The sequence below is a fragment of the Ammospiza nelsoni genome, chromosome 2 (genome assembly GCF_027579445.1).
Source record: "Ammospiza nelsoni isolate bAmmNel1 chromosome 2, bAmmNel1.pri, whole genome shotgun sequence".
Taxonomy (NCBI): Eukaryota; Metazoa; Chordata; class Aves; order Passeriformes; family Passerellidae; genus Ammospiza; species Ammospiza nelsoni.
This window is the reverse complement of record NC_080634.1, coordinates 1,714,269-1,999,103: the sequence shown is the minus strand read 5'-3', so window position 1 is coordinate 1,999,103 and position 284,835 is coordinate 1,714,269. Positions and strand designations below refer to the sequence as shown.

Here is a 284,835-nt window from a genome sequence, read left to right as displayed (position 1 = left end):
CTCCTCACAGATGGCCTGCACATGCATGACAGCTCTGCTGTGTGCCAGCCGTCTGTCTGTCCTGCACTGCTGGGTGTCAGGCAGCCTGCTCTCAGCATGCCCCAGTGTCCTGGGGTGACTTTAGCATGCTGAGCTGTACCCCCATTTGTCTCTTTAGCCCAGAAATGAGCTTTGCACCTTTCAGGCTTGCTCTGAGAGCGAGGGCAGGGAGAGAAGAAATGCAGAGTTTGTTTTCAGAAACTGCACTCGCTCCTCCATGTTCCTGTGCTGTCTGCAGCATGAACAGACAGCAGGACAGAGCTCTCCTTTGCTTCTAGTTAGTTTTAGCTAGCTGAGGCAGAGAAGTGCCCTGGACTATGGTTTTTCTTTTTCTTTAGACCTGTTTAAACCTGCTCTGGACTGAGCGCCCAGATGAGAACTGGCAGCTCACCAGGGCCCAGGATGTGGCATTCTCCAGCACAGGAGGGACTGCTGAGAAACTGAGTAACAGCCCACCAAATGGACTTTCTGAGTTTTTCATCTCTTTTAAAGTGGCAAGAGGTTTTATTGTTTAATATTGTTGAATTTTTGTGCTGGTGAATGCTTTACCTGTTAAATAAACAGGTTTTTGTCACTTTTCTCCAAGGAAAACTTTTCCTGAACTACTTGGGGGAGCAGCAGCCTAAATCTACTTTCTAAAGGAGCCCCTTTAGACGTTTTCTCCCAAATTTGCTCTAAGCCAGGACACTCAGGCCATCTGGAACCCCCTGACACATGGCCAGACCCTTGTCCCTCTGTCCCCCATCCTTGTGCTCCAAGGAGGCTTTGCAGGAGTGAGCTCTGCATTTCCAGAGCACGAAGAGCCCGTGATCTTGGCACGCCACTCTTGCTCCATCCTCCAATACCTGCAAAGCACAAAGGCTGGGCAAAGCTTCCTTCTGCACCACTGCTTTAAAAGCTTGCTGGAGCAACTGTTTGTGCGTTTTTATTCCAGGGTGATGTGGCTGCACCACAAGCAGGTGGCTGTTTCCTGAAGAGCAGTGTGTTCCCAAGGATGGCAGCTTATCTCCAGTAGACTGGTACAGGTAAAAAATCCATTTTAAATTAATTTTTTCCTCACACTAAATGATCCTACTTACATAGTCTCATGAGCATATTTGATCTTTCCCTTTATGTCCCTTTACCCTCTGCAGTTCTTGACCTCACTTTATGATTATTTGATGTAAAATATTGATGACTGAAGAGAGGTTCATTATCAGCCCAAGGTCTGTGCTGTCTTCTGTCAGCATGTACCCTGGCAGAGATCCCAGAGTCAATGTGAATTTCTGTGCAATTACATCCAAAAGCAGCTAAATCTGAACACGTGGTGCCTTCTCAGCTTTTCTGTGAGAGGAAGAGACAGAGAGAGGAGTTAAGTTTTGAGTCCCAAAATTAGAGGGTAAACAAAGCAGGAGTCCTCATCAGTGTTGCATTTCTGGGGTCTTTCAGCAGCAGATGTAATTCAGTGTCCTCTGAACTCACCGATGGAAAATGGCCTGTCCTGCCATCCACACTCCTGCTTCTGTAATTCCATTTTTCTTTTGAGATCACTAACCACCACTAGGAATTTGGAACAAAACTATACCTAGCAGAAGAAGAAAGAAAAATGACTTACCAAGTCCTGCCTGTTCCTTGGAAACTTTTGCACATGTAACCGGAGAGAATATGAAATGATCGTGGGGAGTTTAACAGATCTCAAAAGTGAAGAAAGCACTTGAGTCACCACCAAGAAAAGGAAAACAACCCAAGAGGAAAAGACCACCTAGAACTGATGAGGGGCCAGACACCTGCCTTTAATTGAGTGCCTAAAGAAAACAGTATCTGCCCAGCCTTTAATGGGAGCGAGCTGTGACTTGCCTTGACACACGCTGTGTGAAGTGCCATGTGTGCTCTTGGTTGATGGTTAGAAGGAAATTCTTATGCTGGAGCATGGTGTGTACCTTGCAGACCTGAAGCATGAAAATGTGAAAATTAATGAAATCCTGCCTAGCTGAACAAAACAAAGTGAAAATGTGCAGTGCAGGATACATTAGACGTACAATAATCCTCTTGATTCAAGGGAAACAGCAAAAGTATCTTCGTCACAAAGCTGTTCATTCTGTCTTTGTCCCCCATTCTGAGGTTAATGAGGGAGAACATGGTGATTTTGTGATCTAATATGGACAAACAGATTCCTTGCTTATCCACTTGGAATTGAAGCAAATGTGGACAGTAGAAAAGACAAACCCTGAATTTCTTATTTTTTTAACTGCCCCCATTCACTATTTCCTATCCTTGTATTCCTGACAGTTGCTCCTGAGGAGTTTATCCTGGATATATCATGGCCAAGGTTCTATCCCACTTTGTGTTCCTACCTCTTTATCACTGTTAGAAATATTACTGCCCTTCCATCCTACTGAATTAGAAAAAAATCTGTGACTGCTTTCTCCATCACCCCATCCATCCAACTCTGCTTTCAAACTATTTCCAAGGCCTTGTTCCACTGGCTAAACAGCTTTTCTTTCTCTTCCCTCATCTCTCCCCATCACAGCTCTCCTTCCCCTTGAATGCATGAGTGCACGAGCACTTTTTGCCAAAATCACCTCTTGCTGCTCGCTCTGCCTGGCAAACCTGGCTGCTCAGACCCTCCCTTCACTGCCTTCCCCTTCACCCCCTGATCTGTTGAAGCTCCCACTGAATGCCAGGAAGCTCTTTCAGCTGTTCCTTCCTGTGCTGCTCCCATGGATTCTCCCCTTGACAGCCATGGAACCACCCTTCCAGCTGCCTCTCCTGCTGCCATTAAATTCCTGGGCTCCTACATAAGGAATAATGGATTTGTACTGCTCTACTAAAGCCATGTTCTTGTCCTCCTCTAAAGGGACTAAATAGCAGCTCCATGGTACTGGTAGTATCTGGAATTTTGATCAAATAACTTTCTACTCTTTAAAGAACACACCAATTTTTTAAGTCATTGCCATCACACACAGTTCAGACAAGATCCCACTAATTCACATCAACATCATTCCTTTGCTCATTTACCTTTTCCTGTCCTCTTTTCTGCTGTTTCTGCATGGCAAAATTGACATCTTGATGTTCAAAATATTTTCCTTTTACTCCAGTGTGGTATTGTTGTGCAGTTTCTGCTACAGGGAGTTCAGGATACAGGAGAAAGATGCAACACCTGAGGGAGAAAACCATGTCACTGGAGGGAAAATCACCCAGAAAATAAATTTTCTGTAGAATCAGAGAATCACAGAAAGATTAGGGTTGGAATTGCCCTTAAAGATCCATTTTACAGCCCCTCTGCCAAAGGACACCTTTCACTAGACAAGGATGCTCAGAGCCTGGAACACTTTAGGAATTACTTCCTTTCCAGGTTATTTTGTAAATCCAAAATTCCTGAAAGACTACAAGCTTTGATTTGATGTAAGGATTTTTAAATCAGCAGTGTTAGTTTATCATAATTTATGCTCACAGCCTTGTGTTAAATTGGTTTGGACTTACTTCAAGGAGCAAGGAATGTCAGCTGCTCATTGTGCATTTTGCCTTGCACCAGGAGGGCCTTGGCTCAGTGCCACCATGACATTTCTGGTCTAGAAGTGCTCTTCTCTCAGATCAGAATGCATCAGATCACAGCAGCATGGGGTCAGGATTAGAGGGAAAAGGAGCCTTGGTTGTGTGTAATTTTAGGGCTCTAACAGTGATGATTCACGAGCATGTTGATGTTGAGGTAACAAATAAAGCCCTGAACCTCCCAATTACATCTGTTTGGGAAGATCCCTAGTGCTGAACAAAGCAGCACTGGGGCTGGAGGAGTTATTCCTGGTGTATATTTAGGCGTAAATGAAAGCAGGGTTCGTTTAAGGCTAAGGTTTAAGTGCATTTTCATACAAATTGGGAAATATGGGCCCGGGCTTTTGGAGTGCTTTGTGTTTGCAAGCTGCTCTCATCAAGGTAATTAGTTTGCAAGAGATCCCCAAAGTGAGGCACAAACGGGCCTTTCATCCTGCTCATTATACAGCAGCAATCTTTATATCAAGTACCCTCTGATAAACGTTAATGGCTGTGATAAAGCTCAGGATAATGAGAAGAGTCTTCCAACAAACTACAGCAGGGCATGCAAAGCAATTCACCTAAAACCTGCTCCAAATCCTTTCCTTGCACTTCTACAGCACCACTGCAAGTTGGATTTTGTAGTGGATGTACAGGGTAGGAGGGCTTGAGGAGGAGGAAAATTGGGTTTTCAGAACCTCCCAGCCATGAGCAGAGGGATCATTTTACAGAGACTGCTGTAGGAGAACAAATGCAGAGGCTCTCACATAGACCTCTGTGTAGCAGACACTATTTTCTTCTCATCTTACAGCATTAAAAGATGATGTAAAACAAGATGTAAATGATCTTGAATTTTCTGAGCATGCTGGAAGGTAATTTTTTTTAAAGATGAAGCGCTAGTTTAGAAACAAAGTGTATCTTCTTAAGAAATACGTGCAAGTTTGCACGAACTAAAAGAGAGGGACAATATTTTTAGGTTATGTCTAATTTGATTCTTTGTTTGACTCTGTTTTTATAAAACATCATTTTCTTCTGCTGCTACTTTAGCCTCTGGAGAAGGGTCTCCAATAATTTCTTCTAAGAGCAAATAGAATTGAAAAGAGTTTGTAGGTTCTGGTGTAAGAATAGAATTATAAATGAGAGACCTTATAGGAAAAATCTAAAATTGCAATATTTTCCCATTTTTGTTTCCATGAGACAATCATGAAAAAGGAAAATACTCTTAAAAAATAGCAACATTTTCATACTCTAAAAAATTAGCAAAAGACACTTGAGGCAGATGGGTTTCAGTGATTCAATGTCCAGTGAACTCATCTGAGACACTGCTACTGTAATAGTATGTTCTCATTTGCTATGGATTAATTTAACTGCTAATATTCAATTTATTTTTTCAACTGTAAGATACATTTTGAATCTAAATTAACACACTAAATCCTCTTGCCTCATTTCCAGCTCCCTGGAAGTTTCCAGCAGGGCAGGAGCAGAGCATTCCAGGGGCTCTGTGAGGGGACTTGGGCACCCTTGTCAGGGCCAGAGCAGGTCAGCATTCCCACCCAAATCCAATCCCACAGGCCTCAACAGGCAGGAGGACGAAGAATCACAAACAATCAGAGTCATTAAGGGTGGAAAAGACCTCTAACATCAAGTTCAATCAAAAATGTCACACTGCCAGGTCCACCACTAAGGTCCTTTAATGACTAATTAAATGTGTTTCCCTCCAATGCACCTGCCAGAAAGTCACCAAATATTAAAAAATCCAACAAACACCAAAACCATGTATTCTCATAATGAACAATAATCGTTTGCAGGTGCTGGGGAATGAATTACACCATGCCACAGGATTTGGCTTCCTCAAAAGATGCCAGTGCTGTTCCTGAGCAAGAGGCTGGGTATTGTCCCATGAAAAGCTGGGAAGGAAGCAGGAGCTTTCCCAGGAAAGTGATGTCGTCACCCTGGAGCTGTGACTCAAATGTTCTCCCATCTGTAAGTCAGAAAAAAACTTAATCCTACACTCTCCTGCATAGGAGGGAGCTGGCTGGGTGACCAGAGCTGCCTCACTGGTCACCATGGGCTCTGTTGGGCACCTGAACCTGAATTTGGGATGAAAACAGCTGTAAAAAAATTTATATTTGCAGGGCAAAGAAGGAAATTGAGACAACTAAAACATGCTTCCAGGCTTTTCTGGGTTTTCCACTTTAAGCAAGCTGCCATCCTCCCAGATTCCTGCTTTGAACATATGCCTGAGTCAGAGCTAGAGACAGTTTTTGTTACGTGTGGGAAGCCTAAAGCTGCAGCTTTGGAGAAACAGATGAATTTGGTACCTGATTGAAACAAAATATCTGTGCTGAGCATGGCTAAAGGAAAATCAGGGAAATGCCAAACATCAGTGCTGAGGCTGCTCCCAGCCAGCAGAAAATCCCTGTTTTCACAATTATGTGGGAACAGAGTTGATCTTGTCTGCTAGAGCCAATTTGTGTAATATTTTTCTTCTCTTTATAACTGTTTCACATCAAGTGTGTGTCAAATAACTGAGGGAGGCAGTAGCAAGGTGGCAAAAATGTGAGCAAGAGAGCTTTGAAATAAGTTGTTTTAGTAATTTTTTTAGATGATAGAGCCATACTCCTAAGGCTCTGTCTATGCTGAAGGCAAGAGAAAAACATATGAAGAATAAGGCCATGCAGATCTGATTTAACTGTTTTGGTCAGAAATGTGATTCAGTGGTTGTAAGAGCTACTCTTTTCCCAGCCCACCATGTTCCCCAGCACAATCCAAATTTAAAGTAATTTTTGTAATAGAAAAGCTGATAATGCTGCCCTCAAAAGCAATGCCATCTTGATAACTTTATTTCTTCTTGGAGTTAGGCAGGCTGGCAATTTGAGAAATTCCTTTTAATGGAGGTTATTTTTTAAACAGTAAGCGTTGTCTCCAGTGCAGCTTCACGCAGCATTTTTTGCTCATTTTTAGTTTGGTTTATGATTAGTTTTAAATTTTTGGTACCTACTTCATTTTCTTGCTCAACGGGTTTTGGTTTTTTTTAATGATTCTCATCTTCTCTGCAACTAAAAACACTCTCAGAGATTAGATTACCATCAAATGCCCCTTCTTTGTCAGGGCCACCTGTCTGATAAAAAGATTTCTTGATACAAGCCCTGGCAGCAAGGCAGGAGTTAGAAAGTTAGGGGGTTTTCTGGGCCTCCTTGGCAGTCTCCATGCAACCTGTTTTTAATTTTGATTCATTGAAAAAAAAAATATTCTTTCAGCTTTTTAAAATACTCTTAAAAGTTTATGTTGTTCTGACTTTCCAGTTCCACAAGTATCCTCAATAATAATTGAAATAATCTGAAATAATCAGAATTACAAGTGATTATTTACTAGACCTACTTTCACTCCAACAGTCATTTATTTGCATTTGACTTATAGGCAATAAAACCTGGAATAAAGTTTTAACAAAACCTCCATAACAAATGCAAGCTTTCCTGAAAATCATGTTCTGACACATCCAGTTCTTCTAAGTGTTGAGCTGTACAAAGTCGGGTTTAATCAGTACAGCTCCAGGGTTGCAAAGATTTGTGGGCTTTTTTGAATGTTTCATATTGAAAGTTTTGCAATTTTTATTTTTTAAACCTCTATCTCCTAAAACCATGCATGTCCTGGAGCACCAACAGTAAACAAAGAAAAGTTTCCAAGCATTTAGAATTGTAGAAAAGCTGGAAAACACAGCAAGAATGCCTTAACACATTAGAAACAAACCCAAGAAATTAGAACAAGATTGTCAGTTGATTTTTATACAATATAATGATTTCAAAGAAGTGAGGTTGCTGCATATATTTAGAAATCTGGTGAATTTTTTTTCTCTTTTCAGAGTAGTTCTTTACAGCCTGAAGTTGAAAAACTGGTCCTTATCTGCTAAGCTGTATCAGGAGTGGCATCAGTGTCTGTTTAATCAGGAACAGCCATCTGGAATGGGAGTGCTGCCCTTCAGGTGCCAAAACACAGGTGTGTGGGGACACCTGAGCTGCCCTGGGGATCCCATCTGGCCCCTCTCTGCTGATCCAGGAGGACACAGATTCCCCAGAGGGCCTTTGCTGGTGCTGCCAACCCTGCAGAGGTATCCCAGCTACCCAAAGCATTTCCAATGGCACAGAGGTGCAGCTACTCCTAAAGGTTTGGTTTGGTTTTTTTTTCATTTTCAATGTCATTAATTGGTGTTTGAATTAATCCAGTGATGTGCATGTAGCTCCAGGTGTTTTATTGTCCAGGTTTATGTGGTTTTTTTGGGATCCACTTCTCTGGAAGAAGGAATATGACCTTGTTTCCCCAGGACAGTGATTGGTGTTGGCCACTCTCTGTCACAAGGAGGGCCACAGTGCCTTTATATTTTTAATTAATTGCTAACTGCAAAGAAATCCAGAGGAGGAAAAAAGGAATAACAAGGAGAGAACATTTGGAGCTGGAAGGGATGGTGAGAGGAAAGACTTGCAGAAGTAGAGAGGTAAAGGAAGAGAAATTATTCAAATCTCAGGCTCCTCTGGAAGGCACAGCAGAGCAAAGGCTCCCTCTCAGCCATGGGATGCCTGGTGCAACACAACTGCCTCGAGAAAATGTGGAGGTGAAAGGAAGCCAGTGGAAGGAAACAGATAATGCACAGGAAAATGTACCCTTGACAAGGATTTTAGTTAGATTTTAGAAAGTTTTAGAGTTTAGAAAGTGCTTTATTGGGTAATAAGTGCTCAGTAGCAAGCTTAAAATAAAAATAACAGGGCTTTAATAACAGTGATCACGGAATTGTTATTAAAGGGTTTAAATTGAAAGCTTAAACTCCCCAGCAGAGAAGAAATTCTTCGGCCAATTCTGCAAATGCATTTTAATGCTTTTTAAAAAATATTTTTAATGCTTTTTGGCTACTTAACATTAGCTTGGCTCTGTAAGGGAAGGGTTTCTCACTCTCTACATGTATATTGTGGGTGATAGAGGGGATTTATTTGAACTAAAACTAGGCTGGGTTTCTGGGAAAAAATAAAAAATAAAAAAAGGAAATAAAGGGAAGATGCTGGCAGCCATAAAGAAAACATAGACAGTTTAAATCTGTGGAAACCATACAAAAATGAGTTCTCAGCTGGAAGCATTTGGGGTTTTTGAGAACTTTTTTTGTTGTTATTTTTTTAGAAGGCAAGCACATGTTCTCAGGGTTTGGGTGTTTTCTGTGAAAACTCACAACTTTCTGAAGGGATGGAGGTGTGGGAAACCAAAAACAAAGAGATGCGCTGGTAAATCTTGAGAGATTTCTCAGTGACCTATGTAAATGTTATCTTATACAGCGTGGTGCCTACATTAGATGATTTGGTGACATTTTTTCTCCCAAAAAAAGCTCAGGGAGGTAATTTCCAAGTCAGATTAAGTGTCAGGACTTATTCTTTGGTCTTGAACAATCTCCGGCAAGGACAACAGATTTGTTTGCAAGCAACTGGAAATTTGAAAGGTAAAGCTGAGCATGATAAACACCATGTCTGCTTCCATTTAAATGTGAAGATTTCTTCTTTCTGTGCTTGTATTACCTCTAGTTTGTATTTCTGTGCTTGCTCCTGCCCAGAGCTGCAACACCAAGGGGTTCTCCTGTCTGCAGATGTCAGGAGTGCCTTGAACTATCGGGATATTTGTGATGTTCATCTGGAAAGGGCTGGATTCTAGCACTCTCCCAGCACCTCAAGCAGTGTCATGGCTGTGCAGGTTCTGGAAATCACGTGCTTGGCAGGGACCATGCGCAGAATCCCAGAAGGGGCCGAGCACTCTCCTTTATTGCCTTCCGGGAGTTTCGGGTCACCGAGGACCAGGCAGAGCTGAACCCTTTAGCAGATGTAACAATGATTTTTTTATTTTTTTTTTTTAATTATGGAGTCAAAAGAAGTAGCAACACATGTGCTGGCTCCAATATTTCCATTTCAATCCAGCTGAGCTTCTGAGGGTGTTGAGAGCGTGGCCTCTTTTGGACCTTGGAATTAAAAAGAGTATCCGAATAAAACTTCCTTTTATTAGAGAAGAGAAGCATTCTTTTGAAAGGGTCTCAAATATCATCCTTGGCTGCCAGCACATTTTGGGAAAGACAGGTGAGAAGTGAAACACATTCCTTCCATTATGCCTTTTGCTGCAGCGTCCAGCTTTATCATCTGGGCAATTACAAGTCTTTGAAAAAAGAGCTCAAATGCCATTACACTTCTGACTTAAACCAAGAGAGGAGGGGGAAAAAAAAAATAGAAAAGGTATTTTAAGCTGCACTTTGATAGGACCAGAATAGTATTAAAGGAAAGCAGCAGATATTTTATCACTATTTGTGGCCTGAGTTTCTTTTAGATGATCCTTAACACGCCACAATTTCAGTACAAGAGGGTGAGAGAGGGGAGGAATTCCTGGGGTCTGTTTCAAGTGCAAATAGTTACTTTCAACTGGGTTTTGCACATCAAAGATGTGCAATTATTTTCTCTAATTATTAAAAGCATGAGATGGGTACATGTGAAAAAAACATGGCATTGGAACATGCTTTGGGAGGAGTCTTAGGGACACAAAATTCCAGTGCTGGAGATAGAGGGAACCTTGAAGAGCATTAGGATCACTCCTGCTATTCTAATCCACATTTTTGAGTGGTTTTTTTTACTGTTTGCAAGGTTTCACTGTCCCACCGTCCCATGGGTATTTGCACAGCCCAGTGCATGTTTCAGTGGTGTTTTTTATGGTTCTCATGCTGTTCCTGGTGCTCAGTGCCCCAGCAGGGATTACCAGGCTCTTCAGGAGGGAGTTCCTGTAAGGGGAGAAGACCTAGGACTGTTCCATGCTGGATGAACAATGCTTACATTGCATACCAGCTGTTCCTCAGGCTTTGCAAGGAGCTTAGACCCATCTTAAACCCCACTTTAGCCCTACGATGATTTTTTTGCCTGAAAACTGACAGTGACATCTCTGTGCAGGAGCTGGTCACTTTATCTGAGAAATGCTAATATCTGTGTATTAGGGACCTGCTTTTTTAAAGGTTTGTGGTAGAAATGTAATAACCTCAGGACTCTGAAAATGCTCTCCTTTACTGTTACTTAAACCAGTCCTCCCTCCACTTAATTTTGCTGTTCTCCTGCTTATGTTACATAGATAACAAGTTCCTGTCTGCATTCTTCTTAATTACCACCTCATAGCACCACCAGTCTTGTCTCCTGTGGGGAAAGTTTCTTCTCAGATGAAAAATGAGTCTGTGGCATGGAGTATCTGCTACTTTTATAGCCTGCCCTTGAGAGCTGTCCCTGCATTGCTTGCAAAACCAAAGCCTTGAACTGGGGAACCACCTGGCAGTGAAGCCAACAGAAGAAAAGTAGGATGAGTGATTATAGTTTTCCTAGCAAAATCCAGCTACTGAGTGGCAGTAGCCTATACTTTTCATTTTCAAGACAAATATCAAGAGTTTTTAAAGCTGTGGCTGTGCCAAGCCCATGCTGTCTTTTCACAATCTCTCCTCTCTCATCCCCAGGAGATGGAGATGAAAGCAAAGGGGATGAGAGGCTTATGGCAGGTTGAGGCTGTTGGCCTTTTTTCATTTTAGTAGATTGGAGTTTTATAGTTTTATCTACATTTACACTTATTCAGAAAAGCAATTACATTTAGGACTGTTTCTCAATTTAGAACTTAAAAAATGTAATATCCTTTCAGTTCATAAATAGCTGTGTCTTCTTTAACCAAACTTTACCAAAGTTTCTGTGAAGTTTCTGTGGATCATTTTCGAGGCGCATACCTTTGGTCTGTAGGATTTCTCCTGATTGTTGACAGATATTCCTGGTACAGTGTAACAATATCTGCAAGAATTTTCAAACCTCCACCTCCTTATGTCTGTCAACAAACAGCTTGTGCACCAAAGCCCTTTGGCACATGCAGCCCAGGAACGAGGCAGGGAGCTTGGATGCCTGACTTTCAGTCATGCCTGCATGTGCAGCTGTGTTCATTCTGTCCATAAACAACACAGGGAAAACCTGGGGGAAAATTGCCATAAAAGGGGAAAAAGATTCCCTGACAGATTCAATTGAAGTTGAGAAGGAATAAGAACAGAAGTCTGTGTTAGCTGTGCAGGAGTTATTCTTGCCATTGGAATAAAGAGTGACAAAAAGATAGGGGAGAGATAAGAATGACTGCTGGGTCAAGTATGATGTTGATATTTCTCATTAATTCACTGTGTGAATTCCTGTCATGGAATCCCAGCATGGTTTGGGTTGGAAGGGACTTAAAGATTCTCCAGTTCCAGCCCTGTGCCATGGGCAGGAACACCTTCCACTATCCCAGGGTGCTCAGAGCTCTCTCCAAGCTGCCTTTAAACAATTCCAGAGATGGGGAATCCAAGAACTCCGGGCACCCTGTGCCAGGGCCTCCCCACCCTCACAGGGAGGAATTTCTTCCCAACATCCCATCTAAACCCACTCTCTTTCAGTTTGGAGCCATTCCCCCTCATCTTGTCACTCCTTTCCTTGTAAATTGTCTCTCTCCATTCTTCTTGTAGCTCCTGTAGGCACTGGAAGGCCACAATTAAGTCACTGCAAAGCTTCTCTTCTCCAGGCTGACCAGTCCCAAAGTGAAGCACACAGGTGTGTATACCTTGGATATAGAATAACTTGTGAGATGTGGCTATAAAAAGAAAACTAGCATGACATTTTCTGCAGGACATTCCCAGTTAACATTCCTTTAATTTTATTTTTTCTTGGTAGTCATATGGTTTAGTTTTAGGCAGTCCTGTGTTGGACTCTGCGATGGGTCCCTTCCAGCTTGAGATATTCTATGAATTTATGGTTCCGTGCCAGGCTGGATACAAAGAGAGAGAGGTTTTTTCTCCAAAGCACAGCCACAGAGCTGCAGCAGATAAGTAGTAGGCAGATAACAGAGCAGAGGGGAAGTGCAGGTTCCCAATTACTTCTAGTACAATTAACTGGAAGGAGAAAATTCTCCTGTGCATGCCTAAGGTTTTTTTACACAGAAGGAGAATTCTCTTGAAGAGGCTTTGCTGGGAGGAGTTGATGTGGGCTCCCAGTGGAGCTGAAAGCTGTTCCACCTGCTCCCTGGCAGAAAGGCAACGTGCATAATTAAAAGCAGACATTTCAAAGGCTAGGAATATCCAGCAGGGTTTGGAATACTGAGAGTAGTGAGGGGTTCTACCTCATCTACACACTGTTTCCACCATTTAAGGACTCTGGAGAAATTAACTAGCCATGTTTGGTTATTATTAATCCTTTTTACAATGGAAAGAGCATCTCAAGAAAGGTCTGGTGCCAAGAATCTGTTGTTTCAAGCAGCCTCAGACACTGCAAGCCCTCCCCAGTTAAAATTTTGAGGGTTTAATTTATTCCAGAGTCTGGATCAGCACGGGTGGGAAGGTGAAAATCCTGTGTTTCAGTATTCACTTGAGTGGAGTGAGACTCTGTTTTTCTTTCCAGGCTCAGAAGAGAAGCTGATTGCCACAGAATTAGCTCTTCCTTGGGAACAGGGTTTTATTGGTATCAGAGACAAATTTGTGCTTAAGGTTACTAATTCCAAATTACTTCTTCTTCAACAAAGCCATATTATTAGATTTATGGTTATTTCATCCCAAATGTAATCTGTGCTGGCTCATAAATTACCTGCTTAGAAGAGCTGATAACATTTCTGTGTGAGGGAGTCTAACTTTTTTAATAAAATAAGGGGAAGCAATCAAAAATAAATGAATATACAATTGCCCACCCACTCTAAGTTTTCTGTACTGGGATTACCAGTCGACAGGAATTATCCTTATTCAGAAATGGAAAGATATTTTAAAAGAAATATATTTAAAGAAATCATATGCTGATGACATCCTTTATCAAACACCTAGTGACAGACCTGTCCTTTTCTCCTAAAAATGTGAGAACTAATCACCAACTAGTAAAGTGTGGTTTATGTTAATTTAATTAATTAACACCAGACAAAGTTCTTCTCTCATTGTTTCTCCTCTCAAGCCAGTCCTCTACAGAGACATGGAACAGATGAGAACTCCACATCTCTCCAAGGCTCTGTTTTATGCATCTAAATTAAAGTGAGCATTTTTTGGACATTTTTCCTCTCCATGTAGAAAAATTATACAAAATATGCTTTCCCCATGTGAGAGAAATTAATATTGAACTTCCCATTAGGTCATTTGAGCATAAGGAACACTTTGCTTGTTTGTCTGCAAACAATACCATCTTTTCCTCAGAAGGTCTCATTCTGAAACGTGTATAACATGGAGTAAAAGATACTGATTTGAAACAGTTATTAATGTGAATATCTGTATTTCCCTGTGAATAGGGCTGTAGGATCAGGCCAGAACCATGCAAGTCACCACGGAAGGCTGGATTATAGGATTGGAGAGGGATAACTGCAGGAACTTGCAAACCCCATTGTATTCTTGATTGCATTTTGAATCACCTTTTGTATTAAAGGTTTACAAGTTATAGACACCCTATGAGAATTGCCAGACCGTGCTTTAATAAACAGATATCCTGCTTGAGCAGCCCTTCTACCCAGGCATAAACCCAACTCATTTCCTCTGGGGTCTGATTTCAGCTGAAGTTGGAACCTGTCAGGACAAGGAACAAGACAACCAGGACAGGAGCAATGAAGCAGAGCTGAGAGCTGAGATACTCATGAATAAATGAAGTATACAGGTAATGGATTAAGTGGGTGGCATTCCAGAATGGGGCTTCCCTACTTGCTCCTTTTTCTCTCCACCATCCTGAGTGACTGCTAAAGGCATGTTTGTCTCCATAGTGCCAAACTGAAAATCACACATGTCTGGATACTGCCCAAAGGGCAGCACAGCTTTAGAGCTTGCAGTGATTCACAGAGTGCTGGAGCTCACCCCGTCCAGCTCCCCTGCTAAAGCAGCTTCACCCAGAGCAGCTCACACAGATCCAGGCAGGTTTGGAAATTCTCCAGAGGAGCAGACTCCGGTTTCTCTGGGCAGCCTGTTCCAAGTGCTCTGTCACCCTCACAGTAAAGATTTTCCCCATAATCAGGTGAAACCTTCTGCGTTTCAGTTTGTGCCTTCTGGATAAATTCTCCTCTCTCCATCACTCTTATCTAGGTCCAAAGCAGAGAGGAGTTTTCTGTAGCTGCACAAGTGGGGAGAGCACTGATGTTTCTTTCATGGAGCGCTCTAAATGCTGGGACTTATTGCAAAAGTGTTCTTTGGATTTAAATACATCAATAGCAGGGTTCATTTTTTTGTAAATAGCAGGCAAAAATAGGTGGCTGGCTAAGGGGAGTCTTCCTGAGTTTTATGGGATCAATAAAAGTTGTTGTGCAGAGCACTTGGCTTTGTCCAGTGCTCTCTTACAACAGGTTTCATCAGGTTTCTCCCTGCACCAGGATGCACTATGAGTTTGCTTGGCAGCTGTTCCACAAAATCCACTCAATATCCAGGCTTCCCACTGGAGTGAACAGAGCTTATGGATGCACTTGAGTGCTTTGCTGAAGCAGGGCCAGCCTGGTTGAAAACATCTCACCCAGGAGCCAGTCTCACCTTCTCTGGAGATATTTTCAAGGTATGAGATTTGTATTTTCCTATCAAATGTTGTTTGGTTTGTTTATTTTTTGAGGTTGGGTTGGTTTGGGTTGGGTTTTGCTTGTTGCTTTTTTGGGGGATTTGGGGGTTTTTTTTGGTTTTTTTTTTCAATCAAGAATGATCGCCCCAGAATGAAAATATATTATATACTCTTGTATATGAAAAATTATATAAATAAGAACAGATGCTTCCAGTGCAGAGGCCTGAGAAAGGCATTTCTTTTGAAAAGAGCAGTCAGAGGCTCTTCATAACTCTCCCCTTTTTGGCTGGAGATACGGTTGAGCATGGAGACCTGGGCTGGGAAGCCCCACTAGGCAGTTCCTTCCTCTATAAAACAGACACAGAAGAGGAATTTGATCCAGATCCCTCCTGCACATTCCACCACACACCTTGGGTCTGAGCTCCAAACCACTGAGGGCAGCTGGATGACTCCACTGCAGTTCAGGTAATTTCCTACCTGGGGTAGGCTTGGAAAATGTCAGAGCAGCATTCCTGGCTTTGCTAAGGATGTGGGCTGCTCCCATTTGTCAAGGCCTTAGAAACAGACAATCAGGGCTGCATTTACACTAAAAATGTAGAGGAAAAATAGGAAAGAAGATGAGGATAAATAATGGGCCCATGTGTATTTAGGTCCCATTCTTCACATCACCAAAATAGAAAGCAGAGCCTAGAAGGAAACAAGATTTATTGCTGGCTTCCTTCTAACAAAGCTAGGACTAATGGCATCCTACCTTTTGATCCTATTTCTTTAAACCAAGACTGAAATGAGGGAAAAGGAGGAAAGAATCCTTCCAAAGAGAGGTCCCTTGTGCTGATGGGCTCTTAGGCAGCGAGCACACTGAATGCCTCCCTCACTCCTGTGCCTCCAGTTCCCTGCTGCTCCCGGTTCACGCAAAGACTGCTGCACCCTCTGGCATCTTTGGACTGAGGGGATTGCATTTTTCCACTCTTTGGGAACCTGGATACAACTCCACACCTCCTGCAAAACACAGAAAACCCTCATAAACCTGATCATACAACCCTGCTCATACAGCATTTGAATTGGTTGGAGTTGATGGGTAGCAACATTTACTGCATTATAAAATAAAGCCTAGCTCAAGGCTGATTGTAGCAAATTACCCTCCCTTCCACCAAAACTAAAACTTACATTTTGATGTATGTAGAATTCTTTTAAATTGTAATTGACCTTTTCAATTACCTCATTCAGCTGGGTAAAAACTGTTTGAGTGGAAACCCTGGTTTAGGTGAGTCAGTAAATATTTGTCCAACTAACAGCAGTAAAGGAAAAACTAGGCAAGTTTGCTTTTGTTTAGGCAAACAGAATGATAAAAATAAAATTGTGTCATGTAGGATTAATGGTTGGTGAAATCTTACTTCAAGGTGAGGCAGCAGATCTGTCAGCACTGTCCTAATATCAAATGCATGAAAGAGAACATTTCAGTATCAGAGCAATAATATTAATAGGTTCAAGATGCTTTCAGACTTTTCGTTTGATCTGCAAGAAAACTCTTCTTGAATGGCTCAGGCACGAAAGTGTTCTTTTGTTCCAAGATTTGGAACAAATTGAGGCAGAGATGCGGGAGAAGATAAAATGTGATAGCTGAGATCTTCCAGGACAACAAAACAGACTCTCCTTTTCACAGGTTTGCCATAGTTGTCTCTAATTTGTAATGATAAATCCCCATTGCTGGGATTTTCCAAAGCATGCCATTTCAAGGGATTACCAAACCTGTTCCTAAATTATTTAGGAGTTATACAAAACTCCACAGCCATTTGTCAGTGACTTCCAAGGGCATTTAGGATTTAGGAATGGCCTCAGGCACTTCTCTGGAATGCAAGTGTGGAACCTGTGGGGATGGTTTTGCTGCCATTTCACAATTCCTGGAGGTCATTTGTAGGTGCTCCAGCTCCCTGCAAGTTTGGATGCTAATGGCATTTGGATGAGGATCTGCCATATCCAGCTCATCCAGAATAAGCCCAAACCCCAAATTTTTCTGTACATACAAGAGACACTGGACATTTCATGACCACTTTGCTGTGTGACTTCAGCTTGGAGACTTGGCTGGTTTTCCAGAAAATCATCAAGAGTTTCACTCTTTTAAATTTATGTAAGCAGCAGTGAATCTTTTCAGGTACCAAATCTGTATTTATTTTTAACTGACAAACTTTTATTGCTGTCGTGCTAAAAAGCAAGAAAAAGAACCAGCCCTTAAAAAACCCGAACCAAACAACCAACCCACCAAACAAACAAAAAGCCTAGAAATCACAACGGTAGACATTAAGCTGAAGGCAATTTATTTATTTTTGTGAAATTATTGTTCAGTAATTGGTCTCCTGCTTTCCAACAATCAGCAATTCTTGCTCCTGGAGGTAGAAAAGCTGGAAAGGGCAGAGCACAACAAATTCACTCAGCCCATTAGCAAAAACTTTGCAAAACTATCTCCCAGCTTTTCAGGAGCTTTTCAGCCTTTAGTGAAGGGAGTCAGAGACAAAACAGAAAGCAAAGCAAATACAGGTTGAACATTCACAGTCACTAAATAGTGTTAACAATCATTAAGCATTGCTGTCTGAGTCAGTAAAATACCAGTTGTCTCAGATTAAAACTCTGCTTAACAGCCTTTTGGAGGACATCCTTTAACAGAATAGGGGCTTCATTCCTTATGGTTTCATTTTTGAATGGTTTCTTTTGACAGTATCAACATGATGAGAAAGACACGGTCAACCGTGGGCCTTAATTTTCAGAGAAAAAAAAAAACAAGCAGAGAGGTTGTCCTGCACAGGGCTTTAAATCCAACATTTTCATAACTATTCAGCAAACCTCCCATGGAAAGACTTCCCACCACCACCTTCCTCCTACTCCCATCAAAGTGTTGTGAAAAAAGCTGGTAAATGATGACTTTAAATCATATCCCAGCAAAGAAAGTAGGCTGCCAACAACAAGGAGTTTTACATAAAGTTATCTTTCTGAGCCTCAAACAAAACAAAGCCTATCTTATCTCCACATCCATTTACATGCTGTAATCTGGAGTGGTTTCACGTTGTATTTTGTTTGAAGAAGCAGGAAGAAAAAAAAACAAAACCAAAAACGTTTTGCAGGAATTTCCCTTATTTGAAAACGACCTGATTAGTCCCCAAGTTTGCATAGATTTCAGCCCAAAACTCAGGTGCAGCGAGGCAGGGCCGTCCTTTGCTTTGTTTGCCCATCTGTTTCTGTGCACGGGGGAATCGTGGCAGAACTGTTTAAATGCAAATGGTGCCGAGAATATGGAACAAGTTACCCGAGCCGGGAGCCAGCGCTCAGCGGACATGTGTTCAAATTACCGGAGATTTGTTCCTCTGCTAGGCAGGATTGAGGGATGAAAATGCAAAACCATGGGATTCAGCTAAGCTAAACAAAGGAATCCATGCTACGTTTTGGGCCAGATGCCTTTTTCCTGAAAAGATTTTTGCTTCCAAAGGGTTCAGGTGCAAACTTGTTGTCTGCTGGGATGGAGAGCCAAGAACCCTTGGTTTTGGTTTGGGTGTGACACGTCACTGCAGGCAGGGGGGTTCTGCCTGGGTTTCTTCTGATTCAAGTTATTTTATTTATTTTTTTTTAATCTGCAAAGCATGTGCACTAAGCAAGGAGTCCTATAGGCTGTGGCTGAGGCCTGAGTGGGTGCAAAGCAAGGCAGAGAGAGCTGGTGGAGGTTGTTAAAAACCTGCTTCGTGTTCAGCTGTAGCCTCTGTAGAAAAATGTGCTGGGCCTAATCAATGGGTATGGCATAGCAGAAAGCAGAAAAAAACCCTCTCCCCTGTGTGCTTTTATTCTGAGACAAAATTCCTCTGACATCCACCTAGGAACAAAACCTTGGATCACCTGAGGACTGAGCTTTACCTACCAGGCATCATCTCAAGGCAGATGATTGCAAGAGCTTTGATACTTTAGCTGAAGCACAGAACTGAGCTAACATGTCTGCAGGACTTCTAAATTAGAGCTGGCTGGTTTCCAGGCACTTGCAAGCAGGAGCAGAGGAGCCTCAGGTCTGTCTGAAATGTCCTCTAGATGGATTCTCAGATAGGATGCTCTGAAGTGTTGCCTCTTGTGGTTGCAGTTGTCTGTGTGGGTGGCTGAGCTCTCTGAATCACATCTTGTGCAAACAGCGCCTTGACAGTCCCATTAACAATACAGAGAGTTCTGGGTTCAGTATGAAAACCCCTCTTTTCACATCTGAGGGATGGTTTGGAGGGGGAAAAAATAATCTGATTCAGACCTTGAAAGGAATTCATGTCTTTGCCACAACATTTATTACTGGGAAACATTACTAACTTTTACTCTAAGAGGTATTGACCAATAACTCTCCCAGTGTTTTCCTGGTAGCACAGCAAGTAAAGGAGAAGGAGAGTGTTTTGCTTTCCAACATTAAAAAATGAAATAAAATCCCCCCCCTTACTTGCTCACAGAGTGCCCTCAAATCTGCAGAAAGAGCCTGAAACTCAAACTAAGGGCAGAGCTTGCTAGAATCCATAAAGCCATGTGAATTCAGGGCACTCACACCACAACATAATGAAAACCATCAGAAAACCAACTTCATGTGGCTTTCAGGGACCCACAGCATCTGCTGGCTTTGTTTTGGAATTCTGCCTGTGCCCCATTGGAGTCACTGTGTCAAGAGAAGAATGTGAGGGAGTCCTGTGGGCCTGCAGTGCAGGAACAGCAGGAACATCCCAGCTGAAGCATTCCAGGTGCTTGTTAAAGCAGGGTGAGGCAAACGAGGGAGGAGAGAGGGCCACAGGGGTTACACTGCAGGCAGCAGACAGTCTGATGGGCCTTGCATTTGCTGCAGCCATTCATTTCCATATGTGCATGAGTGCTGCATTCTTGCAGCATTCCTTGGCAGCTTGGAATGGGGACTACTCCTTATCTCTGTAAATGAGTACACAGATCAAAAAAACACCAAAAGCAATCAAATATTGCACCTCACTCAGCATTTGCTTCCAAGGACAAGTACAGCTTGTGCACAGTGATGAGCAGTGAGGTTTTTGTCAAGGACTTGCAGATTTTCCTCACCCACTAAATGTTTTCTCCTTGTGCTGGTTTCAGCTGGGGTAGAGGTAATTTTTCCCCAGTGGCTGAAGTGGGGCTGTGTTTTGGGTCCGATCATACAGAAATGGATTTGTTGTTGCTGAGCAGGGCTCACACAGAGCCAAGGCCTTTCCTGCTTTTCGTGCTCCTGGGAGGAGGTTGGGGGTGCAGGGGACACAGCCAGGACAGGTGACCCCAGCTGACCAAAGGGACATCCCAGTGACATCCTGCTAAGGATATAAAGGGTAGGGAAGAAGGAGGAAGAGGGGACATTTGGAGTGATGGGGTTTGTGTTCTCAAATCACTGTTAGGTGTGATGGGGATCCCTGCTCTCCTGGGGATGCTGAGCACCTGCCCATGGGAAAAAGGGAATTAATTCCTTGTTTTGCTCTGCTTGTGTGCAGCCTTTGCTTTCCCCATTGAAGTGACCCATGAGTTTTCCAGCTTTTATTCTTCCAATTCTCTCCTTGATCCTGCTGACTGGGGAGTGAGGATGTGAGACTGCTACAATGCTCTTGACTACAAAATTGCTCTGACCTCATCTACACAAAACTGCAGACAGGCTGCTCTAAGTAAGACAAAAAACCCTGCAATTAGAATTTACCAAAATGAGCTCTTCAGAAGATGCAAACAGGAAAGGACAGAAGGATAGGGGCTTTTTATGTCTCTGTGAAGTGCAGGAGGGAGCCCTATAAGTGGAAACGTGTCCAAGCAGCCAAAACAGGGCTGCAGTGAGGTCATGTCTTTGTCAGTGGCACTCAGGAAGGCTGACTTCACTCTGAGGGACCCCTAATCCACGTCCTACACAGCAGCCCTGGGCCCGGGAGGCAAAGGCTGCAGCTCACAGGGGATGGGGAGGAAGTGACTGTACAACCAAAAACTCTTATTCACCCTCATTACGCTGTGGTTGCTCAGGGTTGTCCATGTGGATTGCCTGAGGAGCAGAAAATATGCAGCAAATGTTGAGTGGATTGGAAACTGGGAGACCTCAATGTGTGATTGTGAAGAGACAGCATCAAGCAGGGCTTTCCTTCTCTATAGCAAAATACACAATTCTCAGCACAACACAGTTTAATCATTTTATCAGTAGCCTGCAAATAGACAGAGAATCATGGAGTCATAAAAAGACCTTGGTTGGAAGGGACCTTAGAAATCATCTAGATCGAGCCTCACTGTGGTGGATAGGGACATCTTGCACTATCCCAGGTTTCTCAGAGTTTCATCCAAGCTGGCCTTGGACACTTCTTCCATGTGCCAGGGCCTCCCCACCTTCTCAGGGCAGAATTCCTTCCTTTTATCTATTCTGTCCCAATACAGGGCCCTGAGGGACACCACTGGTGACTGAAGAATAAAATCAGAGTCACATAAATTATAAAATCAGCTTTGGAGGCAATCTAAGCTTTACAATGGGCTGGACACTGGCATGAAGAATTTAGGATCCTGATGATGAAGTCTGGAGCAGAGCAGTGCCTCTGGAAACAAAGGCTGTAAACCACGACCTTAGAAGAGGAACATTCTCTCCAGAGAAGCAGGGGCTGTGCAAAAGCAAAGGGAGGAGCTGCTGCTGTTGCTCAGGTAATGAGTTCCTGGTGTGGTCTCTGCCCAACAGAGTTATGGAAGCCAAGCTGCAGCAATAAAAAAATAGCTTTGTCCAGCAGCAATATCCACAGCTTAGAGATATTTTTGATTAGCTGAAGCAGGCCAAAACATGGATTGAAATATTAAAAAACTGTTCTTTGCATAAGCACAGGGTCCTTACTTAAGGATTCCTTACCTTGTGCTTAAGCCTTGCAAAGAAAGGGTCAGAGTGTGAGCTCTTATCTATAATTTGACTAACTAGGAAAAAAGAAGTAGCAGACTCTTCAGCTTGGCAGGAAAATGTTTAATAAGGTGTGATGTCTGGGCCCTGCAGCTGAAAGGATTTCAGATGGATGCCATTTTTTACCAGTTAAGGTTAATAAGCATTGGAACACCTTTCCAAAAGCTCTCATTTCTTCCCTGAAAATACCAAGTTTTAATGAGTCAAGTGGCTCAGTCTGAGTGTTTTGGGTGTGAACACATGGCACAAACATAGTGGCAACACTCATCTTCCTCTCACCACAGCAGCTGGCACCTTGTGGGACACCAGGTGCCTTACTGGATGGAGTTCCAGCATGGGGAGGGGAGGTTTCTGTTGGGAAAGGTCATGGGTGGGACATTGCTTGGTTATGTTTTCTCTTAAAACATGTCACCATATGGTTTCCATGTTTGGAAGTGGTTGAACTCCTGCTCTGAGCAGAGGAGAATGGTTCTGCTGCACTGGGGATGGGTGAGTTTTTATGAACCATGGAAAGTCGTGCTGTTCACTGGCAAGGGCTTGAGTACACACATTTTTCAGTTCATATTGGAGCACATAAACCCCAGTAAACATCAGGAAGGAAATAAGGTTGCTGGTGTGGTTATGATCTAGACCATGACATGAACGTTGCAAAATGTTCCCCTGGGACAAAAAAAATCTGAAAATATTGCAGGCAAGAGAGCAGAGAAGAGAGAGAATAGGTGATTTGGGAAACAGCCTTGAGGCTATGATGAAATCCCTGCAGTTCAGACTATGAAGGAGAGCAAAAGTTTGGTTTGGGTGGAAAGTTTCTTGCCTTGTTTGAACGCCCTGAAAGGTGGGCTGGCTGTTTTTATATTCCTTTGTAAATCCATTTCAGGCCACAAGAGGTTTTGTAGCATGATGTAGAGTGGAAGAGTGTTTTAGTTCAATGGACCTCAATTTTTTCTCCTGCTGAAGGTCAGGATAGATGGATTTTGAAAGGACCAGCTGTTCACATCCACTCAAGATCAATCTGTTCTGTGCTCTGCCCACATACCATATCTGTTAAACACTGCATTTATTTATTTCTTTTTTCATTTCTTTGCATCATAGCTGCTGCAGATTTCCAGGACTCATACCTGATGATATTCTGGGTGTCCAGTAAGGAAGGAAATAATTTCCTGTAGCAGGAATGCTTCCACTGCAGTATCAGGTAAAAGAGCTCCCCCATCCCTTTCAAACACACACCCTCCCGGAACAATGGTGAAAAAGGAGTCGTGATATTTATCAATTTCCACCTTTTAACTTCCTGAAATGGAAACCCTAATGACAGCCCATGCAGGCTGTATGGTCAGGAAAACCAGACAAAGTCTCCCATTGTACCGCTCTGGTTGTTACGGGAGAGGATCTGCCTGCTTTGGTGTAACAGGATGTACTGCATATTTTGTATTTTTGCCCAGTGCTCCAATCCCTGTGGGCTAAACCTTTTCAACAGCAGCAATAAAAGAAGAAAAAGACTGAGGCCCTTCTCTTATACCACTTTTCTTTTCGGGGGATATTAAATACAAAGAGTTTCACTCTCGGTGGAAGTTGTCCAACTGACTCCAGGATACTGTGTAATCATTAGGAACTGGAAAAACTCAAACTGCCTGTCTGTAGTGGCTTGGATAAGACCTGCTGGGAGCCTTCCAGAAATGAATATTGCAGCTGTGATGGGACTTGTGTTTGGGCTTTTCTTTCGGGGTGAATCGCGCCCTTACGCCCAGGGCCAGCCTGAGCCTAATGCATCATTTGAGACCCATTAAAGCCCTTAAAATAAGACTAAAATAGCATTTAAATGTCACAAGGACCTCCCAGCCCTTCTGAGGGAAGTGAGTGTGCTGCAGGGTCCTGTGCTAATCATTAAATGGATGCTCTCCACTGCTAGAGACAGGAAAATATATCCCAAAACCTGCATCCCTCTCTTACAGATGGAACATGTCTAAAACCTTTGAAAAGGAACCTTGTGCAGGGCTCAGCTGACACTGTTCCTCTGAAGTAGCAGGACTGAGTGCTCCAGGAAGGAGATCTGGACATGGAAGAGCTGGCTCAGGACGTGGCACCCACTCAGTGCCCCTTTGGGAGGATTTATTTGGTCCAGCTCTCTCTGTTCCCTGTGTGCTCTGGGCCAGGCAGTGGTGCCACCTGAGAGCATTCCCCCCTTCCTCACAGGACCTGCAAAGCCCTTCCTTCCTTCCCCCAGCTTCAGGCAACCAGGACTGAGATGGAAAAATCTGTGCACAAAGCAACCAGAACTCGATCTCTGAAGTGGTGCAGCGTGTGTGTTAATGCCAGGTGAGATCAGGCAAGGGAATGTTTGTTTTAAATTTCCCTTTAATCACTCTTACAGTTTCAACTTTGAAGTCTAGGCAAGTACATTTTCTGGTTTATGCCTCAGATGACATGGAAAAAGATATTCCACCTCCACTCCTGGAATATCATTTATAGATGTGCAAATTCATAAAGCTATGCCTCTAACAATTTGCCCACATGGAACCATCCCAATTTGCAGCAACTGAGAACTTGACTGAAAAAGAAAATAATTTAAAAAAATAAAATATTTGAGGCATTTATTTTATTATAATTGCCCCAGAATTTCAGATCTGGCTAGTTCAGAATATAGGATCTATATCCAGGCTATGTGCGAAAGAAGGGCTGGGAGGACAGGGAGAAGCTGAACATACACATATTTGGAAAAATATTTAAAGAAATAATGACAACAAGTGCTAAGGTTTGGAGGGGTGCAGGAGAATGCAGGTTTTTTTAAGCTCTGTTTTTCTACTACAGATGTTCTGCTAACTAGAGCAGAGATGTTCAGAGACCACATATTGGCTGTAAAATTCTAAGACTGAGATTAATTAAATGTCTGCTGCTCCTCATATAAATGACACTCGAGAGTGTTTCAGGCCTTCTACTCCTCTGAAGGAACAGCTGTAGAATACATCACATGCATTTCTTGCACCCTTAAAATGTATTTTTATAACAAGTGTCATTTTTTTTACAAGCAAAGTTTAACATTTTACCCTTCCTCTGATTATCTTGCTGCTGTTCAGAAAATAAAAAAGGAGAAGGGTATGAAGCTTACTCTGCTAACATGTGATACTTCCTGCAGAGCACCGCCTCCACCCAGCACGTGTTTTTAAACAAAATTCATGGTAGGTTCAATGGTCACAATTATTCACTTGTGTTATGGCTTGTGTGAGTCCATTTCTTGCAGCAGTTCTTGGAAGGTGAGGACCTCATTCCAGCCTATTTTCCAGGTTAGTGCCTGAAAATGTAAGGAATACAATTTGTCATTTGCACCTCCTTCTCCTGCTGACTGGACAGTCCCACTGCTTCTTTTGAGCCATCAGCTCACCCCTCCCCTGGATACCTGTAAGATATGTACTTTTATTACATGGTATATTTTAATTCGTGTCTAATCTTGCAGAAATCTCTTTTTCTCCTTCATGATACCTCAACAATTTGATTTCTAGCCAGGCCTCAGACAATTTCCTATTTTAATTTGATACTGTACCCACAAATACAGCAGTTTAAAAGTGCCCAACCCATTTTAACTCTAAACTCCACTTGGAAATGGCAGCTGTGGAAATGGGAGAGGGCAAGGATGCAGAAGTTACCTCAGTCTCCAGGAAGCACCTGGATCCCAACCCATTTGGCAGCAAGGATGCACCAATAATGGTGGTGTTTTCCTATTTATCGACCACAAATCCATTTCAGTATCAACAAGCAAGCTGAAGTCCCTCAAAGCAGCTGCCAGGAGGTTTCCATCTGAGTGGGCTTTCACAGCATCCAAGCCACAGAAAGATACATGGTCCAAAAAAGGGGCAGTGTTGCATATGTTGCTATCCTAGGGTGAGGGTTAAAGGCTGTATAACTTATTCCAAATGCTGGAATATCTAGTTCTTTCCAGAAGACTAGCCTAAAATATTAATCTTTAGGAATTCTTTGCAAAATTACTTATAATGAGTATTTTATTTACTAGTGAGCCATTTAGAAATAGCTTTCTTCGGTGGTTGTGATGCATCACTGAAGGGAAGCTTTAAGATGAGCAGACTTGAGCACTGTAATTATTAAAACTTCTGACAAGATCAACAAACCATGGCCCTGGGCAATTCCAGGGATGAAGCAACCACAGTTTCTCTGGCAACCTGCTCAAGTGCCCTGCCACTCTCAGAATATTTTTTCCCCCCTAATATCTAATCTAAACATCCTCACTTCTGATTTGAAGTTGTTCACTGTTGTCCTGTAGTTACAGGCTCTTACAGATAATCTTACTCCATCTTTCCTCTAAGTTCCCTTCAGGGACTGGAAGGCTGCACTAGGGCACTCCAAAGTCTTTTCTCTCCAGGCTGCACAATCCCAGCTTTCTCAGCCTTTCCTTGTTAGCACAGCTGCTCCATCCCTCTGATCATCATCATCATCTTAAAATTTTCTATAAGTTAACAGAAGAGACAATATCAGGAAGGACAAAGCTGTCCTATGTTAAGAATTATGTTCCTACAGGTAGATTTTCGAATAGGGCCTTACCCAAACCTGGGTCCATTCCCAGCTATAGCCCTATGTTGATCACAAGTCTATCAAATGCTGATTTTTTGGTATTTAGAACGTGTTGGGCAGGCCAATTTCTTGGGTTTGATTCGGCCTTCTTGTAATTTTACAGAACAAATGTTACTTCCCACAGTAATTGCCATCTTCCCTGTGCAGTGACTTAGAAATGCCAGACAGTCCTAACACCAGAACAAGGAGAACTGAACAGAATTATTTTAATTTCCAAGAAGGAGTAGTTACAATTAATGGTGAAGGACAGGTGCTGCTGGGTGGGACATCCCTGCTAGGCCTTGACTGACTGCTTGTCAGGGGGCTGTAGGCAGATCTTGGATTCATGGTTTTCTAACCCCTTCTAATGTGCCTGAGCACTGGAAATGAGGTGATGTAAAACAGATCCTTTATATATATAAATAACTGCATGGACACCTGGATAAAATAATTAACAAATTTTCCAGTATCTCCACATCTCTCAAGTTGCTCCTTCATGTGAGTGTTTGTAATGCTTAGAACAAAGTTTCTTTATGTGACTAAAACACTCTAGGATCAGGAATCCCCTGCTACCCAGGCTGTTATCTGCAGGATCCTGAAGGGTTTCACAGACAAACCCAGGGGGTGGAACACAACTTTAATGACAGCAGCTTGTAGCTCCCAGAGACTCCAGAGGATTGCATCTTCTTTCATCAGGATTGAATTTGATCCAAAGTGTACAAGAGTTGTGTTGTGCCTCAAAGCTAATTGAGGATTTGTGGCTCTCTATCTCTCAGTTGGGAAAGGTCAGCCTTGAAATTTCCAGGTCAGAGCTGCTTGACAAGGATTTAGTGTCATCCACAACTTGGGACATGCTAACAGGATTTCTTGTTTAAAGGCAGTGCTCTAACTGTAAGAAGAGGCTAAGAGGGCAAATCTGCAAGGAAAGAGATGATTCATTCCAGTGATTTATCCTTGCACTTCCAGGCTCTCAGACTCAAAGATGTTCCCTCTCCTTGCACGAGGCATGACTGACCCATCTTTCCATTACTGCACTGCTGTGCTGACTTATTGCAGTTCAGGGATGTAAACAGGACAGATTTCCTAATCTGTGGGGTTATTTGCACAAAATAATTTGTACCTTCCTGGAAAGCCTGGATCCTTGCTTGGTGTAACAGGGCAGCCCAGCCAACTGCTTTGGTCACTTGGGAAATCAAAGACAACTGCAGAGATGAGCAGTGGGACACACCATTTAATTATCACCAGCCTTTCTAAGCATTCCTGTTTTTCCAAGGTTATATGGCCGGACAGTTGGAATTGGGCTGCAGCCTGGGAGAACATTACACTGGCCTCTTGTGCACCATATCCCTTTTCATTGACAAACTAACACTTCTTTAATGAGATGTGCTGAGGTTGTTATCCAAAATACATTCCTTATCCCAGATGTCATCTCTAGCACCTCTCCCAGGGGTATCTGGGTGTTTGGACCCAGACATGTTTGCAAATCCAGGGCTTGATCAGGTCCCAGTGAAGTCAATAAAAATATTGTTGGTGCTGAGCAGACATGCATTAGGCTCAAAGGAAAAGTAAAACCCATCCAAGAAAATTACAGGTTCTTTTTTCAATCAAAATATGTCTTCTCTCTCTCTCTTTAATTTTTTTCTGCTGTTTTAACTTCATAATGAGTTTGAGTAACTGAGAAAATGTTTAAATTTTAGAATGTTGAATAGTCCTGGCCCAGTGCCCAAAAAGTTAATGTGACCTTCCTAATACATATCTCTTATTAATTTTGAACCTTACTGACTCCAGTGAAGAATTTTTGGGGATGACAGAGCACTGAAATGTGGAAAAAGAAATACCAGGAGGCTGAGAAGTGAACTGTGGTTCACAGGCATCACCATTTCCGGGAAAATGGAAAAAGAAGAATGAACACTTGCAAAACTTTGGTGAGTTAAACATTTCATAAGCACAACCTCAGGGTCATGTTAATGCAGTCATTTACACGGGAATATTAATTCTTCAGGCTTTTGTGGCTTCAGTTAAGCTGTTCCTTAGAAAAATGGTGGAGTTGCAAAGCAGTCCCTGGAAGCCACAGGGGCGTCTGTCTGTGCATCCCACCACCCATCCTGACCCTGCCAAGCATTACAGGTGTGCACATCATTTTCTTCCGGAGGGGTCAGAGGTTTATTTGCTGCTTGCAGGTGAGCATGAGGCTGGAAATCTGCATCCCTGCAGAGTCCTGCAGGCAGAGAGCACCTGTTCGTGGCACTGTCCTGGGACGTGCAGAGGAAACACGGGGTAAATAGGCACTTTTGTTTGTCGCTGTGGGGTCTGGACCTCAGCAGGGGGAAATCAGTCAGAATCCTCAGGGGACTCCTTGCTGTCACCTTCCCAGAGCCGTTCCAGCCCAGGGAACGGGGCATTTGCCGTCTCCACCTATTCCATTGGCAGGGCTGAGGCGCAAAGGTGACTGCGGTCCCCTGTCCCTGCCGGAGCCCCGAGCAGGGGGCGAGGGTGGCACACGAGGGGACGGGGTCGGCGGCTCTGTGCGGCAGCGGGGGATGACCCAAGGGTCCGAAGTGATCCCGAAGGTCAGAGCCAGCATGGCCCCCTCCCCGCCCACTGTGCCGCCGGCTCGGGGGAGCCCAGCCCGCCCCGGAGGGTGACAGCTTGCGGCACTGATGACAGCCGGGGCGCACACAAAGACGGGAGGGAAGTTCGGCGCTGCCCGGGGCCGAGCGGGGACACGGCGGGACCCGGGGGCTCCACCAGCCCGGCAGAGCTCCCCCGCTGGCTCCGGAGCCAGGCACAGACCTCTCCTCCTCCTCCTCCTCTTCTTCCTCCTCCTGGTGCTCCCCGAGCCCTGCGAGCCGCAGCCCCGGCAGGACGCGAGGTAAGCGCGGCTCCGGCCGGGCACATGCCGAGCCCCTTGCTGCGGCTGCCGGCGGTGCGGGGCAGCTCGCGTTTCTCACACACACAACTCATACACACACAAACGTCTCTCTCCCGCCGGTCTGTCTCCGTGCCGCGGCCCCGCTCCCTCCGGCTCCTCTCCTCTCCCGCTTCCCTCTCTCCCGCTCACTCTCGCTGGTTTCTCCTCCCCCCGAATTCGCCCCCCCTCCCCCTTTCCGCCTCCCCTCAAGTTTCTCCTTCTGTCTGATTAAATGAGAAGGAAGTGTGGGAGTGGTGGTTTTGAAGCTCTCCCTTTAAGAGGCAGCCTGCAGTGACGAATTGTTGAAATTGCCATTGCAGGATGGCATTCCGCTATAAATTCATTGTTCCACCTCCTCTCATCTTCACATTTCTCTCCCTTCTCCTCTTGTTCACATCGACAGACTGGGGATAACAACAACAACAACAGGAAAGATACAGGGAGGGGGCTTTTACAGAAGTCCAGGACGTTTTACGCTTCTTGGGCTTTTTTTTTTCTCCCTTTTTTTTTTTTTTTTTTTTTCTTTTTAACCATCTCACCGGAGACCATCGAGGCGGTTTTGGGTGTCTGAATTTCTTCTCTCCCCTTCTCCTCCTCCTCTTCAAAACAAAAGAGGGCAAAAGAAGGAAAGGAGCCCACCGGAGCCCGAGAAAGTGCCGAGTCGCAGTAGACCTGCTGCTGCTACTGGTGATGATTCGGTGACTACAGCAGAGAAGTGGAAGGGGAGTGGGAAGTGCTCAAACTTCTCTACTTGCCGGCTCCGAGCCGTCTCTCCTCCTTTTCCTCTCTCCTCACTTTGCCTCCCCGGCAGCAGTGATTTGGGATTTTTTTTTTTTTTTTTTTTTGCCTCTCTCTCTCTCCCTCCCTCTCTCTCTCTCTCTCTCTCTCCCTCTCTCTCCCTTTCCATGTGCTCCCGGCTCTTCCCTGCAGAGAAACACAAAGTTCACACGCGAGCGGCTTTTGTTGACATTTTTTTCTCTCCCACTCACACTTCGGGAGGGAGAACTTGAGAACTTTTTTTATTTCCTTTTTTTTTTCTCGTCCTTCCTTTTTTTTTTTTTTTTTTTTTTTTTTTCCCTTTCCCGCACCTCTCCTTTTCTCCCCATCCCTTAACCCCGCTGCCGCGCTCCGCCGGCGGGCTCCCGTTATTCCCATCACCATCGCCACCACAATCACCACTCCCGCCGCCGCGCTGCCCCGCGCCGAGGCGAGGATGCTGCCGGCGCTGCTGTGGTTGCTGCTGGCCGCCCGTGCCGGCCGCGCCGCGCCGCCGCCGCCCGCACCTGCCGAGCCCGGCGCGCCGCCCGCCCGGCCCCCCGCCCCCGGGCCGCCCCGCGGGGCCGTGCGGCGCCTCGACCCGACCTACGCGGGGGGCGGCAGGGCGGGCTACGTGCTCTACGCCGGGGGACAGCGCTTCCTGCTCGACCTGGAGCGCGACGGGCCGCGCTGCCACTACCGCGGCACGGTGGACGGCAGCCCGCGCTCGCTCGCCGTCTTCAACCTCTGCGGCGGCCTCGACGGCTTCTTCGCCGTGGGCAGCTCCCGCTACACCGTGCGCCCGGCGCGCCGCGCTCCGCACGCAGAGGCCGCGGCGCGGATCTACGGCGAGGGCCCGGCCCGCGCCCCCCACGTCTTCCGCAGGGAGAGCTTCAGCTTCGAGACGGTGCCGGCCCGCACCAGCTGCGAGACCCGGGACCCCGCCAGCCCGGCGGGCGGGGACGGGCGGCGGCGGCGGCGGCGGCGCTCCGTGTCCCGGGCCCGGCAGGTGGAGCTGCTGCTGGTGGCCGACGCCTCCATGGTGCGCAAGTACGGCAAGGGGCTGCAGCACTACCTGCTCACGCTGGCCTCCATCGCCTCCCGGCTCTACGCGCACGCCAGCCTGGAGAACCACGTGCGGCTGGCCGTGGTGAAGGTGGTGGCGCTGGGCGACAAGGAGAAGGGGCTGGAGGTCACCAGGAACGCCGCCACCACGCTCAAGAACTTCTGCAAGTGGCAGCACCAGCACAACCGCCTCGACGACGACCACGAGGACCACTACGACGCCGCCATCCTCTTCACCCGCGAGGTAGGCACGGCCCCGGCCGTGGGCATGGCCATGGCAGCGAAAGGTGTCCCTCGGGCCTGGGGTGGCCGGGCTGCCGGGCCTCCGGCCACCCTGCTCGGCTTTGCCCAGTGGTTGCCTCCCCACTCGTGGATCCGGCTTGTCCATCGGGCAGTGCAGCATCTCAGGGACCGGCACCCACTACTGGGCATGGCAGGGGGATTGAGATCTGTGTGTGTCCCTTGCCCTGTGCTGTCACCCCGCCGTGGGTTCACCAGTGCAGTGCTGGGACCCCAGCCCGGTGGAGAGGTGGGAGCTTTGGTCGTGGGACTCAGCCTGACGTCCTTTTGCTTCAGACTTTGTCCTGTCTGTCCATGTGAGATATTTAACACTCTCTGCAGAGGTGGTCCAGTCGGGAAGGGCTGATAGCGCTTCCTAGCCTAAATTAGTCCCCAAACAAACCTGCTAGGGAAGGTGGTGGAGAGCACCTTAAGAACACAGACGTCGTGCTTGTGGAGCACATCGGGACGCTCTTTGCAGCAGGGATAGCTGCACCGCGCTGGAAGCCAGCAGCGCTTGTGGTTCAGGTGTAGGACGTAAGTGCAGCCCGCAGGTAAACAGGGCTGCACAGGCTGGCTGACTTGGGCTGCGTGGTGGCAGGGGCTGCGGTCCCTGTCCTGCCCCCCAAGCGGGTGCCCCCATCAGCTGTGGCTTGGATCTGCTCGTGTTGCCCATGCAGAGCCGTGCCTTGCTGCTCCACGCTGGGTTGTTGATTAATTACATTGCCAGAGGTCGTTAAGGGACATTGCTCTGGTAGACATGTGGCCGAGTTTATGCAATGAAGTTCTGTAAGAATATCCCTTCAGCGGTTTGGGTTTGGTGTTTTCTTTTTTTCCCTTTCCCCAAGTACGAAAAAAATAACTGCATGACTTTCCGTTCATTTGAGTTCTCCGGCTTTGCTACATGGTAGGAGCCTGCCAAAAAGGATGCTTTGGATGGTTTGTGGAAGGAGTTGCTCCAGAAGGGAGAAAAAAAGCGCCTGGCTTGCTTTTATAGCTGTAAATAGTTGAAACATTAGGTTCTGTGTCAGGCATCACTTGTACAACAGGAGCCCTTTTTAGCAGGTTAAAGCCCATCAGTGCAATTTGCAAGCTTTCAATTTTTTATCGCTATAACATGAATGAAAGCAGGCTACCTAGACTGGGTCAGAGTGTCTTTGGGTTTGCTGTAAACATCTTTTCCAATGGCTTATTAAGCCTGGGCCAGAATCCATCACTTCTCTCTGAAGAGTGTTTCTCTCTGCCACTATTCCCACTTATTTCCCTGGGCTATATGACAATTCTGAAACACTTAGGGTGGCGACTCTGAACCTTAAAGTCGATTATTAAGAGATAGGATGTGACTTTAAAGTGCAGTTGCTTTACAGCTGCTTAGCTGTAATTCTTTGCATGGACACCCTCCTGCCAGAATAAGAGGGTGCTGCTAATCAGTAATCCGCTTTCAAAGACTCGCGAGCAATGCATAGAATCACCTCTCTGGGCTGTAAGTAGTGCATAGAATAAACAAATCACCACGGTTCCTGTGCTCTCCTTGCACTCTTGAGATGCAAATGTTGCTTGCACTGCTGCTCAGGGCTGCTTCATGAGAAGAAAAGCACAGGCTTGTGTGTTCTTGGTTTACATTTTAACAGCTTTAACTCTGGGATTAGCTGCTCGATGCAGTTCAGGACAACTTAATCTGCTTTAATGCTTTGCTCTGTGCACACGGACATTGTTTGGCAGTGTTTGACTGAATTAAGAACCAGACTGGAGTTTCTTGCTACATGTGTTCATGATGTTCTTTGCAGAGAGTGTGTGTGAGCCCACACGATTTTTATATGCTTACCCTTGAAATGTCAACATGAATCTATTTGCTCCCCGCGGAATGTAAACACGAAAAGGGTTAAAGGATGAAAAAGCAGTAGAGATGTTTCCTGGAGAAAACAGCCCCGCTTTGAACTACAGGAGAGATTTTTTCCAGTTTAGCTTTTCAATGAGAGTGGCAGCAGTTGGCAGGAGAGCGCCACTTTTACAACTCTGTTTTGGATGGATGAAGTTGGTTGCTAAGCTACAAGACGCCGAGCCGTAGCTGCGTGTTTTGATGGGCTCTGAATATCGTCATGCTGATTTTTGAGCATCCAGATGTCTCTTTCTAAGTGCCTTGGCTTTCAGGCACTGGGCAAACGTGTGAGGTACATTTTCCATCCTTGTTTACTGACTGAGGCCACCTTGAGCTTCGTGTTGTCAACAGAATAATATTTGCAGATCGTTTGTCAGCTGAATGCGTGGCCTCAGCTGTATGGAATTGGCTTTGTGTAGATAGAATCTGCATTGTGCATGGCTGATGCCATACAACTCCCTCAATAATAATTATCTTTGTTCTGGAGTGACATTTGATTGGATGGTATTTTTTTACACCAAAACAGGGCTTTATTTGAGTTCCTATATGAAGGAAGAATCCCGACAGAATTCAACAGTGTTACTTCATTCTCTTTGCTTGTTTTTACTTCTTTAAAGATAAATTAGTAACCATTGGTAGCCTGAGAGTGCATTGGCAGCTCTCCTTTTTTATTAAATTAGCAGTGGTTCACATTATAGAAGTTAAAATTATGGTTGTTGTCATCATCATCATCATCATTCATACTAGGAAGTACTTCCTATGTAAAAAAATTTAGAAGGAAATTCACTGATTCTGAGTTAAAGCCGGCACTTCTTCTGGTCATAGTCTGTATTTAATTGGATAAGGGCCTTAAAGTAATTATTCTGCAGATCACAGTAAATCAATATAAGCATGAATTCAGTTTGGGGTGATATAGGCAACATCTTAAAGCTGGTTTTAGGCTTTGTGTTGCTTATCAGTGATGGCAAGGGTCCATTAGCTGCAGTGGGTCCTCTGTTTACTCTGTAAATGCAAGGATAACTAGAGTTACATGTCTGGCCATTGTGAAAAACTTAAGTGGATGCAGAAATCATCTGTCACTAAATATTGCAGAAATTTAGTTGGGTTCCACAGTGATTTTTTAAATCTGATAATGAGAAGTGTATTTTCCCAGTGGTTACAATCTGTAATTTTGACCCATGAGGAGCAGGATGAAGCATGGCAGAGGTCTGACTTGACAGTAAGCAAACGTGATAATTTTCTGATATTTCTAAATTTCCTCAAGGCAGCTTGACCATAAGAGCCTTAGAGAGCACATGAGTCCCCTGCTGTTGGATTACTTTGTGGTTAATCCTTGGCAGCAGCTGTAAATCTTTGGGCCTCATGAATCCTGGAGCATCCTCCATGGAATATGGTGGTGCAAGGATGCAATTCTGGTGGCCAGGTGAGTCTCCTCAACTCACCTGAGAAGTGGCTTTTTAGTGGGGAGGAGGAAGAGCTTGCTACGCCCTCTTTCTCTGGAGATTACATCACTTGTTGTCCATGGCAGTGAAGTCAACAGCAAATTTAGAATTTAGTGTTTCATCAGTTGTTCTCAGTGGCAGTGAAGTCAAGAGCAAATTTAGAGTTTATTCTGTTTCAGCCCTTTTTATAGTGAACAGTTTGCAGGAGCTGGAAGCAGATCATCTTCAGATTTTTATGGGTGCAACAAAACACTTGCCGGATTATTTGCCACAGTAGCAAAACAGATTAGATGGGACTGCAGTTGAACTCACAGTGTTCTTTTTCTGTGGTCCAGCCTGCTCAGCAATTATCCTCTAGGATCCATCCAGTCTATTTCATTAGTGGCTCTTAGTTAAATTTCAAGTGAACTATTGAATGCATTTGGACAAAATCCAGCTCTCTTCCTTCTCCCCCCGTTCTGAATCATCCTAAGATTAAAATAGATGTTTCTCACAGTAGATACAGACATTAGGAGCAAGGAAAAAATCTTTTCTTAAGTGCTTGTTAGCATCATCTGTGATACTACCATCATGCCTGGCTCGAGCAGAGGGTTCATGCTAGAGCCAAAGGCCACTGTCCTGCCTTTTTCTACACAGTAATTATATGGGGCTGGTGTGTTTGATTTAGTTTAACTGTCCATCTGGCAGTGCAGTGAAATTTAACAGCAAGCTTTGTATTATCTCAGCTCTGTAGATTATAATTTCACTGCATGGAGCACATGCTTTCTTTGGCTCTACTTCTTTCTTCTTCTTTTTTTTTCTCTTTTCTCTGTTATCATCTTCCAACAATTATTATCCCCTAGCAGTAAAACAAGTCACTGTACTAATGGTCAGTAGAATAGATTTCACTGTTAAATTAATACTCTGAAGAAATTGTAGTGTGATGTGTAGACCAGTTTCATAGTGTTTTCACCAACTTTGTTGCACATTTAAATAATGTCCCTAGGGAAAACAAAGTGGGACATAACTGATAGAGGAGAAGTTTGATTCACCCTGGTCTGGAGAGATGGTGTGGAGTTTCCCCTCAAAGGAACTGTGGCTTAGGCAGGTTAAATCACACATTTTTACTTGGTCATCACTCACCAGTTTCATAACTGAAACTTCTCCCCATGCAGATCCCAAATGCTTTATTTGCATTTTGTCAGTATTTTAAAATAACCCATAGTTTGTATCACTCTGCTGTTTGTTTGTCCTTTTTTTTTTTTCTTAATGCTCAAGCCCCAGGCTCATATTTATGATATGAACCCCAGAAACAAATTAACTCAATTTTTAAGCTGAACTGCTGGGGAAATACATTTGGGTTTGGCAGTTATCACCATTGTGGTTTTCCTCAGAAGGTAACCAGGCTCTGGCCACCCTCTCAAAATGTGGCCAAGGGAGGACAGAGCAGTAACCCAGCGAGCCTTTCCTCACCCAGGATCCTTTCTGCTCATGTGAACATTGCATTTGAAACCCCGTGTGCCGTTCCAGGCTGCTGTGACATCAGTGAAAGGTCACCCACTTTGCAGAGGGGCTGAAGGAGGGTGGATGTGTGTGTTCCCAACACCACCTGACCCCACCCTCCTGCCCAGCCTGCGGTGGGAAGGCTGCTGCTGCAGGAAATTGGAAAGTCGTGCCTAATTCCTTCCTCTGCTGCAGGGATTTTAGGTCCGTATCGCCCACCTCCCGGGAGAGGTCCTTAACCAGGAGGTCGTAAGCTGTTCCAGGTGTTAAGGAAACTTTCCACCCCTCTGACCAAAGGTCTGTCACTGTTTAGTGAGTAATTCATATGGTGAGAACGAGGGGAATCGTGACCTGAAGCCGCTGAGTGGAGCGCAGCGCCTGGAGCAAGGTGGTCTGGGTTCCTCAAGCATGGAGAGGAACTGTTTCTGTGATTTACCACAGGCTGTTCAGTGGGAAGGAGGAAGGATGAGCAATAGGGACCAAAAATTAGGTCCCTTCACTGACTGCATTTCAGGGAAACCTTGGGCTCAGGGGCTGCTCCAGGAGGAGCCACAGCTCCCTGTGTGCTTGGCAGGAGCCTGATGTAGACCATAAAGTGCTCTCCGGAAAAAGATGCTTCTAGTTGGCCTCGTCCCTGGAAGGAATTTGTAGCTGTATCGTGTTCTTAGTGGGAAAAGGCTTGAGCTGATGAGCTGCTGCAAAAGGACCAGTGAGCAGAACTGTAAAGGTTTTAGCTGTGCTTTACAAGAAGGTGATGTGAAGCTTGGCCTGCACAAAGCCTCATCCTGTGGGTTCTTCTCATCCTGATCTGAGAAGCTCTGTGGGCTCGGCCTCCCTCAGGGCCAAAGGTGGAGAAACATCTGAATGAAACATCTGAACCTCAGTAAGCAAAGTGCCCAGCTGTTCCAGCCTGTGGAACTGTGGCACTTTAGGGCCCACAGGATCCCAAACTGCAAGCCCTGTGAGGGGTAGATAACTCAGAAGACCTGAGGACATGTTCTTCTGCCCTTAAATCCCACCAAAGTGTCCATGTTAGTGCTCACATCATGTTTTGGATCTGGTCAGCGGGCTCTGACCTAATCCCAGGTTTCACTAAACAGTTTATTCTTGTCTTGAAACCTACTATAGAACACATTTCAGGTGAAATGAACTCCCTGCTCCAGTCAGGACATGGTGACAGTTACCTCCCTTCACAACAAGGCCATGTACACATGGCAGCCAGCCAGCTGCTCCTGATGGATTTGGGATGCCAAGAAAACTTGGCCTCTAATGAGCTGTCTAATTAACTACTAGACTTGTGACGTACAGCTTAGTTTTACTAAGCCATTCCTTTGCCAAAGCTTAGCATCACTTGCCTCCTGCATAGCAAATGCATTGCCTTGTCATTCTTCTGTTTTGAAACTACTGTAAAGCAGATCAAGTGCCATGCTCCTTTCCTTCTTTAGAAATAGCAAAAAACATTCTTTAACTCTTCTGCCACTGTTTCAAGGCAATTGAGCATCCAGATCTGAGTAGCTGATTAACTTTCTAGTAGAAGCAAAAAAAAAGCAGAGTGAAATAATCATTGGAAACCGGTTTTATGGATCACGAGTCCCCTCTTTCCTCGTGCTATAGCTGGAGTATGAAAAGTTGAGGCTACCTACACAGATTTTTTGAGATTGCATCATTACATTGAAGCCTGTTTTTAACACAAAGTTAAAATATTTTCCAGGGAATTTAAACCTTCTACTGTACTCCCAGAAAGTTTACTTTATGACTGCTTTCCAGGACTGCCCAGGAAAGCAAAAAACAAATCTAACTATTGATTCTGGTAATGAATAATCCATAGTCAGTGTTTGATGGCTAAGCAGGCATGATTTTCAGTAACATCACTTGCAGTCAAGCTGTTTGGAAGCTGGTATTGGTGAATTGACCCAAAAGCAAATTTTTCAGAATATTTGTCTCAGAGATGCCATTTGATAGGCTGCAGTTCTAGTGACAGAAATATATTCCAGTTCAAATTACGCAGAGGCAGGAGAAGTAAAGTGAATGAGATAATAACAACCTAGAGGAGCCCTCAGTAATTTGCCTAAATGATTATTGATAATGTCAGCCTTAGCTGCATATGAGCATCCTCAGGCAGCCACCAAGGGCTGGAATTGGCAGGGAAGCTGTTGTGGGGATGTCTGTGGGCTGCCCATCTGCTGCTAGAGCAGGGCATGCCATGGCTGTGCTTTGGGCAGGGCATGGATTGAGCATCCTGGTTTTCCCTGCCAATTCCAGCTGAGGTGAGATTTTGCTAACATCTCTGCCCTAATATTCCATGTTCCACACATCCTGTCAGAATTAGCTCTGTGGAAGTTTACAAGATTGTCTGCTTAGAAAAAAATATATTTTTTAGTTATATTTGAGGCATCAAACCTGGTGAATCATTGTGAAGTCTGGCTGTGGTTGCTGGTGTAAATTCCCAGTGTAGCTGCTTCTTGTGTGCAGATGGGAGTAAATCCTGAGGGGCATGAGGCATCTGGGTGCTGATACCATTGTGCCACACTGGGAGCAACACTGATGTCAGTGCCTGTGCAATAATGACACCCAAATACCAGAAAAGACTGAGTGACATAGAATCAGCATGCAGAGACAAAGCCTGAATTAATGCAGTTTATACTATTTTGGCACTCCCAACCTGTCTAGCCCTCCTCCAGTAAGCTGCTTTCTGTCTGATTTATGTGCTTTTTGGTGCTTCTGTAAGAATTTCAGTTCAGCTGCTTGTGTGGATTCAGGGGTCATTGCTCCATCACAGAATGATAGGATAAATATTGTTGGAAATGACCTCTGATATCATTGAGTCCAACCTTGTGCTAGACCATGGCGCTGAGTGCCACATCCAGCCTTTCCTTAAACACCTCCAGCCCCTCTGGGCAGCCCCTTCCAATATCTCATCACCCTCTCTGTGAGGAAATTCTTCCTAAATGTCCAACCTAAACATCGAGCTCTTGTCCCACTGATAGTTTCCTGGAAGCCAGAACTTAGCCTAAAATTTCTTCTCCATATATGTAATACTGCTTTGTATTTTTAGCTTGAAAATTTTCTTTGTTGGGAAAAAACCCACCTTTTTTTCTTTCTTGGTTATTTTTTGTGTGTGTGTGTTTGTAAAGAGATGCTCTGTCACAGTATCTGTGCACTAGGTGTGGTTTTCTTTGACTTCAATGGGGTTTGAATCCTTTGCTTTTCCAGGTTTGCCTAACCTGTCATAATCAGTGAGCACTGCTGCTCTGAAGCCTCCTATAAGGTGTCTGTTATTCAGGTGGATTAATTATGAAAGACTCCATAAAAGGATGTCCTTGTAGAAAGAGATCTGAAGGGAAGAACAGAATCTTGAAAATGAAGGGAAAAAAGTGCTCTTTGATCATTTTGATAATAACATTTGTCATGGCTTAAAAATGACAATTTCATTCAACCACAATGAAATGAAGTGTTCCAAATAGCATGGCTCCTACTTCTCCTTCTCATCTAAAAATATGTATATGTGCACATGCACCCTAATATTCTTCCCTCTGCTTCAACAGAAGCATGGAGAAATTGCTGCTGGTGATAAAAACACAATGTCTGACCAAAGTTGAAAGACAAAACCTGCATGGTTTTTGGAGACATCCCATATCTACATGTGGGAGGAGTGGTTAAGTGGTTGGGATTTTGCACTTTCTCTGACTCTCAGCAATCTCTGAGAATTGCTTAATACTTGGTATATTATTGGGTAAGACACTAGTAATTGTACTGCTTGACAGAGGCGGAATGAGGTTTCACATGTAGCCAATCTCATTTCTGTTAAATGAAAATATAGAATTGGTTTCAGAAGAGCAAGGTGATCTCTGGTTCAAGGACTGATCAGGAAGCTGAAGCTTTCTCTGTGCGTTGATTTACCTTCTGTAAATAAAGAGAAATTTCTGGCTTTATTGTCAATGAGGAAATGCTTCCACAGAATATTTTCAGCACCTACCTCAATGCAAGTGTGAGCATCGCAGAGATACAAATTTCGCTAATACAAATTCAAATTTACCTAACAACAATTAGCTGCAGCAACTAGCACCAATTAGCTGCAGAATGTATCCAAAACCTGTTAAAGTCCATGGAAATATTCCCACTAACCTTACCAGGGATTGCCTTGCTGTGCTTTTAACATCTTTAGCTGTAACTTACACTGATATTTTCATCCAGGACCTGCCATTGGCAAAGGCGCCTTTAAGTGGTTGTTACTGCTGGGTGTAAAAATTCATTGTAACGATATTTTTTTTCTTTTTTTTTTTTTTTTTTTTACTTTTCTTTTCCCCTTGCCGGGCAGGATTTATGTGGGCATCATTCCTGTGATACCCTGGGAATGGCAGACGTTGGGACCATCTGCTCCCCCGAGCGCAGCTGCGCGGTGATTGAAGACGACGGCCTCCACGCAGCCTTTACGGTGGCTCACGAAATTGGTATGCAGTGCCTTTTCTGTTCCCCTGCCAAGGCAAACACTCCCAACAGCTGCATTAGGAACCAAAATACCCCGCAATTAATTCCAGATTTCCCCCGGCCGAGCCCCGCCTGGGGATTAGGGCTGTGTACATATGCACTTCAGGGTTAACTAATAAGGGATCAGAAGGCAGGGGAAGGCGCACAGTAGGTGTTTCCTCCCTGACAGTGGCCTTGCTAAGCAGCAGTTGAAGTGAAAATTCAAAGGCTGCTGCTACTGCCCAGAGATGTCAGTGCATGGCCCTCCTGAGAAAGCTTTTGGCCCGTCTGTTGTAATTTGCATGCCCTTATTTATTGGAAAATAAGCCACATTTTTCAACTTGTTGCATGTGCTGTTGTTAGGAAGCTTTTTTCCTTGTATTACCAGCACAGAAAAGCTTTTGTGGCAAAACCCAACATAATTCCAGTATCTCTGTAAGTGTTCAGAAATTGGTTTTAAATCCTGTAATAAGTGAAATTTAATTATTTAGGTGGTAAAGGTTTGGTCACAAAACCTGCTTAGCTTTGTTTCAATTTCTACTTCAGAGGACAGCAATTAAATTAGAAGCCTTGCCTGTACCCTTCAGGAGGGTTTAAGATAGAACTAGTGACAGAAGAAAGTTTGTGTTCTGGGATATGAGTTATTATTATGTCATGATATAACCCTTCCAGAGAGATGCTGCCATCTTGATAATGTTTTATTTGCTGATATTTTGTGAACTGTGTTCACTGGAAATACATTTGCTATAAGACTGTTCACTTTATGGAGTGAACAGCAGTTTGAAAGTGGAGAAGGTTTTTTTTTTTTCTTCTTTTTTTTATAAAATATTCTTGGAAAGAAATAACAAGTAAAGGAGAACTTTCAGAGAGAGCCAGCTGCTGAATTGCCTTGTACCTCGTGCCAAACCAAAGTAAAGTTTGCTTTGGGAGTATCATTGCAGTGGTTCCATTTTCAAGGAGCTTGCAGGTAGAGCCTGAGATCTGGGTGCCTTATACATATGGCTGAGGAAACAGAGGTCACCAAGGATGGAAAATGGCCTGACTTTTCAGTGACAAGTGAGCCTATCCCTTCTCCTCTTATGGCTCTGCAAAGGAATTGCATCAGTGGTGGCTGGAGAAAGGATCAGGCATTGCATGAAAACATGAAATACTGTGGCAGGATGAGTCCCCAAAGCAGAAATTTTATTTTAGTAAGCAATAATCTCACAACAAAAGAAAAAGTCCTCTGGAATCAGTAATTCAGTGCATTTAGAGAGAGCTACAGCAGTGTAGAAAGAAAGATTCACATGGGATGTGGATGCTGTGAGTGAGCCATCACAAACCTGGGATGGGTTAAATGGCAAACTTAGCCTGTCATTCACAGCCAGAGTGCTGAGGACACTGCTTGTGTCCCTTGCACCTAGAAGGGATGTCTCTGCTGAGGGTCATGGATAGGGTTGGGTGAGGAGCCCTCTTGTTGGTGGATCTGATGTGTGAAGAGGAGAGCATTGTCTCTCCTGCCATTTTATCAGCAATAAATATACTTTTAGGTAGACTAAAAATGAAAGAACACAGATCAGTAAAGATAGGGGTGAGCAGCAAACGTTCACATTGTTACCTTGAATTCCACACAGAGAAAATATAAGCAAAAGTGAATTATTTTTAGTGATCTAGAAGCACATTTTGGAGAAAGGCCATTTACATACCTAGGCATTTACAGGAATCTCTAAAAACTATAATTTTCAATGTAAAAAAGGCATGAATTGAAATGAATAAATAAGAACTCTAATGGACATAAAACCTCTAGTTTGAGGCTGTTTAAAATAACATCCTCTTTTTTTTCCCCTCCTCACCAGAAGTTTTTAAGAAAGGAGGGGTGTCAAGTCACAGAATGATCTTTGTGTGTGTGGCCTGAAGTGGGAGAAGCTGAGAAGAAAACACAGCTAAAATTGCTTGAGTACTTAAATTAAATCAAAGGTCAAGAAAGGATGAAAAACAAAAGTGTGGCATGGATACCCTTTAGTTAAGCACTTTGGGGAAACCTTGCTGTATTTTATTTGGAGACCAGATTTCTTCCTGCAATCCAAAAATCTCCAAGTTCCCCCTGTCCTGTGGGCAGGGTGTAACTTTAATTTTACAGTGGCTCAGTTCCTCAGTCAGAGGGAATGCTCTGAGCCTGAGATGTTATTTTCTTTCCCTTGGAAGGTCAAGGTGAGCCCCTGGCTGAAGCAGAGTCACTCTCAGGGGTTTTTGTGCATGGGGAGCAGATGCAGCATCTGTAGCATGGACTTGGTCCTCAGAGTGTCCTCAGTGTGACTTCCAGGGGATCTGAATGCTCTTTCTTCCCCCCTGAAGGATACAAGAGCATTTTCCAGGCTCAGATTCTTTCTCTGGAAGGCAACCAAAGTAAATTGAACTGCAGCTCAACCCGACAGGAGGATGCACAGCCCGGGGCTCAGGTTGGATTGGTCACAGGAAGGCAAAAAGCAGCTTTGCTGCAGAACAAACCTGCTGCTTCTGCTCCCGGGGTTCTGCCACATCACGTGGGAGATGTTTGTTTTATTTCTTCCAGATAAAATAGGTGGATTTTGACCCGTGGTTTTTGAGGGGGAGTGAACGAATGAGCAGCAATAGGCAAAACCTCCACAGGCTTGTGAAGGAGAGCACAGGGAGGAATAGATGTAAATTCTTGGTATAAATGATTAGCTGGCAATAAGAGGTGGAGATCTTTATATAAAGTTTGATAAGGTAGGACCTAAATCTTGTCCTACTTGTATGTAGGAAAATCAGTAATAGCTTGTCTCCAATGTCAAATGGAAAAAAGGAGGATAATGCAAAAAAAAAAACTGGAAAGAAACCTTGTAACTTTGAATGCGGTAATCCAGTTTCTCCTCAGAATACAGGGGAGCAGCGCTAATACCTAAATGTTATTTTGCAATCTCAGCCTGCCAAGACATCCAGCCACCAACAGCAAATCCATATCTGGTTATTTTCTAGCAGGGGGCATGCTGCTGTCAGTGGGACAGCAGTAGCTTCATTTTCTCAGAAATAATCCCCTGGATTCTTGCCTGAAGTCATCACCCTGTTGTGGCATATGGATGTTTTTTTTTATTTCTAGCAACTCCTTCAACCAGACCTCCAGAGCTCTGCAGACCTGTCTGAGCTTGGGCACAGTACATAGGCATTCTCCAAACCTTTGTTATCAGCAGCCTATTGTCTGCATAAAATGATGTTTCCTTGCTTCATGAACTTCCCTGCCGCTTGGGGACATGTGGAGGAGAGCAGTAAAGAACCCAAGATTGCTCATAACCTCAGCAGTTATTTAATGTTTTTCATAGGGCAGCACTACATTGCTTCTCCATTGTCCCTTATTAAAATAACCATCAGGAAGCAAAACCAATGAGATTGGCACTGGACTTTTGGATCAGAGATTTGTTACTTTGACAGTGCTGAATTACAAACAAGTGAAGATCAGCATGATCCAGCACCAGCCACAGGCACAGTCAGTCAGCTGGAATTACATTTGACATATTTTGTGATGGGATGTTTCCATGTTTTGCAGCTGGTGCTGTGTTTGAGGTACAGTCATGGTCAGAGGTTTGTGCTGGAGTCCTACTGGGTTTGGCACAGCCTTACCACCATCCTAAACAGTTTGCCATCTACAAAAGCAAAATGAGAAGAGTTCAAGGGGATCTAAGTGGAGCTAGTGCTTTTTTTAGCTATAGGAAATTTCCCCAAATCACAAAGGGAATCCCAGGGAAAGCCAAGAATTAAACCTGGGTTTTGATCTAGTCTCCTGAGTTTTGATCTGGTCCTTAAGTACAAAAGCATCCGTCCTGCAGCCTTCAAGCAGGCAAAGCTCCAGTTCAGCTCAGTGGGAGTTACATGGGTCTAACATTTTAAATTATATTTATCTCTGTTCTTTCCATCAATCTTAAGAAACTTAATTTTTTAAAAAGAGGCAATACAGCCTTTTTTTTCTCAGTGATAATGTTCATTTGACCTTTTGCAACGTTCCTACTCCTCTGTTACACAAACACTCTGGCATGCAGTTACTCCTTCTGTCCTCCTGAGTAATATGGTTTACTGATGTTCTTTCCAAGTCTTTTATTTTTAGGCTATAGCTTTAGCATTGCTGCGTGGAACTAATTAAACCTTTGTTCATTAGTTGCCTTTTATCTTTCACATGTGACTTTTGGGGGAGGCAAGGCCAAAGGGTGGGATAAAAGCAGCCTTCAAATATGTTAAAAAAATTGCTGCAAAAATTTGCATAATAAATCATTCCCCATGTCCACCTGGGACAGCACAAGGGGTAATGGCCTGAAATGCTGCAGGGGAGATTTGCTCTAAGCATTAGCCAAAATCATGTGAGCAGGACAGCTGCGGGCAGGAGTGAAGGTCTTGGGGAGGCTCCGGTTCTGGAGGTTCTCAGGAGCCATCTGGCTGAGGCAGCTGTGGCTCAGGGGATGCTGATCCCACCCCAGGGCACAGGGATGCACAGGATGCCTTTCCAGGGTCTCTGCTCAGCATCGTTTTCTGTGGTTATGAGGAGTTATCACAACATCCTCCACAGCTGGGCTGTGTAATGCCTGAAACCAAGGGGCTGCACAGAAACTAAAACTCAAAAATCATGGAATGGTTTGGGTTGGAGGGGGCTTTAAATATTACCCAGTTTCACCCCCTGCCATGGCCAGGGACATCTTCCACTATTCCAGGTTGCTTCAAGCTGGCCATGGACACTTCCAGGGATGGGGCAACCACAGCTTTTCTGTGCCAGGGCCTCACTGCCTTCACAGCCAAGAATTTTCTTCATATATTAAATAATGGGTTTGATAGCAAATCATTTCTAGCATGACATCATTCTGTGGCCTCTGTCACCACTGGGGATACAAGTGTTGTGAGCACCGTCAGCAAAATGTGTTAGAGAGCATAATTTTCTGTTAAAAAAGGCATTTTAGAAGTGAGGTATTGCTCCTGGCATCTCTGCTCAGGTGGTTCACTAAAATCCATCAGAATACCATGAACTGTGAGTAGGTTGGAGCTGTTCATTCAGAGCCTGAGCTGTGTTTGAGCTGCAGGCCACTGAGGAAGGAATACCATGTTTAACTTTTACAGCAAACTCTGATTCTGATTCCTTCAATAACAAATGAACCTGAGAACAACGTGTGTGATACTTAAAGGAGTCTTTTGATGTCCGTAGAAGAGTCAAAAAATCCTCCCACTCCTTGTTTTGCCACATGTGCTCATTTTGTGTACACTCAAAAGTAACTAAAGACAGCAATCTTTCCTTTGCCATGTTGTGCTGAACATGCAGCCCTTTGATTTCCAGGCTGTCAAGATAAAGACAAGCTTCAGACCTGACAGCTACAAATCTCCTGGAGCCTTTCATTTCAAGGGGGATACATTGCCAAGGGCACAGAGTCTCACAGCCACATGAGAAAAACTGTGGAGGTTGAGTCTCATATTAGGTTTCCTTCATGACAGATGAAATTTAGGCAAATATCCAGGTAATCACAATTAGGCAGATTTGCTTTCTTAAAACAACAAAAGAAAAACAAAGAGTACACTCATTTAACTATTCTCTGCTGACATACATCAGGAAAATTGCTTGATTCCTCCTCTTTGAACCTTTTTTTTCAATGTTCTGTCTTAATTTCTGCTTGCAAAAGCTCTCAAATTAAGCCTTCATAAACATACTCCTTTTGATTAAGAGTAAAAGGTGGGCAGACAAAACTAAGCCTTCACAAGAGCTGAAGGTGGGGCAGAAAATTAAGCTGATATCTCAAAAAGCAAACATCAGCTGTCTAAAAGGTTGCTGGTTAAAATTTTGAATAAAAATTCTTGACTTGCCCAGCAATGTTTTATTGCCTTATAATGTTATATAAAATATATCATTGCTCCACCTGCAGCCGACATGGTGCTTAAAGCAAGCTGTAAAACTGTTTTGCCTAATATTTCACAGCTGTCATTATCAAAAAATGTGTTATGGACGTGGTTTAGTGGTGCATTTGGCAGTGTTAGGTTTATGGTTGTGCTCAATGTTTTTTCCAACCAGCCTAAGTGATCTCTGATGTTATGATCCTATAAGAAGTTCAGTGTTCAGCCTGGGCCTCCAGACTGCAGGATAGAGTAGGGATTGCTTTCCTCCTTGGCAGGTAGATAATACCAATCCAATAATGTAGGTTTTGTGGAGGGAGGCCTCTGGTGCAGCAGACAATGCAATTTTTACATTCTTGCTCTGTGTACTCCCACAGATCCATTCATTTACCATGAGCTGCTGTGAATTGTGTTCTTTCCAAGCTGCTCTGAGTTGAACAGGTGTGAAATAGGTGTCACCAGCTCCTGCTTCTTCACTAAAATGAATATTTCTCTTCTGCATGCCCCATTAATTAGTGCAGTGTGGCCCTCCAAGGCCACATCTTGTTAATGATTATTTAAGTCTGTGTGGACACAGTGGTCTCTGATTGCCTGGAAATTGCCTGTCTGACAGGGCTGATGGGTCTGTGATCTCCCTCAAGTCTGTTACAACAAGCCAGCTCAGCACAGGTTTGTTTTGTGTAAAGTCTGCAGCACTGGTGGGTAAATGTCTGATTGGGGCTTTTTTTTTTAATGTCTGCTCCTGAGAAGAAGCTGCACTCCAGACTATTGTTTCATTGAGTCTGAAGAACTCTTTTAAGCCAGAAATATTAAAAACTGCCTCTGGGCTGGAGATTTAAAAGAGAGAGTGATTTTTTAAATCCTTTTTCTTTCATAAGTGGCTGGTAGCAGTCAAAGAAAAGAAAACTGGAAGTAAAGTTCAAGAATAAAAAAAAGAGGAATGTCTAGTTTTATATTCTATGCTTTTTTTTGTAAGTTTGTGTAATTCAAATCACTTCTGTTTATTAAAAAAACCACCAGCTTTATTAATTGTTATTGCTTAGGCCCATCATGACTTCAAGAGGATTCCTGAGTGATAGCAGCATGAAGTTCTTAAGAAGGAGTCAGAAACTCACAGGAGTTAGGAAAACAGCCCATGCCAGAAGAAATGGTTTTGTTTTGGCAGAGTTCCCATGTGCAATCGTTGTTCAGCCAAGGGGAGAGCAGGAGGCTGATGTAGAGGTCTGGGCTGGTGATTGTTAGCCCAAGGAATGTTGAGCCAGGAGCTTCCTGAGCCCTGATCCCACGAGAGCCAGGGACTCACAGGGGAACCTGGGGCAAATCTCTTGACCTTCTTTTGCTCCCCAGTTGTCCCAGCTGGAAATGAGGTGAAAGGCACGACCTCACTGGCAAACACGTGCTTCATCCCAGCTGAGCTCCTCTGAGAAAACAAATTACAATGCCTGCAGCATTTCCAGCCTGCTGTGTCACCTTACATGTCTCCTGTGGTCAAAGGGAGTGCAAGGGCTGCTTTTTGCCATTCTGTCCAAGTTCTTGTCCATAAGCAGGTGGCTTTTTTCCAGGAGACCCAGCTTGGTTTGTGCTTTAGCAAAGCTTTGAGTTGGCTTGCTGTATGTTGTGGATATTTTCTGTTTTCTTGTTTCTAATGCTTGAAATGCCAGTGAGAAATGTATGAGAGTAATTTTGCATGGTGTTCACTCAGAGAACCTCTGCAGATAGTCTAGAACTGTATATTAAGAAATATCCAGGCTCCAAGAAGTGTTTGGACAATGCTCCCGGGCACAGGGTGGGATTCTTGGGGCTGTCCTGGGCAGGGCCAGGAGCTGGACTTGGATGATGCTTGTGGGTTCCTTGCAGCTCAGGATATTCTGTGGTTCTGGTTTGTTTCTCAGTGTTCCTGGGAATAAGAGATCTACTTCACCACACATGCAGCACAGCTCTGGCGCACTCCTGATTTCCCTGCTGGGCTCTTGTGTCCTGATCCTCAGAGAGGATGAAAGTTTTAACTGGCTCTGAAACATCCCCACCTTGTGTTAGGGATATACCCCCCATTCCTGCAAGGTGTAGGGATCATTTTGGAACCCTTTGCAGGTATTATTTCCTGCTGGGTGTAGCACGTGTTGGCCTTCAGCAGGGAAAGCTGTGAGGGGAGGATGTCAGTCACTCCATTTGGGTTGTTGGTCTTTTTGGAGTTGGAGATGAATTTACAAGCAGGCCATCTCCTCCTTGTTGGCTACAAGAGGGCAAACCCTGCCTCCCCTCCATCTGTTTCCTTCACCATTTTGTGCATTCCTACAGCATAACTTAACTAAACACCATCCTGCTGGTAAAATTGTATTATGTCATTTTCACTCAGTGGGAAATGTCAGCACCAGTAAGATGCTTCATTAAGTAGAAAACAGCAGATAATCTACAAACCCATTCCCAATCAGTCATCGTTTTACACAGCTGCTGGGAGCCTTTTCTTTTTCTTCAATAGCTCAGTTTGACATTTGTACTGGTACAGAATGGGATGGGGCTAAAATTGGCATTGTTTTCAAAAGTCTTCTGTGTAAGATTTGTTTTCACAGAGTCTTGACTTCTGACCAGAGCTTTCTCCAGAGCTCTGCTTCCATGCAGGGTCACTTGAAGGATCGGCCTTTCCAATTTGGAAGGGAAGCCACCCCACCAGAAAATGCCAGAAACCCCCCTAATGTCATGTAATAACATAGCAGGGTTATGCATGTGAGGGGTGGTGGGAAGAGACTTCTTGAAGTAGGAAGGAAAGTGTCCCTCCCTTAATTTTTGGATGCAGAAGGATGAAGGGTACAGGTGTTAAAGGACACTGCTGTTCTCACTTCTGTGCTAAAAGGAGCAAACCTTAGCTAGGCTGTATTTAGAGATTACACAGTTCTGTGACATTTTGAATTTTGATTCTTTTTAATGAAATGCAAAACCAGATTGCAGCATCATTGGGAGTATGTCATATGCTTTAATCACTTCTAAGTCTGGTCAGAGTGCCTTAAAAGGCAAAGTTAGAACAGGGAGAAATTTAGGTTGTGGTAAGAATTAGGAATTCTAGCTCCATAAAATCCTTTGAGAGTTGCATTCACAGTGTTTGTAAGTGAATGTAAGTGTTTGTCACCCCAGGACACATGCATACAAAATGAACTGGCAAATCAGTATGGAGAGCTAAAATCCATATATTTAATGGTATTATCCTCACTAACATCACAGGGGGCTAATTTAGAAGCCCAGACACTGACAATCAGAATTATGTTTTTTAGAAATTATTCACTACTTACTGCTTCTTTCCTTGTCATGATGGATTTTTAAAATTATTTTTGAAAATTTTAAACATAACGAGGGAGATTCACAAATACTTTTAGAAGCTTCTCCTCCAGGAGGCTGAAGACTGCCAAGTGACTTGGTTCTTGTCATGCACTGGGACAATGGCCTGATTTAATATGACAAAGTAAAGGCTGCTAATGAGGTGTGTCCTCAGCTCACCCCATTTATCACTGTAAAGCAGAGAAGTTATGCTGCTCTCTCATTAAAGGTGAATTCAGTAGCCTGACACTTTCCAGGAGATGACCCTGTTTCAGATTCCTCTGCTTTTGCCAAAGTATTTGGGATGAAATGTTCTGTGCTGAACAGTGGTCTGAGAAGCATTTCATTTTATTTATTTACTCTGAAATTCTCCATTGAGGCTGTCCAGGCTTTTTCTGAGGAGGGAGGCTAAACTGCGGCAGTGTTAGGAAGAAATCCTCAGTCTCTCTGCTCAAAGTGAAGAGCTTGACATTTACCTGCAAGCTTCCTCATATCCAAAGGCTATTTTTTATTTGTCTCTAGGAAGGAGAAAAAAAGAAAGAGAAAATCAAGAGCAGCCCAAGCTGCAGGAGCATTAACAGGCTGTGAATATGGACATTGTTTAGTTATTCCATGGGATGTCCTTAGCAGAAAATGAACAGTCCTGAAGAGTGAAGTACAGTTATGCAATAAAGGGTTTTGTCTGGAGAACAAAACTGCATCTTACTTGGGTGAAGTGCTGCAGAGTGCTGTGGGAAATGAATTTGTAGAGAATTTTGGAAGTCTGACAGAAGGTGGAAACTGTCTTCTGACAGAAGATGGAAATGGAACTAGAAACAAGTTTCAAAGGATGGCCTTACAAATAAGACCAGATACTTTAGAGAAACAGAATTATAAAAGATGCATTGTAATAAGATTCACAAGGGGTAATTGTAGATGACTGGTTTTAAGGCATTTACAGCATGGTGTGGCAAAAGCTGATAGGCCAAGAAACACTTACAGTGTATTGGAATTAGGAAATAGTTGGCTGCTGATTGTGATAGTGTGAATTTTAACATCTATTGTCCCACCCTTCACATGAGACTGAACATGGAATCAAAGTTTTTAAAACATCACTAGGTCAGAAAAATGCCGAATGGATAGAGTGGTACCAGAGGCTGTGACAAACTTCAGTTCTGGCCTGCAGGACTGAAAGCTCCATGTCACAGAGCTCTGGGTAGTTCTGAATGGTGCTATAAAATGCTGAGCACTCTGAAAAATTACATCCTGGAGTTGCTGGTGTGCACCCAACTATCATTCATATCCCACGCTGAACCAGTATTGAGTGCCATGGGATGTTACTGAGCCAAACTCTTTGGATCAATGCTCCAGCTTTTTTTATTCACCCAGGGCTGCTTAGTTTCAAGGCAAAGACTTAAAAATTAAACTCCTTTTCCACTGAGAGACCCTCATTGCCTTATTTCACAAACATTCTGCAGTGAGGTAATTTCTACAACTGTGAGCAATCTTGGATCAGTAAATACAGTGTAAATACAATGTATTAAATGCTCAACTCACTTCCAGAGAGTTTGTTCTTTAGATTAGAAGTGGTGCACTGATTATTTGGTTACTCTGTCAGAGGAATCTGTCAGTTTGAAATAATAATCTTAGCAGTGAATTATTTTGCTCAACAGCAGCATTTGTCTGGAATGAAACAAAGCTGTTGTCATCTCTTCAGAGCAAGTCTTTGTATGTAGTGCTGTATCAGATTGAAACTTGACGTGTACCTCCTGATATTCAGTGTCTCAGTGCAGCATAAAAACAGCTTTATCTGGCCTTATATAGGAAGTATTGCCAAACAAAAATGGTTTCACTTACCTGAAAAAAAGAAAAGGCCAAATCTTGCAGAAGGAGTCCCTTTCAGAGCATCAGACTTTTTTCTGCAGTGGCTTTGATGGGAGGTCTTGTCCTTATTGTTAAAGCACTCTTGGTTTAGCCCTGCATATCTTATTAATCAACTTCTGGCTTAAGCTGAACATTTTGAGCAATAAGTTCAGGCTTCAGCTCTTTGCAGCTTTATTCCCATTCATTCTTCTACCCTTTGTTTAGTTGCATCATAAATCATTTTATTTTTAGCTATTCAAAAAGATGTAGCTCCTTTCTAGACAGTTGCAGAACATTTTCACAAAGTTTTTCTTGCTGAAGGTGATTTGTAAAAATAGTAAGAAATCGATTGTTGATAAATATAAATGAGTACAGTTCCCTTCCCTCACATGACTGTTAGCTCCAGCTGGTAAACTCTGGATAGTCATGTAATTGTATTTATTTGTTTCATTTCCACAGGGCACTTGCTTGGGCTTTCCCATGATGACTCCAAGTTCTGTGAGGAGAACTTTGGCTCCATGGAGGACAAGCGCCTGATGTCCTCCATTCTGACCAGCATTGATGCCTCAAAACCCTGGTCCAAGTGCACTTCAGCAACTATCACAGAGTTCTTTGATGATGGCCATGGTATGTGTTATCACTCCCTGTGTCACCTACATGCTACTTCTTACTGTCAGTCTGTATTTTTTAATAGGAACACTTTATGGCAGCTTATTTGCTAAATATGACATTTACCCCTCTGGGAATAAGGACAAAAATTTCATTTTCCAAAAGTAGAAATGAAAAAACATAGTCTTCAACTTCACTCTTTAATGAATTTTAAAGTCTTTACTGTGCTCCCAAAGCAACTGCAGTTATTAAACAAACCACTCAAATTCCAAAATGCTGAGATAAAAATGACATAATTGAGTGAATGGATCAAGTTGTTATGGTAACCAAAATGCTTATGGATAAATGTATGGTGTGTCTGCTAAATGTAAAGATTCGCTCTTAAATATTTTGTTGGCTGATTTCAGTGCTCTCTGAAATATTTTTCTCTGCATGACTTAATTTTTTCTCTCAATTTTATGAGATCTATTAATCTGTACTATCCTGTTTTATGGTCCATATTGCTCTGGCATTGATTTAATATTACCAAATTAATTTCCACAAATGAAGAGAACTTTCCCTTTTGAGTTACTGAGGTAACTCTTCCACCATCCATGAATGACCTCTCAGAGTGTAAGGAACTGTTTTCTCCTCAGTTCATGAGTAGCTATCATTTAGGTTTGTGGTCTTCAAGAGTTATTGCTATGATGAAATTATTCATAGCAAATTTGAACCTCTCATCATGTAGGTCCATAAACCTCTGAGAATTAATTGTATTGCTGATGCTATTTTTGTGATTTCAAATGCATATTTAAGGAATCTCCTTTTCTTGATGGATCAGCCATTCAGAGACCTTTTCTAAGTAACAATCTTCTTTTCTGTAGAAATTTTTAATTTCCCAGTTATTTTTTTAAAATCAGAGATCTGTCCTAACAGAATACAAACTTCCACCAGGTTGAAGTGGAAGTCAATAATTTGACTGCAATTTATTTGAAAACTTGATCTGACAATCAGTGGCCTTAGCAGCACTGGGGACATGAGTGGTGCTGAATGACACCACAAACTGATTTTGCTAGGCAGTGAAACACCTGACAGCTGAGTGCACTGCGGACACCAGCAGTACATGAAGCCAGCTGAGTAAATCCCAATGGAAATGTCTGGTCCAAGGTCAGCCAGGGGGCTGGGGAGGATCAAGGTGCTGATTCCCTGTCTCCTGGGGCCTGCTCTGAGTACAATAAACAGCTCTGTCATGGTATCACCATTTTTTTTACACTCATGATATGACCCCAGACAACAGTTTGACATTTAGGAAGAAAAGGCTCGGTTCCTGTCCAGAGGAGAGTGACATTTATATCCATCTGCTTTTAGCAAAGCCTTTCCAAAGGTACTAATTGCCTTTATTGTCATGCCAACCAACAGGCTGTGGGATGGTTGCTTGGGATTTGGTGTGTTCAGTCCCAGCTCTGTGCAACCTGGAACAAGGACTGTTTGTATTTTAATTAATTTATATCCTGCTTATCTGCTTCCTGCACAGATCTTGTTCCGCCGCCTTTTTTTCTCCCAAGATATATTACATACAGCATTGAGAGAGATAATGAGATGGCTTAATTAGCACTGTCATCATCCAACAATGTTGCTCTATTCCAGGGCACAAAGATGTTCTTTGGTGCCCAGGACAAAAAAAAAAAAGGAATAGCAGTTATGTATATGCTCTGGATGTTGAAATGTAATGGAGAATTGAAGCCCCCTCTGCCCTCCCACCAGGGGCCATGACAAGCAGGAGGTTGGACCAGCTGGTGGCAAAAACACCTGCAGCTCACTGCACCCTGTCCAAACACAGACACTGCTGCAGTCTACCCGTATAAAGATGTTTTTTTTCCTGTGGGAAATCCTATGGGGCCTTCCCTATCTTCAGTTTTGAATTTATCGTGTGAGATCAGCTGGAGCACCTGGCTTTGTAGAGATTGCACAACTTCCCTCAGTTAAGGAGAAGTTTGGAACTCATTGCCCTGTGTTCTGGAGGGGAAAAAATGCTACATTTGCTGTGTGAGCCTGTGAGACTGAAATGACTGATAGATGGGTTTATGCAAGGGGAGACTTTCCTTTTTCTCTAAATTTGTATTTCCAATCAAAGTGTTATTGTGGTGTTTTAAAATACTGAAAAATAGCTCTGCTTGGGAGTTTGATAAACTTAGGCATAGGTACAAAAGCAGTGTATAATACTGAATATTGACATGCTACAGCCTTCCCATCACTGCCCTCACATTTCAGTGGATTCCTCCCTCCTCACAAGGTATATGAAGGAGGATTTCCACTGCTGTTAACTTTTGCAAAGTGTATTTTTGCCAAAACTTCAGGAAATTATGTCCAGATAGTCCAGGAAAAACCTTACTCCTCATCACATCACTAATATTTTACACTATAACAACCCAGGGTATTTTTAATTATCTTTATGTCATGACAGCTAGCATTGGCACACCTTGTCTGCATTAAAATTTCAACATAATCCAGATGAAATAGAAGGCTAGGATAAATCAGGGTCAGCAAATAGAACAGGTTTTACAAGACAGTTTTTGGTTATAAGTCATCACACAGAAAGAATTTCTAATTTGGCTAATTGGCATTAGTCTTTAGAAGGGCAGAACAGTTGCACTAAGTGTGTGTGTTTTGGAAGGAAAAGACAAGCTATTGAGAAATGGGATATTTAGTTTGCTTAAACTCCCTGCCATAGCTTGAAATTCTATTCCATTTTGTGTAAATAGTGAGGGTTTTATAGATAGGCTTTTTTCAGCCATGATGCAAGTGAAGAACACTGGTGTGGGTTCCAAAGTGAGGTAAATTGTGGTGAGTTATTTTGGCTGAGGATGAGTGAAGCCTGCCCAGACCACATATCCCTTTCATGAAGTGTAAAAGAGGTTACACTGAATAAATAGTTCTGCATGTCAACAACTGAGGTTTTCAACAGTAAAAAAACCCCAGCTATCAGAAGATACCTAGAACATAAATTTGAATTCTCATTTTTAGAATGTGGCAGACAAATCTTGACCACTGCAGACCTTAAAACACTAATACAAATCTCTACATTAATGCAATTTTTTTCTTCCTGCTATTTGTGGGTTTTTGTATAAAATGGATAACCCTTTTCAAACTAGTTCCATAAGCAGCCAAGTATCACTCCTTACAGGGAAAGTGCAGTCCAGCTTTAGTGGCAACAGTTTTGATACCCAGCTTATATTTTTCCTTTAGCCTGGTAGAAATTTTGATTTTTCGATCTGTTTTGTTTGGGTTTTTGGCCTCATTGGCTACAAGTCTGTGCTTTTTTATTTTTCTGCCATCCTGTTTTAAAACTCAAATTACAACTGTGCTTGCTTTGAGTCTTGCTTACATGAGTCCAGCTCACTCCTTAAATTGCAGACCGATAAATAGCACGGAATGTGTTCCGAGTCTTGTGTAAAGGATTGAAAGGCCAAAAGGACCTGAGGAAAACTCATTTACACCTCAGGCTGGGAACAGGCAGCTCAGCAGTGGGGTTGGAACACAGTGGCAGCAGTTTGACCTTGTGAAAACCTGATGCCACCTCAGAATTTTCACATCACCATCCCTTGAAGGAGGCTCGCTGTTGCAAGACAATATTGCAGCACTGCAGGGAGTAGAACAGTAAAAAAGCGAGTAAAGATCACCTTGCCTTGCTCCTGCAGGGAACTGCCTGCTGGACCAGCCCAGGAAGCACATCGTGGGCCCCGAGGAGCTGCCGGGACAGACGTACGACGCCATCCGGCAGTGCAAGCTGGCGTTCGGCGCCGAGTACACCGTGTGCCCCGGCATGGACGTGTGCTCGCGCCTCTGGTGCGCCGTGGTGCGCCAGGGACAGATGGTCTGCCTCACCAAGAAGCTGCCCGCCGTCGAGGGAACCCCCTGTGGCAAGGGGAGGATCTGCCTCCAAGGGAAATGCGTGGACAAAACCAAGAAGAAGTACTACTCGGTGAGGTACCCCGGGGGGAATTGGAAAAGGTGATCCCTCGGAGGGGCTGGTTTTTGTGAGAGTCAGACTGAAACCTGCCATGTTTTTTAGCATGTGATTGGGGTGTTGTTGGTGAGGGATGTAGGAAAATAGCTGCTGAGGTTCTGGAAGTGTATTTTCTTCCTTAAGGAAAGCCTTCGTTCCTGGAAAACTGGATATAGTGGTTTTCCCATTCAGTAAATCATGACTTTCTGACCTGGCACAGAAAACAAGATAAATCTCATCTTCACATTTAACTTACAGCCCTTATCTGAAAGGCCCCAGGTCCCTAATTCTAATGAAGAAAAGGGCAGATGAAATTAGTCCAGAATATAAATTCTGGATGAAGAAAAACTTGTGCTTCCAGTGACAGAGAACTCCTGTCTACTTTATGTATCTGAAGAATTCCCAGGCTCATGAGAGCTGTCAGCTACACAGTTCAGATACTTCTAAATTCTCTGTGTAGACAGTGGCCCCTTCTGTTACACCCACAGAAGAGATGAGGACTTGTAGATCTTTGAGAAAATATTTGCAAACTATGGGAGCCATTCAAATCAAGATACAGCATTCCTAACACTTTTTGAATTGATTTCTTTACCCTTTTTATGGATTTCTGTGCTTCTACATGATATTGCAATACTATAGCCAATGTAGCAAAGTTAACAACTCCATCTCTTGCCAGTAATTCCAAGCAATACCTGCACATCACAACAGTTGGATTAAAATAATCTCAGATTAGCAGTATGAGTATATTCTGGGAGTTGGACCCATTGGAGCCAGTTTAAGCGGCCTTTTTGGTAGGAATAGCAAAAATAAGAGAGCAGCCCATGAAATCGTGGGTGTGTTCTGTGAAGAGGCTGAAGGTGGCTGTGTGGAACAAGGCCCAGCATTGGCTTTGCACCCACAGTGCAAATGAGATATCATTGTGCAAAAGAAGATAGAAATTAACTTTGCTGGGAGAAGGAGGTTTCCTAAGACCTGCTTTCCCTGAATGGCCAGCTGAAGGAGTTGCCTTCAGTTGAGGAAAGCATTAGCAGTGACTTTGAGGTAACAGCTCCATTCATGCTTGGATGACGAACTCACCTCCTGCTGTTCCTTGTGTTTTCAGGCCTCAAGCCATGGCAACTGGGGATCCTGGGGCCCCTGGGGACAGTGCTCCCGTACCTGTGGGGGAGGAGTGCAGTTTGCCTATCGGCACTGCAACAACCCAGCCCCCAGGAACAACGGGAGGTACTGCACAGGCAAGCGGGCCATCTACCGCTCCTGCAACGTCACCCCCTGTCCTGCCAACGGTGAGTGCCCCCTGCTCCAGCCCTGCCTCCCTTCACAGACACTGAACACTGAGTATCTGCCCTGACACCACACAGCAGGGGCTCACTGTGGCCTCCCCAGGTTGTGTTTATCAAGGCAAGACGTTCAGCATCACTACAATATCCTAATTCTTCACCCACGCCTCGCCCTGGGTGCTGTAGAGAAAGCTAAAAAAGTCAGTCCTCTAAAATTAATCATGCAAACTTTAGGCCTTTACTGTTTGTTATGCCATTGGGAGATTTCCAAGCTAAAACAGTAGAGGGATTTGGAAGGCCAGTTCTAAGTAAAGAAGTGGTGTGACATAACTTAAAAATTATGTAGGAAAGAAATGGGAATAATAGATGGACATAATGATATTTGCAGCATGGTCTGAAATAGCCACTAATGATGTGAATAATTCCACAGCTAAATCCTTCCGACAAGAGCAGTGTGAAGCAAGGAATGGCTATCAGTCTGATGCAAAGGGGGTCAAGACTTTTGTGGAATGGGTCCCCAAGTATGCTGGAGTACTGCCTGGAGACGTCTGCAAGCTCACCTGCCGAGCCAAAGGAACCGGTTATTATGTGGTATTTTCTCAGAAGGTAATGGCAGCTCCAGTCAGGGTTTCATGCTCCAGCTTAGAAGTGTCCCATATATTTTAGAAATCTTTCTCTACAACCAGGGAAAAGGAGTTAATCATGTGATGCAAATATTTAACAGTGTGATCAGATTTAATGGGTTGATCCAGTGGTTGTACCTTAGGGCCAGAAAATGAGATAAGTTTTTCCATATCTCAGTATGTGAATGCATAAAAATTATGGGCCTCTGCACTAGTTTGTTTTCAGTAGTGGATAAAGGGCTTTCTGCTTGGAGTTTTCTGTCATTATGGGGTGGGGTTTTCTGGAGGAAAAAGTATTAGGAGAAAAGAGTAGGTCTAACCCTGAACTATGTTTAAGAAGTCCAGAGTAACTCCTAAAGAACCAATTAGCATAGGATAGTTAGTGGCACAGATGTGACTTGTGGTCAGTTTGTTCTATCAGATGCAATCCAGACTGAAAGTTAGTTGTCCTTGCTTTTGTCCTTGTGCTACATTGGATCTGCTTTTTTACCATCAATATTAGAGAAGCTCAGTGTGGTCTGTCAGGGGAGGCGACCTGCTCTGAGCTGGTGACTTCAGTAAGGAACTGGGTTTTGCCAGGTGGATCCAAACCCACAAATCTCTGTGGCAGTTTGAAGCAAGTTTTATTTGCTTGCCCAGGTCACCGATGGCACCGAGTGTCGGCCCTACAGCAACTCGGTCTGCGTGCGAGGGAAGTGCGTCCGAACGGGCTGCGATGGCATCATCGGATCCAAGCTCCAGTATGACAAGTGTGGGGTGTGTGGAGGAGACAACTCCAGCTGCACAAAAGTCATGGGAACCTTCACCAAAAAGAGGTACTGATCTCAACAGCAAGTGCATCTTGTTGTGCAAGTCGTTACTCTGCCATGTGCTGCTTGCTTTATGTCTCTAAAGGCAATTTGCTTTCAAATGGGGGAAAAACCACACTGCCTGTAGCTTATTGCAGTTTCCAGATGTGCACAGCTGGCTCCTAGCATTATCCTGAAATTGGCTAAGCATCAACTGGCAAAACACTGCACCCTGCTCATTTCTGACACAAAGTGCCAGTGAAGCAGGAATAGCAAGTCATGGCACTTGCAATCTTGCTGTGTCAGATGATTGTGGTTCCTAGAGGACAGAGGAAAAGGAAGAGAGAGGTGAATCAGAAAGTTGTTGGGATCAGAATTATCTGCATCTCTCTGAAATCTTGCATTTCTCACTTGTTGCTGCATTAGCAAGCTACACCCTGAGAGTGCTTTTTCATCTCGTCTATTTTGAGTGGCAGCGAGGACATCCCACCTGATTTTGTGACACACATTCCTTGTATTAGAAGTGCAGAGAAGCAGAGAGCTGTAAACACCTCCCTTAACAGCTGAGAGAGATTATACCCAAAAATTCTCTTTTCCCACTGCTGAGTATGTGTGGAGTTCAGGTAAACAGATGAGATATCAGAAATATCATAGGCTTACTCATGACTATATCCCTTCATGTCCATTGGCATATTATCAATCTCCAGATGGATTTTTTAAAGTCAAAATATTTATGGCATTTATCCACAAGCCATTTTTCTCTCACAGTTCACATTCTAACTGTAATAAAGCTTAATATAAATAAAATAAAAGGAACTCCTGCCATGGTTTTCCCTCACCACTCTGGGGCCAGTACTGATAGACCAATCTCAAGGAAGTCCTTTCTGTCAACTGATTTTTTTTCCTTCTTCCATTCTTAAAATTCATAGAAAAAATTGGATTTTTAATCATCATGTATACATATTCCAAAATCTCAAAGGACTGATCTACACACAGAAACTTTTAGTGGACAGTTTCTATTCAAAATCAGTGACTCTGTTAAGCATCTTTGATACATGAACTCGATTTTTTAACTTCCAAATTCTTACATAGCATGTTGAAAGCTACCAGAAGTTGAAATCTGACTCCTGAAATGATCTTTTATTTCTATACATTTCAACAGACTGATTAATAGCAGTCAAAAAATGGCTTGGAGAGTGAATTTATTCTAAAAATAAACATAACTAATCTTCTTCTTGGTAAACCAATGATTGCTCACCTAACGATGCCAAAACATCTCTGCCAAAAAAAATGGCTTTCCAACCAAATTAGTAATTATATAAACCAAATCTTTTCCAATTTGTAAATACTGTGATGTCTGGGAATGTCTAAGTGAAGTTGACAGTGGGAGATATAGTTCATGTGATTTGGCAATAATCAAGGCCAGGAAAAGTGTTAGAGGGGCTCCATGAATTTCAGGGAGGCCAGATTTGCACCACAGATACACTTGGAAATGGAGAGATTTATTATAATTATCCCTGTGAAGTTACCATCTTATTTCTCAAATCATGTTTTTAAGTGTCATGAGACTGGCCAGAGGGTAAATTTATGTTCTAATATGATTTTGATTGGATTTGAGACTGCAGATTTATTTTTACTGGAAAAGTTGTTTGGGGCAATTCTTCTCTACGAGTAATTGGCGTTAAAATAAACCCCTGATTAAAATAATGAAATCTTAATTGTCTGTAAACTGTTTTTGCAGTTTTGTTTGAAAGGGCAGTGCTGGTAGGAAAATCATCTTTCCTCCACTGAAAAGTGACAGCTCCCTTGTTGCTGTTCACTATAAACGTCAACAATCTGTACATGGAATGTATAGGGAAATTTAAATGTACAGGGCAAAACTAATGTTTGTCATTGTAGACAGTTGCCATGACAACATTTGTTTGTGCTTTTTGTTTTTCTTTTAAAGCAGGCAAAACAGAATCTTCTGGGAAATTTGCTTCCTAGGATTTTTGTTTAAAAAGCTGTAAAGCCAAATTATCAGAAGTTGGGAAAGAGGGGAATTAATCTGCACATGCTTCTCTGTGCACATGGAGCATTAGAGCTCTTTGTGCAGAAAACTTGAATTCTCCAGGACTGATTGTAGGTTTTGAATAAGTGATTTTGTAACTTTAATGACATGCTTGAACTTAGTTATTCTGGCAACTCTCATGTAAAAATATTTGTGCAGTGCTGTAGAGCAGAGTCCCCAGCCTGGAATTCACACCATACTGCTCCAGCTTTATGGAGGTGCTAAATCAATGGAGTCTTAAGTCATTGTCCCATAATTGCTGGAAATAGCAGGGGATCAGCACAAATGTTTCATTTGTAATATCTGCAGTCTCTACTTGTGCAGCCAAAAATTCTCAAAATTAGCAGTCTGTTCTTTAAACAATCCCAAAGGAGATGCCATCACTTTTATGTATTTTTCATGTATTTTCTCATGAAACCTTTTAGATATGAGGTACTTTCAGGATGGCTTTGTCACGGGTTTAGGAATGAAAACACATCTCTAGTGTCCAGCTGGTAGCTTACAGCTATGTAAATCCTTTAAATTGTTTTCTATATATCAGTAAAGTTAAAATAACATACTTGAGATACTGATAAATTCCAGTACACTTGCAAGTTTTGAATGCTTGTCGCTTTTGGTAAAAGAGTTTAATCTCTTTTTCTAAATCCCAGTTGAGATAGTTCATAACTAATAGAGAATTCCATGGTGGCACAAAAGAAGCCTTTGGGTGCCCCTCTTATTAGACATTTGACAATTAATCTTTGGCTTTATAAATTTCAAAGTAAACAAATTTTTCCTTGGTGATCAAGACTATTTTTAAATGTTCCCAAGGTACCTCTTCCCAGCTGTTCCTCTGTTTGTGCTTTCCTTAATCATCATTATAGCAAAGACAGCAAGAAACAGCTGTAACCAATGCATATCTCATTATCTTTTCCTTGGCAGGCAGCACGTGCATCGTATTTCATATCTCCCACCCTTTGCTGAAATCTATAAGCTATCTGTTATTTTTCATTCCTCTGTTATCTGACCCACGTCAAACTGTCCCTAAAGCTAAAGATTAGGCAATCTGCAAGAAGTGCAGTAGAAACTTCTTGGGGAACGTGAAGAACAACACAGCAGGCCAAGAGTGGAACCTGGTTAAATTAATCTTAGGGAAAATCCAGGTGGCCTGAACTGAAATGAAGCAAGATGTTCTTGTCTGTAAGGTGACTGAAAGATCTGTTCCAGCCTGCTTGGTGCTGTGATTCTGTGTCATGCCAGTGACTTTGTGAGGCGTTGCAGTGAGACTCTTCCTTGTTTCCCTTCCTCCAGCAAAGGCTACACAGACGTGGTGAAGATCCCTGAAGGAGCAACCCACATCAAGGTGCGGCAGTTCAAGAGCAAGGACCAGAGCAGGTTCACGGCCTACCTGGCGCTGAAGAAGAAGAACGGGGAGTACCTGGTCAACGGCAAGTACATGATCTCCACCTCGGAAACCATCATCGACATCAACGGCACCGTCATGAACTACAGCGGCTGGAGCCACAAGGACGACTTCCTGCATGCCATGGGCCACTCGGCCACCAAGGAGATCCTGATCGTGCAGATCCTGGCCACCGACCCCACGCAGCCCGTGGACGTGCGCTACAGCTTCTTCGTGCCAAAGAAACAGGCCCAGCTGCCAAACTCCGTCCCCGGCGGCGGCGGCAAAGCGCCGGTGCCGGCGGCGCAGCCCCGCTGGGTGACGGGGCCCTGGCTCTCCTGCTCTCGAACGTGCGACACGGGCTGGCACACCAGGACTGTGCAGTGCAAGGATGGGCACGGGAAACTGGCCAAGGGATGTCTGCTCTCCCAGAGACCCTCAGCCTTCAAACAGTGCTTGCTGAAAAAGTGCTAACCTGTGGTGCTGCTGAGCTGCTCTCCAGGAGGTTTGAGTAAGCCACTGTTGGCGTGCTGGTGTCAGGTCTGCCCACACAGACAGGAGCAAAGGCTTCAAAGTACTTGTGTTCAGTCTCTAGTTATGGGCAGAATCTGCCTGTTTGGACCAAATGAAGATGTGCACTGCTTTAAATAATGGTAGGGTGTTCTAAATACGTCAAAGAAAGTAAGGTTAAAGTTGTTATAAGCCCTCTGTGTCTGCAAAAACGTAAAATAAAATAATGCAAAAGAAGAAAAACTAGTGAATGGAGGATCCTGGGATATTTGAAGGTTACAGAATCATCTCCCCTTTTTTCACCTACCTCTACTACAGTATGTCCTTAGGAAACATCACATGTCCCCATGATCCCACAGTAGCTTATTTTATACTGTTTTGTAAATAATTTTCAGTTGGTATATCACTTTATATCACTTCCTTCTATTAAAGAAATCAAAAGACAAACTACATAAGCAAAATGATTGACCAAAGTATATCTGCAGCCCTTGTGGACTTGGTCCATCCTTCAGAAAGGGCCACAGATGTTTTACTGGAAAATGAAGAGCTTGCTGCTGGTTTTAAAAAGTGATACCTTTTGGTTTTGACAAAAGGAAATACGTTTTCACGGTAGGAATTTCCTGACAGTATATCATTCATGTCTGACAAACCCTGTGTTTCCACCCCAAAATTCTCAGGAGGAGCCTTGCAGCTGCTTGCAGAGCAGGGAGCCCCCATTGCTCCAGCAGCAGGAGCATCAGCAGCTCCTCCTCGAGTTGTGTCAGGCATGCAGCAGAGGAGGAGCTGGCTGCAGCAGGAGTTTGTGTATGTACTCTGTGCTTGTAAAACTCCCTGGTTCCAGCTGTGTCACAGCCTGGCTCCTTGTTGTCACTGAGCAAGAGCTGCTCGAGCTGCTCCTCTCCATCAAACAAAGGCATACTGTGCTTTGCAGAAAACTAGTTAGAGAACCCAAACTTAGAGGTGAGATAATCAAGTGTCTTCTAACTCAGATATTCTGAGGCTGTGTTCATATGCTTTCTCTGGTATTTTCTCTATGGCTTCTGCCATGAATTTAACAATGTGTAATGTACCTACATCTTTTCAAGAGGCTCTCAAGGTCAAAAAAAACACCACAGCAAGCAGTTAATATTTTATCACTGTTTTGTCCATTGTGTCTAACTCTGGTATTCATCTTACCAGCAAAAGTTTGTAACTGCTTGTCTTTTTTTTTTTTTTTTTTTTTTTTTTTTTTTATTGTTTTGTGTGTGTTTGGGGGTTTTTTAAAGCTATAGAAGGCATTCATGTTTTGTATATCTACATTTGGGAGGAAGAGGGGTCACTAGAAGTCAAACCACATCAGGATGTGGAGGACTCGTCCAATATCAATAAGACTGTTTCCACAGCACAGGCAGTAGCTGGTGACAGTTTTCCTTGGCAGCAATTCCTGAATCCTTTTATTGTCTTGTAGAAGTTCTGTCACTGAGGCTGGGCATTTCACCTTGTGCAGGTGGAGGCCTGAGAGCAACCTTGGTAAAATTACTCTCTAATATCAGCAGGCTTTGAGTTAGACCATAAGATAACAGGTACCAAAAGAAATGGTAAAAAAACCACTGATGAACGTAGAACCCCACCTTTTACTCCTTTGTTCATCCACACAGGAGAGCAGGAGACTGCAGGAGGATTTTCAGACAAGCCTCAGCTGTAAGTCAATGGTACTTGAGCACTGAAACACCTCAGGCTCTTCTGAAAATCCCAGGCATGAAATCAGCAGGGAAAACTCACTGCAGTGTGGAGCAAGAAGGGCAGGTCTGACTCCAGGCTGACACAAACATGTTTTTGCAACTGTGGCATGTTTGTGTGAACTCTAAAAAATCATGTGATGATTTCAAAACAGCATAGAGTTGCTACATCTACAACTGTGAAATCTGGAGAAGGATCTGGTTTTTTACCCTGTTTTAAATAAACAGTACCAAGGGCAGGGCCTCCTCCTCTGTTAAATGGATTGCCAACAAATGTTATTAATCAGCTTTCAGAAATGGTGTGGCCTTCTGTTGAGAAGTAGATCCTGTGCAAAACTATGCATCTTGATGAATACTCCCCATTTATTCCTGATCCCAATCTAAGAACTGAGATCAAGGCCCAGATGATTTGCAGAGTGTTAAAAAGTAAACATGTATGCCTCCTCTGCCTGTTAAAATAAGATCACTTTGAAATGCCTTTTTTTTCCTTCTAAGCAATCTAATTTTGATGCTTATATATGTATTACACATGTTGTAGAACCTCTCCAAAAAGTCCATAACAAATAGAAACCATCATGAGAGCAAAAAGATCAGGAGATTGAATGTGTCTCAGCATAGACAACATTTGTCTCAGCATACAGCTGCTGCATTAAGTGGTGTTTGTGTTCTGTCATAATAGAGACAGAATGTGCAAGTATTTGTGTTTGCATCATGGTAATAATTTATTATATATTCAGCAGGCTGAGTAAAGCTTTTGGATGCTCTCTAGGCATGCCATATGCGGGTGTGAATTCAGAGCATCCGTAGATCAGGAGTATCTTTTAAAAATGAAAGAGTTTATTTAGAAATAAATACGAGAACAAACCACTGCAGTGATTTTCACCAGTGTGGCAATGAAACAAATTCACACAAGCAAAGATGTGAGGAGGCAAAGGGGACAGACCAAGGCAGGACCTGAAAAATGTAAGATAAAGGGTAAGCCAACACTTGCTTTTTCAGGTGCTCCTAAATCAGAGTCCAGTTCCAAACCTTGCCTGTGGCAGTCATGGCTGTCCCATGTACCTGATGGATGAGGAATTGGTGCAAGGTCTGTTCTCAGCTGAATCCCATGTCACTCACACTGTGACATCATTGTTTACATTTCTGCCCAGTGTTGCACAGCTGGATTCAGAAAATGCACCGAGGGGATGGAAACCTGGAATTCTGCTCTTGGCACAGCCAGGAACCATCTCAGTGTTAAATTCGCTCTGACTTCGGGACACACTTCCAGTGTCCATAGGTGAATTTGGACCCCTGAGCATCAGTGGGGTTTTCAGCATCTGCTTTTCAGGTAGGATATTCTCATTAGGAAAAAGCCTGGCATCTTTGGTTTGACTGTGTACAAGAAATTAAGTTTAGCTGCCCTCCTGTGGAAACAGTTTTATCACAAGGGGAAGAGGGAATAATCTTGTGGATTAATAACAACTGTTTAAAAAAAAAAGCAACACAGCACTGAAAAAAATAAAATAATTTATTGTTTTTACAACTGGTATGTGAATGGATGTAATGAATTTATTTATTCTTATTTAACAGAGTACCAATTGTGCAAATTCTATATTTAAAATGTTTTGCTATCATCTCTGTCTCTCTTTCTGGCTCTCTTTTAATTTATGCTTCGGGTTTGTGTTGAAAGTACACCTTGTGAGTTTACATAATATATGGCACTGGTCATTTTTTTGTATGACTTTATTTAGAAGACTTTCTGCATGGAACAGGAGTATATGTGTATACACACATGTGTAGATGTATATTCTTTTTGCTGCCACCTTTTCCTTCAAGAAATTGTAACTTTTTAATTTCATGACACCTCGTGCTCCAAGCTCCTTGTTACACTTTAAAAAGCTCCCAACAAGCAAGTCCCAAAGGTCTGCAGACCAAAAAAGCCCTGAGTGGCTCCTGAAGAGTTCACAAAACAGATTGGTGTCTCAAAGGCACGAGCAGGTCATGCTGGAGGCCTCAGTGATTGACCCCCAAAGCTGATCCTACCCCTCGCTTTAATTGTAGCAGAATTTCAGTAACTGGGAGTTGTCTCCATGGGAGTGAAGTTCCTCTGAGTTGCCAGCACTTTTCACTCATGCAGCTTCTTAGGTTTAATTGACAACACTGAAGAGAAAACTCCTGGGTGTCTCTATAAAATAGCTTGACAAACATATGGTTTATGAGGACTGAACCATTAAAAAAGCTGTTTTTTCTATGTTATCACTGTTTATATACATATATAAATATGTGTATATGGCTATAAAAAGTCAAAAGCCCAAATTGGAAGGTTTGCAATGTTTTACTTAATTGTATTTCAGCTCTTTGCACCACATCAGGCAAAATTAGATTTTAAAAAACCAGCAAAGCATGTTTCCATGAGAATAATACCTGTTTTTCTTCCAGTTCAGCTAGTGCAGACCTCAAGGGAACTAGAATTGTGTGCAGTGTGAGGGGAAAAATGTGATGTGGACAAACCTCCAGCTTTTCTGCAGTAAGTTCATTGACCAACACAAATGACTCTGCAAGGGCAGTACCACAGCCTGCACATAAGCACTTCCACACTGCTGGAAGTCACCTTGCTCCGGTGTTCTCCTGAATTAAATTCCAGTTCAGCCTCTCTTCTGCCACCCAGGCACTCCCCAAGGCCAGTCAGCCACGAGGCTTTGGAGGAACTAGGGAAGGCCCAATCCAAAATACAAGCCTGGGCTTTGATTATTTTAAGGGCTGGCTTTGAACAGGGTTTATCATTAATTGTGGGCTTTCAGCAGTAAGTTCAGATGAATGTTTCTCCTCATGCCATGCTGTTGTCACTGAGGAAGTGGAGCCTATAGCAAGAGGCAAAATTGGATTCTCTGGGCATAGGCTGGAATTTTCAGGAAAAAAGAAAGTTACATGGTTTGGAGGATTTTTCCCCTATTTTTCATGAAGTCATTTGATTTTTATAGAGCTGCCAGAGTGCCTCACTGTATTCATACTTACCATGTTCAACATTTTCAAGGGCTTTTTTCCTATGGGTGCCCTTATATTAACTTATGTAGTTAATATATAGTTCAATTACATAGTTCAATTCTTGTTTCAAACAACATTGCAAATGCAGATACTTCTGGTTCATTACATGCACCAGAAATGTCTTTTAATGTAAGAGAGATAATTGGGTCCTCAGCTGGCACCCCAAAACGGGCTTTGGGGCTTAGAAGGTTTAACCACAAGCACAAGTTTTCAGTGATAAAGTTTGAAAAGCCCTAAACACAGGTGAGTGGTGTAAGTGCTCCTCTCCACACCACACCAAACACCCCAACACCATCCCGCTGCTCTGCACTCTGTGAGTCACAGGTCAAAACTCACAGCATCTTTTGCCATGGAAGTTGTGTGTGGAGCTTAGAGTCAGTGTAAGGACAGTAAAATTCTCTCCACAAACACCAGTCTGGCACAGATCGTGTTCAGGCACCCGTGGCTAAGTGCAGGTGCATATTTTGTGTGTGTGCTTGTCTGTGTGAGTGCTTGGGTTTCCATAGCTCCCACTCCCAGGGGGAAAAAAGTTACACTGGGTTTAGTAATACCTACATAAATTTAGAGTTACTTCATGGCATCATTTGGCTTTGCTAGAGGTGCTTCAGACTTACACCACTGTGACAGCATAGTTTTTTCTTTATTTATAGTAGCTGGTTTACACAATTTATCATGTGAACTGTGAAATCTGCAAATAGGTTATCTTATGAAATATAGTGACAGGCATACAGGCATTGTTAAAATCCCATCAGATACAGGAAATATGCTGAATTAAGTAAGTTGGAGACGGTATAATTCTGTAGAGCAATAAATTTAACTTCTATTGCCAGGTCATCTGCTTAGCATCAGATAAGAGAAAATGAACAAGGTATTGCAGGCAAGACTAAGGGGAAAGCACAAAGTTTGGGTTTGCTTAGGTTGCTTCATGTGCCTCTGTGCAGTGTCGATATCAGCATATTGTGGGAAGTCACTTTGTCACCTGGCTGAAATACCAGTACCCTTTCAGAAACCAACATGTGTCACAAAACTTATTTTACATCCTAGTCTGTGTCTAATCAGATGGAGTTAATATTTTTAGAGCACCACTGTGTCAGCCAGTTTACAACATAAAAATATGTTGCACAAACTATAAATTCCTTTGAACTGAACTGTGCAAGGTCTACACTGTACAATGACACACAGAAGGCAAATATTTTGTTTTGTAAACTATTACATATGTATAATTTACCAGTTGTAATCTTAAAACACTTGACTCTGTGATTTCAGTAAAAGTAATAAATACAAACTGTATCATAGGTCCAAAAGATTTGTTTATATGGTATATATTTGGGGGCCTCTATTTGCTCTTTGTGCCCCACTGCAGGCAGATGAGCATAAAGATCTTGAGCATAAATTTAAGACATATTCTTTCTATATGTGAACACTGCATTTTAGTTGTGGTGGGGTGGAGTTCTAAAGTGTTTTGGGGAGTTGTGAAACAGCAGGAAAGTATAGAAGGTGGAGTTTCTCATAATTATCCATCTAAAGCAACCTCAGAGCAATAAAGACCTGCCAGAAAGGGATGGTGTTGGTGCACTCTGCATGCTAAGGTGGTAGCACAGAAAGGTGAGAGGTTTTTTGGGGAGACAGAGCTGCAGATACTCCAGTTGAAGTGTGGCTCTTCAAAGGCACTGTTACAAAGATTTACTTTTCTAATAGAACCTTATAATTCATTTTCCATGCTGATTTCTCGCTTATCCTTTCCACATTCCACAGCACTATGCTGGGAGCTTTTCTTGTTCCCAAAAATGGTGCTTTCCAAAAAGATACTCTTCCCAAAAGTAAAACCAAACTCATCTTGTCTAAATCTTACCCCATGTGTGTGGCTAATCTATTGATTGCTGGTATTTTTAGGAATTTTGGATTTTGACTTTTATTAACTTACAGATTTTGCTTTCTTGTGTTTTACAAATTGTGAATGAAATTGGTTTTTATACACAGAAACAGTTTATATATGCCCATGAACATCTTTCCTTCCTAGGCTGTTAAATAATGGCAGTGCAGCTTTACAGAGCTGTCAGTACCTACAGAGGTGCCCAAGCTTTTTACAAAAAGTCCTGTCACCACAGGGATACATCCGTGCCTCCTCCCCAGCTTTGCATAACAAGCTGCAATGTCACTGTGATCATGGCAGGTCCTGTCTCCCCAAAATTCCATTTTCATTTCCCACTTCAGAGTTTGCAGTAGCTCAGAGAAAGCCATTACTGGCAAGGGAAATCCATTGGTGTACAAATCAAATGGAGCAAACGCAGCATTACAGACTTCCCCAACTGTCCAGCGCTGCCATAATCCAATTACTGTGCAGGGACTGTTCTATATCAGGCAGATGAACTCATTCTCTCTTAATGCATTTTCCATCTCATCATATGGTGACATTTCACCTCTTCAGAAACTATCTGTAATTACATGTGAGGAGGGAGATCTTTATTCCCAAGATGCTTAACTTGTAGATCCAAATCTCAGTTTTAGGTGGGGATGCAAGATGGATTTGATCCAATTTCAGTACTCAAACCAATCCTTTTTTTTTTTAAGAAAAAAAAATTTGGAAACCTCCAAGTACATCCAGTAATCAAACTAAAAAATGTACAAGTCTTTCCACATTGCTTATGCTGTTACCTCATTCTCCAGTACTCTGTGAGGTTTAAAGCAATAAATCCATCATACTTAGACCACTCACCATTCTAAGCTGACCCAAGGACAGGGTTGAAGAGTTAGAGCATGGGAAAAATAATTTAACAAAAGCCAAGGAAGACAGACTCTTTTCCACGCTCGGAGGGCCAGGGCGGCAATCTCTTTGCTTTCTCCTGATTATTCTGGGGAAAAAACCCACATCTAAGAGAAAAGTCACAGATGTTTTCTTAAGAAGCTGCTCAAGAGGGCTTTGTTGTAGCAGTCTGAGGCTGAGATTATTAAAACAGCCATTTTGGCCATTGCCACCGTAGTGACTGCTCCAAGTGTTGCTAAAGAAGTACAGTGAGACAAGGAAGTTGGAAGAAATTCTGGAACACGTAGGTGTGGGAGAAAGAGGGATGAAGAGCCCTTACTCCTTCTGAGCTTTAAGCTGCTGGGTAGCAGGTGCTGTGCCCTCTCCCATTGGGATGCCTCCCATGCCTGTGGAACATTTTGCTTATAATCAAAGGCCAAATGCCCTGGTGAGGTTTGCAGATGTGAATTCTGCCCTACTACCCACATAAGGGCCATACATATATGTTAGTGCACATAAACTACATTTGGGGGGAGAAAAAAGTGCAAATTGCACCTGACTGGCCATGCAGTTGGGAGGCCCATTGGAAAGCAGCCCTGTAAAGCCATGGAGGGACCAGAGAGGAACATCACAGTGAACACCAGTGATGCTTTGAGTTTCAGCTTTCATATTTTCCAGACTCTGTACCACATTGGTATATAATTCTGAACTTCATACAAAGTGCTAGTAAGCTCTCCTCCCAGTTCAGTCAGACAAAATAATCCTTTTCCAGGCCCAGAACCAAGGACACCATTACAGCTTCAGGCCCAAAAAGTGCAAACAACAGTGAACTGAGGAGAGCAAATCTGGGAGGATGGGACTGCATAACCTGGAGCTGTAATTGGACAGTTAACCCCAATATGGAAATGGACCAAAACTTATAAAAGTGTAAACACTTGTGACAAGCCGTCCATCTTAGGTCCATCTTGGGTAGAGCCACGACCAGGCTCTTGTACTGCCCAAAGTGCATCCTGTGAAGGCTTTTTTAATAAATATCTACTTTATTCCTTTAACACTGTCCAGCCTCAGTTCCAGGTAGCCTCTTGAGGCATCACCATGACGGTCCTGTCGTGCCCCAGAGCACCGATCGGGGGGCTTACATCTTGAAATAGTTGAGAAATAGTTGAGAGCTGGCAGCAGGCCACCCATGCAAGGGCTGAGATGGCAGCTGCCCAACAAACAGGCCTAGTTACCTACTAAAGGTGGTCTGTAACTACAGGGGAGCAGAAATTCCACTGGAAACTTTCCGAGAGCACTTTAAAGTGGTTGATCTGGGGCCGGCCCTGCCCACTGGAACTGGGCCTTCGGCGAAGGCCTCGCTGCGCTAGGCCGGGTTTAGTCCAGAACAAACAGCGCTGGGCGCATTCTGTGTGGGCTGGGAGGAATGTTTTCTCACTGATATTTATGTGGCATGCTAAGATCTGACAGCCATCCAGAGAGGGGTTTGGGGCCAATTTTTCATTTTAAATACAGGCTGCACACGGAGGAAGGAAAGCAACTTGCAATGGCATTGCTTGTGAGGGGTGATGGGAGCGGCAGAGCCGAGACGGGCTCCGTATGGCCGAGCAGAGATAGAGGTTGTTTCGACAGGAATTTGAGCTATGAAAGGATTTAAGGGGAAATTACCAACCAGTCTGGCATTCAGATGCCAAAATACACAGGCAGACTTGGCTGCACAGGCACGCTGTAATGCTCCTCAGCTTGGTTTCAAAGGGAGAAGGGAAGCGGCAGGACCTGGTGTGGAAACCTCAGCCTCTCCATGCACACAGGGAATAAAAAATCTCCATTACGACACCACCCCTTTGTTGGGATCAAATCAAACTCTAAAGAATTCTACATGAACAACTTTTCCTTCAGAGAACAGAAGAAAGAAGCAAAGAATACTTTGCTTCCCACTCCATCAGAGTATTTCATATTTTGGGATGAGTTTGTTGTGCATTTTTGGCTATTTTTTCCCCCAAAATAGGCCAGGTAGAGATGAAGCCAGAACCTAAGGCAAGTTGTGATGTTGCTGTGGAACAGCTTTGCCTCCAGAAGGTCTCTGCCTGCCTCAGCCTGCTCAAGGCTTTCCCAGCATGGCCCCAAACTCAAGCTCCTCTTCCCCAGAGCCCACATCTTCTACCCCTGGAGCCATTTCCTTTGGCTGCATTCATAATGTGTATTTAAATCATCACCTGGTTTGCTTTCAGAGCTGGTCAGGTTTCTAGAAATATGGAAAAGAGGATGTCTAATACCAAGTAGATTAGGGGGAAAAAAACCACATCAGAAAAAAAAAAAAAAGAATTTGGGAGGTGTAGTTACTTTCATTTACAACTACAAAAGAGAAAAAGAAGGGGAAAGCTCCAAGAAGAAACAGTATCTATGAACTGTATCTCTTCTCTCTTGAATCTGATGTAAGCCATAACAAGGCAGTATCCAAAACCTTTGGAAAACTCAAGGAGTTAATTTAGATCTCACAGAACTCAATATCTTGGGCTAAGCTTTAAAATATAAAGCAGAACAGCTAAAATAAGAGAATAGAGCAGCAACAGAGGAAAAAAAAACTTTAATTTTCAATTAGATACAGCAAGGAGGGAAAATTAACTATGAAGGGAGCCCAGATGGTTTGAGATCATTTCATACAAGGCTAAATGTAACAGATAAATATAAGGAAAAAAATTATTCCAAAAGGATAAATATGGATTTCCATTAGAAGCAGTAGCTGAAGAGTTCATAGCTCATTTTTTATGAGAACATGGATATTGTTACTAAAAACCTGCAGCCCAGACAGGTCTAATATTTTAAGCCTTTTTAAAGCCCAGTTCATTTATTTAATTAGATATCCCAGGAGGCTCCTGCTCCTGCATGGAAGCAATGGTAGCTGCTGTATACATTACAATCCTGAAGGGATGGGAGTGAGTCAGTCACTCCTGATGTACCTCTTTATGTAACAGTGGCTTTCAGAGCAAAGGGTTAGCAGGGAAAAATAGAATTTCATTGTACACCTGCTCAGGCCAGGAAGATGCACCTCAGAGACACAGGATTCAGGCATCAGCTTGATTAACAAGATTAACCCAAGGGTTAAAAGAAAAAGCCGGGGGTGAGGCTCCCTGCTGGAGGTTCATGGCCAAGGGTTGCAAAGGGCTCCTTGAGGGACAATTTCTGTGCTGACCCCAGAAATTTGTGAGGATGAAGGGATAAATCCTGCCTGGGAGCCAGTTCTTGAGCAGGGCTGTGAGGCCAATTCACCTGACTTGGTCCTGTGAGTAAATCATTTGGGACACAGCTCAAAGCACTGCAGGGAAATAGCTGGAGGACCACAAAAACTACATTGGTGTCTATATGGCAACAGACAGAGGTTATTTTAGCAGTGTGAAATGTTTTCAGATTCCAACAGCATGCAAATAGTGCCAGAGTAATTTGCCAGTGACAATAATGTGTGGTGTAATCCTGAGGATGAAAAGGCTTCAGCTGGGTTTGACCCAGTATAAACCATCCCTGGGTTCTACTCCATTTGTTTGTAGTGTTTATCAACTATATCTGGGCTTTTTATCTGGGTAGTATCCATAACTTGAATAGAGATAAATATTAAATTATGTCTACAATTAGATTGACACTTAAAAATGTAACTTTTATTTCTAAATCATTCCAGTGAATTTGTAAATCCCATCCTTAAAGCTTTTGAAAAACATACTCTTTTTTCACTCTGCTATTTAACACCAGAGTGTGGCTCCAGCCAAAACCTGAAATCCCACGCAAGGCAGATTATGTTCAGCTCTCTGGCTGTCTGTGTATTTTCCTCTCCTATGTACCTTACAAGCCAAAGCCTGAATTTAGCCCTAAAAGCATATCCTGAGCATACACTCAGGAGACCACATTCAGGATCCTGCCACCCATCATACTGAACTGATGGATTCTACCATGATTGGTAGTAAAACCATCATTTCAAAACAGGCTCTTTACTTAAAGACTTTTTTTCTTTTTCTTTTTTTTTTTTGTTTTAATGGTATAGTAGTTATGGCAACTGCTTCCTGCCACCTCTGCTGCCAAAAGCCACAATCCATCCATGAAAAAGAGCTCCTCCATCCAAACACATTTTTCAGTGGACAGCAGCATTCCCTGGCTGGAGCACACTCTTCTCTTCCCTTCTGCCAAACAAAATGTGTAACGAATGTGAGCTAAGAGTGAGGAATTAAGTGAACTCCTTACAAATGACTTTGTGTTTTTACACATACATGCAAGAGACAAGAAATAAGAACACCTCTCAGGGAGGGTTTAGGGGGAGAAAAGGGTAGTGAACCCCCAGGGCTGTTCAATGAAAGAAAATGTTTTCCTTTCTTAGAACACATTTGGAATTCAAACTCTTAAAAGTCTTGGCATAATACTAATTTAAAAATTGGTGGGTTATTTCCCCTTTCCCCTTAGTTTTATTCTACCTCCGAGGTCAGTGGCAGGATTTCTCAAGTCTGGGGTATTTCCTGCACAATGATCAAAGTTTGCTGTATGAATTTGAAAATAAAATGTTCCTATTCTTTGCTAGTCCCATAACTCTGTTTCTGTGGGCAGTTCTTCCTGGTCTTGACACAAATGGTAAGTCTTAAACTTCTTGTTTGACAACATGGTTTTAGAAAAGCTTTACAATTGCTTCTATAAGCTGTATTAATAACGATTATTTTCCCTCCCTAGGTGTAATTCCAATGCAGAGCTATGTGGATTTCGCTTGTCTTTCCCTTGCTTTGTGGGCTGCGACCTTTCACCACTCAGAAAATAATTAGTACATTTTCCAGCAGATAGCTGGATGTTTTCATGCCCTGTTATTATGGGAAAACATTGTAACAGAGCACTGGAGCAAACAGTTCAATGTGCTGTTCTTTCAAGCCCCTGTGCAGCAAATGAATTTCAGTTTACAAGAATGTCAAAAATGAAGGGAATCAAGAATCAGCAGCTGCTTATAAAGCAAGAACTCTCTAATATGGACTGAATTTTGAAGTTTTCTCAAAATGCACCACAACCATCATGATTCAAGTCCCTTGGAGATTTTTGGCTGCCTGTGAGAAGATAAGGCATGGGTTCCAGGTCTAATTAGGCATTGCACGCATTGGGGTCATTAATGATTTCCACCACAGTAGCTCCAGCCTATGAGATATTTTGCAAGCAAATGGCAGAAGCACAGTGTGGGCACCCAAACACACATACAGTACACAAGCTGGAAATCATGGGAAACAGAAGGGAAGGTAACAGCAGAGACACGGGTCCAGTCCAAAATTTGAGGTCAGTATTATCAGCTTTACTTCCAGGTTCAGCAACACATTGCAGCTACAGGAGAACCAGAAGAAATGAGAAGGCAAAGCTCATTCATATGATGCCATGAAATAAATTGATGTTTGCATTTCCAAGGGTTGACTGATTAATTCATTGCTTGGATTTTTTCCCAAGTAAGTTATGCTGGGTTGATCCAGGCCTAGCCTAGGTAAAAGATAGTGCTGCCATTCAAAGATTAATCCTAATGCCATATCCCCAAGTTCCCCTTAACTGTGAAGCTGAGCTGCAAGATTTCACAATTTGTCTAGGCTTGCACAGATCAAATGAAGTGGTGACAAATAGGCACCAGAAGATATTCTTCCCCCTGTTTCCCTGCTGAAGCAACTGGAAGACATAAAAGTCATAATTATCCTGGTTTAAGTCACACAGTGAGCAGAACCACAGCCAGGAATGTACCGTGGGCTTCTAGGCTCCAAAATAGTGATATAAAACAACTGTTCCTCTGTTACCAGGATTTTTTACAGCTGCTTTCAGCATCAGGTTTACATTCACAGTTATTTTTTCATTCCAGCCACCTCTTGCAGCTGCATCCACAGAAGCAGCTCAGCACCGCAGACAGGAGAACTGGCCCTGCCTATAGAACCTTTAATTAGTCAAACCAGGTACCTTTGCTAATTGATAGAGAATCCCAGAATCACGGAGGTGGGAAAAGACCTCCAGGGCCAATGAGTCCAAGCTGTGTCTCATGCCCACCTTGTCCCCAGCCCAGAGCAGAGTGCCTTCCTTGGACACCTCCAGGGATGGGGACTCCAAACCTCCCTGGGCAGCCCCTGCCAAGGCCTGACCACCTTTCCATGTGGAAATTCCTGCTGATGTCCAACCTGGCCCAGCCTGAGACCGCTTCCTCTGCTCCTGCCCCTGTTCCCTGGGAGCAGAGCCCGACTGCCCCTGCCTGTCCCCTCCTGTCAGGAGCTGTGCAGAGCCACAAGGGCCCCCCTGAGCCTCCTTTGCTCCAGGCTGAGCCCCTTCCCAGCTCCCTCAGCCTCTCCTGGGGCTCCAGATCCTTCCCAGCTCTGTTCCCTGTTCTGGGCTCCTGCCCCTCCATGTCCTTCTTGCAGTACAGGGCCCAGAACTGCCAAACTTGGTTTCTTCTGCAGCTGACTGAGGCTGCACTCGATCCCCTCATCATGATCATCAATAAAGATATTAAACAGCACTGAAGACATCAAACAGGACTGAAAAGCAGGCAGCTAAGAGGTACAATGCTTGTGGCTTTTGCCCCTGACCTTAGGATCAAATGAACAGTGACCCACAGGCTCTTGCGTCTCCCCAGTGGTCTAGGGCCTTATGGATGGAAAATCTCCCTTTGACCAGACAAATCCATCCCTGGGCTCAGATTGCTCTACAAGCTGCATTATGGAACAATGGCTGACTTTTCTGGGAGTAGATCTGTGAAGACAAACACTGCTGTCATAATTTATTCCAGTGGCATGCTGTCTGCCAAGGCTGCATTACACTGCTCCTCTTATTTATTTATTTTTTAAAGCCTGAATATATAAAATAGTTGCAACTGTTTAATGGACTTTCAAGAGTGTAAAAAAAAATATTTTGACACTGGAGAAGGGATTTCTCCCAGGACTCTTGGATGTGGTTCTGAACAGTGTTTCAGTGTTTATAGGTGCCTTTTGGATTCAGCAGGGAGAGAATGGGAACTTCACTTAGGCTCTTCTTCTCAGCCTGCCCTGGATGTCCATAGTGGGTCAGCTGGACTGCACATTCCAAATGTGTGCTCCTTTCCAGTGACAAAGGGACAGGGGGTTCACATGCAGACAGGCACAGTGCAGATGTCTGAGGCTGAGTGAGATCAATCTCCTTCCAGGTCTCAAAGGGCTCAAAGTGCTTGGGAGCAGTATCCTGTTTCCAAAGAGTTTTCAAGTAAGAACTCAGTTCCAAATGGCCATAATTCTTTCCAAAAATTGACTGGATGAAGGCAGGTTTGTTCTGCAGCATTTTTTTTCACTGAGCTACCATTGTAAGAATTAGTAATGTTCCAATTCAGCCTCTCTCCCTCCCTATCATCCCTCCCCTTGACGTCCTCCAGCTCTTACTTCATTGCAAAGTTATCTTTGAGCCCAAAGTAAGAAACTGTACCTCCTCTCTGCTAAAGAAAATATCTGCAGTGCATTCAAATCCCCTCAGAACGTGAAGGTTGCAATGATGGTCAGAAAAATGCTTTGCTCACCTTCCCCTGCACAAAATATATTCCTGCAGAGTGACTTAATTTTTACACTGTGACTTAATTTCAGATTTTTTTAAAATTAAAATATGAAGCTGTTTAAAATCAAATTAGGAAGGCCTTGGAGAGATGCAAAAGTATTTTCTTCACTTGGCCTTGATACACAACATCAAAATTGTAACTACAGAGCTTTTAGAGTCAATTATTTAATTACATATTTGCAGTGGTTATGAGAACTCAGTATCCCTTTTGCACATCCAATATTGGCAAGCCTTTAGCTTCAAGAAGCTGGGACTGTGAGATCCAAAATGTGGCCATGAAACACACAGAGGCTTTGACTGGTCTGCATTGTGCACAATCTCTCGGTGAGGAACTCTTGTTGCTGTGCTACCAGCACAAAGGGAACCCAGCTCCTCACCCATTCGCTGTGGGTGTATTTCCACTGTCTCTCCTTATTTGCCTTCTTTACTCCATGGTGAATAAATGTAATCGAGCCAGCTGCTGCTTTCATGTCTGTGCAGTTTTTCTGCAGGGGGCACGCACTTCTCTTGAATGTGCTCCAGTTCATTCCCTGAAGAAAACCCCTATACTAGAGGTGGCCTTTGAGTCCTAGTAAAATATCCGTATTGTACTTGAATACCTGTAAGTAAAAGGAAAGGGGGAAATATAGTACTTGAATATCTATGTATAGGTCTTGCCCCAATCCTAGTTGCTCTAAGTGGGCTGCAGCTGTGATGTCCTTCCTTGGGCTGCAGCTGTGGCCAGTGAAGGTAACTGGGATAAAAGGGGGTGGGCTTGGCCACGCAGGGGGAGCCTTGGAGGAGCCCTGATGAGGCAGTACGAGCCCTGCTGCTGTGATGGGCTGCTTGTGAGAAAGCCATTGAGAAGGTATGGGACTCTAGAAATATGATAACAACAAGCCCCAGCATCCAAACTTCTTATTTTGATTATAACCAAATAATTAGGCAGTAAAAAAATGCAGAAGTGAGTGAATTACTGAACTCATGGAGGGGACAAGCTTTGGAGCAAGTGGTGCAAATTTTTGTGTCTGGTTCGTGGGAAGCTTCTTTTCATCCTCCTACTTTAGCTGCAGTTTAACGGGCAACCACATTCAAAAGAGGAGCCTCATAAAGGGGGAGTCAAATATTTGTGGAAGGTGTTGGATCTCTCAACTTCTTTTGCTACCCAAATGATTTCTGCTCCAAGCAAAGGTGGTGCTCAGTGTTCTTTCATTTGTATCATTTATTATTGACATGTATTTGATTAAAATCCTGAAACTGAAGTAATTGTAGAAATTTACTCCCACAGGATGTGAGGATTCCTCCTCTAGCATTTTCTGTGAACACTCATCTTTATGGTTTGGTATAAATTAGAGGCCACTTCTGAGTGTTTAGAGGTTATAAATATGAAAGGGGTGTTTTTTTCCTCCTTGAACTATTACATCATAAAATGAGAAGTGACTAGCAAAAACATGTCTTGTTCTTCCTACTGCAGAAAATAAGCTAATTTAAAAACCAAAATAATCAGCCCTACCCATTCAAGAAGGGAGTGACAATCAGCCCCTTGCTAACACCTGTCATTCCATGTAGCTCCACAGTCTTTGGTGGGATGGCTCCACAAAGCACACACATAAATAAAAATACCTTGGGCCTAATAACCACAGATTTATAAAGGCCAATGTACAGCTTCTAAAGAAACAAATATTTTAAGTGCAGTGCCTAATTCCTGGGTAATTTTAACCCATTTTCACAGCTCACCAAGTGTCACATTGTCATGTTTACAAAGACATGAATGCTTTCATGTGGGCCTAGGGAAGTCATATTTGCAGTGCGAAGTTTAGCTGCTTACGTAAAAGTCTCCCCAGTTTTCCTGTTGGTATAACATAGAATTATCTAAAACGATTCCTACTTTGGCACACAAAATTACAGAATTAAGCTAGCGAGCTATTTCTGAGTACTATTAGCAAATTTTTTGTGTGTGGGTGCCTGTGAGTAGGACTAAAGGTTTTTTGGTGCCATCTTTTGGGTGGTCCTAATACTACAGAACAGCTTAATCAATGCAGTTATAGATTTGCCACCATCTCTGTGCCTAGGAAGCCACGTGTTGCTTGTTTCTAGAGAGAGTGGGGCTGACACAAACCCAGTGGGAGCAGGAATTGGTGAGAGTGTTTCCATGCTGCATAAAGAACCACCCCCTCCAGCCCTTTCTTAGCACACAAATCCCCAAATCCCCAGCAGCAAAATATTTTCCTGTTTAGAAACACTGGGTTTTTTTCCAGCTTTGGCCAATGTTCATGCTATTTTATAAGGTAATTATCCATGTATTCAGTCACACCCTATAGCACCAAGTTTCCTTCTCAACATAAGACTGACAATAAATTCACAAATGTAATTGTTTCTCTTCTGTCTTTATTCAATATTCCTTGCTAGCCCTAAAAGTAGATCCATGTCAAAATCAGACAAAACCCAAGAATTCAACACTCCGATTTAACACCTGCTCTGACAACACAGAATTAGAAGTGCATATAAAAGATTGCTCTCTACATGATAATTACAAAATCTAGTCATAAACCAATGGTTTTAATAGGCTTCAAAATAGGATTAGATTACAATGTTCCTTTGAAAGGGTTGGTGGTCAACTAATACCACCTAAGGCAAGAAAAAATTGAGTGTACTGAAGTAGGTAATGCTTTCCTTTTGATTTAATGGGATGAGAGGGCTTTCTACCCCCACTCCTGGGCAAATGAGACACTTGGCACAGCAAAGCCTCATTTCACCTGCTGGGGAGAGCACAGGGCTTGGAGGTAGCCGGGCTTGGGTGCCCCTGAGGAGCACAAAGAGCAGGTCAGGGTTTGTCCTGTGTTCCCTGACCCAAGGCAGCACACACTGAGCCAAAGGAATTACTCATGTGTGGAGCAGCATTTATTTACAGCACTTGGCCCTGCAGTCTAGAACACCAGCTGATCCTTTTTGTGCTATCTGTGAGGGTTGAAATGACATACAGAGCAAAATTTTGGACAAAGCAGCCTCTCCAGCAAAATGCTGATGTCTGTAATTGAACTTATCTCTGTGTGGTAATGTTCCCCAGGCACTGCTTCCTGCTCCAAGTGCTTGTTGGAGGCTTTCTGGAAGTGTCAGAAGGTTTGCATTCCCCTGCTCTTGGATAATCAAAACTGCTTGCAAATTTGTTTGGATGTTGAAACAAGCTCAGGCAGGGAGTTTATGCAAGACTGGTTTGCAGCATTTTAGGAACATGGTCTGGAAGCTGCTTCCCTCACCAGTGCATCCTTTCCTCTGCTGGGGTAGGAGGTAGATACACATAATTCAGCCCTAAAAATCATCAAATTCAACTTTACTGCTCTCTGTCTCCATCCCTCCTGCTGGAAAACACATCTACACATGTGCCCTCCCTGAAGCAAAAATCACGAGTTAGTGTTGTCACTCCTTGCAGTTTCTGAGTGCCTGATGTCATAGCTGGAGTGTTTATAGCCTTTCAATTTATTTCCGACAACATGTTTGAGTTTGGATCCTTTTGAGGAGGTAAAAAGAGAATATTTTTCTTGGAGAGCTTTGAAATCCAAATTGCAAAGCTGGCAGGGCCCTCTCTGTTAAATTTGGGTTCACTTTTCTGCCTTATTAGCAATTTCTTTGCACAACCTATTTTAGCTGTGTATTTACCATATAAAGCAAAGCCAGCTCAGCTGGCATCACTAGAATTATATAAATGTATGTTTTTATAAAGTGGAAAATTTTTACCTGTTTGCTAAAATACCTGATGATGCTTTGGTTTTTAAAACTGTGCTCTATGTGACAGCTGTGCATATTTGCACTGGAGCTGGGATTTTTATACCGTGCTTAGTTCACAAATGGTATTGAGCAACAGCTTCTGAGATTTTTTAAATAATCAAGAAAGGAAAAGTGGGTGAGGGAAGCTTGGAAATTGTGCTGATCTACTCTGGGGCCTTGGAGGTCTCAGGGAAGGGGCTTCCCTGGATGGCTGGGAAGACATAACACACCAGCAGAATGGTTATTGGAATAATTGGAATGTCAGCCTCAGAAGTCCAAGAAATCTCCTCCAGTCCATATTCCTTGTTGAATCCCACACTTCATGGAGCCCAGCCCTGCTCCTGCCAGTGCACCCCTGAGGAGGAGCCCAGCAGCAGCCACAAGACCTCAACCAGCACCTCCCTGAGCCCAGATCAGCCCCACAGGGGTCTCTGTACCCTCTTCCCCCACTTGCATTTCCCAAGGGACATGCAGATGTGCAGCTGAGGCAGCCAGAGCCAGCTGCAACCCAAAGAATTTGGGGTTGCCTCAGCTGTGCTCCCCACAGACCCAAATGGGCACCAGACCAGGCCTCTTTCCCAGCAGGAGAGGCAATGCCAGAGGGGAAGGGGACAGGATGTCCACCTGCCAGTCATGTCCATCTTATGGTCACTAAGGATGGCTGAGCTTGTGCAGGCAATTACACTAATTATTCTGATTAAAAAAAATATCCCGTGTGAAACAACACTGCATCTTTCTGCCTGCAATATTTTAACAGCGTATCTAAATATATTTGGAATTAAAACTTATAATCATCTGATTAAACTGAAGGTGGAAAACAACTATGAGAGAATGAGTCAAAATACTGAGATTAGATAGATTAATGCTGGAAAAAGCTTTCCCCATGCCTATTTTACCCCTTCTCTCTCTTAGGGCTTTGCATAAGGGTGTGCATATCAGAGCAAGAGGAGAAATTGAGTGATGCTGAATGGAAGTTACACAGTTGGTAAATTGACTTCCTGATGTTAGGTCTTATGCAGCAACAATGTTTCTTTCAGAGGACCTAAGAGCAACAAGAGTGAAAATACAGATTTGGTTTGCCTTGGTTTACTACTGTCTGTTTATTTCCTGCAGTGTCCACGGGATAAACTGACCTGGGGGTGGATGGGTGTTCTGTTTGAAAAGCCTCACTTTCTTGTACAAGACACTGCACATGCTTCCTCTCCATACCATTTGTAAACAGAGCATTTCAGCCAAGTTTTTATGAAGCTTTGGATCCTGTGAGGGGTTAGCACGATGCTGGGAGTTAAGGCTGACTATAAATATTCCCAGGAGTGGGGCCCGTGTGTCTGCTGAGTCCCCTCTGTTCCCGTTTGTGCCCCAGCTCCGTGTCCCATGGCTCCTGGGCTGGGAGGTATCAGCAGTGGGAATTGCAGTTGTGCAAGAGGTTTTGTGCCACAGGGGCTCCCTGAGCTCACCAGGGAGACACAACCAGGCTTCTGCAGGGAGCTGGGACAGACACAGAGGGCAAAACTCCCAAAAACAGACGGGAGGCTCTGGCTGCCACTGCTCAGCCCCTCTGCCTGGGCAGCCAGAGGCTTCCTCACCTCACACTTCCCTGATGTGCTCGGAAGGGGAAACTCAAGCCCAATGGAAACAGCTTGATCTATTTGGTCAGCTCTTGGTGGTAGATTTTTTTTTTTGCAAATCATTGTGAAAGAGGAGCTCTCCTGGGCTTAACACAGCCCTCCATTCTCCATCCTCCTGCACCACTTCAGAGCAAGGCAGAGGAATCAGGAATTAAGGGGGGAAAAATAAGGCAAGCAGGCAACATCCTGTCTTTGCTCCTCTCACCATCCCACTCTAATTGGCAGTAAATTAAATTAACTTTCCCCAAGGTAACTTAGAGGTGGCCTTTGAGTCACAGTAAAAGATATGTACTGTATAAGTGGCCTTGCCCCAATCCTGGTTGTTCTTGATGGCTGCAGCTGTGGCTAATGAAGATAACTGGGATAAAAGGGGCTGGGTTGGCCGGTCAGGGAGAGCCTGGAAGGAGCCCTGGCCAAGAAGGAACAGCGTGCAGAGGAAGGCGTCCGTGCTGTGAAGATCTGCAGCCATAAGAAAACACGGAGGAGGTATGGGACTCTAGAAATATAACAACAGTAACTCTGCTTTGCTTATGACAGTAACTGGTAATTGGGCTCCCTGCCTTTATCTCAATTCACCAGCTTTTCCATCTTATTTTCATTCTCCTGTTCTGCTGAGGAGGAATGAGGGATCAGCTGACATCCAGCCCACCATGACACCCTGCAGTTCTTTGTCTAAGATCAGTGTTACAGCCTTTTATTTCTCTCATTTCGTTGATAAAATGGAAATATTAAGCATCCCAATGTGTCAGCCACATTATGTGATGATGTCTTGCCTCCAGTTGAGCTGACCTTGTGATTAAACCAGTGATGACATAGAGAAATGATGTGGATTTAGGGAGACCTTTTTGGAGTTTGTTCCATCCCAAGACACCTAAACAAGTCTTACTGACTTACACGCCTTTCTACCTGACGGCAAACAAAGATTTCCCTTTCACTTCATCCCCAACATTAAAAGAGAAGCACAACTCAATCTGAAATTAGAGCCTAACATTAGGAAACAAGGGGAACTGAAAGCAGAAAAAACCCCAAGCAGTAAAGATCCCATGTCCTGTTCAAAATGTGCATGAAATTTGCCAAAAAGCAAGAACCAATAGGCAACATCATGAGCCCTGTCCTGAAAATTCTGGCAGAGCTACAGGTTCTGCAAATGTATAAGAACTGCATTGATGTAACAGAGGTATTTCTTCTTCTTGCTAAAAAATTGCTAAATCACTTTGTGCCTGAGGTTTTTACCTGTTAAAGAAGGATAAGCTGTCTAGGGGAATTTAGGAGATTGTCATTACTGGCAGTGAGTTGCTCATTTGAGCCCCATCCCTACAAACCAAGAGAAGAGCCCATCCAAGCTTTTAGCAAAGCATGGATTAGATGAGTCTAAGCATGTATATAAATTGTTTGGAGAGTGGAGAGTGGTTAATCACTTTCCTTAAAGGTTTGTGCCCTTTGTTAAATACACTCACTGCCAATCAACTTATTATTCAGCATAACAGGGAGGAAGGGTGGGAGAGGAGGGGATGAGCCAGGGTGGGTGAATTGATATTTAACTCCACTGAAAATGTTTGCTGCTAATGTTCAAATTTCTTGACACATTTTATAAGGTGTATCAGCATTATATGGTCTCTGGTCAGAAAGAATGACCCAGCACATCCAGGACAGCGTGGAAATCTCAGTGGACAGTGGCTTTGGAATGAGTGTGGCACATCACACACAGAAACGTCAAAGGTAAAAAATTATTAACAGGTGCAGGAATGAGTTTTCATTAGGAGGAATTCCACAGGAACTGTATCATGTCTTGCAGTGCTTGTGAAATCCTCTGTCCACAGCACAGGAGAAAGTGAGGGATCTGTTGAAATCCCAGTGTGATAAAAATATCAAAATGTCAGTGGAGCTCAGGGCACTATGAATGTGCTCCTTGCCATTTGCCAAGGGACTCTGGAGCCATTGTTAAAGCTGCACTTAACTTCTGAAACACTTTTAAAGCAGACATGCCATAATGAAGCATTTTGCTTTGCCTGATTGCTTTTATTTGATCCCTGGCAGTTGTTTTGACCATGAAAATTCAGATTTAGGTCAGCTGTTCACAAGATATTTAGATGGTGGCAAAAATTCTTCAGTGGGAACACTTCTACTACCAGAAAGTGAGACACAAAGTCAGGCCCCAACAGTCTTTTAAACCACTTATTGTGGACTTCTGCAGGGTATGGACGGGTCTGAATTCACATTCTCATGCAAACCTCCTTCTTTTTAAATAGCAGAATATTTGACTCACACAGCCAGAGGTGTCAATCCAAGTTCCTGCTGAATCCCATTTTGATGAAAGTTTATAAGGGAAAGTAGAAAGAATTGGGAGCAGCTCATTTTGAGTGCACACAGGCCTACATGGGCTGTTTAGCAATAAAATTTGGAGGCTGCCCAAATTTCTGCATAAATTTTTTTAAAGCAACTTTGATAATCAGTAATGTAAAAGCAGAAATGACAGAGAAACACATCACCACGTTAAATCCCATGATTCTCCTCCAAAATACAATTGTGTACTTCTCATTAAAGTCATGATGAATATTGTTTTGCTTTTCCCCATTTCTGCTGATTATCAAAACAGGTAAAATTAGAGGTTTTCTCTCTCAACCTTCTTACCCTACTAAACACCCCAACGGTTAATGACCTCAAAATTAAAAATAAATGGAAATATATAAATTAATCACGCCAAACACAAAGACGTCACAGAGAAACAATCTCCAGAAATACACTTGGAAGTGTTTTTCAGAGGACTTTTTCTACAGCACCAGGTCTTTTATCCCCTATTCAATGGGCCTAATGTGCCATCTGCTGTTTTAATTCTAGTTTAATTTTAATTATAACAGTTTTTGAAAGAAACAATCATTCTGCAGCACTGAAATAAGGTTGGGATGGTTGCTTGTGTTGCCTTTTTTTTTTTTAATTTGGGAAGCAGCCATTATTGCAAACAGTAGTGAAGAAATTAAAGCTTCAGCATTGTTAATCCTGCTCAGAGACCGACAGCACTTGGGTCTGAGCCATAAAAACTGTTCTTGCAGAGCAAAAGACGACGGTCTGACCCAAAAACGATGATGTGGTGGCGCTATCTGGTGGCTTAATAGGCATTACACTGTCTTGCACTCCTGACTGGCTGTGCTTTCTTCCTCTAAGTACTTGCAATTTCTTTTAAAAGAACAATTTTATGCCTTTTCTGGGTCTTTATCTACGTGAAATCCTGGGAAAGGTCAGTGTGTTTCTTTCTAAGTCTCGATTCACACAAACTGTGATTGGAGCTGGCCCAGATTTGGTACAATACAGATCAAAAATATATATACAGAGGCTTCAGTGCCCTGAATAATCCAGCTAAACTTGCGGGGGTTGTTCACAGGAAGGAATTTAAGAAGCTACAAGATGATCCATGTGTGACAGGCAGCAAACCTGTTTCACAAATTCCTTCCCAACACGGTTTGTGTTCAGGTAGTGCAACAGAACAGCTGAGTTCCCTGCTAAAACACTTCCCTGGATGTTACATAAAGGCCAGGAAAACTTCTGTTCTAATCAGGGAACTGTTAAGCTCCCTGCTAAAATGCAAGCCTTTCCACCAGGAAAGCTGGGAGATGGACATAGAACTCTCCCATAACAATTTTTTATAAGCGAGTGCCACCTGGTGGAATATGGAAAAGGCTTTTCAGCCTGAAAAAGCTCTTTTAAGGTGGTCAGGATCTTTTCAAATCACAGAATTAACATCAAAAAACAGCAGCAGAACCAAAGGTGCATCTGGCACCTGGGTGGACACACCTTTCGTGGCCTGGCTCTGGTCCCTGCTGATCTATGAGTAACACTGATTATGCTGACAGAAAAGGAGATTTTCCTATTCTTAATTCATATATATTTGCAAGAGTCTCTATCTTGAGCCAATGCAAATTGAAAAATAAATTATGAAGATGCTTTCCTTTCAATTCCTCATTTCTATTTCCAGGCTTTTAAACTGGTAATTCCCTAAATCAGGTATCACATGCAACACCAAATTAATTACCAGCATGAATGAATAGTACCTTTGTTGTATTCTACCCTAGAAGAAGCACAGCAGAGCTGGGCACACACAGATCTCAAAGGTAAGGGTAGAGATGGACACACATTTCCAACTCAAGTGAAAAATCATCATAACTGAATGGATTTTTCTGCTGCTGATGTATTAATGGGCAGCAGTCACAGCCTCTGGAAGCCAATCCAGCACTTCCTGCTGTGTCCCAAAGAAAATCCCACATTTGAGGCCTACTTCTGATTTTGCCCATCACTGTGTGGGACAAGAGCACTTTTGCTGAGCAAGTAGCTGAGAAATTGGGTTCATCTTTTCCTGTGTTTCTTTGCACAGCTTCAAACAATGTGCAATTCTAAGCTTGCAAGATTTACAGGACGCCATGGGAAATGGAAGCATTGTCAGAACTTAGCAGGCAGTCAGACTGGGCTATTGACACACACATGTGGTTCCAAGTTTGTCTGACATGGTTTAAATTAGGAAGAAAGCCTTAGGGTTATTAGATTTAGTGGCATAAATGAGACGCTCCATCCCGAGAAAACAGTGGATACACACAATTTTACACAAAATTTTAGAAACAGTTGCCCTTTCCCAAGGTTTTGCTCCTGTTTTCAGCCCCTGAGTTTCATACTTGTATGGAATGATGTGTTGACAGACACAGAAGCATCTTTGTTTAATTGGGAAGCCCAGGAGTTGTCACCAACAGGTACACACATTCTGGTTTTATTCACACATTCACTCACCACTTCTCTGCCCTCCTCCTCCAAAAAGGCCTCCAGAATCAGAAAGCTGGAGCTGTGCACATAAAGAATTAAGGGGATTAGCAGCACCACCATGGTCGGGTTATGCCTTCAAAGCAGAACATTAGCTGCACCTACGCAAACGCCTCTGTTTAAGTGATTGGAAAGGAACCATTTCTCAGAAGTACAGGTGCACGACCGACTGCAGCTATTAGGGCCGAGAAAGGGCAGCAATTGCTGGGGAAGGGGGGGATTAAAAATGAAAAAATAAAAAAAAAATTTAAAAAAGGAAGAAAAATAGAAGGAAAAGCCACGAAGGCGAGCAGGGATGTGTCCCCTCCCTCGCTCGCCCCACGGGCTCGGGGAGCGGCAGGTGGCCGGCCTGGAGCTCCTGGGGGGGGACGGACCCGCAGCGCATCCAGGCGCTCCCCGAGGGATCCCCGCGGCGCGCAGCGCTCGCAGCCGGGCACGAACCGCCCGGGCGGGCGAGGGGCGAGCCCAGCCCGCTGCGGCAGCCGGGGGCCGACCCCGCGCCGTGCCGGTGCCGTCCCGCCCCGTCGGGGGCGGCGGGAGGGCGGCGCGGCGGGGGCCGCCCGCGGGCGCGTTACGCACGCAGTGATCTCAGCGGCGCGGGCGCGGCGGCAGCGCCGGGCTGGGGGCGGCACGGCCGGACCCCATAAAGGGCGGCGGCGAGCGCCGCTGCCGCACTCACCCCGCACGGCGGAGGCGGACGGGCCCGCGCTCCGCTCCGCAAAGCACGGCAGGCTCCTCGGCGCCCTGGAAGTGCAGGCGGGACCGTCCCGGGGCTGTCGGAGACTCGCCGGAGCGTCCTCCCCGCCCGCTGCTGCTGCCGCTGCAGCCGGGGAAGGCTGAGGAGGAGAAGCGGCAGCCGGAGCAGGACAGAAGACAGAGGGACGGAGCGAGGGGCAGCGCTGCCCTCGCACAGCCGCGCTCCCCGGCATCGCCGCCGCGCCCCGGCCATGGGGAAGCCGACGCCGCCTCTGCAGTGACCGCGGGACGCGGCTCCCGCGCGGTCCTCCGCCGGCAGAAAGACTCAGACACCCCCCAAAACCTGAAAGCAAAACCCCACATCTTCCACATCCATTCCTATATAAAGTGAAATAAAGAGAGGAGAAGGGCTGCGCCGAGCGATGAGGAGCGGGGGGCGGCTGCCGGCGCTGGCGCCGGTGCTGGCGGCGCTGCTGGGGCTGTGCAGCGCCGAGCGCAGGGCGCTGGTGCTGCCGCGGCGCCTGGGCGCGCCCGGCGCCCGAGAGCGCTTCCGCCTGGAGGCCTTCGGGGAGCGCCTGACGCTGGAGCTGGAGCCCGACAGCAGCTTCCTGGCCCCGGACTTCACCCTGCAGTACCTGGGCGGGCCGCCGCCGCCGCCCGAGGACGACCTCTCCCGCTGCTTCTACTCCGGCACCGTGAACCGCGACCCCGGCTCGGCGGCCGCGCTCAGCCTGTGCGCGGGGCTGCGCGGCGCCTTCTCGCTGCGGGGCCGCCAGTACCTGATCCAGCCCGCGCCCGGCACCGCGCACCAGCACGGGCCGCACCTCCTGCGCCTCCGCGGCGCGCCCCGCGCCGCCCCCGCCGCCCGCTGCGCCGTGGCCGAGGCGGGGGCCGGGGCCGGGGCGGAGCCGCCCGAGCCCGCCGAGCCCGCAGGTACCGTGGGGAAGCCGCGCCGGCCTCCGCGGGGACGGGGAGGGCAAGGGCGGGGGTGTGGCGGGGATGCCCGGCCGCTGCTTGCCCCGCATCCCGCCCCGAGGCGCCCAACGAGCACAAAGCAGGGGCGCGCGTCTTGGGTACCCGCGGGTTTGGGCTTCTGAACGGTGCTGGCTTGCTGTGCTCACCTGCGCTTTCCCTCCCTGTCCTTTTTAACGCAGAAACGAAAAGCAGGAGGAAGAAGAGGTTCGTGTCCAGCCCCCGCTACGTGGAGACCATGCTGGTGGCCGACCAGTCGATGGCTGAGTTCCACGGCAGCGGGCTGAAGCACTACCTGCTGACCCTGCTCTCCGTGGCCGCCAAGCTGTACAAGCACCCCAGCATCCGCAACTCCATCAGCCTGGTGGTGGTGAAGATCATGGTCATCTACGAGGAGCGCAAGGGCCCCGACATCTCCTCCAACGCCGCCCTGACTCTGAGGAACTTCTGCAGCTGGCAGAAGCAGCACAACCCGCCCAGCGACCGGCACGCCGAGCACTACGACACGGCCATCCTCTTCACCCGGCAGGTGAGGGACACCGAGCCGCATCCAGCCCCACGCCCACTGCTCCCTACACTCCGAAAAAGTGCCCAGAGACAGTCGCGTGTCACCACAGCTGCAGTGAAGCAGGCTGAAAATTACATGAGCTGCTTTTCGTTTTATTCTTTTTTTTTTTCCTGTTTGCATCGTGTCTGGTGAAGCTCACAGTTTGTGCACTGTCTTTGTAAACTCACAGATTGTGCACTGTGTTCCTGCCCCATATATTTTTAGCAGATTTCAGATGGAAATTATGCATTTCATTTCTACGTGTAACCCTCGCCTATGTTCCAGAGACAGATTTTTGCCATCATACCCATTGAAGTGCTGAATATTTATGCTCTTTCCATAAGTAAAGGCAAACTGCCAGGGCTGGATGGCTCTTGCCAAGGTTAAGTCTCTGATCTGATTAATAATGAAACTGCCTTTTTTTACAGGACCTGTGCGGTGCCAAGACATGTGATACTCTTGGGATGGCTGATGTGGGAACAGTTTGTGATCTAAACCGCAGTTGCTCTATCATAGAAGACGATGGTTTGCAGGCTGCCTTCACAACGGCCCACGAATTAGGTACTTGAAACTTTGCAAAGCCGTTCCCTGGGATTAATTGAAGCCAGCTTGATGCCGTAAAGCCCAGCCTGCACCTCCCCGGAGCGGTCGGGAGGAGGCAAAGCACTGTCTTGGAGCAGGCTTGGACTCGGGATAGCAAATCCGGCCTGCACAGCATTGCCTGCAAGAGGCTGTGTGTGCGCCTGCAGGAAAAAAAAAAAAGGGATGGAAGATCGAGTGCCATCTGCTTGAAATCTGGGAGCGTTCAGTTTCGGGTTATTAATTACAGACCGGGCTCTGGGCAGCTCTAGAGCAATATTTAAAATACTGTTGGTAAAGCATAGGACAGACTTCCTAAAGTCACAGACTTTGCTTTTCTCCTTTTCTCCAAGGCCACGTGTTTAACATGCCTCATGACGATGCAAAGCAGTGTGCTGGCATCAATGGAATGAGCCGGGATTTCCACATGATGGCATCCATGCTCTCCAACCTGGACCGCAGCCAGCCCTGGTCTCCATGCAGCGCCTACATGATTACAACATTTCTGGATAACGGTCATGGTAAGGTTATTAAGCTTTCCATTCATGTGGCGTTTCAGCTCTTGTGCTTTACTGCTTTGCTTTTTTTTTTTTTTTTTTTCTTTAAGAGTGTTTCTGCTTCAGCACAGACTTAACCTTTTGCATGCTGTCAGTGAGTTTAGAAGAGCCTTATTTTTACAAGAATGGTGGCACAAAAGCAAACGCAGTTCACTTTTTAAACTGACCCCACGGCATCATCTGACTTTTTTTTTTTTCCAATTTTTTCAGGGGAGTGCTTGTTGGACAAGCCCCACAGGCCCATCCAGCTGCCCTCGGACCTGCCTGGCACTCTGTACGATGCCAACAGGCAGTGCCAGTTCACGTTTGGAGACGAGTCCAAGCACTGCCCCGACGCAGCCAGTACGTGCACGACGCTGTGGTGCACGGGCACCTCGGGAGGGCTGCTGGTGTGCCAAACCAAACACTTCCCCTGGGCAGACGGCACCAGCTGCGGCGAGGGCAGGTGGTGCATGAATGGCAAGTGTGTGAACAAGACTGAGAAGAAGCATTATGATGTGAGTAGTGAAAAAGAAATGGGGGCAGCTTTGGGTGCTGCAATGGGGGGGATCTGTGAGATGGGGTTGATTCGATGCTGATGAGCAAATCTAGGGCAGGTTTTTTAAGGAGTTCGGGTCGGTAAAAATGAATGCAATAATGGTTTTTATGGTGTGGTTGTGTATGGATTTTCCTGGCTTTGTATGGATTTTCCTGTGTTTGACCCGTGTCCTGCCTTTGCTGTCGTTGCAGACGCCAGTGCACGGGGGCTGGGGCTCCTGGGGGGCGTGGGGCGAGTGCTCACGGAGCTGTGGAGGGGGAGTGCAGTATTCCTTCCGGGAATGCGACAACCCCGTGCCCAGGAACGGCGGCAAGTACTGCGAGGGGAAGCGGGTGCAGTACCGGTCCTGCAACATCGAGGACTGCCCCGACAACAATGGTAATTATTCCCCATTTTTGACAGCCGGGGTGGGTGTGCTGTGGAGGAACAGCACGGACAGAGATGATCTCATGGCCACCTGTCTTTTCTCTGCCTGCAGGCAAAACGTTCAGGGAGGAACAGTGTGAAAAGCACAACGAGTTTTCCAAGTCTGCCTTTGGAAGTGGACCTGCGGTGGAGTGGACACCCAAGTTCGCTGGTGTGTCTCCAAAGGACAGATGCAAGCTGGTTTGCAGAGCCAAAGGAACAGGATACTTCTTTGTTCTACAGCCAAAGGTATTTCAAAACTGCACCTCTTGCAGCTGATCATGAGGGGGATTTTTATTTTCGCTATGTGAAAAGTCAAGCAGTGTAGAAATCTCAAATTGTCTTTCTCATATTTAAGCTGGATTATTCCTCCATGTACAGCAGGATCATTGCAAGCATGCTTTAAGTGTTTTGGCACAATCCTTCCACCTCCTTTACCCACTCCACCCTGGTTTCCTTCCCTCTCCTTCCACCAATCTGATTGCATTGAGATAGGTTTGGAAAACTCTTGAGGGATCTTTGCCAGAACATTGGTGCTTTCTCATACTGGTTACTAACATGCTGACAGCTTAAAATAAACACGAGGAAAAATGTTCATCTTGCATAGCTACTTGAATTCGCTGTCATCAGATGGTGAGAGCCAGGAACTACCAGGGCGATGACACAGAGGGTTTTTGTGGAACAGCACTCCTAGAAATAAAGGATGTGCTGAACAGCATTAAAAGCAGCGCTGGCAGTGTGATTTGAGGACAGGGCTGCCTTCTAGGGACACTAGAAAGCAATGGGGCTTCTTTTGTATGAGACCAGTAAACAGCAGGTTCTTAGGGGGAGGTATTGATGAAAAGTGAAATTGTTTTCTCCTCTTTTTTATTATTATATCATTTTGGCAAGTAAGACTATCTGTGGGCTGCTCTGCTTTTTAGTTTCCAAAGCCCTGAAAATGACAGGTGCTATGGGCTTTCCACCATCAGTATTTTGTGTCACACGGTTTCAGAGCACTGTGCATGTTGTAACCAGGCTCCTTGTGTCCCCAAGGTGGTGGATGGCACCCCGTGCAGCCCCGACTCCACGTCCGTGTGCGTGCAGGGGCAGTGCGTGAAGGCCGGCTGCGACCGCACCATCGGCTCCAACAAGAAGTTCGACAAGTGCGGCATCTGCGGCGGCAACGGCTCCACCTGCAAGAAGGTGTCTGGCACCCTCGTCAGAGCCAAGTGAGTGTGGGGCTGCTGCTCACCTTGTCCTTGTGCGGGGGAGCTCAGCTTGTCCTGGTGGACGGGATTAGTCCATTAACAATAAGGCTGCTGCCTCACCTTCTTCTTGTGGGTGGGATTTGTCCATTATCGAGCCAAACACCTTGACTTCAGACAAGCTTTAGTCTTGGGCTGGGAGGCTTTTTCCCCTTCCCTGCAGAGGACTCAGTGTTTCTCTGTTCTCCCGGAGCAGACCTGGCTACCACGACGTGGTCACCATCCCGGCGGGAGCCACCAACATCGAGGTGAAGCAGCGGAACCACCGGGGCGCGCGGCACGACGGCAGCTTCCTGGCCATCAAAGCCGCCGACGGCACCTACGTGCTCAACGGCGACTACACGCTGTCCACGCTGGAGCAGGACATCACCTACAAGGGCAGCGTGCTGCGCTACAGCGGCTCCTCGGCCGCCCTGGAGCGCATCCGCAGCTTCAGCCCGCTCAAGGAGCCGCTGACCATCCAGGTGCTGACGGTGGGGGACCTGCCGCAGCCCAAGATCAAGTTCACCTACTTCGTCAAGAAGCCGGCGCAGCCCGGCGCGGACAAGGCGGTGGCGGCGGGCAAGAAGAAGGAATCCTTCAACGCCATCAGGGAGATCATCTCCTCGGAGTGGGTGATCGAGGAGTGGGGCGAGTGCTCCAAGTCGTGCGGCTCGGGCTGGCAGCGGCGCGCCGTGGAGTGCCGGGACCCGCGGGGCCGGCCGGCCGCCGACTGCGCCCGCGAGCTGAGGCCCAGCAACCTGCGGCCCTGCGCCGACGTGCCCTGCCCGCAGTGGCAGCTCGGGGACTGGTCCCCCTGCTCCAAGACGTGTGGGAAGGGCTTCAAGAAGAGGTTGTTGAAATGTGTCTCTGCCGACGGCAGCGTGCTGCCCCAAGAAAGCTGTGAGCCCTCCAAGAAACCCAAGCACCTGATAGACTTCTGCAACGCCACGGACTGCAGCTAGATAGGACAGCTTGGGAAAAGCTAAAACCTTTTTTTTTATTATTATTATTATTTTATTTTATTTTATTTTTTTCCTTCAGACCTGTGCACTGAAAAACACAAAAGAGGGCTAGAGGCAGCACCTGTGTTTTTGCGTAAAGAAATTCACGGTGAAGATCCATTGAGGTGGGACAGTGCAAACAGCTTGAATTGGCTTTGCATCCCAAAAATCCCCTGCCAGCTGAAAATTGGATGGGATAGCAGACCCATGTCATTCATTTCTCTTTAGCAGATAAGGCCCAAAGGCATCAGAATTGCTTTTTTTAAAGTCTTATAAATTAAGCCAAATGTAAGCAGTGAGACACATTTCAGCAAACATTTTGGGGTTTGGTTATTTCTCCCTTCTTTTGGATTTATCTTGTGGTACTGATCAAATCCCCATGTGTAGGAAGGGGAGGGAAAAAGATAGCTTAAAATAATTGGTCAGGGCTTACCTACCTCACAAAGGGCAAAAAACAAGATTGGAAAAGGAGCTTTAACTATGTCATTCATGGCTGCTATTGTTTCAGAGAATAGTTTTATATAAAAATAAAGCCATATTCTCTACCTGTCAAGAGTAAGAAATACCAAGAACAAATATCAACTCCACAAATCACTAGAATTTCATAGTTTTTTTAAAAGTACCTTTATGTCATCCCAATGTGCCTGTCCATTTCTCTCAGCCACTCCAGTGCCATTGTGGTGACATGTGTAATCCAGAGGCTTGGAAAAGTGGAAATCTGAGTCTGAGTAGTTGCTCTTTGTGCCTTCTGCGTATACCTTCCACTGGCTTTTCTGATTCCAGCTTGGTCCTGCCTTCCTGCCAAACAGATCCATGGAGTGTGTCAGCATTCCAGTCGTGTCTTCACACTCCAACCTTTGGCCTTAACCTGGCCAAAGGATTATTATTTGAGTTAAAAAGGAAAAGAGAAAAGAATCCCATTATGAATGGGTGTGTCCTCTGTGGCCTCTGCTGGGTTTGTAGAGCTCAGTCTCTGATCAGGTGGGAAGGCAAAGCTGAGGGATAGCAGGTCCATCCACAGCGAAACGCCAGCATTCACATCATTGAAGATTGTGCCAGTCCATAGACCATGAGAGAATATGGCTTTCCATATGTATATAGTAAAATATATTACTATAGATTTTATATACTTCATAAGTATTTTATATTTCTCTCCCTTCTGGGAAGGGTTATAATTTGTAATAAATGCATATAATGAGCGTATTTATTTTTATACTTCTTGTCTAATGTGATCTTCTAAGTTATCGCTTTTTTAAAAGGACATATAACAAGGATAGAGTATTTATACAGTATAATATGTTACTAGAGGTAATAAATGAACCCTTATAAATTTTGGAAATGGAGTGTCTTTATTTCACTGGACCAAAACCAGTCCATGGAGCTGAAAGAGTTTGGAATCTGAGGAAAATGCTAAGCAAGAGGCAACTAATTACCTGTGTTTAGTGAAGAGGTTTGGAAAATTCTCCCCATAATGTCACACACACCACCTTAAAAGAGGTAATTTTGTATTTTATTACTTAACCACTAACTCATCTATTCCAGAAAACGGAGTGCAACCATAGTGATGCCACTGGCTGTAATAACAGCTTGGGGAGGGAGCAGCGCTGTCAGTTGTGTTCAGAACCAACAAAATATGTACAGAAGCAGCAGTTTTGCCTCACTCTGGTGGGAAAGGAGCAGTCAGAAGCCAGAACCATTCATGAGCAGTCAGAGGTTTCCCTCACCAACTCCTGGAGAATTTCCCTCTCTAATTTTCTCCTGATGCTGCTTTTCCAAGAAGCACTGTGTGAATGAGCTGTTCTAACATGTTTTATGATGTTAAAATGGATACTAAACATCAAAAGCTGATTTTTGCTCACTCATACCTGATCTCATCACCACTGCAGTCAAGAGAAAATCTTCTGTTGGGCTCCATTGGATTTTTGCCATGGAATTTGAGACATCAGTCATTTCTGGATACTTTTGGCTTTGTGTCATGTAAAAATCTATTAAAACTTCCTTTGCCAAAGTTTGGGCTCTGTCTGTGCAGAAATAGTTCCTCTTTTATTCTGTGGATAAAGTCCTGGCCCCTCTGAATCTCAGAGAATTCTCATCACATCACACTTCATTGAGCATTGCTTTGAAGTGCAGAAATGCTGGGGAATGTTTTATTCCTAATATTATTCAGGAGGCAGCCAATCCCTTTCTGGTTTTACAAATACAAGAAAGAACTATTTATTTGTATATATCAATATGTATGTGCATATACATTTTATTCATCATCTAGGTTAGAAAATAACTGGGAGTTTGAAGAGGAGAACTTATCCTGGAGCCTGCCAGACTGATGAGATGTGAAATTGTGGCTTCTGTGCTGGGTTAGCACTGTGAATGGTGTAACTAGAAAATGTGGAGTAGCTCATTTCCTCTGGCACTGTTAAAATAATAATGTGATTTGCTGCTTCAAATTGTCCTAACAGTAAATGAGAAAACCCCTCAAAACTCATTGAAAAATCAACCAAACAGTGGAGATGTTTCAGGAAAAAGTGAGACTTTTGCTTTTATCATTTTGACGGCATAGGTGGGTCAGCAGATGCAAAGTGATGTGATTTGTTGATTTTTATAGGAAAAATCGGGATGTTTTAGACAAAATATCTTCACCCACTATCTAAGGTAGGGAATGGAGAAGGAAATACAGAGAAATTCAGGAAGGCACCATCAGAGGAATAACCTGGGCTACTCAGCAGGCAGTGCCAGAGTTCTGGCTGGGCTGTGCTCATCAGCTCCCTGCAGGCAAAGGAGGTGTAATTAGGTGAAGTTTTATCCCTAGCAAAGGTCACCCACACACAGCAAAGGGATCCAGATCCCATGGACGTGTCCGGGCTACAGCAGCAGTGTAAGAGAGCACTTAGCTGAAATATTTGCATTTTGTCCCGTTCTGCACAAGCAGAGCTGTGTGTCACAACATGTGGAGGCAGAAGGAGAGCAGCCCAAGGAGATTGCAGGGCTGGATGTCCCCTCCGTGGTGGTCTATCCCATGCTTTCCTGGCAAAACAGCTCCAAACACTCGCTCCTGCCCCATATTCCCCCTCAGAACACGAAACATGGACAGAGCTGTTATAGATGAATAATGAGAAGATTGTCTCTCACAATTAATGGATGAATAGTGTGTGAATATTAAGAGAAGCTTGATTGATGTATGGTTATGTTATTGTGGAGAGGTTGCACCCTCTGGATGTCCCCTCCATGGTGATCTATCCCAGGCTTTGGAGCAAAACAGCCCCAAACATTCACTCCTGCCTGATATTCCCCCTCAGAACACAAAACAGGGGCAGAAGGGAAGTCAAAACAAGGTTATCAGCTTCAGCAGCGGTGCTTGGAGCAGGGTGTTCTGACAAACATGGGTTGTTCTAACAAACATGGGTTATTTAACAAACATCATCAGTGCCCCACAGCCCGGGGCAGCAGAGAAGATTGTTGTGGAGATGAAAGCAGCAGCGTTGTTGTTTGGACTCGAAGATGGCTTTCACAGCCCACAGCAAGCAAGAGGGGCTTGTGCAAAAGGGATTTGATGTTGGGCAAGAGAAGCGCAGTTTCCTGCAGCCCCTGTGCCTGGGAGATGTGCTTGGCAGCATCAATGGGATTAAGGATCATCCTTGGTCCTGCTGCAGCCCAGGACCCCTGGACAACACCTTAATCTAAATATCCAGATTTAGCAACCTAGGTTGCTAAACCTGTCCTCTTTAGTATGTCGTACCCTTGTGTCACAGTGCTGCAAATCTGAATTTCTCCTATTTTATGATCCTTCACAGATATCCCAGTTGGAAATTAGTATTTTCTCCAGTGTTAGCTGCTCTCAGCTGTAGGATACTTTATTGCAAACACACAAAAAGGAGCTGCGTGTTCCAAGAGCGGAGTCATATGGTGGAGATTATAATCAGGCAAGCTGAGAGCAGTGACCATTTTAATTGTGCACCAAACATATTTTTTTTTCAGTATAACTAAGACAAGATGCCTGTCCCAAACAATTTAAATGTCTGCTGCCACTTTGTGCCATTTCTCATGAACAAAACTGGGGATGAAATTAGGGATGAGAAAACAACTGACATTCAAACATTTTGATTAAAAATTTCTCTGTCAAGCAGCACAATTTAACTTAGAGATTCTAAAATATTAGAATATTTTCTAATTTGTTTTTCTAATTGAATTCCTATACCCATCCTGGCTCAGGGCAGCCCTGGTTAAACCTGAGACCAAAGGAAAATTTGCCTTCTTGTGTTTAATCTGAGTCTTAATTACATGTTGAATTAACCCCAGAGGTCAGGCTTTGGTGAGAATATTTTCATAGAGATGAAACTGTGAGGAAAATGGAAGAGAGAGGGAGAGAAGAGACTTTTGTGGAATGTTGAACTGTGGAAAGTTTTGAAACAGATATTGGAGATAAGATTTCAGAATCAGGTCTGGGCAGATTTAGAAGTGAATTAAAGGCAGTGTAAAGTTTTTCTCCTTTTTCTCTCCCAGTGAACCAGCACACACATTAGGGGATATGCTAAAATAATGAACACTGGTGTTTTCCATTTCTCATTATCCTCCTGCTGGAACAAATGCAAAGCACAACATGGAAGCATAGAGGGGCTCAGCTGCCTTTGATGAATAAAAAAAATAAAAAAGCCCTCTGCACATGTTTCCTCTTCTATTTTTAATTATTTGCACTTTTAAAGGCATAGCAGCTGATGTCAGAAAGGAGAGCCCCCAGAGCAACAGCTGCCTGGCAGACAAGAGGGTCCGAGGCATTAAAAAATATAAATGTCAAAATCCTGCATTAAATAATTTAGAATCTGATCTAATCTAGCAAAATCCAGGTAATTCAGAGCTAATTCTGCCATTGGCTTAGGGACAATAACTTTTGAGTATTGAGAAGGTTGTGTCAGGACTTGAAGGAGGAGATGGAGATATTGGAAGTATCAGGTGGTGTAGAGCAAACTGCTGACTTTGAGGAGCCTCTCTGGCCAGGCTCCCCTTCCCACCTCCAGGAATTTCCCTCGGGATGCAGGGCTGCCCCTGAGCCTCAGAAGGATCAGAACCCACCCCAGCCCTGCAGTGAACCTGCTCTGAGCTCAGAGCTACTGCAAGAACTGTGTTCAATCACTGATTATTTGTTCAAAAAATAAAAAATGAAGCCCACATTCCCACACTGGATTCCCTTAGGAATGCAGGAAAGAGCTTCCCACTGGACAGGGTTGTTCTGGTGTCTGTGGAGCAGAAAAGCTGCTTTTATGGCTGATCAGGGCACAATTAGCAAGAACAGAGAGCAGCTCCCAGTCATGCAGCTCAAACACCTTTGTAAGGGATCTTGCTAAATCAGGAGGGGACAGATTGAGTTTAGATTTAGCAGAGTTCTGGTTTAGTGGCCTGACCTGAAGAGGAACACTGTCAGAGAGCAGGAAATGCAAATTAATAAAGTAACCACACTTTTGGTCCAGGTGTTTTCATCTGTCTGTTTTAATATCAGTGATGAAGGAGGGTCCTTTAGGAGAACCAGGATGAGGAGTGAGGTTTGACCTGGTGTTTTCCAGACAGTCCCAAAGACCTGGCCTGTTGTGGGGCTGTGTGGTGGAAAACAGAGAAATGGTGGATTTTTTTCAGCATCAGGAAAAGCAGATCCTACAGTTTGCAGTCAGTTTCAGCTGAATGCCAGGAAAGTGCTTCAAAGGATGGAAATAATTTGTTGCTCAAAACCTGAGCTACTAAAAGATGAAGTGTTTGGCAAATGTGGTTTTGGGGCTCCAGAGGAGAGCCCTTAGCTTTGGGGCGAGGTGCTCAGCTCCTTTTGACACGATTCACATGGCCATGGGTTTTGCCTGGGAAGGTCCAGTGGCCCAAATCTGCTTCATGTTTTCCTTCAGTGGAGCCTGGTGTGTTTTGTAGCCGGTTCCCTTCTCGTTTCACTGTGAGAGCTTGTTTGCTTTTTTTGCTGGGGGCTGTTTGACAGACTCACACAGGACCTGCCGGAGTCAGGCTTGCTCTTAAAAGCATTGCTGGCACAGTCATGTCCCTGAGAACACAAAAAAGCAAAGCACAACTCCATTTGTTACAGCTGTAACAGCACAAAATCCTCATGAAGATGCGTTTACACTGGCCCAAATCCTTTATTCTATTCTGAGAGCATTCTGAGCTGTACCTACAAGGAAGTTTAATTTGCTGAACTGAATTAGATTTGCATTTTTGCACGGACAGGAACCAGCTTCACTTGTTAAAGCCGTGTTGGTAAATGCATTTGCATACAGAAAATTAAATAGCCTTCTTTCTTGTGTGATTCAAAAAATCAGAAATCCTCTTGGGAAGGAAAAATCCTTTTTTTGGGAAGGAAAAATCCTGCTTTTCCCCCTCATGTCCACCTTCAAAGGAGGGTGGGTGCTACACACCTTCTCTAACATATATCCCCTGCCTTTAAATATATGGGCAGACATTTCAGAATGTTTCAGGAATCGAATAGAACACGAAGTTTGCTGATGCCTCTGCCTTAATGGACAGAGATTCTCACAAATAAGCATCCAACACTCTGGAGAGTCAAAATTTCACCTCGCTTGCCACTGGAGCTGGCTGGAGATAATGAAACCCACCCCACTTGCTCCTCAGCAGGGTCCGGGATGGAAAAGATGAGGAAGCCTAAGAAGAAAAAGCGCATTTAGCAGCGCTATAAAATCTGAGAATGGCAGCATTGTTTGGGGGAACAATAAACGCCGGGTTTAAACAATGAAATGTCAAACAAATGCGAAGTCTGTGTCATGCAGGAGCAGCAGTTACAGCAGCGTTGTTTGAGCTGAAATTCAACATCGAGCAGTAACCATGGGCGAGCTTTGTTCCCTAGCAATGAGATGTCCGCACATCACAGATGCACAGCTCCTCCAGAAAACTGCCAGATTACCGGATTACTCCAAGGAAAATTTCGAAACGGCCTCTGATTCCTTCCTGATGAAGTGATTTTCCACAACACTTTGCTCACTGGCAGACGAGGAGAGGCTGGGGAGTGAAATGCATGTGGTGGCATTACACAGCAACAATAAATGCAGTCATCAATGTCTTGATTAAGGAGCCCAGGCCTGTGGACACACTGATAACAGCAAAGCTTCCTGAGGTCAATGAAATTCACTTTATAAATGGAATAAAACCAGCCCACTCCATTCTCTGAAAGGGGATTTCAGCCCAGAAAAGCTAAAATCCAAATTATGACTGGAAGCACTTATTGGGGTTTATGAGGGGTTTATTATGGGGTTTGAAATATTCCACATTCCCCAATGTGGTGCAGTTGTATGGAGAGTAAGGATGGCACAGCAGCAGGGAAAATCAGGGAAAAAAAGCAGAGAAAGGATGGCACAGGTGGCAAAGCAGGAAATGCAGGGCGGGGATGGCACAGCATCAGGGAAATCAGGGAAAACACAGAGAGCATCCCCGGGCAGGAGGTTGCTGCACCTCCCCTGCCCAGACCCCGCTGATGATTTAATGTGCCCAGGTGCTGAAATAGATAGAAGGAATATGCCTCGGAAGGAAAGCCTGGCTGGCTGGTCAGGAGCAGCTGGTGGGTTTGGAATTGTTCTTTCTGTCCATTAAGGAGCTCATTGCAGGCCGGTGTTTGCTGTAAGTGACGGGGTTACGATGTTTTTGTGAAGCTCTCTGTGATTACTGAATTTCCTGCCTTTTGGGTGCTTACCTTTACTGCCTCTGTTGTTCTTTTACGTGCGTGCTAAGTGGCGAAGTGATGCTGTTGAGTTTGAGATGAGGAGGTAAGGGCATTATTTGAAGTGGTTTTATCAGAAATTACAGCTTTGAGAGCGGGAAGCTTTCCTGTTTGGTTTGAAATGTAAATATTGGGCAATGCTGCAAACATCAGGTATTCTTAAAAGCTGTTAGCAGGTGCTAAAAGAAATACTGGCTATTGTAAGGACTGGTAAAGATAATTTATCTCTTACAGTTTATATTAATGTATAATTAATCTCGGTAGTAGCACAACAAAGGAAGCATTTTATTTTGATTATTTTATATTTATTTATTTATAGTTTAAAATTTGTGAGGGTGATTTTTTCACATTTGTGCACAGCTGAGTAGGCCTTTCAGATATGCTGGGCTCTACATTAACAAAATGTCCTTGTGTTATTTGAGCACACGAGGAGAACATTAATCTGCCTTGGTATTTGAGACGTATGATCTTCTCTTTCTCCTCCATTCTCTTTCTGCTTGCTCTCTTTTTATCTTTTGTCTTCCTCCCATCATGAAATTTTCACTTTTCTTGGGCAAAGAGTGCTAAATAAAAAGGTGTGTGAGAGAAAATTGATTTATTTAAGGTGAGATAATGTGACAACTGTTTTGACGCAAAAATTCAAACTCCCTGGTGAGATTAAGGATGAGTTTAAAATTATTGAGACGCTGCAAAAGAATTTAGCTTTCATTTTTTAATTTGTATCTTGATATGACGACTTCTCACAGACTGGCTGGGGCTGGAAGGGAAGCAGGGATTGCTTTGTGCCTCTTTGTTGCAGAGGATCCACATGGAGCAGCATCCAGACCCAAACTCACAGAGATTCAGGCCTTGGGACAGAGGAAAAGCTGAACCAAGCATCCCTCAGCTGTTCCTGCATGGAGAGCGAGGCAAGCACTGCGTTCAGGAGGGGAGGAAAGCTGCACAGAGGTATTTCATGATTCTGTTCCTAAATTCCTCTTCCCAGTGTCCTCAGGGGAGAAGGATGGGCGTGTTGGAAGGAGAGGGAGGTGTAGAATTTCAGACTATCAGAATTCCTGCCTCCCCTGACTCATATCTGCTCTCTCTTCATGGGGTCACACTGCTCAGGTGTGACTTGGTGGGACAAGCCAAGTTCAGCCACGCAAATCCCAAAGTGCCAAAAATCCCCATTCCCATGGCCATCCCCATGGACCCCATGCCCTCACCCTGACCACCTTAAAGGTGTGGCCTCAGAAGCAAGGGAGAGAGAAATATGGCACTGCAGAAAGCCTGAGAGCAGAATTAGGGTGTCAAGATCCCCCTCCCCTCATTCTAATTCAGTCATTTTGGAAATGACTCAAAATATGGCTAACACTGAAGGAATAACTTTTCCTTTTGGCTGCATGACTGAGGTGCAGCTTTTGGGGATTGTGGATTTTCAAGAGCTGGCTGATTTGCATGGGCACATAATTTCTTATAAGTGGAGCTGGCAGCGCTGCCAAGAGTTGCAGTGGGCCAATAATTTCCCCTGTAAAATCCTGCTCCTGCTGGGGTAAATTATTTCTCAGTGCTCTGAAATTTCTTGTGTTGAGCCTCTGTCTCAGTCAGTGAATACTTGCAGTTTCATTTTACAGTTATTGGTGTGGTTTCTTAACATGTATGAAAAAAAATAGAAAAGAAAAAAAAAAAGTAATCCATTCTCAAGACAATTGTGTCATGATGTCCCAGAAAAAGGATGGGACTGGGGGAGGAGACTGAGATTTCTGTAGCTCTAATTTTCTGACTCAGCCCAAAGCCTGGATGCTTTGAAATGCTCTACAGTTAAAAAAAAAAATCTCTAGAATTCAGTAAAATGAGGATAAAATACATAAATTTCTCAAAACCATCTGCAAGGACTTGTTTTAAAACCCAGGCTCTGAAAGTGCCCAGGTTTAGGATGGCTCAGTTACAGTCCCAGACATGAAATGTCCTGCTTTGACTGATGCCTACTCCAGAAAGATTTTTTTTATTTTATTACTATTCTAATTGCAAGTGCTGGAGGGATGAGGGATGATTTTACAATGTTTTCAGTCTGTCAGTTCAGTAAATCAGTAGATGCTTGGTTTTATTTCTTACAATTGCAAGGCTCTAGAAGAGAGATTTTTTGCTCTTTGTGGTTGTAAAGGACACAGGTGGCTTTGGACGGAAGGACAGAATTAAGAATATTGAAACAGTCCTAATGGAGAGAATTTGCCCAATCCCACAATTTACCATGGATTAATACCTGTGGTCTCCTTAGTCCCAGAAGAATGTCATGGTTTACATCTGAGGTATTTTTTCTATGCACAACAAGTGCAGAGGTACTTCCCATAACAGAGTGGGAGAGGAGAAAGCCAATTGTTTTGGGAAAGGAACCTAGAATTATTTAATATATATTTTGTTGGGGTTTTTTAACAATGAAAGCAAGAAGGTCACAGTTTTAGGAGGTTTTGTGGGAAGAGAAATGCTTGTCTTTAAGGAACTGCTGGAATGGTCAGCAGAGATGACCTGGTGTCTGCCCAAGGTCCCCTCAGCTGCTCACCTTGCCAGTGCCACGTTTTCCCTGTGAACCCTCCCACCCTCCAGGAATCCTGGTGACAAATGGGTGGAAATCAGTGTCCTCTAAAGGAGAACAATGCCCCAAAAGAGGCTCCAGACACAGCTGAGCTTTGTTGTGCTGCAAGGCATTGTCTCAGGGAACAGGAGAGCTGCTGTGCCCCACAGAAGGCAGCTGTGTTCTGAGCACAGCCTGGCTCTGGGGCTCACTGATAAATAAATAACTCTTTTTGTGCTGCACATCTGGGGGAAGGGCTGCTTCCCCTGCTGGCCACATGCCTGCTAAATAAAGCCCAGAGGAAATTGGTTCTGCTGTTGCAGAGGGGAAGGCTCAGCACTGACCTCTGGCCCCTTGAACTGGATGCTCCACCAGGCTGGCAGTGCCAAATCCTCGCTTTGCTCCGCAAGAGCCCGGGCCAGCCGGGTTATTCTTTAAAGGGATTCGCTAGCACGGCTTGGCAAATGAGTTATAGGGGACCAGAGTCCTGCTTCCCTGCCCGCTCAAAGACAGACGTTGGGAAAATGCACAGTAATTAAAAAAAAAAAAAAAATTAAAAAATAGAGATGTTAGAGTGCAGAAGCTAAACTGTAAAATTGCAGAGAAATAGCTTTTTTGAGTAAATTGAGCAATAGTATTTTTGAGTAATTTTTTTCATCCCCATAAAAAAACCAATGATCAGCTGTGAGGCAAATTCTAACTATACTCTAAAGACAGATTTTGGTGATGAATTGTCCAAATAATCAGACTCTTTTCAACCCCTTTTTTCACTCCTGGTGAAGTAGCTGGGTGCTCTCCCAACGTGTCCTGTGACAAACCTGTCAGGGAGGGCTGCAAAGAGAGAAAAGTCCCATTTCAGTTGATTTTGCAGGGCAGTGTTTGACCCTGCAGAATGTGCTTAGTGTACCAGGGAGGATAGGAATAATTCCATAGAAAAGAAAAGGAAAAAGAAGCACTTGTGGCAACTCAGACCTCTGATTTTTAAGTGTTTTGGGACCATTTGCATCTAGACACAAGACAAATATAGCTGCAGCTCAGCCTTTGTATAAATTTTGAGATGATTGTGTGTGTGTCTCTATGGGGTTACTCATGAAGCTGGAACTGGTAAGAGAGGAATTCGGTTTCATTCAATTTGTAGGATGTAATTTGAATGTAATAGTCTTCAATGAAAGGAGGTAGGAAATTGAGGAAGGGAGTGTCTTGTTTGAACAAATCAGAGATTTGATTTGCCTCTTCCTGTGCAAATTTCCCTTAATGCTTGATATTAGCAAATTGTTTTTCCTGCAGAAATGTGCGAAGAAACAGAAACATTTAAAGAGGTTATTTAGGGAAAGTAAATACTGAAATCCATAGTACAAAAGCTTGCTGAGATGCCTGATTTTAAATGTCCCTCAGGTCTTAAAGAAAAGCAAAAGCCTTTTTTATACATGAGCCTAAATCCACACCCAAGAGAGTTAGGGACACACTTATCATTAACCATTGCAAGTAACCCAATAGGAACTGTTTGCTCTTGTATAATTGGTGATAAAATTTACCTGTATATGTAAAAAGTGGTCCTATTCTAGGCAAAAAAAAAAGTCTAACTTAGGCAATTGCTGTACAGAAATCTGAAGTTCTCGCGTCCTTCTCAGCCTGTCCTTGTTTTTGTGGGTATTAGTCAGACCTTAAACAATGATGTTTTTCATCAAAGATAAGCTCTCAAGCAAACAGGAAGAGGGTGTAGTAAAAAGTGAACATAAACCATATACTGGAACTGCTGGAATCAAAAGATTTTATCAGCCTTTTCTTTTTTATTATGTCTGTATATTGCAATATATCCATCTATTGTTTTTTCTTTCGTTGCTGTCCCCTGGCGCCAGGAAATGGTATTTAACACAGGGTATCTTTGTGTCCAGGCTGGAAACTGTTGTGCAGAAATTCTTTAATTAAATTAATTTGCATGATGAATTGATGAAACCCTTTATGAATTAGCACAGTTTGGGGCAGATGCAGCTGACTTGAAAGTGATGGCCTCTGGAGAACAAATATCACGAGGAAAATCAGTTTTCCCCCACATTTATCTGGCCTAATAGCAATGAAATTTTTCCTCTGTGTGCTTTTCATGTACATTTTTACAGTAAAAATCCCTCCTGCAGTTACCATCTGTGATCTGAAAGCAAATCAACTGATAAAAAAGGCAAATTCCAAAAAAACCTGGCTGCTCTGCAGAAGCATTCACTGAACGCTCAATGAGGCAGATTTCAACTGTGGCTTTCCTGTACAAAATATGGATACTGTAGAGCAGACCAAAATCCCCCAGAGGTTAGAATTAATTTGGCCCTCTGGAGAAATTGCTTGGGTAATGGAGACATTCAGCACTTTGCCATCTCTTAATTTGCCTCTAATTTTTGCTCACCCTCAACAAAACTATGCAGGCTCCTGGAAGCTTTTTAATTTCAATTCAAGGCAGGCACTGTTGCAGCCTCTTGCTCTGAAGATGAAGCATTAATGGTAATGGGTTTTTTGCCTGTCTTTTTGTGTAGATTTATGAATTTTTTTCTGGGATTTGTCCCATAGTGTGTTCAGCTGGTGATTCCACAGAATTTTGCATAAATTGAGCCCTGCTCCTTCAGCTGTGCATTGCAACTGCAAACAACCTGCTTCCAGCAGCACTGGAGCTTGCTTAAGTTGCAAGCACCTACAAAATCACATTAAAAACTTGTGCCAGAAATGTTCCCTGCCTCAGGTGGCTGGAAGCTAATTCCCTGTCCTGTTCTGCTCTTGCCCTTTTTACCTCAGGGGGGATCTCATGCTCTGGAGCTGCTCACCTGGGCTCTGCTGAGCTCAGGATTATTTTTCTCCCAAGGATGTGAGAGATTTGCAGAACCAGGGTAGGTCCTGAGGTCAGACCTCGCTGTACCCTTCATTTTCCTTCATTTTCCAGCAGCTGCTTCGCTGTTTTCTGGAGCTTGCTGCTACCCCTTTAAAAACAAGCATCCCAAGAATTTGCTTTTGAAACAGGCTTCCCCTCTCCAAATCCAATTACACTCTTTCAGCTAGGTCATTTTCAGCCCCTGCTGCATTTTTGGTTCTTTGGGGTTTTTTTTTTACTGAATTTATTAAAAAACACAACCCTGCCATGGGGAAAGCAAGGGGAATTTTCACCCTGCTGGCTCCCAGAGCCCCTCCTGGCTCGGGTGGGTTTATTTTCCCTTTGGAAAGCAGGGCAGGGCAGACAGAGACAGCTCCCCCCAGCCAGAGAGGGAGTTTGGGGCTCATCCCATACAGGACAGGACAGAGCTTGGACCACCCAGGGATGGGCAGCAGGGAAAGGAAAAAGAAAAAGGATTTTCAGCAGGAAAAAGGAAAAGGATTTGGGATGTGGAAGTGGGAAACCAAACTTTATCATTCATGTTGGCTGAGATAAAGGGGTGCATTTTATTTTAGCAGTGACAGGAAAAATTCAGCAGGCCAGATGGCCTCGTGACACTGACTGTGAAGTGACACACCAGAGCTGCCATCTGAATTTTGGAAGGAATCATTTCAGTTTAGAAGGAATGAATACAGAACACTTTGTTAATAAACAAATAAATAAATAAACAATCTCTGAAGCCATTTCCATACAATTTTTAATAGATTCATGTTGTAGCCATGTATAAAGACCCTCTTGTTATGGGCAGTGAATGGGGTCAGTAATGAACCACATTGCCTACTTCAAAAAAACTGAACATCTGTTCCTGGAAAACATTAGGATACTTTCACATGCAGTAAAATTAAATGTATTCCTTAGCTTCAAAAGAAAGTGCAACAGTCCAGGGTAATTTCTATTATCTGCTGTTATCTGGGTTTAAAAGGGGATTATTTCACACTGACTTGTTCTATTTTAATTAACCCTCCAAATTCCTGTTTCAGACAGCTCTTGGTCTTTGGTTCTACAATGTGAGGGCCCTGCCTTGGTGCCTGTCGCTTGGGAGGACGTGTCACTTGGGAGGATGCCACCCCTCTGCTCAGGTGTCCTTCAGCAAACTCTCCCCGTGTCACATTTTGCACTCAGTGCTGCGCTGCCCAGCAGAAACAATGGAACAAATCAAGTGGAGAGGCTCTCAGGACAGAAAAATGCATTAATTTTTGTTGTGAAATCCCATGTAAATTTCCTTAACCGCGCACAGCAAGGGAGGGCAAAGACCTTTGCTTCTGACAGCTCTCAGTGTTCCTTACTTTCAGCTCAGCATTTTATTTCTGCAGCCAGCAAGAGGCTCAGAGTTCATAAAATGCCTGAATCTGGGTCAGGAAATATTTCTGTGTGTTGCAGGCTGATTTCCCTGTCTGATGGATGCTGGAGGTGTTGAGAACAAGGCATCACTGCTGTGTCACTGCTCTCCCTTCTGAAAATGAGCTGTTAGGAGTCCAAAAAGAAAATTATGGGATAAAATTTCCCCTTCTATTAACTGATACCATCCTGATGTCTCTTGAGTGTTTACCCTGAAGGAAAAGAACAAGCATCACAAACTCAGCAACAGTAACTCTGAAAGAGATGGATTTGAGCTGACCCCTCCAAATCCTGGGAGTGTTAACCAGCCCCAGCTGGGGATGGGGATGGTGGGAAGGGCTCATGCAGCTCCTGTGGATGTGAGGAACATCTGCCAGGTCCCGAGCCCTGCCTTGCACTTTTCCCTGCTGTTTCCCCAGGAAAAATCTGTGTTCCTGAGCGTTTAACCCTTCTAAACCTCATCAGTTATCAACTGAAGAAGAGTTAGCAACTCAGGAGTTCATTCTGTACAGCATTCATCTCCTGAGGGTAAAAACATACCAGAGACGAAGATGCACAGCGCTGTTGGTGATATTGTTTCTCTTTTTATAAATTGCAAACAGTAAATCAGTCTCATTGAATATATTATTAAGTCTTAAGCAATATATTATTTTATTAAGTACAGCATATGTTATTAGATATGATATGATATTGTTAAGTATATTATATAATATATATTATATTATATATTATTGTTTATTATATTATATTAATTATAATATATTAATTATATTATATAGTATATATAATATAATATATACTATATTCTTGGGTCTTATTAAGTAAATCAGTCTTACTTAATATATTATACATTTAGATGTCATCTAAACATGTATTTTGCTTACACTGTTTCTTGGTCCACCTTGGCTCTCTGGTGATTCCAATCATACAGAAATGCTCAAATCATGGCTTGGAAATGGACAATTTTCAAAAATCTCTATTTAATTCTGCAAGAAATGCTGCTGCATGAGGGTAGGTGCACGTATATGAGAACATCATGTTGAAACAGGGATTTTCAACATAAGGGAGGTAAGAGCTGAAGCTTTTGAAGTATTTTACTTTTGATTAATATTATTTTTAAAGCTAAATGATCTTTTTAAAAGCTGGGGCATGGAAATGCAATCAGTTTGGGTGTTTTACCTCTGCCCCCCGCCTCCCCACTCCTGGATGTGTGACACAAAATCTGAGCTTGACTCAGTCCCTTCCCTGGTGAGGTTAAAATGCAACACAATAATTTAGGAGTGCAAGCAGCCAGGCTGCGCCTCAGGGCTGCCCAGAGACAGTCAGGATGCTGTGCATGGAAAATCAGCTGTCCCAAAAGCGGGGAGGACACTCCAAGCTGCTCTGGCTGGTGGAGTGCTGCCTGCTGCTTTGTGAATGGAACCAGAATGTTTGCATGTGTCTGTGTGTCTGTGTCAGCCTCTTGTTTATGACTCCAGTCACTCTTTCCATTTCAGAAGAAATCTGATTAATCCTTTTGACATTCTAGCTCTTTCTCTTCTTGGCTCTGACTGGTGCTGAATAATTCAGATTTGGCAAAGGGTTTCGTCTGCCCTGAAATTGAATTTCTCAACGTTTGCTGGTAAAATTTGCCAAATTTAGTCTGGGCTGCAAAGGTTTTTACACATTTCAGACCTGAAGAAAAGCCTGTGTGGGTTTTTTTTCCAGGCCTCTATTCTAGTAAAAGATAATAATCTCTCAATAAGCCTTTCTGCCATTATAGGTCACTATGGTTCTCTATCAACATGTAAGTCATGTCATACATTACTCTATTTCCATTTATTTCTCTTTACAGCTATTTACCTGCATGTGTAACAACATGTGTAATATTTTGAATGTGAGTCTCAAGGGATAGAACAGGACATTAAGACAGCACTGAAAGTTTTGCTTGTTTGGGGTTTTGCTTGTGGAGTTTTGCTTGTTTTGAGTTTTTTTTAATGGGAAAATATACAGGACAAGTGTTGGAGCAGATGCTCTGGGCTCTTAACTTTGTACTATAAATACTTCTACATCTAAGAAAATCAAAGTCAAGCCTCTTTTCTTTTTGAGACAGAAAGGTGGGGGAAAGGAAAGTTAATATTAATATGTAACACCTGATTGAGCAGCACTGTGGGTGCAGTTAATAAAAACAGAGTGCTGGGAGAAATTTGCAGGTTCAGAAAGGATCCTCTGCTACAGCCAAGCCAGCGATTTCTCAGAATAATCACTACCAGTGCTGGACCTGCTTTCTCTGAAGCTATTTTTAGCAAAACAATCTGAATACAGGATATTTGGTAAGCATCATGCATCCGGTGTTTATCAAAAATAAAAGCTCCTGCATGATTTGTAAGGCTATAAATAAAGCAAGAGGTTCCTGTGCGTTGGAATTTGCATTGTTTGCTCGAGTGGCTGCACAAGCAGCTGGAAACAGCCCAGCTCCCTCGGCAGGGAGATGCCCTTGAGCATCCCTGCATCCCTCTGCTGCATCCACCCTGGCAGCTCCTGCCCCTCCTGTCCTGAGCACAGCAACACGAATAAACTTTAATAAATAAACACAGCACTAACACGCACAGAAGACAAATTCCTTTAAAAATCCAGCTGGTTTTGGACCAGTGACGACAGAGCACATGTACAGCATCACTGCAGGGCAAAGTTCAGGGTCCCACCACAGGCTTCGTTCCTGCAGCCAGTGATTAATTATATTTTAGTTATAGTTTAATGACATTTGAACTAAAATTTAATTACATTTTAATGACATTTGAAAGACGCTTGAATTACATTTTAATTAGCTGGGGCGTGCTGGTGCGGCCCGCGGCCGCCAGAGGGCAGCAAGGGCGCGGCGCTCTTATTTCTGCTTTAAATTCATTTAAAAAGTGTCAATAATAAGCCAAAAACAGCCTGTCCTTCGAAACTTGTGCAAAAAAGGGAGGGATTATGTGGTGTTTTTTTCTTTGTTTGGTTGGTTTGTTTCTTTTTTTCTTTTTGGTTTGTTTCTTGTGCGTTTGTTTGTTGGGTTTTTTGTTGGTTTTTTGTTTTCGTTGGTTTGGGTTTGTATCTGTTGTTTTTTTAGCTTATCTGATGTAAAAACAGTGATTAATTGATCTTATTAATCGCTACTACTGTCCATTCAGATTTGCATTAGATGATAGCATTTAAAATTCCTTTGATCATCTGGGAATGTGAAGCTATTTCTCACAGCTATTGCTTTAAAAGTCTGTGTTTCTTAGTAGTCATTCTGTACACACTTGCAAGAAAGACAATTTTTTCTCCTTTCTCTAGTTCTGATATCTATCTATTTATTTATCTGTGTATTTATACACCAAGCAAATAGAGATTTTCTTTTTATTATTTCTTTGCTTGCAATTCTCTGCAAAATTTGAGGTTTAGGTATGCAGACATGCATGATAACTTAAAATATCATTTGGTACTTGGTAGCAGAATAATTGGTCCCTGCCTTTTGTTTAGACAACTGTCAATTTGCAGCCTTGGTTTTAGGGGTGTTTTGGGGTTTTCTTGGTGGTTTGTTTTCCGAGTTTTTGTTTGTTTTTTTAAGGCCACTGGAATGACCATCATGCAAGGGACAACTCACCCTGGTGCAATGAAAGCAAAGAAGAAAACAAATTAAAGTTACGTAAGTGATGTCGCCTATGCTGTCGGTGTTCTCTGACTTAAATACTTTGCTAGAAAGAGAATAATACTGCCTATAAAATAATTTTTAAAAAACTGAACAGGAACTATGATCTGGTTTTTCAGGGTCTGGGATTTTTTTTTACTTTTTTATTTATGGGCTTTTTTATTATCATAATTTTTTTCCTTGCTGTTTTCCCTAAGGCAGAAAAATATGAAATTTCCAGATCTTCACAGTAATAGAAGGTATTGGCACATCTCCTTCATAATATGCTTTGTTTAGGCTGAGACTCAGCTCCTAAATTAAAAGCCACCCATTACAGTCTGGTTTTTAGAGAGATGATGAGTTAAATGAAGCACCTGGTGAAGACACTGCATTCTCACTGCGTGCTCCTGGGTAAAATGTGCACCCTGAACACCTGGGGCAGGTTTCAGTTGCTAAAGTATCCAGTCCTCAGTGTATTTTATTTTATTTTTTTGTTCCTTGTAAGGGCAGTTTGGAGCTGGCAAATCAGGTAGGACTGGTAGAGCCACACATCTCTGAAGCTGCAGGTAGGAACCCAAATGATGTGGGCAGGGAAAATGTTTTTGGGTAAATTTGGGGTTTAAAAAGGTTGCCAAAATAATGCAGCAGCTTCTTTCCTCAGTGAAATCTGAAAAGGTGCAAAGTTTAATTCATTTTCTGCTGGGATTCTTCAAAGCTGACCTAAAGGGAATTAAGAGGGCATTTCATTTTCTAAACTGTCTGGATTTCTCCATCGCTCCTCTCTGTGTCTTTTTTATTACATTTTTTTATACTTCCTATGATTATTTTTTATTTCTTACTCCTGCACCTTTCCTACAGCTGCATTTCAGGCTCCACCTCAATTTCTTCACTCACTTCTGATTTCAACTCTCTTCTAATTGTTTTCTTTCTTGGGTGTTAAGGAGCTAAATTTTATGCAGAAAGAAAGTAAACCTATCATATTGTGGAACTGCATTTTCCTTGATGTCTATGGGCAAAAAACCCCCACATATACTTCATAGAATCATCACAGGATGGTTTGGACTAAAAGGGACTTTAAATATTGAATTTTGAGGTTGTTGGTGGTGGCTGTTTTGTGGGAGCAATTCTTGGATTTTGGTTGAATTTTGGAGGTGGAATCGAGCTGAGGAGGAAGGTGCAGAACCCCAAGGGTGGTGCCAGGGGAAAGAATCACCCTCCTGGTTTCTTCTGTCCTGGCACAAATTGGGTGACAGAAATTGGGTGACACTGAGCACATTTAGCCGAGCACCAGAGGGTGACTGCAGCTCCAACCTGCAAGGACAGGGTGACTGTCACTGCCTTGTGATGCAAATTAAAATTTCCCCAACACAATGGGCAAGGTCCTTGTCCTGGCCATTTACCCGTGCCAGCTGTAGCTCAGCAATTTTCAGTTTGGATTGATCTGGAAGGCTTGATGAGTAAACTGAGAGGGAAAGTGCACAGGAGTTTGTTTGGTGCTGTTTATGGGCAGCAGGGGAATGCCAAAGCTGGCTTTTTGTGCTACCACTTTTATATATATATATATATGTATGTATATATAAAAAAATATATAAAAGTATAAATATATATATATATAATTCATTTTTAATTTCAAATTCAAATATATATATTTCAATTTCAAATATATATATATTTCATTCATTTAAAAAATTATTATTGGGATCACCTTCTTGCCGTTTTAGGGTTAGAAACTGGGATCTGACAGTGGAAAAAAGCAAGATGCACAGAGCTGGGAAGGAAGGTGCAAAGCCCCGGGCTGTGGTGTGCTCATGGAAGGCTGCAAGGACAAAGGGAGATGGAGCAGCTGTGTGTGTGTGTGCTGGAACATTTCTGTGTGCAAGGAGGGTGCCAGGCTCTGAGAATCCGAGTGTTGGTGGGGATGTGTGCAGTTTACAGGTTGAGAAGGAAGGAAAATTGTCATTTGATTGTGGGGTGAACACAGGTTTGCAAATATAAGGGTTATGGGCAAAACGAGGGGTTTGTCTTCGTTTATCTCTGCAAGATGTAGCTGTGAACTTTTCAAGTTATCACTTGTAAGGGGAAGGTCAGCGACAACTCTCCGTGCTGGCACGTTTTCCTTGTCGGGTTTTTAGCTGGAAACGATTTGGTTTAGCCTGACTGAGACTGCAGTCCTGGGAGTATTTTGGGATGTGTAGCTGTCAGGGAGCTGTAAGGGAAGTACCCAGCACAGCGGAGCGTTCGGATTTGTCTTTTAGAAGCTTTTCATGGCAAGAGCTGCTGGAAGTTGAAGGTTTGAAATTGGAAAAGCCGCAATTCCCGTTCTGCGCGGCGGGGAATGGGGCCGGGGGGTCGGGTCCGATCCTGCCGCTGCCTGCTGGGCGGGGTGCGGGTCCCGAACCTTGGGAACTGCGATCGGGACCGGGATCGGGATCGGGATCAGGACCGGGACCGGGACCGGGAGGAGTCCCGGGACGCCGTCGGGCCCGCGGGCGCCGCCTGGCGGACACAGCGCGACGGTGCAGAGCAGCGCCCTCCGGTGGAGAGCGGCGGAATGGCAGCACCATTGGGGCTTCAATAAAAAATATTTATTTATTTTATAATATTATTATTTATATTATTATTACTTCTATTTTAATAGGTTTATTTATTTATTTATTTATTTATTTATTTATTTATTTATTTATTTATTTATTTATTTATTTATGTGTTTTCACTCGTGTTCACGTTGAGCCTGTCACTGAACCCAAGAGATAAGGAATTTCTTGCAAATTTCTTGCTCCTACTGACCCATCCAAAACCCTCTAAATAATTTGTAAGGGTTTTTTCCCCTGCTTAGGCAGGGAATTCTTTTTGAGAAAAAAAAAAAAAATTAAAAGATATGGGGTCTAAGGGGAAGAGAGTGGTTCTGTGTTGAATTAAAATGCATTGGGATAAGTAAATCTCTGGAACGTCTCATATTCTCTGCCAGCCTGGTTTTTGTGTGATTTGCTCTTTATTCCAACTGCTCCCAGGGGATTTTCAACCTTTGGGGTTAAAATGAGCTGCTGAGCCTGACAGAAAATAATGGAAGAACTCTCTGGGTTGGGCAGTGGTAGTCTCTGTGTAGTGCCATAACACGAAACAAGGACAGACTGGCAGGAGAATACTGACAGTTTATTTCACAGAGCAATGCAGAGTTTATTTTGATCTAGCTCTAGTTTCATCAAAAAATTATCTTCCTCTGCTTTTTTTCAAAAAAAAAAAAAAGGTAGCAAATATTCAGGACAATACAGTCAGTGCATTATGCATGAAATTTGGGTATTTTGAAAAAAAAATAAAGTTAATTGTGAAAACAACTCTTTGTTGGTTTGCTTTTATCACTTACAAGCTCTTAAGCACTTAACCTTTCAATCAAGTCATCTCCAAGGATAGGAACAGAACATGCAGGTGATCACCAACAGATGCTGAGGTTGAACAACATCTCTCACTTGGCAATGACAATCTACCAGGAATGGTTCAGAACAGCACCACATCAAAGGGAGAAGCAACTTTATTCTCAAAATCCCTTCAAACCCAACAAAATCTTGCAGTTCAGATTTTAGGCCTAGGTCATGTTAGGGAAGCTTAATTGTGCTGTGCCAAGCTGCTTTCCCTGTCTGGGTTCCCTGGATTTATACCTGATTTTCAGCCCCTCTGGCTGGCATTTCACACAGCAAGCAATGTTGCCTTTTTGCTCTGTCCGTGCCCAGAGCACTAAACCCTGATCCCTGCTGGGCACCTCCAGACCCTAAATACAATAAAAGAAAACCCATAACAAAGCTCAGGGGGTGGGGGGATTATATTCACATTCCTTCCAAGGTGAGCTTTCCAGCTTCATGCACCACATTTAACCTTTTAAAGCTAAACATTTCCATCTTTGCTTTGATGGTTTTGCTATCTTTCTTAGAGGATGGACAAATTGCCAAGGTGTTCCAACAGAAATAAACTCTGGGAGGAGCATGGGGATACCAGGAATGCCCCTGAATTCCAGGTCTACCCCAACCAAACATCTCCAGGGCTGCAGGGCATTGTCCATCCCCACACAAATGACCAAACATCTCCAGGGCTTCAGGGCATTGTCCATCCCCTCACAAACATCTCCAGGGCTGCAAGGCTCTGTCCTCACAAGCAGCCAAACATCCCCAGGGCTCCTGGCAGCTGCCCCAGGGTAACTCCAACTGGGGCTGACACTTCTCACCTTAAAGATCAGCTGGTGACAGCAAGGACCTTTGCAGGGGCTCCAGTAACCCCTGACCATCATCCTCCTCGGGGTGTAGGGAACAGCCAGAGCGTTTCTGTGCCAGCCCTGCCATCCCTGTGGCTCTGTGCCATCCCAGGGCTGCAGGGATGTTTGGGCCCTGTGTGTGTGAATGGCACTGGCCCGCAGTGCCACGTGAAGGCAGTGGGGCACAGAGCTCAGCCAGTTTGCCATGGGATCGCTGAGAGCTTCCTGCTGCCAGGGGAGGGTTTCCAAACGTGCAAACAGGTTTGGGGTGTCACACAAACCCTGCTGGCTGTGGGGAGCGCAGCAGAGGAAATCCCTGAGGCAGGGCTGGGCAGGCAGCGCTTCATGGCCCTGCACACATCCCTTGTTCCACAAACTCCATTTCCTGATGGGTGCCAGGCAATCCCTCCACAGGTAGTGCTTCATGGCCCTGCACACATCCCTTGTTCCACAAACTCCATTTCCTGATGGGTGCAGGCCCATCCCTGCACTTGGCTGTTCAAGAGACCTGCACAAAGCTGGGGAGTGCAGTGAAAGCTGCTGGAGCCATCCTGGGGCAGCAGCACTCACATCCTGGGGCTGCTGGGCTCATCACCTCTGGCAATTCAGGGCAGCTGAGAGGGTTCAGGCCCTCAGCAGGAATGGGGAACAGAATTCATGCCCTTGCTGTGGCTGCTCCAGGGAACAGGTGAGTTTGCTGCTTTTGAACGGTGTTTTGCACAGAGGTGTTGGGTTTGTCACTGAAATTGCTGCGAGCCCTCAATGTTTTGGTGTTGTTGGAATGAAGAGAGATGTTTAAAGGAGAGGGAGGTGCTGAAGGAAGCTGTGTGATGTGTTCATCAATACACAGATTGTGTTTGGTTAAAACTGCACCTCAGAAAACTTCCCTCAGCAGCAGGATTTGTTCTGGGGGGTGCTTTGAAGGGCAGCACCACTGGCACCGACCCTGCTGGGCTCACTGCCTACAACAGGAAAGTAAAAGTTTACAGCAGAGATTACTTTTCCACAATGCCTCAGAATTCCCCACTGCTCAGGTGTGACACATTGGAGTGAGGAGCCTTTTTGGAGGGACAGGCAAAGGATGAGCTAAAAGAACAAAAAGCCTAATGGTAAAATTAGCTCCCTCTTTCATTTTTAAAGGTCTGGGAGTGGAGGGCTGAGATCCCAGGTAGCCATTTGTGCTCTGCTTTTGTTCTGCTGCAGACAGCTGAGGTCAATGTGGATTTTCTCTTTCCCCCTGAACTGTTTTTAGGATGAGACAATTGGTTGGATTTGCTGTCACTGAGCACTCAGTGGCTTCAGTCCCTCCTGATCCCTGGAATGGAACAAACTCTGTGGCTGTACATGGCTTGTGACCCGTCCTGTCACAGCCACTCCTGCTCCTTGGCATTGATAAACCAGAACATTTGTGCTTTTGGGTGCGTTGTGTTTGTCCTCACTGACAGCCGGAGCATTTTCTGCATGGCAGCCCAATAGAGGAGGCACTGACAGAGATGCCCAGCTGGAAATGCCCTCCCTGCCCAGCACAGTTCTGGTTTCTGCTGCTCTTTGCTTCTCCAAGTGGCCAGGGAAGGCCAGGGGAGCCTCAGTCAGACTCTGGCTGGATCAGGAGGGCGGGTGGGTGAGCCAGGGAGCATTTCCAGGGCGGGCAGAGGGCAGGGATTGGTAACTGGGGCTCAGCCCTGGCCCAGCTCCCCAGGCTGCCCTGGAAAACCTCTCCTGCCTCTCTGCAGGCTCCTGTGTGAGGGCTCACAGGGATCTGCAGCAGAGCTGTGGCATTGCTGAGCACAAACACATTTACTCTGAATGCCCCTCACAGCCCAGGACTGAGCGCTGCGTGAGTTTGTTTGTCTCAGAGCCTGCCTGATCCCCTCCCTGCTACAATGAAGTGTTTTGCTAAGCCATTGTTTTCACCATCAATGTATTCCCCTGGCTGTATCTTTGTGGTGGATTATTTGCTCCAGAATGTTTTCTTTTCATCTCAGAGATGAATATACATTTCAGGAGCAGGTTTTGAAACACCCATTTGCTTCAGGAAACTTCTCATGAGCAGGTCTGGGAAGCCAGCACTAAATCACTTTTGGATATTTTATTTCCCAAGGAATCAGGCCCACTTTGTTCATTATCAAGCAAAACCCCAAGCAGAATGTAAAAACCAAGCCTGAATCAGAAAGGAGCATTATAAAAATACTGAAGCTGTCTTTCCCTGGCAATGGAGAAATACATTGCTTCACGTTAATGTGAAAAAGAAATGGTACAATGGTAAAGGAATAAAAGCAAAGGCAAATAAGAGTCTGAGAGGAAAGCTGATGTGTTACAGACAGTCTGAGGGGTGAGGCTGGGGGTGTGAGGCTCTGGGATGGCTTTGGTGTCTCTGCTGCCTTTGGCAGGTTTGTTACACAGCCCAGGCACTCTGGGCTCTGCACAAGGTGAGTTCCTGAACTTTGGGGTGAAATAACAGGGTCAGGGGGGAAATGGGGCAGGTGGTTTGGGAAGGTGTGGGAGTTTGGGATTTAAGGAAGCTGCAGCCCTGAGAGAGAGAGAGAGAAAGGAAGATAAAGAGAGAGAACGAGAGAGAGAAAAAAATGGGGGAGAGAGAGAAAGAGAGGAAAACACAGGAGAGAGAGAGAGAAAGAGAGGGAAAGAAAGAGAGCAAAAAAGGGCGAGGGAGAGAGGAAGGCAGGGAGAGAGAGAAAGAGAAAAAACAGGAGGGGAATAGAGAGAGAGAAAGAGAATAAAATAGGAGAGGAGAGAGGGAGAGGGAGGGAAAGAGAGAATAAAATGAGAGAGAGGGAGAGAAAGAGAGAAAAAAAAAGAAGAGGGAGAGATGAAGGGACAGAGAAGGAGGGAGAGAGAGAAAGAGAAAAAAACGGGAGAGAGAATGAGAGAAAAATCCAGGAGAGAGAGGGAGAGAAAGAAAGGGGGAAGGAAAAACCCCTTGGGCACGTTCCCCAGTGCCTCTCCCTTTACTGGACTAAAGCTGCAGGACTCTCTCCTTTCTGGGACAAAGCTGTGGCATTTCCTGGCAGGTGGGGAATTGTCTGGGACCCTGGCACGGCCCAGCTCCAGCTCGTGGCCGGAGGGGCTGGGGGTGCCTGGCCCAGTTTGGTGCCCCCAGTTTGGGCCCAGCTCCCCTGAGTGCTGCTGGCACCTGGAGGTGCACGGGGCACCTGAGGCTGCCAGGACACAGGAGAGGGGACATGGGGGCCAGGGGCAGGCACAGAAAGGAGCACATGCATGTCCAGAGCGGGCACTGAGGGACAGGCAGGAAGGGTTTTGGCAAATCTCACTGATGAGTGCTGTAAGAGCTGCAATGAGGGATGCAGGGCCCCAGGCAGCTCTCCAAAATGCAGTGTATTGTGTCCAAGAGGTTTCAGGCTGTGGGTGACAGAGCTGTGCCCACAGCTGTCAGCTCCAGCTGCAGGCAGGCCTGGAGACCCTTTGTGTGTCAGGCCAGGCTTTGGTGACACATTATCTCTTACAGGGCACACAAAAATGGTCCCTGTTCCACACGGCACAGCCTGTCCTGTGCCTCACATGGACACAGAGCTTGTCCTGTGCCTCACATGGCCACCAGAGCCTGTCCTGTGCCTCACATGGACACAGGGCCTGTCCCTGTCCCTCACACGGACACAGAGCCTGTCCTGTGCCTCACACGGACACCAGAGCCTGTCCCTGTCCCTCACACGGACACAGAGCCTGTCCCTGTGCCTCACACGGACACCAGAGCCTGTCCCTGTCCCTCACACGGACACCAGAGCCTGTCCCTGTGCCTCACACGGACACAGAGCCTGTCCCTGTGCCTCACACGGACACCAGAGCCTGTCCCTGTCCCTCACACGGACACCAGAGCCTGTCCTGTGCCTCACAGTGCACACCCAGCCTTTGCTGCGGGGATCCCGGGACAGCCCCGGTGCCGGGCCCGCAGTGCCGGTGTGGGCCTGGAACTCTCATTTGTGTGGGGTGTGCTGTGTGGCCTGAGGGACAGGGATTCCTCACAGGGACAGGCAGGGCTGGACGAGGGGAATGGCCTCAGCATGAAGGAGGGCAGGTTTAGATTCAGTGTCAGAAAAAGTTTTCCCTGTGAGGGTGGGCAGGCCCTGGCACAGCTGTGGCTGCCCTGGATCCCTGGCAGTGCCCAAGGCCAGGCTGGGCACTGGGGCTGGGAGCAGCTGGGACAGTGGCAGTGTCCCTGCCATGGCAGGGGTGGGATGGGATGGGCTTTGAGGTCCCTTCCACAATTTAATGATTCTGATCTTTAGTGATTCTGATCTTTAGTGGTTCTGATCTGGGCTTGCTGAGGTCAGTCAGCCTCAGGAGCCGCTGCAAATTCAGGCTGAAAGATGAGTGCTCATAATTTACACTGTGTAAAGAAAGAATGAATGCCTGAAAAATAATAATGCATTATTGTTTGGAGGGTTTTTTGGTTTTTGGTTTTTGGTTTTTTTTAAGTAAAGGGATGGGGTGAGGTGCTTCGTTTTCTTTTCTCCTGAATCAATGTTATTTCTCACTTACAGCTTAGTAGAAACCTTATTCTGCTCTGGCTGCTCAAAGACCCTCGGCAGCATCTACGGGTGCATCTCAAGGAGCCTGGACTACAAGAGAGATTTGTTCTGTTTCACTATTGACTCCATTGAAAGGTGAGTACAGAATGTTTGTGTGCCAGCCCCAGGATTGCACTGAGGGCTCTCCTGTTATATCTCTGGGCAGTGCAGAGGAGGCTTTTTCTGCTGCTCTGCCCCAGAGGGGTTTTCTGTATTGCTGCTGTTGGCATCACAGTGCTCAGTTCTGAGGAACATCACCGTGTAAGGCACATCCTAGGGAAAAAAACACCCCAAACCAGCCAGGTCTGCCTTTGGTATGAGAAATTGCATTCCTGCCAAGGAAATACCAGCAGGTGCAGGGCACGGGAGGGTTCCTTCTCCTTTTCTCTGAGGAGTACACAAGCCAAGCACCAGACAGGCCTGTCTGGAGCCCCTTTGGGGTCAGCATTGCCAGCAGGCAGCGTGGCCAGAGGGGCTCAGGCAGGACTCGGGGCAGGTCTGCCCTGTGCTGGCCACATCTGCTCTGTCTCTAGGGTGGGCAAGGCAAATCTGACAGCTGAGGATGAGCCTGAGGCTCTCACTCAGCCGTTTAAAATCTGTCTAGAAAATGAAAGTGTGCTTGGGCTTGGTCAGTTTATAGCACTTAAAAGTGGTGTTAGGGTATTGTTCAAGAACCATAGAGTGAATCAAGGCTTTGTGCCAGAGTTCCTTTATGCAAGCATTGTTCTGATGGACAGTGTTCACCTGAACTTGTTTCAATGTCTCTGTTTTTTTCTGAAGTTCCCATTCATTTTGCTGTGGATGTTCACCCTCATGCTCTGGACGATGCTTCTGGTTTTTTTTTTCTTAATTCCACAGCTAATTCCACACAGCTTAATTCCACACCTGGCCAGGTCCCTGTGGGTGCTGCTGCTGTACCTGGTGGTGAGGTGATAACCAGCTGGGCTTTGCTGCCAAAGTCAAACCCAGCAGTTTTCCTGTGAATCCCAAACTGGGCCCAAGGGCTCTGTCCCTCAGCCTCTGCTTCCATTGGTTTGGAGGGGTTGGATCCCAGTTATTCACCCCAGGAGCTGCCCCTCCGTCCTTTTTCCCCTTCATTCCCACAGGTGGGAAGATGTGCTTCCACCACCAGGTGAGGAGCCTGATTGTGGAATGTTTGATGGAATTGGCCCAGTAGCTTTTCCTTCTGGGCTTCCCGTAGTCTGTCCATGGCAGGTCCAGCCTGTGCCTTTAGCTTGGAGCCCTCAGTCCTCAGGGAAATGAACCTTTGGCAAGTTTTTACAGCTCTGCCCAGTGCTGTATGGATTGGGATGATTTTCTGGAATTAGGCTGTCCATTCTGACCCGTTTGTTCCCTCTCCCTGCAGACTGTACCTGCTGAAAGGCTGAGGTGACACCAGGATCTGTGAAACCCCTGACTCCCCGTGCCTTCCTAAGGCTGAAGCCACGTTTGCTGTCAGTGACCACAGAGTGGAAGATGCTAAAGACTGAGAACTTGGGCATTTTTCTCCTGAATCCCAAGACTCTCTGCAGCTGTACACTGTTAAAAAACTCTTAAAAGAGTTTCTGGCTTTTTAAAGGTTTTTACATTCTGGAATATTTATCTGTAACTCCATTAAAAAGAGTCATACTATATCAATGTGGTGTTATTTACTTTGTTTGAGTTGGTTAATTAAAGCAAATTATTGATAAGGTGTTGGAGCTGGCAGCTCTTCTTTATTTTCTCTTCATTCCTTTCATTCCTTTCAATAATTTCTTAAGCAATTACTGCAATTAGGATATACAATAAGGGCAGCAGCATTTCTGCCCTGTTAGATTGGGAAATCCAAGCCCAATTCCTTGCAGAGACTGAGGGAATGGCTTTTGACAGTGGGAATTTGGTGAGGAAGAGAGAGGAGAGGTCCCACAAAAAGTGGTTAAGGCCAGTTCTGCTGGCTTTGGGTGCTCCTAGCCCAAAAATCATCCTGGCTAAAGGAACTTGGGGAAGCAAGGGGCCCTGTGCCGGGGGCCTGTGCTGGGACCCCTCAAATTGCAGCCAGAGGCGCTGGGCACTGCAGCCTTTTGGGACACGGTGACTGAGAGGCTCCACGGCCTGATCCCGAGGGTTTTCCCATTGCTTCCTGGCGTGCTTAGCACCGGGCAAGGCATTACAGCCCCGCAGGCTGAAAATCCCATCGGAGCAGTTGGAATCACAGACGAGCACACAGAAACCAGGCTGGGAGAGGACAGGGGCTGCTCCATAGATTTATTTTTTACAATGTGTTTTGAATTGATACCAGGATCTCTCCCCTCCCCTCAGATCCCGTATCCTTGAGTTTTGAGTTTTCTCATAAAGACTCCTCGGCCTGCACTGGGAAATGATTCCGTGGCACCGGGGGAGCGGCGGGGTCTGAGTGTCCTGGGGCCGGTATGGGGGCTCCCCCTGCCCCGGCCGGTTCCCGGTTCCGTCCGTGTGGAGCCTCTCCGTTCTGGAGCTCCCGCCGCCCGCGGCCGTGCCGGCCCCGATCCCCGCCCCACACCGCGCCCGCCGCGGGAGAGGCGGCACCGCTCGGGACCCCCCGGCAGCCGACAGCGACAGGAGCCGAGCCAGAACCCCGGCCCATCCCGGCCCCGCCTCAGCGCTCGGGGCTCCGCGCAGCGCCGGGAGCAGCCCCGGTTCGGCCCGGTGCGACGGGCGGGGCCGGTGTGGGGGACACGGGCGGGGCCGGTGTGGGGGACACGGGCGGGACCGGTGTGAGGGACACGGGCGGGGCCGGTATGGGGGACACGGGCGGGGCCGGTGTAGGGGACACGGGCGGGGCCGGTATGGGGGACACGGGCGGCCCCGGTGTGAGGGACACGGGCGGGGCCGGTGTGGGGGACACGGGCGGGGCCGGTGTGGGGGACACGGGCGGGGCCGGTGTGAGGGACACGGGCCGGGCCGGTGTGCGGGACACGGGCCGGGCCGGTGTGCGGGACACGGGCGGAGCCGGTCTGAGGTGCAGGGGCGGGGCCGGTGTGCGGGACACGGGCCGGGCCGGTGTGCGGGACACGGGCGGGACCGCGAGCGATGACCCCGCCCTCATCCCGGGTAGGGCGGGGCGGACTCGGGGCGGAACCGGGGCTCCGTGAGGCGGGGCCGGGGGCGGGGCCAGAGCTACGTGAAGGCGGGGCTCGGGGGCGGGGCCAGAGCTACGTAAAGGCGTGGCTAGGGGGCGGGGCCAGAGCTACGTGAGGGCGGGGCCGGGGCTACGTGAGGCGGGGCCAGAGCTACGTAAAGGCGGGGCTCGGGGGCGGGGCCAGAGCTACGTAAAGGCGGGGCCGAGGCTACGTGAGGCGGGGCCAGAGCTACGTGAAGGCGGGGCCGGGGCTACGTGAGGCGGGGCCAGGGCGGAGCTTCAGGGGCGGGTCCCGCCTCCGGCTCAGGTGTGCGTGGTTGGGGCCCGGGACCGGCTCAGGTGTGCGGGACCCCAGCGCGGCTGCGCGGGGCGGGGCCGAGGTTATTTAAGATCCGGAAATCTCGTTAACCGCCATTTGCTCACTCGGAGCACGCTGCGGACGGGTGACTCTCGTCCCCGCTCCGCAGCTTTTTCTCCTCTCCTGTTCCCCCTTCTACCTTTCCTTTCTCCTGCTTGTATTCCCCTTCTTTCTCTGCTTTTCTCTCTCCCCCCTTTTCTCTCCTCTCTCCTCCTTTTCCCTCCTCTTTCGGCCTCCCCTCCTGTCTCCCCCTCTGCCGTTCCTTTTCCTCTCTGTATTCTCCTTCTCTCTCTTCCCCCCTTTCCTCTCCTCCTCTTTCGGCCTCCCCTCCTTTCCCCTCCTCTACTCTTGCTTCTCCTCCCCGTATTCTTCTTTGTCCCCCAGACCCTCCCCTCCTCTTCCCCCTACTCCTTTCTGTTCCCCCTCTCCCTTCTCTGTCCGCTGTCCCTCTGTCCCTTCACAGCCTTTCCTTTCCCTTGCCTTTCGCTTTCCTCCCTGCTATCCCTCCTCTCTTCCCGTTCTCTCCGTTCCTTCTTTCCCCTCAGCCGCGGGGCTGGGGGTGCCGGAGAATAATAAAGCCCAGAGGGCCGGAGTCCGGCGCCCCCGGCCCCGCTGGAGCCCCGCTGGTGTCCCCGTGCAGTTCCACGGTTGAACGCAGGGGGCGCCGCCGGGGCTCCGCTTCCCCCATCCCACGGGGGCCCCTCGTTTGGAGGGGGTCCCGGGATGGGGGGTCGGGTTTGGGGACCCCCTAGTTTGGCGGGGGTCCCGGGGTGGGGGACACCCTCATTAGGAGGGGGTCCAGAGGGGGGGATAGGAAGGGGCCCCCTCATTAGGAGGGGGTCCTTGGTGGGGGGGTTAGGAAGGGCCCCCTCATTAGGAGGGGGTCCTTGGGGGGGGGGGGGTAGGTAGGGCCCCCTCCGGAGGAGGGGGTCCCGGGGGGGGCGGGGCGGGCCCCCTCCGGGGGAGGGGGCCCCCGGGGGAGGGGGGCGGGGCGGAGGGGGGGCATTCCCCCCTCCTGGCCCCGCCCCCCTCCCCCGGGGCCCCCTCCCCCGGACGGGGTCCCGGCCCGGCCCCCTCCCGGGGACCCCCTCCTCCGGACCGGGGCCCGGGGGGGGAGGGGGGGCGGGTGGGGTGGGGGGGAAGCAGAGGGGGGCACGTCACTCCGCGCCGTGACCCGTACGTACACGTGTAAAAAAAAACACACACACGAACGGCCCTCCCCGTCCGGCCCCCCCACCCCACCCGCCCCCCTCCCTCCCCCCCGGGCCCCGGTCCGGAGGAGGGGGGTCCCCGGGAGGGGGCCGGGCCGGGACCCCGTCCGGAGGAGGGGGCCCGGGGGACGGGGGCGGGGCCAGGAGGGGGGAATGCCCCCTCCGCCCCGCCCCCCTCCCCCGGGGCCCCCTCCCCCGGAGGGGGCCCGCCCCGCCCCCCCCCCGGGACCCCCTCCTCCGGAGGGGGCCCTACCTACCTACCTATCCCCCCCAAGGACCCCCTCCTAATGAGGGGGCCCTTCCTAACCCCCTACCACCCCCCGACCCCCTCCTAACGAGGGGGCCGCTGTAACCCCCCACCCCGGGACCCCCCAGTGTGATGTAGGGACAGCCGGAACCCCGGCGGTGTGGGGCGGTGCTTGGAACTGCAATGGGGGGACCCGCAGAGCGGCTCCGGCCCCGTGTGGGGACCCCAGCGGGGCGGGGGCGCCGGGCTCCGGCCCTCTGGGCTTTATTATTGCCCGGCACCCCGCGCCCCGCGGCTGCGAGGAGAGGAGGAAAGGGAGGAACACAGAACGAGAATAGGGGAGCGGGGGGGTACGTGAGGGGAAGGCGGGGAGTGGTCGGGGTGTGCGGGGCGGGGCAGGGGGCGGGGCAGGGGGCGGGGCAGGGGGCGGGGCAGGGGGCGGGGCAGGGGGCGGGGCAGGGGGCGGGGCAGGGGGCGGGGCAGGGTGGGCAGTGAAGGGAGAGGATGGAGGAATAGGGTAGGGCAAGGTAGAGATGAATAGGGTAGGGGTGAGTGAGGGAATAGGGAGGTGGGATGGGAGCGAGGGGCGGGGGGCGGCCGTTGGGGGGGGAGGGAGGGGAGGGCTAGGGGGGAGAGGGAGGGGGGGGGTTTGGGGGGGGGTGGGTGTGGGGGGTGGGGGAGGGGAGGAAGGGAGGGGTGAAAGGAGAGGTGTAGAGAAACAGAAATACTAAAGAAAAGAAACGCAGAAGAAAGAGAAACAGAGATATAGAGCCCCGACCGACAGCAACCTACCCCGCCGACCTCCGAGGAGCAAATGGCTCCGCCGGGCCCTCCCCGCGCCTTAAATCCCCCAAGGCCCCGCCCCGCGCAGGCGCACTGGGATCGCTCACACCTGTGCAGACCCCGCCCCGCGCACGCGCACTGGGATCGCTCACACCTGTGCACGCCCCGCCCCTCGCACCTGTGCCGGCCCCGCCCCCGGGGCCACACCTCCCCCCCGCCCCCCCTCCCGCCCATAAAAGCCGGCCAATCCGCGTCCGTCCCGTTTCCTTCGGGGGATGCTCGGCTCGGGATGCTGCGGGAGCGACGGTCGGAGCGCTACAGGAGATCCGGATCAGGGGTTGCTGCTGGTGCTGCGTGGGGCCCGAGGTGCTCAGGTAAGACCGGGATCGGGCTCTGGGTCCGGGGGCTCGGGTCCTGGTCCTGCCGGTGTCTGCTGTGGGAGGCGGGCAGGGTGTGGGTGCTGGTTGAGATCGGGATCGGGCTCTGGGTCTGGGGGCTCTGGTCCTGGTCCTGCCGGGGTCTGCTGTGGGAGGCGGGCAGGGTGTGGGTGCTAGGTGAGACCGGGATCGGGCTCTGGGTCTGGGGGGCTCGGGTCCGGGTGCTGCTGGTGTCTGCTGTGGGAGGCAGGCAGGGTGTGGGGGCTAGTGTTGGATGGTCGAGGCGCGACTGAGACCGGGATCGGACCGACATCGTTGCAGGGGGGAAGATCTGCTCCAGGACAGACGCTGGGACCGAGCCCGGCACTGCTACTGCGGCTGCGGCCATTGCGGGGCTGGGGTCCCACCGGGGCTGGGTGATCGAGGCGAGGCTGAGCCCGGGATCGGACCGACATCGCTGCAGGTAGGAAGAGCCGCTCCGGGACGGGCGCTGGGACCGAGCTGGGCGCTGCTGCTCCTGCTCCGGTCAGTGCAAGGCTTGGGTCCCGCCGGGGCTGCATGGTCGAGGCGGGATTGGGGCTGGGATCGGGACCGGTGTCGTTGCAGGGGGGAAGAGCCGCTCCGGTATGGCTGCTAGGACCGAGCCTGGTGCTGCTCCTCCGGCTGCGGCCAGTGCGGGACTGGGATCCCGCCGGGGCCGGATGATCGAGGTAGGATCGGGACCAGGACCGGACCGGCATCGCTACAGGTGGGAAGAGCTGCTCCGGGACGGGTGCTGGGACTGAACCGTCGCTCCTGCTCTGGGCGGTGCGGGGCTGGGGTCCCGCTTGGGCTTTGGGCCGTGGGGAGCCGGGGCTATGATGGTGCTGGGCCGCCAGGAAGACGGCGCTTCCCTGGAGCAGCCCCTGGATCACGGCTGGAAACGGGTAGGGCAGGGGAATGGCCTGTGGCAGCCCCGGGACCCCCCGGGCCCCGCCGCCCCCTCAGCGCCGCCGCCCGTCCCGCGGGGCGCCCCCTGGCGGACACGGCGCCGCTCCTCAGCCCCGCGGGGACACCGAGCCCGGCCCGGCAGCGCCGCGGCCACCGCGCTCCCCAGTACCGGGACACCGCACTGCCCTGTGAGAGCCACAGCGCCCGCATCCCCCCGCTCCGTGTCCGCATCCTCGGGGGATCCCCGCCGAACGAGCGGGGCTGGGGCCGCTGCTCCCGCTGCGGCTGTGCCCGGTGTGGGCCTGGAGGAGGCCAGAAGCCCCCGAAGGGCTGGCAGCCCTCGAGTCCCTTGGGATCTGCGGGAGGAGCTGTGCCTGCAGCGTGCCGAACACACGTCCCGGTGTGGGCACCGGGGTACCGGGACAGCGCTGGCACAGACACGGCTGAAGCGCTGCCTGTGGCCCCTCAGCCAGGGGCTGCTCTGAATAGGCACACGGAGATACCTCAGCCCGGACAGACACCACCGACAGCCCAGAAGGACCCCAAGGAGCAGCGGGCATTGCCTGGAGTGGAGACACGGACCGTTTGCAGAGGGGCTCAGACAGCAGTTCCCGTTTCTGACCTCCCAGAGCTCCCACACAGCTCCCAGGTATGTCTCAGCCACCCCAAATCTTCGCTCTCCTTTCCAGCCCGAGGCCATTGTCCCTCAGCAGTACTAACACCAAAGCCCTCTTCCCTCACAGATATTGAATCCCATGCAGTATACCTGGGAGATGCCTCAAAATCAGAGGTTCAAGCGGGATGAAGTTTGGAACTTCCCAGGGAGCCAGCTGAAGTGCAGAAGTGAAGGAAAACTTTAGCAGGTGGGTCCCACTGGAGGTGTGCTGAAGGCAGGGATGTGCATCCCTTTCCTGAGGGGAAAAATGTGCAGAGGCTGCTGCTGAACCTCTGAAAGGAGCTGGGCTTCTTCAGGGAGAGGTGTGCTGCCTCAGCACAGGCTGGGAGTGCATCCAGCCACTGCCTTGTCCTGCTTCAAAACATCAACTGGAGCCCGAGCTCCAGGAGTGGGGGTGAAATCAGCTGGGTTCCAGGGAACTTTGTCCAGTGACCCCAGGGACATCAGTGGAGCTGGGGGATGAGGGTTTTAAATAGCAAGTTCTATGGAGTATAGACCCGTCCTTGTCCTGATCCCACGCAGCTTCCCTGGAACCTCTGCTGGCTCCTAATACAGCTGGTGTAAAAGTGGTACCTCTGTGTGGGAATTTCCACTCTCCATGAGGCGCTGTCAGGTTATTCCAGCAGGAATTCATCAGGGAATGTGGGGCTGTGGGTGTAACTCACCCAAACTAGCAAAGCTGATACCAACCCCCAAATCCAGGCACCCCAAATCCAGACACCACATAGAGAACAGTCTCTGTGCTGCCCTGTCAGCTAAAACCCCTGGGCTGGGAAATTTCAGCAGCCAAATACATGGAATGCTCTAAATCCCAGCAGCCAGCATTCCCCAGGGGGACAATCCAAGTTCCAGGGTGGCAGCCGGTGTCCTTCCCCTGCTGCTGGTGGGACAAATTCCCCTCAGAACGGGCAGGAGCCGGGAGCAGGAGGGGTGGGAGCGGCATGGGGAAGTGCCAGGAGATGAGGCCGCTGGAATGCTGGCTGAATCAATGCCAGCTGGGAACATTCCTTCCCTGCAGGAACCAGAGCAGATCCCTCCTGGCCAGGCTGGGGGGCAGCTGCTGGGTCTGCTCTGGGGTAGAACCCCTGCCCTGCCAGCAGCGCTGACTCTGCTTTCCCTCCCCGCTCCTGAGGGTGTCGGGGCTGCCGTGAGAGAGCTCAGACCCAAAAACCCCACAGCCCACAGAGTGAACGATCCCAACAGAGAAATGCAGTGTTGTGATAAAAATTTTGTTAAAAAGGCTGTGACAACACGGTAATGGGATTCCCAGGAACCTTCTGGTTTGTTCCTGGGTCTGTTTTTATGTATTTTTAGTCCCTCAATGGGCAGTTTGTAGTATTTATTCTGGGACTCCGGGGTTGAGCAGGGTTGGCTTTGGATTGGCCTTCACCTCTGCTCCCCCTTGGGCCGAGCTGGGCGGACTCATCCCCTCAGCTCTTCCCTCCAAAACACCCCTGACTCATTTCCCTGCAGGTGACCCCGGGTTTTGCCCCAAGCTGTCCCCTCCTCACCTGCCCTTGCCCTCACGGTGTCCCTTCTGTTCCCCACAGTGCCCTGGGGACACCAGGGAGGTCCCTCTGCCTTTCTCCTGCTCCTCTCCAGCCCCGGCCGCTCCTCTGCTCGCTCTCTCTGCCCCTGTCCCACACGGCAGGGCACAAAAGGGGAAAGGGGTCATTAATTCAATCAATTCTGCAATTAATTAATTATTTCCAGCTCCCCAGTGAGAAGAACATGAACTCACAGCCACCAAGGCCTGACAGGTTCCTGCAGTGAGAGCTCAGCGCACGTCCACAGAGGTAAGTCCAGCATCTGAAAAAAAAACAAAACACAGGAGAAAAATGTGAGTTATTTTGCTTCTAAGTTATTTCAGGTTCTTAGAGGCCAGCCAACATTTGGTCTTGATTTTGGTTGAGTGAATTGTGAGCAGTGGGCACAGGTCATGCCATTCGTGGGGGCAGGAAAAGTAGATTGAGCTCACCTTATTTCAAGTTACTAAAAAAGATTTAGAACTCTTTAAACACAACACCCTTCAATTACCATAATGTTTCTTCCTTGATTTTAACTGATTCTCAGTACATTTTATAGAACTTAAAACAACACCTCCTCCTTAGCTGACTCATAAAACATTAGACAAAAAGTCCTAATACCAGTCCCAGGCTTACACAAGAGACCTGCCCCATAACGAAACAAAAAAATCAAACTAATGCACCAAAAGTAGACATTATTAACATTAAAAATATAATTAAACCATATCTAAAAATAACTCCAAATTTATTTCCTCCAAATACCAAATACTCTTCAAATTCTAAATCAAAAACTCTTTAAAAAGTAACAAAAACCATTAAAAATTATTCAAATATCAAAAACCTATAAATAAATATTACTCAAAGCCCACAAAAATATAGAACATTCTAATCAATATCGTAAATACAAAAAAAACCCCACTTTACAAATTAGTACCATTCTAAATAGAACATAAAGAAAAATCTTTTACCAAGAAACATAGCTCCCAATAAATAAAACCACCATGTAAAGATGTAGGTAGTAATAGTAACCCAACAATCTTAGGTTTCTCCAAAACAATTTCAAAACTTCAATATTTATAAATAACAACCATCAGTAACTCAAGTATTAATAAAATCAAACACAATTAAATTTCACTACATTTAAGTCTAAATAGTCTTAAATTTCATTTTATCGCTGTAATGGTCTAATAAAATAAGGTTTATTATTCCTTATGATCAGAAGTAATTAATTCTAAATCTTATTTAATGAAGCTTACCATAAATTTTATTATAAATCATTTTTCCAAACTATAAAGTATGTAGTTAATTTTCTTAAAAAAGAAAAACAACTCCAATTAAAACAACTACAATAAAACTCTAACAAACACCTACTCATTATTACATCATCCATTTCATAAAAAAGTCTATTCTTCATTACAATGTCTAGTTTTTATCTTTTATAAAGAACACCAAAAAAATAGCAATTACTATTAATATCATACTATTTTAAATTTTTTACTCTATTTCCCTAATACATAAATCTTTTTAGAAAGTTATCTTAGGTTCTCCAAACACTTAGTATTAATAGACTAATTATAGAAAATTATTAAGTTTATAATAAACATTATTTAGAACATATTATTAGAATATTTACAACTGACTTTCACATACTTCACCATCTCTTTATATAATTACCAAAACCACATAATTTCAAAATCCCACTTTTTTATTCTCTAACTACTTATACATCTCTGAAACCAAGTGAACTCCCTAACTAATCTCTACACTAACTCTGTCATTTAGCATATATCATAATTTTAAATATTTTTCAAAGTTAAAAAAAACTTTATTAAAAACCTCCTCCAAACGATTAATCTTATAACTTTCCTCAGTTATTATTACATAAAGACTTCTATGAAAAATCCAAATACAACATGAATTGATTTTTCTAAGTTTCATACTAAGTATTCAGCCTCTCCCCTGCAACTACATTTCCTCCACCCTCACACTCTCAAAATCCAAATCCAAATTCACAATCCTGTCTTTAACCTCTTTCAAATCTTTAAAAAATAAGTTTACTGTACTCAAAACATCTCTATTCTAAAAATACTTTTAAAAACCCAATTATTATTGGGTTTAATTATTGGGTTTAAATAAGATTTAATTAATCTTTAATCCTAAATTTTTTACTCATAACTACTATTTTTAATAACATTACATAAAAATGTATTAATGTATTACATAAAAATAAATTTCAAATAGTTTTAACTTAACAATTCAACTTTATCAATATAACAACTAAACCTATTTTTAGCGATTGTGTAACCTTCCACTAATTTAAAGTTTATCAACTGTTACTAACTCTAAAATAACATACAATATTTTAATACTTAATAAATATATAATTTCACACGTTACTAATTATATATAATCTAAATAATTCCTAATTATTTTTTCTTTACTGCATACATTATTTTAATCTAATATTTCTCCATTCTTATAACAAAAAAAATTATGATAATAATATCTTAAATAAGTATCTCACAAATCTCTATGCAATTTTACAAACCAAGATGTATCAATAGTTTCTCATATGAAAACATAACGTTTACTTACATCTCAGCAGGTACAAAAACGCAGGTAAATTTCAATAGAAAACATAAAACCACATCACACAAACAAACACACTGACCACTCCAGCACTAAAAAATCAATGGAAATAGAAATGGAAATTACACAAAAATCCCAACATACACCTAACATCTTGTATTACACCCACCAAAAACTATTAAGTGTCTTTATAAATATAAAAATCAATAGTATAAAATTCTTATTACATAATAACTTAAAAATATAAAATTCAACCAAATATTATGCCTCTATTTAGTTTGTTGACTTTTAAGTATACAACTTTACTAATTAACCAGCCTAAACCAAACATTTAAATAACTTCAAATAAAGTTTCAAGTTTAAATACTTTGTATTTGTCACTACTCAAAAAAATCTGTTCTTTACTTACCTAATCAATATACCAATTACAAATTATCCATATAAATCTATTAATAAAAATTTCTTAATACAGAGAGAGAGGGGAGACGTGGGAATTGGAAAACCAGAAACTTCCAGAGACACCCAAAGATTGGATCTGCAGCCTGGGAAGAAGCTTGGATTGATGTGAAAATACAACACACAGGCATTAACAGGAAAATAATACATAAAGCAGGTAGAGCTGTGATGGCTTCTAATTAATGGCCAATCACACCCAGCTGGCTCACACTCTGTGTGCCAGCCACAAGCCTTTGTTATTCATTCCTTCTTTTTCTACTCTTGGCTGGCCTGCTGATGAGATCCTTTCTTCAATTCTTTCAGTGTAGTTTAATGTGATATATACCATAAAATAATAAATCAGCCCTGTGACCCTTGGAGTCAGACCCTGGTCCCTTCCCTCCCCCTGGCCCCTGTGAGCAGCCCCAGGCTGGGCTGGCAGCAGTGGCATCCCCAGGCAGGGAATGCAGCACAGGGGACAAGAGGAGCCCTGTGTGCCTCTGACTCACCCACAGCAGGGCAGGGCCTGAGCCCTGCAGGGCAGAGCCTGTGCTGGGGCCTCTTGCCTGTGGCTGCTCAAACACCAAAGCTTTTGGCAAAGGGGGCAGGAGGTTGGTGATTTGTCCTGGCCTGAAAGAGAGGAGGAAAAGAAAATTATTGCACTGTGGAAGTCCAAGGATCCAGCTTTCACACTTCTGCTCTGAGGGCTCACTGTGGAGTTTTATCCATGGGAGGTGACACCAATGCAAACATAAAAGTGCCCTTTGCCAGCATTTCTATTCCTAACCATTTCAGACATTAAAAGCAAGCTCTTTTTCTTATTGCAATCTTTGCCTCATTTTACCAGACCCATTTTTATCTCACATCTCACTTGTCAGTCCTTTAGCACTGGGCTTTGTACAAAGGGAGAGTGCCTCACAAGCAATCCCAAAGAGAAACCCCTCCAAAGCTGCCAGGGCAAGGTTCCAAGGCACTCCAGAGCACAGCGAGCTGTTCCTGCCCTGCCAGGCCACACAGCCCTGTCCCATCCAGCTGGGCTGGGCAGCCAGGCAGGGGCTGCCCTTCCTCCTGGGAGCACAGGGAGACAGCCTGGGCAGCACCTGGGAACAACAGGGGAAAGGCAAAATGAAAATGTTTACCGTCAGAAAATGAGTGTCTGTAATCAGAGCTTCTGGACAAATTCAGTGACAGCACTTTCATGTGATAAATATGGGCCCTGCCCATCCTGGCAGCCCAGGTGAAAGCAGGAAGGAGAGCTACAGGAACAGCAGGAAGGCAGAGTCCCTTACTTGGATGGATTTACCAAAGTCTCTTCTGCATTGTACACGCTGCTCTTTAAAAGAATGGAGTCCTGCTACAAAAATGACATTTTATCAGCCACAGCCAGGGCAGGGTGAGCTACAGCTGCAGAGCCAGGTGTGGGGCAGAGCTGGAGAAGTGAAGAACAGGGAATCATATCAAAAATAAATCTTGTTCAGATTCACCATTGCTGGGAACAAGGAGAACACGCTGTCCTGGATGCAGCAGGGACACAATGGCCTGGTTTGGCTGTTGTCCTTTGCCCCCAAGCTCTGGCCTCACCCCTCTCCAGAGGAGCAGGGAATTCCTGCAGGGTCAGGGGACTCTGCTCCCACTCCAGGGATGTGCCCAGCAAAGGAGGGAGCTGTTCACAGTGACTGAGCAGTGAGGAGCTGTGCCACGGGCAGCTGGGGCTGGGAATCCTCACTCAGGATTGCACACTGGATGTGCCAGAAAGCACATGCACTCACCTGTGCCCATTTCTGTCATGTGTCAGTCAGAAATCACGTAACCAGCACCTTGCTCCTCACTGCACCACTTAGAAATACATTAAAAACAGAAAAAACCCAAACAAACCAACCAAACAACAGCCACAAAAGAGAGGGCTCAGTGCAGCACCATCTCACTGTTCTGCTCAGGGATGGACAGAAAGGAGGAGGAAAGCTGTTCTTCCAGTGCTGCCAGGTCTGGCCCAAGCAGTCTGAAACAGCCAAAATTGCCTCAGCTGCAGCTTCCCCCCTTGCCCTGACTGGTGAGGGACAGAGGCACCACAGAGCCCAGGCTGGCAGCACTCACACCCTGCCAGCACAGACATCTCCATGTTCCATCTCTGGCCAAACAGCCCCAGGATGTTTCTGCTTTCCTGCCAGACTTGGCAAATGTCACTGACGTTTATGCAGGCACAGACACCCTGTGTGGCTCTGGGGCCAGAGCCCCTTTGGCACAAAAACCCCAGAGAAGGTTGGGAGGAATCTGATAAATCTTCCTCACACAAAGCTCCAGTTTATCAGATTATGCTCTTTTCTGACCCAGACATGGGGCAACCGAGACGCATTTTAAAATCTTTGATCCCATGTTCAGTCTCGTGTGAAGGGTGAGATAATACAGATGTTATAATTCACCCATCACAATCAGCAGCCAACTATTTCCTGATTCCAATACACTGTAAGTGTTTCTTGGCCTCTCAGCTTTTGCCACACCGTGCTGTAAATGCCTTAAAGCCAATCATCTAAATTACCCCTTGTGAATCTTATTACAATGCATCTTTCATAGTTCTATTTCTCTAAGGTATCCAGTCTTATTTACAAAGTCACCCTTTAAAACTTGTTTCCAGCTCCAGTTCTCTCTCAGCAATGTCTGTCCTATTCCGTGGCATTTCTAAGTCAGCATTTCTTATCTCAGAATTTCCATACAGATCCATATGTGAGCCTTCTGTCAAACTCTGGAAATTTCCTGCACATCCATTTCCCTCCCAGAGCTGTTCCCTGGCCAGCCCAGGGGCTGTGAGTGCTGCTGCAGGGCACAGGGGCTAGAGGAGCCCTGCAGTGTGACATTAAAGCCAAAAAAAGCAATTGCCAAGCACAAAGAGATCCATCCTCACCTGCTCTGATGGCTGAGTCCCTGGGGCTCATCCTCAGCTGTCCCTGCTCCAGGGAGGAGGGCCTGGGCTCACACGCTGCCCTGCCAGCAGGAGAGAAAGGGTTAATGGAGCTTTTGGGCACGTTCTGTCCCCAGAGGGGTTTGGCACGGGCACGGGAAGCTCTCACACACAGAGAAAGGGTTAATGGAGCTTTTGGGCACGTTCTGTCCCCAGAGGGGTTTGGCACGGGCACGGGAAGCTCTCACACACAGAGAAAGGGTTAATGGAGCTTTTGGGCACGTTCTGTCCCCAGAGGGGTTTGGCACGGGCACGGGAAGCTCTCACACACAGATTATCCCGAGCCAGAGCCCTCCGGGGCACCCTGGAGACAGAGAGCAGGAACAGACCCGGCTGCAGCACTGATCCTGCTCCTGCTTTCCCAGAGGGGCAGGGACAGCATTCCCTCCCGGCCCCGAGAGCCCCAAGGACAGTCACTCATTGGGGTGGCGCTGGAGCTGCCACTTTGCTGGCACTCCTGCCCTGCAGCCAGCAGGTTTCTGTGGGAGCAGGAGTTATTTGTGCAGGTCAGAGGCTGCACAGCCCCAGAGCATTCCCTTAGGGACACAAAGCTTCCCACGTGCATTCTGCAGTCCAATTTGTAATTGAAATGCATTTCGAGAGAGTTTCAATGGAATGAGGTGCCCTGGTGCCAGCCCAGCATCAGATATGGGGCATGAGGAGACTCACCAGACACATTCCCTGCAGGCTCTCCCCTCTCAGCGCTCCAGCTGCAGCATTCGCATTTCTCACCGAGTTCTCTTTCCAGGATTCCCAGCAGGAAACTGGTGGCCGCTTCCAGATGCAAATCCCCAAAGCAGCGCTGCTCCTCTCCCCCCCGAACCCCCCCTGCCTCCATCCTTTCCTCCTTTTATAACCACGGCTCCACCCAGGATTCCAAGGGAGGCTCCCAGGTGCTTCCCAGACCCAAATCATTCCAGGTGTTTCGGGAATTAACAGCAATAAGCTTGTCCCTTTTGGGGTAACAAATTATCTGTTGCCCCATTCCCCGTTCTGTCTCCTGTTCCATAAAGCAAAACACCCGGATCAGGTGGGGCCGGGGTAAAATGTCACGTCCAAACCCAAACCAAAGTTGTTTTTCCGTCGGTTTCCCTCAGGACTGTTCCGTTTCCCCGCTGTTCCTCGGCCACAGGAGCAGCTTCTCTCTGGGACCCGTGGGGTGGCACAGGGACCCCCGTGCCGCTGCCTCCCGAGAGCGGAGCCCATCCCATCAAACCGCAGCTGGGGCGCGGCGCGGGTTTCGCTCCATGGAACGGGATCGCAGCGAGCCGCGAGTGCCGGCACAGACCCGTCCCGCCCGGCAGCGGCTCCGGCAGCAGCGCCACAGCACACGCGGCCCTGGGGGTGCCACCCGCCCGGGTGGCCCCTGCGCGCCCCTGTCCCCTCCGGCGGCACCCGAGGGCACCGTCCCCTGCCCGAGCCAGGGGAATTGTCCCGATCCCGGCACAGGGACAGGGCGGAGAGAGCGACCCCGCGTTCCGCAGGGCGGGCACGGGGCTGGGCACGGAACCGCAGCCCGGCCGCCTTGTCCCGGGACAGCAGCTGTCCTCGGTCATTCCTGCTGCTCCCGGGGGTAAAACCCGCCTGGGGAATTGCTTCTGATCACAGCCAGCAGGTGTCTGACGGGAGTCCCTGAAATAGAGCTGAGTGTCTGTGACAAATGAGGGTGCTAAAGATGGAGTGACAGCAGAGGGAACCTTGTTCCTGCCAGTTACCCATGGGGAGAAAGCAATTCCCAGCGTTTTATGCTTGGGAAACAGGGAAAGGGAATTCTGTGTCCTCTCCTGCTCAGGATGTACATCTTCACTGTCCCATAACGGGACCATTTGAGGCTTTAGAGAGATTGCCGTGGGTCAAGGACCTGCTGCCTCGGCAGGGCAGAAGGTGGAGCTGCTGTTGGCGATTGTGACAATGACCCGAATAATCAGAGATCAGTGGGAAGTTGTTCAGTGCACCAGGAATGATAGAAAATGTGCTGGACTAGTGTCACACGTAGACCCTGAACACCCCAAAAAGGCAAAGAAACCCTGAGCCACGCTGTGATCAGACCCCACAGGGGCGATTTATTGGAAGCGCCAGTGAGGAACACCGGGAATTCCCTGGCCCTCAGCTTGGTCCCGCCTGCCCACACCACCGCCCTCGGGAAGCGCTGCTCTTCCCGGCTGCAAAGCCAACAAACATTTTTTCCTCCGTCCCTTAAAACTCTTCTCCGAAAGCCTCTGTTCTCCCGCGCTTCTCCTCCTGCAGCATCCTCCTCCTCGCGTCCCTCGCATCCCTCCCCGGGCCCGTGGCTCCGCTGCTCCCCGCGCTCCGGCAATGAATAGAATGGATGCGATTAATGTAATCGATGTGAGCCTCGCCGGGCGGCCCGGGGCGCCGGGGGCTCAGGCCAGCGCCGGCCGTGCCAGCACCATCAGGCGCTGCAGCCGCTCGTAGGACACGAACACCACCACGTTCCAGGAGCCCAGCCGCAGTAAGGACGGGACGAAGCCGTGCCGGCACAAGCGGGGCTCAGGGGACGTGCGGGGACATCCCCAGAGCGGGGATCCCCCAGATCCTGCCCGCGGGTCGGGGTGTTTGGGGCTCCGTGCCGCGGCCGGTTCGCAGGAGCTGAACTCACCCCTTGTAGAGGGCGGCGGGGCCGTCCTGCATGAGCAGGGCGAGCAGGCAGCTCAGGGCATTGCGGGACTGCCCGGGGCTGGCGTTCATGGACCGCGTCTTCACCACGTCCACCGGCGACGCCACCACCGTGGCACAGAACCCGGCGCCGAAGGCGGCCACGGGGTGGCACGGGACGTTGTGTGAGGGGGGGCAGGGCCGGGGTTTGGACGCTGCAGGGACAGGGATGGCGCCCGGCCGTGTCCCCTCCTGTGCCGTGCTCACCTGTCACCGGGATCAGAACCGGGACCGGCATCAGAACCGGGATATCGGGACCGGGATCGCGGCTGGGAACGGGAGGAGCCCCGAGATCCGCCAAGCCCCGCGGGCGCCGCCTGGCGGACACAGCGCGGCGGTGCAGAGCGGCGCCCTCCGGTGGGCGGCGGCGGGACTGCAGCGCCACTGGGGCTTCAATAGCTAAAATTATTTTTGTTTTAAAATTTATTTTATATTATTGTTTTTTATATTATTATTGCTTTTATTTTTATTTGTTTTATTCTTATTTTTGAATGTATTTTCACTCGTGTTCACGTTGAGCCTCTCGCTGAACCCAAGAGATAAGGAATTTCTTGCCAAGTTTTTGCTCCTACTGACCAACTGGACCCATCCCAAATCCTCTAAATAATTTGGAGATTTTTTTTTTTTCCCAGCCTAGGCAGGGAATTCTTTTTGAGAAAAAAAAACCCGAGTTAAAAATATGGGGTCTAGGGGGAAGAGAGGGGTCCTGGGTTAAATTAAAAAAGCACTAGGAAAAGTAAATCTCTGGAAGGTTTCATATTCTCTCCCAGCCTGGTTTTTGTGTGATTTGCTCTTGATTCCAACTGCTCCCAGGGATTTTAAACCCCTGGGGTTAAAATGAAGTGCTGAGCAATACAGAAAATAATGGAAGAACTCTCTTGGTTGGGCAGTGGGAGCCTCTGTAGTGCCATAACACAAAACAAGGACAGACTGGCAGGGGAATACTGACAGTTTATTTCACAGAGCAATGCAGACTTTATTTTGATCTAGCTCTAGTTTAATTCAAAAAGTATCTTCCTCTGCTTTTTTTCAAAAAAAAAGGTAGCAAATATTCAGGACAATAACAGTCAGTGCATTATGCATGAAATTTGGGTCTTGTTTAAAAAAAAAAAAAAGTTAATTGTGAAAACAACTCTGTGTTGGTTTGCTTTTATCATTTCCAAGCTCTGAAGCACTTAACCTTTCAATCAAGTCATCTCCAAGGATAGGAACAGAACATGCAGGTGATCACCAACAGATGCTGAGGTTGAACAACATCTCTCACTTGGCAATGACAATCTACCAGGAATGGTTCAGAACAGCACCACATCAAAGGGAGAAGCAACTTTATTCTCAAAATCCCTTCAAACCCACCAAATCTTGCAGTTCTGCAGAGCAAGACACGCTGCATTTCAGGGACTGGAGAGTACCATGGAGAAGGACAGTATTTGGGGAAGGTAAGAGGAGGAACTTATTCCACTTACACTCATAAAAACTGGGGGAGATGCAATTGATTTTGGGTGGTGCTTTTTAGAGCATCAAAATTCACATTGTCATAATCAAAGAAGGGCTTTTTCCACATAGTGAGGTTGGCCACTTTTGCCCCCAACTTTTAGACACAGCCCAAACTTCAGGGTTTCAAAATGCCACAGGACTTCAGCTTAAAAGGACAGAGCAGTTCCAAAACAAGAAGAAACTGCTCAGGGCTGTTTCTCTCGTGCTTTGGGTGTGGAATGTGATGTATATCAGCATTCCCCAGACTGCATTCTCCTACTGTTTTTCAGTTTTTAACTTTTTTTAAATTTTATTCATTTACTTTTAACCTCTGGTCTAAGAGTTTGGGTTAAAGCCTTTTGCATTGGAAATTTGCTGATGGGAGCCTCTGCCTTGAGATCCCATCAGCATCTGCTGCAAGACCATCCCTCCTTTGGAGGACACGAGTGTGCAGCTTTAAAGGTCCTGCTTTTACAGCAAGGAGCAAAGGTCTCCTTGCAGGAATAAATTATATCCCAGGGCTGCTTCGCCTTCCAGACTATTTACATCTCCTTGGGAAGCTCCCAGTGCACCAGCAGCTCCTCTCCCAGAAGGGAAGCAAGGAGTGACTGCAAATGCCACTTGGAGTGGCAGGCACTTCAGCCAGATCCCAGCCCTGCTGGTGCCCATGGCATTGCCTGTCACAAGCCATGGGGGCTCCCAGCAGAGCCCAGCCTGGGGAGAAGAGAGGAAAAAAAGGGGAAAAAATAGAAATCCAGAACTGCTGCCAGCAGAGACCAATCTGCAGCCAGTGCTCAGGATTTGCCTTCAAAACTCTGGCAGGACATTCCAAGAAGTCCCTTCCCCATGGAGCAGCCAGGCTTTGGGGAAGGAGGGTGGGACAAGGAGCAGGTGCCCAAGTGACAGAGCCAGTGCAAGCCCTTCCCTGGCTCTGAACCTCAGCAGGGAAGAGCAGCAAGAATTCCTCTCCCAGGCAAACTTCTCTTCTCCCAACAGCCTCCTGCTGCGTCAGAGCTACAATTTCATTGCCCATGAAAAGGGGAACGGGGAAAAACAAAACAAAAGAAACCATAACAAAATCAACACTTCACAAGAACACCACAACATTCAGCTACACAGTCGCTGCACCGGGGGAAGAACTGGATTAGGGAAAGGGGGAGAAATGGGACAATGGGACACAGGTCCAATGTGTTGTTCCCAAAACCCCCCAAGGGGACTCAGGCTCTCACATCAAGATCCAAGAACTTCAGCCATAAGGTTGAGGATTTAATGAACACAGTATTTCCACTCATGCCCTGGAAAAATTACACTCAAAAAAAAAAAAAAAGACAAAAAAAATTTCAGATTTTCTACATATTTACAAAAACAAGCCCCCCAGCCTCACAACCAGGGAGGTGGAGCAGCCAGTGGTGGGGAGTGGGAGCGGGTTTCTGCCCGAGCAGCAGTTCCTCAGAGCTTCCCATCCCAGGGAGGGAGGCAGGAGAGCACGGCTCTCGCTGCGGGAGCGTGGCAGAGCCTCAGGGATGGCAGAGCCTCAGTGATGGCAGAGCCTCAGGGATGGCAGAGCCCTCAGGGATGGCAGAGCCTCAGGTGATGGCAGAGCCTCAGTGATGGCAGAGCCCTCAGGTGATGGCAGAGCCTCAGTGATGCCAGCGCTCTCGGTGGCAGAGCCTCAGTGATGGCAGAGCCTCAGGTGATGGCAGAGCCTCAGGGATGGCAGAGCCCTTGGTGGCAGAGCCTCAGGTGATGGCAGAGCCCTCAGGGATGGCAGAGCCTCAGGTGATGGCAGAGCCCTCAGTGATGGCAGAGCCTCAGGTGATGGCAGAGCCTCAGGGATGGCAGAGCCCTCAGGGATGGCAGAGCCTCAGGTGATGGCAGAGCCTCAGGTGATGGTAGAGCCTCAGGGATGGCAGAGCCTCAGGTGATGGCAGAGCCCTCAGTGATGGCAGAGCCTCAGGTGATGGCAGAGCCTCAGGGATGGCAGAGCCTCAGGGATGGCAGAGCCTCAGGTGATGGCAGAGCCTCAGGGATGGCAGAGCCCTCAGGTGATGGCAGAGCCTCAGGGATGGCAGAGCCTCAGTTGATGCGCAGCTTGGTGTCCGTGGGTGTCACCAGCTCGTTGGCAAAGCCGTTCTCGGAGCAGAAGGACAGCTCATCCGTGCTCTCCACGCCGTTGTTGATCTCTGGGAAGGGCACAGAAAGCAGGGAGGTCATCCCAGGAGCCTCCCCCTGGATGGGGAACTGAGGTGCTGAGCAATGCCAGCATGTGGCATCCCTGTAATCCTACAGGGAATTAGGAACCTGCTGTCATTTACAGCCAGTTCTGAACATACTGCCTCCAGTTTGGAGCTCAGCTCTACATTTCAGCCTTTCAAAATCCAGCCACCACCAAAACAGAGCTGGATGTCCCCTGCCATCCCCTCTCCATCCCCTACACCTGATGTCATTGTCACAGGCTGGGCAAGTCACCAGTGGGAGAGTGGTACAAAGTACCTGAACCTAATCCCTGCCCACCCTGGAAGAGGTCTGGCTCCTCCAGTCACTGGTTTCACAGGGAAAAACCTGCACCCACCAATGTTTTAATGGTTCTAATGTTTCACATCCACCCTAAGCAAGCAGGAATAGAATTGTTTCAGAGGCACAAAACTTCATTCTGCACCCCCCACCTCTAAGGGATTTATGTCCAGGACATGTTAGGGAAGCTTAATTGTGCTGTGCCAAGCTGCTTTCCCTGTCTGGGTTCCCTGGATTTATACCTGATTTTCAGCCCCTCTGGCTGCCATTTCACACAGCAAGCAATGTTGCCTTTTTGCTCTGTCTGTGCCCAGAGCACTAAACCCTGATCCCTGCTGGGCACCTCCAGACCCTAAATACAACAAAAGAAAACCCATAACAAAGCTCAGGGGGTGGGGGGATTATATTCACATTCCCTCAAAGGTGAGCTTTCCAGCTTCATGCACCACATTTAACCTTTTAAAGCTAAACATTTCCATCTTTGCCCACAGTTTTGCTATCTTTCTTAGAGGCGGAGTGTGATGGACACATTGCCAAGGTGTTCCAACAGAAATAAACTCTGGGAGGAGCATGAGGATATCAGGAATGCCCCTGAATTGCAGGTCTACCCCAATCTCATCACCATGTTTGTGGTCACATGTGCCATTATCAGTGGATTTTTTGGCCTCTGACAATGGTGAGTGGAGAAGATGTGGGACAGTGTGAGATGGGATAAACAGGGAAGCTAAATGCAGGATTTCTGAGCTTATCACTGCTGGGATGGGCCTCAGAATCACAGAACAGTTTGGGCTGCAAAGCACCTTAGGGATCATCCCATTCCACCCCCCATGAGCCATGCCCATATCCCAAGGTCAGCCCGGTCCCCTGACCCACAGCAGGAAAACCCCTGAATCAGAGCAGCTCCTCCCTCGGTGGGCTGAGAGCTGGGGAGGCACCAGCAGCCCCATCCCTACCTGAGAAGATCAGCTTCTCCTTCATGATCTTGACGTCCTGGCTGGAGCGGCGCACGGCAGCGCTGAGCATGATCTGCTCGGGGTTGTAGGTCCTGATGCTGCCCAGGCGCCACCTGCAAGGCAGGAGCAGCATCTCAGGGACTGCCTCTGCACAACAGGAGCACCCCCAGTGCCAGAGACCCTCTGCTCCCTTGCACAACCCCACGTGGAGGAGCATGTTCAGAGATGAGTGACCTCAGGCATCTTTAAGCACCCTACTTCCACCTGGGAATTAGACCCATGGATTCACAAATCCACGAACTAGTTCCACAAATAGCTGTCTCACAGCTCTCTCCAGCTGTGCAAAGGAGCAGAGGTGTTTAAACTTTTAGAGGGAACAGAACAAGAGAACCAGCCAAGCAAAGAAGCAACAAATTTTTCCTCACTGTGGTCAGGCTTGTGGGAGAAGAGAGCTCAGAGACAATTTAAAAGTTTCAAACCTGAGACACAGCAAGGAAATGGCCTCAGATTGTGACAGGGGAGGTTTAGATTTGGTACAGGAAATATTCCTGCCCCAAAAGATATTCCTGCCCAGGGCAGTGGTGGAGTGCCCACTTTGGAGGGATTTAACAGCCACGTGGATGTGGCACTTGGGGACACTGAGAGCAGCCCTGTGGCAGACCCCCACGAGGAGGGGAAGGTGGAACAGGGGGAACACAGCCTGGTGGGCTCAGCCAAGGCAGCTGCTCCCAAGATCCCACCACAAGGGGATGGTGTTTAGGCCAGGCTTTCACAGCCCACACCCCACCGAGCCATCAGCAAACCCCGCTCTCCCTGCCAGAGCCAGGGACGCCCTGGAACTTTTATAAGGACACAGCAGGGATTTAGGGTGGCTTATGAGGTTTCTGATCTGCTGGCACCATCTAGTGGCTCACCCACACAAGAGAAGGTGACAAAACAATCACCTTTTCTATTTCTAACCCTCTAGCCAGCCCCAGGAGCAGAAGATTTGAGGAGCCCACAAATCTCCAGCCTGGATCTACGGCATCAGCCTGACAAATCAACACCAACAAAGGAGGTTCTGCAGTTTTTTCCCACGTAAATGCAGCTGGTGTCAGTTTTGTAGGGTTTCCACCCCTTCCCAAGTCCCAGTGCCTGACACTGGGTGACCTGAATCAGGCTTTGAGCAGGGTACAGATGGCGGCCACACAGAAAAGAAGGGGTGGGATGGCAACACGACACAACTCACAGACCCATGGACAGAAGCAATGCAGAGGAAGCACAAGGAGGCAAAACCACTGAAGTATAAAACAAATATTTTTTTTTCTTCTACCGTCATCATCTAAACTGAGCCACTCTGACCTGGAAGAACATATTTTTTGCCTTAGCATCCCCTGCATTTTTTGCCTTAGATCCCACTAATGTGATTGCAAGATGTCACAGTACAAGATCCTCCTCAAACTCTAAATCAGGACCAAAACACATTGGTGCAAGTATTCTCTTTGCCCACCACACCAGGATTTTCAGCATCAAGTCACTCTGTGGCCAAAAGTGACCCCTTGCTCACAGACCCCAGCTATCCCAGGGAGGAGAGGGGTCCCTCTGAGGCACAGAGAGCCCAGTCCCAAACACGTGCAGAGACCATGTAAAACTCTGTGCTGTGCTCAGAAGCCTTGGGGTCTCCAAAAAGCCGGTCGAATAGAAAAGAGCACCTCTCCTACCCCCTTGGACTCTGTTGTGGTGGCCCAGGTTTGGGACAGCAGCGTGCAAAAAGGCCAGAGACAGCAGGAAGGTCCTGTTCTGGGAGGCTGGCGTCAGGGCAGACCAGACGGACACGGGGTGGGAACAGACTAAAAAATACTGGGACAACAACACAGAGACAGCATACACTGGGTTAGGGCCACGGCCAGACCCCGAGGGCTGCGGAGGGGGGATGCTCAATGCCATGGAAGGGGGTGGGAGAGGAAAAATGGGGTTGTTTGGCACTGAGGTGGTAAGATGGAGCAAGCACAGAGCCAAGCCAGCTGCAGAGTCCCCCTGGTGTGCCTGCTCCTGCCTAAAGCCTGCCTCTCCTCATCCATGGGCAAGGGGAGAGAGAAGGGGAGAGCACCCGACCTCCATGCACCCACAGGAGGGCTCAGCCCAGCCCTGGTTTGGGAGATGCCACGGGACCAGAACACCAAAGCACCTCATGGACACCTCAGGGACCAACCCTGACCCCAAGGCAGAGAATGGGGGCAACCAAATGCTCAGGGGTGCAAGGCCATGGCCCAGAGCAGGAGAAGTGGAGAAGGGAACACGTGAAGAGCTCAGTCTGGGTGGGGAGGCAGTGAAGGCTTTAGTGCAGACAAGAGCCAGCACTTCCCTCCAAAGGCTGGGAATGACTGCTGAGGGAAGGGCCAAAATGAGGAGCAATCTGGGGTTCTGACTGATGGCACCTCAAATCCAGCACCCCAGGCTCAGTTCCCTCCCCTGCTGCAGAGCTCTTTGTTTCCACACGGTATTTCCAGCTTCACAGTGGTGCAACTCAGCAAGATCCCAACTGATGAGCCAAACCTTTCCAGCTATCTGCCCCCTTCATCCAGACAAGTGCTACTTGGTATAATTGAATAGATTCCATGATTTTCTTTGGGATAGAGGCTGGTCTCAAACATCTCTGGTAAATACAGAAAGGAAGGGGTATTTTACATGGGATTATTTCCACAGAGAAAGCATTACATCCTCTGGGAATCTCCCAATCATTACATCCTCTGGGAATCTCCCAGTTACAGTGTGGCCTCAGAAGTGGGCTGTTTTAAAAGGCACCGACTTAGATCATTGTCACAGAAGGTCAGATTGCCTCCAAAACATCTACTGGCTTCAGCATCAGGCTTCCCTGGTGCTCATGGCTATGGCCTGTGCAATGTTCACACCCTCACAGTCCGCTGCTGAAGCCAGATGTTGGAAAGCATCAGAAAAGCTGCATCCTTCCCTGACCATCTGCAGTGAAGCCATAGCAGAGAGGGAGAAAGAAAGTGAGGAAGGAAGGCTGAATGAAAAAGAGAAAGAGGAGGAAAGCACCAGAATTACCTGATCATGTGATAGCTGTGAGATGCCAGAATGCAGCAGAGAGAGAGAGAGGAGGAACATGCACAACAGTCAGAGCAGTAAGAAAATAAACAAGGCAAAGAGGCAAAAAAAGGTTAGTTAGAAGTCATCACAGTTGGTATTCCCCCTCTGGAGAGGCTGCCAGGATCCTGTCACTGGGGCTGGAGCAGAAGAGCAGCAGCAGTCCCTACCATGGCTGAGAGAGAGAAGCCATGCAGAGGACAGAGCACGAGCACATTGAAGCCTCTGCTCCCACCCAGCCCTCATCCTTGCATGAAGGAAGCAGCTCTGGTGTGCCCCAAAAAGAACTTGGGGGAAAAAAACCAAACCAACCAACCATCAACAACACAGAAAAAAAAAAATCAACCAAGACACTGAGGGCCAAATGCCAAGCCCCATTCCCCAGAGCTGAATCACATCAGCAGGTGGCAATTGGGCAATTCTGCTCTGATTTGGTTTTGAGACATCCTCAACCCTGCTAGCAACTCTTTCATGTGGTAGAGAAACTGCAACATCAGGGAAAGGGCTCTGTCCTGCACAGGGCTCTTGGGAGAGCAAGCCCTCTGCTGCAGAAAAGTCCAGCTACTGGAGCAGAGCTTCTCCTTCTTCTTTCTAACTAAGCACCAGATTTGATTTGCAGAATCACATTTCCCATAGCAACTCCCTCCTGTGGCAGGGGTGTTGGAACTAAATGATCTTTAAGGTCCCTTCCAACCCAAAGCATTGCATGATTCCATAATATTTCTACATCCAAACAGGAACAAACTGATTTAAGACAACTTTTTGAACACTGTAGTGGTGGAATCTCAAAATCCCTCCCCTCTTCTTCCTTTAAAACACTGTCATGTCTTTGTCAACATACTTTTCCCTAAAGCATTTACAGTTTCTCTTCCACATATTTTAGGAGTCAAGGAAGGCATCTGACACTACTAAGTTGTGATCTCTCATTCTTAAAAGGTGCATCCAATTCTCCATCCCACCTTGGGAGTGGAATTATTGTTTGCAATGATTTTTTTAATGAATATTTCCCCTGCTATTGCAATCCAAGAACTGAGGCTCGGGGTACTCCTCTCTCCCACCTCCACCCGACAATCTGGACAAAACCACAGGTCACAGACACACAGGAGCAGAGCTGTAACAAACTTACTTCTGGAATATAAAAACTCCTACAATTACAAGAAATGAAATGAGATCAGACGTGATCCAGATTAGGTGGTACTCGTCTGGAGGCTGCAAGAAAACAGAAAACAAGAGCAGACCTTAAACATTTGGGTTTGTGCAACCACAGGGAGACCACACATGGCTGGAGTTACCACTGAGGAGCAAGAAAAGCACAGAGCTGCAGGGGTTAGGTATAAATCACAATATTTATGACCTTCCTAATGCCAGGCTGTCATCCAAAACTATCAGGGGAAACTGCAAACAGGAACAATTTGAAACTCTCCCTCCTTTTTGTGTGCTGACATTTTCTCAGAGCTCCCTGGGCTGAAAGTTTCCTATCTCAGCTGAACCTCAGGGTGAGGGCAAGATGCAGTTTGGGAATCCAAGTCTAGGGGAAAACAGGGAAATATATCCATGTAGGGTCCATTTTAAGCGCAGATGAGACCTTTTAGGCATGGGACCTTTAGCCCCATGCTGTAAATGTGATTTCTGTCCTTTCAGGCACTGGTAGGTCTGGTTCCAGTCGCCACTCTAAGTGGTCAGCACACCAGCTGAGCCATCATCACTGGGTCTCTGCTTATTGTCCAGCAATGGGGTAACCAGAGGTAAATCCTCAATCTGGGATTCGGAACAAGGAAAAAACTCATTTTGGCAAAATGATACACTCAGAACATGCAAAAAACAATATGGCCAAGACACAGAGGCCTGGTTTTCTGGTTCATCTGTGCTCCTGCTTCTCCTGCAACTCTTAACAGCTGCTCAGCAGGTCTGCAAAGGTGCTCTTCCCTCAGAGGAGAACCGGAAAAATCATGTGGGTTGAATAGGGAGTGCAAAAGGATCCCACCCAAACTGATGGGATTGTGCAAGAGCAGCACCAATTCATCACCATCTCAGGGCTCAGCTGGACAGAGAGGGAAAACCCTCAAGCCCAGCCAAACCTGCCTGGAAAACCTCCCACCCCCACACCCCCCAGTGCATTTCCTGGTGCCAGAGGCTGCCAGGGTGTGCTTACCATGAGCCAGATGGGGAAAGGCACCTTGCGGAGGAGGTGGGAGCTGTCGGAGGTGACCGAGGGGACGCCGGCGCACCAGAGGATGGAGAACAGCCAGGGCTCGTTCACCGTGTACAGGTTCACACTCAGGTTGGCCATGCTGTAGTCCCTGCCAGGGCACACACAGGGTGACATGCAGGACCCCACCAAACCCCAACTCTTGCCATCAGCCCCAGCTGGGTTTGTGTGGTTTGAGTTGTGGGAAGTTTTTAACAGGGTGTGGGTGCCTCGTGAGCACTGCAGGGCAATGTTTGATCCTGACAGCTTCCCTCACCTTTTGGCTGCTGTCTGGCACAGGCCACAGACCATCTCAGATGCTTCCCCAGGAATGATGGACATGGTGTGTTCCTGGAACAACCATCTCATCGTGCTGATGCGAAATTAGCATCTGCCTGAGACGCCTGGAACATTTTGGGGGCAATCTGCTAATTAAACACTGGCAGACCTGTCTCCAACATCACCTCCTACAACTTCCATGCCCTTGCTTTGGGAACAATTACAGACTTACAGCTTTCAGTCTCCTGAGGTCATTTTCCAAGCAGCTAAAACTGCCAGCAGCAAACCAAGCACTGGCAATTACCTGGTACCCAGATAATTGACATAAATTGCTGTTTCCTCATCTCTGAAGCAGAAGCATCAACAATCCCCATCACACGGGCAGCACAGATTAATCCCTGCAATTTAGCACCGGCAGAACACTTTGAGGTGGAAGGGCACACAGTGCAAGACATGGACATCTCCCAGCTCTCAGCAGGAACAAGGTGCTCCAAAGGGGTGCTCAAGGGCAGGGGTGCTTGCAGCAATGCTGCATCCAGGTGCTGGATTTGGGGAGAATTGAGAGAACTGTGTTAAACCAGGGCTGCAGCAACATTTGGCTGGGCACCACTGGGCTCAAGAAACATTCAGTGACAGCTCTTATTTTGGAGACAGCTCAGGTGGGGTTGATGGGAGATTGGGGCTAAACTGGGATAGATGAGTGAGTTGGCATAGAGCCTTCTCCATGGGACAGAGCAAACAGGAGGAAAAATAAGCAGGGATTATCCTGCAGGTAAAGCACAACCTTGGTTTTAAGGGTGAGCAGCTGGACTGGCTGCTGGCAGACAGATACAGCTGGATCTCCCCAAACAGGGCCACGCTCCCAAACAGCTGCAGGCTCAGCTCTTCCCTACTTCAGCTCTGACATGCAGCCAGACAGCTCCTCTGGAGATATTTCTCTGCTGCAAACCTCTTTAATTTGAATTTCAAAAAAGAGAAAAGCCCTACTAGAAACAATCTGCCCTCCCTGGGGAAGGGGGCAAAGCTGGGAGCTGAAACACCACAGAGTTCACACACAGGAATACCTTGCTGTGCCAGGGCCATTACAGAGAAGAGCTAAATAGGTGATACAGAACAGGAGTTTCTCTTTCTGCAAAGAGAAATTTCTGAAAGCATATCCAGACTTTGGGCTAATCAAAATTCCATGCTAGCAGCTCTGGAGCAGACAAAGGGCAGCTGTAAATGAGGATGAAGCAGCACTCTGAGGGAACTCAGTGTGAAAGGCCTTCACTTTTTCCCAGAACTGTGAGTGCAATAAGAATCAGCCAATTCATACATTTGTATTTCAAAGAGGCCCATCATATCCTGAGGCAGCATGTAGAGATGTCAGAGGCAGCTGTGCCTTCCCAGAAACAGCCTGGATTCTGGATGATGGGCAGGGAAAAGCTTGCCCCGCTCAAGCTTTCAGGAGCAAATCCATCTGGAAAGATCCCTGTGTGCTGCAGACAGGCTGGGATGCTCAGGGAGGGATGCTGAGGGCTCTGGCAGTACCTGACCTCCTCGTTGGTGACCTTGGTGTAGCGCAGGTTGAGCTTCACGATGCCCTTCTCCCGCAGGCGCTCTGCGTCCAGCTTCAGGCCAGAGGTCTGCTGGAAACCAGGGGCAACCTGCCTGACCAGCTGCCTCTCCGTGTCTGGCAGCCACATCACCTGTGGGGCAGCAAGAAGGGGCACAGGGTATGGCAAATGTGGCTCCCAAATCCAGCCCACGGCATGGAATTCCCCGAGCTCACACCGTGATTCCGAAGCGCGTCACATCAACAGCTCACGTTCGGCTGCAAGGGGTAAAGTGGGTCATGGAATCACAGGGTGGTTTGGGTAGAAGTGGACCTTTAAAGTCATCTCATTCCAGCCCCTTGCCATTCCAACACCTTTCTCTAGCCCCAAGCAGCCTAGTCTTAATAACTCAGTGACACTCATCTACCAAAGCATCAGAGCAGCACAGAAGCAGCCATGTGCATTTTCAACAGGGAACCAAAAACCTGAGGGAGAAATCCCACTTCACATCCCCACATCTACATTTCAATGATCCTTCTCTTGCTCTTCATCTCCATCTCTGTTGTAGCCTTTTGGAGACTTAAAAAAAGAGGGAGAACCAGTTTCCTTATACCCAGAGAGAAAGAACCTGTCCTGAGCTGTAGCAGGTGCTCCATTCCAACCTCTGTGCCCAGCACAACTTCCAGTGATGCCCCACTAGAGACACATTCATGGAAACCATAGGGATTTTGGAAATTTCCCCAAGCCCACAGAACTCACAGCCTGCTGCCGAATCCCTGATGCCAGGATGGTTTCCAGGGTGATGTTGATGTAAGTGCTGTAGTAGGGATGAGCTGCTGGCAGGTCCTGGAAGTTCAGGATCAGGGATGTGTTGTCCTTGATCACCTCCAGCATATCTTCCAGCTTGCAGACTGACTGGTTGGCAGCCTCCAAGTAGTCAGCCCTTGAGAGAGACCCAGCTGTCCAGAAAGGGTCATTCTGGAAGCAAAGCAATCCCAGGATTACTGCCACAAAGCCCAAAGTGCAAAGACTTCCTTACTTTCTCTTTGTGGAGATGATGGTCCCAAAATTGAATTAAAACAAAGGGGAACAGTGTATAACATGCTGGTTTTCCTGTCATTTTTATAATCACATTAAAAAATTATTATAACTGGAGATCTTGAAGTTCTTTGTGGTGTCAGCCAGGCTTGAGGCCCCTTTTTCCAGAAGAGGCACAGAAAGACAAAATGGTTTAGACTAAGCCTAAGTTTAGGAGAGACAGAACTAAACATGGTCCAGCTGCACCACACCACCAAGGAGATGGACCTACACCATTCCCCCAGATGGGACCTGGCAGGAGCTGTGATCCCATGGGTCCCATGGCTCCATGGCACCCACCTGCAGGAACCACTCGCCAGCGTTGAGCTTCTCCAGGTCAGTCCAGTTGAACATGGAGCAGTGCTCGTAGGCGCGCTCTGGGAACACCTCCTCCACGTTGGTTGTTCTCCTGAGAGTCTTGTCGTGCATCAGGAAGGGCACCCCATCATAGCTGCAAACACAGAACCCCTTACAGGTGTGGAGGAGAGAAATTCCCCTTCCCACCCCAGTCTCTCTCACATCAAAATCCTTGGGAAGGTCTCACGCAGCCTAAAACCACCCCAGCATCCTCAAAAGCTCTCTTAGATACCTGCTGGGTGTTGGCAGTCACTGACACAACACTGCCCATGCCTCCCCACTGTCCACTTCTCCCCATTATCCCCTAAAATATGTAAAACTCAGGTGGGTTTGACAAGAACACCCACCCTGAATGCTCATCAAAGCTTCTGCAGCACCCAAAACCATCAGAGGTTTCCCTGGATGCACGGACACACACAAACACACAGCAGGCAGGAAAAGGAATTTTCAAAGCCTCTCACATCAGGCTTCCAGCAAGATGCAAGGCTCCCAAACTACCAAAAATGCTCTGAAATTGCCTTCTCCAATTGCAAACTGGTTTTGTGCCCACATGACTTAAGTTCATGCTTAAAAAAAGAAAAAAACCTGACACCTCTCAGATGAAACTAAGCAGACAAATGCATGCCCTGGGGTTTTTAAGTCATCTGGATATTACAGAATAATGGTCTGGAAAGCATAAAAAAGCTCTTTAAACTTTCTTCCACTCCATTTTCTGTGACCAGATCAGTGGTGAACCACACAGGGTAGTGACAGTTTTTATCAAAGGCAGGGGTGCAGCTGTCTGCACCCAGGAATCAGGACAAACCCAGCCTGGTGGCAATGACATTTTCCAAAGCCCATGTTCCTAACAGGAGACTCCGAAAAAGCCTGAAAAATGATGGGGTGAAATAACAAATCCCATTTGAATTAGGAGACAACCCAGAGCTGTTTCCCAGAGGGAAAATTAAACCCAGTTTTAGAGGATGGAGCAAATGTCATCTCAGCTTTACCACTGCGGCAACATTTGCTCCATCCTCTAAAATTGTAAGAAGTCCCTTCTGACAAAGGTCACTGGCACCTTTATTTGCTATTTCTGGCCTGTGCTGTGGCACCTCCTTCCCCCAGCCCAAAGCAACCCGCTGACACGGCAATCCCACGCTGCTGCAGTCAAAGGCTTTAATAAATACAGTTAAAAATAAAATTAAAAAAATAAAAAAGCTCAGCAACTGCAGAATGAAGAGTGTGGAGTGCTAAAAAGTGCCAGGAGCTCGAGTTTAACATCTCACAGAAGAGCAGAGCACTGCTAAGCCTTAACCACAGTGCAGAAATCCTCTGGGGCACTTGACATTTGCTCCATCCTTTCCAATCCTTCCCTCCCAGCACCACTCAGGGCCAACCACAGGGTCTTGGCAAGCCCAGGTTTGCAGCAGGAATTCAGAGACAGCAAGCTGAGCTTTAGAAAAAGAGATGTGGGAGGGGGTGGAAGAGGGAGAGGAACAGGCAGCAATTCTGGGCTCCGGCTGCTTGGAGCAAAGCTGTCTTTTCCAAGTGCTTTGGAATGTGGGGTGGGTGTGCAGCAGGATGTGATGGCTCTGAGTGCCTGTCCAAGCAGACCACCCATGCTGGTACATGTCTGGAAGAACATGGAAATGTTCCAGGAGGGATGGAGCCATCCAGCCACAGGAACAAAAGTATCTCCTGAAGGATAAGGACAGCAAGGGGTGCTGTGCTGCAAACCCTCCCCAAGGCCAACTGCACCAATCTCCCACTTCTCAGTCTGAAAATCAATGGATCCTCTTTTTCTGAAGGCACCTGGGTCTCTTGGAGAAGGCTCAGGAAGCTGGGCCATCAAGGGCATTGTTGAAGCCTGGAGTGCTGCTGAGTGGCAGTGGGGAAGGATCTTGGAGCTTTTCCAGCTCTCCTCCTCCCAAAGCCCACCTTTCTCCTTGGCCAGTGTTAATGGATGCAGCCACAAGAGCCAAGTGCTCACCTGGCAGCTGGACACTCAAGTATTGTCCCCTCACAGCAGCTGATAAACTCATTTTGGAAAATACAAAAATTGCATAACATACATCCCAATTCATACTCCACCCTTCCACAGTGACCTTCCACTCACCAGTGGGAAGAAATTCCTTGTTTTTAAATAATTTTTTCTCCAAAAAATTTATACGAAGTAAAAAGAAAGCAATTAAAAATAAAACTTCCTTCTAGCAGGCAAAAATATCTGTCCATCAACACAAACCTTCAAAGCAGTCAGGGAAAAAATGAAATATCTGCTTTGAGTCTTTCTTGTCTTTGTAAGTGGTACTGGGACAAACTGGGAGCAGGAATATTAAGGAATATTAAGGAACTATCTAACTCCTGGAACAAAGCACAGCTCTGGAAATACCCCTCTCTAAATTCTAACTGGTCTTGGCCACTCAGCTCAACATTTGCCAGCAAGGAATGAGTTTCTGACAGTCAGCACCCTCCTTCCCTAAAGAGTCATGCCAAAGGAAGGGGAGAAGGAAGAGATTCCTCCTGGTGTGTTCTTGGGATGGTTTGTCAAGGGTGGTGAAAACTTTGCTGTGCAACAAAGCCAAATTAGAATTTCTGCTCTTTCTGCACCTGGGGTATCCCAGGAGAAGTCACATTTAAGCAGCTCTGGCTGTGTTTTACTGGAATAAACCAGGCTCTAGGATGAACTACAGCCTTCTTGCAAATGAAGACAACAAAGAGATCCAGGTTCCCTCGTTTGGAGAAGCCCACCCTTTACCACCCCTCAGTGAAATGATCAGCAGCATCTGCCAGAGACAGACAGGAGTCACTGGATGAGCTCTCCAGGACAGCCCTTCCCAGAGGGAAAAGCTGCAGTGCCCAGACTCTGGAAATGCTGGACCATTCCTGCTTGGATCATCCACAGAGCAGCCCTGACCCACCTCAGTACCACATCAGCCTGCACTCCAGACACCTTCTGCTCCACTGCCTTCTGGAAGGACATCAGAGTGTTCTCTGGGGCCAGCTGTCAGGAAAACATAAAAAAAAAAATCAATGAGAGATCAGGAGCATGAGGGAAGTTTACAAAGCAGTGTCAGCAAGGATGCTGGGAGGAGGGTTTGGAGATATCAGGGATCTAAAATATTATTACTCCACATCAATCTGTGCCCAAAAATTCCTGTCTCTTCCATACCACAGAGAACCACACATTCTGTAAGATACATTTTACTCCCACTTCTACTTACTCCATAAAGTCATCTATTAGCCTAAAAATCAGAGAGTTTCTCTAATAACAAATGTCCTAGTTAGTTTTACCAACAATTTAAAAAATAGCCTTAAGCCTAGGAAATGTATCCCTGTGGCTATCAGGGAGAAGGGCTCAGATTTTATTTGAAATTCCTCCCTGTTGAATGGAGCAGATGGTAACAGAATTAGGGTTTGTTTAAAATAAAAATGCTGTGAAGACAGATACTTTGCTGTTCCACAAAAGCAGCACAGTGTAGCTGCTCCCAAAACACCCATGAAACAACAACAGGCAGACCAGAAAAAAAATATTGACAACTACAGAGAGAAAACCTGGCACTGAATAACATCAAAATAAAGTTATTTTTGGAAGATAAATTACTTTTTTCCCCTTTTTTTTCAGGTTTAGAGCACCTGTAACACCCTGTTTTTCCACCAGCAGGATAAGTTCCATCAGGACACAATGAGCATTCACATCCCATGATTTACTGCAAAGGGAAATAATTACCAGCAAAGGCCCAATTGCACCATACAATCAAGATATAATAACAAAATAATAAAAATAGGCATAAAAACTGGCTTAAGCACTTAGAGTGGCTGTAAGAGACATTTGTTCTCTGATCACTCCACAGGCTCAGGTCAGCAAAGCTTTGGGGTAAAATAAAATAATCAGAGCAAATGTCAGCGCCAACCTTCACCCAGCGCTCGTATCTCAGCGCGGGATTCCTCTGGCTCCAGCCACACACCAGCACAAGTTCATTTCTGTGTTTGCCCAACAAAGGCAGCACAGAGCCACGTTATCTCCCCAAAGCAGCTCCCAGTCAAAGCCAGACTTGTTTGGGCCAGGACAGAGGCACAGCCCCAGAGCCCAGCTGGGTCACCCAAGGCTGATTTCAGAGCCCTGCACACATTCCCAGAGCCCTGCACACATCCCCCCAGAGCCCTGCACACATTCCTGGAACTCTCCACACATTCCCAGAGCCCTGCTCACATTCCCAGAGCCCTGCACACATTCCCAGAGCCCTGCACACATCCCCAGAGCCCTGCTCACATTCCCAGAGCTCTCCACACATTCCCAGAGCCCTGCTCACATTCCCAGAGCCCTGCTCACATTCCCAGAGCCCTGCACACATTCCCAGAGCCCTGCACACATCCCCAGAGCCCTGCTCACATTCCCAGAGCTCTCCACACATTCCCAGAGCCCTGCTCACATTCCCAGAGCCCTGCTCACATTCCCAGAGCCCTGCACACATTCCCAGAGCTCTCCACACATTCCCAGAGATCTCCACACATCCCCAGAGCCCTGCTCACATCCCCAGAGCCCTGCTCACATTCCCAGAGCCCTGCACACATTCCCAGAGCTCTCACACATCCCCAGAGCCCTGCACACATCCCCAGAGCCCTGCTCACATTCCCAGAGCCCTGCTCACATCCCCAGAGCTCTCCACACATTCCCAGAGCCCTGCTCACATTCCCAGAGCCCTGCTCACATTCCCAGAGCCCTGCACACATTCCCAGAGCTCTCCACACATTCCCAGAGATCTCCACACATCCCCAGAGCCCTGCACACATCCCCAGAGCCCTGCTCACATTCCCAGAGCCCTGCACACATCCCCAGAGCCCTGCTCACATCCCCAGAGCCCTGCTCACATTCCCAGAGCTCTCCACACATTCCCAGAGCCCTGCACACATTCCCGGAGCCCTGCACACATTCCCAGAGCTCTCACACATCCCCAGAGCCCTGCACACATTCCCAGAGCCCTGCTCACATCCCCAGAGCCCTGCTCACATCCCCAGAGCTCTCCACACATTCCCAGAGCCCTGCACACATTCCTGGAACTCTCCACACATTCCCAGAGATCTCCACACATCCCCAGAGCTCTCCACAGATTCCCAGAGATCTCACACATCCCCAGAGCCCTGCTCACATTCCCAGAGCCCTGCACACATCCCCAGAGCTGTCAGCAGAGAGCAGCAGCCACAAGGAGCTGGAGAGTCCCAGCCACACTGGCTCACATCACCTTGGGCTGCTGTCACCAGCTCGGGTCTCCCTTCCCAAGGATCCAGGTTTCTGCAGGGTAACCCTGCAATGATCCCAGAAAAACCTCTCCTCCAAAGCAGGCCGGGAGAGCAGGGGTTGTGCAGCCTGGGGAAGAGAAGATTCTGGGGAAATTCAGCCTAAAGGGGCTCTGAGGAGGCCTCACTGCAGCCTTGCAGTACTTGAAGGGGGGTTGGAAAAAAGGAGAGCACATTTCACGCAGACAGGACACAGGGAATGGCTCCCACTGCCAGAGGGCAGGGATGGATGGGATTTTGGGGAGGAATTCTGCCCTGTGAGGGTGGGCAGACCCTGGCACAGAAGCTGTGGCTGCCCTGGATCCCTGGCAGTGCCCAAGGCCAGGCTGGAACAGGGCTGGGAGCAGCTGGGACAGTGGAAGGTATTCCTGCCTATTCCAGATGAGATGAGCTTTCAGATCCCTTCCATCCCAAAGCATCCTGTGAATCTGTGATCAGAACCCCTCAGGCAAAGACAGAAATAATTGCTTTTCCCAGTGAGTCCATCCCAACCTTCCTCTGCAGCTGCTGAGCCTCTGCACGAGGCACTGACACCACGACATAACTCAGCAAACATCAACCAGAACACCAGGAAAGCAAATTTAACCTTTGCCACCAAGGTCAGAGGCTGCCTGTCCCCAGAGATGGCACCACTCTGGAGGCAGGGTTGCTCTGTACCAGGGGTTTATAAACCCTGAGATGTGAGGGATTTTGTGAGAAAGGAAAATCTGAGATACACGAATTCCCATCCTTCCAGTCTGCCTATTCCTCCAAGAAGGAGGGAGCTGAAGCCCCAGATTAAGCATGTTTAAGGCAAAGATGCATCCTGTTACAGGAATTAATTGCTGAGATTTAATTGTATTTTCTTAAAAAGGCTTTACAGCTAAACTCCCATAAGCAAAAAAAAAAAAAAAAAAAGTACAGCTTTTCTGCTTGTATTTCTCTCTGTATCTCTCCAGCTTTTTTAAAGGCATACCTGCTTGGTACAATATATTCAGCTATGCTATGTCTAAAACCTAAATCCAGGTTTATAACAAAGGATACAACCAGTTCCTTAAGGGAAAGAAACCCTGGGGCACAAAGCAATGATTTCCAAACCTCCTCTCTTTGATAAACCATGCCCAGGTACTGAGAGCCAGGCAGACCCAGCTCAGGATTTCCAGCAGCTCTTCCTCCTCTCTGTGCTTGGTTTGAGAGACTCAGCCCCTGCAAAAATCAGGCTACTATTCATTTCTTCCTGCTGCAGAGACACAGCAAGTGATTTCTAGAAAATTACAGCAAATGAACTCATTTTGGTTATTTTTGTGCTTAGAAATCCATTGCAAATGCATTCAGACAGAGACAGGAGCTTTGGGGACCGTCCTTAAAGAAGATTATCAAACTGTGTTAGAGCAGCACAGCCTGGCTGCAGCTGGACATCACCACATTTCTGTTTTTCCCTTAATTAAAAGGGCTTAAAAAAGAAACTCATGGCATCATTTGGTGGGGAGGTTAATGAAGAAGCTTGGACAGAAGAACCAAATTTTATTCCAAACTAATTGCAGCCACTGCAAACCTCTGGCTGGTCTAGGGGAAAATGTCCCTGCCCATGGCAAGGGGTTGGAACAAGGTGGTTTTGAAGGTCCCTTTCAGCCCAAACCATCCTGGGATGCTGTGATTCTGCACTAAAGGATCTGATATTTTGTTTCATCAACAAGTTTTAAAGGTGTTTTCTTGTGCTTTTGGAAATATGGCCATCATTTCAATTTATTTTTTATTATTTTTTTTCTCTTTATCTCTCCTTTCCAGTATTAATCTCCTTGTGAGCCATGAACTGGACCAAAAAACCCCACAAGGATTAAAGTGATATCTAAGAAATGAAATCTTAGAAATGAAATCTTATCTAAGCATTTTCTTTTGTGTACAACACTGCCCTTTGGAGGTTCCCTGTGTGGGGCTCAGTGTGGGATCTGCCAGGCCATTGGATTTCAGCATTAGTGTCCCATCATGCCAGGATAGGACAATAAGATTTCTGTTTAAAACAGCAAATAAAACATGTCTTTTATCCCCATATTTTAGAGAGCATCCATAACTAACCCTGCCCATGGCAGGGGCTCAGAACTCAATGGTCTTCAAGGTCCCTTCCTACAAAAACTTCTGGGCTTCTGTGACCCAAATTTTCAGTAAATTCCTCAACCTGACTGAAAGGAAGTGAAAAAACACAAAACAACCCCAAAAAAACAAACAAACAAAAAAAAAACAAAACCAAAACAAACCACCAACCCTACAATGGACAAGAGGATACACTCATAAGCAAGAGCCATTAGGGATTTAATAAGTACATGCAGCAATGAGACCTCATTACTGTACTGCCCACACAAGAAAGCTGAAGCTTGATTTCATGAGAGAGGACCTGACCTGACACAGATTTATTTCCCAGACAAGCCCTTCTCCTGCTCTGGCAGAAGATGTTCATTGTCAGGGTTTGCTGCTATCAATCAGGCCAGCAGGTTAACTGCTGTTATTTTTACTATGTAAAGAAGCTGTGCAGCAAAGCCAGTGTTTCTTGATTTCCCCTGCACAAGCAGCACAAACCAAAGCTCTTTAGAAGCCCGCAGAAAAAAAGAGCCACCCCAAAGAGATGGTGGCAGGGTCCCCACTCACCATGGGAGCCCCTCGGTGCCCCAGGACGGCTGGCCTGGGTGCCAGGGCTGCCTTGTCCATGATGCAGGGCGAGGAGATGGCCAGGGGCACGAGGTAAAGTGCAACTACGACTGCCAGGTACGCAGTGAACATCAGCATCTGCGAGGCTGGGGAGGACAGAGACACAGAGAGATGGTGAAAAGGCGGGCCCCGACCCCCTCACGGCACAGCAGCAAGGGCAGGGCTCCTCTGTCCTCCTCCACTGATCTGCTCTCAGCGTTTAGGGAAAAAAAATAAAAATTCAAGTCCTGAAAAAGGTTTTCACTTCATTTCGTATTGGGGAAACAATAAATAAAGTGAATTGCTTCAACCTCCAGAAACGGAGCTCAAAACGTTGTTGGCGTTTCCACCCTTTGGGTGGGACAGCACCAAATTTTGCCCTGCCTGACAAGAGAAATAATTCACCAGCCACACACAGCTAAAAATAAGCCATGGCACCACCTCAGTGCATTGAAAGTTTATGTTGGTGGTTCACCAGCACCACCCACCCCAGCCAGGGCAAAGCCACTTCAGCTGCTCCTGCCTTGAGATTTGCACCAGAGAACTGCAATAATGCTTTACTGAGCAGGCTGGAGATGTTTAAATAACTCCCTGGGCTGTGACAGAGCTGCAGTGCTTGGGGCCAGAGGAGCAGTTCTGCCTCCCATGCCACCCAAATTCCATTTATCAGTGACTTCCCAGCAAGCCCAGGCTCCCTGGGAATCCTTTCAACACCTGAGATATCTGGAGCCACTTGAAACCACAGATGTTACAGCAAAAGACTTGATTTTTAAATTTTTTTTTTAAATTATTATTTACTTTGCAAACTGATGAAGGCTTTGGAACTCAAGGGATAGCCTCCAAAAATAAAAAGGGAAAAAAAAAGAAAAAAAACCCCCAAACTATTTAAAACAAATATTTGCAATGGATGCAAGATAGAGAAGGCGGTGGTTTTTTTATTTTTAGGCCCAGCTCAGCTCCTGGGCACAGCTGATCTTGTTTCACTCATAAATAGGCTCCTTTTGGCTTCCAGCATCCAACAGGCTCATTCACACATGTTCCCACAAGGCAGAAAGGAACTCCAGGAACTCTGCCAGGGATTTCTGCCTCCATCACTCAGGGAGCACTCCAGGAACTCAGTGACACCTCATGCTGTGTCCTGCACCTTAAAGCTGTCACCAGCACCCAAACCTGCAGGCAAACACAGAATGGGATCCTGACCAGGCTCTGAACATTCAGTTTAACCAGAGCAAAAAAAAAAAAAAAAAACCCATAAAAATTGCTCAGAAAAGAAAAAAAAAAAAAAAAAGCTGAAATGCCACAAAGAAAGGGCAAGAATAGGCTTGCACCAAGACCTGCAGCTGTTTCCAAAATATTAAAATCCTGTTTTCCATTAAAAGTGACTGGAGGTTCTCACAGATATTTTGGGTTTTTTCCTTTTATTTCTAAACCACCATGTCTGTACTAAAAAGGCTGTAAACTCTTCCAGGTAAGGTAAATTCCGTGGTTCAAATGAGTCTGAAATAATCTTAAGATCAAGAGATGGCACTGTTTTTTGTTAAAAACAAACAAAATAATTCAGGAACAGAAAGAGAGAAGGAAAACAGCTTCCTGGCTTATTAAAATAATAATAAAACAAAAAGACAAGGAAAAGGAAAAAAGAGAAATGGGGGGGGGGGAAGAGAAACAAGAGGAGGAAAAGAGAAACAAGGAAGAGAAAAAGTGAAACAAAGGGGGGAAAAAGAGAAACAAAGGGGGGAAAAAGAGAAACAAGGGGGGAAAAAAGAAGGGAAAAAAGGGGGAGGGAAGAGAAACAAGGGGGAAAGAAGAGAAACAAAGGGAGAAAAAGAGAAAGGGTGAAAAAGAGAGACAAGGGGGAAAGAAGAGAAACAAGGGGGAAATAGAAACAAGGGGAAGAAAAAGAGAAACAAAGGGGGAAAAAGAGAAACAAGGGGGGGAATAGAGAAACAAGGGGGGAATAGAGAAACAAGGAGGGAAAAAGGAACAAGGGGGAAAAGAGAAACAAGGGAAAAAAAAGAGAAACAAGGGGGGAAAAAGAGAAACAAGGGGAGAAATAAAAAGAAACAAGGAGGGAAAATAGAAAAAAAGGAGGAAAAGGAGAAACAAGGGGGAAAAGAGAAACAAGGGGCAGAAAAGGAAAAACAAGGGGGAGAGAAAGAGAAACAAGGGGGGAAGACAAACAAGGTGGGGAAAGAGAAACAAGGGGGAAAAAGAGAAAGAAAGGGAGAAAAAGAGAAACAAGGGGGGAGAAAGAGAAACAAGGGGGGAGAAAGAGAGAAACAAGGTGGGGGAAAGAGAAGGCAGTAAAAAGAGAAACAAGGGGAGAAAAAGAGAAACAAGGGGGTGGAAAGGAAAAACAAGGGAAAAAACCCAAAAGAATCAAGGGGGGGGGGGGGAAGAGAAACAAGGAGGGAAAAAAGAGATAAAAGGGGGGGAAAAAGAGAGAAAAAAGAGAGAAACAAGAGGAGTGGCCAGTGCCCGCCCTGCAGGGACCAGGAGGTACTCACTGGCTTTCTCTGTCCGTGCAAACTGCCCTGCCACCAACCACGACAGCGCTGTCACAGCTGCCAGGGCTCCTATATGCAAGAAAGGGGCTGTGGCCTGCAGGGAATAAGAACAGGAGAGGAAAATGGGATTAAAAACAGCCCAGCACCTTGAAAATGTGCTGGTTTTGCAGGTTCTGTTTTGGCCATTGCTTTCTTCTAAATGCTGATGGTGCCTCTGGCTTTTAGGCTGCTCTGAAGAGAAGGGAGGAAAGCTCTAACCCCTTTTAGGGGAATTTCTCCCTCAATAACAGATATTTGGGGAAATGGCTACTGGAGGGAGTCCAGAGGAGGCCACAGAGCTGCTCCAGGGCTGGAGTCCCTCTGCTCTGGGACCAGGCTGGGGAGTTCACCTGGAAAAGGCTCCAGGGACAACTTATTGTGACCTTTTAGGGACTTAAAGGGTAAGAAAATGTGGACAGACTTTATTAGGGTAAGCTGCAGTAGGATACGAGGGAATGGTTTTAAACTGGAATAGTCTAGGTTCAGACTAAATATAAGGAAAAAATTTCAGGATAATGGTGGGCAGGCCCTGGCACAGGGTGCTCAGAGCAGCTGTGGCTGCCCCTGGATCCCTGGAATGTGCAAGGCCAGGCTGGACAGGGCTTGGAGCAGCCTGGGACACTGGAAGGTGTCCCTGTCATGGCAGGGGTGGCACTGGATGGAATTTAAGGTCCCTTCCGCCCAAACTCTTCTGGAATTTTCTGAACACACTGGCCTGTATCAGCAGGGTGCAGCACCATGACACAAAGCTGGGGATGGATCATCTGAGTCGTGATTCTGCTCTCCAATTCCCTGCCTAAATCTTAAAAATACCCCAATAAAATGAAGCACTTCTGAGAAATGTTAGTCATTTGTGTGAATGCCATTTCCACCCCCTGCATTTGCATAGATTTGCATACTCCCAAATGCACGTCAGTGGTCACCTCTTAAGCAAAATGGGGAAAATATTTTTGGACTTCTTTTTTTGAGGAACAGGGGAAAAGGAACAGAGAGCAGATCTGTGAGAAATTAAATTTGTAGGTATTTTCCTTTCATACTTTTCTTGCCCTTCAAGACACCACAAGTCTTCCTTAAAACAATTTTCTCATTGGCAAGATTTCAATCTGGGCTGTGACAACCATCAAGACAGAGTTTTATCATACAGAAATACATAAATCCCATGGAATTCAGCTGCACTGACCCCTTTCCTCCCCCAGGGAAGCATCCATGCAAACAACTTACCTGCAGTGAAATAAAAACCATGTCCCACTCATCATCCCAAAGCTGTGCTATCGATGACATGGTCACCACAGTGGTTATCAAGGTTGTCACCAGGCCAATCTGCAAGAAACCAGGGGGTATTTACAGGCTGGGGACTGTGGTTGTTATAAAAATTAGGTTGGGTTATTTATTATACATTGGGAAATGGAGAGAGAAAAGCATTGCATGTAATAAAAGGTCTGAAAAAAGCGATTGATGGGGAAGGAGGTTGGGCTCATGTTAGAGCAGATCCTGGGGCTGGGAAGGGACAGTGGTGGCACTGAGGTGACAGACCTCAGCCCCCAGGACCTCCCTCTCTCATGGAAGCCCTCAGAGGTCAGAGCAGAGCAGTCAAAAAGAAAACACAACCTCTGTGATGAAGGTAAAGAGTTCAAACCATGGAAAAGTGCCACAGAAATACCTCCAGCTGCAAAGACTGGAAATCTGGGCTGCCTGTCTAAAAATAATTCCCCACTCTCTGCCTGTGTCTGGTATTCAGCCTCTGCTCTTCTGCCAGAGCCAAAAGATGCTGCTGCAGGTCCAAAATCTGCAGGGGAGACTTGGCAGAAAACGGATCCCCAAAAATGACTGGATCATGTCAGGTGCACAGGGCTCCTCCAGGACCATTTCAGGTTTAATATCCAGACCAGCAAATCAAATCCCACATTGCCAACATTTACAGAATCCCTTCGGTGCATGTAAACAGGATTCCTCTTTCTAGAGCCCTATTTCCCCTTGGTGTGGCCATCCTGTGTCGGGACACAAATCTCCACTCCTCCCATCAGCTCCAATTTATTGTTTCTTCTCCTCCCCTCACACTCACCTCCCACTTGGCTCACACCCCTCTGCACAGAATTGCAGGAGAAAATTGGAAGGAGCTGGGTGCTTTGCCCATACCAGCCTTTCCCACACACTTTAATCTATATTTGAAGTTAATTCAGTATAGTTCTGAGAAAAATATTAACTTATTCCAGCCTTGTGTCTCAGCCTCCTTAGGAAGCTGGGGGAGGTGTGGGAAAGAGACAGAGCCACACATCTGAGATGAGAAGAGAAGGGGGATTCTTTGGAAGGGGAGGAAGGGTGGGAGTCCAGAGGGTAGAACTGATCACCAACACATCCCTCTTCTGGACTTACTCATCTAAGCCCACCAGCTTATCTGAAAATACCATTTTTCCTGATGAAGAAACATATGTCAGACTCAAGAATTAATAACTTCTTTTGCAGCAGCAGTCAGTCAGTCCCTGCCCCCTCTCTGATTGCATCCTCTTCCCCTGAGGAAGCATAATTTCTACCATCCCTAAGAAAAAAAGGGAAAGAAAAAAAGGGAAAGAAAAAAAGGGAAAAGAAAAAAGGGAAAAGAAAAAAGAATAAAAAGGGGAAACAAAAGGAAAAGGAAAAAAGGAAAGGAAAAATGAAACTAAAAAAGGAAAAGAAAAAAAGGAAAAGAAAAAAAAGGAAAGAGAAAAAAGGAAAAAAGGAAAAGAAAAAAGGAAACTGAAAAAAGGAAAAGAAAAAAGGAAAAGGAAAAAAGGAAACTGAAAAAAGGAAAGGAAAAAAAGGAAAAAAGGAAAGGAAACAAAGGAAAAGGGAAAAAGGAAAAGAAAAAAGGGAACAGAAAAAAAAGAAAAGGGAAAAAAGGAAAGGAAAAAAAAGGAAAGAGAAAAAATGAAAAAAGGAAAAGAAAAAAGGAAAAGGAAAAAAGGAAACTGAAAAAAGGAAAGGAAAAAAAGGAAAAAAAGGAAAGGAAACAAAGGAAAAGAGAAAAAGGAATAGAAAAAAAAGGAACAGGAAAAAAGAAAAGGGAAAAAAGGAAAGGAAAAAAAAGGAAAGAGAAAAAAGGAAAAAAAAGGAAAAGAAAAAAGGAAAAGAAAAAAAGGAAACTGAAAAAAGGAAAGGAAAAAAAGGAAAGGAAACAAAGGAAAAGGGAAAAAGGAATAGAAAAAAAGGGAACAGGAAAAAAGGAAAAGGGAAAAAAGGAAAAGGAAAAAAAGGAAAAGTGAAAAAGGAAAAGGGAAAGAAAAAAGAGGAAAAGGAAAAGGCAGGGTGGGGAAGTGTCTGCTGTCCCTGTCCTGGGAGGTTCAGGCTCTGATCCTACATCACGTGCAGAATTTCAGGAGGAGGTGGGCATTGGCAGATCCAGGACTGCTCCCTTCATTCCCAGTCAGCAATCTGCCAGCTGCAATGGGATCCTGCCAACCCATTTTCTGTCCCTGCACACCTTTCCCTCCCTTTCTGTGCTCCCAATATCTTTCCTTGTGTTTCACAGCAGCGTTTCTCCAACTGCTCCACACACAAATCCCCTTGGGCGCAGCAAACCTCGCCCTGCACACCCTCAGCTGCAGCTCCTGCCTCTCCTTCTCCCAAGGCCCTCCCAGCTGGGGCCTCCAAGCACGCTCTGAACAGCTTCAGCTCTGCTCAGCCCCTCTCCAGGCTGGGCTCAGCCCAGAATGGAGCCCCAGGGAGGTTCCTGGAGCCCCTGAGCTGGGAATCAGGCTGCCCTAAGCACTGATGTCCCTCCATCTCTACATGTGGCCTCTCTATCATCGAGGACCAAAAGCATTTCACCAAATTCTTTGGAGCTGAGATTTACCTTGTGCAGCCAGTGCAGGTTCATCTGCTGCCCCACAGCTATGTGACACAGGGCCAGGATCTGGGAGGGACAAACAGACAGTCAGACAGAGGCACATCACCACCCTGAAGGGTTTGAGCATGCAGGGACAGTGCCACCTGGATGGATGCCTCCCTGGAAGTCCCAACACCTTGGGACAAAGGGAAACTACTGCCAGCTGTGCCCAGAAGTGGAAACTGGTCCATACCATGGGTAACAAAACTGCGGTATCTGTCTTTTACTTTTGAGCATCTGAGCTCAAAGAGCATCAATTTTCCCCTTTAATTTTATGCAACTTCAGGCTAAGAGAAAGAGAGAGAAATCACTCCTCAGCTTGCTGATGGCCTGAGGAATTCGTGGCCTTTGTAAAGCCAACACACAAAGCTCTAGGAAATGGGATTTCATTGTACTCACCAGTAACATTGTGATGTAGGTGAAGCCAGCAGCAGTTGTTACAAGGATTGGAATGGACCAGTCACTCCAGTATCCCATCCGGTTATACAAAAACCTGGGGGAGAAGTGGGAAGGGCAGATTAAGAAGGGATTCAACACCAGGACAGCTTCACTGGGGTTAGACAAGACTTTAGAAAACAGATCTTTCTCTAGAAAAGAGATGGCAGCAGCAAAAAGCACAAGTGACAGCCCAGTGCTTTAATCCCTCATGGAAATTCATGGATAGGGAGAGGCAGCGAAACCCCAGAACCCTTCTGGCAGCTTCTGACAGCTCAGACCTGACCTGGATTCAAATTTTGCCTCTGGATTTTTAGGAAAAAAATCCCAAAACAACACAACATCCCTAAATTGCCTTGGATCAGGGTTGACATTACCTCTTTGGCACAGCAAGGACAGGATGGTCCTGGGGTGGAATCAGCTCAATCAATGAACTGGCTGTTTTTTTTTTTTTTTCTTTTTTGGCCTCTTAGTGCCTTTTCAAAATTTTAAAATTGTTTTAATTTTTTGGTTACAACAGACAGAAATGCTGCATTATATAAATGCAGGTCAAAGACTCAATCTCCTCCCCAGCACTCAAACCCAGCATCACTCATCAGCCAGAAGCTCTGGTCTGTTTGGACAAACCCTGGGGTGACTTTTGGGGCTGTCCTGTGCAGAGCCAGGAGCTGGACTCCGTGATGTAATTCAGGATATTCTCTGATTCTAATTCTGTCCGGGAGCAAAGCTCCCCTGTGGACCTGGAGAGCAAATCCTTGGGCTCAGCAGGCAAGGCCCAGGTCCAGGCCCTGCTCAGGGAGTCAAAGAGCACAAACCCAGGGATCTGCAGGGATCCAGACGTGCTGCTAGGAAAAAAAGGGGAAGAAAGGAAAGAGGGCTCCTCTGAAGTCTTTGCTGATGCCACCACCCAGAGCTTCCTTGGCTTTCAGGCCATTTAAGCTTTTGCTCTGATGTCCCTTCAGTGTCCCTCTGAAAGCACCAGGCCTTCACTTGATGTGCAAATGATTGTTTTAAACTGCTGGGTCCATGGGAGCTAAGGAGCAGAGGAGCTTTCTCCAGAAGCAAAGAGGAAAACCTTTGCTACACAGACTTGCATTTATGGTCCTGCTGCAGGGGGAACACAGGCAGGGTCACAAATCAGAGCATCCCCCTCAGCCTGCCTGAGCTAGAGTGAAGGTTCTGGTGCAGTACAAACCTCAGACAGTGCAGGGCTGAACTGTAATACTGTAATGAAATCAAGTGTAGACACCAAAAAGGAAAATGCCAAAAGCAATAAATTAAAAAAAATTACTGAAGAGGCACAGAGCACCTTCACTTACAAGGACCTCAGTGTTAAAAGCCTGAAGCAATACATGCTGGCCCACAGTTTCGCCTTGTCCTCTTAAAACCCATTTCAATCCCAGAACAGCCCTTTGGTCCTCACAAGTTGAAATGACCCAGCTGCTGTCCAAGCTGTCTGACACACAGGTAAAAAGATGAAAAATCTCCTCAAGGGGGCAGAGGGAAAAGGCGCTCAGAGGTTTGGGTTGAAAAATCTCCTCCTAGAGGGTGGTACAGAGCTGGAGCAAGTCCCAAAGACGGGGGAAATCTTCCTCCAGTCCCTCTCCACCTGGTGGGACAGGCTGAAGGTGACAGGAGCCAGGAGAGCTGCAGGGATGAGCTCTGGAGGGCAAGAAGGAGCTCAGCAGCTCCTCACACCAATATCACAGCAACTCCTTCTCCCAGCTCCTCTGCAAGACCCTGGCTTGGTGCACTAGCTTGGTGTGCCATGCCCCAAAGAACCCTTCCTATCATCTGGAGGAGCTCCCAGCTTGCCAAGAAATCAGCGGGGCAGAGAGGAAGGCAGCAGGAGCAAGCAGCAAAGAAATCTTGTCCAAAACCACCACCCAGAAATGACAACGACAGAGGAACAGCAAAGGTGCTGCTTCTAAACACCAGGACCTCGCTGTGCCTCATCAGCAACAGGTTCACAGCCCTGTTGGGAATAAAATGATGCTTTCAAGTCCTTCTCATCCTGTCTGCCCCCAGACTGCTCTGTTTTCAGGGAGCCCATGCAGCTGTGCTGGAAGGGAAGGGCCAGGCTCAGCCTGCACGGACCCAATGGAAATTATTTCTCCCCTTGCCTGGAACTGGCATGGCTGTAATTAAAGCCTCACCCTGCGCTCTCCTCCTCCTACCCAGCCTCTCCACAGCTGTCTTCCAGAACCCTGCTCGACCTCTGGTGGTGTGTGGAGCAGGGATGCAGCTGGGGTTACAGCACACACAGAGGCTGTGCCTGAAATGCTGTTTTCATCCAGAGAGCCTCTTCCAGCTCTGTGCTGCACAGGAGGGAATCCTTTCCCTCTTGGGATGTGCTTCCATGCATCTGGGATGCATGGCAGGGACAGGACTTTGGTGACATCTGTGTTAAATCCCAAATGCCTCTTGCATGCACAGAGCAGAGCTGCACATCTCCCCCCACTCCTGCAAGAATATTTGGGGACCCAAAACTTGGCAGCACTGCAGCTGCAGTGCCCATTCCCAGCATTCCCAGGGCTTTCCTTCATTTCTGAAGGAATGTTTTTGCCCTCTCACAACTCTGTGCTCAGACAGAGCTGGTTTTGCACTGGAGCAATCACATCCTTTACTGAGGGTACAAACTGAAGAAGAGAAGGGTTCCAAAACACCACTTTAAAAAAGGCATTTTTATCATGCTGCTGTTACAAATAATACAGAACCACAGTAATGGTTTCACTTCTCACCGTGTGGGTGTGAGCAAAGAGAAAAAACCCATTTTCTCCTGGGAGGAGCCAGCTCACATCCCCATGTTGGTAAACACTCTCCCTCACACAGCTCCAGCATCTAAAGCAGATGATTTATTTAAGGGATCAGCTCCCCACTGTGCTTTAAAATCCACTTTACATCTTATGTTTGACAAGAAGATGATGTCAAAGCAGTTTGGTTAGAATACAGCCCAAGGTGCTGTCAAAATGTTTTAAGATGCTGCCGATAATAAAAGGGAGAATAATTTCCAGCACTGGAAGGCAGCTGGCAACACCCTAAATTCCAGCACATCCCACTGCAAAGCTCCTTTTCAGCTCCTTCCAACTTTGTATAATATTTTCCACACCCATGTGCTTCAGGCTGAATTTCTGCCATGGGTATTTTGTGGAATAGCTGCAGCCAAATTGCTCAGTCACTTTCAAATCCAGCCAACCATCAAGATAAACAAAGAAAAACCCAGCCACCAAGTGGAAATGTGAGGCCACATCACATCTACACACAGATCAGGCAGAAGGAGCTCTCCTTGAGCCCCACTTCCCACCCCATTTTCCCTTTCTCATTATTACAGCTCCATCCAAAGGATCTGGATGAACCCCAAGCTGCATCAAGCAGGTGCATGATGGCTAAACCCCAAATTTCCTGAGGGAAGCGCTACTCACCAGTTGATTTCATTGTAGTCATTGTGAACTTCCCACCAGAAGTAAAACCACACCAGGGTGAGGAAGAAGGATGAGGTGAGGATGAGGAACCAGAGGCGCTCCCACTGTGGAGGAAAAGAGAAATCAGTGTCAGTAGGATCCCAATTGGTCCCAGCTGTGGAGACTCAGTGGAGTAAAGAGGCATTTCCAAAGGCAGATTTGGAAATGTTCCAGATTTCCCCAGGTCTGGGCTGAGGGCTCATTTATGTAGATTCACCTTATGGAGGGCTGGAAGAGCATTTCTCCAGCTGCCAGGGAAGAGGGGGCATTTCTGGATATGGAGCTGGGGTTTTGTTTGCTGAGGATTTTTTTGTTGTTTAGGTGGGGTTTTTTGGGTTTTTTGAGGCAATTGCTTAATTACCTTTTGCATTCTCATGCATCTTTCCCCTCCCGTGGGCTTAGCCTGAATGAGCAGCTATCACATGGTGAAGATTACACAGCAGATTAGGGATGTTCCTACTCCTTATTCCTTCCCCTGAGGTGCTCAGATCCTGCAGAGCCAAACCACCCATCCCCAACATTTATTCCTTCCCACCACCACATATTTCAAGTGTTTTGCAAACAGACCACACCAGCACCAACACTCAGCACGCAGGAGCATTTCAAGTTCTCCTCAACACACACAAAAGAAATCCCTCAAATAAATCTGTTCAGTGCCCCTGCTCCAATGCCATGGGTAAAATCCCAAACCACAAGGACATCAATCAGGGACTTCAAACTGCCTCCCACCAGCACCATTTCCATGAGCTCCTGGTTGGTTTTTACCCCTTGGCCCTAAACAGTCCACAGGTGTTTTCATTTCAACAGGGAAAACACGGAAATAAATTCTGCACGGAAAATATTCCAACAAATCCTCTCTTCCCAATGAGCAAGGAAGGATGAAGACTGGAAAAGACCATGAGCAACTCTACCACTGTAATTCCCTTCCAGATCCTGAGCACACATTGATTTTTTTTGGAAAATGCTCTTTTCTCTGGTGAACTATCCCGGCTTTTTAATTATGCAAAACAATGTAACCAATGTAGTGACAATAGAAACATTAAAAAACACTAGGTTTTGCCTCCTTTTCCATGCTAAGGGCTGGAGTTACCTACTTACCTGTGAATTATTTTATAATTATTTTTAACTGTGACTATTTTTTATTATGTATCACCCTGGATACTAATACTGTGATACAGCTCTTCCATCATAGGAAAAACAAAAGCCAAAATGAAGCAATAAAAGGGTTGGAATGATTTTGCTTTTGCTGTGCCAAAAATGATGTTTTCTCATAGAAATCCCAAATTCTTGGCTGTAAAAGCCAAATCAAGACATGGGTGCTCCTGGATCCCTGGAATGGTTCCAAAGGCTGGACAGGGCTTGGAGCAGTGTGGGATAAGGAAGGTGTCCCTGCCCATGGTGGGGTGGCACTGGATGGGCTTTAAGGTCCCTTCCAACCCAAACCATTCCCCTCCTTCTGGATGCCTCCCACTCTGCACATTCCCAAGATCCCAAACGTCAATTTCCCACTGTTAGTTGGAATTTTCTCTCCCCCTCTCCATTGGGGTCTCACACCTTTTTGCATATTTAACCCATATAAGCTAAATATGGGTTATATTCCCACATATATTTGGGGTTTTCCAAGGGAAGGGAGGTTTTAGGTCCCTTTTATGCCAAAGACCAACATTTCTACAAAAATCCCACCCTCCAGCTCTTTAAAGGTCACTCTGGGCTGAGCTTTGCTGATATTCATGCACTGGATGGCACTGATTTGATAAACAAGCCAAGGAGAACATTTTAAACCTTTGAGCTCTTCCCCCTGTATATATAAAGATAATTCCCCCCCTTATTTACATGCAGGCAGCAGAGCTTGTGGCAAGCTCTCCAAAAGCTATTTTGGGTCTGTCCTTGAGGGTGCCCTTGCCATGCCTTGCTGGTTTTGTGAAAACCCAGGCAAATTCTTCTGTCTCAAGGCATCCTTCAGTGAGTTCAGGCACATTTCTCAGTGAGCTTCCAGAAAAAAAACCACAGAATATTTGATCTTTAGGTCCCTTCCAACCGCTCTCTGATTCAGTGATCAACAGACACAATCAGAAGGGCCCCAAAAGGAAATTAATGACAACACAGACATTCTACCAAGTTGTAGATTGCCAGATTTTAAAATTTTAATTAAAATCACAGAATCCTTAATAACAAACAAATATATAAATCAGTGTTTCATACACATTCTCCACCACTTTTGCACATCCTCAATTCCTACACTGTTCCAGCTCCAGGATAGGGGGTTTTGGGGAAAAAAAACCAATCCACATATTGAAGGAATTTTCAGAAAAGCCATTCAGTTTGATTCATCTGTGACATTGGCTCATGGATTTTCCCCACTCCTGTGCTTGAAGATTTAACCTTGTTTAAAACAGCACTGAAATTCATATCACAGGGGACAGATTTTCCACTTTAGGGATTAGTTTTGGTTAACTGAAGGCTCTGCCAGTCTCTTTTGCTGTAGCTCCCCAAGCCAGACAAAGCATTATTTACTGCAGTGCACAGGAAAGCAGAGAGGCTCAGGAAGTTTATTTCATTTATTGCAGGATCTGTGGGAGATGTTGTGAGGTTTAACCATACACACACTCCCACCAGCCCCTCCTACAAGGACTTTCTCAGTTCTATATTAGAAACAGGAATTTCTCACCTATTTCATTCCAGATGATCACACATATGCCAGGAGACACCTCCCAGCATGGAACCATTCGTGAACTAAAAAAATCTATTGACCAGGAAATCCAGGCTACCTAAATTGCCTCTTTTGCTTCCAAAAAGCAGATCAGCACTGTATCAGGATTCAGAGTCTGATGTGAACTTAGAACAGATAATCAACGCTTAAGATCTTTAAAAATCAAGACTGCCCACCAGGGTGAGACTGCATTGATCTGGTCATCACTGCATTTACATGTGCCTCTCTTCCTGAAGTTAATTCTATTAATCATAGAATTAGAAAGGCTGGAAAAGAACTCAAGATCAACCATATCATTAATATTCTTCATATTATATATTAAGAGTATTAGAATTAATATTTATATAATGATAGGATAGATATATAAATAAATTCAATATATTTATAATTAACATTGATTTAAATTACATAATTAAGCTGGCTCTATCAGAACTCTGTCCCAAACCCCGTAGGCAAAACAGAGGGTTCAACATGTGAGGCCATACTAAATTCCTTATTTTTACCACATAACAGAGAGTTCAACATGTGAGGCCATATTCAATTCCTTATTTTTACCACATCCAGTCCCCAAGGCTGCTGCACCCCGAGTTCAGCTGCCCCCTCACACTCCCTCTGGCCCCAGCTGGGAAGCAGGGCCAGCACAACACTCTTGGCTCCAGGTCTGCTCCATGGGAGCCAAGGAAAGGCAAGGCCAGAGCCAGCTGATTCCCTGACAGAGCCAAGAGAGCAGAAGGATTCTGCTCCAGAGAAGCTGCTGGAGTCACCCCAGCTGACAGCAGCCCTGAAATGCCATCCTGCACCTGTGCTGCTTGCTGGAGTCCCTGTCAGCTCATCCCAAGCAGGATTAGCATCCCTGAGATCCACCTACGTGTCCCATCCTTGGGATGAAACAGCAGAACCCTTCCCAAAAGCAAACCCACGCCCCCAGCATCCTCCCTGGCACCCAGAGAGCTTCAGAGGAACTGGGAGGAGAGAAACCTGCTTTGAACTGGGAGTGGGCCTGAGGAAATGCCTCTGCTGGCTGGGTTAGGGCTCCATTCCCACAGGGATGAGCTCACAGCACACATTCCATCAGCGTGGGTGAGGCTGGGTCCCTTCCAGGGACCTGTGCATCCTCAGGAGCTTTCCTGTGAGGGAAGCCAAATGCCACTGCTGGAGCATGCTGAAGGTCACCCCAGCACAGCTCAGAGGGGAACAGATGGATTTTGTATTCCCTCCTGGAGTCACATCCACCTGTGGGGATTGGCTCACGACAAACCCACTGTGCCCAAAGCTCTCCCAGAGCAGCTGAAACCACAGCAGAGTCCACCTAAAAATTCCAGCAAAAGCTTCCATCTAAAGAGAAAGATTCCACTGAAAGATTCCACCTAAAGAGAAAGATTCCACCAAAAGCTTCCATCTAAAGAAATAGATTCCACTGAAAGATTCCACCTAAACAGAAAGGCTCCACATAAAGATTCCACCTAGAGATTCTACCCAAAGAAAAATATTCCACCCAAAGAAAAAGAAAGATTCTACCTAAAGAGAGAAAGATTCCACTTAAAGCTTCCACCCTAAACACAGGGAGGAGGTTGTGGGTGCTTGGAATTGAGGAGATCCACCTCAGAGCAGATGGATCTTACTCACTTAAAGGTATTTTCTTCAATAGACTGAGAACTGGAGAGCATCAATAGCTTGGAGCAAGCTGGTGTGGTGGAAGGTGTCCCTGCCCATGGCAAGGGTTGGAAGAAGATGATCCCTAAAGTCTCTTCCAACGCAAACCATTTGTGGTTCTCTGAACTCTACAAGGAACCACCACTGAGATTGGGCAGAGGACACAGCCCAAAGTTGTGCAGATGTTTAAGTCAGATGAGTGCAACTGGGCACATTTTTATTAAAAAAAAAAAAAAAAAAAAAAAAAAAAAAAAAAAAAAAAAAAAAGAAGAGTAAAAAGGGAAAAAAAAAGACGGGGGAAAAGGGAAAAAACTGTGGGGGAAAAAAAAAGAAAAAAGGAGGAGAGAGGGGGAGGAGGAAGCTGACCCTCTTGTTTCTGGAGCTGCCAGTCATCGACAGAAAAAAGGCTCTTATTGAAGCCCAAGTGCCTCTGGGAATCCATGGCTTTCAGTCCCTGTGGAGAACCCTACCCATTCTCTGCCTCCTGAGCACAGTGAACCTCCTGTTCATTCATTAAAATAATGAAATAACTAAATGAAAATCTAACTAGAACAGGAAGAAGCTGTTTAACAATGTCTTACCCCTCCTCTCCCCCTTCTTTTTTTTTTTTTTTTTAATCAGAAAATCTCCAGTTTTGAAAAACAGAAGCCTTTTAGAGAAAATTTAATATTTTAAAGCAATTTCTTGCTGAAGGGCATCTTGGCTTGAGGATGGAATTTCTGCTGAGAGGAATCTGGAAGGAGCCTGAGCCCTCCCACAAATCTGGCAGCACATTGTGCAGGGCATGCACAAGCAGACGGAAAACAGCAGCACGTGGATCCGACCACACCAACAAAACCCAGTGTGGGAATCTTCCTCCAGCTCCATACTGTAAATCTCCCTGCTGGAAGTTCTGTGTGCAGGCAACATGCAGAGATATTCAATAAAGCCACACTTTCAACCTTGAAAATGCAACAAGGTCAAAAGGTGTTTTATCTCCCTGCAGCGCATTCCATCCTTGTTGTCCCTAAATATCCACTAGCTCAGGCACCTGCCTTTAGCAAATCAATGGGGTTTTTGAGGGATCAGTCCTGAACAATTGCTCTCTACCTCAGCAGCAAATCCAGGAGCTGGAGTTGGACTGGAGCACCAGCACCATCACTCAAGTGTGTTTTCAGATCATTCTAATTCACTCCTGGATCCAACAAAGAGTTTATTAAGGAGTCTGCACTCCACTGTTTTCTGGCATTTTCAAGAATCAATTTGCTGCAGGCATTTATCAGTATTAGTTTGGAGAGGAAAGGAGGAGAGGTAACATTTATCCAGCAAACACAAAGGGAAAACTGACAGGACAATTCCTCATTTCGGGATTACCCAATCAGATCTTGTCCAAACAAACAAAACATTATCTTCAAGCAAGTTATTAAACCATCTCTGAGGATGAAAGATGACTCCATCTCCCAAGAGAACCAGAAACTGAAGATCACCAGGAACAAGTGTCAGCTGGAGTGTTTTGTCAATGGGAACACTTTAGCTCTTAAGGAGAAATTACAAACTCTCCTTATTAACTCTCAGTATGTGAATGCAGAGCCCTTAAAGCAGTGGCTTGTACTGAATTCCCACCTCCTCTGGCTTCTGCTCCAGGGTTTCACCACCACCCTGATGGGGAGAAATTTCCCTTCTGTGCAGCTGGAATTTCCCCCGATGCAGGCTGTGCCCACTGCCTCTTGCCAAGGGCCATCCTGGCTCAAGCTCCCCAGGCCAGGCTGGACAGGGCTTGGAGCAACCTGGTCTAGTGGAAGGTGTTGGAACAGGATCATCTTCAAGGTCCCTTCCAACACCAAAAAATTATCATTCTGTGACCTTCTCTATCCTCTCCTTAGGTGCTGGGAGCAGCAAAATCCTCTATTCCTACTTCCATCTGCACAACCCCAGCTCTCCACCCCTCCTCCTCTGCTCCAAGCAGTTTGGTGGCCCCAGTGGGCTCACTTCTGTCTGTTCTATGGTTACAGGGAGCCCTCAGTGCTCAGATGAGTTCCCTCAAGTGTCCTTGGAGAGGAAAACCCACATCTGGCACTGCCATTGTTACAGCCCAGGGTGCAATCAGCCTTTGCTGCCAAAAGCACATCCAGCAGCTCCATCCGGCACTGCTGAGGGGCAGAACTAATGGAAAGCATCTTGCACCCCAAGGATTTGAAGCATTTAAGTGAGCAAATCAATAGAACTGAGTAGCAAACGTTGGCCTCACAGACCTCACACACACCCGAGGCGCCTGGGCTGAAATTCCCTCACCTAAGGCTGCAGAGGGATCAGGCTTTGATCCCTCTCTTGGACTCAAGATTCAGGAACCCAGGGAGCAGGAGGAGCCTGCAAGACCCCACAGTGCATCAGGCAGCTCCCACAGGACTTTGTAACATGCCCAAAGGCTTTGTTTTCTCTCCATCCAACAATCGCGACCATCTGGTGCAAAGCTCTGCTTGAACTCCTCCTCCACCTCTTGCTTTTCACTCCTCATCCTCAACTCTCTGCCTTCCCCCTGTCTTGGCTTAGTACTTCATATTTCATAAGGAATGGGACTTTCCCCAGTTGCTACAGCCCTGTCCAGGAAGGAGAGGGAGTGACTGAAAGGATAAATTTGGGAGCACAACAAATTTGAGGCAGTCTGGTCACTTCAGAAACACTGCAGAGGTTTTTAATCCTTGGTAACCCCTGTGGTCTTGCACAAGAGGCACCTGCCAATCATTAAAGAAATGGGCAGAAAAAGGAAGAAATTGGGTCTGGCAGACAATGGGTCTGAAGCAAGGAGCAGAGAAAGAGAGAGAGAAGAGAGAGAAGAGAGAAAGAGAGAAAGAGAGAAAGAGAGAAAGAGAGAAAGAGAGAAAGAGAGAAGAGAGAGAAAGAGAGGAAAGAGAGAGAGAGAGAGAGAAAGAGAGAAAGAGAGAAAGAGAGAAAGAGAGAAAGAGAGAAAGAGAGAAAGAGAGAAAGAGAGAAAGAGAGAAAGAGAGAAAGAGAGCCCTGATGCTGAGGCTTCAACACTTCACCAGATGTTTCCTGAACTAAGTCACTGCACATCTCAGGCACATCTTGTTTGATTATTACAAAGCCTGGGCTAAGAGCACTCTGCACACCTTGTTAGAAGAGGCCATGAATGAGATTCCTGAGCTGTGACATGCTCCATTTACAATTCCATTTAGCAGGTCACAGAAAGGAGCAGAGAACATATTCCTGAAATATGTGCTCCTGCTGGGGCTGCTGGAGCTGAACTGCAGCACAACAGATGCAACTCAAAGAGAGCCAAAGCTCTAAAACTACCATTGCTACACGTTGTGAAACACCTCCAGCTCCCAGCCTCCAAAAACACAACCACAAAGGCTAGGGCTGATTCCCTCCAGGCTTGCAAAGCTGGGAGCAACGGGACAGTTTTGCTTGCCTGACCAGCAAGGAGAGGGATAGAGGGATGCAAACTGAGGGATAACCCAGCCTCCCTCCCCACAGAGTATGTCAGAGCACCAGTTTCTCTCCAGGTGTCCACCACCCACCAAAGGCAGCACTTCACTGCATGCCCAGCATCCATCACAGGAAGCACTGGCAAGCCTGGATGGCAGGGATGGGAATTCCTGTGCTGTTCAGACAGCAGCACAGCTGGAGCCAGGGCTCTCTCTGGCTGCTGGAGGCCCCTGGGGACTTTCAGCAGCAATAATCACGTCCTGGACCAGCTCTGCTTCCAGCAATTACATCCTTGCTCTTTCATTCAAGGCAGAGGTAAACAAAAACCCCTGAGGGAGCCTCTGATTCATGAGGAAACAGAAGAGAGTGAGAGGGGATCCCCAATCTATCCCCCACAGCATGAGTTACTCTACTCCCACAGCTCCTGATAATGTTTTTAACCTACTGGATTTTGCCCAGCCAACATTACCAGTGCTTCTGGACAAACTCATGGAATAATCCAAATATTCCAAACCCATTCCTGATGCTAATAAAGCACCATCATCTCCTTTTTCACTTTCATACTTGGAGGCCAAGGGGAGACAGCTAATTTTTCCAGACTAAATAGGTCCAGATTTTTTTTCCATTCTTTACTGATAAGCCTTATCTAGGGAAGGAAAAAAAAACCAAACAACCCAAGGTCCTTGCAGAGACCAAGTGGCTGAGGTGCAAGGCTTGCCTGAAGTGGGGCACCTTGCTGGGCACAGCATCCCTGCTGAGCTCTCATCAGCATCAAGCAGCAGGAGGATTTCATGCTCAGAGCCTCCTGAGGGTGTCATTCCTGCTAACTCATGCCAGGCTCCTGACAGTCCTTAGCAAAGGCACATGATGGTGTCGACTTGCATTCAGCTGATGGTTCACTTTAATTAAAGCACCAGCATCCTGGGGCAAGGGGGTCAGGATTAAAAACAGCTTTCATAAAAGTAGGCTCAGTAAAAAAAAAAAGGACTCTATAATCTACCTAAGAAAACAGCCAATGAAGGCTGTTAAATGTAATGGCCTCAGCATTACATTTTACTCAAGTAATCTCAGAAAAAAATTATTATCAGCAGGAGGAACATTTTGTGCCCATCCTGGGGATTTTGGAAGGTGTTTCCTTAATGTTCAGCTTCTGGCTCCAGGTGGAAATAGGACATTTGGGCCCTATACCAAGCCTGGAAAAGATTGCAGCCTCTAAAAAGCCCAGCAAAGCGGTGACCCAACCACCCTGCACCTCAATGGATCACTCAGTGCCAGGGGGAACAGCTCCAATTTGCCTGTACTGATCCTATTTCTGTCCTGGCCCCAGACTGCTTTTGTCATTTGTCCAGCTCAGGCTCAGATGTGCCCCCAGCTCTCTCCTCTTGGCTGTTTATGAGTTTAATAAGCACAGCTTTACAGGAAGAACACTGAATTAGAGAAATCCCGAATATTTATCCCTATTTAAAGAGAACTACTGCATTTCAGAATTGCTTACAGGATTTCTGCCCTAAAATGTTCTATAAAATATCCTAAATAATCTGACATAGATGTCAAATAGATGCAAGGGCAAATGACTGGACTGGGAGAAGAAACAGACAGTAAGTTTATTCCTTGGACAATTTTCCCTTGCCTCTTACCCTTGGCAGCAAATGTCTGCAAGACAAGTTCTAAAAATACTATCTTGTCATGATGCTTGGCACAAAAGGGACAAAAACAAACCAAGGATTTCTGTGCTGGTTGAAAGGGCAAGAGCATCACCAGCCAGAGTTGGAAGACAAAATCCCTACAGAAGAGGCAGTGGGTGCCATTCTTGGTACCAATAGCCAATTTTTCTGGATTAAACCCCAGATTAGACCCAGTGTGGGTCTAGGAAAACTTTGATTGGTATGACCAACAAACAGCAGCCTGTGGAACCTCCACAGAAGGACAAAGCTAAACCAGGAGCATCAACACCAAAAAGCAAACCAGAACATCTCCCACATGGAAACCCACTCAGCTTCTCAGAATTCTCTCTCTCCATCAGTGGCACAAGTGACAGGCAATGACATATTAAAAAAGCATTTGCAAGGGTTGATCATTGAGCGATTCTGCCTGAAGGGTCAGCTGGTCTCCAGCTGAGGACAGCAGCAAGGAAAATGCTAAAGCAGGAGGTGTCTAAATGCATGTGTTATTCAGAAACCACTGGGAGGCACAAAAGCGAGGGCTAAAATAAGCAAAATTTATAGAACAGTAAAAGCTGCAGCCAAGAAGTGAAAGGTCTGACTTACACAAGGTCCCCTTCTCACTTCCCAGCAGCTCTGACACATCACACTCACATCACTGCTGTTGCATTTTCTGTGATGTTTATAAACTCTGGCATGGCAAAGTTGGGTTATGTAACAACAACCCTGCCATGCGTGCCTGGACAGGAGCCAGGGCCTCCCCTGCAGCCATTTCCCCTCAGTACCATCACCGGGGCTGAGAGGCAAGCAGCCAACGCGCAGACAAGAGAAACAAGTTGTTACCATCCTGTTTGAAGCAGGAGCAAGAGCCTCCGTGCTGGAAACCTGAAATGCCTCAGTGCCTGACTGGAAAAGGCCCTGGAACTGCTCCATCCCCTCCCTGCTCCTTCCAGGGCAGCCCATGAACGGTGCCCAGCCCAAAAGAGGGGCCCTGCTCTATGAAATCTGGTTGATTTCTCTTCATTTAAAGCTGAAGCATCTGCAGCAAAAGCACAAAGGAGGCTTTGAGCAAGAGGCATGGCCAGGGAGATGAGGAGTTCCCAAGGGAGGAATTCCTGAGTCACCCTTCTGGAACCAGAGCAAATTTAACATTTCATAGAGCCATAGGATGGTTTGGGGCAGAATGAACCATGGGCAGGGACACCTTCCACCGTCCCAGGCTGCTCCAAGCCCTGTCCAGCCTGGCCTTGGGCACTGCCAGGGATCCAGGGGCAGCCACAGCTGCTCTGGGCACCTGTGCCAGGGCCTGCCCACCCTCACAGGGAACAACTCCCAATTCCCAATCTCCCATCCTTCCCTGCCCTCTGGCAGTGGGAGCCATTCCCTGTGTCCTGTCCCTCCATCCTTGTCCCCAGTCCCTCTGCAGCTCTCCTGGAGCTCCTTCAGGCCCTGCCAGGGCTCTGAGCTCTGCCTGGAGCTTCTCCTCTCCAGGTGAGCACCCCCAGCCCTCAGAGCATCCCCAGGGCCTCCTCTGGGCTCTCTCCAGCAGCTCCAGCTGCTGCTGCTGTGTCCCCAGGGCTGCAGGTGGGCTCTCACCTGGGCTCAGGGACAGAATCCCCCTTTTCCTGCTGCCCATACTGGGGAATCAGCCCAGGAATCAATCTCCAGTGAGCGCCCTTGGAAGCAAAGCAGCACCATGGGTAGCTGCTCTTTGGAGAGAAAACTCACTTTATTTCCTCACCACAAAATCGTTTGCAGCTCCAGAAAAGGCATTTTAATGTGGCTGATCTTCTCAGCTCTGTGGAAATGGGGATAATTATTGCTCTGCTCAAGAGCTGCACGTTGATTACAGCGACGGAAGGCGGCACAGAAATAACAAATCTGCCAAACTGCTGCTCCTGCACTCCACAGTCTGTCCAAGCAGCAGCACAGCCAGCCTGACTTTCCACTCCCCTTTCAGAGGACAACCTGGAGAGGGCATTTTCTGGAAGTTCCAAACAGCTGGCACTGAAAATAACCCAAAACTCAAGATTTTCCCTACTCCATCACTCACTGATTGTGAAACATGCCAGGAAAAAAGTGCTCATCCTGCAGCTCTGCCACGTGACTGAGGACAATTTGGATGAGCAAACTGCTTTTCACAATTCCATCTCTTTGCACAACCCAACATGGATTCAGCAAGTTGAGATAAAAGTTGATATAAAGCCCCTGTGGTGGCCTGGAGAGGATGGATCAGACAGATCCCAGCTTGGGGAAGAATGCAGGAAAGAATTCCCAAAGCAGCACTGGATTGCAGCCTGGGCTTTTACAGACAATGGAAATGTGGCTTTTGGCTTCACATCTGGGATAGATGCTCATAAAAAATATTTCTAAGCACAGAAATAGATCATACCCAGAGTGTCAACAAAAGGGATGGGTTTTATCCCAACCACACAACCTCTCTCCTGCTTAGGGAACAGAATATGGCCCAAAATGAGGCACAACTTGTGTGATACCAAGGCATAACACCTGCATTCCATGATCCTTCTCCATCTTTCTCGTGGAGCAAAGCAGCTCTTCAATCTACTGCTTGGAGGGGAAGCTTGGCAGACATCAAAATGCTTTAAAGGCTGCTGACCACACTCACAACCAATTTTTTCTCTTCCTACTCTGTTCAGATAATAACAAACATCTTGGACCTGAAGGAAGGTAAGATAAATGCAGAGTAAAGAAAAAAAAATTGAATTTTCTGAAGTAATTGAATTTTTACCTGCCCTGCAAAGAAAGCTTTCCAGCCTATTTCTCTCCTTCTTCCTGCAAGAGCAAAAACTGCTCGTGCAGCAAAAGCCATGGCAGGAAAGTCATCTGCAGAGTCACTGCAAAGTCATCTGTCACCTCTGTGAGCTTTGTCATCACAATCCCTAAGCAGGGGTTTGAGCCACTGAGAAAGGGAACTTTGGGGAGGAATGGCCTTGAACTTGTTCTGCCTTTGGCTGGGCTGGGTTTTTTCCATGCATCTCAGAGCATCAAAACTGCTTCAGTAAGAAGCAGCTGGTGAGAAAAATACCCAGTTTTTCAATCAGCAGCTAAAGCAGTCCTGGCTCTTAATTATGACTAATTATATCAAGGCACATTTGGTATAAGACACCTGTTTATTTTTCAAAATGAGAATACAGCCAGCATTGCCTACACAAAGCACAGGAAAAGTAAAAACTCATTTACAAACTCACTTGAGGGTGTCAACTGTCTGCCTGCAGGACACCCACCCCAAAAAACCCAATCCTTTGCCACAGGAAATATCTGAATTATCCACAGCTCCCATTTCAGCAGGACTGATGGAATTTCTAAATATAGCACGTGCTAAGCCATATTTCCTATTTTTTGCAGCCTCTTCAGCAGCCTGGTTATTCCTGCTCCAGATCTGCAGAGAGAATATCAGGAATATTTCACAGAGATGCAGAAGGACTCTCTGTTCCTTCCTCTCCAAAGGCAGTCCAGGAAGCTCAGGGGTAGGAGCTGCATCTGCTGCTTCAGCCCACAGGCTCCAGAGGAACCTTGCCTCGGGTTTGCTCCAGCACCAGACAGGCTGCAGCTCTCAGGAGAGCCAGGAGAAAGGGAAAAGCAACAGCTCTGAAGCCAAGCAGGAGCATTCTCCCTGAGGGATGTGGGCTTTGACATGGTCTTGCTGCATTTAATACCCACACAGGGCTGATCTGGCCCTTACCTGTCTCATCTCATTTTCCAAAGCATCTCCCAGCTGTGGCCAGCAGCTCTGGGAGCAACACAAAGCATGGAGAGGACAAAACCAGGGAGGCCTGACATTACTTTTCTCCACCACACAAATATTTGATGAGCAAAGCTTTCTTACCATCAAAGCAACAACATCAGAACTGATTTTCTCCAGCCTAGGCCCACCCCTCCAAAACATCCTCCCTAAAGCAATGACTGCACTATGCCAGAGTGAAAAAAAAAAAATAAAAAACATTAATAAAAGTAGTGTCAATAAATCTCCTGGCAGCAGGCTGTGGCCACAAGCCAACCTGATTTACAGCTGAGCTTGCAGGAGGCAAGAGACAGGAAAAAGGTGGAATATGCTCCCCCCCAACCTCAAATTAGGAAGCCACAGGGAGAAGTGCAGATGGATGCTGGCATTCCCAGCAGGAGAATGGTTGCCAGAAGCAGGCACAAAACCATCCTGTTTGGCCAAGAGAACAGATCTGGACCATTTACAGCAGCAGATTGAGCTTGAGGTCACTTATATGATCCATAAAAAAATTTAAAAGTATTTAAAATCACATTTTGGAGTGTGTCCAGGGAAGGGAACAGAGCCCCAGGAGCTGCTGAGGGAGCTGGAAAGGGGCTCAGCCTGGAGAAGAGGAGGCTCAGGGGGGACCTTGTGGCCCTCTGGGGGTTTTGCCTGGAGAATCTTGTCCAGAAGTTTGGGCTCTGCCCATGAACAGCCTGAAGTTTTCTCCCCCTGCATCACAATGTCTCCAGCAGAAAATGGGGACTTCAGAGGAGCTGGAAGATTGATTTCTGTGGCCAAGTCTTTTTCTTCTTGCTGTGCTCCATGCTGAGTGCAAAACTGAGTTATTAACATGCAGAGCTCCCAGGGCTGATGCATGTGGGAAACCACCAGACAGACGTGGCAGCTGCCTGAGGTCGGGCAGGAATAGAAAATAAATCTGACAGAATCAAACAGAAGCTCAGAGAAGGCTGAACTCTGTTTTCTGCTGGCAGGTATTTAAAAGAAGCAAATAAAACTTATCAAAAGTACCTTGTCAAAACCATGGCCTGTGGCGCACACAGAAAAAAGCTTCTAAAAACAACCAAACAGACAAAAAAAAATTCCTAAACAAAATGATAAAGCCACCACACAGAAACATAAAAACCCCACAAACCAAAACTCAACAAACACCAGTCATAGACTCAGAATGACAGAATTGTTTGGGTTGGAAAATCCAGCTCCAAAGCCCTGCCATGGGGCAGAGGGGGTGCAAAACAACTCCTGTCACCACTGGACAGCACAATTCCCCCATCAGGAGCAACGAGACCAGGCTGCAGCCATGGATTCAGGAGACACCCTGGCACAAACATGGGATAAGCCAGCCCATTAAAGCAATTGCACCTTAGATGCTATAAAGCTTAATAAACTGCTCCTAAATTATTAGATCTGGCCTGATGTAATATCCCTGGCCTGCTTTGAGCAACAATCTATAGGTTTATTGGGTTATAAATTAGAGTCAACAACTCAAGCAGGGCACAAATGAAAGATCTGCTTTGGAAGCAGAATTACCATGACACCATAAATAGTGACACACTGCACCTCCCTTCTTTAATTCCTCTTTACATTGAGGCTGGGCTATAACTTTTAAGATTTAAGATTAAATTTTTTAAAGAATCCTGCAGTTTGGGAATCTTCCTTCCAACAACATCTTTTTAAACCAAATTATCTTTGTCTGCTGGCTGAGAGCACCAGGACCAGCATCCGGAGGTCAGGGCTTGTTTAGTCCATAGCTCTCCACTTTTCCATTCCCTACCAGGAATTCAGCTGCTCCAACCTCCACCACCCCAGCTACCTGTTCTTTTAGCACAGTTTTGCACTCCTCAGTGGGTTTTTTTTTTTTTTTTTTTTTTTGTGTAACATATTCAAATAAAACATCTCAGCCTTTCCAAAGGTGAACCATCACCAGATGCTCCCGAGGGAAAGTCACAGGAATCAGTCAATCCCCATCAAAGCTCAGGGAGCAGCCTAAAAGTGACAGGAGCATCCTGGAAACAACTGGGTTGAACATGCCTGGACACAGTGAGGCCAGGGAAACACTGGGATTTTCCCTAAAAGTCACTCCCAAAAGTTTTTACAGAGAAATCATTACAATCAACAACTTCACACAACACCTAAGCTTCCCTATTTTATTTTTGCCCCTATCCTGCAGTTCAGAAGCAGGGAAAACCTGGAATTTTTCAGGGGTTCACAGCCATCTCTCTGGCTCTAAAAGGCACAATACTCTTTGTGAGCCCTGAAAACAAAACTATTTCCTGCTCAGGTTGATGCCATTACTTGATACAGACAAAAGCAATTCCATCAGGATAATCCAACTCATCCCATTTTCCCCACCAACCTTCTCATTGTCCCTACAGGAAAAGCAGCTTTTCCAAGAGGAGACTGATCAGGACAAGTTGATTTTCCATATTCACAAAGCATCAGAAGACATAAAACAGTGACCCTGAGTTTGTCTTTCATGCTCAGAGGCCACGAAACCAAAGGCTCTGTTCACAGGCAGCAAATCAATCCTGACACCCTCTCCAGACCTCTGAGAAAATTAAAATCATTTTTAAACCCCAGCAAACTCTGACATCTGGAATTTGACTGCAACAGGACCCCGAGGAGGATAAATAGCTGCAATTTTGCAGGCAGCAGTGACAGCACACAGCTACACAGGGCTCCTTTCCTACCACTGGAAATAATCAAATTCATATTTAAATCACCCTCCTCCCACCAAATTATATGAAAGCAAATCCACTGTAGGAAGTCCTAACAAATAGAAAGCAGCAGCCAAACCCACAGGGAGCACATGATTTATTTCACAAGCTTTCCTCACCAGTGTCAGTGTCCCTACACAGTAAACATGGCTTAATAACAGAGCTGAAGTCCTCCTTAAGCACAATTTGGGGAAGCCAAGGAAAACAAACCCTAATCCTATTTGAAGCCAGCGCTGTGATGACAGACAGAAGTGTTTAAACAAAGCTCAAGATGTCCATACATGAATTATTAAGCTCAAAGCCTCTTTTCCACCAGTGCAAAAAGCAAAAAGTATTTTATCCCAACCCTACAAGCAAGGCAAGAGTCCAAAAATTGGGCAGTGCATGAACTGAATGATTTTCCCCAAAGTATGTCCACATATTTGTTTTTTTCTCCCCTTACTAACTCCTTTCCTTGTGATCTTGGAGGTGTTGTAGAAGGTGGAGCCTGCCAAGATCAAGATCTCCATAAAAAAGGCACCATAATTCAGAAAATATCAAATTTCCACCTGGGAAATGACTTTCCAGAGGTAACTGGGTGGCATTTAATGCATTTCCTGATTCTGAAGGGATTCCTCAAGCTTTAACTTGCTCCAACAAGGAGGACAAAACACGGCCAGAGGAAACAATGATATCTGAAATTTTCACTTTCTGTTCTCCACCAGGAGTTCCCACCCAGCAGCCACTGAGAAAATCAGTCCTGAAAAAGCAAATACAGGAGAAAAAATATATAAAAACATGAATAGCAGAAGGAACACTACCTGATTCTGAGCAGCACCATGAAATTCACCCAGATCTTTTCTTTATCGATCTCAAAGCAGGGCAAAACAAAATCTCTTTCTTAGCCTGGTGTTGTCTTTAAATCAGCATCATCAGGAGCAAGAGGACAGGAACTCCTTGTCCTCAGCCAGCTCTGAAATATCTGAATTTAAAGCCTTTGAGCAGTCTGGTGGTACTGAGGAGAGGGATTTTGGGCTATCTCTCTCCTTTCAAGCAAATAGAAGAAAGAGGAAGAAAACCTGAACAGGTTAAAAAGGGAGGGAAAGAGGCACCAATTAAATAAAAGCCACAAAGCGACATGAATCATTTCACTGCCAAGAAAAGGAAGAAAACAGTTCACCCAGGGCAAGATTAGCTGTTAACAAGCCTGTGCTGGTGGAAGCAATGCAGAAGTGCAGAAACTGGAGAGTTTCCTTTCCTCCTGTGGGTTTTTGTGCCCTCAGACACCCTGGAGGCTCCAAAGGCTCTGTCATCCCCCCACCCATGGCCATCCCCATCTCAGCACCAGGGCTGGCAGAAATCCCTCCTGGAATTCTGGAAGCCTCACATCCACTGAGGCTTCTAAAGAAGGCAACCCCAGCAGCAGCAGCTTTAAAACTCCTTCTTGCCACCTCTGAAAAACCCTTCAGTCAGTGGTAAAATTGTAATGCAGGCTTTAGAGCCATTTCAGCTTTTTACCTCTCTAATAGCTTTAAACGTTGGTCGTGAGTGTGGAAAAATCTCAAATTTAATTTGTTTTCAAGCCACAGAGGCACTGCACTAATAAGGAGCTGAGTGCTGGCTTCTCATAAAGCTGTTTTAGTGCTCATAACCACTTAATGTGCCAGCAGCAGCAGCAGATGCTTCCCAGATTGTCCCTGGGGTGCAATATCCAGCTTGGTGCTGGGATCCATTCACAGAGCACAGGTGAGAGCAGCATCTCAGGGGTAAAATGACAATTCCCATTTGGAGACAAGTCAGAAAAGAGGAGAAGACAACTCTTCATTTCCAAAGCTGTCCTGGAGTGCTTTGCAAGCTCTCAGTGATTAGAGGGGGTGCAAGGCTTGAGAATAAAACAGATCCAAGAGCATCTCAAGCACAGCAGAGAAATGAACCCAAAAAGAGCTCAGAAAAAGCCCAGAAATTCACTCCAGCCTCCACACTGACAGTGGTTTGTATAATGTATTTTTTTTCACTGACAGTAAATATTAGGTAATTTTACATTTTCACTGCTTTATAACACTCTTTTAAAAATAACTAGGTTTTTTACAGTTAAAACATGGCCTGCAATGGGCTCTACTTGTACAGCAGCAAGGTTTTTTAAAACAGTTTTTGTTTGAGCCCCAATGGCTCTTTCAAGTTTATCTTTTCATAAATTCAGGATTTTGCTAAGTCAGAATTTTGCAAAATCTTGGGATTTTGTGAGTTGTTCCCTTAGTGCCCCAAGCTTGTATGGCTGCAATGTGTTGTGCAGTGCTTGTGAGCATTTCTGGCACTGCTGGTGCTGGTTTGGTACAGTCAGAATGACCCTTTACACTCATTATTTGCATTTTGCTGCACAAAGGCCACCCCATCCCTCAGGTCTGGGAGTGACAGGAGCATTCCCAGGCAGCACCTGGCTCCAGGTGAGCCCATCCATCACTGCAGGCAGCCCCAGAGGCATTTGCCTCCCTTGGGATGCTCCCATGGAGGGACAGCCTGCAGAACAAGTGGGAATTGATAAGGAAAACAATTTGGGAGCACAGGCAGTGTATGAAGTCATGAATCACACCCAGACACAGAGGGTAAAGACCCCCTAAACTTTAACCCTGTTGCAAAATAGAATTGTAGAGCAGCAGTTGGCAGCTGGTTTAATACCTTAGACCATCCTGACAGCTCTGTGTGGCCTGGGTCACCTCTCCAGCCCTTTTTCCCAGCTGCCTTCATGCTCTCACACAGATCTGCTTTGAGGGAACAAGTCCAGCCCAGGAAAGCTCTGTACCCAAGAGCACAAAAGAAGTGTTTTCCTGAATTTTGCAGGATTTTCTAGAAAAAGGAGTGAGAATAACAGAATCATACAGGAGTTTGAGGTTGTAGGGGACCTTTTAAAGCTCATCCAGTCCAACCTCCCCAGCAATGAGCAGGGACCCCTCCCACTGTCCCAGCTGCTCCCAGCCCTGTCCAACCTGACCTTGGGCACTGCCAGGGATCCAGGGGCAGCCACAGCTGCTCTGGGCACCTGTGCCAGGGCCTGCCCACCCTGACAGGGAACAATTCCTGCCCAAAATCCCCCAAATCCCTGCCCTCTGGCAGTGGGAGCCATTCCCTGTGTCCTGTCCTTTGTCCCAAGTCTCTCTCCAGCTCTTTTGGAGCTCCTTTATGCACTGGAAGGGGACTGAAAGTGTCAAATGCCACTTCACTGACATGAAGAAGGAACATTAAATTGACACCTTTAAAGCCAAAGATTGGTGAGGTAAGGGCCAGAGCAAGCCTGTGTTTAATTCATCTAATCACATCCATCATTCAGGGCTTTTAGTACAATTAAAAAAAAAAAAGTCCAGAAGAATACTAAATATTATACTAAATATTATACTAAATATCACAAAAACCAGCACACAATGGCCAATCCCAAACCCACCCAGAAAACCGAATGAGGAACTTGGTTTGAAAGGAACCACCAAATGCAAACATTTGGGTTTACATCACCCAAGATGTGAAATGGTGTCAGTTCAGCACGTGGGCTGTTGAATTAAGAGCATCATCCTACACCCAAAGCAGCACTTAGGAGATGGAAACCCCAGTAAATGCATTGCATCAGCTCTGCCCACATTCCAGAAGGGGGGAGAGGAAAGGCACAGCTGACCTTTTTACAGGTGATGGATTGGCTCCTATAGCAGTTACTTACACAATTTCTAATCCCAATTTCTAATCTGGGCCCTCACCCTCACAGCCAAGACTTCCTGCCCAAAATCCCATCTATTTTCTGTGGCACTGGGAGCCATTCCCTGTGTGCTGTCCCTCCCTCCCTTGTCCCAAGTCCCTCTCCACCCCTCTTGAAGCTCCTTCAGATATTGCTTTGTAATTAAGAACTATTGCAAATGTGAAACTTCTAAAAGTAAATACCACACTCACACCAATTAATTAATTATTCCCACTGAAGACAATTAAAGCCCTGAAGCACAACAAGAGGCTCACTCCAGCTGCACTGAGAAACTGAAAGACAACTCTTGAGCAGAATTTGTCTTCAATCCCAAGGAAATTAATTTTCCAGCCATTCCTTTGTTCAGCCCTGTGGGCTCATCCCAGTCAAACTGGTACAAAGATGCCAAAATAAAAGCAGAGGTTGCTTTAAATTTTTGGCTGTCTTATCAGCCCAGGCTGAGCAGAAAGATTCCTTTTATTTGATTTTCTCAGTTTCCTTTTATGCAACACACCAAGCCACATCCCAATACATTTGATTTAACATATTTGCAGAGGGCAGACTGGCCCCATCCATAAATTCTCCCATCACAAGAGCAGTAATAAAGTTTGAAGTAGTGGAAATCTCAGTTTTCAACAGCTACTGGTGGTGAAAATCAACTGTAACTTCAGAACCACTTTTCTTTCAAATGAATTCCCACATTCCACAATCATTAGCTGTCCAACTCAAAGAAAGCAGGAAAAGGAATTTTTTAATTATCTATCTGGGGCCAGTTCATTACAAAATAAAAAACAATCCACAAACAAAAATATCTTTATGCGGCAACAGCAGAAATCCAGCAAAAACACAGCCAAAAGGTAATGATCCTGAATTAGATTCTACTCCCAAGCAGGTAAGCTCTGCCTGAGTCCTGCAAAAGACTCAGAGCAGCTGAACAACACTGTAAATGAAAATGTATGTGAAAATATAATATATGGAAGGAGGTCCCTGGGACCACCTCCAATTCTCATTTCTCAGAGGGAGTGTGCTCAGGAATAACTGCAATTCCTTTTTATCTCTCTAAGAGGCCCATGTGTCCAGCCAAAGCAATCTCATCAGAAAATACCTTTTTTTTCTAATTAAGATGCTTGTCAAGTTTTATCTACTACACTGGAAAGGCGTCTCCAGCCACTCTTCAGGGGAGCTGATGGACATCAGTTAATTAAAATCAAGAACAGACAAATCTTGGATCAGATTGGATCCAGCCACTGCACTGTTTCATTTCCTTGCCCTTCATCCTCCCTTCCTCTTTCCTAGGATATGTTTTATGTTTTTCCAGAATCTTATTTTCCAGAATCTCACACTGGGCTGGGTTGGAAGGGACCTTTAAGATCACCCAGTACCATCTCCTACCATGGGCAGGGACACTCCCACTGTCCCAGCTGCTCCCAGCCCTGTCCAGCCTGGCCTTGGGCACTGCCAGGGATCCAGGGGCAGCCACAGCTGTGCCAGGGCCTCACACCCTCCCAGGGAACAAGTCCTGCCCAAAATGCCCTCTGCATTCCAGCCCAGATGGCCACAGGGCAGGAGGGAGCAGGAGGGAGCCCAGAGCAGGGCAGAGCTGATGTCCTCCTGCTCCCGAAGCCATCCCTGAGCAGCACAGACAGCGTGTGGGGCAGCATGACCCCCACTGTGACCCAGCTGGCAAGCCCTGAGCGCTCACATTCTGCTCCACAAAGTGCTGCCCCATCCCAACACAGTCTCATTGATCCCCCAGGATGGTCCAGAGGGCAAAGACACATCTGCTGACAAAAGCCACTCAATGGGCCAGTGTGCCACACAAAGGCCTTCCGCCCCAGCTCTGGTGGCAACCCAGTGACCTGAAGGCCTCAAATAAAGAAAGAATTAGAGCAAGGCAAAACTGAAGTGCCTCTCTCTTTCCGGGGGAAAATTGCTACAATCAGGGTCTTCCCCAGCTTCCACAGGCACAGCTGACTCCAACAGAGACTGCCTGAAACATGTCAGATTTACCAGCTTGAGGTTAGGGCTTGTCTTCCCAGAAACAAGGGTGCACTTGTTCCTGGATCTGCCACACAAGGAGATGCTTTGTGCAAGTCAAAGAAATCATGTATTTTTTCTAATACATGACATATGGAAGGGATTTACCTATTTTTCCCTAAGAGAGATTTAAATGGGTTCAGTGCAGTGCCAGAGGGAAACCAAATGAAGCCACAAGGCCCAGCAGCAGCTGAGTGTCCAAAGGCAGCATCCCTCTGGAGAGCAGGCAGAAGCTTGGCTCATTTATTCATTGCTATTTTTTAAATCTCAAGGGTGAAGTGTTGGGGAAAGGAAATAAACAATCAGCCATCCTGGGAGTAAATTTAAATGCTGGAGCTGGCTCATCACACAAAAACTTTTATATTTCAAGCCCACTGGTCCATCACAGTTCCACTTTGCTGTTTATCCCTCCCTCCTGGCTGGAGAAGCAGAAATCCCTGATGGCAGAGGCAAAATAATTTGGTCAGACTTGAGTACAGAGCTACTAAATCCTGCAAACACACACAGAACAAATCTGCATCAACCTCAATGGGGAAAATAAAAAAGCAGTGAAATGAGAGATCCTTTCCAGATACTGCTCAGCTACACCCCCACTTCTGACACAACCTGAACGTGCTGGGGAAGGAACAGACCCGGACAAGGAGGCACAGCCACCACAGAGGGCTGGCTTGCCAGGATGCGGGGTGGTTTGAGCGGTGACAAACCAGAAATGGCACCTCAGCAAGCTCTGAATTACAGGAACCAGGTTTGTTTTTCCAGAAAGGCCACAAAAATCACGTGAGAAAATGTCAAACTTAAAGGAACAGCAGTGAGCCAGAATGAAAGAGCTTTGTGGTGAAAGGAGCAAAGAGCCAACACATCAACACCAAAACCACCCATCTCTCCCCCCCAAGCATCATCAGATGGGATATTGGGCAGGAATTCCACCCTGTGAGGTTCCCAGAGCAGCTGTGGCTGCCCCTGGAAATATCCAAGGCCAGGTTGGATGGGGATTGGAGCAACCTGGGATAGGGAAAGGTTGGAATTACCTCATTTTTGAGGCCTCTTCTTGATTACAATCAAGAGAAGGGTTGGTTTTGGTGCCGAAAGGGACAAGGATTGGGGTCTCTTTCCCTTTGCTAAGCATCCAGCTGATCTGATCCCACTGGAATTTGGTTGAGAATTAGAGTCCAGGAAGGACACCAATTGGCATAAGGGGGACGTTAAAGTCTCCAACCTTCTGCTGTTCACATCACCCTCAAACCAAGAGCCTGGTGCCTGCCCAGCAGCCTCAGACACCCCCAACTGATGGGCAAGGAGATAAGAGCTGCTCTCCTTGGACCCAGGGCCATCTTTGGCTGCATGACCTGAACAATAAACTCCACTTGCTGGTCAGTGCCACTGCTTTTTGCCACCCAAAAGTCAACCTTGATTTCACAGCCAGCTTCAGGAGAGCTCACAAGGAAGCTGATTCAGTTTCTAGGAGTCACAGGCTGCAAGTGCACACTTCAAACAAAGCCTCAGTTGTTTCATTTTTTTTGTTCCATAGTTCTCCCAGCAAAAGGGCCTCATTTGACTTCACTCAAGTCAATTGACTCTCAAGTGCTTGCTGACATCATCTGCAAACAAGTATCAGCCAAATAAAGGCTCAGAACTGCACATCAAGAGGGAATTATGGGTCCAGATCAGGTCAACAGCTTTGCTTTTAACACCTCACTGTAGACATGGCACAAAGGCAAAAAAAATTAGAATAATTTTCAAGGCTGAGATGAGTACAAAGAGAAGCAACCAAAAAACAATTAAAACCTCTAGCCATGGCTGGTTATACCCTTGAAATCCCACTCTGGAACTTGGCCACACTTCTTCTGGAAACAACCTGGAGAAAAAGCTTAAATCTGCAACCAATCACTCCTAAATCCAAGTTTCCTTTCCCAGAGGAACACACAAGACAGCGAACAAAAGCACAGATCAGCTTCACAGCCAACAAAGCAGAGTCATTAGAGTTTTCAGCTTTGCTAATCAATTTTGTTAATGAGACATGTCAGCAGCACAGAGGTTCCCAGTTCCTGAAACCACAAGCATTCCTGGAACCCCAGCACTTTGGACCCCCACCCAGACCTCACAGGCAGCAGAGTCCTCTCCAAAACAACAGCCTGGCAGATACTGAAATGTCCTGTGACCAATGCCAGGAAAGCCACACCTCACAGATTTCAACCATTATTGCAGAGAGGGGCACTTGGCAAGGGCCTGGAGGAACAGGACAGAGGAGAATGGCTTCACACTGGCAGAGGGCAGGGATGGATGGGATATTGGGAAGGAATTCCTGGCTGAGAGGGTGGGCAGGCCCTGGCACAGGGTGCCCAGAGCAGCTGTGGCTGCCCCTGGATCCCTGGAATGTCCAAGGCCAGGTTGGACAGGGCTTGGAGCAGCCTGGGACAGTGGGAGGTAGAATTAGGTGATCTTTAAAGTCCTTCCCAACCCAACCCTGTCTATTCTGGTTCCTTCCCCAGCTTCCACCTTGTCCTCAGCACACTTTCTCAAGGATCATCACCACACACAAACCCCGCTCCTTCCTATTCCTTCCATTTCATTCATTTACGCCCACTGGGGCCAGGTTGCCTTCTCATCTAGTTCATTTTTGCGGTCATTTTGGAGCCACAAGCATCCCTGAGGCGCTTCCACAAAGTCTACTTTTATGAGAGACAGAAATAAACCACCTTCAACTTGGATAAAAAAAAAAAGAAAGGATGATAAGAAGCTTTTTCCATTGGCCCCTGCACCCTCCCAGTGCATCCACCACCCAGTAATGACACACTGCAAAGTTGCTCTCCAACATTTTCTGTTCTATCACAGCCCAACAGTGCTTGGATCTATTCCAGGACACTTAGGAATTCACGAGAGAGGCTGGAAAAGCAGAGTTGGTGAAGGAGGAGAGTGGCAAATTCAACCCCAAATGGAAAGTAAATCACTGGAGCCCAGCTCCAGGGCAGCAAGGTCACATTCACTTCCCTCTGGGTGAGGAAAATCAAGGCTCCTCTGGAAAAGGGCCACAATTTTTCACTATTCTGTCAAGAACAGAGAGAGAACTTCTGACATGGAGACTCCCACAAGTCAAACTTCCATGATGTCAATGCCATTTCACTTTTCTCATTTTCTCTCCTCACAATTCACACTCATGGCTCCACACATGGGAAAGGACTAAATGTCTAAGTAAAGATCAACACAATTAATTAACCTGGGATTAACAGGATTACAGGTTCCCATTGCCTCTTTGGAAAAGGGAGTTATATAATTCAATTGTAAAAGTCTAACTATAACAACAACTACACAGTTGAGAGAAAAAACATTTGTATTGGAAAATAAGCAGAAAAACCACCTCAATTTTTTCCCCTTCTTGGAGGGAATTCAGAAAATATTGTACCTTGATGCTGTGTAAAAAATCTCCAGCAATGGGTGTAAGATTGTTTCATTCACAAGCCCAAAATCTGGCACCACAGCAGCTGCTGTGCAGAAAATCAACTGTATCCCAGTCAAAACCAGTACAGGGAACTCACAGGGAGAGTTTGGAAAGGCTTTCCCATATGGGTTAGACCAGGAGTTGCTGGAGCACATTCAAACCAGTCAGGATTTTATGAGAATGGCTGCACCTCAGAGTGGAGGAGCATTGCTGTACCCAGGGAAGAAATCCCTGTAAAAACACGTGGCTGGCTCTGAGGGCCCCAAAATCCCTCCTTGCCCCCTTTTCTCCCCCCTTTGTCCAGCTGCAGCTCAGTTCCGAGCCGGCTGTTCAGAGCCAAAGCCACGTTTTGCAGATGCTCTGCAGGAAAACCCTTTGACAACTCCAAAGCTTTACAAGTCCCAGGGCCTGTTAATCACCAGTCTGAGCCCATAATCCCAGCCCAGGCCCCACACTCAATGGGTTTTGCAGACTCTCCCCCACTGGCATTCTGCACCACAAATTCAGCATCAGTCACACATCCTCCCCTGACAATATTTGGGGTGCACCACTAAATTAGGCTCCAACCCCGTGGCTTTTTGGGGTTTCCAGGATTTGGGATTTCCCATTCTCCAAAGCAGTTTGCTGAAATGTGGAACATTTTTGACACAGAACAGGCTGGTTCATCCCAGCCTTTCTAGGAGGGTGTGGAAATCAAAGAGAAGCAAGGGCCTGGCAGGTTAATCCCAGTTCCTGAGGCTGGAGCAGCTCTTTGCTCCTTGCCAGTCCTCCACAGGATCCTGCCCTGTCAGAGAGGTTTTGCTCCTTCATGAAGGCCAAAATGTGCTATTCCCAGTTAAAACCAGTAACACCCTGCCAAATCTGGTCTGAAGGCACCACACAGAGCAAATGCAATTCCTGCCTGGCTCAGCTGTCACAGCTTCCCTTGACAATCATCCACCTCACAGCCTCCCTGTAAAGTGAAGGGGTCAGAGGTGAATTTTACAGGATCTTTAAGTGATGTGGAAAACCCTAAACACAGCCTTTCATTTCCAAGCATCGTGGGGAATAAATAGAATCATAGAATCAGAATAGTTTGGGTTGAAAGGGACTTTTAAAGATCATCTAATCCAGACCCCTCTAATGAGGGGGGCACCTTCAGGAACAATAAGGAAAAAACACACTGATATTTAATGGAATGACTGGATTTCCCTGCATTTGCCCATCAAGCCAACAGGATTGGACACATCCATTCATGGGGACTCAGCTCTGAGTCACTGCTCACATCCAATGCTTCAGTGCCCAGCCTCAAATCAAACAACCTTGAGAGAGCCCCTCTGCCTCAAGAGCTCCTGTGCCTTCAGGCCCGTGGGCTGAAACCCTCACAAATAGAAAATCACACGGAGAAGGGCAAATGAAGCCATCCTCTAATAGCAGATTGCAGCAAAGCAAGCAATTTCTGTGACCAGTGACCTCTGGCCATTTGGGAATCGGCCCTGACAAAGTCCCAGCTCCAAAGCCCGTGGCTTAGATCATCTGTTCAGGTCATTTCACAGCTCTGGCCAAGCGGGAATTACAAGAGCATTTCACCAGAGAGTGAATTAATACACACAGCCCAGACACAGCCCTGCAATTCATTATGCTGATGGATCACAGCTCCTCACTTATCTCTGCACAAAAGGACCCCAAAAAGCCCTCAGAAGCCTCAGCTGGAGGTCATGTGATGCATTTAACCAAATGGACTATCTAGAATCACACACATTTCACTTGAGGGGCATAAATCCTGACAGGGACTGCCCAACTCATAGGAAGGAAGGGGTTGATATATCATTTATAGATCTGCAGCTACGTGAGCAGCAGCAGACAAAGGCAGGGAGAGGCTTTATTGGATATTCCCCCTCCCACATCCTCACAGTTCAGACAACTTGCAATTAAGAAGAGGATTAGGAGATTTGTGTTGGAGAGAAAGACCATGTTTGATAGCTCAGCCCAGCCAGTCAATAAAAGTGGCTTCTTTTTACTGGATAGATTAAAAAATGATCATTGCTGTTTCCTTTGGGAGGAAATCTTTGTCCCCTCTCCCAATATCATCCACCAGGATGATATTTGCTGTGTACAAACAACAGGGGTTTGGAAACAATAATAATAAAAATATGCTTCCATGCACTGACTTCATAATATCCTTGCTTGAATATGTGATGAACAAGCTGTGGTTAGATCAGCAATTCCTTCCTCACACCAGCTACAGAGATTTTAATGATCTGAAACTCAGCAAGACCATTTCTCCTCCTTCATCTGCCTTTCACTTAAAAAAACATTAAAAAAAAAAAGTGAAAGGGGATCTTGCCATTAAAGCTGAGGGCCCACAATAGAAAAAAGGAATTTTGCAAATGTTCAAAATGCCTCCAACCCCTCTCTTCATTCTCAAAGGTCAGAGAAAAGCAAAGGATAATGACAATTCCAGCAAGCTGCCTCTCAAAAAAACCCCTAGAACTCAGGTGTCCAATTAAAATTCTCATTTTCATGTAATTTCTTAACGTGGAGTAGGAAGCTTGATGTACATAAATTTGAAGGAAAAAGAGAGGAACCATTAAAATTCTGGCTGTTGAGGTGTAGCACAATTCAGACAACAAACATTCACAGGCATCAGCTGAAGATAGGGAGGCAAGGCTGGGTCATGATCCAAATTTGGATGAAAGCCTTTTATTCTGGGGAGTTTGATGTTTTAACAAGGAAGCAGGTAACACAGCCTGCAGCCCATTTTAGGCTTTCTTCTCCTACTCCTGCTGCTTTCTCCATCTCCCTTTACCAAAGTGGAAGCAGAGGCCTCACAAAGACTTCACAAAGACCAGCTCACACTGGACATGTTTTAAAGCCTGGATCAGCTACCTTTAAACACGATGAATTCCTTTCCAGCACTAGCAAAAACCAATGGAAATTCCTGGCAAGCTTGGAAAGCTGCCACTGATATTTTTTGGTAATGCAAGCAGAGGTAGATTTCACTGAAAAATTCATGGCAATTTTTCTGTCAATTTTTAGCTAAGAACTGCAATATTATGCTGGCTTGAAGTGGTCACCCAGACCAAGCTGGAAGCAGAGGGAAAACAGCACCAACATTCCTACTTTGCGAAAGGAAAATTGTTTTTAGGCTGCACAAACTCCAGGCGTGACTTTCCCATCACAGGGGAGCTGCTCCTGGCCAAGCTGCACCACCACCAATGGCTGCAATTCACAACCAGGAGCATTTCTGGCACAGGATCTGCCACACAGCCCTGTCTGCTCCTTCACAGCTGCTTTTGCAAGAGGAAAAGCACTCCAGAGCCAAGAAGATCCCTGGTTGTAGGCTTAAAAACAGAACAGAGGAGCCAAGCAATAGGAGAGCAAAATTAGGCATTCAAAAGGCAACCAAAGGGTCCCCTGGGAGCACTTGCAGATGAAACAGGATTTAAAGAAGGAAAAAAACCCCCGAATTTAACTTGTAAGCACACTTTAAAAATCCATCCCAGGCAACATGGGAGTACAGGAGAACAGTCAAACAAAATCCTTACCCAGCTGATGTAACAGGGTGCTTTGGACAGCAATATTTTCACACTTTTCTTTATCAACAAATCACAAGACCTCATCTCCCAGCCCAGAACAAGAGAGGAGGTGCAAGTTGAGCCTGGATTCCCTCTGGCAGAGCTCCTACAATCTGTATTTAGCCAGGGGAGGAAAGAGGCACCTCCAACAGCTTTCCCATTCACCCCAGCTTGCTCTCACCTTCTTCTGCCTTTCACTGAACCCCAGAAGAGTTTGGGCTGGAAGGGACCTTAAAGATCATCCAGCGCCACCCCTGCCATGGGCAGGGACACCTTCCATTGTCCCAGGGTGCTCCAAACCCTGTCCAACCTGGCTTTGGACACTGCCAGGGATCCAGGGGCAGCTCTGGGCACCCTTTTCCCCTACCTACAAACTCACTGTCACACACAAAAACAGGATCATAAAGGTTGGAAAAGACCTCTAAGATCTCCAAATTCCTTCTGGGGCCAAATAGCACCATCAAGAACAGAATCATAAGACCTCTCAAGATCCCCAAGTCCCTTCTGGGCCCACTGAAACCACACAACGAAGACAGATAAGCTGCAGAAACACAGAACTTACATATCCAGCTAAAGGTGCAAGCAGCAGCAGGAGTAAAAAAACCACAAGGAAAGTGTTCCCCTTTAGCACAATATAAACAGATTTGGGCACTTTCAGTCCCCTGGAGCACCATGACCAACCTCACTGTGCCCATCTCTACATCGACCATGTGGGGACGGCCTCCTGCCGTGGTCAAGAGCTCCCATCAAACATACAAGCCAATAAATAAGGAAAAACCCCAGATCTTCCATCGTTCCAAGCAAGAGCTGCACGGCATCAGGAGAGGGACGGGGTGGCAGCGGCCCTGTCCCTGCTCACCTTGGTGGTGTCATCATGTGACCGCTGGTACCGTTTCCAGCGGCAGCCGTAGATCCCGGTCAGACAGGACAGACATAGCTGGGGCTCGTAGTACTGCAGGGGTTGGTGTTTGACCATGCTCCTTCCAGCCCCTCCTGAGCCTGCTGCCACTAATCCATCAGCTCCTGGGAGCGCCCTGGGGCAAAGCAGAGGAAACAACAACAAAAAAAAGGAAATTAAAATCCCCGGCGATATTTCAATACGTTAACAAGCAATTTAATAATTAACCGTGTCGTCTGGCTGCTGAGAGCAGGGATGAGAATCAGATCTGTTCCCAGCCCTGCCAACATCTCCCACTCGTTACTCAACGAGACCAAGAAGTTTAATTAGTTTGCAGGTTTGGTTTCTTCCTGCAGCTTCTCCCACACCACCAAAAGCAAAGTGTACATCAGGGAAAGCCACGTGAGGACAAAAACAGCAGGACGAGGATCTGCAGGATGAGGTGATTGGGTTCCTATGAATGACTGAAGTGTAAAGAGACAGAGCTGCTGCAAGAACCACCTGAAAATCAATTCAGAGACCTCCACAGAGCTGAGGCTGAGCCAAGCTAAAGCAGTTTAGTGTCAGCATCCCATGGAGCCTGCAAAACAGCCCCAGATGAGGAATGAACACTTCCATGCAGAAGGAGCATCACAGAATCAGGGACTGTCCTGAGCTGGAAGGGATCCAGCAAGGACCAGACTTCTGGACAGCCCCAAGAATATGGAATACAGAGTGTGTATACACAAAATGTGTACTACAGATATTGCCCTCTCCCTTTATAAGCCTCTCAAGCACTCCCAGGATGCAGAGCTGGATGCTGTGCTTGGTCCCACAGCACACGTTTCCCACAGCTTCCTGCAGCCCAGGTGGGCACCCACAGCCCCACACAGCTGCTGTGTGCATCACCACAGGCTGGCAGAGGGGTTTGGCAGCAGCTGAGCCTGCACAGTGCTTGCTCCCCTTTGCTCAGAGTGCAGGGCTGTGTGCAGGGTGTGTAAATCCACCCTCTCCAGGGGAAACACTTTGCCTCCTTACATGTGGGATTCCCAGGGCTCAGGTCTGGGGCAAAGTTGTGACAGCTGAGCAGCAACTGGATCAAGAAAGCACGGCTGGGCTTAGGGAGATAAACCAGCCACCTAAAAGCTTTTCCTGGACACATCCCATGGAAAGAAGCCTCCAAAAGCAGGGCTGACTGTATTTGTCACTCCAGCTGCTGCACGAGGGGATGCTGCAGGCAGTGCTGTAGTCTGGAAATGTCAGCAGGGACACAGAGAGCTCACCCCTCCCAGCCCTGTCTGTCTGTGTCCATTCACACTCCGTGCCGACAGCCCAGGGCAGCCTTGCCCTGACACTTTAATCAGGACTCAGCATGCCAGAGGCTGTTGTGGCTCCAGAGCTGTCACCAGGCTGTCCCCAGAGCCCTGTGCCCTCCTGAGACACAGAGGCAGCTTTGTGCTTTCAGCACAGTTCCCTGCGCTGCTCGGGGCACTGACACGAGGTGGGCACGACCCACAGGTCCATGTGTGGCCAGCCCAGCTCTCCACGTGGCCCTGCTCGTCCCCTGGGGTGACAGGCAGGACAGAGGGGCAGCACAGCCAGCCTGGCAGAGCTGTTTGCTGCTCACGTCCCCCCGTGCTGCTGTGCCACCTCCACGGCCTCGTGTCGCGGTCACCTCCCTGTGCCCGCGTCCCACCTCTCCTCCTGCTGTTCATAAAGCTCAGCATCAGGCCCTGCTCAAGCTGCCTGCCCATCCTCAGCTTCCAGAGCACCCCCAGGAAATGAGCCTCCCCTCTGCCTCCCCACAAGACCTGTCACCGTGGGGCACTGGGGACGTGCAAAACTGGAGATGCTGCTTAAAGCTCTTGGGCTAAACCTCGCTCTCTGCCCTGAAGATTCCAAGTGTGGAGTGATGTACGAGATGCTGAGGGCTCTGTGCAAGATGTAAAAATCACTCACAGCCTGTTAACAACTCCCCAGCCAAAGCCCTTATTCCCAGCCTGAAAGCCTAGAAGGCTGTAGCTGTTCCAAGTAATCCTGCACTAATTCCTCTCCAAAGGACAGCATCTCTCCTGCTTTCCACTCTCCCTGCTTTACTCATGCAAGGCAGGAGGGCAGACAGGCCAGCTCCATCCACAGAAGCTTTCACTGGGTTTTTTTAAATTTAATTACATTTGATCACTTTGACAGGAGAGAATTCTTTCCCTGGGAGGGTGGAACAGGGTGCCCAGAGGAGCTGTGGCCGTGCCTGGATCCCTGGCAGCGCCCAAGGGAAAAGACAGATGACAAGGCTCTGTAAGTGAAGCTCCCACCCTGGTTCCTCTCATTGCAAAGGAGCCCAGAATTCCAGGCTGCTCTCCACAAAAACTCAGGGAAAACACAATGACCAAAAAAAAAAAAATCTAAGATGAGTGTTAAAACATCCACTCCTAAACACAGTGTAATTGCATGAGGCACAATCAACAAGCCGAAAATCACTCCCTCTTCTCCATGAGCATCACAACCAGCTCCATCAAAGCCCAAAACAGGTGGGAAAGGACAGCACCCAGCAGCCACCCTCCCCTCCATGCACACGGACACCTGAGCAGTAACAGGAGCTGCAGGGAGAGAAACCACACTGATACCATCTGCCCAGAGAGCCTGGCCTGGCCAGGAGCATGGGCTCAATACTTACTGCTCCTGCTGCCAGAACCAGGGTCCAGGGAGCAGCACAAAGCCTGCAGCACCTCCCAATCACTGTTTCACTGGTCCCATGCCATCTCCAGCTGCAGAGGGGCAGAGAGCAGCCCATGAATGATTCAGCCCACTGCTGGTTAGCATTACATACAGAAATGAAAACAGGAAGCAAGACAACAGGCATTAATTATTCAAATCCAGCAACGTGCACCAGGAGGGAGGGAGGGAGGAGGGGGGAAAGAAATAAAATAGAAAACACAAAGCCACTCATGCTCTCAACCTTGACTTTCAAGATGCATCATCTGCCAATGGCTGTGAGCTTCTCAGAGCTGAATAACCAGCTCACTTATCCAAAAAGGGGGAACAGGGCAGATTCCATCTAGAAATACAAGGGAGCATTTTCCAAAGGCTCCAGGATGCCTAATTAGCACACACTGCACTTCTGAGATACTGAAGTGGAGGTATTGGTTACACATTATTCCCTTCCAAACAGCTTTGGAGGGGGGAAAAAAAAAAGGGAGAATTGGAGTTGCACATTTAAAATGAAGCTCCCTGGGGAGATCTGGCCTAAAAATTTTTGAGTTTTGTCTCTCTGGGTTAACTGCTCCATTCCTGTAGTCTCAGGACAATATTCAGAAACCTGGACTGGAGAGGGAAGGCAGCAATCAAGACCAACCACTAAAGCATCTCAGGCCCTCATCTTAGCGAGGGGAAGAGCAACAGCCCAAGTCCTGAAGTGCTCTGAGTAAACAGTGGGGATGCAGCTCCAGAGGAGCAGGTTTAACAGCCTTTCCCAAGGCTTGCTGCTCCCCTTGGATCCCCCTTCAGGCTGACTGAGAGGAGACCTCACTGCAGGCACAGCTTCCCCAGGGAGGAAGAGGAGGGGCAGGGACTGAACTCTGCTCAATGGGACAGAGACAGCACCCAGGGAACAGCTGGAGCTGTGCCAGAGCAGGGTCGGGTTGGATTTAGGGAAAGGTTCTATCCCCAGAGGTGCTGGGCACTGCCCAGGGAATGGGCACAGAGCTCAGGAGCTCCCAGGGATGCCCAGGGTGGGATGTGGGGTGTCTGTGCAGGGCCAGGGGTTGGAAGTGATCCCTGTGGGTCCCTTCCAGCCCAGGATGTTCTGTGGTTTTTAAAAGCCAAGCAGCATTCCTGCCCTTCCAGCCACACCACGGAGAGCCCTGCTCTGAACATCCACCACGGATTGCTCAGGAGGGTTTGGATCAGCACATCCAAAACAAAACCCAAAACATAAACAAGGATGCTTCAATGGAAGCTTACAAATAATGAAATCATGGAATCATTAAGGCTGGGGAAGCCCCCTAAGGTCACAGAGTCCAACCATGAGCCCAGCACTGCCAGGCCCACACCAGCCCACGGAATCCTGAAGCCTCAGGAGATGTTGGAGCAGAGCTGAGCATTTGGAGAGAGGCAGACACACAATCTTCTCCAACAACCCCACCACCCATGCAGATGTGGATGACACCTACAGGATCTCCAGTTGCCAAGGCATGGCTGGGAAGGCCCATCCAATGGAAAACCTTGGCTTTCCACGAGGTTCCAGAGAGGAGAAACTGTGGGGAGGACGAGGGGAAGAAGCACCTGCTCCCCCCACACCTGGAGAGCCTCTAAACCAAAGCAAGCCCTGAGCACACGGGCTCCCATCTCCCAAAATTCACCCCACTTGCAATAGAAATAAACATGAAAAATACAGAGGTATTTGAGGTTAATTTTTTATGTCAACTAGTTTTAAAAAGAGCTTTGGCAGATTCTACTGATTTCCATATTAAAAGAAGTGTTTTTCCTCTTGTTGGTGACTCCTGGGATCACTGTTTATCAAGAATCTCTGTAAATTCAACATCTCTATCTCTACTAAAACTTGTATCAATCTAATTATGCTTAAAGCCCTGTTAAGCAAATAATTTCCTCTGCCAATTAGGTGAGAACATGCCTGATAATCAATTAGCCCTATTGATATGCTTGTAAGGCTGCTTGTCACTCATTTCCCTAATTATACTGGAAAATCCTGATTTTCCTTAAATGCTTTCTAAAAAATTAACCTATTCTAGAGCAAACTCTACAGTTCTGTGCACAAAAAAGGAAAAATGGAAGAGAAATCTCTGTGGCCCAGCCAGGGCTGAAATCATTATCTAAATTCTTGGGATTTGCAATGCACTCTCCCATTGGTTTTCATACACATTTTGTTATTAATACACTGAACTCATCCAAGCCAAAGTAATGCAATTTCACTTTCCCCAACGTGGAAGATGGAAATGGAAGAGGGTCAATATCCCCATCTGTTTAATAACAAGCTATTACTGAGGGCTGTTTGCTCTGGCCACTCCCACGGGAGGAAATTGAGATGCACACACACACACACCGAGCACCATTTTCCACATTTTGCTGGCACAAACCCAAAGCATCTCAGCTTGCAAGATCCAAGATGTCATTTCAAGGCAGGAATGGGACACCCCAAAGCCAGAAAACAGCCTCAGGTGATTCATTTTGGGGGTGGAGGATGCCCAGCAGGGTTATTCTTCCCCACACTTTGTTGTTCCCCACTTTGGAAACCAGGTTGGGCCAGAGGTTTCCCACCCACTTTTTCCAGGCTGAAAGCATTCATTTTTACACTGATAACACTGCACAAACAAAAGCAGCAGATATATATCAAAACTCCAGTCCGCATCTATTTTTTTTTCCCCCTGGCAAACAAACAAAAAAGATGAACTGCAGCAAAGTATCCACTGCCATATGCATATGGAATATTTTGGATGAGAGCTGAGGCAGGAAAGCACAAGAGCCTTGTCCTTAAAGCTGAGTGCTGCTGCCTCAATCACAGAAAATACGAGGGGAGGGAAAAAAAATACAAAAAATGGAAGAAAGGTCTACAGACCATGTGCTGGTCTGGCAGAGCACTGAGAAGGGGAACATCCCTGAGATCCCAAAAATCCATGGACACATCCCAACCCAGGGAGAGCCTGCAGAGCCACTTGGAGTCCCCAAAGTGGCAAGGGATGACCCAAACAGACACATCCCAAACAGGATCTGGCTGATGTGGAGCCCCTGTGGGTCTGACCTGTTGTTTATTTCTCTTAAGTGTTTTCTACCAAAATAAAAAAATTACAGCTTTGAAACTAGGGCAGCGTGTAGTTCGGGGGTTGTGCACTTCCAGTTAATGAAAATTCAGACTTCAAAAGATAAATACTTCAAAAGGATTACAAAAGAAAAACTTAGACTTTAATCTCCCTAAATAAATAAGCACAGGACGGACTCACGCCCTCATCAACAGAGCTCCTCAATGTTTTCCACAAAGTGAGGCAGGACTGGGTGCCTGCAACTTTGAAAGGGTGGAAGAAGAGGAACAGGGCACAGGAAAAACCTGTATAAACCTCTGGCAGAGCAATAATTAAACACAATCGCTGCTTTCTGCACCACCCCTGCAGGCCAAGGTGTTGGCACAGCTCTGAAAACCCAAATTCTGCTGCAGATCCAAAAATATCAGGTGAGTTCACATAAGCAGGTTGTGAAGTAACTCCAAGCAGCAAAGCACAGGTGGGACATGGGGAAAAACATGGAAAACTTCAGGTACCCTCTGCCAAAGAATTTCTGACAGCCTGAGTAAAAAAGAGCTTAATCTTCTGGGGGCTGCTGAAGAGATGGGCAACAACTTGTGAATTTCTCGTATCTTTAATTCTAATAATAATTCTCTTGGCTTTTAGAAGCAGCAAAGAGAAATGTGAAGCAGCCCAAAGTACGTGAAATTACATTTTTGGCAGAGAAATTCAAACCCTTCCACCTCTCCAAGTCTGTGTCAGGTGGAGTCCCCTTGGGACAGCATTCCAGAGGCACTCAGAGCAGCACAAGAAGGCAGCAGTTCAACAGCTAAAATCTAAAACAGCAGCTAAGGTGAGGTGAGACACCCCCAGGAGCCTGCCAGGGCTGTTGGTCTTGGCAGAAGGCAGGGAAGGGGAGGGAATCTGAGCCACCAACCCCAAGGGACAGGCAGGAAAGCACCAAATGGGAGAACAGGGATGGCAAGGGAGTGGATTGAGGAAGAGACCCCATGAAGAACCTCAGACAGAGAATATCCTGTGATGTTGGTATGGTATGGTCGGGGTGATGACAAAAAGTCAGCAGGGCTCCACAGAGATGGCCCAGGTGAGAAAAAGACAGGAAAAACCATCACAGGAAAAATGAGAAGACAACAGCTGGATGCTAAACAAAACCCATGCACCAACAAGGAATTAAAGAGTGTTTAAAGACTGAAAAACGTTACAGAACACTTTTCCTCTCCACAGACTCCAGGAGCTTTGCCATCCTCACCAAGCTGCAAACCAGAAGCCTGCACCAATTTCACTTTTTTGCTGAGAAATTAAGTGGAAACAGAGCTGGGTTTGAACATGCCCACCCTGAGAAGCAGCCTCCCCTTCAGACAAGCATTTCTCCCTCTCCTGGTTTTCCCTTTCCAGACACAGCCCCAGGAGCTGCCCACGGATGGTGCCAGCAGTGGAGCAGGAGCCTGTCCCACACATTGCCTGCTGAAAACCAGCAGGGAAAGAAAACTGCACCAACAGCCCCAGGAAGGCTCATCTGAGAGGGAGCCAAGTGCCTCCACTCCCTCTGCAGGCACTGGAATGGAAACAGCAAGGGAGGGCAAGAAAGAAAGGAAAAGGAAAACAAACCCAGCAAGAGCCATTTTCCAATCGATACCCTGCACATCTGCTGTGCAACTGCTACCCAGAGAATTAGGCATGAATGTTTCTGGCTTAATGAGAGGTGGAAAGTCCTAGTTAAATGGATTACAAGCTCTTTATTTCCTATGATTGATTCCTTCCATACGGCTGCAGGAGACATTACTCACGAAAATAAACGTTCTCAAGTAGCAGAGGAGCTGAATAAATAAAGAAGAAAAACTTGCTTTGCCTTCCTGAGCAACCTGGGGTAGTGGAAGGTGTCCCTGTCCATGGCAGGGGTGAAACTGGGCAGGCTTTGAGGTCCATGGAGTAACTGATGAAGTCCAGAAGAGGTTCAAGAAGGAAAGTCAGCCTTTCATCACCTCCACTACCGCTTTGTGATTGCTCGAAAAACATGGAAACAAAAATGATATTGGAAAAATGAGATGTATGCACTCCCCATCCCCTCCTCCACCCCTGTGGCACATAAGATATTTAATTTATACCAGAGAAAGGCTAATATCCACTTTATCCCTCTTTTGTTCCAAGGAAGCAGAGATTTGCCTCATGTTCCTAAAGCCTCAGCCCAGTTCTTACTGGGGTTTTTCCAGTTCTGTACAAATCAGGCTCTGCTCAATGCAAGGAGACAGACAGGAGAGCTTCCCTGTCATGAGGGAAAGGAAAATGGCATCCAAGGAAACAAAGGGGTAACCAGAGACAGGTTACCACCCCAACCCCATTCCAGAGTCACACAGCTCAGGTAAATGCCTGTCCTGACTGGGACTCCTGTATCCTGCCAAAAGCTGGTGTGGATCTTTAGGAGGATGTGAATAAGGGCAAAAGGATTTCACTCTGTTTGCTGCAGCATAAATCTTTCAGGAGGAAGGAATTTTCTCAATTGACCTGGCAAGGAGTTGCATCAGTCTGAAATGCTCCTTGCTTTCCAAAAAGCGTCTCCAGACATGGGCTAAGGTCTCCCTGACACAGGAGGGACGGGGACAGAGGGTGAGGCCAGGGAGGGACCCAGCCCTGCAGCCACAGGGGCACTCCCAGAGCGAGCACAGGAGGCTCACAGGCATGTCCAGCTCCTGCTCTAACAAAAACACAAAAACAAGGCTCCATCTGCCAGTTACATCAGCTCCCAGCTTGTTTTCCTTATGGAGAGGCCCAGTCATGAGGGATTCACAAACTCATTTAGTGATGCAAACCCAAGGCCTATTAGGCCAAGTGCTTTCAGTCATCTTTGAGAGCTTTTAATAGGATGAGCATTGATTCTCTGAGCATTAACTCACTGTGTCCTGCTGCCCTTTTCCCAGCACCAGTGACACTCTTCCAGCCTGGCACATTATCAGCACAATGGGGTTTTCAATATCATCAGGGTTAGAGTGAAACAGGGATACCTGCAGACAGCATAGTCAGGTTCTCTCACAGGCTGTCCTGAGAAGCTGTGGCTGCCCCAATCTTGGAATTGTTCAAGCTCTGATGGGGCTTGGAGCAGCCTGGGATAGTGGAAAGTGTCCCTGCCCATGGCACTGGGAGAGCTTTAAGGTCCTTTCCAACCCAAACCATTCTGGGATTGATATCAAGGTGTTCAAAACCCTTTGGGGGTTAGGATGAGGCTGGAGATGCTGGCACAAAGCTCTCTCCACCTGGGACCCCTCAAAGCACTGCTCTCATCCAGGGCATTATTATTATCTCCAGAGAAGATGATCTCAAGGCAGGACCCCCAAGGGTCCATTAACCCACAGCACTTTGGTGGGAACTGCTGCCAGCCCAGAGCAGTTTATCCAAACATCTGCAGCAGCTCAATCCCACAGGAGCCCAGAGGCCAGGATGCAACAGCATTTCTCTCTCCGTCTCTGCACCACTCTAAGCTTTCTAGGAAAAGGCCTGTTTAGAAGCTCATTTCTTTAAAAGTAGCTTTGTGACATCGGAGGAACAAAAAATAAACACAAATATCCAAGAGATTTGGAGCAGGGCAGGGTGCTCAGCAGCACACACTCCACACCAGCTGTGCAAACATCCCTCAGTCAGTGAGACTGACCACAAGGACACATCCATTCTTCACCACAGTGACCTTCCCTGTCCATCCTAGAAACACATCCATGGCACCAGCACACTGCCCAGGGTAGATCTTCAAGCAAAGAATTCAATAAAAAGGCTTCCTGCACATCTTGGGATGAGCCAGCCCTAGGCAAGTATGAGAAAAGTAAAATTTTCAAGGCTACACTTGCTCTGAAACCAGAACTCCCTGCCCAGGTGGGTCAGGCATCTCCCCCCTGGAACACAGACCAAAAAGCAGCCACATCCCAGGGAAGCAGAGAAGAGCTTGCCAGAGCACAGAACTCTCACAGAAAAGCTATTATTATTATTATTAGTCCCATGCAGATTTATTTAAGAGGTTCTCAGGAAAATAAGCCTGTGGAACTTGCACACAAACATAGCATTTCCAGGATTCAATGGCTTTCATCCCACTTCCAGAAAGCCACTCTGGGTCTCCATCCCATCAGATTAAGATCCTGCCTTGAGAGCAGCTACTGTCTGGGTAGGAGACAAGCAGCTTTTCCTTCCACCAGCCAAAATATCTTCATTTCCAGCTTATTTTCCTACCAAAACACAGGGTGATTGCATAAGTGCCTCTGTTCCTGTTCCTTGCTGTCTCCCACCTTTGCTTCCCTGCCCAGGCAGCGATTCCCTGGAGCTCCAGCCCAGCTGGAATGCTCTCCAAGAGCTGCTGCTGGGTGGGAAAACATCAAATAAACCTCCCCCAAAGGAAAGGCAGCTCCAGCCCAGGCTGCTGTCAAAGACTAATCAGCAAGTACAGCTGGAAAGGGGAAGGGATGGAAGTGGGAAGATTAAAGATTTGAAATAAGTCCCAAAGAAACCAGGCTGGGCTTGCTCTTGAGTCAATATTTTTTGGTTAAGCAGGAAAACATCGAGAACTTTGAATAATTGACTTCACACTCAGTAATCTGCTGGCCAAACCAGCTCCTGCCACTGTTTTAAACAGAGTGAAAAATACTGGGATGTTCATCAAATTAAGAGACAGCACACAAAAAAATGATTGCTGTGAGTGGGAAATTTCAGCGAGAAGTTTCAGGCTGGGAAATGGAAATTTCAGCACGAAATTTCAGGATAAAGCTTTATAAGCATTAGAAGCAAATAAAAAAAACCAAACCCAAACATAAACAAACAAACAAAACCAACAATCAAACCAACAACCAACCAACCAAAAAAACCAACAACCAACCAACCAAACAAATAAAAAACCCCAAACAAACAAACAAACAAAAAATCCCCACCTAAACCCAAAGGAAACCAAAAAAGAACATCAGCAATACCCTTCTTTTTGCTAGAATGGTTATCACACATTACTGAAAATCAACTTCAAAATTTAAGCACCAGGGTTTAAAGCCACCAGTATCCAGACTGGATAAACCAGAATTCCACAGGAAAAGAGCTGGCCAGGAAAGAAAGAAAATCAAAGGTAGAGAAGTGAAAACATGTTAATTTCCTGAAAAATGTTAATTTCCAGACTAGCAAAGTATAACTGGGTGCAGAAAATAGGAGAAATCTTCTTGCTGCATGAAAGCAGAAGGAAATGGCACAACAAATCACCAGGTGAATCTGTCATAGGGAAAGGGAAAAAAGGGAAGCAATTGGGAAGGGAGATAGTCATGAACCCTTTTTTGTTCCCAAATCTGTCAGTGTAGCTCTCTGTCCATGTTTCAGGAATAATTTTCAAAAGAAAAGAGGAATCCACGGAAGTTTTCAAGGACAAGATGGACTTGGAGCAGCCTGGTCTAGCTGAAGGCACAAAAAAGGAACTGGTGGGAACAAGGTGGTTTTAAGGTCTCTTCCAGCCCACCCCATTCCTTGATCCTCTGGATCTGAACATTCATTCTCCTTTACCACTGCAGCCAGTGCCAGGCCTCAATTCCCCCTGCATCCCTTGGCATGGGAGCATCCTGGTCTAGGTGAGGCATGGCCAGAACTTGAGGTTTTTATTTGTCCTCCCTAACCAGGACACAATTTATAAACACCCCAGGTATCCTCACATCAAGATCAGAATCCAAGATCGGGTTTGTCTGGCTCAGGGCCCATGTGAGTCCCCTGAGTTTCTGTCAGTCTCCAGGTTATCACCTCCAGCAGGTTCTCCTTCATTCCCTGGAGCCTGATCCTAATTTTGGGCTCTCTGGGCTTATCAGCAATCTTTGCCTGGTGTGCTGTTTTTATTTCCCCTCCTGCCCATGGCAGCTCTCCCTTAAGCTGGTTTAGCACAGTTGTGTAAGAGTCCTGCAGGGTCACAAGAGGAAGGAGGCACTTTCTTCCCTGACCTCAATCCTGGCACCATCAGCACCTCTGCCAGACCTTCAGCAACCCCAGCCTTACTATTTCAGAGACAGAAACCAAACATTTCACCTTCCAAAGTCAGGATTTGAGGCATTAGGTCACAGCATTTACCTGGGCAGGCTGTGATCCTCCTGAAAGGCACCACCTGAGGCAGAGTCTGCCTCTGCCCAGGGCAGCTCTTCAGCCAAGAAAGCTGAGAAGAAACAAATCCATGGATCCTCAAGGCAGCAAGCACCAGACCAATAAATCCCAAAGATGGATGAGACAGAAGATGCCTCAACTCATGGAAAAGAAAAAAAGTAATATTATTCTCTGTACCAGCTAAGGGCAACTGAGTTAAACTGGTTGCCTTCCTTGGCTCTAAGCCCACAGGTGAGAGATATGAATTAAACTTTCTGTGTTCTCTCTGTCCTTTACAGATCAATAAAAAGCTGGAAAGGAATAAAAATAAATCCAGTGATTTTACTATTTTTATCTCTAAGGCAGAGAAAACTATGCAGCTGCTGGAAGGCACCTTTCCCAACCAATTCTTGATTTAATTTTGTGTATTTTTGTGAATTCTGTTGGAAGTTGCCTATAGTAAAAATAAAATTGAAAAATACTAAAAAACCTCACCTAAAATATAAAAATACTAAAATAAAAATTTCAAAAAGTAACACAGACTCAGACCCCTTTTGATACAGAGTGAGGTTGGGGGTGGTTCCTGCTCATCCTCCATCCAGTGCTTCTGGAGTCAGCCTGCACATCCTCCATCCACCATCACACAATCCACAGGATCCAGCTGCCAAGGTTATTCCATCAGCTTGCTCTGGAGATAATTCCAGAGCTGACCTGAGCAGGTGGTTGGAGTGCTGAGCTCCCTCCCAAGCTGAACTATTTATTCTGTGATTTTCTACAAGCAGCAATCACTTTCTTCAAGGAATGTAAGGAAGTGACTGGGAAGAGGACTAAGCAGGAATTTTGTATTTTACCCCTCTCCTTCCAGTAAAGGAGCTAAGCCTTTTTTCAAGTTTTCAGACAACCTGAGGTTTACAGCCCATATCTAAACTCCAACAGAGCGAGGCTGCTCAGGTTAGAAATCTCTTTTTTCCAGCAGAAACCCCTCAAGCCAGCAATTGGCCAAAGTGCTGCAAGTCATCATCTCCTCCCTCTTGAACCCTGGCTATTCACTTTCAGTTCTTGAGGAGTTTTACATATTCCAGCAAGCTGAGGGTTTGGGCCGTGCTGCCTTCCAAGAAGGTTCATTTTTCTTCTGAGGGGCCTGTGAGAGTGCAGCTCAAGTCCTCAGCCCCAGCTTGGCTCATCCTCAGCAGTGCTTTAAAGAGGGTGAGAACACGTTCACTGAGCTAAAAACAAACACACTGTCCCAGTATTTCTGGTAAAATCCACTTGGATTCCAGGTATTCTCAAAAGGACTTTTTGCTGTTCAGCCCTTGAGAATTTCAAGATTTCTCATAAATTCTTTTTGTTGGTGCCAGTTCGTGCGGAGTGCCTAAAGCCCTAAAAACCCTTTCCCATTTGTGTTTTGGCAGACAGCTGGGCTGGGTTTCTATTCCAGGGACGCTGCCCAAGTGCTTTCCTCACAGCCACCCACGCTCGGGCGCCCAGATCCGCTGGGCTCCGCAGCGCTGATGGAGCGAGGACGCGGAGGCGGCTCCAACTCTGTCTGGCTCTGTCTCCCTCTGTCTCTCAAGAGGCTCCTTCACAGCTTAAGGACATGTCCTCCCCCTCACCAGAGCATCCTTTGCCACCCAACACCTGTTCAGCGCCCAGGTGTGAAGGCACAGCTCAGCCCAGCCCCATAGGCCTCTCCCTGCAACAGGTGGCTCAGGTTTTGTCGGGGCTGGAGCGTGATTCCTCTGAGATCCCTCTGATCCCAGCCCCACATCCAGCCCACACCACAGAACAGCTGCAGGAGGTCACATCCCGAAGTCCCTGCACAGGGAGCTCCCTGCCACGTGCTGGAGAAAGCTCAAAAAGCCCCAAAATCCCAGAATTCCAGCACAGGTGGGTGCCAGGAAAGAGGTACAGAGGAGGCCAAGGAGATGCTCCAGGGACTGCAGCCATGCTGGGAGAGCTCAGAGCCCTTCCAGGGCCAGAAGGGGCTCCAGGAGAGGGTCTGGGGACAAGCCTGGAGGGACAGAACACAGGGAATGGCTCCCACTGCCAGAGGGCAGGGATGGATGGGATAGTGGGAAGGAATTCCTGGCTGTGAGGGTGGGCAGGCACAGAGTATCCAGAGAAGCTGTGGCTGCCCCTGGAAGCGTCCAAGGCCAGGCTGGATGGGCTTGGAGCAGCCTGGGACAGAGGAAGGTGTCCCTGCCATGGCAGGGGTGGAATGGGATGATCCTGAAGCTCCCTTCCAACCCAAACCACTCCATGAACGTGTTTAAAGCTTCCAGCCCTGCTTTAGCCTCTCCACTCCACGAACCACAGGCTCCAGGTTGATCTCTGGGAAAGCTTCCAGAAAGAAAAGGCTGCTCGGCTGTCAGACAGGAACAGCCAGTGGTGATGCCAGGGAAACACTTTTCCTTTCTTCTGCAGTGAGATCTAAAGGGCTGGGCTGACCCTCAGCTGGGAAACCCCAACCCTGTGGCAGCAGCTTCCACCTCAGCTTCCCCAGCTCCTGTTGCCTGCTCAGAGACTTCAGGAACAGGACAAGATGCAGAGTAATGGGATTCTTCGTCAAGATAAGGAGAGAAGGGTGGAGATCTGGGATTATATTCATATTTTTATCTATATTTCTTCATTATTATTACTTTTAAGTGGCTACAAACTTAAGCATCTTGGAAGAGCCAATCTCTCTACTTTTCAGAGCTTCCTCCTGTTATTGACATCACTTTAGGATGAGAAAAATACACCAACAGCAACAACCTCAGAGCTTCAGCTCCAAGCCTCTGCCAAAACCAGGGATATTACTGGAGGAAGGAGCAGAGCACAAAGGAGACAGCAAATTATGAGAAGGGTGAAAACCCAAACCATTTCACCACCTCAAACAGCAAAAAAATAAGAGCAGGTACAGGATCAGCTCCAGCAGAGCCAGTGCCCATACCCACCAGGCAATCCCAGCTGATTTTCATTTTTCATTTCATTTTTTTATTTCACATTCATGCTTTGTACCAGCTGTGGAGGTGAAGCACTGCACTCCCCAAACCAGAGCTGTCAGCGCCTTTTCTCCTCCTTTATGGGGCAAACACTCTCCCCAGGAGTTTCTCACTACTGAGCTCTTCATTTTTAGCTTGGCAGCCAGGAATCATTTTCAGGATCCATAAATTGTGTTCAGGATCATCCCCATTTCTGTATTTGACAAGCCTGAATTTCTGCTTTAAGTTACAGTTTATTAGTCCAAAGGATCTGCAGTTATTGCCTGGCAGGAGCTGAGCTGATACCCATTCATCATCCCCTCACTTACAAGACAAGACCGCACAAGGAAGCCAAAGTTCACATTGATTTCCTGCTAAAGTCAGGTCCCAGAGACAGAAAAGGCTTCATGGTGTATTTTCATCTTGTGGGGCTTTGGAATTCTGCTCACGAGGTGGCCAGGGCTGCACCACAGAGCAGCCCCAGCATTCTGCCTGCTGTCACCCACAGAGAGGAGATTCCAGACCCAGGCAGAGGATGGCAGGTTGGGGTCTACATTTAGTTTAAGCCAGAGGATAAAGTGGTTTACTTAAACCCCACCTGGAGGTGAAGAGCAGGTCAGCACAGCACAGCCCAAGGAAAGCTCTTTATGGAGACAGGGATGTTGAGGGAAGGGTAACCAGAGCTTTGCAGCACTCTGGTCTGACCACAGCATGATCCAGGGATTCCAGCCACATCCCACATTCCCAAAAACAACACTCATTTCCCCTTTGGGTCGCTGAAAGCAGGAATACACAGTGGAGGAGGAATATTACAGGCTAAAATCCAAGGGGAACAGCAGGACATCCGTGGGGTTAATGCAAACAGCAGGTACAGGAGGGAACTGAGAAACCAAAAGTGATTTCACTGCAGCTCCCAAATCCACCCTCCAATAAAGTTCATCCAACTTAAAAGCAGTGTTTAACTCAAAAGTTAAGCCAAAAAAATTGGATTTAACTTGAAAAAGACTCGACCTTCTGTTTACTTCTGCTCAGCTTTCTGACTGCCAAGGCTTGAACACACCAAAGCCCCAAGGAAAGAGATCAAACAGCAAAGGCAGAACGGGGAAAAGCTCAGCTCCCAGTAGATCATCCCTGTGCAGAGCTGCTGACACTTTTTGGCAGCTGAAGGGGGCACAGTGGGAGCAGAGATGACAATTCCTGCTCTTTGCACAAGCCTCAGACACATCCAGGTGGCAGCTCCACCAGCACGAAGCAGAAACAGCAGAAACTGCCTGAAATCTCCTTGGGAAAAGAGAGTTTTTGGCTGAAAACATGCACTTGTTACAAGAAACACAAAGCAAAATCTCAGTGAAGTATTTAAAATACTTTTAAAATAGGACTTGAAAAATGTAGTGAAAATGCATTAAAATAACGATTGTGTCACAGCAATTCTGCCCCTTTTACCCATCCACCTGCCTTCAGACCACACAATTTACTTCATTTCAGACTGACAATTATTCACATGCAGCCTCTGGAGGATCTAACCACAAGAATCACCTCCACAGATGGAGAAAGACCAGAATCGTGCAGCAGGTCTGCCTTGCCATCACCCTCAGGAAAACCACCCAGTCTCGGGATGTTACATTCACTTCTGTTTCTTTGCCAGACTACAGAAAAATCTGCCAGAGATGCTGAATCACACGTGAATCATCACGGAATTGTTTGGGTTGGGAGAGTTGTTAAAGCCCATCCAGCCCCACCCCAGCCACGGCAGGGACACTTCCACTGTCCCAGGGTGCTCCAAGCCCCAATATCCAACCTTGGCCACTGCCAGGGATCCAGGGCAGGCACAACTTTCCTATCCCATCACATCAAAGCTCTTTTTTTGCACAAAACCACACCAAAATCTTCCTTGCCTGCCCTGCAGCAACGCTTGGATGCTTCTGTGGTTGCCACAATGCTTTCTGTGCTCCATCTCTCCTCCCCCACCCAATCAGACATTGCAAAACAGACAACCCCCCCCAAAAAAACCATACAGAGAAGCACTGAAAAGAAATCTCACCATGCCAGTCTGCAGCACAGATGATTTCACCTCAATTACTCGCTCTTGTCATGCAAAACAAGAACTACAGGAGAAAATTCAACTCCTGCTCCAGACAACACAGCAGCCAAAAATGAAGACGCTGCCCCAAGCATTTCTCTCAGTTTTACATGCTGGGATTGGTCTGTCAGCATGTGAGGAGTCTCCCAGAAGTGTTTTTGAAAGGAAGGCTGATATTAAAGAGCAATTATACATCTGAAATTGAGCCTTCACCCTCTGATTCAGGGGAGCCCAAGGAACACACGCACGCACAGGAACAAGGAGTTTAAAAGAGGGGGTAGAAAAGGGAAAAAATGTCCAAGTTATGTGGAGAATCTGGGCAAAGAATGCAAATTCTGACCTACTTCTCCCTCCTGACGGGGAGAGGGCACGAGGCAGCTGCCACTGCTGCTCTGCAGGCACAGGAGAGGAGCCCTGCCAGAACTGCTCCTCTCCCCAAGCCATGTCCCTTCTGCAAGGTGAAGGCCACCATCCATCCTTGTGCCCAGGGAACAAGCTGGGAGGGCTGGAACCTTCCCACAAAATAAAAACCAAACTTCCCTCCAAGCCAGCCCCCAGGGTGGGAAGGGGACAGGGCCAAAGCCATGGACACCCTGGGCTGATGCAGTGCCAGCTGCATGGGAAGCCAAGGTCTCCATGAGGGTCACCCTCTGTCCCAGGGCAGGGGAAATTCCAGAGGGGAGGAATTTGGGCCCAGCAGCCCCTCCAGCAGAGGAGGATTCCCAGTTTTGTTACCCAAACTCTCAGCCACACCTTCATGAGCTGCCTGCCCAGGAGCCACCGACCTTAAGTCTTCCTCCCACTACAGAATTTTCTTTCGGGTGCCAAAAAATCCCATCTGATCTCACACAGGAGAGGAGCTGGCCAGGTTAACCCCCAGCTTAGGGCAGAAAATCCAAGATGTGTCACTGCAAAAGGGTTTTATCAAAGCACTGAGCTGTGGCAGCACAAGGTGACAATAAAAGCAGCCCAGAAGAGGAGCCATCAGTGTCACCCCAAGCATCTTGGAGCAGCCTGGATTAGAGGAAGGTGTCCCTGCCCATGCCAGGGAGTGGATGGAACGCCATGGTCTTTAAGGTCCTTTCCAACCCAAATTACTACATGGCTCTAAAACTGTCCCCAGTGATGGATTTCCATGCAAACACTGAGTTTTCATCCTGCAATTCCTGTAATATATCATACACATTCATCTTTTAATGATGCAGTCTGAGGTGTAGGATCCAGCATCCCCCAAGCCTCCTCTTGGCATAAATGAAATTATAGATAGAGCCATAAATTCCTTGCTGCACTGGCTGGGAATTGCAATTTCAGCCCAAAGCCTGCTGCAAACTCAGATTATAGAGAAGGCTTTGTTCAGCCAGTCTCCTCCTTTTCCCTTAGGAAACCTGTATGTCAAAAGACCAATAAATGCTGGTAATTTATTATGTGGAAAGGCAGAACTGAGATGTAAGCTGAGTTTATGTTTGAAATGGTCACAGAGCCCTGGGATGGCAAGTCAGAATTGTTGTTCTCTGTTTGTACACACATAAATACCCAGGGATGAAAGAATGACAAGGAGAGAAGAATTATCAACACCACAGGAGCATGGAGCAGAAAAACGTGGTTCAGATTTAAAGGCTGTTCAGGGATTGTACTGCAAGAAAATCAAAAAATCAATGAAAAACATTATAAAGAATAAGATCATTTCAATTTGCAGTCTGTTTATCAGCACTGATTAAGGAAAGATTTGATTTATCCTAAAGGAAAGCAGGTGAATCACTACAAGGCTGTAGAATTCTCCTCCAGCATTCACATCTGCCATACCCTGGGCTCTGGAAGATGTGTGGCATAATTCTGATGTCTAAATAAACCAGAAACACACAGACAGCATTTGGGTTTCTTCCAGCCTCCCAAACATCCAAGAAATCCTGCCCATCACCACCTATGGAGACACCCAGAGCACACCCTGCCAGGTGACTCCTCACTTCCCTCTGGCCTCTCCCTAGGGTTTGGAACACTCCAACACCTCCTGAATAACTCCCTTGTCCTTGCCTTTTCTGTACAACTGCAGGCAGGGAAACTCTGTTCAGCTCCATGGGATGCAGATTGCAAAAAACTCCCTCACCCTACAGAAAAAAAGAGCGGAATATGAAATAAAGCACCTAATCTTTCCCACCAAAACCAGACTGTAAACAGCCTGAGGGTTTAGACAAGCACCTGGGATGTGCAAGAGACTTCCAAACCTTTTTTTTCCCAGGTGAACTTCCTGCCTAATCCAGGAACAGATTTCCTACACAGCCCAAGAGGAAGGGAGCTCTCAGCTCCAGGCTGGAGTCCCCAAGCACTTTAAGCCCCTGTTGCTTGCAAGAGTTCCTAAGGACATCTGTCCCACCAGACATTGGGTAGTGAACAAATTTAACTCCATGTGGATTTTCTTTGGGTTGGAGGAGTTTAAGACACCCAACTTGTGTATAAAGAATGGGAGAGGGGAACAAAGCGTTCCATGAAAAGTGAAGTGCCTTCATTTCTAAGGAGATGGTGAGAGATCCACTGAGGAAAAAGTAGAGACAATCAGACCCCAATCACCCCCAAAAAATTCTTTTCTTGTAGCACCACCTGACAGAGGAGCACAAGAGCACAGCTCAAAGCAGCCAGGGAGACAGCAAGGCCAAGATCACCCTGATCCTGCTCCATGAAAACCTGGCAATTGCTGCTCCAGGGAAGACACAGCAATTTTTGTGCCACAGGAAATTTTGTGCCTGCTGGACAAAGCACTGCCAGAAGCTTTGGGTCATTCTGCCCTGGTTGTGTCCTCAAGCTTCTCTCCACAACTGAAGGCAGAGCTTGGACTGAAGGCAGAGTTCTGCAGCTGCTGTGGGACTCTGAGTGAGGATTTCAGGAATACCAATCTATCATTCAGAAATGGAGCTGGAAATCAGAGCCACAAGCCCATCACAAGGCTGGGCACTTGTCCCTTCTTCCATGTCATCCCAGACTTTCCTTCAGCCAGGGAATGTGATCAGTTCTCAGGGAAATAAGGCTGCATAACCATCCTTCCTTTTCTCCAAATTCCCCACAACTCAGCTGGGATCTTTTCCCAGCCTTTTCCAAAGAACTTTCACTGCTGCACTGCTGCATTTGAATTCAAGCACTAATGCACACGGGCTGCCTTTGGGACTCCCCACAGCCTGTGCCAGGACTGGACAATCTTTTCCATGAGGAATATTTTCCTCATCTCCAAACTGAACCTCCCCTGGAAGAACTTGAGGCTCTTTCCTCTCATTCTATTATTTTTTACCTGGGAGAAGACATTGACCTCCCTCACCACTTGGGAGACAAAGGCACATCAACCCTTCCATAACATTTTGAGGGAGATAAGGATGGAAATTAACTCCCCAATGTTAATGAACTGTGTCTCCTATAGACCTGGCAGTTTTAGGAACCTGAACTGCCTCAGGTTTTAACAAGAAGGTCACTTCTGCATCGACTAAGAAAGCTGGATTTTGTTCCTCTCCACTTTTAGCCTTGTTAGACTCAGAATTAAAGTCATTTCACACAGCTTAGCGCAAGATGCTGTGCTGTGGACACAATGGAAGAGGAGATTTTAAGTCACCATCCCCATTTCCCATTCTGCATCCTTCTGAGACAGACTCATTCCACCCTCTGAAATTTTCATTAAACCAAGGAGGACCAATGACCATTTTCTGCACCCCCAAAAAGAGCAGCACTCACCAAACAAGAGACAGAGGTAGTGGGGAACCAACACAGCACAAACATCCCCCGTTTTGCCACTTTAATCCCTCCAGCAGCCTGTCAGCATATTCCAGAACACTCACCAGCCAAATATTACATTTTCACTTGCACTGGACAATAATTAGGACACCCGAGTTTCCAAGAGTCAGTGAAATACTGTGAAACCCACCAAAGTCTCAGGCTGGCCTTCTGTGAACAGCTCTGTGTCCTACCAAGGACCAGAAATGCTGTGCTCAAGGCTCTGCCCTTGCTAAGTGCTCCTTAATCTGCCCCAGAGGTTGATAATCAGAAGGAATTGTTCCCTGTGAGGGTGGGCAGGCCCTGGCACAGGGTGCCCAGAGCAGCTGTGGCTGCCCCTGGATCCCTGGAAGTGCCCAAGGCCAGGCTGGATGGGGCTTAGACCATCCTGGGATAGTGGAAGGTGTCTGACCATGGAAATGGATGAGCTTTAAGGTCTCTCCAAATCCAAACTTTTCAATGCGTTCTAAAAAAAAGCCCCAGAACTGCACAGTTGCACAAAGCAGGTTCTTCAAGAGGCCAAGAAGAGGAAGAAGTTAAAGCTGTGATTTATAAAGTTGGTGATTTATGTGCTGCGGGCACACACTGGGCAGGGCAGGAGGATAAATCAGCACCAACAGCCCAAGCTGACACATCTGTGCTCCTGGCCTGCTGTCACCTCTGGGACAGGGATCCAAGTGCCACAGCAGACACTGTGACTCCAGCCCAGCGTCTGGGGGCGTGCCAGGCGCTGATTAACTGCTGCTGTTAATTACAGGATGTAAACAGTGCCCTGAGCTGACCCACAGCCCAGGCAGGCCTTGGCAGCTCAGCTGTGCCCTCATGGGTGCCCATGTGCCACTGTCCCTGCAGTGCCCTCCCTGCTGGGACACGGGCAATGGCACCAGCTGCCCTGGCACCCTGAATTCCTGCCCCAGCTCCCTCCACCCAGCAGAGGAACAAACCTCCTCAGTGCTCAGAGCTCACAGGCTCCCGGCCCAGACAACAAGGCAGGATTAAAGCCTTGTGGCACCCCAAACACCTCAAGAGACTCAGCCCAAGCGGCGGGGGATGGACACACAGGGAGAGGCCTGCAAGGCAGGAACTGGGAGCACTGGTGGATGATGTTTAAAGGCCCATTCCAACCTGATATCCTCTGATCCCTGAACAATTCCAATCCACAGGATCCACAGAAGATGGTGCTTCACTCACACAAATTCTCAAAGTTTGCTGTGGCACAAAAGCCCCACTGCTCTCAGTGAGATATTGAACAAAAAGGCTCCCTCCGGGCAGCACCCTGCAAAGCAGCCAGCCCTGGCAGCCCAACACATGTCACTGTGACCTTCTGCTGCTCCAGGAACAGCATTCCTCCAGAGGCACAAGCAGATAACACAGAGACAAGGGCACCCAAGAAGTTATTCCTGGCAAACACTCGCTCAATGCCTTTCCTTGCTGTAATATTCCCAGACTAGTTCTTGCTTTTTCATCTAAACTCCTCAGAGGAGAGCAGATCCCTCCAGCCCAGGAAGTACCTGGCTCTGGGAGTGAATAAACCAATGTGTAGTTTTACAAACACACTCTGAGGTTCTCCACCAAAGGAAAAGCAAACAAATGTTCTCCTATCTCCCAGGAAGTTTGTCCTGGTGTTAGCTTTCCTCCCAGCCCTTCTGCAGGCAGCTTTTAAAACATGAGCAAAGCCCTGTTTCATGTTAAATTCATAACCAGGAGGCAGAGTCAGGGTTCCCAGGCTGCTTTTTGAGCTGCAAACACTGAGAAGAGCAGATGAGAGCTGGTGGTGATGGGTTGGGCATTCCACCTGTGGCATGGGGCATCCCTGTCACCCATCCCACAGGGCTGGGAAGGTCTCAGGGGCAAAATGACTTAGAAAAATGGAATGGCTGGGGTTGGAAGGGACCTCAGAGCCCATCCAGACCCATCTGTGCCATGGACAGGGACACCCTTCAGTGTCCCACATTGCTCCAAGCTCCATCCAGCCTGTGCCAGCGCAAAGCCAAGCCTGTCTGAGCTCAGATCACGGGTCCCTCCCAATTCAGAGTACTCCGTGAACATTTCAGAGATGCTACCAGCCCACCTGTGGGCTTCTTCAGCAACCCTCCCCTTCCAAAAGTTCAGTTTAAAATCTGATTTCTCCCAGAGGATGCACCACAAGCCCTTGGGTCAAACGAGCTGGGCACAGCTGAGGTCAGCCTGGTGTTTATCTCCCTCAGAGCTGCCTGTCCTCAGCAAGCCAGGCTCTCCAAACACGGCATTAGTGGGGATCAGCCAGAGCAGCACAGAGCCACCCCCAGCTGTCACCTCGAGGGCACCTGGCTCGTGCCAGCACTGCGCAGGGGACAGCAGGGACAGAGACGCTTCTGGTGCAGGATGGAGGGGACTTTGCATGAGGGACCCATGGCATTGAGCAGCTCTGGTTCAGAACACAAAGCTAAAAAATAAATAAATTTAAAACCAAAACACAAAGTAAGAGTTTGGGAGTCGTTTTTAGCAGCAGAAATATTTCAGTTTCCCCTGGGCGCTTTCGCATTCGGCCGCGGCTAATCTCTGCTCAGACACTCTCTGGTGCCACTGGTTTTGTGTAAGCCCAGGGATTAGAGGGGGTTATTCAGAGGGCCAAGGGCAGCCTGAACAAACAGGAGCTGGCCCACAGTCCCTGCAGCCCCGTGGAACTCAGTGCCCATCCCAAGGATGTGACACAAGGGTTCTCCTGCAGCACCAGCTAAGGCTGGCACCTCTGCCATGGCTGTCTGGGACCACACCAGGGACAGGACAGCAGCCAAAAACAAAAACAAAACCCACCAGAGGCAAGGAGCCTCCGGGAACCCTCACATGGTCCCACCAAGGAGCCTCCGGGAACCCTCACATGGTCCCACCAAGAGCAACACAGCCAGCACACAGCTCCAAGGCAGAAATGTTGATAACAATCTTCTAAAGCCTAAAGGTTCCCTCACTAGGAAGGCCAAGTTTCCTAGATTTTTCATGGGTAGCTGCTTTTAAGAGCAGATCCCACCTAAGTTTATTGCATAAATAAGAAATAAAGTTGTATTGAAACAGAATCATTAAGGTTGGGAAAGGCCTTTTAAGACTGAGTCCAACTATTACCCAGCACCACAGTGTTGTCCCCATGTGCCAGAAATCCCCACAACTCCTGAGCCCTTCCAGGGGCTGTGATTCCACCATTCCCCATGTCAGCCTGCCCCAATGCCTGACCACTCCTCCAAGGCAGAAATTCCTCCTCACATCCAACCTAAACTTCCCCCAGCACTTCCTCCCATCCTGTCCCTTGTTATGTTTGGGACACCACAATCACACAGCAATGCAAGAGGTCTCCAAACAACTGGGGATGGGGATGTTTATCTGTTAACTCTGCTCCTCCCTACACCTCTGAATCAGCCCTGTATTGAACACCTTCCAAAGGTCCCTTCCCTGGGGCAAGGAAATAAAAGGGACACGAGAGAAGGGCAAACAACTTGTGCAGAGTCAGCAGCGAGTTCTGGCTCCTGAACTGATGGGTTTGTTTTCTTCTGAGGAACTGGGATGGAAGGAAGAGGATCAGTGCTTCAGAAAACCACCACTGCCACAGCTGGATCTGTGGAGCACTGCTGATCCAAAGCAGGCCCCAGATTTATTTGCCATCTCTGGACATTCCCAGTGCCGTTACCCCTCAGACAAAAACAGCAGTGCTTAGCAGAGTGCCCAGTGTCCACAGTCCCAAATTTCTGCATTTTCCTCCAGCAAGGAATGCCAAAGGGAACATCCCCATGGGAGTTATGGTGTCTCAAGAGGAGGGAAGGAGGGATCTCCCCCTGCTTCCCTCAAGTCAGCCAAGAGCCCCAGATCCTCTGCCTGGCCAGCACCAGCTCAACACTGCAGTGTCTGGACCCCTGCTGAAGAGAGATTCACCACTTCCCCCAGATCTCCTCTAAAACTGCTCCCAGAAGCAATTTCTTTATTTATTATCGTAATTAGAAACAACACTAAGCAATCACAGAGAACAAGCCAACAATTCTGCTGCAGCAGCCACCACAATCCCAGCTCCCACAGCATCCCCATCACTCCTGTGCTCCCCTCAGTGAGCTCTCAGTGCAAAAAGTGATTTATTCATCCACTCCTGCCCCCTGGGACAGCACCAAACAGTCTGGACACTAAATACAGCCAAAAACACAGCTTTGGACAGATGCTCAGATCACACTGGGACAGGCTGTTATCATCTGTCAAGTCAGCAAACAGCAGCACTGCCAGGCAGCTCTCCAGTCAATAACCATTTCAGGGGGTTACCTGCAGTTCCTAACCACAGCCTGTGCAAAGGGCACAGAAAGGAGGTTTTATTTCAGATTTCCATGCAAGAACATCCTTTACCACTGCCAAAGGGAAAGAGGCTTTCAATATCCACCACATTTTGTCCTGAAGTGCCAGGTTTCCATCAGAGCACCTCTCACAAGTTCAGACTGTTAATTACTGTGTTTAATTACTGTGTTTACAGAGGGTGTTTGCCTTATCAACAGGATGACTGTCCTGGCATGATGGAATCCCCTAAAACAGGTTCTCATCAGCTGTTGTTTCATCAGACCACATGATTTCCACCTCAGCAGGGAGGGCAGAGCCCCCCAGGGCACGGCTGCCTTTCCATGAGCCCTCCAAAGCAGTCATGGAATATTCACCCAGCTGCCTTTCCCCTTCCTCCCTGGCACAGATCACCAACAGCTCCCTGCAGGAAGCTCCTCTGATAAAGCTGGAAGGACCTGCAAGTTCTTATCTGGAGTCTGGGGGATATTTTCCAAAAGAAACAGGTCAGAGTGGAGTTACTGCAGTATCAGGTGGTTACTGATATCCTTAAGCCTGGAATATCCACTGGTTTATCATTCCTGCATGTGGCACATGGAATTGCTCAGTTCTGACTTAAACTCACAGTGAAGTCCCAGTGGAGAGATCAGCATCTCTCCCATGCAACTCTAAGACAGATTTTCCTTGGAAATGCTCCTGAAGGACAAATCCAATCTGATCTCTTGATGAATTCCAGGAATGGGGCAGCCACAGCTTCTCTGGGCAACCCGTGCCAGGGTCCAATCACTGTCTTGGGATTTTTGGGCCTTGAAAAATGACACCAATTAAAAATATTAATCTTGTCTCCCAAAATGGATGCAATTGAAAAGGTTTGAGATGAGGCTGGCAACAAAAAGAGCAATTTTACCCCTCTAAGGAAGAAACTGGCTCTCCCAGGAGAGACTACATGGCCTCAAGAGATGAAACCTAGGAAGTCTGTTAGACTTTGCAGTCACTTGTAGAATCAGGAATCACAGGCTGGAAAATCCCTACAGGATCATGGAGTCATTAACCCAGCCCTGCCAAGTTCAAGGTGAAGGCAGAAGCTGCTCTGACACTTCATTCCCTCCATCAGCACTAACACATCTGGGTTTGGCCGCCCTGTGATGAGGATCTGGGCAGAAATAACAAAGGAAAACAAGAGAGCTGAGCAGGACAAAGGAAGGTAAAGCAGAGACTCAATCTGAGCCCATCCATCATCATCACAGAGCTCTTCCCACGATGGGGAGGAAGGGGAAGGAGCCGTGGGGAACAATTGCTCCAGGGAAGGGGAAGCAGCATTGTTTGAGAGGTTTAACAGAAAAGCACATAAACCAATCCCCCATCCCTCAAAAAAAGGAAAGAAAAAACATTCCCAGAGTCTTGGGGCAGGCTCAGCCCCACCTTGACATCACACCCCTCTCTGAGCCAGAAGGGAAGAGAAGCTGCTTTGTTTGGTTTTCTTCCCCCCAAGCTGCATTGGCAGCCCTTTTCCCCAGGAAGGAAACCTTCCACACTCCCCTTCCCCTCCAGCCTCTCCTCATTCCAGCCCCCAGGAGCCCTGACAGGGCAAGGAAACGGGAGCAGAATGCAGCAGCTCCCCACGGGCCAGGAACTCAAACCCTGGGACAGCAGCACCTCTGCAAGCCTTGCAGGAGCTTCCATGGCAAAGCAGGCAGATCCAGAATACCCTTTTCACTGAGACAATCCCTCTCTTTCCAGCAGGGAAGAGCTCAGGGGCAGCTGGGAGAGACAGGGCTGTGCACATCCTATGTGGAAGGGATCAAGCTCCTGGCTCCATCTCGCTCATCTCCAAGCTCCCCTGCTGTAGCATGATTGCAGCTGAATTTTACTCCACTTAAGCCTTTCCCAAAATACCTGTGCTCCTTTGAGGGACTTCTTCCCCTCACCAGAAGCTCTGCAGAAATTAAATCCTATTAGTGCATCAATCTCATGCAATAACTGTGACATTCTGGGGATTTTCACTGGCAGGCTCAGCAAAAACCAGAGGAGAAATCCTTGAAATGCCAGACATCCAAGGCATCTGAGGCTTCTTTTTGTGCCCAGGATTTAGTGCTAATCCCAGAGCTGCCCAGCTCTGTCCCAGCCTCCTTCCCTACCTTGGGTCACTGCTGTCCCATTCCTGGAAGTGTCCAAGGCCAGGCTGGACAGGGCTTGGAGAAACCTGTTCAGGTTGATGATTTCAAGGTCCCTTCAACCTAAACCAGTCTGTGATTCTGCGATTCCCAATCCCTCAAAGCAGAGGATTTAATGGATCTCAAACGCTGCAGGAGCCTCCCAAGTTCTTCACCACTTCCTTTTTTTCAGTGCTGGAAACATCAAATCTGTGCACCTCTTCCCAAAGCAAAGTGGACACATCTGCTTATCATCAACCAGCCCCATTATCTCTAAACCCTTCCCAACAAATATCCTGTGTTCCAATGCTACAGCAGCAATACCAGAGGAGATCCCACTCCTTCCATACTCTCAAGTTCCCAGAGATGCTCTGGAAATGGGATTCCCCAGCAGGCACCAGAGGATGCTTTATGACACCTTGATTAGCACCTTCCCAAGACAAAACCTGTACAAAACACATCCAAGTGAGCTTTTCCTCATGGCCAGGCTTCCCAAGAGTGGGAATATTCCCTGCCTGGGATTGGCTCTGCACAGAGCTCAGTTCCTCCTGTGGCAGCACTGCACCTTTCCACCCCCCTGCTGTAAAACTGAGTTATTCTGAGCTCAGAACTGACACCAAGTCAAGCTCCATCTGCTTCCACCACTATAAGGACTCCTCTGAGGTTGCTGTGCTGAGCTGCCACGGCTCCCAGCTCAGGGTTTATTCTGGGCTGGGTGCAAGGCAGAGCTTTCGTGCTTTTTAAGTGCTCAGCATCAGCAAGTGGGGAGGCTGGAGCAAGGAGAAAAGCACAACCATGACAGGAAAATCTCAGGAGATGCCTCTCCCCAAAGCCATTTTTTGCCACGTGGAATTTCCGCAAGTTTCAGCAGAGTCAGAGCAGCATCCCACCCACACACTTTAATTCAGAGCTTGTTTTAAATTAAGCTGTTAAAAACTACCAAGAGGTGCAACAGCAGGATAAGAAGCGAATGCCACAGCAGCATTATCTCTGTACCCAACAAGAAACCGGATGAAAAAGACTCAAGGGGTATTTCTGAAAGCAGAGAGGTTTTAGGGAGAGCTGGAGGAGCAGAGAAAGCCGAGCAGGAGCACAGCAGGTGGGCAGGCAGGGATCTGATCCAGAGACACAAATCAGCAGCCACCAGGAGCTGGGTGACAAATCCATTTGTGCTGGGCAAATAAGGACAGCCAAGGCAAGCCAAGGCAAGGCTGCCCATGGCCCAAACCAGCAGCAGAGTCACTGACAGCTCAGAGGTGACGTGTCCCTGTCCCTGTCCCAGCACCTTGTGGGGAGCTCTGCTGCACCCCCAGCTCCTCCAGAGCCCAAATCAGCACTGACATTTCCAGAGATGCTGTCAGCAGCCCTGTTGGGCAGCCACCCACCCATGGGCTGGGCACCTGGAGAGGAGAAAGAGCCAAAGAGAGCTCAGAGCCCTCCCTGTGCCTAAAGGGGTCCAGGAGAGCAACTGGGGCCAAGGGATGGAGGGACAGGACACAGGGAATGGCTCCCATGCCACAGGGCAGGGATGAGCTCAGGACTCGCTGGGCCAGCAGTGCAAGGTCCTGAAGTGCCAGGAAAACATAAACCTGAATGACACACAGGGTTCTGTCACTGCTGTGCCCAGCCTGGCAGCAAACAAACCCACACCACAGCAAAGACCTCGGGGAGATGACATCTCGAGAGGAAATTGCCTTTATTCTCACCTTTTAGCCTGGGTGGACTGATTACTTTGGGGACACTGGATATTCCCTTAGGGACTGGACCCAGACCAGCCTCAAACTCTGTCCTGACAAACCAATTTTCACTTTATTCTTTTTTCCCCCACAACAGCTCACAGGTTGTCCTAAGGAGACCCATGTTCAGTGTGAAACAGAACATTTTTTGAGAGCTGAGTGATGCTGTTGGTGTTCCACCCCCAGAGGGAGGTTATTCCTGGGATCTCCTGTGCTCAGCATCCTCCTCTCACAGGAAAGGGCCACTTCCAGATGGAAATCCAACACATCCCCTGCTCCCAAATCATTCACAGAGCACCCCCAGGGTTTGGGAACCAGGGCTGGGGGCAGCAGGGGCAGGTTCAGCTGCCAGACACCTCCATGTGCCAAAGGCTCTCAGGGAAAAGTGGCCAAAACCAGCTCAGACACCTCCACCCAGCCCCATAAAACCGGGATTTTACTGCTCTCCCATTTATCCATGGGATAAATGCCTCCTCCACACCCCTCAGGCACTGCAAGCAGGGAGCTGAGTGGGTTTGGAGAGCTCTGTTACACTCCCAGGGTAACAGCTCACTCAGGATGAATACAAACAACACTCAGGGAATGGGTTTTAGCTGCACAACAGCCCAGGTGAGCATCCCAGAGGTGGAGAAGCTGTGTCACTGCTGCATCAGAATTCTCCCACTGCCACCTCCACAGCCTGGTGGTCCCAAGGATGCTCTGGGAGCTGGGAATGTTGGCTCAGGATAAACCAGATCCCTGTGCCAAACACGTCCCCCTGCAGAGCCCCCAGAGCTGTTCTGGGCAGGTTCAGCCAAAGCTGAGGGAGTTTCTGGTGTCTGCTGAATGTCCATCACAGCAGGGAAATAAATAACAAACAATCAGAGAACAAGGGTTCATCTTCGGGGTTTTGCACTGGGGAAAAACTGCTGGAAAGGAAAAGGGAAGGAGGAAAACCACCACAGATTGCATTATTCCATTTCCTCAGAGGGCCTGTGCCAGTGATCGTGGCAAAAATTAACATTATCTGAGATTACAATTAAAGCAGAGCAAAATTTCTGTAGTAAAATGCTGGAGCCAAGCAAAGGCTCCCACCCAGCATTTTCCAGACCCTCTCTCCCACCTCAGGCTGCACCACCCTCTAAAAACATCACAATCAAAGAGGTTCTGAAGGCAAAGAGCAGCACCCACAAAGATGGATTAATAGGAACAAACCTCAAGGAAGAAATCAATCTCCATGTCTGCTTTTCTACAGTATCCAAGAGTTCACACCCTCATCTTTGCCCAAAGCAGTGCCATGCCCTTTATTTTTATTTTTTTCTAAGGAACTAGAAAATACACCTATTTTCTTGGCCAAACCAAGGAAAAGAGGGATGATCCCAAATCTTTTCAATATCTGACACCTTTCCTTTGAGTGTCATCATCAGAGCATCACCCTAAGTGATGTCACATTATCTGAGGACAAATAAATGATTTCTTTGTGGTGCTCCAGTGTTTCTCCATTTAAAAGGCAGGACAAAAAGCTCAGTCTTTCCCTGTTCCCATGGGGAAACAGGACGGAGATGGCACAAGCAAGAGCAAAGCCCCCAGAGCTCCAGGATGACCATGGCAGACAGGTCTTAATTTGATTTTCCATCACTTTGGAGTTCTCTAAAAGCCAGACAAGTGGCAAACCCTTTTTTCTCTCTTTTTGTCACATCTGTAAATGATGGGCAAAATGAAAAGATCAGACTCCAAAAACGGTTTCAGCTCTAGAAGCCATTTGTAGAAACCAAACGAAAAAACTAGGAAAAAAACCAGGAAAGAAAAACAGGAAAGAAAAAAAGAAAAAACAAACAGGAAAGAAAAAAAAAAAAAAAAAAAAAAAACAGAAAAAAAACCCCAGAAAAAACCCACACACACAAAAACAAAAAAAAAAACCCCAAAAAAACCCCACAAAAAAACAACAACAACAACAAAAAAAAAAAAAAAAAAAAAAAAAAAAAAATAGAAAAAAAAGCATGAAAAAAAACCCCAAAACCCAGAAAACCATGGGAAAAAAAAAACAGGAAAAAAAGAAAAAAAAAAGGGAAAAAAAAGAAAAATAAAAGAAAAAATATAAATACAGCCCTCACATTGCACAGCAGGGAGAGGATTTATCACTGCTGGGACACAGGACTTTCCCCACAGGCTGCCTTCCCAAATTCCCAATCCTCCCAGCTGGCAGAGAGCCCTGGGGGGAATCCAGACACCCAAGCAGTCCCTGGACATCCACTCCCAGCACCATTTACTCCCAAGCTCAGCCACTTGCAGCAATATTTATTTTTGTAATCCCAGCTCCAGAGCTGTTCTCCACAGCTCTGCCATTTAGCAAGCATTAAACCCGATGGGGCATGAGACACAACAGGGTTTTCCTCACAGCCCTGTCCAAGAGCTGACAGCCACAAGTCTTTTAGGCAGGATTTATTTCATACCTTTCCTTCACAGGAAAAAAAAAAAAAAAAAAAAAAAAAAAACCAACCAAAAACCAACATAAAACCAGAAAAAAACGTAACAGCATTTTGGAATCAAACATATGGGATCAGTCACCAAATGTGGGAGCAGAATATCTCATAAGCTTCAGGCAATGCTGAAACACAGCAATAAGTTTTAGGGTGGCCAGACAAAAGCAAGCAGGAGAAGACAAACTCCAGGCTGCCCCACAGTTGTAGTTCACTTCCAGCTTGAAGCACAAAACCCCTTCCAAAAAGGAAGAATTGGCTCAGGGGTCCAGTTTGCAGCTCTCCATGTCAAAAGGAGATTTGAGGTCACTGCAACCCCTTCCCTTGGTGTTTCCTGGCTGTGGTTTTTAGACCAGGGAAATGTGGCAGTGCCTCAGTCCTGAGGGGCTGGAGCTGCCAGGAGCACCAAGGATGCTCCTTCTCCCCATCTTCACAGTCAATCCAGACAGAACCATCAGCAGATCCACTCTGGGAGACATCAGATGGCTTTGCTGGGTCAGGCACTGGAATTGCACAGCCCCAGGAGCTCCTGTCCCCACTGATTTTAACTGCAGGCTGCTGTGACACAGCCCAGGCAGAGGCACCAGGGGCTGATAAAGCCCCTGAGCTGCTCACACAGCTGAGAGCAGCAAGTGCTGGCTGGGAAATTGGGAACAGTTTGGGAGCTCCAGGGTCAGGCTGACCTTGGGCACAGCAGCAGGGAACAGCAACCAGCATTGGCTCCCAATTCTGCCCAAACCCATCTCCTCAGCAGCTCCAGGCAGGGCTGATTCTCCTCAGACTGAGCCCAGCTCAGCAGCCTAAAGCCTGGCTTTGAGAGGGACAGGACACAGGGAATGGCTTCCCACTGCCAGATGGGATTTTGGGAAGGAATTCCTGAATGTGAGTGTGCCCAAAGCAGCTGTGGCTGCTGAACTGGGCTCAATCTGAGGAGCTTCACCCTTTGGCAGCTTCAATCCAATGTTTGCTCACCCTTGCAGAGGTCAGAGCCCTGAGGCAGCACCAAGGTGATGCAGGAAATCTGTGCTCCCTGCACTGGTATTTAGTGGCTGCACAAAGAGCAGCCTGGAGAGATGCAAGAATCCCTAGAATCCCTAAATTTAACTCACAGCATCCTTAAGTTTGGAAAACACCCCTAAGATCTTTGAGTCCAGCCAGTAACCTGACTGTGCTGGGTCCAGCATTAAACCATGTCCCCAAGTGCCACACCTGCAGTCCCCAGGTGCCACACCTGCACCTCTTTTTGGAGATGTGACACCTCCAATCCAGCCTGTTCAATCCATGCTGAGAGCAGCCAACACCTCATTACCCTCACACAGAGAGCACAACCAGCAGGCAGCTGCCCTGCACTTCACAAACCTTAATCCCAAAACTATATTTGAAACCTTGCAGTTCACAAACCTTGATGTCAAAATTTAAATTAAAGAAAAGAACCCCAAAAAGCTCAAAAAACTCAAAAACCCAACAAAAAACCACCAAAAATCCCAAAACCAAAAAAACCCAAAAAACCCCCCAAAACCCCCCACAAAAAAAAAAACCCAAAAAAACAAAAAAAAACCCCAAAAACTCCAAAAAAACCCCAACCCCCCCAAAACAAAAAACAAAACAAATAAAAAAGCCAACCAAAAAACAAACCAAAACCCAAAAAAACCCCAAAAAACCCAAAACACCAAACAAAATAAACCAAACAAAAAAACCCCCAAAACCAAAAAAAAAAAACCACAAAAACCCCCCAAAAAGCAACAAAACCCCCCTAAAAAACAAAAAAAACCCCAAAAAAACAACAAAAAAACTCCCCCCCCAAAAAAAACAACAGCAAAAAAAAAACACAAAAAAGGAAAAAAAAAAAAAACCAAACAAAAAAAAAAAAAAAAAAAAAAAAAAAAAAAACCACAAACAATAAACCCCCAAAATACAAAAAAAAAAAGAAATAAAAATAAAAGGAAGGCACCCTGGAGGGGGACTTACAGAGCAGCAGCCCCAGCACAGTTGCTGCCTGGCTGCGTTGTGCTGAGGGAGCCAGGGCAGCCCCAACCCGAAGCCCTGCTGATATTCAGGGTTAATAGAGCCGATAAGGGCGAGCTGGAACAGCTCTTACGCACTGCAGGTTTTATCTGAGGCACAGCACACTTGTTACAGACCCTCTCTTATCAGCACTGCAAATATCAGCCCAGATAAGGGCAGGCACAAAATGCCTGGGAAGGTGCAGAGAGTGGAGCGGGCACGTTGGGGTTTGTGACTCCTTTGGCCTCAGCTGCCCTTGGTGCTCACCCCACAGCTCCACATCCAACCCCAAATCTGCTCCAGGAGAGCAGCAGAGCAGGATCCAAGCCAGGCTTCAGGATCTGTCCTTCCAGGGAACCCTGCAGGTGAGCTGCAAAGTTCAGGGAAATAAGGGGAAAGCCAGTATTTCCCCTGAGATGGGAGAGAAGTCAAAAGAGCAAAGTGATTTCCTCACGGGTCCAATACAGCTCAATATAACCAATTACCCCAGAAATTTGGATTTAAGGACTCTGTTGAACCCCTTCTGTCATGAGAGTGAGCTGAGTCTTTGAGAAACAGAGGACTCAAAAATTAAGGCTTATTGTGCTGTTAGAAGTGGATCTGTACCTGCTCATCACAGGGCAGCTCTGAAAGCCTGGACACCAGGTCAGAGCTTCCCAACAAGCCCCCAGGCTTCTCTCCTGAGCCATACTGTCACTCTAACCCTGGGGTGGCCATCACATCAGCTCCAGGAGGGATTTCCAGCCCAGCAGGAGCTCCCAAATCCAATCCAATCCAATCCAATCCAATCCAATCCAATCCAATCCAATCCAATCCAATCCTTGCCATGAACAAGCCAGCCTTCCTCCTGACGCCCCAGAGCATCCAGAGGAGCCATCCCCTGCCCCAGGGGACACTGAGGCAGAGATTCCCTTCCCAGCACCACTGCAGAACGATTCCCTGCAGCTGCTGGGGCTCAGCCAAGCCCAGCACCAGGCTTGGAGCTGAAACCTGCCCAGGTGCACAGCCAGGGAAGGACAATCCCCTCCCACACTGCCCATCCCTCTAAGCCCACAAGCAGCTTTATTTACTTCCCTCGGCAGAGCAGAACCATGCCAGGAGCCCTGGCAGGGTTTGTGTTTGGGGAATCACAGTGACCTTGTGAGGCACAGAGGGCTCTCCCTGCCAGCTTCAGGCACACCAGAGCAGCTTTATCCCCACCACACCAACATCTCAGCATCTGCAGCTGTCTCACAGCACATTCCTTCCGCACTCAGCTCTCCCAGAGCAGGAGCCTGGAGATCCAAATCAAAAAAACCCCAAAACAAACACATCCCTGTGCAGAGGAGACAGATTAGGGACCAGTTGTGATAAGGGAAAGCATCTCCAGCCGAGCTGTCAACCTTGCACTTTAAATCAGCCTTTTAATGAGGGCTGCGAGCTCTCTGCCTCCCAGTGATTAACTCCCAGCTAAAGAGGAGCTGAGCTGCTTCACTCTGACAGCAGATCCTGCCTCCACCCAGCACCCAGGAAAGCAGGAGATGATCCTGCAAGCTGCAGCCACCACCAACTGATGCCAAAACCCATGCAGGGAGGGGAAATCGCCCCAAAAACCACAGCCTGCCACCACTCTGTATTCACAAAGCACCAAATGCAGCACAGAAAGCGCGGTGGGAGCTCCCAGTCCCCAGCTCCAGGGCACAGGGGAAAAGGAGACAGCAATACCTGTATTTTTGGAAGGCATTTTGGTATCTCAGAGCTGGAAAACAGGGATTACAAATCCAGTGTCCCAAGTGCACAGCAATCCTCGATGATGAGTGTAATTAGCACGTGAACAGGAACACATCTAAAAATAGGTGTTTGAGAAAGTCTCACCTCACCTCATGGCTTGATGAATCCCAGGGCTCCCAAATCCCCAAATGCACAGACCTGAAGGCCTGCTCAGGCACTATTGCTGGGCAGATGTCTAAGATCAACCATGGATGGAGAAATTCCAGCCCAAAATGCTTGAGGGAAACAGAGCAAATCACACCTGGACACCCAAAACACAACCTAGGAGCTGCCTCTTTGCTGGGCTTCAAACTGCAACAGGACTGACTGACAGTCTGAAATCTCACTGACAAGATTCCTGAATAATTACTAGGCAGATGGACACCAAAATTCCCACAATATCTGCAAATAATCACTGCTTGATCAGGAAACTGCCTAAAAACCATCACCTACCTGACAGCCTTGAGGAATAATTTCTTTACAGGGCTGCTTCATGCAAGAAAGGAGAATTACAGAATCATCACAGAAAGGTTTGGGTAGGAAGGGGTCTTAAAAATCATCATTTTCCATGGGCAGGGACACCTTCCACTAGCCTAGGCTGGTCAAAGTAGTTGGAAAGAGACAGCCTGGATATGAACATACACTCCACACCTTCTCCAAAAGAGCCTTTTCTTCCTCTGAGGAAGGTCAAGGGGTTGGATGACTCTTTGCTACACCAACAGCTGGGACATGCAGGAAATATTTTAATCCCAAGGGAAGCATTAATTAGCACTTGGCAAAAAAAAAAAAAAAAAAAAAGGCAAAAAAAAGCACCAATCCAGACGACAAAATCCACCCAAATATCAGAGAGTGCCCTCAGCACGGGGGTAAATCCCTGTAAACAAACCTAAGCCCTCTCTGTCCATCCCAGGGACTGGGTTTAAGCTGTACCCTGGGAAGCCCCCAGCCCTATCCTGTCCCTTGGGGGAGCACTGAGGACACAGATCCCAGTTTTATCCCCATTCCCCAAGGTTTCACTCAGACAGGAGCCCTGCAGTCAGCACACAGGGCTCAGATGGGCTCGCACACAGGGACACCCCCAAGGGCCACGTCCCTCCCTCCTGGCAAGGCCCAGGGCAATTTCACAGCACAGCAAGCCAGCCTTGAGCCTCAAATCCTCCCCAGGCTCTTAAGTGCCCTGCTCAGGATTAGCCCTGCTTCCCAAGAATCTTGTGGAACGCCCTGAGCATCCCCTGGCACCGTCAGGCGCCAATTCCCAAGTCAGGAAATGGAATGCGTTTTGTTTTGCTGCAGCTCTGCAGAACACTGACTTGATTTTAGACTTGATTTATGATTAGGTGACTGTCAGCTCAGGAGATTCATCAATACGAGCTAAGTGGCCCAAATATAATCTCCTAGAATGGCTCAGGAGAACACGTGGATGGATGTTGGAGGGTACAACCGGTCCATTACATCTTTTTAAAGGCTACACCCAAAAATACCTCTTAGAGGAAACTCTGGGTTTCACCTTGGACTATTTCAGTCACATCCAAGCTGCTTTCCCTGGGCAAACGTGAGCCTGGAACTCAGCACAGCTAAAAACAGCCAAGAACCAGAATATTTCTGTTCTGTGCATTTCACCTCGGGCTGGGGGAGGAACAAAGTTTCATTTCACCTCAGCGAGGAGGAAAGGGAAGCAAAACACAGGGGCCAGACATTTATGAAGAGGTTTTACAAGTTGCAGCAGGATTTAAAGAAAATAAAAAATCAAAGGCAAGCTGACATCTAAGGGGGAAAGTGGGAGAGAAAAAGCTGCTGTGGCACAGCACCACGTGGTGAAACTCTGAAAATGAAACAGATTCTCCCGAGCATTCCCAGCCAAGAAGAGAATAAACTCACAGTCCATCACCTCCAGGATCCAGCAGCCTGGAGCCCCAGCTCCTCATGGAAAGTGTGGCTCCAGGGAGGGCAGGAGGGCTCACGTCTGTCAGGACTAAGCAATTACACTAAAACCAGCCCAGGCTCTTTCCAAGGAAGAGATTAACCACCAGCAGGGCTCTGCAAATACAGGGATGGTGCCCAGATTTGTGCAGCACCCCAGGAAAGGTGCAATTTCTCCTATCCCCAGTTCATCCTTCATCCAGCAGGGAGAAAAAAAAAAAGAAATAAAACCAGCTCAAGAGTCCCACCCACAAAAAGCAGTCCAAAAAAGAAACATTTTCATTTTCGTTTTTCATCATCAGGACCAATCCTGCCCAAGGACCAGGAGAACAACAAAAAAGTCAGAGCTCAATCCCAACCTGAGATGGATTCCAAATGTGGAAACATGGAATGCACAGAGGCACAGACACAAAAACCTTCCCAGCTGCCATCCCAGAAGCTCCTTGTTTGAACACCCTGTACCTTGAAGCCACTCCTTGGCAGAAATCTTCTACAAATATTTAATTGCATATAAAAAATAAAACCTTTTTTTGTTGTTTGTCAGGCTATTGAGCAACGACAGACTATTGCACCAAATATTCAGGCAGTTGCCCTGCCAGTATCTGTGGGTACTTCTGGAGGAAGTGGAGAGAACACAGTGGTTTGCTAAAGAGGAAAAAGCAGCAAAGCCAAACACCAACATGCAGTAATTTAATTTTTTTTTTTTTTAAAGTCAAGACATGCATTAAAGTAGCTGTATCTAATCACTGTTTATAGAGGGGCTGGCAGGCAAAGGCAACTGCCATAAAGTCTTTTAAACCCCTTTTCCCAGCACCATGCTCAGAGTGTTCCTGCAAAGGGCAGTGGGCACCAGGAGCAGGGTGGAGGGGGATATTTGGGAAGAAGGGAGGGGGATGAGGAGCCTGGCTCCTAAACCCACCCTGGTGCTGGACTCCTGTGAGGAGGTGGCAGCTCCTGTGCTGCTCAGCAGGGACAGGGAACGGGCTCCTTGGGGTGACACTGCCCTCTCCTGAGCACGGGCACTGCCCGGCTCAGCGCTGCCCACAACAGGGATTCCGGGCAGCCCTGAAACGCCCTGCAATAATAAATAAAATAAAGCACCACTCACCCACGGCAGCTCCAGCACTGGCTGGGGTGCAGGACAAGACTCAAACACCCCATATTGAGCTCGTTGGAGCCTAATTAGCAGCGGCTGCAGCCTAATGAAGCAAAGTGGCTGCCAGGTGGGTCCCAGCTCATCTCAGAGGGTGCAATTGGAGGAGCTTTAAGGTCCCTTCCAACCCAAACCATCCCACAAAATATCATTGTGAAGGTGCAAAGCATCTCAGGAACAGGAGCACCACCTCTGTGGGTGCTTCATCTCAAGAAAAAGGAGATTAAAGCACTGCAGACTCCAAGGAAAGCGTGTTCCTGCCCCACTGTGTTCGTAGGAAAGCCCTGAGTGCCCCTCCAGGTCCAGCCCCACCTTCCCCACAAGCCCTGAGCTGCACCAGGCGTATTTCAAATCTACAATCATTGCCTTTTATCTTCACCCTCAGGAAAACTCACAGAGCAAGTCAAAGGACAATATTCCCCCCAGGTGTGTCTGGTTAAAGGGCACCCAGACCTCACTGCCACCACCCTTGAGCATCAAAGTGCCTCTGACACAAATCAGGGTGAAGGAGCCACCTGCTCCCTGCATCTCTAACCTCCAACTACAACAGCACTTGCACCTGGGAGTTACTCCAACCCACGTGTTAAAAACCCACAAAAAACACCCCTAAATACACTGATTTTGGCAAGGTGACTTTAAGGCAGTTACTTGAGATCAAATACATCAGGGTACACAGTTAATGGGTAAAAGTACAACAAAGGGCTGTCCCTTCACAGCTGGTTCTGTGTCTCGTTATAACCTTCCTGGTTTATCAAGGAATTTATTGCCTTGCTAAAAACCAAACCCTTTGTCATTAATTCTGAGCCAGCAGTTTCTGAATGTACAACGTGACACCAAATCAATTGATCTGACCAAGACTCATTTTCCTTCCAAGACAAACACCGGTCGTGCTTTGCTGAATTCATGGCAGGGAAAAGTGTAACAAGCAGAACACGCTCATTTAGCAAAAAAAGTACAGCTTGACAGAGACACCCACTCTAAAATTAACTCTGCCATCAAAGCAGGGCTTGTATTTGCCTCTGAAGAAGCAGCTCCTAAATCACAGAGAAATATTCTGCAGCTCCACATTACTGGGGTAGCAGCGTGAAGATGTTGCAAAGCTTGGCAGAGGAGGAGATGTTAAAACAACAGGCTTTAAGGAGTCAGGATGCATCACTGCTCAGGTGGATAAAGGCTGGCTAATGAATTAATGGACCATTTTCCATAGCAAGCTGATGAGGAAAATGGACATGCCAGACAAAATGCGAGGCAGGAAATCCATTTACCTCAGCTTTTCCCCGGCCACACCTGCCAAGTGTAAGCTGGCGATTTGTGAGGGGGAAAGAAGGGAGAAGGCTGTGAGCCTGCATGGGTGATCCAAACCCCCAAAAAGCTCTTTAAGAAGCAGCACCACTCTGACTTGTACTTGCTAACCAGCAGCAATCTAAATTTCCTGGCAGCTGGAGCATCCTGAGGAGACTCCAGCACCTGGGATTTATGTTCTCCGTGTACAATGTAACTTTCTAATGGAGAAAAATCTGCACGGGCTCCTTCCCACCGGGACAAGGAGCCAGCAAAGAGAACCATAATTCATTATTTTTTAAGTTCCACATGCAGCATGGCTCTGCCTGGTTCTGACATCTATCCCTAATCCCTCTCCAGCCCAAAATAACCCTTAAGCCAACACGATTACACACAGCAAGGGCGGCTGTAAGGACCCAGCCCTAAAGTCCCAGAGCACGGCGAGTTCCACTCAGCCAGGTTTTTCCTGGCTGGAGAATCCCCATTTCCATCTCGCCAGGGGTGAAATTTCACAGCTTCCACACCAGGAATTGCTCCAGCAGCCCCTTTCCAGAGCAGGGCTCACATACCGACTGCAACTCCTCCATGCCCAGTTTTCCGGGCGGGGAACAGACAGGACGTGGGTGAGGGCTCCAATAAAACAGCAACGAGACTATTTCCCCTCTCTATTTTCCCTCAATTACTCTTTTTTTGAGTTAGTTTCTTTGCCAAGCATCAAGAGAAAGTGACACCCTCTTATATACACCTTTTTTCACCCTCTCTGCTCAGTGCTCGCTGGACATTTGGGGTCTTTAAGCTGCCGGGGAATGTCTCCAGGAGCCATCCAGGACATCCCTGAGCATCCTCAGGGAGCTGGATGGGCGCCGAGCGCTCCTCCAGCTGGACCAGCAACAACAAATAAATAAATCCCTCTCGGGATTGTGCTGCCTCAGGATTTTACAGCTCCGGACAGCAGCGGTGCGAAGCCCTGGACGGCGGGACGCTGCAGATCCATCATCTCACACCGAACCGGAGCGCTCCCTGCTAAACAGGCAGGGCCCGAAGGGGAGCGGCGCTGTCCGGATCCACCCCCGGACACTTCGGGAGTCCCGGGGACCGGAGGGGGCTCCCCCGGGTGGGTGCGCACCCACATCCCACATTCCCAGCACCGGGAGCCGCCGCTCGCATCCCCAACTCGGCTCGGGATGCTGAGAGTGGGGTGGGGAGCGGGCACGGAAACACAAACACCTTTGGCGGCAAAGCACACACCTTTTGGGCAAAGCACACGCCTTTGGGGGCAAAGCACACACCTTTTGGGCAAAGCACACGCCTTTGGGGGCAAAGCACACGCCTTTGGGGCAAAGCACACGCCTTTGGGGGCAAAGCACACGCCTTTGGGGGCAAAGCACACGCCTTTGGGGGCAAAGCACACGCCTTTGGGGCAAAGCACACGCCTTTGGGGCAAAGCACACGCCTTTGGGGGCAAAGCACACGCCTTTGGGGCAAAGCACACGCCTTTGGGGCAAAGCAGCGCAGCTCCGGACCCCGCAGCAGCTCCGGGGGGTGCCACCAGCCCGGCAGCGCCGTCCCAGCCGCAGCCGCTCAGCATCCCCGCAGCCCCCAGCCCTGCCCTGCCCGCCCTCCCCGTTACCTGCAGCCGCCGGCAGATCCGCCAGGTTGCCGAGCCCCAGGAAAGGGCAGCCCGGCCCCGGCGGCGGGGCAGTGCCAGGGCCGGCAGCGAAGGGCGCAGGGACGGCGCTGGCCGCGGCCCCGCAGCCCGGCTCGGCTCGGCTCGGGAGCGGGGCGGGCGCTGGGCCGGGCTCGGCTCCGCCCCGGGCGGCGCGGGAGGAGCGCAGGGACGGCGGCAGCAGGAGGAGGAGGAGGAGAAGGAGAAGAAAAGGAAGCTGCACCCAAGCGTGCGGAGTTCTTCTGTTTTGGGCTGCGAGCGAACCCCCCACCAGAACTGTGGTTCCAGAACGAGTTCCGATTTTGGGGGACAATGGAAATGTTGGAGCACCCTTGGCGCTGTGACGGGGCTTTGGGAACGCTGAGCCCCTAAAGGGCAGCGAGCACCCCGGAATCACAGAACGGGTTGAGACGGAAGGAAACTTACGGATCATCGCATTCCAAACCCCCTTTCCACTGTCCCGGGTTGTTCCAAGCCCGTCCAGCCTGGCGTTGGACACTTGCAGGATGGGGCAGGAGGGATGTTCTGTGTTCCCCCCTAGGTGAATAAAAAAGGTCGGGTGCAGGTTTGGGCTGTGCAGCCTCCTGATTTCTCCGCACCTTTCCAACTCGCCCTTAGTTTTTTCTACCCCTTTATCACCTGCACCTGGCCCTGCGTTAGATCCTGAACTCCCAAGTGTGCAGGTGGACCTGATCTCCACACTGAGGCCACCCTGCTGTGGCACTTTGGGAAGGATGAGTGTTCTGTTGGACCTACACCATGCTCAGGACTTGTTTTCCTCCCACTGCAGCAGCTCATGTTATTTGGGATGAGAAGGGTGCCCAGGCCTGCCCAGCTCTGTGGCCAAAACTCAGCTGTGTCCTGGCTGTGAATCCTTTGCCCTTCTTGATGCAAGGTGACAAAACACTTGGCTGACAGCAATGGATTCATTTTTTTCCCTGCAAATTGGCCATTTCCCACTTTTTTGGCCCAGCCCTGAAGTAGACTGATCCAAGCAGAGCAAAACGAAGGGATGTGCTGTCAAAATAACAAGCAAGCACAAGCCAAATGCCAGACTCCACTGAGGCAGACTAAGCTGAGAGGTCGCTGGCAACTGGCTCTTTTCCTTGGAGAAACAGAAATAATCCTGCTGCACCCAGCAGTAGGGAAAGACTGGAGGTGAAAAATGAGAATTTAGACCCTGATCCAAGCAAGGAGCAGCACAGCAGAGGAGCTGTGGGGTTGAGGTACAGGCAGTTGTCCTCGCAGCCCTTTGCCAAGTGCTTCTCCTTCCAGCCCTGCTGATAGGAGACATTTCAGAATCACAAGCCTGAGAGCTGTGATTACCTTAAATCCTGATGGAAATCTCTCCTGTGGGAGCATTTTATTTACTGTGGTTGTGGGTCCACAGCAGAGCTTTAGGATGTGTTTTCCTGCAGGCTTGGGGTGGATGTGCAGGAGGGGATGGGACAGATGCAGATATTCCAAGGCAATAACAAAGTCTGGAGCCTTTGCCAAACTTTAAACATCCTTGGTTTTGTGCCTAAGGATTGCCTTTTAACTTCAGCAGAAAGAGTTCAGCCCTTTGTAAGATCAAGGGGAAAATCTTTTTTTCTGGCACCAAGAGGAAATACTCTTCAAACTCGTGAGGTTCCAGAAATCCTGCAGATGCTCCCAGCACCAGGCAGTCAGTTCCTTAGAGCATCCATTTGCTGAGAAAAATGCCTCTGAAAAGAGACAGAGTTTGCACATTTCCAGAATATTTCTGTGATTTGGCCGGTTGCATCTGACACAGGATCCTGCCAGGATGCAGGGCTGGGGAAGGATTTGTTCTCCAGCCACTCCAAGCAGCTGTGAGGACAAGGACAAAGCAAATATAAGCACAAGGACCACCTTTGCCACCTGAAAGCAGCACTTTGGCTGCTAAGGGCCGGGCAGTTTCAAAGAAAAGCCACTGAAGGAAACTGACCATGAATTTCCATGAAGCCTCTGGGAAAACAGATGCAGTTCTGGACAGGAAAGGTTGGTTTCAGATTTATAAGCTCCTTGTCCCATGCTGAGAGCCTTGAATGCTCAAAGCTACTTTAAATATCTCCCTTTGGCATGGGAGGGATTTCTGCTGGGCTCATTCCTCACATGTCCACCAGCTTCACTTCCAAAGGATGCAGCTGTAAAGGGCTCCTGAAAACCCCTGGTGACACTCCCTGTGTGTGACTCCCTGTTTCAGCTGCTCCTTTAGGACCTGGCTCAGCTCTAAACCAGGCCTGAGTTTGGGCATTTCACATCCTGAAAGCATTTTGTTACATGCTCATGGAAGGGAAAATCCCTCCAGAAGGGAAATTTCCCTGGCAGGGAAGTACAAGGCTGACAGCTCAGAAGGGCATCAAGGCAAATGCTCAGAGGAGCCACTGCTCTGGTCTTTGGTTGGGATGGATGGGGAGGGAGGTGCTGCAGGTTCCTACAAGATTAGGATCAAGAGGAATGGGCTGATTAGTCCTTAAACTCAGCACCAGCCTTCTCCAAGAAAAAAGTGCTGTTCTATCCCCTCTGTGGCAGAAAAAAATCCCGGCTGGGGCAGCCTGGGAGCAGGCCGGGCAGGGAAGGAAGCGAGCAGAGGGACCCACCATTGTTCTGCCCCTGCAGCTCCTGGGGAATGCAGGGCACGCAGGAGGGAGCTCTGTGCTTTCCTGTGTTTGTGCTGCCCGTGTTTTCATTAAGGTCCTTTTTCCTACCTCTTTCTGCAAGGCCTTTGTGCCTCTAATAAGTGCAAGGAAGGTGTTGATTGTAAGCGTCCCCTCAGGCATAGTTATTTTACCATAATAGCATTTACAGGGAGGGCTGGCAGAGCCATTTTCCTGTTACATCCTCTGTATTTCAACCTCTCTTTCACTTCTTTTTTTGCCTCCTCAAGCTGCCCCAATAAGCCCTTGCAAGGTCTCCATCCCTGCAGCAGAAGCCATGGTGACCTGGTGAGCCCTAAAGAGATAGCTGAGGGTGAAAATAGTAATATTTGATGTTACCCAGCAACTGGAAATGAAGATATCTTCTGTCCACCAAGTCAGGAAACACAGCTTGCACAATAGCTGTGTGTGCCTGCTCTGGGGGAGTTACAGCAACCCCTTCCAGGAGATAAGAGGGATGCACATAAAAGGGAGGAAAGTCAGGGGCAGGGATTATTGGAGCAGGTAAATCAGGTCCCTGTCACTCTCAGCATCCCCTGATGACTGCACTGAACTCTTGCAGTGTGGGGAAGGAAATAGGGATGGCTCAGTCATAATAGGTAAATAAATATGAAATAAATACAATACATATAAAATTCAGAAGACATGGAGGAGCCAGGAGCAGTTTTTGGGGTGGTCAAGGACAGTCGCTGCCACAAGTGATTTAGCTGGTGACAAAACTTGGTTCTGTATCCCAAGCGTGTGACCTTTTATGTGCTGGCATTTTTCACATTAAATACACAGTTGGAAAGAATGAAGCTAGCCATAACCTCCAGTTCCTGCTCTCAGTATCAAGCTTAGGAAAAACACAAGTTTCCTGTGGAAAAAAGAAAAACCCACAGTAAAAAATCATGTTGGTGTGGTACTTCATAATATGGTTTACAGGGCATGATGGGATTCGGTCAAAGATTAAACCTGATCATCTTGGAGGTCTTTTCCAGACTTAATGATTCCATGATTCCAGATATATTGGGAGAACTTCAGGGCATCTCTGAACTAACTGATTTTAAATTAAACTTTGTTTAACAGCATTTTCTAGTGCAGTCCACTTCATAAACAAATGCAGCTGACACAGCTAGGATTGAAATATATTCATCATTATGTGGTGCAAGACTTCCCTGCCCTGTGAGAAGGAGCCTTTCCAAAACATGCTTCTGATAACATCTGACCAGAAGAGTCAGAGGATGAGTGTGGAGGCCAAACCTGGCTTGCACCAAAATCCCAGTGGGATTTGTGGAGGAGCAGCCATCCCATCCACCCTGGCAGGCAAATCCCAGCGCTCTCTGTGTGCCCCAGGCACACAGGGCTGCTTTGTTCCCTCTGCTCCCTGCCCACCCAGCCTCTTCTCTTCCCTTCCCAACACATTCATCAGAGCCTGTTGGCTGAGCCCTTTGTTCTGTGCCTGCACAGGAAGGTCTGGGCTCGTGGTTCACATTGCTGGTGCCAGCACGGGATGATCTTTATTGACAAACCCATTATTGATCTATCTCCCTGCAGGGGGACTTTCACCTGCTCCAGCTCTGGCCATGCTGTGGATCTGCAGGTGATATTTGGATACAAACACAGATAGGCTCACAATCCAACCCTTCAGGGATGTGCCCTGCTCCAGTTAATATTAAACACCTTTGGAGATATCTCTGCATTTCTCCAGGCTGGGAGGAACCTGCTGCATTCTTCTCATAGCTTTTTGCAGGTACTGAAATAAAATCCCTGACCTGGATCCCTGAACAAAGCCCCTGTTATTCAGCCAGGTCAGGGGGAGCAGCAGTTTTCTGATCCTCTCCATCCCAGAGTTTTCTTGGATGGAGATGTGGGGTTTGACTCCATCACAGGGGATGAAAAACCCATCCCAGCCTCAGCTCAGCCTGCCTGAGATGGAGCATGTGTGCACAAACACTGCTGAGATTAAACCCCCAGAGTGCAAAACCTCACTGTCTGAAAAATGTTCTGTGATACCATTCCCCTCTATTTCTAATAAAACAACAATTTTTTAATTTAAAAAACAGCAAATTTTCTTCCCGTTACAATATAATGCTGTTCTACATGATGCTGTTCCAGCAGTTTATATAAATTTTTACAAATTTTATCTGTAAATTGCTTTTTGATGGGTGAAGCACAGCACCTGCACTCAGCTTTCCAAGCATCAGTAACTGTACACAAACACCTTTCTCTGTTAAAGCCATTCTGGGGTGTCTTTGGCCCAGGAGGGATTTGTTCACTTGGAAAGATGAGTCCTCCTTGCACAACACCAGGTGAGCACCTTACAACAGCCACGGATTCAGAGATCCATGGAGTATTCTGAGAGCAGCCAGGCCTGTTCCCAGACTGTGGTGAGAGCAGGGCTGGGCAAAGCAGCACCAGAACATGCCACACTGCTGGGATGGGAGTGTGGGCTGCACCCCAGGTACAGGGACAAGCCCCTGTGTGGGGATGGATTTTCCAGCCTCAAAGATGGAAAGCATTCTGCCTTCATCTGCTGGAGGACAAAATCCACCAGCAGATGATGCTTCGTGCTGGGCTCCATGGAGGAGAGGTGAGGGTAAGCAAGGCCTGAATGTCCTGCCCTCCCTCCTCCAAATGATTCCAAACCACCTCCCAAGCCAGGCCTGGATCACTGTGGAGATGTCAAGGCCCACACAAAAATCCTTTATCCTACCAGGTTTGGAAAGCCCCCAAAATGCTCATTTGGTCCATTTCAGTTCAGGTCCTGGGTCCCAGGCCAGGGATGTGCTGCCATGCAGGAGGTTCCACAGCCCAGAACCTGTTGGGCTTGTCTTGCTCCAGCTTCCTGCTCAACCTGATCCCAGGAGCTGGTCCCAGGAGGAGACATTCCAGCCAGGCAGCCTCCTCAGCTGCATGGAGAGAGCAGAGAAACTCTTCCAGCCTTTCCTCCTGGGCCAGACCTGCCCTGGGTTCTGCTGGACTCACCTTGAGCTTCCTCTCCTCTTCCTGGCCTTGAAGGCTTCTCCCTACTCCAAATCTCTTTGGAGTTTCTGATGCTGCAGATGCACCTCTTCATCCTCCTGTTGCCAACCCAGCCCAGAAGTTGCATTTCCCACTCCAAAACCTCAGATGGGGCCGAGGTCCACTCCAGAAACGTCCTCATTCTTCGACCCCATGAAGGGACCAGCACCAAGGCCCTAATTTCCAGCAGCACAGCAGAGGCAGAGCCAGGGAATCTCCACTCCTCGGGGCAGATTTCCCCTCCTGCTTTGTGGGACAGGCCAGAGAGGCCTCGAGGTGTTTGCTGTGACCCTGAGGTGACGTCTGGGCTGGAAAGGTCACACCCAAGACACTTGGCAGTGCTTCCCCTCCGAGCCCAGCAGCCACCAGCCATCTGGGCTGTAATGAGGAGAGCAAATATTATCCTCCAGAGGTGTCAGCAGCTGCTGCTGCTTTGAAATGCTGGGAGAAAAGCCTCCTTAAATAGTTGGGATTCCTCCCAGCAGCACAGGGATGAGAGGAATAATATTTGGGAGAGGAACACACCCCGAATGAGGGAGTCTGGGTGAGGGTGGGAAGCCGAGAGCAGACGGCATCTCCCGGCCACAGATGGTTCCCATCAAGAGGAATTTTTTCTTGTTAATCCCAAAACAAGCTCGAGATGTATTTTTATTTCAGTGTTAAGAGGAGAGAAAAAGAAAGTCTGACATGACCCCCTGTTTTTCTGGCCTCACTCCCTGCTCAGCCTCTGCTCTGAGCAAGCACAGAAAACTCAGTTCATGTTAAAGGCAGGCACTCTGAGAACAGAAAATCCTGGGGTGGTTCTTCCAGCTCTTCTTGACCTGGGAATTCATCCCATTCCAGCTGGAAATGGAGGTAAAAATCTAAAGCCTGGGTGTGTATCTGAAGAATCCTGTGGTGTTCTCTGGGGTTCATCAAGGCACAGAGGAAAACAAGGTGCCTGTGGGGGTGTCAGCAAGGGTGTCCACCCTCCCCTTTAGATCTTAAACCAGGGATGGACTCCTGAGCCAATCCACTCCCAAAGCCTCCATGAGCTCAGGAGCATCCCTAGCTCAAAAAAGCCCCAAAAGAGTGATAAAAATTGCACTCAGTGGGAGGACTGGGAATTCATTCTCCTCAAAAGCCCTGCTTAGAGAACTTGCCTGGCATTCCTCCATGGCCTCCCTGGCTGGTGGGTGCCCTGGTTCCACAAACTTGCTCTGAGGGAGCTGCCAAGAGGAACCCCTGGGCATGTCCCAGGAAGCTTCCAAGGACGTGGCACCCCCCCAATAAGCAGCTGTGGGCCATCTGAAAGTATTCACATGGAAGCAGGGCCAGGAAATAACTTCTTCTCATGAGGTGACACTTCTGGTCCATGGTGGTGGCCCTACAAGGTGGTGACCTCTGAATGGGAATTTTCTTTCAGACAGAACTTCCTGGGACATTTACACCCCCAGATGAGGCTGGGCATCCCCCCTCCTCTCTGGCAACTCCCTGGGGTGACTCAGGATGTGCAAACACTGACTCATCCCAACGTCCCAGGAGCACTGAGCCTCCCACACACCAAGACAGGGTGGTGGGAGAAGGGAAAGGCTGCACTCAGCCTCCCCTGTGCACTCAGGGAGGCTGCAGATAAATCAGCAAGGTGGGGCAGGCTGGGGCAGCCAAGGACGCTCTGCACAGGGATGGACAGAGATAAGGGCATCCTGCTGTGGGAGCTGCTGCCCAGTATGGGAAAAATGGACTGGGAGGCTCAGGATTGGTTTAGGAAGGAGGGTTTGAAGAGCTGAGGAAGAGGATCAGGAAACCCAGGGTTGGTGTCTGGGCAGCTGCAAAGGGTGGTGGCACTTACAAAGTCAGCTTGGCTGCACAAATCCTGGATTTCATCAGGACGTGATTATTCCATACAAGGGTAAAAATGTGTGGATCCTGCAGCAAACAGCAGCACTGAAAAAGCTGCCAAGCTCTCCAGTGTGTGACCACCCACTGCAAATCCTGCTGGAAAACTGGAGCAACCTGGATCTGCTCACCAGGGATGAGGTGGATGGTTCTCCTGGAGATCTGAAATTTAAATGGACATTCAGATGCATAACTGGCCATCCTAAAGAAGCTGTTTGCTCACAGCACTGCACACTGTGGGGACAGAGCTCCCTGACCTGTTTTCTGTGTGAGCCAGAGCACATCTGGCATTTCTCCTCCCTCAGTCCTGGGAAATGGTCAAGTCCAACCCTTGACCCTGCACAGACACCCCAACAATCCCACCCTGGGCATCCCTGGAGCTCTGTGGGGCTGTGCCTATTCCCTGGGGAGCCTGAGCAGTGCCAGCACCTCTGGGGGAAGAACCTCTCCCTAAATCCAGCCTGACCCTGCCCTGGCACAGCTCCAGCTGTTCCCAGGGTCCTGTCAGACACCAGGGTCCTTTCCCTGCTGCTCCAGGGGGGCAGGATGGAGCTGGGACACATCTCCAGGTGACACCTGAGGGAGTGAGGGCTCCTGAGTGTTCTCCCTTCACAGCAGAAGCAGAAGGGATGTGAGATATGACATCCCTGCCCATTAAAGATTACAGCCCAGCCAGGCCACAAGGATTGCAGGAGTCAATCCCATGTAAGCCCTTCTATTTAAAGAAATAAACTACCCAGGAAAAAAAGCAGCCTAAGATTAGAAACACACAGGATTTCCTCAAATTCCAGCCATCAGCCCCAGATTCAGCTCAATGGGGAGGTTTGTTATTCTGCCAGAGCATGAATCCTGCACCCCAGCAAAGTTTGGATCATTCTGTGCAGCTCCATCACAGGCCCAAAAACCACACTCAAAACTGGTTTAGTTCTGCTCCCTCTCTGCCTAAACCATCTCCAGTATATTCCTTGATTAAAAATAGTTTTTCAGGTAGGAGAGTTTTGGCTTTTTGCACAAGCTGGGGATGTTTCCTGCAAATTCCACATTGCTCAGGAGGATGCTCCTGTGCAGGAGAACCTTTCAGAAAATGTAATGCTAAGCAGGGTGGGAAGCAGAAATAATTTTTTTTCTTGTTCTGGGTAGGAAAAGAACTCAGAGACCACTCAGGGACACCTTCCACTGTCCCAGGCTGCTCCAAGCCCTGTCCAGCCTGGCCTGGGACACTGCCAGGGATCCAGGGACAGCCACAGCTGCTCTGGGCACCCTGTGCCAGGGTGTCACCTCCCTCACAGGGAGGAAATTCTTGCCAATATCTAATCTAAAAATCTCTCCCCTCATTTCAAATGACACAAAGGATGTGGGTAAAGCAGACAAAGTCACCCTGTGCTTTGTGCCTCACCAGCCAGGAATTGAGAACTCATTTGGGATTTGGCCCTGCTGCTTCTCCCTAAACTGGGTGAAACTCCAGCCTAACTTACCAACTCCAGCCTGTCCCTAAAGGGATCCCAAAGGAATGAGGGATCCCCTCTGCCCCAGCACTGCAGCAGGATGGCAGCAGTTGCTTTTTCCAGGCATAGCACGAGGGGGTGACTCATTCCTGGCAGGAATTTCCCTCTCCCCCAGCCCCTCCTGCCCCTCTCTCTGCCTGGAGATTTTCCCCCACAGCAACAAGGGGTGAGGGCAGCTTGAGGTGAGCCAGGAAGAGCAGAGACTTTCCCTGAATCCCCTGAGTTCAGCTGGGGATGTGTCCCAGAGGTGCCCACTCCCTCCCAGCTGTGTGTTTGGGAAGGAGGGGAGGGGAATTCTGCAATACTGGGCAGAGCTGTCCCATCAGGCATCAAAAGAGACACATCTCATGTGCCAGTTGTCCCTGTGGCGGCCCTGAGGTGCAGCCAGGGCTGGGCAGGGCACGTGAGGGAGCTCAGCTGCATGTGCACCAACAGGTCCAGCAGGAGCCAGCCAGGATGACCACACAGCCAGGTAGCCCATGATTCATGGGACAACCATCTGCTGAGGCTGCAAGCACTCACTTTCCACCTCCAGCTCTCCTCCAGGCCAGCTGGCCAAGGCACAGGGGCAGAAGGTGCCTCTTGCCATGGCCACCAAGCAGGAGCTGCCACAGGACCTTCACTCAGCTCCACACCACAGCTCTGTGGGGTTCAGGAGGCCCAGGGTAGCCTGGGGGGCAAACATCAATTTCTCAAGGTACAGAACCTGGAATGAGATCTTGGAAAGCTGGAGATGGAAGGAAAGAGTCCAAAGGAGGACCTGGTTTTCAGGAAAATAACAGAGAATCACAGAGATCTGTGATACAGAAAATAACAGAATGACAGAGAATCAGACTGGTTTGGGTTGAAGGAACCTTAAAGCTTATCCAGTTTCATGGACAGGGACACCTTCCACGGTCCCAGGTTGCTCCAAACTATGTCCAACCTGGCCTTGGGCACTTCCAGGGATCCAGGGACAGCCATACCTTCTCTGGGCACCCTGTGGCAGGGCATGCCCACCTTCAAGAATTCCTTCCAAATATCCCATCTAAATCCAACCTCTTTTGGCTCATAACCTCATCCTACAACTGCTCACCCTGACAGATGCAGCAGGTCAGGATACAGGAAGGGCAGAGATGCGCCCCCCTCTCCAATTGTGCTTTCCCTTCACCAGTTATCCCAAACACACCAAGTGTCCCTTTTTTCCCTCCACTCTGGGCAGCCACAGCTTGGCCACCAGTGGAAAATGATTCCTTGAGTGAGTGTGGCAGGATCAGCTGACTGGGCTGGCTGCAGATCTCGTGGTCACACAGCTCTAGATGTGCAGCAGTGCCTGCCTAAGCCTTTCCGTTTATGGGATGCAGAGGGGAGCTGGCAGTGTGCAGATAAATCCTTGGGAAGCACAAGGCATTGGAGACAGAACAGGACTCCCCAAGGGAGACACAGGGGGTGCAGAGAGGGTGGGCAAAGCACAGATGGAGCTGATGGAGCCTCACCAACTCTGTGCTTCACTTGGTTTTCCCAATGCAAGGGGCTCTGTGCAATCCCTGAGTTACTGTGCAGAGATTTTCCTTGCTGCTGGCAATTGCAGATTCAGGAGAGGAGGGGATCTGAGCAGGAACTGCTGCTGAGGTTTCAAACCAAATATCCATCCCCTGAGCAGGAATGCTTTGTGTCAGACCTGTAGGGGTTTTTCAGGTGGATCAGTGGGGTTTGCTGGCACTGGCACCAGCACCACTGGGGCTGTCAGCTCTGATCATGCACAGCTCGGAGCCTGCATGATGACAACAGGCTTGGGCTCCATCCAGCTCAGATCCAGTTAATTAAAGGAAATAAAACACTTCCCTACAAGCCAATTCCCCCTTTCTGGGTGCTGTTTACTGAGAGGCTGCAGTTCTGGACCAGAGCTGAGTGGGAGACCTGAAGGGAATCCCTGCAAACCCCCCTGGGGGCTCCAGCCCTGCGTCCTGTAGGAAGCCAGCCCTTCCCATTCCCTGCTGCTTGTGCACCCTGGCACATCCCTGGGGACACATGGACATGGCCCTGAAACAGAGCAGCTGGGGCTGCCCCTGCATCCCTGGCAGTGTCCCAGGCCAGGCTGGATAGGGCTTGAGCAGCCTGGGAAGGTGGAAGGTGTCCCTGCCATGGCAGGGGTGGCACTGGAGCTTTAAGGTCCCTTCTGACCCAAACCATTCTGTGCCATTATGATTCTGTGATTTTATATGAGAGCTGCTCTGGGTCACTCCCATCCCCACAGCCCTTCTGCCGAGATTCTCCAGCAGATCCTTGTCTCTCTTTCCTTCCCTGGAAAGAGAGAGACAAGGAAAGATTCCTGGCATGGGAAAGAGAGGACCAGTTCATATAATCCTCATGGCAATTGGGACCTGGAGAACCCTCTTCAGGAGAAGAGGATCTTGCAGGTCCCTCAAAGAGAAGGAGAAGGACTCCCTCTCTCTGCTCCCAGGCAGAATAGCAACTCTAAAACTGAAACCTGGAAAGACATCAGGAATCTCCTGGCTGGCATGCTGCACCCATGCCATGCTCCCACAGTTTGGGGTTATCTATACTATCATCCTATTTCTAGTGATAAATCTAATAAGTCACAGTTGAAATTGTATTTGGCAGAGTGTGAAATATGCTAAATTCCCTTTCCAGGCCAGGTTGGACAGGGCTTGGAGCAACCTGGGATAGAGGAAGGTGTCCCTGCCATGGCAGGGGCTGGCACTGTGTGATCTTTAAGGTCCTTTCCAACCCAAACTAAGAAAAAACAACAAAGCAAAAATGCCAGCCAGAATTCTACATCCATCTTTGCTTCCCCTTTTCCCTCCTCACCCTGCTAGCCTTGTTACTCCTTCCAGCAGGGAGGACTGGCCTGGAGGAGCTTCATCCCCAAGGCAAGTGGAAGGGAAATCACCCCTCCCTGGCAGAGGGGGGCTCCAGGACGCACTGCTGGGGCACATCCCTGGTCTGTGCGGTGCAGACCGAGCCCTTGCTGCTCCTCCTCCCGGGACTGGTGCCTGGGCGAGGCTGGAGCCAGCCCGGGATGGTGCCGGTGCTGGATCCGGGCAGCGGGGGGAGCAGCGAGACCGGGACACGGGACGGGAGGGGATGGACACGGAATGTCCCTGCCCGCCTGGGGCCTGGGGAGAGATTCCCTGCATTCCTGGGGCTCGGCCTGCGTTTGGGTTTGCTCCCTGAGGAGCCCCAAAAGGGGAGCAGTGCCAGGGCCACGGGGGTGTCTCTGCAGGGGGAGCTGTGCCCAGGGCTGCTCTAAACGAGTCCTGCAGAGCCCTCATTGGATCTGTGTGCTCCCAGCTCTCTGTAGCTCCTGAATCCCAGCCAGCCTCTCTCTGTCTCCACTATTTTTAAATCCATCTATTTCCGCTGGTCTCCCTGCTTTGGTGCAGCCTTTTCCACACTGACACTTCTGCAGCCCAGAAATCCTAAATATTCTCACTGTCCCAAGAGTTTAGGCACCAGCTGCACTGGGGAGCAGGGGAGCTCAGGGCCAGCAGTGCAGAGCTGTGCTGTTTGTTGTGGGTTCATGGCACTTTCTGAAGCATGGGAAACTCATGGCCACAGGCACACAGAGCCAGAAGTGAACTCCCAGAGCAGGACTCAGGGCGTGGGATTGCAGACAGAAACCCTGGAGGAGGTTCCTCACCCTGATCCCACCCTCCTGCTGCCCCAGGGATGCAGGGCTGGCACCAAGGCACACAGTTATCTGGGATTTTCCAGCTAATGGGACCACACAGGTGATGAGCACCTCTGGAGTGCAGAGTGCCATAAGCTCAGTGCTTCTCATGCCCACAGGGATTTGTCTGCACTGACTCTACCACAGCCCTGTGGTGTCCAAGATTCCTGCAGGGCTTTTTGGGTGTCCCCCCACCCTGCCCCATTTCATACCTGCTTCCACAGGGTGACCATGCACCTTCCTGCAAATGCCAGGGAAGTCAGGAAAGCTTCAGGCAGCAGTGAATTGCTGGATTCATGGCACGTGGTATATCAGAGACAGAGCCCAGAGTGGATTTGTTGTGCATCCCACATTTGATGAACTTGCCTCCAGAAGATCCAACTATTCTATTAACTGGAATTAGGGAGAAAATCACAGTTAAATTTTTAATTCATCAAGACAAGTGCCATCACAGTCACTGAAGATATTTCTGAATGTGGGGAGGTCAATTTGGAAAATGAAGACAATTCCACAATGAACAAATTGCAGTTTCTCCATTATTTTGCATGCCCAGCACACAGCTTTGTCATTGGAAAGTACAACAACCAGAACTGGGTATTCCATATCCAACAGAAACATTTGGAAGTTCAGGATTTGAGTGCTTCCCTCCCACTGAACTGCAGCCATGACTGCAACCTGAAATGTTCAAAATTCAGGAGCTGCCTTAAGTTCTTTGCTGCTGCTTCTCTGTGTTCAGGCAGCAAAGGAGCTTGAAATAATTCCCAAGTGGATGGGGCTAAGGCAGCTCCATGCAGGAGAGGAGGAGGGCTGTAAGAGGCTTTGATTCACACATGTCTGTAACCACAGCATCCCTGGGTCCCAAACCAGGAGTGATCCCAGGGGGATTCAGGTCTTGACGTCAAAGCCAACAGTCCAGAAGTGCAAATGATTTCCAAGACTGAATCCAAGCTGTTTGTGCACGGCTGGGAAACATCCAGCACCTTCCTGAAGGGAATCAGGAGTGAAACAACGATCCTCATTCATCCAAACCTCCCACCCCACCTCTCCCAAGCACCTCTGCCCCAGGCTGAACAAGAGTCCTTCTGTACAAAGCCAAATTCAGCAGCTCTGATGCCTCCTCCAGTGTTGGGAACTGCCTGTCAGACCCAGGGACATGCAGGAGATGTTCAGTGTGTTGAGTGCTGGGCCAGGAGCTTGGAGTGTGCAGAGAGAGGCAGCTCCTGCATCCCTTCCCACTGTGGGAAGCACAGTTTGGGCATCCACGTTGGAGAAAGGCATCAATCATGGTCCCACAGGCTACAGAAACACAAAGCAGAGCCTGTTCCTGCCTGGGGTTTGCAGCACAGTAACCAGGAGCAGGGAGAGAGGACAAGGATACAGAGGCTGCTCTGTAAATGCAGAGGACCCTTGGCCATGAGATCCACCTCTGCTGGATGAGATTGGAGCAGGGATAATCCCAGACAGAGCAGCTCCACATCCTGGGGTCCCAGCCCCCAGCAGAGAGCTGTGCAGAGAGGGAGAAGATGCCCCTGGGACTCCCTGTCAAGTCCTCAGCATCCTCGTGGGGAAGGAAAGCAGCACACACCAGCCTGGCTCTGATTGTGCCCCAAACTCACCTTCCATGCCTCAGTCTCCCCAGCTTTTACAGGGGATCATCAGCCTTGCCCAAGTTTCTGCAATCCTGGGCCATCTGCAGATGCAGCTCTGGTGTGATGAGTCAGATGTGCCTCGTGTGACTCAGCTGGCAGATCCCATCCAACAGCCACGGAGCTTCCCTTGCTCCAGGATCCATATCTGCTGTTCTTACTGCCAAGTGCATGACTGCTCCCAAAACTAAACATGCCTGTGAGTCTCTAAATGCACCGGGAAAAGGCCTTTCCAGCTTCATTCTGAAACAGAGAAAAGTTCACTGCACCATCCACAACTTTCCTCCCTGCAAGTTACAAAAGCGGAAAACGGAAAACAGAGAGCGGGTTTTGTTTCTAAAATTAACATCCCCGAGGCAGGAATGTGGCTCTGCAACACCAGGAGCTGTGGCAGGACAGGGATGTGACCCTGGAAAAGTCTCTAATGTGTGGATACAGCCCAGTGGCAGCTGGAATAAAATGTGAGTGGCTCCTTCTGAAGCTCTCAAGAGTGAGTGTTGGTCTGCAAGAATGCAGCGGGGTTGCATCATGTGGGTTCCTTCAATCTTCCAGAAATCTGCCACTTCTTCCCTGCCACATTTTCATGGGGAATCTATAGAGTAGCTGGGAAAAACACACTGCAATTTTCTGCTGGCATATTTGAAGCAGGCAGGAATACTCAGGCTAAGTGGGGTTTCATCACACAGGGAAGATGTCACTTTGTTCCTAAGGGTCTCTGGAGATCCATCCTGAAATACATCCTGGCCTCTTGCAGACACACCCTAAATTTCCATGTTATGGGTTAAGCCCCCCGACCCAATCTGGACTTATGGCAAGGGACATTTACCTCACAGGTGGGTGCATTTCGTCGTCCTAAGGAAAGCTGCTCAGATCTGGACACAAACTGGTTTCGTCCCATCAGATAAGCAGAACATCCCCAGGGTTGGGACAACCATGGTCCTTGGAGAGTGGGGAAGGATGAAACCCCTTTTCCTGTTTGGTTTTACACTAAAGCAGAGATTTCAGATTAGATCTTGGGAAGGAATTGCTCTCTATGAGGGTGGGCAGGCCCTGGCACAGGGTGCCCAGAGCAGCTGTGGCTGCCCCTGGATCCCTGGCAGTGCCCAAGGCCAGGCTGGACAGGGCTTGGAGCAGCCTGGGACAGTGGAAGGTATCCCTGCCATGGCACTGGATGGGCTTTAACATTGCTTCCAACCCAAACCAGGTCCTGTTTGAGGTCCTGTGATTCCTGCTGTATCTCTCTGGGCAGCTTTTGTGCTGCCTCTGCAAGAGCAGAACAGACAAAGAGGCTGCCAAGGCCCCTCCTAAGCATCCCTTTGCTTACACATGCTCAGCACTTGGCTGAGGAGGAGAGTGCACACTATTTGTTCCTGCTGGGCCACTGCCCAGCGTGTCCTTCCTGGGATTCATCCCTCCCCTCCTCCTTTCCTGCCTTCCAACTGCTGCACCAACCCCCCAGGGCAGCAAACCCAGCAGCCCCAGCCCTGTCCTGCACTCAGCCCCCTCCTTCCTCTGCCATCAACAGTGGCAGTTTTAGCATTGGCTTCTTGGGAACCTGATTCCCAGCAAAGAAAGGACTTTTAGGGGCAGCAGCAGGACTGGGGAGACAGGCAGTTGTGTGACACCCTTGCCCACACAGCACAGGCTGGGCCCACCCCCCTCCAGCCCTGAGCAGTGCTGTGCTGGAAGCACAAGATTGGCTGCTGAGGATCCCTCAGGCTGGGGTTTAGGGGCGGTTCTGCTCCCTCAGCTGGCTCCAGAATAAACTGTTTCCTTTTACATCCCGCTTTCCTGAGGGGGGAGCGTGTGGGGCTGAGCCTCCTCACAGCTTCCACCAAGCGTGAGGGCAGGCAGAGCTCAGACCTCTCACATTTCCATATGCTCCTGGAAAATGCCAGGAAGAGATGAGGGAGAGCTCACTGCAGCTTTTAACAGGAGAGGTGCCCCACCACAATTCCACTCTGAGCACAGCAGATCGACCACCTGGGCCTTCTCTGCTTGTGTTTTGTAATAAAGGGTGAAAAGCTGGAATTGGACATTCCTCGCTGCCTGTTTTTAGGAAGGAAATGCAGCATCCCAGGATGTTGCACCATCCCAAAGCCCTGGTGCTCTCACATCCTGTCCTTGAGAGACCCCTGAGCCCATGGGGCTGATGTGGCTGACAAACCAAGCATTTGGTGCTTTTCCTTTTGGCTGCTTTTTGGGAGGATCCAGCCAGTCCCAGTCACCGAGAGGCAGAAGGGAGAGGGTAAGGAGTGCACATCACCAGTGCTCATCTTAGAAACACAGAGTTTAGGGTTGGAAGAGTCCTCTAGGACCATGGAGTCCAAACATTAGCCTGGAAAGGGCATCCTGGATCCTCTTAGCTTGCTACAGCCCCACACCAGAGCTCCTGGATCAGTGTAGGAACAGCTCAGGACCCCACAGCCCCGTGGGTCCTCCCAAGGATTGCAAATCCCTGCTGCCACATCCACAAGGATTCCATCTCCTCCTGCCATAGCCCAGCACAGCCCTGGGATCCAGGGGCCTGCAATCCAAGCTGCCACCACCCGTGCTGGCCCTCTGCTGAGGCCACACAGATGTCATTCTTTCCACCCAAAAGCACCAGAGGAATTCCACCCCCCTGCCTCGCTGTGCTGGCAGGAAACCCTGTGGATTTTGAACTTTTCTCTGGGAGTATTAAACAGGGATTACAAACTGGGATCAAGGGAATCTCTTTCTGCTGTGCCCTGTGGGAAAGCTGCAGCTGCAGCCTCTGTAGCCTGTCCTCCCTGCTTTGTGCACTGTGACATACCTGGATGATGCCACGCATGGGGAATGTGCTCCACAGCAATCAGATCTTTTCCTCTTCCTTTTCCTCCTCCGGCACACCTGCCAAGGAAGCAGAAGGAGATCAGTGCTTTGCAGAGGATGCACGCATTTGCCCCTTTAGGACATGTAAACCCAGTGAGCTCCCTGGAAGCCTGGGGCTGGCATGGCACAGCAGGCTGGCACAGGAGCTTGGCTCTCACTGCTGCACTCCAGACACGCCAGGGCACGGATCCACAGGATGCAGCCTTTCAGCTCCACTGCTGTCCTTTGTGTGCTGTCTGCTCACACAAAGCTGGGCCCTCCCAGCCCCAGCCAGGCCAGAGCTGGGCATGGCTGAGAGCCAGAGAGGGGCAGAAGGGCTGGGATGCCACTGCTGCCAGCAAAGCCATGGCTCCACCGTGCCTGGGGCTGCACGAGTGAGCTCACAGTGCCAAAGGAGGCTGTGCAGGCAGGAAAGTAAAGTGCTGAACCGAAACTTGTCCTTGAGCTGAGCCTTGAAGCAGAATTCCCCAAAATCTTTGCATGTGAGGACCTGGAGGAGCAGGCAAGCCCTGACTAGCTCTAGAGCAGAGGGAGAGCTCAGAGATCCTTCCACTGCATAAAGGGGTCTCCTGAAAAAGAGGGAGAGGGATTTTTCTTAAGGGCAGAAAGTGACAAGGGGGAATGGCTTCCCACTGCCAGAGGACAGGGTTAGAGGGGACATTGGGAAGGAATTGTTCCCTGTGTGAGTGGTGACACCCTGGCTCAGGGTGCCCAGAGAAGCTGTGGCTGCCCCCGGATCCATGGAAATGCCAAAGGCCAGGTTGGACAGGGTTTGGAGCAAGGTGGGACAGTGGAAGGTGTCCCTGCCATGGGGTGATTTCAAGGCTCGTCAGTGCTGGCTCCCAGCATCCCTGCCCTCCTCAGCCACGATCCTGGAAAGCAGAGATCCTGCACCAACACAGATGACAGGCTGTCTCAGCACAGGAAAACAGGATGAGTCTCCTGGGTCACTGCAAGGTGAGAGTGCAAAGCTGCTGGAGTTTATATTTAAAAAGTCCTGTCCAAAGAACACACAGCGTCTGCTTTCGCAGAAATGAACCACTCCTTCAAGAGATAACCAAGTGAATCAGTAACACTGCTTGGAACAAGAAGCCAAACAACCAGGGCAGCACCAATTTGGATGGGCATGGATTGTTTCCCACAGAAGTGGACCCCTGGTACTGCTGGATTTCACTGTTCTCCATCCCATCAATTTTTTTGTGGGGGACGTAGGATCACTCCCAGGACTTTTTTGTCTTGGGGGCTGTGGGATCACACCCAGGTCACAAAAACTCTGGGTGGAATTTAATTTAAGGCTCAGTGCATCTGCACTGCCCTAAACCCACAAAGCCAAGCCGTGCTGGAAATAGCTCCAGACAAAAGAATCCCGAGCTCTGCCCTGCGCAAGTGCGGTGTGGAGGGAGGAGCTGGCCGGGAGGAGAGGATGTGTCTGTCCCTCTGGCAGCTGGAACCGCTCATTACACGAGCAGGGGAGAGGAAGAAGGCAACTCCCAGTTTGGCTCCCCCTTCCCAGTCCCCATCCCACCGCTGGAGGAGCTCCTACGTGGCACTGTGGGGGCTGGGAGCGCCTCTGCACAGCCTGCAATCGCTGGAGAGCAGCAGGAATCATCCCCAGCAATGCAGATCAGCAGTTCTGATTCCCAGAACTCTGCCCTGGACACAACTGCTCACAGTCACTGCTCACCACAGCCTCACAAAAAACTTACTTCCTTTTCAAACCAGGACCAAGGATCAAGCTGTTTGCTGACATTTTGGTAGAACTGACTCATTTTCTGCGTATTCACATCCCAAAGATCTGCAAGGGCTTTTTGTGGCTCTTACCAGGTTGTGTTGGAGAGACAGCAGGAACAGGTTGAAATATACACTGAAAAGCAAGAATAGGTTGAAATATACACTGAAAAGCAGGAATAGGTTGAAATAGCAACTCCTGCACTTAGTAGCAGGAATAGCTTGAAATATACAGGAATAGGTTGAAATATACGCTTAAAAATCAGGAAAAATCTGAAATATCTTTATGCTGAGCTGCCAGTCCCCAAACACAACTATCTGCATTCTACTCCAATAGGTTGAATAGGAATAGGTTGAAATATACACTTAAAAGCAGGAATAGGTTGAAACAGCAACTCCTGCACTTAACAGCAGGAATAGGTTGAAATATACACTTAAAAATCAGGAAAAATCTGAAATATCTTTATGCAGGGCTGCTGGCCCCCAAACACAACTATTTGCATTCTACTCCCAATTCATGTTATTGAGGCAAAGCCATTTCAAAGGACTGAAGCACAGAGCACCCAGAGTGGCATAGGACTTTGGTGCTGGGAGGCAGTGAAAGTAATCAAGATTAAAAGTTTAGGAGTTGATTTTAAATTTCACTCGGAAGGTGAAAAAATCTTACATGGGAAGTAATTACAGAGCAGGGTTTGAAGGTGGAGCAATTCAGAATTTGGCAGAGAAAAGCAGCTGATGGTGCAAGTTTAAAGGAGCTTTTCTCATTTCTCAGCTGGCACATGCTGCTGGTACAGACCAGTAACATTTGCCTTGGTATTGATGGTTTTGATATCAGCAAATTCATTTTTAATAAAGCCAAAATTTTGCTATAAAAACTCTGGGACCCCATTGTTGATCATGTATGCAGACATAAAGCACAGCTAACTGCACCAAAAGACCCTAGTGTACCAAAATCTATTGCTTAAGGTATTCCAAAGCCATTTTCCCACTGAATCCCTCCCTGAAGGGACCAGATTTCTAAACATCACTGAGCACCAGGTTTGTTGCAGCTGATGGAGATTTTTTTTTTACAGGGAGGCCTCAAAGATCTCCCCTTGTTTGAGATGAAAAGTACCTACTCACATGGCAGCATCTGAACAGGTCAGATGGAAGGAAAATGTCACCTTTTGATGCTACCTTCTAGAATAGGTGGGCTGTGAAGGGGAATGGAATGGTGATTCCAAAGCAAGAAGCTTCTAAGACAACAAGCAGAATATTCAAACCAGAAGGAAAATCAGATGCTGTTTGCTACTACAGCAACAGGAGGCTGAGATCTGCTGAGACTCCGTCTTCAGAGGGAAGCAGAAAAGCTTGGCAGAGCCAAAACTCGGGGAAAAAATGAAATTACAGTGTGATTAAAAGGGAGACATAGACACCAGTTAAAGAACACAGGATGCAGCATCCTTCTGCTGATGCAACTATCCATGAGGGGGTGGTACCTCGAATATCCCTCCATCCCAGACTGCCATGAAAACAATCCTGTGCTGTCCTAAAACATGACAGGGTTGGATCAGAGCTTCAACACTTGTGACTCAGCACAAACCTCTCCATGGCACAGCTGCTCTGGGCACCCTGTGCCAGCGCCTGCCCACCCTCACAACCAGGAATTCCTTCCCAATATCCCATCCGTCCCTGCCCTCTGGGAAGCCATTCCCTGTGTCCTGTCCCTCCATCCCTTGTCCCTGGAGCCCCTTCAGGCCCTGCAAGGGCTCTGAGCTCTCCCTGGAACTTTTTCTTCTCTCTTGGAGGTCACGTTTCAGATTCACACTTGAGGACGGGGCAGTGTTAAACACTGGCTGCCTGTGACTGCTCCAGCCGTGCCCGAAGCCCTTTGCATCACCCCTGACTTCATATGGAGGGCGACAGCCCAGAAACAAACAAATAAATATATCACTACCTGCCTTTGGTAGGTGCCAACAACCATCCAGCTGCAGGAGATGCCAGGGGCAGGGAGGGGATGGAAATAAGACAGACCTGAGCCCTGCAAGAAGGCAAAAGCACAGTTAGGGCAGGGAGTAGCTCCCCACGCTCCTGCAGGAGGCCGGGCAGGGCAAGGGAAGGCGCATCCCCCATCCCTCCCGACCCCCCTTGGGCGGCGCGGGGCCGGCATTCCCTGCCATTGGCGGCGGGCGGGAGAGAGCCGGGACGGATCCTCCCCTTCCTCTCCCTCCCCAGCATTTTTGAGAGGGTTTTCCCAAGTTTCCAGAAGTTTCTCCCTGGCCCCTTATATACCCCCTCTGCAGGACCGGGAGGTGCACAGGGAGCCGAGCAAAGCCGTGTCCCGACCCCGCAGGTAAGGGGGGGACCCGGGGGACCCGGTGGGGACCGAGCTGAGGTTGCAGCAGGGCCAGGGGGGTTCTGGGGTCCTGCAGCCTCCTGGTGGGCAAAAAAAAAAATCGGAGGGAGGGTTATGGCATGGGAGAAGGGGTGCATGGGGGTAGGCTGCAGTGGGATAGGGGTACAGACTGCCCCATGAGCTGGCTCTGGGTTTTTGAGGAAAAGCATTAAAAAATCCCCCAATCGCCTCCAGTTTGCAAGAGGTGGTCCCAGTGAAGCTGCGGGAAAAGCTTTCAGAAAATGAGGAAAAAGAAACGGGGGATAAGGGAGTGAAATCCTCCAGCTCCGCTCAGGCTTAGCCTGGGAGCCTGCAGGACCCTGGGCACCATCCCAGCGCAGAACGAGCTCTCCCTGCACAGCACAGCCCGGCCCTGCTCCTGCTGCCTTAACCAAGTGCCACATCCCTCAGGTGACACGGAAATGGCCTTTGCCTGCAGTCCTGTGCCCTGCAGCTCTGCCCTGCTCCTGGGAGAAATCCCACCCCGCCAGGAAAGGGGTCCCGGCAGCCGCAGGCAGGGCTGAGCAATGCCACGCTGGCACTGGGCGTCCCCTCGCTGTGGGAGCACAGCACAGGATGGTGCTGCCTGTGCATTCCCCACATTCCCTCCATTTCCACCACGGGCTCTGAATTCACCCAGAAGCCAAGAATGGGCAAAATTTCTCCATCTCAGGCTGTGTGACTCAGCAGAGCCCAAACCTGCCACCCGGCCCTGAAGTAATGAACCTTTTTTTAAGCTGAGGATGAAGCAGTGCAGGCCACCCCCTGCTACCAAGAGAACTACTCCATGTATCTGTTTTCTTTCAGAAAGAAAAAGGCAAACGTTGACCTCACTATGAAACAGTTTCAAGGTATCCTTAGAAATAAACGGGAAATAGAAAACCAGAAGGAGCCTCCTCACACTTCCAATGTTTGTCACCCTGGCTGCACTTTAAAAAGAATGTTGAGGGCAGTTTTGAGCCTGTTTGCTCTCGGGGCAGGCAGGATGGCTCCTCCCTTTAAAGGATTTTAGGTTGTAATTCCCACTCTGGCAAAGGGTCCTGGTGGAACTGCGCACTCTCCTTGCCTGGGGCTACGTGCTGCGTGTTTCCTTCCATGTGTAATCCCAGCGGGCCCCTCGCTTCCTGCTGGGAGTGCTTTAACCCTGCTGGGAATGCTTTAACCCTGCTGCAGCCTTTCCCTGCCTCCCAGGCCAGGGACAGCCCCTGAGGCTGGGCTGGAGCAGGGTGGGAGCAGAGGGGCGCCAAGGAACAGGGCTGCGGTGTAGCGAAGGTTCCTGTGGAGGAGAAAGTCCCCAAAGCTGCAGGGGGAATTTAAGGCCGGAGGAGCTGCCAGCAGGAAGGTTTGCTGAGTGAAGGCAGGAGGGAGGGGAGCTGTGGGGCCAGGGGGTATGAGCCCCAAAGGGCTTCCAGGCACTTAGACCAGAAGCTCGGGGCTCAGAGCCCTTGCCGGGGTGGGTTCACCTGCGTTGGGATGAGATCCACCCATCTCAGGCATGAACTGAAGGCTCTGCTGGGGAAAATGAGGTTCCTCCATCTCCCTCTGCCCCAGTACCTCCCTGGCAGGGCTGGACAGGCGAACCAAAGCCGAACAGAGCTGATCAGACAGTGCAGGACCTTCTCCAGGGCTGCTCTGGCTTTGCTGGAAGCTCACGTGCTCCATCTAGTGCCAAGGAATGCGAGGGTTTGGGGCCCAGGCCGGGGTCCCCAGGGAGGACGGTCCTTGCCATGCAGGGCCTGCAACAGCCCTTGGATCAAGGGGCAGCACCAAAATTTTTCAGCTTTTCCTGATCAGGGGAGAGGTTTCTCCAGCTCTGGGAACAGAATCATGGAATGGTTGGGTTTAAAGATTACTTCTTCCCCCACTCGCCATGGGCATCAGGGACATCTCCTATCCCAGGTTGCCCCAAGCCCCATCCAGCTTGGCCTTGGACACTGCCAGGGATCCAGGGACAGCCACAGCTTCTCTGGGCACCCTGTGCCAGGGCATCCCCACCCTCACAGGGAAGAATTTCCTACTAATGTCCAATCTAAACCTGTCTTCCTTTACTTTAAAGCCACTCCCCCTTGCCCTGTGCAGATCACATGAGAAATACCTGTGGCTTACATTCCCTGACCCTTCCTTAAACCATTCCCTGTACATTAACATTGGAATATAGGGAAGCCACGTAGGAAGGAAGCTTTCATTCCAAATGCACAGGCTCTGCTTGCCAGGGTGCAGCTGCACTCCTGAAGATGAATTGTTGCTCAGGGTGGACTTGGGATGGCTGCACCCCAATGAAGCACTGGGGCAATGTCACTGTCACTGGAACAAGGAGTGGGTTTCTCTGGAGAGCCCCTGGGAACTCTGGATGCTCCAGGAAGGCTCTGGCCCATGCTGATGGTGCACTTTCTTGCCCAGCAGGTGCTGTGAGGTGCTGGGTGCTGCTGAAGCCATGTGGATGATCGTGGGGCTGGCCCTCCTGGGCCTCGCTGCGGCCGTGCCCTCGGAGGACAGGAAGCTGAGCGACAAGGCCACCACGCTGGCCGAGCGCAGCACCACGCTGGCCTTCAACCTCTACCACGCCATGGCCAAAGACAAGGACATGGAGAACATCCTGCTGTCCCCCGTGGTGGTGGCCTCGTCCCTGGGGCTGGTGTCGCTGGGGGGCAAGGCCACGACGGCGTCGCAGGCCAAGGCGGTGCTGAGTGCGGACAAGCTGAACGACGAGTACGTGCACAGCGGGCTGGCCGAGCTGCTCAGCGAGGTCAGCAACAGCACCGCCCGCAACGTCACCTGGAAGATCGGCAACCGCCTCTACGGGCCCGCCTCCATCACCTTCACCGAGGACTTCATCAAGAACAGCAAGAAGCACTACAACTACGAGCACTCCAAGATCAACTTCCGAGACAAGAGGAGCGCCCTCAAGTCCATCAACGAGTGGGCAGCACAGACCACGGATGGGAAACTCCCAGAGGTCACCAAAGATGTGGAGAAAACTGATGGGGCCCTGATCGTCAATGCCATGTTCTTCAAGCGTAAGTTCTACCTTCGGGTCCTGTATGAGTGACCCAAAACCTGCCCTGAGCCAACACAGAATCATGGAATGGTTTGAGTTGGGAGGGGCCTTAAAAATCATCCACCAGCCCCAAGGGAAGGTGGACAAATCCTAGGCCCACTGGAGGCAGCTCTTTGTCAGTGGTTGGGAACTGCATGGACTTATTGCACACTCCCTTTTCTTACAAGCTGTGTTCCTCTCTCTCCTGCAGCTCACTGGGATGAGAAGTTCCATCATAAGATGGTGGACAACCGTGGCTTCATGGTGACCCGTTCCTACACCGTAGGCGTGCCCATGATGCACCGCACAGGTGAGTGGGAAACCTCCACAACTGGAGTTAGGATCATTGTTCTCCCTTACCCAGATTTCCACCAGCTGCTTCCAAGATTGTTTTGCCTCATAAGAGAGAACAAAGTGGGGAAGTGTTTGTTTTACTGATTCAGTCTCCCTGTGAACAAAGAATCCATGTTTACTATGAGCTGCTTGGCTGTTGGGAACAAATCCTGGCTCATTACACAAATGTCAGCCACAGCCAACTCCAATAATGCTGGGCCACTTCCCAAAAGGGTGTCCAAACTCACTTCCCTTCCTGGTCAGGGAAAGTCCAGGCTGAATTCACTTTGCTCCACATCTCACTGCTCCCTTCTTCTGGTTTTAAGGTCTCTACAATTACTACGATGATGAGGCAGAGAAGCTCCAGGTGGTAGAGATGCCACTGGCTCACAAGCTCTCCAGCATGATCTTCATCATGCCAAACCACGTGGAGCCTCTGGAGAGAGTGGAGAAACTGCTGAACAAGGAGCAGCTCAAGACATGGACTAGCAAGATGAAGAAGAGATCAGTGGCCATCTCGCTGCCAAAAGTTGTCCTGGAAGTCAGCCATGACCTGCAGGTAAAGGGGGTCCTTAAACAGCTGGGCCTTGCACTTCTTTGGGATGGGAGAAAAGACAGTGGAATGGTGGGCTGTCCATGCCTGCTGCCCCTCTTCCCTCTTGCACTGTGTCATCTCCGGGAGGGTTGCTGACCTCTTGTCTCCTCCTAGAAACACCTGGGTGGTCTGGGCCTGACAGAAGCCATTGACAAAACCAAGGCTGACTTGTCCAAGATCTCTGGCAAGAAAGACCTTTACCTGTCCAACGTGTTCCACGCCGCGGCTCTGGAGTGGGACACGGAAGGGAACCCCTACGACGCCGACATCTACGGCAGAGAGGAGATGAGGAACCCCAAACTCTTCTACGCTGACCACCCCTTCATCTTCATGATCAAGGACACTAAAACCAACTCCATCCTCTTCATCGGCAGGCTCGTGAGGCCCAAAGGCGACAAGATGCGCGACGAGTTGTAGTTGGGTTTGTTTTGGTTGGGTTGTTTTTTCCCAGAGCTTTGGTTTGTGTGTTTTTAGGGGGGCATTTTGACAAATGGGAAACACTATTTTGTATCCTTCTCGAACCATGGGTGCTATTCAGACCAGGGTGCATTGTGAGGAGAAACCAGCATAAACTTTACCTCACCCCACGATCCAGATTGCACAAACCCACCTCCAGAGGGGAGCAGCGGAGCCTGGCACCAGAGGGTCACCGGGAGTCAGCTGAGGTGGCCAGGTGGAAGCTGAGCTCCTCCCTGCACTGGTTAAGCCTCCTGCTCAGCTCCTTGCTGCTCCACCAGCCCTGCCAAGGCACCACCCTCCCATCCCAAACACTTCCACCCCACTGCACGCTTACCGCTGCCGCTTTTCTCCTGCTTGGGTGCCCCGCGGCACCGCTCTAGAGCTGGTCCTGCTTCTCTCTTCTCTCTCCAGGGGTGTGTAACAGAGCTCCAAGGGTCAGCTGTGCAGTCCAGCCCCTGCAGGGCCCTGGAGCAGGGTAGGAGGCAGCACAGGAGAATGGAGATTGTATGGAATTGTGTCCTTCTGTCCTGCAGCCTAACCCTGTGCTCTGCACTCGATGCTTCAATCACAAGAGCTCCTTAGGGAGAGCATCACAGCCAAGAGCAGCTTGGATCAACACTTCATGGAGAACTAAGGGGCTTTGGGATGTCAGGGAGAGCCCAAAGCACAGCCTGGGTTTCTAGAAAGAGTAACCTGTGGTTCCTTCAACACTCCACCCCTTGGGATCACTGAGGGGGCAAGAGCTGTAATTCAACAGGCAGTTGTACCAGGCAGAGAACTCACTTCTCTTGGAAATGCTCTGCATCAGCCTGCAGGGCTGGCAAAGACTCCATTCCACTGCCAAGGCTCTCCCAGAGCTGGCTCCAGTCAGCTCCCTGTGGAGCTGACCCAAGGCACTCCTGGCTGGCTTCTCACAGGGAGGTGGGATCAGGTTCACCTCCACTTTCTTCCTTAATTAAACACAAAGCTTTAAAGCTGCCATTACCTGACTTCCTAATTATGCTCTGCTGAAGCTCCATGGTACTTTAGCTCCCTGTCTGCTGACCTGGATAAGGGGACCCTGAAAAACAAAGGTATTTATAGTTATATTTATGTCTGACAATTAGCAGGTTTCACAGCCTGATCCAGGCTATTCCTAACTTCTCTTCAAGGGGTATCATCAGGTCAGTACTATTTAAAGGAGCTGATGTATCCCAGGAGCATTGCAGCACTTGCCACGCACTGAGAGACACCATGAGGCAAACAGAAATTATGGAAATGAGGGAAATCCATGCATCCCAATGGAATTGCCAGCTCCCTGAAACCAGCATGGAGCACCTACAAGGCTTTATGTCCCTGCCAATTTTCTCTGCTGCCACAGAAGCCCAATACTGCATATTCCCAGGTGCTGGGAGGCAGGAGGCAATGCTAGGTGTGTCCCCAAATGTGGGTCACTTGCAGGTGATGCAGTGCACTGAAGCCACACACAGAACGTTCTGGAGGCTGGGCTGGGGGGTGGAAGGGGTGGGCAAGGCAAGAACACACTGTGGGATATTGTGAATAATTTGCATCATGTGGATGCAGGTGTCTGATGGCTTTTATTGTCTGTTCTTGTACCACACAGTGACAGTTGTGTAATTTTGCAATAAAACTTTTTCAATGAAGCCCTGGCAGATGGAATCCCTTGTAGAGCAAAATAAACTAAGGGAGGTTCCTTGCAATCCTTCAATCCAAGACATCCTAAAGTGGCAACTATGGACAAAAATTACTCAATGAGATGAATTCCTAAAATGAATTATAGGAATGCAAAAAGATTAATTCCTAAAGATGAATTCCTATAGCACATCAATCATGAGAAAGGAATGCTCTTGGCAGCTTTTCCATTTGCTCTGTTCTCCTGAAACTGCAAATATCAACACCAGAAATGCTCCACAGGTAAAGGACCAACTGCCCTGTCCTGCTGGGCCATTTAGCAGAATAAAAACTGAGCTGTCAGCCACAGGGACCAGCCCTCCTGACTCTCCATGCCAAAGCTCCTCCAGTTGGGATCCACTCTGGGGAAACAGAGGAAAAAACTGCAGGCTAAAGATACCTTTCCCAGGTGGAAAATCCAGCACTGGCAGACCCTGCTAATCCATGTTCTCCCACTGCTGGAAAGGGATGAACCTTCTGCCACTCACAAGCTAAAAGGCAGAGATGTCCCCTTTCCCCTGAGCCTGGGCAAGCACACACATCCCTGTGCAGCTCCTCCCACACTGGAAAACCACCACATGCTTCCTCATTTTCACTAAATTGGAATTACTGAAGCCACCTCCAGCAGCAACCACAGCAGGAACACATGACCCTGGAATAGCAATATTGAAAATAAGTTAAAAGTTTCCCAGAGTTCCTGAGTTCATACCACCCCCAGCTCATCTTCCAGGGCTTTTGTCCAAGGGAAGCACCCAAAAGACACAGGGAACTGAGTGAGTTCCCTTCTCTTTTGGAGCTTCTCTAAACAGCTCAGAGAGGTGGTAATTCCAGCCAAAACAGTTGGAAAAGGTGTTCAGTTCACACTTGGAGCCACAGCTTCTCTGGGCACCCTGTGCCAGGGCCTCATCACCCTCACAGGGAACAATTCCTTCCCACTATCCCATCCATCCCTGCCCTCTGGCAGTGGGAGCCATTCCCTGTGTCCTGTCCCTCCATCCTTGTCCAAAGTCCTCTCCAGCTCTCCTGGAGCCCCTTTGGGCCCTGCAAGGGCTCTGAGCTCTCCCGGAGCCTTTTCTTTCCCATTACTTGCACAGCTCTTGACTCTAGCAGTGATTAGCACTGTGAAATTAACAGGGTAATGGACAAGGTTGGAGAGCTCTTCATCAGGAAGAAGTGGAACAATCTCCCAAAAATCCAGCCCTCCCTGGGAAGCAGCAGGAGAGGTTTCTAACCATCACCATCCACCACAGTGTGTGTAAGAATTTAGAGACAACATGCAAAACCAGGTGTGACTTTTATTGCTTCAGATCTCCCCACTTTCACACATTTCCTGCTCCTACGATCTAACAGAGCTGTGTTGTCATATTTTATATTTTCAGATAATTTCAGATAATTTCAAATTTGATTTAAAAATTAATGTTGGCATTAGTCTAATATTTGTATTAACTATTTAAATCTTCGCACTGAATGGTTTCAGAGAAACCTGAAATCACTGACACTCCAAGAAGGCACATCTTGTTTCTGAAACTCAACCAGACTCCCAGAGAAGCTGGGAACAGCAAGGCCAAGGCTCCCTAGACAGACCAGTTCAAAATTCCAGATCCTAACCTGACTGCCTAATTCCTGCAGAGCAACCTCCTAAAAACAGAAATGTGGATGTGAAAGCTAGTCCTAAACAACAAACAGGCTTTGAATTCCTCAAGATCTAAACTCCTTGATCCTGCACATACATTATCTCCTATGATTGTGCCTCTCTTCCCATTCCTGCACCAAACTTCCACCAGACATTCCCACCTTGCAGGTCAGGACATAAGGTTTGAAATCCTGAGTGTCACTTTTGCTCTGACCCCATAAACCCACACCCAAAGGTACCTGACCCTGACAGGAGCTGCACTGGCCTGGACACTGCCAGAAAGGCTCCCCCTCCTGGAAGCACTGGATAAGGGACTGGGATGGAGGGATCAGCCACCAGGACTCCACGGAGTGTGTTACTCATGACCCTCTGAACACGGGATTGCTGCTCCAGCTCTACCTATCACAGGTATCAGTGCTTTATTCCCACTTTCTTTGCATCAGGATCTGGTGAAGGTCATTCCAGAAGGGGAACACAGCAACAGAATTCCTTCCACACCAAAGGTGGGAGCAAGGTCTTCCTGGAGCACATCTTGAGAAAATAAAAAGGAAAAAAAAAAAAACCAAAAAGAAAAGGCACCTTCACAAACACTGCCTTTTGTGATTTTATTAAGAGATGTTGTCAGGACAGACAAGCTTCTGGTTGCAGATGTTACAAACCCTACAACGAGAAACAAAACACTCAGTGAGCTGGGGGCAAACTCTTTTCCACAACCACCATCCTGTCCCAAACAAAGAACAAACCAAGCCTTCCAATTAAACTGCATTTCTCATTTCCTGCATTTCAGCCAATGAACCCCATTGTTCCCACTGAGGTAGATCTTGCCAGATTCCATGACAGACTTCAACCTGTGGTAATTTTCTTACAAAAGCAGCCTACAAATTGTTCTCGTGTGGCTTTTAAGACTATCCCAAACTGGATCCTGGGGCAGGACAGGATGGATATATGAGGAATATATTCTCTGTGCTGCCAGCTGCACACTGGTACAACACCAACACATCCAAGGCACCCAACCCAAGTGTCCCCAACTGTAATAATCCAAGGCCTCCAAATCCATGCTGTATAACACAACATGGAACAAGGCAGGTGGACAGACCCACCATCTCATCTCCAGAGGAGTGTTCTGAGCTGCACTGACACACATCTTGAACCCTTCACCCGGTGCAACGTTCAAGCCCAACCCTGGTCCACAACACAGTAGCTTGTTTTCCCAAAATCCCCCAGCTTGAAGTGTTTTTCTGGTGCCCTGAAACCTTTTCTGCATGGATCCTCAGCACATCTCCCTCCCTGCTCCCAGGCACTTACCCCTCAGGCAGTGGGCACTGGCTGAGGCATGGCTGGCTGCTCTGGCTTGCCACCTTTCTGCTCTGAAATGGGGGTGGTGGGCAGGATCTCTTCTTTGGGTTCCACGATGCTGACGTGGTCTGGCAGAGGCTTTTTGGGGCCAATCTTTCCACTGGGGTCCCAAGGCAACATAATCTTTACTTTGATTCCCAGTACTCCTGCAGAGAGTGACAGGACAAGGGAGACAAAATAGATCAAGAGATGAGCACCAAGGTTACAAAATATTTCTGCACATTGAAGATCTGCTGACAACACTGTAACACACACATGCTACAGCTTAAAAATCGAATTACTGTGACTTTAAATCAGTGTTGTAAATCCAAGCAACTTAAAGATGGATATCCAAAGTTATTCAACTCACTGCAGTTCTACCCTCCACTCATTCTAAGCCTGGTTTTAAACTCTGTCCTCTTCCTCAGCTCATTCTTCTAGGAAATTCCATTTTATTTTTTTAACATCCCTTCTCAGACAAATGCCTCTAAATCATCCAATGAGCAGGACACCCTGGCCAAGGCAGCCTCAGCACAGCACCACAGAACGTGGCACAGAGCAGGCTGCAGTGACACAGGGATGTCCCTTCTGACTCGTCATCGTATCATCACCGAAGGGAAGGTGGGGAACAGCTCTGGGTGGGCTTGGTGTCCCTGCACCAGGAGCTCTGCAACTCATTAACACAAAGCCAGTTAAGACACACACAAATCATTTGTTTTTTACCAGGAGGGAGAACAAGTGGAAGCAGGTTTAGCTGGGAAAGCTGTCTGACACCTGCAGCACCCCTGTTCTCTCTGCCCATCCTGAGGAGCCAGGAAAACCAGAATCCCAACTGCCAAGGGCTCTTAAACCAAGGCAACAGGAACCTCATCTGGAAGTTATCACCAGCCCCAGAGGCCCCAGGACACAGTGAGAGCAGCTGCAGAATCAACAGCCACATTTCTAACTGGAAACATTCAACCATCAGCAGAGAAGTGGATACATGGTGTGACCACAGTGGCTGCTGAAGGCCCCTCGGCTTCCCATTCACAAATGACTTCTACTTCAGATGGAATGTTCAAATCCCACAGTGAAAGCTCAGTTGCAAAAGCCCAAGAAAACTGGATTTTCAGAGTCTGAAGCATCCACAGCAGCACAACTCAACACTGTGACATGAGAAGTGCATTAAAACCACGTGAGTTTCAACCCAAGGGTGTCAGTGGGAAATCTCCAGCCTGCAGGAACGGGATGCCAGGAGCTGAGATGTTTTGTCTCTGCAGCTCTAGAGAAGGAACCCAACAAGGCTGCCAAGGGATCAGGCACTCACCCTGCCGGAGTAGGACGTGACGCACGGCTGTGTCCACGTAGTAATTCACGGGGTCCCCACTGTGGATCATCAAGCCATCCACAAACTTCATGGATTTGGCCCTCTGACCTCTCAGCTTGCCGGACACAACGACCTCACAGCCCTTGGCCCCGCTCTCCATGATGAAGCGCAGGACACCGTAGCAGGCTCTGCGGGGAGAGGACAGCCAAGCCGTGAGCCCGCTCTGCCAGACCCACAGGGCTCCCACCACAATCCCAACCTCAGTTCCGTGCGCTGGCAGTGCAGCTCCCATCCCTTCTCAGACAAATGCCTCTAGATCAGTCACTGGTGACAGGAGGCTGCTGCTGGAGGGCCTCAGGCAGCGCCACAGAACGTGACACCGCGAGGGCACCGCCACCAGAGCCACCCGCTTCTGACTCGTCATCGTCTCATCACCGAGGGGATGAGAGCAGGGCCACTGTCTCCTGAGCCACAGCACAGCCACAAGGCCTGAAATGCTGCTTGCCTCACTCCTCCACCCATTTACTCCCAAAGAACACGTGCAGCTTTATGCCCCACAGACAACCTCCAACCAGACAGAAGTAACTGTGGACCGAAGTTTCAGTGCAGCATTACCAGGTTGAATCCTCCAGCTGCAGAGAGCTGTTTTTGGGAACAGCACTGGAGTGCCCCACTCCCCCAGGGCAGGCTGCTGTACTCACCTGCGCACAGCCAGCCCTCCCAGCAGTTTGTAGCGCAGGGACTCGGCCTGGGCGATGGCGCACAGACCCCTCGTGGCCACCTTCTCGGCGTAGAGCTGCAGGGACAGAGCACACTCACAACAGGGCCCTGCCAAGCCAGCCACACAGCCACAGCCTGCTGGGCCTTGGGAGGCTCATCCACTCCACCCCTGCCTTGGGCAGGGATCTTTGCACTAGACCGGGTTGCTCCAACCTGGCATTGAACGATTGCAGGGATCCAGGGGCAGCCACAGCTTCTGTGGGCACCCTGCAGCAGTTCCTCAGCACCCTCACAGTAAATTTAACTTTTGCTTTAGCAGAACACAGGAGTTTCATTCTACTCTACTCCTTACATTCAGTCCCATTAATCCTTCCACATATACAGGCAGCAGCTTTATCCTACAATCCCTTCCCTGTCTAACATGATCCAGCAGCACCAGCCAAGCTGGAATAAATGAGCATCACCTCAGCACACATTCCCCGTCCCTCCTTGATTTGTTTCAGAGCAAGATTTCATGGAACAGAACCACAGAATCCTTTGGGTTACATGGACCCTTTAAAGGACCCTAGTCCAACCTTCCCCTGGGAAAACACCTCTAACATTAAGGATCAAAAAAAAAAGGTTTGTCACTTTACATTCTGTTTCTCAAAGATCCTTTTGCAGCAGAGCAGTTTCTTTGTAATTTATTTTGCATTTCAGTGCAGGAGCATTTTTGAGGCCAAGTAACAGAAGGCCCAAGTCATCCTGAAACCACCTTTCAGCTGCCACCATGCTACCACCACAAACCCCTCTGCACCATCCAGTTCCTGAGGCAGTTTTACCTCCACGCTTCCCTCGGGGAATCCAAACCTCTTCTGCACCACAGCCGTCAGCTCCCGGATGCGGCGTCCCTTCTCTCCCAGGACATTCTGAGTTCTGAGGTAAAACAAGCACAGGACAAGTGAAAAAAGTGTCCCCAGGAGTGAGACTGGAGCCATCCCGGAGAGCTTTAGAGTTACCTGGTGGCAAGGATGATAATCTCAGTCCTGGTGGGAGTGACCCGGACCTCCACTCCGGAGTATCCATCCTCAGCCAGCTCCCGAGTCAGGAACTCGTTCAGCTCCGCTTTGAAGATGCCATCAGCGACAAACTAAAACACAAACGGACCAAGTCAAGGTCTTGTCACATCCTGAACTTGAGTGCAATTTACCCAAATTCGGAGTGTCTCTCCTGACAAATTTCCCTTCCCCTGAGAGAAATCACAGAATACTCTCAGTTGCAAGACACCCACAAGGAACACCAAGTCCAACTTTTACACCAACAGCCCAGGAACGGAACCCACAACCGCGACTTTACCAGCACCGTGCTCTGCCCCACTCAGGGTGCAGCAGAGAGGAAAAATGGAACCCCCTTCCTTCCCTGCATTTCTCAGGAATAATCCGCTCCTAGCAGGAGCCTACACCCAGCACTGCCCGACCCACAGCCACTGCTCACGCTGGAATTCGGGAGCAATTGAAGGGAATTAATTACCGGGGTGGCGCATCCCTTTCCCAGCCCCATGGGAAGCTGCTGCCGGGACTCCTGGCAGCCCAAACCTCCCTCGCTCCCCAGGACAGGCAGCGCCCGGTGCCCTCCCGGGGCAGCCGCCAGCCGCAAACCCTTCCCGCTGGAAAGCAAAGCGAAAACCCCGCAATTCCCGGCTCCCGGCGCCGCTCCGCACCTCCGCGCGCGGCCATGGGGAAGCGCCCGCTCCATCCCGCCGCCATGTTCCCCGCCGGGCCCCGCGCCGCATCCGCCGCCATCCTCCCCCGTCCGCCGCCGCCGCCCGCCGCGCTCCCGCCCCGCCGGCTGCTGGGGCCGCCGCGGGCAGGGCGGCAGCGCCCCGCGGCCGCGGAGGAGCCGTGCGGCCGCGCTCACCTTGCGCTTCTTGGAGATCTGCACCGCCATGATGAGCCGGGCCCGGCGGAAAGGAGGGAACGGGTCTCGAGGGCGGTGCTATATCCGCCTTCCGCCGCGCCCCATTGGCTGGCCGCTGCACGGCGGGCTTGAGCGGGGCACCATGGGAGATGTAGTCTTTGCCACGCCGCCATGTTGGCGAGGGCTGAGCCGTGGGTACGGCCCAGAGCGGCGTTAAACAGGTTCTAAACCCCGTGGAAACCGACGCGAGAGCCAGCAGTGTGTGAAATAAAACCCATAAATGATAATTCACCCCGAGATCATACCTGGAGACCTGCTTTGCCCAGGCGTTGCTGTCGGAGGGTGCTCTGCTGTTATCCAGGAATCACAGCATGGCTTGGATGGGAAGTGACCTTAAAGCTGATCCTGATCCACCACTGCCATGGCAGGGACACCTTCCATTGCTCCAAGCCCTGTACAGCCTAGCCTTGGGCACTGCCAGGGATCCAGGGACAGCCACAGCTGCTCTGTTTTCTTGGGAAAACAATTCCTTCCCAAAATCCCACCTAGCCATGCCCTCTGGCAGTGGGGAGCCATTCTCTGCGTCCTGTCACAACACATCGGTTTTTTAACGGTTTAGGGATTGTAAGGGATTACAAAAATAACAACAAAAATGAGCAGATTTGATGCCTGGTCTCTAGGAAGCAGAGATTTAAACTGCATTTTGTCATAGATATCATTACAGCTTGCAGTTGGACCTGATGATCTTAAGGACCTTTTCCAGCCTAAGTGATGCTGTGAAAATGCCCACAGCAGGAGCAGTAAAGCAGAGGATCCCACTGCTCTGGGCCAGGGAAAAGCCTGGATTACCACTAGATGTCAGTGCAGACGGTTTCCAGGCTGGTAAAAGCCTCTTGAATGGATAATAATGAATAAATGAATCCCCAGGGATTCGTTGATCCACAGCTGGAGGGATGGCGGAGCATCCCATCAAAGGCAGGTGGCAGTGAGGAATTGTGTCCCCTCTGTCACAGACACCTTTTTGTCTCACTCCTGGTGTGCCCAATCATCCTGCCCTTCCCTGAGCCCCAGAGTCTCTGTCCCACAGACATCAGCCTCTGGAGAGGTGTCCAGCAGCTGGGATTTCTCTGTGCAGGGATCTGAGCCCTGTGAACTGGAGTCTCAAATAATTTTTCAGGGAAGACCCTGCCAAGCTGCACAAACCCCCCTCTGCTGTTTTCCACCATAACTTCAGAGCAGAAAATACCTGCCCAAAATAATCTATTTTTTAGGCTGAGTTTACCCAGAAGGGGCTCACCCAATATATTTCTGTATCATATAAAGACAGCAAAAGGCAGAACATGAGCAAAAATCCTGACCTGGATGTATGTCCCCTTTTCCACAGCCTGTGAAGCAATGTGGGATTCCTCCATGAGCATCAGCCAGCCCTGGGTGCTGGGAATGGATTCTGGGCTGGTTGGAGATGTCCCTGCTCACTGCAGGAGGGTTGGATGAGCTGACCTTTAAAGCTCCCTTCCATCCTGAGCCATTCCTGATTCTGTGCATTCCCCCTGCTCCATCCCTGCTGAAATGGAGGCTGGCAACACCCCAAAAAAGCTGTGACACACCTGCACCCCGTCCACAGAGAGCTCAGGTGGGGTCCAGCAGCTCCCAGTGCCCTCCCAGGCCAGCAGTGGCTGGGATTATCCACAAATCCCATGGTGAGTGAGGGACACTCAGGTTTCCCGGGTGCATCCCTGCTGTTCCCCATTCCCCACTCCTTTGTGGAGCCTCACCACCAGCACAGGAGCTCCTTTTGTCCCCAAAGAACATGCAGGGGATGGAAAAAACTGCTCCAGCCATGACCCTCCCTGGCTCTGGGCACATCCCTGGGCTGCAGCACCTGCATCTCCTTTGCACTGGAGATGCACAGAAGCAGAATCAGGGATGCACAGGAAGGATGTCACCCCAGATGTGGCACTTGGCAGCCCCCTCTGTCCTTGGGCAGGTGCTGGGAGGTGGTGCCAGGTTTCCTGGCTGTGGGGGATGTGGCTGGAGCAGGTTCAGGAATCAGGAGCTGTCCTGCAGCCTCCCAGCTCCAATGAGTGCCCAAAATAAGGGAGATCCTGCCAGGGACTGTCCTGGCTCTGCAGGAGGATAGGGAACAGCCTTGGGGTCATCAAAAATACAAACTGGTGCAGGCAAAAACCCAGCCCATCCTTGCTGTGGTCCCACCTGCAGGATTTGGGATGACATGCTGGGTTCCACTCAAGCCAGGCCCCATCACCTCTCTGGACATCCCCGAGGATTTCAGGAATCTCCCTTCCTGCTCCTTATGATTTCCTGGTGCTCCAGGAGCATTTGGACAGCTGCATCCCAACCTACATCCCTGCATTTCAGTGCAGGAACCAGCAGATAGGGCAGAAACCCTCCCAAATCACCATCAGAGGCACTGCAGAGCTCATGAATTTTCCCAGGGAGCAGCAGTGGAAAATGAAACCCCAGGTAGAGATGGACAAGATGAGATAGTTTGCATTAAATGAATGGAGATGGGTCCTGGGAGGTAATTCCAGCAGAGATAAGATGAATTGCAAGCACCAGTTGTAAAGCATTTGTAAAGTCTAACTCAGGCAGGAGTTTTACTGCAGGAGAGGTTGTGTTAGAATTTACTGCTGCAGTTGGAGCAGCTGCTGCTGCCCAAGCTGTAAACCCCTCACTGAGCTCTCACCACTCCCTGGCACCTCTTGAAATCTTCCTGAGGGACACTTTCTGCCCTTCAGAGTGGGGAGAGACGGAGGGAACGGCGCTGGGAGTCAGGGCCACATCCCCAAGCCTTTTGTAAACATTTCACACCCAGCAGGATTTACTGTTCTTAGCTTGGCAAGAACATGGGGAATAAGTCCAGCAAACCTTCTGGAGGCAGGGGAAGGTGGACAGGGATGGAAGAGGGTGTCCAGACAGAGACAGCTCTCAGCTGCCCCAATCCCAATCACTGCAGTTGAAAAAGTGGGATTGAAACTCAGGCAGCACCAGCTCAGCTCCAGGCTAAGGATGAATAACTGCTCTGGAAAGGTGTGTGGGACCCTCAAGGAGATTTCCCACCTCTGAGGACACAGCAGAGCTTGAAAACCAACCACCCAATGGGCAAAACAGGAGCTGTGCACTGGACATGGTCTGGATTTACCCCAGGAATTGCAGCCCTCAGCAAGGTGTTAGTGAAGCTCAGTCTGACCAGCAGCCAGCTCGATTGTAATCCCAGCCTGTCACCCCCAGCACATCTGATAAATTGCTGGCAGAGTTTCAGAGGCTGTTCCCAAACAGCTCCATCACTCTGACACCCTCCTTTGGGCACCTGCCCTGCTAAACAGCATTTTGCTTTGCTGCCCAGATTCACTTTAAGGACTTCAAGCAGGTTATTAAACAATTTAGACTTCCTTTAAAAGCAGGAAATGGAGTGAGGATGCTCCGTGTGCTGCTTAGCTGAGAACCCCTGGCTCATTGCTATTTAATGAAGCGAGTGGCTGCTGGCAGAGGTCATTCCAGCAGCTCACACCCAGCCCCACAGCTCTGCCTCAGGGATGGAAATTGAAACTTTAATGGGCATTTCCAGGAGAGCAGCTTGCCCTGGCACTGTCACACGAGAGCCAGCAGCTAAGCAAGTGATTCTTAATCAGTTTTCAAGGCCTAGGACACAGGCTGAGGGCAGGAGGGGCTGCTCTGCCCCAGCACCACGTTTTGTGATGATTTACAGGTGCACTGAGACAAGGCTGGTGACAAAGGCCACCCCCTGCTCCTCCTCGTGGAACTGCTGACATGACACATGAGCCTGGAGGGACAGGACAAGGGGGAATGGCTTCCCACTGCCAGAGAAATCCATCCATGTGGGAAGATGGCACCTCCAACACAGCTGAAGAGGCAAGTACCACTGAGGGAACTTGCTGAGGCTGCAAGGCTCAAATCCCAGACCCTCCATCCCAAATTTAAACTCCCTGCTTGCACAAGGGAAGCAGAACTGCTGTGCCAAGCTGAGCCCAGGTACTGTGGCAGCAGGGAGGGAGCTGCTGGTCCCGGAGCAGCCTGGCAACACCCAGCTCCATGGTTTCCCTGCTTTTCCTGCTTTTCCCTGTCCCCTCTCCACCCCAGACCCACAGCCAGGGAGCAGCAGTGATAAACTGGCTGCTGGTCCAAGCACAAGGTTATTTTCTAGGACATTAAGCAGAACCCTCGGATGCCAGCTTGCAGGAGAGCCATGAAGAGTGACAAGGCACCTGACCAGAATGCAAAAGCAGAGCTGCAAACTTAACACCTTTTTTTTCTCCCCCTTTATCTGTTAAAAATAGCTTTAGAGGGGAAGCTCACAGCAGTGTGAGGGGCTGCTGGCTTTAGAAAATGAGCAGTTTCAGCAGAAATATTCAGTGACCACCACCCAGAGAGCTCTGATTTTTGGCATCTCAGCCATCCACATCTTAAATTAAACACTGAAGCTGCAATGCAGCCCAGTTGTTTGGCAGGGGCTAATAAAAACCTGAAAATCTTCACCCAGCTTGCTTTTCTGTAGGAATAATACCACTAACATCACAGAATTATCTCAATCTACGTCTGGCTAGGACTCCAAATCAATAAATTGTCTCCTCACCCTCAGATCAGCTCGGTCAGGTAATTTTGAAAGCAGCAGCAGCACTTCCCCACTGTTAGGCAGAGCAGCTCTGGCAGCTGAATTATCACTGAGATTCCCTCGTTATCCCAGAGCAATCCCACTCCAACAGTGTCCTTGGGGAATAATTTGCAGTGACCTAAACAAGGAGGGAATTGGGAGTGCTGTATGTATTATTACTTATATATTACATTATTACTATTATTATTATTACTATTATTATTATTATTACTATTATTATTATTATTATTATAATGATTACTATATCACTACTTTATTATTATTATCTTTTAATACTTCTCATAGTATTTTAATTATTACTAGCATTATTACTTTATTATTATTATTATTACTATTATTACTATTATTACTATTTTTGTCACATTATTATTATTATTGTTACTTACATACTGAATTTAATATTTGGATTAATATTTGGAATTAAATTTTGGTTTGGAAAGGATTTTAAAAAATTAATAATTATCATTAATAACACAATATCCATTTTTTTTAACTCCATAAACCTTATTTTGAAACCATCAGTTTCTCATGTCTCTTCATGCAAGTTTATTCCAGGAGTAGATCCAGGGTTGTTGCTGTTTTCCAGACAGAGCCCTCCCTCCATCCCTTCCCTTTGCTAAGCAAAGCGGCCCCAGTCTTAGAGCAATTAATTAGTGCAGTAATTTGCCCAGGACACAGAGGAGAAGCCGAATTTGTCCCACTCTGCAGGATTCAGCTGAATAAAAAAGACAAATAGCTGTGCTGTGGGATTTTAAAAAGCTGCTGTCAGCACTCCCAATGCAACCAGACCTGGAAATTCATTCGTCTTTCACTGAACAATGGAAAAAGGAGAAGCAATTACAGTAGACAAAACTAATTACAGCACAGCTGAAGCACAGCTCACAGCACTCACTCTCCAATCTGCATTCAAAAAGAAAAATCCAACCCCAAAACCACTGCATCAAAAAAAAGGTGAAAATCTGGGAGTGGAATAAAAGCAATTTTGAAACAGAAGTGGCACTTCAGCATGGCACAGACTGGTTTTTGGAAGGAGAAACCTTCAGGTGATGCTTGGCGAACAGGACACAGGGATTTAGTCAGGAATGATGCCAGTGGGGGGAAAATGAGCTCCCAGCTCCTCCCCATGTTCCCTTCACATCCAGGTGAGTTTTGGGTGGATGTTTGTTAGCTGCCACAAGAGCATGGTGTTGGTAATGCCAAGGTCTGGGGTTAAGCTCCATGATCTTAGGTCTCTTCCAGTCTTGAAAATTCTGTGATTCTGTGATCCCTGGGGACCCCTTCCAGCTCACAATGTCCTGGGATCTTTGTCGCGCTCAACAGCTTCTCCTTGCATGGTGAAGGTGAGGTTATCCCTGTTTCCTGATCCTCACAGCCATCCCTGCCTGACCCAGAACACTCCAGGGGTATTCACACCTTTGGGTGAAATGACAGAAGAGAGTCCAAAGCCTCCTGTAAAGGCCATTTAATCCCTGGCCATGGTCCAGGCTGGCAAGGGGCAGGGACAGCTCTGAGAGAGGCAATTCCTGATGCCAGAGCTGCATGTCCCACAGGCCTGCCTCCTGTTCCCTTTGGAAATCCAGCAGACAGCAAAAGGGAATTTTCAGAATCCCTGCTTAGCACAGAGACAGGCTGGAAAATGGATTGCAGGGAGGAAACCTGAAGTGGGAAGAGCAGGAGGAATGGGACTGGGCTCTGGATGGATGTGGCAGACACCACCTCAGGCCTCATTCCCTGGGGATGTGGGCCACACTTGAGATTTGAAAGCCTCCAGAAGCCACTTCCAACACACAAAGCTACCACTGGCCATGGCAGAATGTTATTTTTCTCCCTGGATCCTTAAGGAGGTCCAGTCTGAAGCCTTGATCCTGGAACCCCATTCCTGAGTCTCCATGGCCATTGCACAGCCCTCAGCCCAACACAGAGCTTCTGCTGCCAGAGAATCATCCAGGAAAATCCTTTCAGATCATGGAGTCCCCTAATTCCTCAGCACTGCCCCATGTCCCCAGGTGCCACATCCACATGGCTTTAAATCCCTCCAGGGACAGGGACTCTCCACTGCTCTGGGTGGCTGTGCCAATGCCTGAAAATCCTTTCAGTGGAGATTTTTTTTCCCTCTTATCCAACCTAAATCTACCCTGGCACAACTTGAGGCCATTTCCTCCCGTCCTCTGATTCTATTCCAGGATTCTCTGCATTTCCAGCCTGGAGAGGAGAAGGCTGGAGGGGAACTATGTGCAGCAATAGTGGAAGGAGGGTGCCAAGAGGATGGGGCCAGGCTCTTCCCAGCAGTGCCAGCACCCCAGGGGATGCACAGGTACCTGTCAGACCCACTCTGCCCCTCCTCCTCGTGCTGCTCCACAAGCAGAGGGATTTCCCAGCTCTCCCTTCTGGTATCACTGCAGTGCTCTCCTTCATTTTCTGGCTGGAATGACCTGCAATGCAGAGGCTCACTTGCTGCACTGATCCTGCTGCCAGATCTGTAATCCTCAATCCCCCTGGGGAATGCCTGGAGTAGGAAACCATTTGGCATGGCGAGCACGTCAGCATTTTCCTGGCTGCATTTTTTATTGTCTCTTTGCTGCATCCCTGACTTCAGTTAAGTTTTCTTCCCTTTCATCCCTCACTTTCTGCAGTGCCTTGAACTGAGGCCTCAACATCCCTGAGCTCCCCCCTCTTGCACACACCTGTCCAGGTATGGGGGGACAGCACATTTACTCCCATTCATCCCAAGATTTTCATGTGGGGCAACAAATGTACAAATGGAAAAAACAAGGGGAGACAGAACTGCTCCCTTGGCAGTGGCATCCTCTCTTTCCTGGGAGGCTCCAAAGGCTGATTGATTGAGGTGGATCCCCTGCTAATTCTGCCCCTGCCATGCTGGGATTTACAAGTTATTAATTACAGGGACCTTGCAAGCTGCAGAGCAGCCAGACTTCCAAGCAGCAGAAGATGCCTTACTTAGAGAAGATGGTGCAGTTTTTGTTTGCTTTTTTAATTACTATCAGCAGTGAGAGACATTTGTGCTAGAAGGGAGAGAGAACTTGCCCCCTGCATTGATTCCTTTGAATATTTCAGTAAAATAAACTAAAAGAAACTCTGGCAAAATTTGGAGTAAACATCACATTGTTTACCCCCATTTCTTCTACCCAGTCTCAGTCCTATTCACCTTTTGAAAATCACTGAATTCCAGGCTGGTTTGGGATGGAAGGGATCTTAGATCACCTCATTCCATTCCTGCCATGGGCAGGGACACCTTCCACTGTCCCAGGCTGCTCTAAGCCCTGTCCAACCTGGCATTGGACACTGCCAGGGATCTGGGACAGACACAGCTGCTCTGGGAACTCCCCACCCTCACAGGGAAGGATTTCTTCCTAATTCCCAATCCACACCTCCATTCTTTCAGTTTAAAGCCAAAATCTGGCAACCAAAGCAAGCAGAGGAAAGCCTGGCTCTAACAGATCTGCTGCTGACCTGCAGGGACCCACATTTCACCCTCTGCACTGGGGAAGCTCCCCAAATCAAATTCCTTCTCTTTGACTATGCCAAGCAGGAAACAGAGCCCTGCAGCCTCTGTGGTTCCTCAGCATCTCTCTTTGCCTCTAAGTGGTCTCTGTGCTCCTCACACAGTGCAGGAAAGGCACTTCAGGGACAAGAGGTCTTCATGGAAATCAGTTTAAGGCAAGAATGATGGGATCACAGCACAGCTCTGCTGGTTCTTGACCCCAAGCAACAAGCAAACAGTGAAAAGAAAAGAACACAGCTGTCAAAGCAGCAAGGCAGGACAATTTTTAGAGGAGCACCATGAATCCATATAAAAAGCAGGAAAAATGGGATTTCTCAAAGGAAGAGGCTGCAGGAGCTCAGGGGAAAAAGTGAAGGCCTGTGCAACAGCTCAGTGGGAAGAGTGGAAGTGCAAAAAGATCCAACCCAACCCCACAGCAGAGTGCTCTGTTCCATGAGGAAAAGAGTCTCCAAAACCAGTGGAAATGATGGAATATTTGGCACCTACCAGCTGTAGGAAC

At 47.5% G+C, this 284,835-nt stretch overlaps 6 protein-coding genes, 1 long non-coding RNA gene and 2 other non-coding genes across 11 annotated transcripts; 4 read left to right on the top strand and 5 right to left on the bottom strand.

The window, feature by feature from the left end:
• Positions 1-30,689: 30,689 nt before the first annotated feature.
• On the top strand, positions 30,690-69,119 carry ADAMTS5 (ADAM metallopeptidase with thrombospondin type 1 motif 5). Its single transcript, XM_059492786.1, has 8 exons — positions 30,690-31,541; positions 40,698-40,830; positions 52,313-52,480; positions 56,140-56,423; positions 57,550-57,733; positions 58,158-58,333; positions 58,990-59,165; positions 62,479-69,119. The coding sequence occupies exons 1-8, from the start codon at positions 30,690-30,692 to the stop codon at positions 63,041-63,043; spliced, it is 2,538 nt and encodes an 845-aa protein (XP_059348769.1). The 3' UTR covers positions 63,044-69,119.
• Positions 69,120-89,006: 19,887 nt separating this feature from the next.
• Positions 89,007-96,162, top strand: ADAMTS1 (ADAM metallopeptidase with thrombospondin type 1 motif 1). The gene is made up of 9 exons (XM_059491519.1): positions 89,007-89,928; positions 90,150-90,496; positions 90,943-91,075; positions 91,447-91,614; positions 91,861-92,147; positions 92,380-92,566; positions 92,667-92,842; positions 93,629-93,804; positions 94,037-96,162. Exons 1-9 carry the CDS (start codon positions 89,418-89,420, stop codon positions 94,782-94,784), a joined length of 2,733 nt encoding a protein of 910 aa, XP_059347502.1. The 5' UTR covers positions 89,007-89,417; the 3' UTR covers positions 94,785-96,162.
• A 32,224-nt stretch (positions 96,163-128,386) lies between these two features.
• On the top strand, positions 128,387-134,358 carry LOC132086800 (collagen alpha-1(I) chain-like). The gene is made up of 5 exons (XM_059492712.1): positions 128,387-128,395; positions 128,466-129,407; positions 129,502-129,621; positions 131,148-131,230; positions 134,022-134,358. Exons 1-3 carry the CDS (start codon positions 128,387-128,389, stop codon positions 129,616-129,618), a joined length of 1,068 nt encoding a protein of 355 aa, XP_059348695.1. The 3' UTR covers positions 129,619-129,621; positions 131,148-131,230; positions 134,022-134,358.
• Positions 134,359-140,383: 6,025 nt separating this feature from the next.
• On the bottom strand, positions 140,384-241,927 carry GDPD5 (glycerophosphodiester phosphodiesterase domain containing 5). 2 transcript variants are annotated; one of them, XM_059466755.1, is made up of 18 exons: positions 241,819-241,910; positions 203,509-203,599; positions 200,817-200,991; positions 171,280-171,383; positions 167,822-167,915; positions 167,390-167,449; positions 164,782-164,880; positions 163,522-163,615; positions 160,976-161,121; positions 155,977-156,059; positions 153,023-153,173; positions 152,405-152,623; positions 151,641-151,798; positions 149,796-149,943; positions 148,770-148,852; positions 147,605-147,619; positions 144,557-144,669; positions 140,384-143,272 (listed from the first exon to the last, which is right to left on the bottom strand). In XM_059466755.1, exons 3-18 carry the CDS (start codon positions 200,931-200,933, stop codon positions 143,166-143,168), a joined length of 1,791 nt encoding a protein of 596 aa, XP_059322738.1. In that variant the 5' UTR covers positions 200,934-200,991; positions 203,509-203,599; positions 241,819-241,910; the 3' UTR covers positions 140,384-143,165. The 2 variants fall into 2 exon arrangements, with proteins under 2 accessions (XP_059322738.1, XP_059322739.1); XM_059466756.1 differs by lacking the exon at positions 203,509-203,599 and having other exon boundaries at positions 241,819-241,927.
• Positions 241,928-248,146: 6,219 nt separating this feature from the next.
• On the bottom strand, positions 248,147-259,077 carry LOC132069968 (uncharacterized). The gene is made up of 5 exons (XR_009417853.1): positions 259,014-259,077; positions 257,046-257,206; positions 256,190-256,462; positions 254,786-254,966; positions 248,147-249,557 (listed from the first exon to the last, which is right to left on the bottom strand). It is a non-coding gene; the product is annotated as an uncharacterized LOC132069968 (long non-coding RNA).
• A 3,887-nt stretch (positions 259,078-262,964) lies between these two features.
• On the top strand, positions 262,965-269,311 carry SERPINH1 (serpin family H member 1). 2 transcript variants are annotated; one of them, XM_059493285.1, is made up of 5 exons: positions 262,965-263,132; positions 265,578-266,191; positions 266,423-266,521; positions 266,871-267,103; positions 267,254-269,311. In XM_059493285.1, exons 2-5 carry the CDS (start codon positions 265,609-265,611, stop codon positions 267,554-267,556), a joined length of 1,218 nt encoding a protein of 405 aa, XP_059349268.1. In that variant the 5' UTR covers positions 262,965-263,132; positions 265,578-265,608; the 3' UTR covers positions 267,557-269,311. The 2 variants fall into 2 exon arrangements, with proteins under 2 accessions (XP_059349268.1, XP_059349269.1); XM_059493286.1 differs by having other exon boundaries at positions 263,034-263,132; positions 265,575-266,191.
• A 2,182-nt stretch (positions 269,312-271,493) lies between these two features.
• RPS3 (ribosomal protein S3) lies at positions 271,494-276,224 on the bottom strand. Its single transcript, XM_059466435.1, has 7 exons — positions 276,160-276,224; positions 275,262-275,392; positions 275,085-275,178; positions 274,245-274,339; positions 273,544-273,731; positions 272,208-272,404; positions 271,494-271,562 (listed from the first exon to the last, which is right to left on the bottom strand). Exons 1-6 carry the CDS (start codon positions 276,187-276,189, stop codon positions 272,211-272,213), a joined length of 732 nt encoding a protein of 243 aa, XP_059322418.1. The 5' UTR covers positions 276,190-276,224; the 3' UTR covers positions 271,494-271,562; positions 272,208-272,210.
• Positions 272,706-272,853, bottom strand: LOC132070438 (small nucleolar RNA SNORD15). The gene has a single exon (XR_009418002.1). It is a non-coding gene; the product is annotated as a small nucleolar RNA SNORD15 (small nucleolar RNA).
• On the bottom strand, positions 273,837-273,983 carry LOC132070414 (small nucleolar RNA SNORD15). The gene has a single exon (XR_009417978.1). It is a non-coding gene; the product is annotated as a small nucleolar RNA SNORD15 (small nucleolar RNA).
• Positions 276,225-284,835: the final 8,611 nt, after the last annotated feature.

Coding starts and splice junctions, on each gene's coding strand:
- ADAMTS5 (XM_059492786.1), top strand. CDS start 30,690: ATGCTGCCGGCGCTGCTGTGGTTGCTGCTGGCCGCCCGTGCCGGCCGC. Junction 57,734..58,157: donor CACCCCCTGTCCTGCCAACG/GTGAGTGCCCCC, acceptor ATAATTCCACAG/CTAAATCCTTCCGACAAGAG. Junction 59,166..62,478: donor GGAACCTTCACCAAAAAGAG/GTACTGATCTCA, acceptor CCCTTCCTCCAG/CAAAGGCTACACAGACGTGG.
- ADAMTS1 (XM_059491519.1), top strand. CDS start 89,418: ATGAGGAGCGGGGGGCGGCTGCCGGCGCTGGCGCCGGTGCTGGCGGCG. Junction 91,076..91,446: donor CACAACGGCCCACGAATTAG/GTACTTGAAACT, acceptor CTTTTCTCCAAG/GCCACGTGTTTAACATGCCT. Junction 91,615..91,860: donor ATTTCTGGATAACGGTCATG/GTAAGGTTATTA, acceptor CAATTTTTTCAG/GGGAGTGCTTGTTGGACAAG.
- GDPD5 (XM_059466756.1), bottom strand. CDS start 200,933: ATGGTCAAACACCAACCCCTGCAGTACTACGAGCCCCAGCTATGTCTG. Junction 153,174..155,976: donor CAGGCTGATGTGGTACTGAG/GTGGGTCAGGGC, acceptor CTGTGTTTGCAG/CTATGATGGGGTGCCCTTCC. Junction 148,853..149,795: donor CTTTCCCCATCTGGCTCATG/GTAAGCACACCC, acceptor GTTTTCTTGCAG/CCTCCAGACGAGTACCACCT.
- LOC132086800 (XM_059492712.1), top strand. Junction 129,408..129,501: donor AGCTCCCACACAGCTCCCAG/GTATGTCTCAGC, acceptor CTTCCCTCACAG/ATATTGAATCCCATGCAGTA.
- SERPINH1 (XM_059493285.1), top strand. CDS start 265,609: ATGTGGATGATCGTGGGGCTGGCCCTCCTGGGCCTCGCTGCGGCCGTG. Junction 266,192..266,422: donor CAATGCCATGTTCTTCAAGC/GTAAGTTCTACC, acceptor TCTCTCCTGCAG/CTCACTGGGATGAGAAGTTC. Junction 266,522..266,870: donor GCCCATGATGCACCGCACAG/GTGAGTGGGAAA, acceptor TCTGGTTTTAAG/GTCTCTACAATTACTACGAT.
- RPS3 (XM_059466435.1), bottom strand. CDS start 276,189: ATGGCGGTGCAGATCTCCAAGAAGCGCAAG. Junction 275,393..276,159: donor AGATCTCCAAGAAGCGCAAG/GTGAGCGCGGCC, acceptor TTTGTGTTTTAG/TTTGTCGCTGATGGCATCTT. Junction 273,732..274,244: donor GGAGGGCTGGCTGTGCGCAG/GTGAGTACAGCA, acceptor CTCTCCCCGCAG/AGCCTGCTACGGTGTCCTGC.